This window comes from Triturus cristatus, chromosome 1_1 (genome assembly GCF_964204655.1).
Source record: "Triturus cristatus chromosome 1_1, aTriCri1.1, whole genome shotgun sequence".
Lineage (NCBI taxonomy): Eukaryota > Metazoa > Chordata > Amphibia > Caudata > Salamandridae > Triturus > Triturus cristatus.
This window is the reverse complement of record NC_140579.1, coordinates 89,627,581-89,915,938: the sequence shown is the minus strand read 5'-3', so window position 1 is coordinate 89,915,938 and position 288,358 is coordinate 89,627,581. Positions and strand designations below refer to the sequence as shown.

Below are 288,358 nucleotides of genomic sequence, written 5' to 3'. Positions count from 1 at the left end.
TAATTCAACTACTGCAATGTTAGTTCCATTATACAGGCTAATGCAAGGAAGGAGACGTTTGAGAATTTAAATAGGGCACCAGATGTATGCATGCTGGATGTGCCTGCATTTTGTACCATAAGAATGACAACTAAAAGTCAGGAAAGTTATACAACTATCAACACAGAGGAAAAGCATCGGATTGGTGCGAAAGGGAACAACCTTGTGGTGCTCTAAAAGCTGACACTTAAATGGCTTTCTCATTGACTAATTTGACTACTTAAAATGTAAAATTACAAATGAATCCCTATAATTGAGAAATCTGAAATATATTTTTGGATCAACGGTACAGATATAAGAACAAAAAATGAGTTTTCGATCCCACGAAAGCCAAGTCTTCTCTTTCCACGAGATCAGTAAAAAGCTAGAAAAAAAAAAAGTATATGAAATAGATTACCATTTATAAGGAGCAGAAACTACAGCTGTGCTCACAGTAATAGTATATATAATAAGGGTTCCTTCCTTTGAGCTCTTTGGAATAATGAATCAACCATGGAAACCTGTTTCGGAGTATCAGAGTGTTTGACATCGTTCAGCATTTCGTCCATTGTTTGCTCTTTTCGCATTTGGCGTCGTAAGTGGGACGGGTATGACCAGACATGGGTCCTGTGCTTGCTATGCCACTGGATTTAAGTTAGCCTGACTGATGAAGGGTGATACCCCGAAACCAGTCCCAGGATGCTTCTTGCCTGGTCCACAGAGGACCTTGCCTAGCAGTTTGGGCTGGACTGTTCCCATGAAGAGCAGGGTTCCCATGAAGGGCGGGGTCAAGACTGATTTGCACATGGCTGGATCCAAACTGGGGTATCATGGTGAGCAAAAAAACAATGGGTGTAACCCACATCTGTGGCTGAGGGGTGAATGTTTGATAATGTTCCTCATTTCGTCCATCATCTTTTTGTGTTGCTATAGTCACCCTAAGAGGGAAAGGTATGCCCAGACGAGGGTCCAATGCTCACTGTGCCACTGGATTCAAGTTAGCCTGGCTGCTGAGGGGGGGATACCCAGTAACCAGTCCCAGAATGCTTGTTGTCCGTTCTTGGGAGGGCGTGGCCTGGAAGTTCGGGTTGGACTGTTCCCATGGGGAGCAGGGTCAAGACTGATTTGCAAATGGCTGGGCCCAAACTGGGGTGACTTGGTGAGCAAAAAAATTATGGATTTAACCCAGATCTGTGACTGGGAGTGAATGTTTGACAATCCTCAGCATTCCACCCATCATCTTTTTGTGTTGCTTACGAAGAGGATTACACCTCACTGAGCAGAGACTTTGCTATTTCACATTGAGGCTAGTATAGCCCTGACGCTAGTCACACCATATCAAAATTAGCAAAAAATGCGCAACATTCTGAGAAGTCACATAAATGTCCCTTTTAATCCTCAAGTACCAACAAAAGCATAACCAAAATGGGACACCAAGCGAAACACGGTCACTTTTCTTTTTTTAATTCTACTGCAGAGCTGTCACACACAACTTGCTGATAGGGTCAATCGAAAGTGTGGTGGATAATCAGCATCTGAGAAGAGTTTCTCAGCAAAAAAAAGACAGTGTGTAGGCATGTGGAATTCCTGTAGCCCGATGCCCATAACATATTATTTTGGGTCAACGACATCAAGTTTTTATCTGTAAATTTTCCACTGGATAATATGCCTAACCCCTTGCAGCATAAACACTTCAGCTGCAAGTGTACAGTAGCACAGTATGGATTGGTGTAACATGGCTGTCTGCCAGCCACTAAAAACGAGATTTTAATCTATATGTGCAAGTTGGTCAAACTTGTAGAAATGATTCATGAATATTAAAACCTTTGCTATAAGCACAAGCACACTAAGAAAATGCTGTGAGCTCAGATTACCTTAATGACAGTGGTTCCGGTATGAAAATCTGAACACTTGTGTGCACGATGTAAAAATTGAGAAGATTTATAAATTATAATGCTGCTAGAATGATCCCTAACTCTATGCAAAATACATTCAGGAGCATAAAAGCAAGATTGGTTGTTGTCAAACTAAAACGTACTCAAAAAATATGCACCATGATAAAATTATTTTGTGTAAATATTGTGCAACTTTAAATATAACTTGTCTGAGAGACCATTTACTAAAACATGTTTGACGCATGCCAATTTAAAAAAAAAAGATGAATAATAGAGATTCGGTGTAAAACTCAAGTAGGTACCTTATGGAAAAAAGAAACGAAAGTAGGGGCTTGATTTTTTTTTTTTTTACTTAAAAAAAAATAATAATCACAAATGTGCACACAAAGCTACACGTCCTTGCATTGGTGCAGCTTTACAACTTTTAGGAAATCACAAGAGTCTACAGAGCCAAGCCTGGAAACAGTACTCTCAACAAACTTTTGTGAATTTCATTTTTGAATAAGCGAATATACAAACATTTATTTGCTTATGTAAACATCTGCTGAGTGATTGCTCATTCAATTTCTGGCAGAGCGGGTGCGAGGCAAACACTTGGGGGAGAACACTCGAGCAGAGAACCTTACCTGCTTCCTTGCCGCTACACCTCCAGCCTGTTCCCGCCTCCCACGGCCGCAGTTCCAGCCATCGCGGCCGCGTAGTGGAGGTGGGGACTACCTATCCCAGGCTCCCTAGCGCCAGGAAAGCTGCCAACGCTGTTTCCGCGCCCCGTGGTGCATTAAAGAGAAGCCCAGCCCCGGCAGAGCGGGTGCGAGGCAAACACTTGGGGGAGAACACTCGAGCAGAGAACCTTACCTGCTTCCTTGCCGCTACACCTCCAGCCTGTTCCCGCCTCCCGCCGCCGCAGTTCCAGCCATCGTGGCCGTGGAGTGGAGGTGGGGACTACCTATCCCAGGCTCCCTAGCGCCAGGAAAGCCGTCAACGCTGTTTCCGCGCTCGGAGGCGCATTAAAGAGAAGCTCAGCCCCGGCAGAGCGGGTGCTAGGCAAACACTTGGGGGAGAACACTCGAGCAGAGAACCTTACCTGCTTCCTTGCCGCTACACCTCCAGCCTGTTCCCGCCTCCCGCCGCCGCAGTTCCAGCCATCGCGGCCGCGGAGTGGAGGTGGTGAATACCTATCCCAGGCTCCCTAGCGCCAGGAAAGCCGCCAACGCTGTTTCCGCGCCCGGAGGCGCATTAAAGAGAAGCTCAGCCCCGGCAGAGCGGGTGCTAGGCAAACACTTGGGGGAGAACACTCGAGCAGAGAACCTTACCTGCTTCCTTGCCGCTACACCTCCAGCCTGTTCCCGCCTCCCGCCGCCGCAGTTCCAGCCATCGCGGCCGCGGAGTGGAGGTGGTGAATACCTATCCCAGGCTCCCTAGCGCCAGGAAAGCCGCCAACGCTGTTTCCGCGCCCGGAGGCGCATTAAAGAGAAGCCCAGCCCCGGCAGAGCGGGTGCGAGGCAAACACTTGGGGGAGAACACTCAAGCAGAGAACCTTACCTGCTTCCTTGCCGCTACACCTCCAGCCTGTTCCCGCCTCCCGCCGCCGCAGTTCCAGCCATTGCGGCCGCGGAGTGGAGGTGGGGACTACCTATCCCCGGCTCCCTAGCGCCAGGAAAGCCGCCAACGCTGTTTCCGTGCCCGGAGGCGGATTAAAGAGAAGCCCAGCCCCCGCGTCGCGGGATCGCGCGCGGGTCGCGCCGGGCCAAGCCCGGGCAAAGGGCGGGCCGTCTGTGGCCGTCAGGGGCAGACAGAGGCAGGGCCGGGCCACCCCCCTTAGCTCCGCAAGGAAGACACTGAAAAGAAGAGGTACGTTTCACACGAAAGCGCTACGTTTGTGCAGAGAGTAACACACTCGGACTGGTCTCCATCAGCCCTCCCACAGGACACACAGCGGCTTACTGGTTGAAGCGGGACTTTGTATTAAATATTTGACATAACCTCCCCTTCAAAGTATGGAAAAACGTAAATGTACGGTGGGCACACTAGATTTCTATTTACTGAGAGCCGAATCAATAATAGATCAGGAAATATTATCCACTGAGAGGAGGCTCTCGTTAGATCCATCAAGCAGAGTAAACAGAGATCCTGATACCATCAGTTCCTCCCTGTTAAATAAAACACCAACTTTGATATTTTCACCCGATCCCCTGGCTGCCTTCCCTCAAAATTCTCCTGAGATCATAGAAGTACCCCCAAAAATCATTCCTCCACAACCAAAAGGACCCTTAATTTGGGGGAAAAATAAACAAAAATTGACCGGAGGGAGGGGGGCAACTACAAAAGGGCGCTCCCAAAAAAAAGAGGGGAAGATCCCATCTTACCCAGTCTTATGTAATACAGGAACGCAGACAGAGGAGAACCATCAAAACTCTCTTGCACATTTAGAAACGCACACTGCAATGACAGAGCTGATCTCCAAACACGATGAAAATTCACTACTAACATTAGTGAACCGAGCATTGGAAGAAAAACTGGGTGAAATGATTTCTATACTCTCCTCAGTTTTTGAAGATAAATTTGTCCGATTAGAAAAACTAGTAACTGACAGTAAAACACGACCTAACTTACTCAGACCTCAAGCTGACAATAACCAACTCATCCCCCAAGAGATACATCCCCCACCATCTGCCAAGGAACGGCCTAACAATCCTATAATAAACACCCACACTTTCCCTTCTATAGTAATACCAGGTAACAATCAGGGAACAAAAGGAGACACTAGACCATCCAGATCAGCGGAACAACTAACAAGAACCGATGAAGGACCCCAAAAGGATAAAACGAGCCCGCTTAATTCTTTCCCCCAACCAAACCGAGACTTTCTAAATCTGCCACCTGCTGCCGGCCCTTATGCCCTAGTTTTAACAGGTGTACCTCCCTTAAACGAAGGATCAACTGAGACATGGACCTCACTTAGAAATAAGGTCACTGATTGGCTCACCAAATACAAATATTTTCACCCAAACCATATTAATCAGATCTTGATGGTCAGGAGAGTAGGCTGGATCGGCAATTCCCACAAAAGCATCACTGGAGACTGTATTGTAGTGAATTTTAAATCACCGAGACTGGTGCGATCTCTACTCACGGCCAAAAGGCAAAAAACAAATTCAAAAACAGCAATTAACCTGGTACCGCTTGACTTCTTTTACATTACAGAACCAAATCCCAATAACAGACAGAATGGCTGCACCATTTCACAAAACAGGTTCGAACAGCTTACAACTCTAGAGGAGGTGGACTGACAACTAAAATCGTTAGAAAATGTTACCCTCAAAAACGTACCTTGGACAGACAGCGGAGTAAAAAACCCGCACGATTTAAATCACAGTCAAGGAAAAAGCATGGCACAATCCACTCCTTACCACACTTTCCTTACAGTCCAACCCCAGCATCTTTCAACCCCAAACCTCAGCGGCGCGCATGAAATCACACTTCTCACTACAGATAGACCATATAAATCTGGCAGTATTCCTCCTCTCAAGGATCCTTCCGTAACTAAACTAATCGCTCAATCTGTCCCTAACAGTATAGACAGTAATTCCCTGATGGATTCACACTTAAAAATACTCTTTTGAAACGTCTCGGGACTCTGCTCAAAGGTTAACAACGATGGGTGGTTGTCATTCATAAAAGAAAACAACATAGTTTGTTTACAGGAGACACGGGCAACCACCCCCATTCATTTAAATGGCTTCAAAACATTCTTTAGTCCAGCACTAGCACCAACATCAGGCAGAGCAAAGGGCGGCTTAGTGTGTTATGTCTCAAACTTAATTCCAACTCTAGAGGCTCAAGCCCTGAAAAACGAGACTCAATACCAGATAATAGGAATAACTATCACAAAATCACCACCAATCTTGATAGTTAACATATATAACAATCTTACAGATACCAAGTTTATGGAGACCCTAAAAGAAATACGCCTTTTTTTATTAGACCAAAACAATATCACCTGAGGGAAAGAGCAAATAATTATATGGGGAGGCGATTTCAATCTGACACTGTGTAAGCACGTAGACCACCAAAACAATAACATTACACACTTCCCACACTCTCAAAAAGGGTCACTCATGAACGAGAATATGACCCTTCTCCAACTAGCCTTTGCCAACAAATTACTCGAGCCTGTTGTCGCCTTTGCTCCAACGTTCAACGGTAGAGGTCTGTCATCTTGCATTGATTTTATTTTAGCGGGAAATACCCCCACAGAAGCGATCACTTCGTTTATCACACAGGACTGCGCTTTCAGCGATCACTTCCCATTATCCATTACTATCCAAATCACTGCCCCACAAAAAAAGTCACAAACGTTATATCACGATGATAACTTATCGATGCCCAGACCAAACGGCTATGCATTAAAATGGTCCCACATCGATCCCACTGCCACCTTAGAGACCATACTTAGAGGGGCATATCCAGCTTTCTTAGTGTGTCTAACAGAGACCTCATCTCCTTACGAGATCGTAGTAAACTACAACATAATAAAATCTGAAGTTAAGAAAGCCTTGACAGCGATTTCTAAAGGGGCGAAATCCCTAAAAAATAAACCTAAGTTTGGGTGGTTTAACTCAGCATGTACAGCAGCACATAAAACCCTCAAAAAAGTCTAAAAAAAATCCCCAAGAGATCTACTAGAGGTCTCACAAGCAAGGAAATTATACAATAAGATTTTAACTTGCCGGAAGAAAGAACTAAAAGAGGCACACTTGGTCGCCCTACATGACAGCTGCAAAAATAACGATCCCGCCGCTTTCTGGGAGATTGTCAACTCCTCTTTCCTTTCAGGCCCAAAAGACCATGGCCAAATAGAAACAACCATTACAGAATATGAATGGATTACACATTTCTCAGAAATATTCTCTATTCCCGTAGGGACAAGCCGACAGAAATACATTTATCCAATCGATTCGACTAACCCACTAGACCTAGATTTCAATCTTCTCGAGGTCAAATCAGCTCTGAATTCAAGTAGATCTGGAAAGGCCCCGGGCCCCGACGGGGTCCCTATGGACCTCTATAAATCGAACATTGACCTCTGGGCCCCTATATTACTCAAGGTCTTAGACGCAATGGGAAAGGTGGGACTACCCGACTCTTGGTCCGATTCTATCCTAGTCCCTATTTTTAAAAAGGGCAACAGAAATAACCCAACGTGCTACCGACCCATATCCCTACTGGATTCCCTAGGCAAGATAGTAGGAAGAATCCTCCTGGAACGTCTACAAGGCTGGGCGGAAACTAACAACATAATATCCGACCTCCAGTACGGTTTCAGGGAGGGAAAAGGCACCATTGAACAGGTCTTAAACCTTACATTGCTGAGAGGAAAGTATGTCCAAGCAAAGGGTGGCAGCCTTTGCATGGCATACGTAGACCTCTCCGCAGCCTTTGACTGTGTGGCACACAACAAACTGTGGAGCATACTGATTGACATGGGAGCAGACACCAAATTGGTCAATTATGTCAGGGAAATCTATTCTAACGCAACTGCAAAGGTAAGATACGGTTCAGGGGGGCAGTTAACATCATCATTTGGGGTAGAGCGGGGAGTCAGGCAAGGTTGTGTCCTCGCCCCCTTCCTTTTCACTTTATACACTAATGGCCTAGAATTAGCTATGCTGAAGGGATGCCAGGACCTACCTCAAATCCTAGAACGCCCAATCCCCGCTCTCCTTTATGCGGACGACGCAGTTATAATCGCCCGTACCCCCCTTGAACTACAAGGTTCTTTAGACAGATATAACAAGTTTATGACCCAATTGGACTTAAATATTAACGTAAAAAAGATATTCATAATGACATCAGGGAAACAAATATCTAAAGGAAAAGGAATCTACCTAAATAAAACCAGAGTAGAAAATACATCCACCTATCCATACCTGGAAGTCATAGTAGATCATAAAGGTACCTGGAAAAGGGCAATCGAGACGAGAAAGCTCCAATTCCAAAACACAACTATGGCACTGGTTGCTTTCGTGCGGAGACTTGGAAAGAGACCACCAAAAGAATTGCTCGATATCTACCACTCAAGATGTCTCAGTACGGCTATCTATGGGGCAGGGATTTGGGGAGACGTACAAGTGGACTCGATCCAAATAGCAGAGAACAATTTTCTGAAATTTTTACTGGCCATTCCACCGTCTACCCCTACATATAACATTCACAGCGAACTGGGTCTTCCATACATCACAGACATGATTAGGATACAGCCAATCCTTCTCAGGCACCGCATCTGGACCACAATAGAGCTAAAATTTACACAGGCACTCATTACCGACTGTATGAATCTAGATCATGGGCTTAAAATTACTTGGCTATCATACGTAAAAAAAATCCTTTCTGACCTGGGATACGAGCACATCTATCTTAACCCGCATGAATTAAATTCTATCCCCAGAAAGAAACTACGAAATGAGTGCTTAACCCATCTGGCTGATCTATGCGTGGCTCTAGAAATAAACAAAACCTCTGTACAGCATTCTTTACTTATCCAAACAACAGACAAGATCGAACCATATTTGACCCTGAACTCGAGTAGTTATGACAAGTTTTTACTAACAAGATTCCGATTCAACATTTTCCACCGTTTAATCACATTTCCGGTGATAAACGATTGGTCAAATCAAATGGCTCACTGTCCGTGCGATGATTCCTCAGTTCAGTCCACTTTGCACGTAATTATGTTTTGTAAATTTTACTTTGAACCAAGAAAGTTGTACCTGATCCCTCTGCTGAAATTGATGGGTCTAAAACAATGCCGACCTGCCCTTATGGCCCTTCAAATGTGATACACAGAACTGTTGGTGAGAAATATGATCAAGTTTCTGAAATTTTGTGTACACCATAGAGCAAATCTTTAGATCGTAATCCATTTTACGTAAAGAAAACCGATAAATAATCGAATATCTATGCACTTAAGATTGCTATTTTTTGCACAGACTTTTTACTTCGCCGGCAAAAATGCCTTTCAGGAAAAAAATGTCATGTCTTTTTCTTAACTTATTGTAAATGTACAGTATTAATGCTCAATGTAAAATGTATACGCTTTTATGGTTTGTGAATATCTTACCGAATAAAGCTTTTTCTGACTCTTTCTGACTCATTCAATTTCCCTACACTCCCTTTTTCCCACCATGGAAAATGTTTTATTCCTGCCCTTGACAGGAGTCATTTCCAACCTTTTCCAGTATGGAGAGAGATTGGAGAGTGTTGGAGAATACCCTTAAATATGTAAGTTTGTGGATGTACACACTTATAAAGGTATTCCAACCCTGGAACTACACCATCCTGTTGCAATCCTTGTATGTAAATTTGTGATAGCAAAATCAGAGCTTATCTTTCAAACCCTGATCAAAGCCCTGATAAAATCAGAGATGACATATTTAAAGTCTACATAATAATAAAGCTGGAGTAATGTGTCACATTACTGGAACCAAAAGGGACAAGTGGATTTTATTTTACAGCCCTCCGGAGTGAACGCACGGAAGGGCTGTTGTCTCGAAAGTGCATTACGAGCCCAATAACCACTGGATTAACCACTGACCCTGGGTTCTGGAGGAGTGTGCAACACACTGCAAAGCACTTCAGCGTCTCGTCAGGGGGAGTTGGCACTATATTAATACAATCGCAATCCAATACATATACAAATCACTCTAGCATTTCAATGGCATTAGACCAAAATGTAAATAAATGAAAAGCAAAAAGAGAAGGAGCCCAGTACACTCAGAGTAATTGTCAATGCTTATGACTTCTCCATGGAAATTTCTGTTACACCATCCAAACAGCGCGCACACACACACACACGTGCGCGCATGCACACACGCACACACACACACACACCTTCTACCATCTCTCTCCTTTCTTCCCTATGTTGTGCCCTCCTGTCTCTTCCCCTTCTGTTTCCTCACTCCCTCATCTCCGACCGCTCTCTTCCTGTTTCTCCCTTTCCTCTCTCTCCCATACCTCTTTCTCTGTCTCCCTCTTTCGCTTTCCTCAATCTCTTTCTTATCACCCCCTTTCTCCACTCTCTCCACACTCTCCCTCTCTCTCGACCACCTCTCTTTCCTTCATGTCCCCTCTCTATCACCCAACCCCTCCCTTTGCTTCTTCTCTCGCCCACTTTTCCAACTTCTCTCTCCTCATTATGCTCTTTCCTTCCGATGCCTTCCCTCCACCAAGGAAGTGCTTCTCTCTTGCTTCTCTCTCGCTGCTCCCCCACCTCTCTCCCTCTTTTTCCCAATTCTCTCTCTCTTTCTCTCCCATAGCTTTTTTCTCTTTTCCCTTGCGCCTTACTCTGTCCCTCACTGACCTCTCTCCTTCTCACTCTCACCGCTCTCTTTCTCACTGCCCTTTCTCTCGGTTGCTCTCTCTCTCCTGGCTTTCTCCCCATTCACCTCTAACCCCCTTCTCTTTCTCACATCACTCTCTCGCTCTCTGATTCGCTTTCCTCTCTCCACCCCTCTTTCTCCTCACTCCGCCCTCCGTATGTCGCACCCAATCTCTCTGTTTCTTTTTCTCCCTCTCTCTCTCTTATTCTCTTTCCTCTTTCTCTCCCCTCCTCCCTAGTTCTGTATCTCTTACCCTCTCTCTTTTTCTTCTCAATTCCCCTTCTTCCCCTCACTCCTCCTCCCCCCTCCCTTCTCTCATTCACACCCCCTCTCCCTCTGCTTCTCTTTCCTCTCTCTCTCCAAACTCTTTTCCCTCACTACCCCTCTCTCCCGTTTTGTATCTCATCTCCTCCTCACTTTCTCCTCTTCCCCTCTCCCCTCCCCACCCCGCTCTGTATCTCACCCCCTTTATCTGTTTCTCTTTCTTGTCTCTCTCGCTCCATTCTCACCTCATGTCTCTGTTTTGTATCTCATACCCCTCTTCCCCCCATTCTCCGCTCTCTCTCCCCTCCCTCTGTAATAGCTACCTATCTCTCCCCCGGGTGCTACAAACTGCTTTCCAAAGCTTAATGTTTCCGGCCTCATTTACCATCCCCTACAAACGAGCTACCAATCTCACACCCCCCATTGTCTCGCTTCTGAAATGAAAAAAAACACAACCAGCTGCTTTGCCGTTCAAAGCTGTTCTGGGTTTATTTAGGCGCTTCCGCTCAATTACAGACGGGACGTGGATGCGCTGCTCGGAGCCGGAAGGCAGCTCGCCTGTTGGTGCAACAAAGGCTTTGTCTGCTCCCGGCAGGCGAGACGAGCAGCCACGTTCATTATCACCCGCAGCATTATTAAGAATGCTCCATCAGGCCCCGGGGACAGGTCGTTTAAGGCTGCAGACTGTCGTCGGGCTCATTCCCTTGTGCCTCCGTGGGGCCGCCACAAATATGTATTGTATCCGATTCATCGTGGCGGCCCCTGGGGTTTGGCGGGAATGTGCAGGTGCACAGCTTGCACATGCCTAAGGCCGCCCCTGTTATGATAGCTTCAGCGTGCACCAACACGGTTTTCTTTGCTGGGATTCCAAGAGCAGTGGAGTCCATTGCTTCTGCTATGCTACTGCATCCTGCACCCCTGCAAACTTGCTATGCTGGCCGTCTCCCTTGCACCAAAAGGCAAGCTGGATGTTCGGACTTGCCTCTGTTGCAAGAGTAGGCATTTTCCGAAGACTTGTTCTTCCAGTAACCCACCAGGCAGGCACTTTGTGGGTAGCATACATATGTAGTTATGCTCAGCCGTTCGCTCCATTTCGATGTTTAATAACACCGGTACAACATAGTAGCTCACATGTATAGTAATGCTCTGCTGAAGCCACGGGTTAAATATGCTCTTTCAGCTTTATCTATGAAACAAGTGTTTTTGGCTGAAGAAAATCCAAAGTTGTCTCTCTACCGCCGCCCAGTGGTTGTATTTGAACAAGAGAAAGACAAGCGGCGCAGCTTTCGCGGAACACAAATGTGAATCATGAAAACATGGGTGCACCACACGCACGGGCCCCAATCACCAAACAACCTACGAGAGTAGTGCACGAGCACTGGACTGTGGCTGGGAATCCCGCGGTTACGACCTGGAAGCTGAAGTTTTGATCGGGAATATTGTGTATTGAACGGCCTATTGCTGGTGTGAAATAGCAGCAGGGAAGGGGGCGGAGAGGAGGCTATGAGGGAGAGCGAAGTAAAGCCACATGGCTGCTTTGCGCGCATGCACGCCAGCGGTAGCAGTTTGAAAAGTCCCTTACAAAATGTCTCTCCGAGCCAGCGCATGCGCTGGGCTCAGCGAGACCTAAAAACGAATTTCTGGCAAGGTGCCCCCAGTAACTTAAATAGACCAAACTGCTCATTTGAGTATGGCTATAGATGAAAATATGTCTTGCCACTTTGTTGGTCAGGCCATTTATTGGCTCACTGTTCAGATCTGTAGGTCATTTAATGGCTATTAATTGTCTAAAGCAAGAGGAAGAAGAATCCCTATTTCCTCCCAAAAGGATAGTCACTGGTGAGAAATTGTGCAGCCAAGCTTTGCCATGACAGATCTTGAATAGGAGCACACACAAAAGCTGCATGTACACAATCCTGCATTTCAGTTGCTCTGTCCACTGGGCAGTTTAGGGTAGTATTCAACTGCAAGAGGACAGGAAAGTGTTGTACTAATGAAGATCAACACCAACAATATTGCGGCATACTAATATCGAGAACAGAAAACTGAAGGATGAAAGATTGTACAGTTAGCGTATATAGGGAGGTATAGATATTTTCTATTCCTAAATGCACATCTGCGCATCTTGAAAATATATGTACTGCATATGTACATATATCTGGAGTTCGTTAAAGAAACTCTAGGCTTACTTACTTGTTGATATTTTATTTTTAATATTCTGTCCTCGGTAGTCTTTCCCATCGACACAGTGATTCATTATTCATGGGGGCGCACACACCACAGGGGTGCACTTAAGTGAAATCACCCAGCGAAGCTGACTAAAAGGAGAGAAGGCCAGAACACTGAGACTGTCACGCTTTATTTCCAAGGGCCTCTCACACATATTAAGTGAGCAAAACATGAGGATAACATTAACCCCTATCTCGTCATGAGCCCCGCCCGCTAATGAAACGCCCGGCACAGGGCGTGGAAAGGGTGGGGCACTCAAGGGGTTAATCCATAACGGTTTCCTGATGCTTACATACATGGATAACGGTTTCCACATAATTACCTTTATCCATAGCAGTTATCTGATACTTGACTCTAGATTAAAATATTTGAGATATTCTGCCCCCAAAAAAAGAGGCAAATTAGTTCAGAGAGGTAATGCTTGCTGAAGCCAAATAAGTATAAACTGCTGGCCACAGATTTGGCGCTTGATGGGACTGTCTTAGCTTTTCATCCTTCTTTTATTAAAAAAATAAATTAATAAAGTTCCACCGTTTTCAGTGCTGCACAGATTTAGCACAATATAAATGATCAATTATTACTATTGAGCAATATCAGTTTGTGAAAGTCACCCTATACGGCACTAGAGGGTCCATAATTCTGATTCATCTTCTAGGCAAAAACACGTCGTTCCTGTTGTTGCCACTTTCAGTTTGCTATCCTGCTGACACTTCCGATGTGGTAGCCGGAAAATAATAAATTCTATGAATGGCATTTAAATTTCAACAGCACTGAGAAAGACCTTGTCTAGAATGGTACCAGGCTAATTGTGGTCAATTAGACAAATAGGTTTCATGCTAACAGAGTATCCTGAGCTAATCTGTGTCTGGCGTTCACTTACACCATTACTGAATGTTTGACACTGAGTAGGTAACTTAGGATCAAAACTCATAGAAGCAACTTCTCTTCACCAATTCACCCAACTCTTCCCTTGTGGGGCAATTCAGTCCTACTCTGGAGATGTCAATGGCTGGAAAATCTTAGTTCTGACTCAAACCAATACAAGCTGTCAGCTGATGCTAAAATGGAACATGATGGGAGGGTGAGGCGCATTTCTTGGGTCATCACAAAATCCAAGAAGTTTCAATCAATAGTTCATCTTCAAAATATGTTACATACTGACAAACTATTGCACGTGCTGTGATTGTATGTAAAAAAGTTGACCATTAAAAAAACAAATCATAAAGAAAATACAAAATGACCTCAACTGTCCAAGGGAATGGATTAAAACTTAACATCCACATCTGCATTTATCACTTTAATCAAAAATGCAAAACATTTTACATTATGCTGCGGAAGGCAGGTAATAGGTTCTTAGAGTAGTGAGATAGATAAACTATTAGACAAAAATGAACTTTCAAGAATCAGTCAAATAATCATCCAAATGAAAATGGATGACATTCTTGCAACAACTTGTATGAATAAGATTATTAATTAAGCTTGACTATCCCAATTGCATTTTTTGTGGTTCAACTTAGAAGGAGCCTAAAAATTGCATACATAAAAAAGTTTGCGCGTTCTCAATGTTCATTCTCATACTCAAATTGCCTCAGCCAATCAGAAATCTTGGATGAACTCTTAGTTTTTGACTGCATTCTTAGTTCAGTGAAGTATGAGGTAGGAGCATGAATCAGACAAGAACAATGAGTATTTAGAGCAAAGAGGGCTATTAGCATTATCGGCCATGCAATTCAGGGTGCTTTTGCGTTTTAAAAAAAAAAAAATATTTGCATCTTTTATATACCGCGAACTCGACCCGAAGGTATTGGAGCGCTGTACATGAGCACCGTATTTACATTACATATTAAGGCACGGGAAGATTAAGTGATTTGCCCAGAATCACAGGATGTGGACGCGACCTCGAGGTTTCAACCCTGGTTTCCTGCACCAAAGTCGGCAGTTTAAGCCGACGGACCACATCCTCTCCCCCGTTCTGCCATTACGGGCCACGCTTTTTATGTGTGCCCATAATTGACATGCACAACCCCAGAATCAAATCAAAAAGGTACTCTTTGTGAAAAAAGGCAAAGCCTTATTTGGGTACATTTTGTATTTGTATTATTGCAAATTGCAGTCCTTGATTAAAGAAACTGAAACTGCAAGCCTGTCGCCATGTAAGGCTTTGAGGGGTGCCAACTAAATGCCTAGGAAGCGTTAATAAGCGAAAATGGGGACACCAGTCACCAGGTGGTAGAATGAATGACACAACTAGGGATAAAGTGGGATGGAGGGGATTCAAGATGTTGGCAATCTGTAAGGTGACTGACTCTAATGCAATTGCTATTTAAACAAGTAGAACAAGCGCACGCGCGAGTGGTGCGTGCGCGCGCGATGGCAAAAGTAGGCTGGCGAGTGGTGTGTGATGCGGTGCGGGGCTGAAAGCTGCCAGCTGCGTGCGTGCACGCTCACGTGCACGCAAGCGCTAGGCCAGCCCGCAACACTTTGAAAACTCAGATAGAAAATGTCTCTCCGTGCAGCGCATGCGCGCTGACTCAGCGAGACCTAAAAACGACTCTAATTCACGAAACGTTTCCTAGTTAACAGGGCTGACTTTTAACTACTTCTTGGGAACTAAATATACCAAGTTCATTCTGGCATTTTCCTACCCCAAACCACCAGCACCATCTGTGAAGTTTCTCAGATTTGGTCCACTTGCCTTCCCCTTTGCAACAGATGCAAGAGGTGACCCAACATGCTCACATTATCACAGGCCACAGCATCGACTGTCTCCAGTATGCAGGCATTTACCAGCTTCACTTCAACGCACAGAAGGGATCTGAGGATCACCGCCGAGTGCCACTGCTCAGACATGTCCAACACTGAATCCACCTACATCTTTTCTGCCTTAATGCTTCTAAGACAGAAATCCTACTCAGAGGCCTTGCTGACCCAAAGCCATTCCCTTTTGGCTGCCCAGTAAGCCTGAGCCGTCTTCTAGTTCCCTCCAGAAGGTGCATAATTTGGGGGTGTAGCGCGACTGCAAATTCTCCTTTGCTCCTTAAGAACACATTTAGAAAAAGGTTTTTTTGCCACTTTCGGCTGCTATGAGGTATCCTCCCCTTTTACAGATGACTCATTAAATCCCCCTGTTTCTGGGAGTGGTGAAATTATGTACGAATTATTGTAACAATGCGTTAGTAGAACACACACCTGCTTTATTGGCGTACTCATATGTTTACTTGCGTTGCTAAGGCCCTTTACACTGTATGGGTATTGCTTCTCTCTTATGAGCTTGTACCCACCAGGGTTCAAGAGAGTCCACAAAATGTTTGTGAAAAAAGACTTCGTAAGTCACAAACAACACTTTATTTGTGCAATGTTAGTTGATCCACAGGGCTGCTCCATTGGCTCCAGAGGACAAGGGCAGTCGGCAGCGAAGGGAGTGAGTGCTCTGAGTGAGGCAGGGCAGATAGTATGATGCGGACAAGCATGATCACTCTATTACTAGAGTGCACATACATACACGTCTGTGCCAGGTCTGTGCATGGTGGGTTTAACATCCATTCCGTGCATTGACTCCGGCGGCTTTTAAGCGCTATATGACTCCAGTAATGGTTCTACCGTTGCTCTGTCTGGTCCAACGCCATAGAAAGATTGATGAAAGTTCCTACAGCGCTTGCTGCGCCCTCCTGGTTGACAGGTGGTGCATTGACATCAAAGAGGCGACTGCAACGGAAAAAGGAATCCAACAGCTGCTATGCTCGGACCTACTCTGCAATAAAGCGCCAAATGCAGTGAGCACATTGCGAGGTAAAGAGCACACCATCTCTCCAGACTATCGAAAATTTAAAATTCACAAAATGTCATTTTAAATCTCTAACTGAGCAGACGGCTGCTCGCTTCCGGTGGCTTTCTCCACATATGCTTTCTCCTTGCCAACGAACACACGACTTACAACCCGCGCACACATGAGCAACCACACAAACAATTGAGTGCACACACGCGAACACACGCCAGTTACTACCGGAGCACACACATAAACAACCATGAATAATCACAGTTACCAACTGGGCGCACTCTCACACACACGCATACAGGCACGCGCACACATATACACACACTTATCATATACAGAAACACTAACGTACACAAGCAGACACACACACCCACCACTACAGGCCACATGATGGATGTGGAAACAGGTAGAATGGACACTGGTCCAGCAGAACGGCCGTAACAAGACTTCCGGAGCAACCAAGGGTTTTTTTCCGGCGCCCCAGGGATGTCACTCCTGGGATGCCTGCGCACTATTTTAAAACAAGTACTTGCAATGCAATACGACTCGCATTTACGCGAGACGTATTGCATTAAAAATGGGAGTGCAGGTGTGAAAAAAGGCCAGAACGGGAGGAGGGATGAGGGGTTGGCAAAAACAACAGATTGCGTCAGGGGACGGGTGCTGGGGGGCACAGGAAAAAAATAATGTTCAGTAAAGGGGCCACTAGCCTCGGAAATGCACAAATTATGCTATGGACATTAGGAGGAGGGACTTGAAGTAATCTAATAGTAATCCCAAGGGCCACACTTAGTGGCCCGCAATATTAAGTCAATAATAAGCAGTTGGCAACGTAGAAGGTTCAAGCGTTTATTGGCCACAACAGAACTCTACATAGAGGAGCCTCATCGAACCTCACCCATCAGGTGTGCCGAGGAAGACTGCTGGCTCCTTGACAGAACCACACTTATATACATTACAGATTCAGCATACAAAGCATTGCAAGTGGAAAAGTACCAGTTAGTCCTAGAGCTCCTAAATGAGCTCATACCATCTGCCCGTATAAGGTTACTATCTCGTTCAAAGAAGGTCGGCCGGGTGACTCCCTTTCGTCTCGGGCACAAAGGAATTTAGCTTAGTACTCCCTACTGCAGATGTGACCTTGGGCCTCGGCCGTAAATACAATTCACCCTGTCTCTAGGCTGGTACGAGCTAAATCATACAGAAGGGGGTAGAGAGAGACACGTGATCCGAAGCACGACCGTTCATGATTCAAGATGGCCACAGTATGGTTTTTCGGCCCTTTCTATCATGCAGGACACGGAGACACGAAGAGTTACTTTATAAAGCAGTCCTCGATGCATATGGAGTAGAGATACAGTCTAAGATACATTATGCTAACTACACATATTTGACTCGAATCCCACAGAACGGCCCTTTTTAGCATAATGTAGCTATCCATGGAACTACTCTTCGAAAATCCCCTCGTCTATTTGCATTATATCATGTATCTCTTTCTGAACTAATTGAGCGCTTACCTTACCCTGGTTTGCTTTAGGAGTAGGTAAGGCAAGGCGAACTTGGGTGGCACAATAGGAGCAACAAGCGGGCCCACATTGGATGCAGACACAACAAGTGAAAAGGAAACCTCCTATTCCTAGAAGGACCATTAAGATTTTCCAACCCCAGGTGGTAAGGAGATCCCAGAACCAGCCTGAAATAGACCAGGTTCCGGTCTCCGTGTGAATCTCGGATGCCAATCGATGTAACTTCTGTATGGCCAGATGGACTGAGGGGGCGGAGTCAGGTATATATACACAGCAGGAGCTGCCAATCACTCTACATGCTCCTCCACGATCGGCTAGGATAACGTCTAAAACAAGGCAGTTCTGAAGCGTCACAAGTCGGGTCGCTTGAAGCTCGACTGTGATATTGGTCAGTATCCCAGCAGTGGTATTTACTACTCCCTCTACTACCCTGGACAATCTTCTAATTTCTTTACTGGTCAAAATGGGTCCCCATATAGGCAGAACTCCCTTTATTATATCAACAAAATGTTGGGCAGGGGTATCAGTCTGATCAGTAGCATCCTCATTAGTTTTTACTGAGTCTAAGCTTCGTCGATTCAGCGAGTGGGATCGGTGGTAATCAGAAGGTGCCATATAAACAGGCGGGTACAAGAAGGACAAGTAGCGTTTACCTGACCATCCTCTGGGAAGCCAAGTGTAAGCATTTTCTCCACACACAAAATATACATTTGGGGGAGTGAGAATAGGTGGGCTGCTAAAGGTTTGTAATCTATAGGTATAGTTATATCTACTATAACCAACAAATAAATGGCCAGTACCATGCATGCAAAAGGAGGATGTACTATTCAACACGGGGACCGGGATGATTCTTTCATTCGACACATTTCGCTCCTGGAAATATCTAAAATATTCGGTAAAGTTGAAGGACACAAAATCCGATACCTCATCCCTTAACCAGGTGTCATTCTCTTGATCCGTATACACATTCATACAAGTGGTAGGATCCAGGGTACCGTCCGTACCCTCGGCATTGGGAGTGAATCCCTGATGTCTTTCTATATAGGCTAGAATCAGATCATAATCTTTTTCTGAAAATCGGTGCCCATCAACTGCATAATGTTCATACATCATCGACAATAATCTAAACCATGCTTCACAACTGCCTAAATATGACAACGGCATTGAAATGAACAGATCATGCTTGTGCATTACTGAGGGGAGGAGCCCACATACCCAGCAGTTTGTGGTATTCGTTGAACTGTGGGTTTGATGCAACATTTCAATGAAAGCATTATTTACATAGGTCTGGCGGTGTCTTTCTTTATGCGGGGCAAAAGTCTGAAAATGGTGCTCCTCAGGGACGGGGGCAGTAGCTACCCGGGTATGCACAGGATAGCGGAACTCTAGATAAATGAACATTCCTAAGCATAACATTAATGAAACAACTATTATGACAATAAAAACGATCTTGCCACGCAAGCTCCAAGTGGAAAACATTGGCAAATGTGGATGCAAAGGGCGGTGTACTATGGGACGCTTCAGGGAAAAAACGAGCAAAAGGGTACATTCTCACTAAAAGTCCAAACCTAAGCTTAGGGGAACAGAAAATCTATAAGCAGTCCAACCTGCCGGAGGGTACTTCTTTCCTGTGTCCGTTATAGAGCCTCACAGGCAGACTCCTATTGTTCTATGTAATCACAAAAAGAAAAATGAATACAAAAACTTCTCGCGTTGGAGTTGTACTTGGCGCAACTCTTGTAGAAAGGAAAACTCCACCTGGGCCCCCCCACTAATCAACCAATGTCTCTATCTTCTTTCTGAACAGAGCAATATCAAAAAGTTCCAAACTCTCAACGGGTTCAGTCCAGTGTTTTTACTTATTCCCAGAGGCTACCCAGATCTCTCGCATTCATTCTCTAGCCTGAGCCTGGGATCTTTGCTTTTGGTCGGGGCCGCAGGTTATAGCGAACATGACCCGGTGTTTCAGGATTAATGAAAAGAACAGGCACAGTGGGGTCAGGTAAAGGATTGGGTGCGTGACTTCTCCTGTCACTCGTTGTAGCCCCGGATGCCTGATTACCTTTTACAGATGTAGCCGAACTTACGACACCCTCCTCTCGCCCATCCGTTTCTCCTCGGGCGTCCGGGGAAGGTGACTCTTCGGTTGATTTATCGCTTTCGTGTCTCAACACCTCGCTTTGGTCCCGTTGGTCATCCGGCAAGGGAAGGGGGACCTTCTTTAGGTGGGACACGTGGATCCAATGCCGCTTCCCTTCGACCTTCACAGCCGTCCTCGTGGCCAGAAGCACCTGGAAAGGCTTGGTCCAGCGCGGGTCTAGACTCGATTTCCGTTGGTAGTTCCGAACCAGAACCCACTGTCCAGGCTCCATGCCGTGTCCGGGACCCTCCGGCAGAGGCTGCAGCACTGCGGTTATCTGTTGATGAATGGAACGAAGATCTTTAGTAAGTGCGTAAAGGTAATCTGCCAACATAGGGTACTCGATGTCTCTAAGGGATTTTGGTCGCGGCACGCCCCATACATTAGCGGGCCTACCAAATATCACCTCATATGGCGATATTCCACTACGGGAGTGAGGAGTGGTCCTTACAGATAGTAAAGCTAGAGGTAAGAGATCAGGCCACTTTATACCTGTGGTGTCCTGCAGCTTGGCCAGCTTTAATTTAAGGATTCCATTATATTTTTCCACCAATCCTGCTGATTGGGGATGGCGAGCCGCATGGAACTTCTGCTGTATTGTCAGGCCCTTACAAACATGTTTAACCAGATCGGCATTGAAATGTTTCCCATTGTCACTCCAAATCACCCGGGGTACCCCATAGCGGGGAAAGAACTCCTTTACTAAGGCCTTCGCGGTGGCTAAGGCAGTATTTTCCTTGGTAGGGTACGCCTCCACCCACTTGCTAAACGTACAAACCACCACCAAAACGTACTTAAGATTGTTAACCCGTTCAAACTGAATGAAGTCCATTTGTAGCACCTCAAAGGTAGGGTGGGTGGCGCGAAGCTGCCAGTCAAAACAGGGATGCTACCCCCTGGGTTATGCTGTAGACAAATCATGCAATTCTGAACTAGATGCCTCGCAGTCCTGTGGATGTTGGTATTATACCACACAGGATCCAGGATTGCGCAAATACCTTGAATTCCCACATGTGCAGGACCGTGTGCCATGGACACAACTGCAGTCACAAAGGCGTTCGGCAGCAGCCACCTACATCTTTCTGACAGATCAATCCAGCATCCATTGTCATCCAACTTCCCTATCTGCTCTTGCCAGTATTGTAGTTCTTCAGGGGTTGCTTCTGATTTCAAGTCTCTTACGCTGTCTATAGTGTTACTGAATGCCTCGGCCTCTATCATCCCGTTATGCGAACTTGTTACAAACATGGAAGTGGTATTGGATTGGGCAGTTTCTTTAGCGATTCTGTCCGCAAAGGAATTACCCTTACCCACATCATCAACTATTGCTTTGTGCGCACTGCATTTAACAACTGCTATGGCTTGGGGCAGGGTCAGGGCAGCTAACAATCTCAACACCAATTGACCATTCTGTATCTTTTGACCATGGGATGTAAGGAAACCTCTCTCCGCCCACAATCTTCCAAAGCTATGTGCTACGCCGAAAGTGTACTGGCTATCGGTGTAGACATTTATCCTCAACCCTTCACCCAATTCACAAGCCCTCAGTAGCGCGACTAACTCGGCAGCCTGGGCCGATCGATAAGGTACTTTGGCCGTCTCAACTATTGTTTGCAACGTGATTATCGCATAAGCAGCAGTCGTAGTGCCATTGGGTAATCGAAAACATGAGCCATCGACATACAATTCCCCTTGAGGGTCAGATAAGGGAATGTCTGTCAAATCTATCCACCCCTTTGTTTCCTCTTCTGTCCGAAATATGCAATCATGTATATCTTGACTATGATCCTCCGGGGGGAGGGGTAGTAACGTAGCAGGGTTCAAAGTGACACAGCGTTTTATAGTGATGTGTGGTGCAAACAGGGTCAATTCGTACCCCGTGAGACGCGCACTAGTTAAGTGCTGAGTCTGTGTCCTGTTCAATAATACGTCCACAGCGTGGGCCACCATCACTGTCAGGTCCGTATTCAGGACCAGCCCTTCCGATTGTCGGATCGCCACTGCAACCGCAGCCGTGGCTCTCAGACAACTGGGAAGTGCCCTGGCGACATTATCCAATACCGCCGAAAAGTATGCACAAGGTCTTTGCTTACCGCCAAATCCTTGTGTTAACACTGAAAGTGAGCAACCGTCCACCTCATGCACGTAGAGTACAAAAGTCTTCCGGTAATCAGGGGTGCCAAGCACAGGGGCAGAGCAAAGAGCAGATTTCAGAGCAACAAAAGCATTCTGACATTCAGCTGTCCAAGGTAAAGGTTCATGCACATCTTTAGTCGTTAGATGCAGGAAAGGTTTAGTTAATAGAGAATAGTTAGGGATCCATTGGCGACAGTAAGAAGTTATGCCAAGCAAAGCGCGGACATCACGTTGCGTGCAAGGAACAGGCATGTTAGATATGGTTAGAATACGATCAGGGGTTAGCCGTCGTCCCTCCTTCGACAGGAGATGACCGAGATAGGTCACCTCCGGTCGACAATATTGAAATTTAGACAATGAAACTTTATTACCGTGGTCTGCCAGGTGCTGTAACAGATCAATCCAGCATCCATTGTCATCCAACTTCCCTATGTGCTCTTGCCAGTATTGTAGTTCTTCAGGGGTTGCTTCTGATTTCAAGTCTCTTCCGCTGTCTATAGTGTTACTGAATGCCTCGGCCTCTATCATCCCGTTATACGAACTTGTTACAAACATGGAAGTGGTACTGGATTGGGCAGTTTCTTTAGCGATTCTGTCCGCAAAGGAATTACCCTTACCCACATCATCAACTATTGCTTTGTGCGCACTGCATTTAACAACTGCTATGGCTTGGGGCAGGGTCAGGGCAGCTAACAATCTCAACACCAATTGACCATTCTGTATCTTTTGACCATGGGATGTAAGGAAACCTCTCTCCGCCCACAATCTTCCAAAGCTATGTGCTACGCAGAAAGCGTACTGGCTATCGGTGTAGACATTTATCCTCAACCCTTCACCCAATTCACAAGCCCTCAGTAGTGCGACTAACTCGGCAGCCTGGGCCGATCGATAAGGTACTTTGGCCGTCTCAACTATTGTTTGCAACGTGGTTATCGCATAAGCAGCAGTCGTAGTGCCATTGGGTAATCGAAAACATGAGCCATCGACATACAATTCCCCTTGAGGGTCAGATAAGGGAATGTCTGTCAAATCTATCCACCCCTTTGTTTCCTCTTCTGTCCGAAATATGCAATCATGTATATCTTGACTATGATCCTCCGGGGGGAGGGGTAGTAACGTAGCAGGGTTCAAAGTGACACAGCGTTTTATAGTGATGTGTGGTGCAAACAGGGTCAATTCGTACCCCGTGAGACGCGCACTAGTTAAGTGCTGAGTCTGTGTCCTGTTCAATAATACGTCCACAGCGTGGGCCACCATCACTGTCAGGTCCGTATTCAGGACAAGCCCTTCCGATTGTCGGATCGCCACTGCAACCGCAGCCATGGCTCTCAGACAACTGGGAAGTGCCCTGGCGACATTATCCAATACCGCCGAAAAGTATGCACAAGGTCTTTGCTTACCGCCAAATCCTTGTGTTAACACTGAAAGCGAGCAACCGTCCACCTCATGCACGTAGAGTACAAAAGTTTTCCGGTAATCAGGGGTGCCAAGCACAGGGGCAGAGCAAAGAGCAGATTTCAGAGCAACAAAAGCATTCTGACATTCAGCTGTCCAAGGTAAAGGTTCATGCACATCTTTAGTCGTTAGATGCAGGAAAGGTTTAGTTAATAGAGAATAGTTAGGGATCCATTGGCGACAGTAAGAAGTTATGCCAAGCAAAGCGCGGACATCACGTTGCGTGCAAGGAACAGGCATGTTAGATATGGTTAGAATACGATCAGGGGTTAGCCGTCGTCCCTCCTTCGACAGGAGATGACCGAGATAGGTCACCTCCAGTCGACAATATTGAAATTTAGACAATGAAACTTTATTACCGTGGTCTGCCAGGTGCTGTAACAGATCAATCCAGCATCCATTGTCATCCAACTTCCCTATGTGCTCTTGCCAGTATTGTAGTTCTTCAGGGGTTGCTTCTGATTTCAAGTCTCTTACGCTGTCTATAGTGTTACTGAATGCCTCGGCCTCTATCATCCCGTTATACGAACTTGTTACAAACATGGAAGTGGTACTGGATTGGGCAGTTTCTTTAGCGATTCTGTCCGCAAAGGAATTACCCTTACCCACATCATCAACTATTGCTTTGTGCGCACTGCATTTAACAACTGCTATGGCTTGGGGCAGGGTCAGGGCAGCTAACAATCTCAACACCAATTGACCATTCTGTATCTTTTGACCATGGGATGTAAGGAAACCTCTCTCCGCCCACAATCTTCCAAAGCTATGTGCTACGCCGAAAGCGTACTGGCTATCGGTGTAGACATTTATCCTCAACCCTTCACCCAATTCACAAGCCCTCAGTAGTGCGACTAACTCGGCAGCCTGGGCCGATCGATAAGGTACTTTGGCCGTCTCAACTATTGTTTGCAACGTGGTTATCGCATAAGCAGCAGTCGTAGTGCCATTGGGTAATCGAAAACATGAGCCATCGACATACAATTCCCCTTGAGGGTCAGATAAGGGAATGTCTGTCAAATCTATCCACCCCTTTGTTTCCTCTTCTGTCCGAAATATGCAATCATGTATATCTTGACTATGATCCTCCGGGGGGAGGGGTAGTAACGTAGCAGGGTTCAAAGTGACACAGCGTTTTATAGTGATGTGTGGTGCAAACAGGGTCAATTCGTACCCCGTGAGACGCGCACTAGTTAAGTGCTGAGTCTGTGTCCTGTTCAATAATACGTCCACAGCGTGGGCCACCATCACTGTCAGGTCCGTATTCAGGACAAGCCCTTCCGATTGTCGGATCGCCACTGCAACCGCAGCCATGGCTCTCAGACAACTGGGAAGTGCCCTGGCGACATTATCCAATACCGCCGAAAAGTATGCACAAGGTCTTTGCTTACCGCCAAATCCTTGTGTTAACACTGAAAGCGAGCAACCGTCCACCTCATGCACGTAGAGTACAAAAGTTTTCCGGTAATCAGGGGTGCCAAGAACAGGGGCAGAGCAAAGAGCAGATTTCAGAGCAACAAAAGCATTCTGACATTCAGCTGTCCAAGGTAAAGGTTCATGCACATCTTTAGTCGTTAGATGCAGGAAAGGTTTAGTTAATAGAGAATAGTTAGGGATCCATTGGCGACAGTAAGAAGTTATGCCAAGCAAAGCGCGGACATCACGTTGCGTGCAAGGAACAGGCATGTTAGATATGGTTAGAATACGATCAGGGGTTAGCCGTCGTCCCTCCTTCGACAGGAGATGACCGAGATAGGTCACCTCCGGTCGACAATATTGAAATTTAGACAGTGAAACTTTATTACCGTGGTCTGCCAGGTGCTGTAACAGATCAATCCAGCATCCATTGTCATCCAACTTCCCTATGTGCTCCTGCCAGTATTGTAGTTCTTCAGGGGTTGCTTCTGATTTCAAGTCTCTTACGCTGTCTATAGTGTTACTGAATGCCTCGGCCTCTATCATCCCGTTATGCGAACTTGTTACAAACATGGAAGTGGTATTGGATTGGGCAGTTTCTTTAGCGATTCTGTCCGCAAAGGAATTACCCTTACCCACATCATCAACTATTGCTTTGTGCGCACTGCATTTAACAACTGCTATGGCTTGGGGCAGGGTCAGGGCAGCTAACAATCTCAACACCAATTGACCATTCTGTATCTTTTGACCATGGGATGTAAGGAAACCTCTCTCCGCCCACAATCTTCCAAAGCTATGTGCTACGCCGAAAGCGTACTGGCTATCGGTGTAGACATTTATCCTCAACCCTTCACCCAATTCACAAGCCCTCAGTAGTGCGACTAACTCGGCAGCCTGGGCCGATCGATAAGGTACTTTGGCCGTCTTACCTATTGTTTGCAACGTGGTTATCGCATAAGCAGCAGTCGTAGTGCCATTGGGTAATCGAAAACATGAGCCATCGACATACAATTCCCCTTGAGGGTCAGATAAGGGAATGTCTGTCAAATCTATCCACCCCTTTGTTTCCTCTTCTGTCCGAAATATGCAATCATGTATATCTTGACTATGATCCTCCGGGGGGAGGGGTAGTAACGTAGCAGGGTTCAAAGTGACACAGCGTTTTATAGTGATGTGTGGTGCAAACAGGGTCAATTCGTACCCCGTGAGACGCGCACTAGTTAAGTGCTGAGTCTGTGTCCTGTTCAATAATACGTCCACAGCGAGGGCCACCATCACTGTCAGGTCCGTATTCAGGACAAGCCCTTCCGATTGTCGGATCGCCACTGCAACCGTAGCCATGGCTCTCAGACAACTGGGAAGTGCCCTGGCGACATTATCCAATACCGCCGAAAAGTATGCACAAGGTCTTTGCTTACCGCCAAATCCTTGTGTTAACACTGAAAGCGAGCAACCGTCCACCTCATGCACGTAGAGTACAAAAGGCTTCCGGTAATCAGGGGTGCCAAGCACAGGGGCTGAGCAAAGAGCAGATTTCAGAGCAACAAAAGCATTCTGACATTCAGCTGTCCAAGGTAAAGGTTCATGCACATCTTTAGTCGTTAGATGCAGGAAAGGTTTAGTTAATAGAGAATAGTTAGGGATCCATTGGCGACAGTAAGAATTTATGCCAAGCAAAGCGCGGACATCACGTTGCGTGCAAGGAACAGGCATGTTAGATATGGTTAGAATATGATCAGGGGTTAGCCGTCGTCCCTCCTTCGACAGGAGATGACCGAGATAGGTCACCTCCGGTCGACAATATTGAAATTTAGACAATGAAACTTTATTACCGTGGTCTGCCAGGTGCTGTAACAACGCAGTCGTCGCTAGTCGGCAACCATGCTCCGTATCAGAGGCCACTAGAAGATCATCCACATACTGCACTAAAATGTTACCGGGTGGCAAGGTTAATGTGTCCAACAACGTTTTAAGCGCTTGGCTATAAATACTAGGACTCTCTGTATAGCCCTGTGGGGCGCGACAAAATCTGAAGCTGCGACCTCCTAAGGAGAATCCGAAAAGATAACGGCTATCTGGATGTATGGGAATACTGAAAAAGGCGTTTTTCAAATCAATGACAGAGAAAAATCTAGCCGTCGGGGGAATCATGGTCAGGATAGTAGTGATGTCAGGCACTACAGGATATTGGGGTATGACAATCTTATTGATTTCTCGCAGGTCGATCACAAAACGATAAGTATCAGCATAATCAGGACTCTGATCTATCGGGGCCCGTTTAAGAATAGGAAGAATAGGGCTGTTGCACGTGTTAGAAGCCGTCTCTTCCACCACCCCCATGCGGATCAAATCATGGACAATGGACAGTAATGCCCCCTCCCCTGCGGGGGCAATTTTATACTGCGGAACTCTGGGTAATCGAGCATTTTGTTTCAGAGTGATCGAAATGGGTGGTATGCTCAACAACCCTACATCAGTATCTCCAGTAGCCCAGAGACTCAGGGGGCAAAGGGTCCGTTTTAGAGAAACATTGTGCAGAGGGAGGTAAGGGTTTCCTAATCGTTAAGTAAACTCCATCGGGAGAGCAATAGATGCGGGCGTACAGCCCATACCCAAAAGATTCTCACCACATTGTGAAGTCAGAAGGAAAGGTGAGTCAATTGAAATCGGCCCCAAGTTAAGAGAAAGAGGTTGGGAGATGGGCCTTACCACTGGAATTCCGGAGAAACCGACAGACACATTTTTCTGGCCAGACAGAGCAGCCCCAGGGACAAGGGCGTGTGAAACAGAACTATTCATAGCCCCTGTGTCAACCAGAAACTTACCTGATGCATCCATTAAACAAGCATGTACATAAGGTCCGTTTTGGTCGATCGGAATTGACACGCGTCCCCCACTCTGTCCTCGGCCTCCCTATGCCTCACTGTAGCCTGCCAAGTCATTACTTACACATCCGTCGTTATAGTACTGTTTTCCTCGACCATGGTCGAAACAATTCTGGCTATCCTCACCTTGCCCAACTCCGTCCTGTCTCGTATATCCACCTCGACGACCACTGCCGCGGTCTCTTCCTTGACCCCTCGAAACCCCGTTCTGCACCTGCAGCAACGGACACTTAGCTCGCCAGTGCCCTTCCTGCTAACAGAAGGCACACTGATTTATCCCTAAATCAGTTCGTCCTCAACCCTGTCCGAAATTCTGTGTTCCCCTACCACGTCCCCTCTCAACTTGCTGTAACAAAACCCTAGTTTTCAAGTCCTTCGATCTCTTTTCCGTCTTTTCCTTACTCTCGTTTTCCCGATGCTCATTATATTGAGCCGTGCTTAGAACCATCGAGGGGGTTGATGTAGTCCAGGTACTCTCCGCAGCCTGAAGTCGGGCTGATATCTCAGGCAACAGGTTAGTCACAAACCTCTTGACAAACAGACGTATGCCACCCTCCTTAGACAGATCTTGCCCACTAAAATCAATAAAAACTCCCTCGAACCTTGTGAAGAAGTCAGACACGTTCTCGTCTTTCTTCTGCTTGCAAGCAGTCAATTTGTCCCAATCCACCTTCCAGGGGGGAATTAGGGAATGCATATAGGTTATTATTTTCTCCGGTAAAGCCAATATCTCACTTCTAGGTTTATCTCCTGGCTTACGATCCCTATCCCAGTCTCTCAATTGTTCCCATGTTCCTCCGAACTCAGCCACAAGATCCTGGTCATGTACCTGCCGCCATATGTCCACAGGTACCAATAGAGCAAAAAATAGCTCAATGTCAGCCAGTGTCATCACCGCCGAGGAGGCGGCTTCTGTCAGTTCTTTATAATATGCGGTAGGATTCTTCCTGGGGTCAGGCAACTGAGTTTTCAAAGAAAGTACCTCACTACGTTTCCAGGGGGTATATACCCATTGTTCCTGAAAACGGGCGGCTACTCTTGGGCGGGTGACCGCCCCTTGTGCGTCTACTATCTCGGTTACTTCGGGGTGATAAATAGGGTGCACCTCACGCATTGGGAACTGCCGTACCCCTACAGGGCTAGCTGCAGGCAGGCGCATTCTGTAACTAACCAAAGTGTTCACGTTCCCATACACCGCTTCTGGACTCAGCTGAGATCTATGGGCCTGAGTGTAAATATCATAGGATAGCCGGAGCTCTGTCCTCTGCAAGGCTTGTTCCCACAATGAGATGAGGCGTTGGGCCATATGGGCCAACGCGTGTTGCTGCATTACCGATTCATAATCTCGCATGGTATTCCATATGTCGGTCAGGGTATAGATAGGTTGCCGCATCCACTGGGATGCCTGGATTGCAATGGCCTCCTTCTCCCCGGTTCCTAAGGCTGACCGAGTGAACAACTTCCTACCATCTAATGAACCAGTCGGATGTACTGGAGTTGAAACAGCTGCGAAAGGGGTTGCACTCGCGGAGGAAGAGGTCAGGGCGGAAGGGGAATACATGGCCCCCGGTGACAGCTGTGGAGCTTCAGCTGTCGAGGCCGACAGCAAATTGGGCCATAGGGCCATACTTTCCGAGACAGAGGAGGACAGCCGCGAATGATCAATGACCGGCGCAAGGGAGGGGGGCTGAGGCGCTGACGCGACTGAAATTGCTGCAGAGGCAATGGGCACCGGCGCGGGGTCAACAGTCTGTGCTCCGGCCGATACGACAGCAGCTGTTACCTCCGGATACAACCGTTGCGGGACATACGGGGGTGGTGGTCGCATGTCCAGCAGGTCTTCTATCTCATCTTCTGCATTGGGTCGGGCCACATAACTTTTGTCAACTTTTAATCTAAACTCCCGATTCATGCAATCGATTCCTTTCTCTACCCTTGCTCTGTCATAGGCTACAGCTTTCTGAGTTAAGGTCTGTCCTGCCTTGGCTCTCGCCAACTTCTCCCCCCTCATCCGTCTTTGCTTGGCCTCTTTCTGCCAGGCGTTTAAGGCATCAAACATAGATTGTCTACTGTGCCTGGAGAATAGTTGCTCCTGTAGGAAGGCAACTTTCTTTTCGTCAAAGGAACCAGTCTTCGGCCACTGCAACTCTTCATTACCTTTCGTATACTTGTGCCACAGGGTGTTGAACAATATGGGGGCAATTCCGTGCTTCACATACGTGAAATGGCTGGGGCTGCCCTCAGGTGGGGCAGGCTGACTCTCGGCCAACCGAGAGTCGCTGGTCCGACAACAACAACCAAAACAATTCAATTTACTGAAACACGACATGTTGGTTAGTTAGACAAACACAAATACCATATAACAGACTTTACACCACAAATAACATGTATGTCGACATTACTCTCTGCAGTTCAACCTATCAAAATTTAATGCATCCAAACAAACGAACGGAGCCCGTCGACTCCCGTTCGTGGAGAATTATTCAAAAAAGGATCAACAGAATCACAACAGGCCGTACTGGCAGGAGACGGTCAGACAGGGGTAACCAAGGACTGGACTACGGGCCATCCCATGACCTCCCTGGTTCACCACTGAGACTGTTCTGATGTAGTCCAAGCCGTACTTCAGATATGTCTCATGGCTACCCAGTTCTAGCCACAGGTTTTTCCGAGTGCAATCCGGCCGTGCATTACTCACAGGTAACAACTAGGCATCTGATCAGTATCTCCAAATATCACAAAAAGATCCGCGGAGTCTCCACAGTCAGTCCCTACCGGACCACCCTGCAAGATCTCCGTAACTCTCCTAGGGTACTATCGACCCCTCAAATCAAATACAGTTAACTGTTCCAGATGCACCGCTTAACAGCGCGTGCTTCAAACAAATGCACCGCTCACCAGCGCATGTTTCAAACAAACAAATTACTCACCGGGTGCACCCAGGTACGAATGCTCGTTCTCCACTGCCAACTTCTTACCACCAATACGGTCAGCTCCTGAGTCAAGCCCGTAGGACCCCGGTGAAGGGTCACTAGCAGCAAAGGGTGCCCCGAGCGGGAGCGCGGAGCGGACGTAGACTCCCCTCCGGCGACCCGGCCAAGACGCCCCCGATCTCCTCACCCGTTTACGGGGAGGGAGAAGACCCTGTCACGGGGTCCCTTCGTGGTCGCCAACTGAAGTAATCTAATAGTAATCCCAAGGGCCACACTTACCAGTGGCCTGCAATATTAAGTCAATAATAAGCAGTTGGCAACGTAGAAGGTTCAAGCGTTTATTGGCCACAACAGAACTCTACATAGAGGAGCCTCATCGAACCTCACCCATCAGGTGTGCCGAGGAAGACTGCTGGCTCCTTGACAGAACCACACTTATATACATTACAGATTCAGCATACAAAGCATTGCAAGTGGAAAAGTACCAGTTAGTCCTAGAGCTCCTAAATGAGCTCATACCATCTGCCCGTATAAGGTTACTATCTCGTTCAAAGAAGGTCGGCCGGGTGACTCCCTTTCGTCTCGGGCACAGAGGAATTTAGCTTAGTACTCCCTACTGCAGATGTGACCTTGGGCCTCGGCCGTAAATACAATTCACCCTGTCTCTAGGCTGGTACGAGCTAAATCATACAGAAGGGGTAGAGAGAGACACGTGATCCGAAGCACGACCGTTCATGATTCAAGATAGCCACAGTATGGTTTTTCGGCCCTTTCTATCATGCAGGACACGGAGACACGAAGAGTTACTTTATAAAGCAGTCCTCGATGCATATGGAGTAGAGATACAGTCTAAGATACATTATGCTAACTACACATATTTGACTCGAATCCCACAGACTAACAAGGGAAAAACCAATCAGAAGGCACCATTTAGGATGGAAGCCAAACAAAAAGATGGGGGGAAGAGCGGGTGGAGCTCACGCGAAGCTTCGCCACTATAGTGTATACTGCATGCCTCGCAAAGCGAGCAGAGCATGCGCTGCAACGCTAGCAGAGGCCTAAAAACATAAGCATGCAAAAGCCAATTTCTTTAAAAAAATACATTCATCTTACCTGTTGGAAGTGGAAGTGGAAATGGTGCCTTGACGTGGGACCCATGAGCTCTGTGCTTTTCTTTACTCAGCTTGCACCTAACCGATAACTCCCCTTGAGACAAAAACTTCTCTGCAGTGGTTTACCTTCCATAGTAGAGCGAAACTGATGATGTAGCTCCGGTGTGGGTGTGAAAAGAAAGGAAAACAAGCATTGGCATAGCCAATAGGTCTCGCATTTGGGACCTTATAAGTGTTTAGCCATGCAACAGTTGATGTTGTTGCACCAAGGATATTGTGCTGGATAACTAATCACTTATAAGGTCCCAAAGGCGAGACCTATTGGCTATGCCAATGCTTGTTTAATATGAAAACATATGGATGACTTAATTTGTTTTTAATTCATGTACATTGAAGTATAGATTATTTGATACAACAAGACATTATTGTGTGATCAAATATTAGTATCCGCTAAGCTGTGTATTCTAAAATAAGTGATGTTTTTTATTATATATCTTTTATACTGCTAAAACAATAAAATGTTATAATATTGCATATAATTTGGGCTCAGTCCCTTAGGTTGAAAGGGTACCTACTTGTAGGACACCCCCGCGCCGCACGGCCACCTGCTGCTGCGTGTGCCCCTTCCGCCCTGTGCCTCGCTGCCCGGCTGCTGCCGCTTGACCACGCCCCCTCCCTCGAGCCTCGAGGTCCGTGGTTGCTCCTGTGCCCTGCTGCCTCCTGTCAACCCTAATTAGATCTGTTTTCTTTTTTTGTGTGATTCTTCATTTTTCGCCTAATTGTCAGCATTGTCGTCTTCTGTCCCTCTGTTCCCTCCCCGCTCCCCGCTGCCCGCCACCGCCGCTAAGCCCCACCCCTTTTGCCTTCTGTATCCCTCCCCGCTCCCGCCTCCCAGCTGCCCCGCCCACCCGCGCACTTGGCCATATATGGCGACCGTGCGAACGCGCAGCGGTCACGCGCAGCGGGCGCGCCGATTGTGCGCCGAAGGCGCGCCAAAGGCAAGCCCGTCTGCGCCCGTCCGCGCCTGGCCCGCGCCCAGTGCCAGGACCCCTGGCCCTCGAGGACCCCGACCGACCCGCCTGACGTACAACGCCGCCACCCTCATCGCACTCAACACCGGCGGGACCCAGGGATGCTACCGAGCTACTCCGAAGCACACCTACGGACCCTTCAGCTGCCACGCCTGCAAGTTCACCTGCATCCGGACCTGCCCGACACCAGCACCTACCATGCCGAACACCAGCAGCAACCACCTCAAGTGCATCCTGATCAACACCCGCTCCGTCCACAGACACGCCATCGAACTCTGGAACCTCATCGACACCACAGCCCCCGACGTCGCCTTCATCACGGAGACCTGGATGAACGCCTCCTCAGCACCCGACATCGCCATCGCCATCCCAGAAGGATACAAGATCACCCGGAAGGACCGCAACGCCAACCAGGTGGGAGGAGGCATCGCCATCATCCACAAGAACACCATCCGCATCACGACCAGCACCGACAACTCCCCACCCTCCGCCGAACACCTGCACTTCCAGATCCACACCGACCCGAAGACCACCCTCAGAGGCACCCTGATCTACCGACCTCCGGGACCACGCACTCAATTCAGCGAGGACATCGCCGACTTCGTCAGCCCGCACGCCCTCCCCTCCGCCGACTACATCCTCCTGGGGGACTTCAACTTCCACCTGGAGAACAACAACGACTGCAACACCAGCACCCTGCTCGACAACCTCGCCAACCTTGGACTCAAGCAGCTGGTGTCCACCCCCACCCACCTCGCCGGACACACACTCGACGCCATCTTCTCATCCAGCAAAGACATCGCCTTCAGCCACGCCACAGAACTCCACTGGACGGATCACAGATGCATCCACTTCACCTTCAGAAGAACGAAGATCCACCACCACCAGCAACAGGCTGCCCGAAGAGGCTGGAACAAGATCACAACCGACCAGCTCGCCGCCTCCCTGAGCCAGCACCCTCCGGCCAGCTCAGCGAACCCCAGCCAGGCCGCCGACAACCTCACAAAGTGGATCAGCGACTGCGCGGACGAACTCGCCCCACTGAGGACCCCGCCCAGCAGACCCGGCAGCAAGAGAGCCCCATGGTTCACCGACGAACTCAAGAGCTCCAAGAAGAACTGCCGCGCCCTCGAGAAAGCCTGGAGAAGGGAACCCACGCCGGACAACAGGACCACCCTCAAGCTTGCCACCCGGAAACACCACCAACTGATCCGCATCGCCAAGAAGACGGCTTTCAAGAACCGACTGGACAACAACGCACACAACTGCAAGGAACTCTTCAACATCGTGAAAGAGCTCTCCAACCCCAACGCCGGAAGCAACGACATCACCCCCTCGCAAGACCTCTGCAACTCCCTCGCCTCCTACTTCCACAACAAGATCGCGGACATACACAACAGCTTCAGCACCCATCCGACCCACGCCACGACCGCAGCAACGCCACCCACCACCACCCTCCGCGCCTGGACCCCGGTCAACACCGAAGACACCGTCCACACGATGAACTCCGTCCACTCCGGATCTCCGACCGACCCCTGCCCTCACCACGTCTTCAACAAAGCCGACGCTGTCATCGCACCCCACCTGCGGGACATCATCAACACCTCATTCGACACCGCCACCTTCCCCGAGAGCTGGAAGCACGCCGAACTCAGCGCTCTACTCAAGAAACCTACAGCAGACCCCACCGAATTCAAGAATTACCGCCCCATCTCTCTACTCCCGTTTCCAGCCAAAGTCATCGAGAAAACCGTCAACAAACAGCTGGCCGCCTTCCTCGAGACGAATGGATCCCTCGACCCATCGCAGTCCGGATTCCGTGCCAACCACAGCACCGAGACCGCCCTCATCGCCGCCACTGACGACATCCGAGCCCTGATGGACAACAGGGAAACAGCGGCCCTCATCCTCCTAGACCTCTCCGCGGCTTTCGACACGGTCTGCCACCGCACCCTAGTACAGCGCCTCAGCAACGTCGGAATCCAGGAGAAGGCGCTGGAATGGATCGTCTCCTTTCTCGACGGAAGAACACAAACAGTCCGCCTACCACCGTACAAGTCAGAGGCCACCGAAGTCATCTGCGGCGTCCCTCAGGGATCCTCACTGAGCCCGACTCTCTTCAACGTCTACATGAGCCCTCTCGCGGCCATCGCACGCCAACACAACCTCAACATAATCTCCTACGCCGACGACACCCAGCTGATCCTCTCCCTGACCAACGACGACCCCGCCGCCGCCAGAGCCAACCTGCACGAAGGGATGAGAGAGGTAGCCGAGTGGATGACGACGAGCCGCCTGAAGCTGAACTCAGATAAGACGGAGGTCCTCATCCTGGGCTCCTCGCCCTCCGCCTGGGACGACTCCTGGTGGCCCCCCGCCCTGGGCACCGCACCCAAACCGACAGACCACGCACGCAACCTGGGTTTCATCCTGGACTCCTCCCTCTCCATGACCAGGCAAGTCAACGCCGTCTCCTCATCGTGCTTCAACATCCTGCGCATGCTTCGGAAGATCTTCTGGTGGATCCCCACAGAGACCGGGAAGACCGTCACCCAGGCCCTCGTCACCAGCCGACTGGGCTACGGCAACGCACTCTACGCCGGAACCACCGCCAAGATCCAGAAGAGACTCCAGCGCATCCAGAACGCCTCAGCCAGACTTATCCTCGACATCCCACGTCACAGCCACATCTCCGGACATCTAAGAGACCTGCACTGGCTCCCGGTCAACAAGAGAATCACCTTCCGCCTCCTTACCCACGCACACAAAGCTCTCCACGACCAAGGCCCGAGCTACCTCAACAACCGAATCAACTTCTACGCTCCCAAACGCCACCTCCGATCCGCCAGCCACGCCCTCGCCACCGTCCCATGCATCCGCAGAACCACTGCTGGAGGAAGGTCCTTCTCCTACCTGGCCGCCAAGACCTGGAACTCCCTCCCGGCCGACCTGCGCCTGACCCAAGACCACCTCTCCTTCAGGAAGAAGCTCAAGACCTGGCTGTTCGAGCAGTAGCGGCACCCCCCCCCCCCCCCCCCCAAGCGCCTCGAGACCCTACGGGTAGGTAGTGCGCTCTATAAATTTCTTTGATTGATTGATTGATTGAAATACATATAAGTTCCCAAAAGTGAGACCTATTGGCTATGCCAATGCTCTCTGCCCCCCAACACACTCTTTTTTTAAAAAACTTAAATAAGCGCGGACACAGCGCTATAAAATGCAATAGGTGTTGCTTTTGGTATTGTAAATAACAATGCCTTGTAATTTTTTTAAGGCATTTCCATTTACAATGTCAGTAGCTCAAAATAATTTCATTGCGAGACCTATTGCATTGCAAATGCTTGTTTTTTTTAGGCACAGGAGTTTAAGGTCCAGATTTCTATTTAGGCGGAAAAGTATTATGTGTTACCATGCCGAGGGTGCTTCCCCCCGCTGTATTTAGATATGTCCATCAGGCCGGCGGACATATCTAGCATTCCCAGGAACCGCTGCCATGGTGGTTCTTGGAAATGCATTGAAAGTTTGACGGACGGAGCTGTACGTCAAACTTACGTTTTATTAATTTTCAAAAACAAAACCCAAAAGCAAACAATGCCCCCCTTGCCATGGGAGTTATCTTCCATTGCGGGGTCGTTTCGCAGTTTTCATTGTAGCCTGACAGCCAGGGTTTTCCTGGCAGTGGAAACTGATGTGTCTATCTGCCCATCTAGATCAGGTGGGCGGATATACAGGTCAGCCTCCGCTGGCTCTTACTCTGTCAGGCCGTCGGATGGGTGGAACCAGAGCTTTAAGTGGGCCGGGTCCTGCCTGTGCTCAGCACTGGCAGTTCTTAAAAGCAGGTGTCGAGATGGGTCCGTATCGGGCTCTTCATTTCTACCCTCTGGGTGAAAAAAAAAAAAAAAAGGAACTCTGCAATAGTATCTCCCGTCATTGATTTTGATGCAACTTCAAATAAAATTAGTTTTTCAGTTTTATACGGCGCAAACTTGGAGCGCTTTACATGAGCACCTGTTACATTACACAAGGACACATTCATGTTTTGAATCACTCGAAAGTCAGCAGGTCTAGCTGAGGCCACATCCTCTCCCACAAGAATGGAAGCATTTTCAATATAATATACAGCACATTCATAGTTGATGCTTATGTATCTAATGTCATTTACAACCATTGACAAAGCCAATAGTACTGGCTTGTTGTAGGTATGATGTTACTTGTGTTATATATCTGGATGAATGGACAGAAGCAGCAAAATACAAGGCGGGCGGCACACTATGCTAAGTACAGATTTTTAGCTTAAGTGTTTTAAGCCAGGTCCATAATTACATCAGTCTCGCCCCTATGAGAGACCCTCCCGTTTTTTCATCCCACTTAAAGTCCTGGGTGTAACCACGGTGGAGCCGGAGTAGTCACCGCCATCGTTACACCAAAGGTTTTGCCGGCATTTAAATTGGGTGGGTGGACTCAGTGAGTGATGCTCGCAAGAAAGCTAAATGTCTATTTGGGCCTCCTATGAGTGGGCACTCAGTGAGTGACGCTACCAAGAAAGCTAATGGTGTATGACCTGAGGTGAGCGGACACTCAGTGAGCACGACTCCATTTGAAAGACTCTATTTAAGACTGGCCTCCAATAATCCATCAGGTTTGAAGGCTCCTTGAAGTGCCTGTTCTGAAGCAAAAGAGTGAAACTCATTTAAAATCTGTGGCTCGGATGCCGGCAGTGAGTAGCTACTCAGTGACGGAGAATTATTCAATGTCACGTTCGGGAGCCTGGGCAAAGCTGACAGTGAGCGAACCTTCTCGGCCCCAGATAGCAGGCACTCAGTGACAAAGGCATCATTGAAGCCTGCAGGTCCTACTGTCAAATACTTCCAGTGAGTGTGAACTCACTGCAGTATCTGCAGCCCTCAAAATAATCCTGAGGTGAAGGGACAGTGAGTGAGTCTGGGCTCCCGTGGCCCGAGGTGCACTCTATGATAAAGTCTCACTTAAAGTCTGTGGGTCCGACAACAACAGGGAAGGGGGGCTAAGTGACTGAGTGCCCATTAAAGCGTGTGGAGCTGAGTTTCCTCACCAGGCCCGGTTCTAGCGGGTGGACCGGGTGGGCCAGGCCCACCCAAACAGGAGCCTAGCCTTTGCAGCAAGGGCTTGAAGGCAGGCGCGCAACGGCATTGGGCTCAAAGGGTTGCCTGTGTGTGCGCGCCCGGGCTGAGACAGCTTCCCGGGCGCACACATACGGACAGTTTTTGAGATTATCGCCGCCGCACCCAAGTACTTCACAGGCCTTTCAAAGACCATTTACATGTTAACGAGGCTTTGTTGCTTTTTCACCCCTTCATCTCCACATGGCGAAAGGCGACAAATCCTTTCTTTGACAAGGGTAACCGTTGCCTACTGTCCTGATGCGTGGGTATTTATTTTTCTATGCAGCGCAGGAGAAAACAAGTTTGTTTACTCCTATTCACCTTTCCTGACCCCTGCAGCTGCTTATCACATCAGGCTGTGACACAAAGTTTGACTCATGGAGTAGGTAAGAGAATGTGTTACTATTTGTTTTTCTTTTTAAAAATCTGCACGGGCCCAGCAGGACACATACTTTGTGTGCGCTTCATTTAAACAGTTTTTATCATTATCATGGCTGATGCAGGACAACAGTAAGACAATAAAAGATGCCCAGATACGCTGGTGATAAATGATCCGCTGGAGAGCAATCATTTGTCTGTTAGTAGTTTTTAAATGCAGATGAACTGTATTTTATGTGGCTAGCTCAGTGGGTTACTGCCTTTGTCACAGAGATCCTTGTGTTACTTGCAGTTCAGAAGTTACAATCCTAACATAGGACAGTGACCAATGAACTGTCACCAAAGAGCTGCATACAAACATGAATGGTATAGTTAGAACTTCGCTTTTTTAGGTCTCGCTGAGACAGCGAAAGCTGTCTCTTTGAGACATTTTGTAAGTGGGCTTTCAAAAGTGCTACCCACATGGTTTTGCTGGCCTAGGGCTTGAGTGCACGATGGCGTGCACGTGCACAGCTGCTCCTTGCATTCCCCCCTCCCTTCTCACCCAGCCCTTTGATGCTCTGCTCGATTACTTTCAATTTCGCCGCTTTGACCCTTGCATTCCCCCCTCCCTTCTCACCCAGCCCTTTGATGCTCTGCTCGATTACTTTCACTTTCGACGCTTTGACCCTTGCATTCCCCCCTCCCTTCTCACCCAGCCCTTTGATGCTCTGCTCGATTACTTTCAATTTCGCCGCTTTGACCCTTGCATTCCCCCCTCCCTTCTCACCCAGCCCTTTGATGCTCTGCTCGATTACTTTCACTTTCGACGCTTTGACCCTTGCATTCCCCCCTCCCTTCTCACCCAGCCCTTTGATGCTCTGCTCGATTCCTTTTCACTGTCCTTAAATCCCTTTGTAAGTCCATCTTGTTTGGGTCACATTTGCTTCATTAGACCCATCTTTCCCGACTAGGAACAGGTTATTTTTGTCCACTCCCTTTAATTTACTTTAATAATAAACTCTCGCCTTAAGTGAAGCAATTGACTTTTAAATGTCGTCGTAATCTTACAGCCTTGTTCTCAAACAAGAAAACTCCTCTCCTTCCACACGTTTCCCATTCGGCCATCTTTTCTTCTGCAGTAGTTGATAACATTGTGGCCATGTTTTAACCAAAGCATCAGGTTTTTGCAATTTTGTAACGACGTGGTGATGCACATACTTTCTGTATGTTGTACATTCCGCTGCCCCTAATGTGTCCGAGGTTTGTGAGCTGTGATGCATGCTAGCGCGATCCCACGCCATGCGCCTCTTCAGATTACTAAAATATACCATCCTCACTCTCCAGGTTAGAATTCGACACTTCAAAAACAGACGTGTAGCACGATCTTCTATTAATAATGCTATAATGGCAGAGCTTCTATGCATTCCATCGTAAATGTTCTGTGGAAAGTATTTTTATTTTATCATTTTGCAGTGGTTCCGGTAGGTCGGCAGTCATTGATTCCTTGTTTGTGTACCTTTGCCCAGGGGCGTTTCTTCAATTGGTGCAGCAGGTGCAGTGGCACCAGGGCCCACGAACGCTGATAATTCATGTATTTAATATAACTGTAGCATATTGAGGAGGTTGGGGGGTCATTTACTTACTTGCCCTGGGGTCCATGACACTAAATAGGCTGGTGTTTCGCCACGTAATTTCATTGGTCAGTGTTTAGTATTTGAGGTTGTACTCCTGAGTGACGTGACATAGAATGTAAGATTGATTGTGCCAGGGCATGAAAAGGAAATGCTGCTCAGGGCGTCAATTGTGTAAGGCGTCTAGACCTCACATATGCTCTTCCCTCTATGTTTTTCTCTCTGGTCTCACATGTGCTATTCCCTCTGTATTTTCACTCTGCCCTCACATGTGCTTTTCCCTCTCTATTTTTCTCTCTTTCCTCACACATGCTATTCCCTCTGTATTTGTCTCTCTTCCCTCACATGTACTCTTCCCTCTGCATTTTTTCTCTATGCTCTCACATGTGCTCTTCGCTCTGTATTTTTTTCTCTGCCCTCGCATGTGTTCTTCTCTCTATATTTTTCTCTCTGCTCTCACATGCTCTCTTCCCTCTATGTTTTTATCTCCGGTCTAACATGCGCCCTACCCTCTGTATTTTTTTCGCTTTGCTCTCACATGAGCTCTTCCCTCTCTATTTTTCTCTCCTCCCTTACATGGACTCTTCCCTCTGTATTTTTCTCTCTGCACTCACATGCTTTTCCCTATGTATTTTTCTCTCTGCCCTCACATACTCTTCCCTGTATGTTTTCCTCTTTGCCCTCAAGTGCACTCTTCCCTCTGATCACATGCATACACAACTATGCACACATACAAACACACACATGCATTTACACACACATATGAACATATACAAACACACACAGACATGCATAAACATATGCATATACATGCACACCAACACACCAACCCCACATACACATATAAACAAGCACGCACACCAACATACTCAAACACATATACATACACACAAACATGCATACACAGACATAGGTATACACACAAACATATGTGTACACATCCATGAAGACAAATGAACACAATGACACACCCATATTTGCACACCAACACACACATGCATACACAAACATATACACATACAAACACACACACATGCATACACACACAGATATATACATATAGACACACACACTATGAACACACACGCATCTCCCGTACTGTCTCAGGGGAAGAGTCAGTGTCAGCTGTCTCCTAGAGGGAGATCTCGCATGAGACAGTAAGACTCAGAGACATGTGGCGGTGGGGAGAGACAGACATGCCTCCCTTTAATTGTGTTGTTGCAAGATGGTGACTATCTTCTGCCACTGGTGCATTCAGATAAGCGGCAGGAAGTTCGTCGGACACATGCACTGGTTTCAACTTCGAGAAAGTGGGGTGAACGTTTCACAGATCGGGAGTGTGTGTCAACACGTGTTTCTCCTTCACGGCAAGGCCAATCAGTACGTTTTGTTTAACCGTGTGGTCATGAATCCTTTAATTGCATAAGTGAGCGGGTATGGATGTAAACAACAATGTAACACTAATACCACATTTTCTGTCACTCTTGTGAACAGGTTTGCTGTGAATGTATGAATGAGAATGGCGTTTTAGAATACGTTGCATGGAAAAGGGTCAACATGGTGCATACGTGTTTTTGGGTGTTTTTTTTATTTTTTATTTATTTTTTATTGCATGGTTAATGTCATGATATACCGGATTCAGATGCTTCATTGCAGATCAGTTGTTTGGCCTGTGGTTATTTACGAGTTTGGAAAATACTTTTGTATTGTTTCGATTCTTTTTGTCTCTGCCCTATCTATTGGCTGCGTCCTTACTCTCTCCCATCTTCTCTCTCCACCTCTTTGCTACATGTTCTCTCGTAATGTTTATATTTTCCCCAACTCTCCTCTTTACTCTCTCTAATTCTTTTTTTGCTCCTTTTCTGTCTCTGTCCCTTCTCTCCACTTTTTCTCCCCACCTGTCCCTTCTCTAACCCCACTCCTCTTCCTCTGCCCGCCCCCCCATCCCTCTCTCTCGCAGTAATGCAGCATAGGCAGCACCAGGTCTCTGATGCCTTCTCAGTGTTGGCCTTGGGGGTGGAGGAGGTAAGTCAGCCCCCCAAGTGAATCCCATTATCAACAGATAGTGAACCTCTATTTACCAACAAGAACGGAGCGGTCTCGGGTGACGGCTGATGCGAACAGTGAGCTGCTCTCGGCCCCGGCAGGGCCTGTGGGGTGGGGGCGTTACCTTACACTAGGAGAGGAAGTAAAAATGATATCCTCCCATCCCCCTCACTCCACCACTGTCTCCCCTCACCCTCCACCTCTCTCTCTCCTCCACTTCTGATTCCCTTCCAACTCGGTCTCTCCTTACCCTCCACCTCGGTCTCTCCTTACCCTCCACCTCGGTCTCTCCTCACCCTCGGTCTCTCCTCACTCTCCACCTTGGTCTCTCCTCACCCTCCACCTCGGTCTCTCCTCACCCTCCACCTCGGTCTCTCCTCACCCTCCACCTCCGTCTCTCCTCACCCTCCACCTCCGTCTCTCCTCACCGTCCAACTCTGTTTCTCCTCACCCTCCACCTCACCCTCCACGTGTCTCTCCTCACCCTCCACCTCACCCTCCACGTGTCTCTCCTCACCCTCCATGTCTCTCCTCACCCTCCACACGTGTCTCTCCTCACCCTCCACGTGTCTCTCCTCACCCTCCACACGTCTATCCTCACCCTCCACACATGTCTCTCCTCACCCCCCACACGTGTCTCTCCTCACCCTCAACACGTCTCTCCTCACCCTCCACACGTCTCTCCTCCCCCTCCACACGTCTCTCCTCACCCTCCACACGTGTCTCTCCTCACCCTCCACACGTGTCTTTGCTCACCCTCCACACGTGTCTCTGCTCACCCTCCACATGTGTCTCTGCTCACCCTCCACACGTGTCTCTGCTCACCCTCCACACGTGTCTCTGCTCACCCTCCACGTGTCTCTCCTCACCCTCCACACGTCTCTCCTCACCCTCCACACGTCTCTCCTCACCCTCCACACGTCTCTCTCCTCACCCTCCACCTCACCCTCCACACGTGTCTCTCCTCACCCTCCGGGTCTCTCCTCACCCTCCACGTCCCTCCTCACCCTTCACGTGTCTCTCCTCACCCTCCACGTGTCTCTCCTCACCCTCCACGTGTCTCTCCTCACCCTCCATGTGTCTCCTCACCTCCATGTCTCTCCTCACCCTCCACACGTCTCTCCTCACCCTCCACACGTGTCTCTCCTCACCCTCCACACGTGTCTCTCCTCACCCTCAACGTCTCTCCTCACCCTCCACACGTGTCTCTCCTCTCCCTTCACACGTGTCTCTCCTCACCCTCCACACGTGTCTCCTCACCCTCTGCCTCACCCTCCACATGTGTCTCCTCCTCACCCTCCACATGTGTCTCCTCCTCACCCTCCACATGTGTCTCCTCCTCACCCTCCACAGGTGTCTCCTCCTCACCCTCCACAGGTGTCTCTCCTCACCCTCCACACGTGTCTCTCCTCACCCTCCACACGTGTCTCTCCTCACCCTACACGTGTCTCTCCTCACCCTCCACGTGTCTCTCCCCACCCTCCACGTGTCTGTCCTCACCCTCCACGTGTCTCTGCTGCACGCCTCACACTGCTGCACGCCACACACTGCTGCACGCCTCACACTGCTGCACGCCTCGCACTGCTGCACGCCTCACACTGCTGCACACCTCACACTGCTGCACGCCACACACTGCTGCACGCCACACACTGCTGCATGCCGCTGCACACCACACACTGCTGCACACCTCACACTGCTGCACGCCACACACTGCTGCACGCCGCACACTGCTGCACGCCGCACACTGCTGCACGCCGCACACTGCTGCACGCCACACACTGCTACACGAAACATTGCTGCACGCCACACACTGATGCACGGCACACACTGATGCAACCGGCACACTGCTGCACGCCACACACTGCTGCACACTGCTGCATTACTCACTGCTGCATGCTGCACGACACTGCTGCACGCAGCACACTGCTGCACGCCGCATACTGCTGCATGCCGCTGCACGCCACAGTGCTGCATGCCTCACACTGCTACACGAAACACTGCTGCACGCCGCACACTGTTGCACGCAGCACACTGCTGCACGCCGCTGCATGTCACAGTGCTGCATGCCTCACACTGCTACACGAAACACTGCTGCACGCCGCACACTGCTGCACGCCGCACACTGCTGCACGTCGCACACTGCTGCATGCCGCACACTGCTGCACGCCGCACACTGCTGCACACTGCTGCACTCCACACACTGCTTTTATGCGAGTTTATGCTACTGACATTGTAAATGACAATGCCTTTTATTTTTTTTAAAACCAAAACATAAATAAAAGGCATTGTAATTTTACAATGCGAATAGCTCAAACTCTTATAAATGCGAGACCTATTGCATTGCAAATGCTTGTTTGTTTAGTGATATAGTTAGAGCTTCCTCAGTCTTTCATTATTCTAATGTTGCTAAAATGAGTATGTTTGCTTTTCCCTCTATGCCTCGCGCTCCCTCTACAGTGATCTGTATCTCCGTGCTTTTACAGCTGCTCTCTGCTGTGGCCGGTGAACCCCTGGAGCACTAGAGCTCCTGAGCTCCCTGCACTGAGAGACGTACTGAGAAGCCGCCTGCGCCTGCGCCGCCGCCGCCTGTGCCTTTGCAGTGAGCGGCCGCGGCGAACGCGGTGAAGGCGAGGCGGGCGGAGCGAGGTGAGGCGGGTGAGGCGAGGCATGGTAGGGCAAGGCCGCGGCTGGGGAGCGTGAGAGCCGTGAACTGCCTGAGGCGTGCTTGATGATCATAGCACAGCCTCCGCTGCCAAGCTGCCTTCATTGCCTCCACCGCTACCACTGATATTACCGCAGTGAGGGGCCAACCTAAGCGCATCAGCGGCCACCTCCACAGCTGCCAAACCGCCCCCACTGCCACTACTATTACCACCGCAGCGAGGGGGGCTAGTGAAGTGTAGTGAAGCGCCACAGTCATCGCACCGCCGCAGTCCAATTGGAGCAACTGAGGAGAGAAGCTGGCTGGACGAGACAAGCTACAGAAGTGGGAGACGTGGTGAGGGGCTCGGTCAGTTGTTCGAATAGCCTCTTGCCACACAAGGAGCTCGACCCATATTGCCTGGAACGGGTCAGACTAGCTCGGATTCTCTTCAGTTTTGCTCTTTTTTGTAACACACCGCTTTTTTAGCACAGTCATAAACTGTTAAATACATCGCCTGGGGGGCAGCAAATCGCGAGTGCTACGGGCTTGCCCACGAGACCTGTAGTGAGCGGAAAAAAGGAACCCATCCTTGGGTTGGCTACAATCATGTTCCACCATTCATAACCAGGAACTAGTACCTGCTCATAGTCTGGCTTAAACCACGGATTATCGGACTATCGGTATGGTGTGGAATGCACTGGAATGTTCTGGAGATTAAAAATTAATTTAACTGTCTCAAAACCACAGCGTGGAATGTTCTGGAAGGCTCTGGAGATTACATTTACTTTAACTCTCTCAAAACCACGGCCTTTGGAGTCCATTACACACAATGAGATCTCAACCAGATTTCAGGTGGTCACGCTTGGCTGTTTTACTGGATCCAATCTGCGTCACGGAGTTCATGCACCAGCCAGCACAGGCTCAGCAAGCGCAGGCTCAAATAGTGTCTCGTCACAGCCTTTTGAGGCAGCAGAAGGCTAGAGAGAGGGTAAGAACGTGGGAACGCGGGGTAAGGCTACAGTCCTCTGCAATTCACTCTAATTGGAAGTATTCGCATAAAGTATTTGTGGCCCGAAGGTACAGTACAGCTGCCAGGAAAATGAGTAGCACTAACAAAAACCAAGAGGCCCGTAAACCAACAACAGGGGGTCCCCAGATTCACCATTATTTTACAAGGCAAAAGATAGAACTCGTTAGCGCTCACAAGGCCCACAAGATGAAAGATGGGGGTACATTAGAAAACAACCCCAATTTCATTTCAAACAGCCAGGAGCTAGTAACGTTGGGCGAGGATAACCCCCTCAACCTAAAAAACACAGTTCAGGACAGTCTGGAGGCGACATTAATCACTAAGATGGCGAGATTTGCAGAAACAGCAGAGCTGGCAATCACGGGTATCAGTGCCATCAAAAACACCACTGCTAAACATAAAAACCAAGAATCGGAGAAACAAGGGCCAGAGCAAACCATTGAGATCTCATCGACTTTAAATGATGTTGAAGCATCATGTACATCTCAGGGCCCATCACAGGATCACCGATCCAGTGGGCTTATCTGCAACAAGAACGCTTTTGACATAGAGGCTCTGGTCCACCACCACTTAAATGACCAGCTCCAGGACAATTTGGATGCCTCCATCAACACTGGCGGTCAGGGGAGCACTCGGAGCTGCTCCACGCCCAGAAACCAAGGCAGGGCACAAACACGACAACAATTGGTGCCACTAGCACTTCCGATTCGGCATCCCCTGAATTAACAAAAATAACACCTACAGCAGATGCTAAACTGCAACCACTGGGAGAGGGCTTTGTAGAAGCCACTACTGGCAGACACTGCGGAGCCCAGAGTGACGAGCAAGACATAAACGATAAGAATGGTCCTGAACACAATACATTCGTCCTTGTTGGAAGCTGTAAAGACACTCTCCTGGCAATCACACACACTAGAGATTCAGGGGGATCTAATACACATGCCGGCGCAAACTGTCTTGGCAATTAACGAAAAAGTGGACACGATCAGCCACAAAGTTGATCAGCTGGCTGTTAGTGAAAAGGGCAACGGGAGCATCACAAATCCAGCAAAAAACTTTAGTGACGCAATAGTGGAGACATTAACCACACTCCCAGAGCTGCTGACAACGTTAATACAACAATGCAGTGAGGCATGGACAAATGGGTTCGGAGTAGAGGGTACCCCGTTAAAACTTGGAGTAATTAACCTTTATGTCAATCCAGAAAAAAAGGATAAAAATACAAACATTAGAAGGATCATTAGGCTTATTAGAAAATATCCCCACGAGAGCCCAGGACATGAATGTATCATCACTGGGGACTTTAACAAAAGAGACCTATGCGGACCTGAACAAAATCATGAAGTCCGCAGTCGTAATCTTATGGAAGCCTGTATTAATGAATTCAATCTGGGGTCTGCGAATAACATAGGGAAGCTGACAACGATTCCACGACCTACATTTAAAAACATCTCCACGCTTGATTACATCTTCCAGAGCAAGAATTTGTTGAGGAGATGTGAAGAGTAGAAGGTACTGCACACTCCCGGAAGTGATCACCAACCAATCTCTGCTCTTGTCAACACTAGCAGCATGATGCACGAGGAACATCTTACTGCGGGCAATATGCTCACTCTACATAGTGAAACAGCTTCAATGAAACGGATTAAATGGGGCCCTATAAGCCGAGCAAAGTATTCTAAAAGGAAGCAGAACATATGCATAACTGGTCCACAGAGCAGCTGGGCTGGAATTATGACTTCGTTATCCAATGCCTTGGCTTCAGGAAAACAGTCTACTTATAAATATACCCCACCGGGGCAATTTAACTTCACTAACAACAAAATCTTCACTGAAAGTAAAAAGAGATGTCGCTTGGCAGAAGCGAACCACAGGAGGGAAAAGTCCATTCGAACAGAAAGACTTTTGAAGACAGCACAAAAATCGCATAAAAAAATTGCCTGGCAACTGAAACAAACTTGCATAGAGGAAAAATGGGGAAATATCTGCGCATTACTAGAACCTAACAAGAGCAAGGAATTCTGGAGACATGTCAATGGTCTAAATGGCGGCCATCCTACTCTGAATGCTGTACCTGCTAACAAATGGGCAGATCATGCGACCAGCCTGTATGTTGACCAAAAATCATCCATGGCAAGCATTGTCAAGGTAGAAGACTGCCAATACGAAGAGAGCAATGTGGCGGAGCCTTACCAAACAGAAAGGGAAATACAAACTATCCTGCAGGGCATCAGGAAGGATGGGGCGCCAGGGCCCAATGGGCTACCTGGGTATATTTTTAGGGAAGATCGTGAATACTGGGCACCCCACATTCAGGGCTTATTCAATCATTGCTACAACAGCTCTGCAGTTCCGGATTCATGGAAAGGCTCCATCCTACAACCCATTCATAAAAAGGGGGACGCCTCCGACCCGGGGAACTATAGACTGATTGCACTATTGGACGTAGAAGGCAAGGCATTCGCCAAAATGCTCTTGAAAGAGCTAGAGTTATAGATCACGGAAAACCATGTAATCCCGCAATACCAGACTGGCTTTCGACAAACTCGTCGACCATGGACAACGCCATCGCACTTTCATATCTGGCAACAAAGGCTACTGGGGCCACCTCCCCCCATTATATGCATGTTTTGTGGACTACAGTGCCGCCTTTGATGGGGTCGATCAAAACATTCTGTGGGCAAAATTGGCTAAGTGGGGTATGCCAAGGAAACTCCTTGCGGCCATCTTATCACTCTACCCTGGCACGTGGGTGCAAGTTAAGCTCACTAGCTCATGTGCAACTGCCAAGATCTTCACGAACAGGGGGCTAAAACAAGGCTGCGTGATCACCCCTACCCTGTTTAACTTATACACCACAGACCTGGGAGAAGCACTGTTAAAAACTAACATCTTTCCTCCAAAATTGGGCCACCTCAGACTGCCAATTATCGATCTCGTCTTATTGGATCACACACGAATTGGCATGAAAAGGGCATTAGAGACGCTACCTAATTACAACATGGAAAACAAGCTCATAGCTAATGCATCGAAGACAAAAGTGCATATTTTTGGCCACTAGTTAAAAAACTAACATTGGCATGGCAGCTGGGTCCTCTTAGGATAACCACGGCCAATAAATACACCTACCTGGGAGTACAATTGGTAGATACCTGCAGACCAGCACTGCAGGTTAAAGCACTAGAGGCAAAGCAGCTAAACTACCATACGGCTTGGGTAAATTACATCACAAACTTGTAAATCACTCAACGGAGGTGATCCGACGAGTAATGTAAGCCAAGCTAATGCCTACACTCAGCTATGGCCACTTCGCCTTCCCTGGTTTGCTGACCAAAAAATTGGAGGGCCTTCGCACAATGGCATATAGAAAAGTCTTCAATCTCCCTCACACGACCAGGCGTTCACTGATCCGACGAGAGTTCAACATCACAGCAATGGACATTGAATGCAAAAAAGACAGTCAAATTCCAACATAATGTGATCAATGCATGTCCGGGCTCATTCAGGGCCGCGCTGCAGGTGGTTTTAACAGATAATAATAGTCGCTGGGCGAGTTATTTCTTGATGGCCAAAAACACACTGGGTCTATCTACTGAATTTTCAACAGACATATCATTAACAAAGTGCAGTCTGAAGAACCTGTTAAAAAAGTGTGGCAAGAACATCTCGAGGCAACAAGACCCTGAACGGATCAGACCAGTTCTGCGTGCAGAAGGCCTTATCAATTCACATGAAACTACTGCATGCCAGCTCTATTTAAAAGCAGGTCTTGGAAGGCAAGCCCTACAAAATGTCATGAGGGTAAGGCTCTTAACTTTGCCAATACAAGACTATAGAGCTCACTGGAAAAACCTGGTCGTCAAGTGGCTCCGGTTGCTGTCTGTGCCAAGATCACACAGAATCTGTGGAACATGTCATTTGCTGTTGCCCAGCTTTGCTGTCCCCAAGGCGTATGTATTTAAGATCCATGTTCATACATCACGGCGTAAGAACATGCAAGGAGACCATAAGGCACATCTACCCCACCATAGTCCCGATGGAGCCGGCACTAATTGGGAAGTTTTATGCGGCTGCTGGAATGTTCTTACGATCGTCCAGAGAAGGGACAGTTGAATAAATCATGTTCAAAGGAGCACTGGCGCTTGCAATCACTTCGCATAACACTTTTTAATACTATTTATGCCTACACTAACTTTTACTAGGAATAGTATGCCCTCCGCAGCTTGCGCATCCCCCGCATAGTATGCCCTCCACAGCTTTTGCATCCCCCGCATAGTATGCCCTCCGCAGCTTGCGCATCCCCCGCATAGTATGCCCTCCACAGCTTGCGCATCCCCCGCATAGTATGCCCTCTGCAGCTTGCGCATCCCCCGCATAGTATGCCCTCTGCAGCTTGCGCACCCCCCGCATAGTTTGCCCTCCGCAGCTTGCGCATCCCCCGCATAGTATGCCCTCCGCAGCTTGCACATACCCCGCATAGTATGCCCTCCGCAGCTTGCACATCCCCCGCATGTCAAATCTCCACATGAGCTGTTTCTAAACGGACTATTTTTATTTTTTATGGTACAAACTTACTGATGTACAGTTGCTTCATAGCATCATTGCATTTTAACCTCTTGTTGTTTTATTTTAGATTTTATGCATCTTATTTTTAACTTTCTCTAAATTGTATTTTCCTCCACTTTTGTAAAGGATTTTAATTAATCATACAATAAAGTTGTACCAGCTTAGTATGTTTGGGCAGATATACATTTTTATCAGTAAAGCAGACCCCCATGGAATACTCTTTAAATCCTAAGGTTGTGTTTCCCCAGACCAAACCCTTTTAAAATATACTGCTCACCAGTATGGATGACATGTGATTCATACACCTTGTAATCCTCATTGGCTAATGTGAATTTCCCTGTAGACTAATTTACATACTTGTATGATTCATTGTCTCTGTATAATGTGTGCGTGGTGTAAAGTACTGACACACACTACACTGATACGAGTAGCGCTATACAACAAATTAAATGCATATGAGAGAGGGGCTATGTAAAGATGAGGGGCACTGTTAGAGGGTGGCAGTGAGGGAATCTGAGGAGGAGGTAGTGGGAGGGGCTATGGAGCGATGAGGGGCTCTTTTGGAGGGTGGCAGTGAGGGAATCCGAGGAGGAGGTAGTGGGAGGGGCTATGGAGCGATGAGGGGCTCTGTTGGAGGGTGACAGTGAGGGAATCCGAGGAAGAGGTCATGGGGTGGAGGGGGAGATGAGGGGCACTGGTCGAGGGTCGAAGTGAGGGAGTCTGAGGAGGAGGTCATGAGGGGGAGGGGCTACAGAGAGATGAGTGGCAGGGGTGGATCGTGGCAGTGAGGGAATCCGAGGAGGAGGTCATGAGGGGGAGGGGCTATGGAGAGATGAGGGGCACTTGTGGCGTGAGGCAGTGAGGGAATCCGAGGAGGAGGTCAATAGGGGGGGGCATGGAGGGATGAGGGGCACTGTTGGAAGGTGATAGTAAAGGTATTTATGGAGAAAGAGGTTATTGGTGCAGCGCCAAAAAAGACTTCCGCATCAGCGCTAAAGCCAGCCCTGTCATGGCCTTTCTGTTTTTGTTTATTTGATTAGCAGTCGGGTCATTAGGGCTACTGTGGAACATACTTTAGAGTGCGTGCTAATTATATTTACTGCTATGTTCAATGTTTTAAGTTTGAAGGTGATTTTACTAATGTTTTTACCTGGAGAAATGAAAGTGGAGCCCGATGGTGCCTGATATTAGGCTGGGGCCCAGGTCAGCTGTGAGATAAGGTGCTCTGGAGAGGAGTAGTGGATAATCAAGCCTGTAAGGGAGTGCGTTGCAGAGTCTGGGGTCAGGTGGAGGTAGTAATGAAGAGGGATTCTCCCTGAAGGCTCGCACAGAGGGAGCCTGTAAGGGAGTGTGCTGCGGAGTCCTGGGTCAGGTGGAGGTAGTAATGAAGAGGGATTCTCCCTGAAGGCTCGCGCACAGGGAGCCCGAGAAGTGTCACTTGCCTGATACTATCAAAGTATTACAGAGTTGGTGAGATGCACTCCGATGTACTCGTATGTAAACATGCTTAGCTTTAGCAGAACAGTTGCGGCGTGCTCGCTTGCTCTACGCTCCACCCAGCAGCGCTAAACGTTAGAAACAAAATATGAAGGAACCTCTTATATCCCTGTTCAAGCTGCACAGCCAAATTCATCTCCGAATAAATCCAATAAATTGAACAGTTTTTAATGTTTAATCTTCATGATTTTCACTCTATTCTCATTACTTTTCTCTTCATTTTGTCAATATTATTTTACTCATTCCCATTCTTCTGCGCCATTCTCCAAAAAAACACAGGAACAAAGTCCATTTCCACATGTCACTTCTTTATTTAAAAAGTTACCCAATGCATTTCGGGATACTTCCCTTCATCAGGGGTATCGTGACATGTGGTATTCTTAGTTCGTGAAAATACGAATTTCACCCGATTTCCACATTGTTCTACAGCTGATTAACTGCCGATCAATTCCTTAAAGTTTTCACAGTGTGCCCCCGCACATCTCCCCTTTACCAGGGCAGCTAAACGGGGATCTAAGAGGTTCCTTCGTATTTTGTTACTTGCCTGATACTCCCACCTCAGAAACCTCCTCTTCCCATCAAAGGAACATTTCATGGAAAAACACTTTTTGAGAGTGATAATATTTAGAAAGAGATTTGGAAAAAAGTGCGTTTTACTGGGCCTTGTGAGACTAAGAAGAGATAAAGAAGGGCCCTGAAGCAGGCCTGCCCAGACATATATGCGACAAATCGAGGCCGCAGTGGCCCACCCAAATGCACCCTTGGCCCACCCAAATAAAACTTGCTGGAGCCGGGCCTGATGAGAGGTGCATGAATTCAGTTTTGTGACTGACAAGAGAACCAGCAGGAACGTCGATGGATGGTTTCTTTAGGGTCAGTGAGAGCCGCCGTCCATACGCCAGAGTCTGCAGGGCACAGTGCCGACCCTTATCTTTCCATGGTGGAAAAATCCCCAGCCCAGCCTGTGGTGCCTTTAATTGTGGATTCTTATATGAGGTGGTATGTACTCTCCTGCAAGAATGCCCCTTTACTTTGTCTCTTATCGCTACGCATCCTTTCTCTCAGCCCTTGTTGCCTCAGACTCACGCACAGGTAAAAACAAGACGAGTTCTCGTGTCCAAACACCATCCTTGAAGGCCACATGACAAGCCTCCCATCCTCTGCTCTCCCACAGAGCAGTCTGCTGCGCATCCGCATAGCGCTTCAGCGCCTCATAGGGAGTTCGAGCTGCTGTGGACATGTATGGAACATACAGTGCAGTGTGTATTTGCTAACAGGCCCAGGAGCTATCCTCAACCTCTGAGACAAACATTGGCCAACAGGCCTACTTTTATTCCTATATTTTATGGAGTGCAATCTATGTTTCGGTAATCGCTGGGTACATTATTATCCGCGTGTGTATTCTTTCGACACGTGGCCTCTGAGGTATGTGGGGTGTGGAACTAAACCTGCCGCAAAGGAGCGCCTCGTGCTGTGTTCTTAGAGGACATGGATGGAGGGGACAAGTTTCGATTCTGGAAGAGGGTATTAGTGGAGGGAGGGCAGTTATTGCGTGGTATGAAATAAGCCAGATTTCATGAGCCATTGAAATCTGACATGTTGGGTGACTGTCTGTGCGGGCCCCAGAGCCTTCTTACAGAAGGGCGAAGGAATAGGATTTTGATAATGGATTTCATCACCTTCTTTAAGGCACATTTCTCGAGTGATCACGTTTTCTGGTGAAGGCTCAGCCTTCCGGGCGGATTTAGGAGTTGGTTGGACCTGGAGCCTGTTCGGTGGTACTTCCGCTCCAACATGACCAGGCGCCACGAGCAGAGCTTCTATCATCTCTGGCCGGTAACTAGTGAGTCCCCTCTCTTCATCCTGGGGATTGTTTACATTTGGAACTCTGAACCCGCAATCCCCAAACGTATTTGGGGTGAAGTGGCAATCTGAAGCTGGTAGCCATGTACATTTTAATGCAGAGTTTTCTTATTTTCGTTTTCCAAACGTAAAGGCGAACAAAGGTAAAGAGAAGCTTGGAAGTGAAGGATTACTAGATTCAGAAGTGTTGCTGTAACTGGTGGGTTAAGAATTCTGTGCACTAGAACAATAACAGCCTTTGCAGATTGCAAAAGCATTGACAAAGCAAATAGTTTTGGCTTTTTATTAAGTGAAACAATAATATGACGCGTTAACAAAGCGCACAGCATTCTTACAGCCCTGGCAGAAGCAGTGTAAGCAACCCATGCGCCAATTACAGACAGAAGGGGCAGTGCTGGCTTTTATCATATACAGTGAGCACGTACGCACAAGTAGGACAGTGAAAATGTCCTTCACACTTACACAGATACCCTCTTTGGGTTCACACTTACAGGTGAAATGCATGCTTCAGGTCAGAAGCACAGGACAAGTACAGCACCGACAGCAGCAGTGCAAGCTGCTCTGCCACACTTACAGGTGAAATGCATGCTTCAGGTCAGAAGCACAGGACAAGTACAGCACCGACCGCAGCAGTGCAAGCTGCTCTGCCACACTTACAGGTGAAATGCATGCTTCAGGTCAGAAGCACAGGACAAGTACAGCACCGACCGCAGCAGTGCAAGCTGCTCTGCCACACTTACAGGTGAAATGCATGCTTCAGGCCAGAAGCACAGGACAAGTACAGCACCGACAGCAGCAGTGCAAGCTGCTCTGCCACACTTACAGGTGAAATGCATGCTTCAGGCCAGAAGCACAGGACAAGTACAGCACCGACAGCAGCAGTGCAAGCTGCTCTGCCACACTTACAGGTGAAATGCATGCTTCAGGTCAGAAGCACAGGACAAGTACAGCACCGACAGCAGCAGTGCAAGCTGCTCTGCCACACTTACAGGTGAAATGCATGTTTCAGGTCAGAAGCACAGGACAAGTACAGCACCGACAGCAGCAGCGCAAGCTGCTCAGCCACACTTACAGGTGAAATGCATGCTTCAGGTCAGAAGCACAGGACAAGTACAGCACCGACAGCAGCAGCGCAAGCTGCTCAGCCACACTTACAGGTGAAATGCATGCTTCAGTTCAGAAGCACAGGACAAGTACAGCACCGACAGCAGCAGTGCAAGCTGCTCAGCCACACTTACAGGTGAAATGCATGCTTCAGGTCAGAAGCACAGGACAAGTACAGCACCGACAGCAGCAGTGCAAGCTGCTCAGCCACACTTACAGGTGAAATGCATGCTTCAGGTCAGAAGCACAGGACAAGTACAGCACCGACAGCAGCAGTGCAAGCTGCTCTGCCACACTTACAGGTGAAATGCATGCTTCAGGTCAGAAGCACAGGACAAGTACAGCACCGACCGCAGCAGTGCAAGCTGCTCTGCCACACTTACAGGTGAAATGCATGCTTCAGGCCAGAAGCACAGGACAAGTACAGCACCGACAGCAGCAGTGCAAGCTGCTCTGCCACACTTACAGGTGAAATGCATGCTTCAGGTCAGAAGCACAGCACAAGTACAGCACCGACAGCAGCAGCGCAAGCTGCTCTGCCACACTTACAGGTGAAATGCATGCTTCAGGTCAGAAGCACAGCACAAGTACAGCACTGACGGCAGCAGTGCAAGCTGCTCTGCCACACTTACAGGTGAAATGCATGCTTCAGGTCAGAAGCACAGCACAAGTACAGCACCGACAGCAGCAGTGCAAGCTGCTCTGCCACACTTACAGGTGAAATGCATGCTTCAGTTCAGAAGCACAGGACAAGTACAGCACCGACCGCAGCAGTGCAAGCTGCTCTGCCACACTTACAGGTGAAATGCAGGCTTCAGGTCAGAAGCACAGGACAAGTACAGCACCGACCGCAGCAGTGCAAGCTGCTCTGCCACACTTACAGGTGAAATGCATGCTTCAGGTCAGAAGCACAGGACAAGTACAGCACCGACAGCAGCAGTGCAAGCTGCTCTGCCACACTTACAGGTGAAATGCATGCTTCAGGCCAGAAGCACAGGACAAGTACAGCACCGACAGCAGCAGTGCAAGCTGCTCTGCCACACTTACAGGTGAAATGCATGCTTCAGGCCAGAAGCACAGGACAAGTACAGCACCGACAGCAGCAGTGCAAGCTGCTCTGCCACACTTACAGGTGAAATGCATGCTTCAGGTCAGAAGCACAGGACAAGTACAGCACTGACGGCAGCAGTGCAAGCTGCTCTGCCACACTTACAGGTGAAATGCATGCTTCAGGCCAGAAGCACAGGACAAGTACAGCACCGACAGCAGCAGTGCAAGCTGCTCTGCCACACTTACAGGTGAAATGCATGCTTCAGGTCAGAAGCACAGGACAAGTACAGCACTGACGGCAGCAGTGCAAGCTGCTCTGCCACACTTACAGGTGAAATGCATGCTTCAGGCCAGAAGCACAGGACAAGTACAGCACCGACAGCAGCAGTGCAAGCTGCTCTGCCACACTTACAGGTGAAATGCATGCTTCAGTTCAGAAGCACAGGACATGTACAGCACCGACAGCAGCAGTGCAAGCTGCTCTGCCACACTTACAGGTGAAATGCATGCTTCAGGCCAGAAGCACAGGACAAGTACAGCACCGACCGCAGCAGTGCAAGCTGCTCTGCCACACTTACAGGTGAAATGCATGCTTCAGGTCAGAAGCACAGGACAAGTACAGCACTGACAGCAGCAGTGCAAGCTGCTCTGCCACACTTACAGGTGAAATGCATGCTTCAGGTCAGAAGCACAGGACAAGTACAGCACTGACGGCAGCAGTGCAAGCTGCTCTGCCACACTTACAGGTGAAATGCATGCTTCAGGTCAGAAGCACAGGACAAGTACAGCACTGACGGCAGCAGTGCAAGCTGCTCTGCCACACTTACAGGTGAAATGCATGCTTCAGGTCAGAAGCACAGGACAAGTACAGCACTGACGGCAGCAGTGCAAGCTGCTCTGCCACACTTACAGGTGAAATGCATGCTTCAGGCCAGAAGCACAGGACAAGTACAGCACCGACAGCAGCAGTGCAAGCTGCTCTGCCACACTTACAGGTGAAATGCATGCTTCAGGTCAGAAGCACAGGACAAGTACAGCACTGACGGCAGCAGTGCAAGCTGCTCTGCCACACTTACAGGTGAAATGCATGCTTCAGGTCAGAAGCACAGGACAAGTACAGCACTGACAGCAGCAGTGCAAGCTGCTCTGCCACACTTACAGGTGAAATGCATGCTTCAGGCCAGAAGCACAGGACATGTACAGCACCGACAGCAGCAGTGCAAGCTGCTCTGCCACACTTACAGGTGAAATGCATGCTTCAGGTCAGAAGCACAGGACAAGTACAGCACTGACAGCAGCAGTGCAAGCTGCTCTGCCACCCTTACAGGTGAAATGCATGCTTCAGGCCAGAAGCACAGGACAAGTACAGCACCGACAGCAGCAGTGCAAGCTGCTCTGCCACACTTACAGGTGAAATGCATGCTTCAGGTCAGAAGCACAGGACAAGTACAGCACTGACGGCAGCAGTGCAAGCTGCTCTGCCACACTTACAGGTGAAATGCATGCTTCAGGCCAGAAGCACAGGACAAGTACAGCACCGACAGCAGCAGTGCAAGCTGCTCTGCCACACTTACAGGTGAAATGCATGCTTCAGGCCAGAAGCACAGGACAAGTACAGCACTGACAGCAGCAGTGCAAGCTGCTCTGCCACACTTACAGGTGAAATGCATGCTTCAGGTCAGAAGCACAGGACATGTACAGCACCGACAGCAGCAGTGCAAGCTGCTCTGCCACACTTACAGGTGAAATGCAGGCTTCAGGTCAGAAGCACAGGACAAGTACAGCACCGACAGCAGCAGTGCAAGCTGCTCTGCCACACTTACAGGTGAAATGCATGCTTCAGGTCAGAAGCACAGGACAAGTACAGCACTGACAGCAGCAGTGCAAGCTGCTCTGCCACACTTACAGGTGAAATGCATGCTTCAGGTCAGAAGCACAGGACAAGTACAGCACTGACGGCAGCAGTGCAAGCTGCTCTGCCACACTTACAGGTGAAATGCATGCTTCAGGCCAGAAGCACAGGACAAGTACAGCACCGACAGCAGCAGTGCAAGCTGCTCTGCCACACTTACAGGTGAAATGCATGCTTCAGGCCAGAAGCACAGGACAAGTACAGCACTGACAGCAGCAGTGCAAGCTGCTCTGCCACACTTACAGGTGAAATGCATGCTTCAGGTCAGAAGCACAGGACAAGTACAGCACCGACAGCAGCAGTGCAAGCTGCTCTGCCACACTTACAGGTGAAATGCATGCTTCAGGTCAGAAGCACAGGACATGTACAGCACCGACAGCAGCAGTGCAAGCTGCTCTGCCACACTTACAGGTGAAATGCATGCTTCAGGTCAGAAGCACAGCACAAGTACAGCACTGACGGCAGCAGTGCAAGCTGCTCTGCCACACTTACAGGTGAAATGCATGCTTCAGGTCAGAAGCACAGCACAAGTACAGCACCGACAGCAGCAGTGCAAGCTGCTCTGCCACACTTACAGGTGAAATGCATGCTTCAGGTCAGAAGCACAGGACAAGTACAGCACCGACAGCAGCAGTGCAAGCTGCTCTGCCACACTTACAGGTGAAATGCATGCTTCAGGTCAGAAGCACAGGACAAGTACAGCACCGACAGCAGCAGTGCAAGCTGCTCTGCCACACTTACAGGTGAAATGCATGCTTCAGGCCAGAAGCACAGGACAAGTACAGCACCGACAGCAGCAGTGCAAGCTGCTCTGCCACACTTACAGGTGAAATGCATGCTTCAGGCCAGAAGCACAGGACAAGTACAGCACCGACAGCAGCAGTGCAAGCTGCTCTGCCACACTTACAGGTGAAATGCATGCTTCAGGCCAGAAGCACAGGACAAGTACAGCACCGACAGCAGCAGTGCAAGCTGCTCTGCCACACTTACAGGTGAAATGCATGCTTCAGGTCAGAAGCACAGGACAAGTACAGCACCGACAGCAGCAGTGCAAGCTGCTCTGCCACACTTACAGGTGAAATGCATGCTTCAGGCCAGAAGCACAGGACAAGTACAGCACCGACAGCAGCAGTGCAAGCTGCTCTGCCACACTTACAGGTGAAATGCATGCTTCAGGCCAGAAGCACAGGACAAGTACAGCACCGACAGCAGCAGTGCAAGCTGCTCTGCCACACTTACAGGTGAAATGCATGCTTCAGGTCAGAAGCACAGGACAAGTACAGCACTGACGGCAGCAGTGCAAGCTGCTCTGCCACACTTACAGGTGAAATGCATGCTTCAGGCCAGAAGCACAGGACAAGTACAGCACCGACAGCAGCAGTGCAAGCTGCTCTGCCACACTTACAGGTGAAATGCATGCTTCAGGTCAGAAGCACAGGACAAGTACAGCACTGACAGCAGCAGTGCAAGCTGCTCTGCCACACTTACAGGTGAAATGCATGCTTCAGGTCAGAAGCACAGGACAAGTACAGCACTGACGGCAGCAGTGCAAGCTGCTCTGCCACACTTACAGGTGAAATGCATGCTTCAGGCCAGAAGCACAGGACAAGTACAGCACCGACAGCAGCAGTGCAAGCTGCTCTGCCACACTTACAGGTGAAATGCATGCTTCAGTTCAGAAGCACAGGACATGTACAGCACCGACAGCAGCAGTGCAAGCTGCTCTGCCACACTTACAGGTGAAATGCATGCTTCAGGCCAGAAGCACAGGACAAGTACAGCACCGACCGCAGCAGTGCAAGCTGCTCTGCCACACTTACAGGTGAAATGCATGCTTCAGGTCAGAAGCACAGGACAAGTACAGCACTGACAGCAGCAGTGCAAGCTGCTCTGCCACACTTACAGGTGAAATGCATGCTTCAGGTCAGAAGCACAGGACAAGTACAGCACCGACAGCAGCAGTGCAAGCTGCTCTGCCACACTTACAGGTGAAATGCATGCTTCAGGTCAGAAGCACAGGACAAGTACAGCACTGACGGCAGCAGTGCAAGCTGCTCTGCCACACTTACAGGTGAAATGCATGCTTCAGGTCAGAAGCACAGGACAAGTACAGCACTGACGGCAGCAGTGCAAGCTGCTCTGCCACACTTACAGGTGAAATGCATGCTTCAGGCCAGAAGCACAGGACAAGTACAGCACCGACAGCAGCAGTGCAAGCTGCTCTGCCACACTTACAGGTGAAATGCATGCTTCAGGTCAGAAGCACAGGACAAGTACAGCACTGACGGCAGCAGTGCAAGCTGCTCTGCCACACTTACAGGTGAAATGCATGCTTCAGGTCAGAAGCACAGGACAAGTACAGCACTGACAGCAGCAGTGCAAGCTGCTCTGCCACACTAACAGGTGAAATGCATGCTTCAGGCCAGAAGCACAGGACATGTACAGCACCGACAGCAGCAGTGCAAGCTGCTCTGCCACACTTACAGGTGAAATGCATGCTTCAGGTCAGAAGCACAGGACAAGTACAGCACTGACGGCAGCAGTGCAAGCTGCTCTGCCACACTTACAGGTGAAATGCATGCTTCAGGTCAGAAGCACAGGACAAGTACAGCACTGACAGCAGCAGTGCAAGCTGCTCTGCCACACTTACAGGTGAAATGCATGCTTCAGGCCAGAAGCACAGGACAAGTACAGCACCGACAGCAGCAGTGCAAGCTGCTCTGCCACACTTACAGGTGAAATGCATGCTTCAGGTCAGAAGCACAGGACAAGTACAGCACTGACGGCAGCAGTGCAAGCTGCTCTGCCACACTTACAGGTGAAATGCATGCTTCAGGCCAGAAGCACAGGACAAGTACAGCACCGACAGCAGCAGTGCAAGCTGCTCTGCCACACTTACAGGTGAAATGCATGCTTCAGGCCAGAAGCACAGGACAAGTACAGCACTGACAGCAGCAGTGCAAGCTGCTCTGCCACACTTACAGGTGAAATGCATGCTTCAGGTCAGAAGCACAGGACATGTACAGCACCGACAGCAGCAGTGCAAGCTGCTCTGCCACACTTACAGGTGAAATGCAGGCTTCAGGTCAGAAGCACAGGACAAGTACAGCACCGACAGCAGCAGTGCAAGCTGCTCTGCCACACTTACAGGTGAAATGCAGGCTTCAGGTCAGAAGCACAGGACAAGTACAGCACTGACAGCAGCAGTGCAAGCTGCTCTGCCACACTTACAGGTGAAATGCATGCTTCAGGTCAGAAGCACAGGACAAGTACAGCACTGACGGCAGCAGTGCAAGCTGCTCTGCCACACTTACAGGTGAAATGCATGCTTCAGGCCAGAAGCACAGGACAAGTACAGCACCGACAGCAGCAGTGCAAGCTGCTCTGCCACACTTACAGGTGAAATGCATGCTTCAGGTCAGAAGCACAGGACAAGTACAGCACCGACAGCAGCAGTGCAAGCTGCTCTGCCACACTTACAGGTGAAATGCATGCTTCAGGTCAGAAGCACAGGACAAGTACAGCACTGACGGCAGCAGTGCAAGCTGCTCTGCCACACTTACAGGTGAAATGCATGCTTCAGGCCAGAAGCACAGGACAAGTACAGCACCGACAGCAGCAGTGCAAGCTGCTCTGCCACACTTACAGGTGAAATGCATGCTTCAGGCCAGAAGCACAGGACAAGTACAGCACTGACAGCAGCAGTGCAAGCTGCTCTGCCACACTTACAGGTGAAATGCATGCTTCAGGTCAGAAGCACAGGACATGTACAGCACCGACAGCAGCAGTGCAAGCTGCTCTGCCACACTTACAGGTGAAATGCAGGCTTCAGGTCAGAAGCACAGGACAAGTACAGCACCGACAGCAGCAGTGCAAGCTGCTCTGCCACACTTACAGGTGAAATGCAGGCTTCAGGTCAGAAGCACAGGACAAGTACAGCACTGACAGCAGCAGTGCAAGCTGCTCTGCCACACTTACAGGTGAAATGCATGCTTCAGGTCAGAAGCACAGGACAAGTACAGCACTGACGGCAGCAGTGCAAGCTGCTCTGCCACACTTACAGGTGAAATGCATGCTTCAGGCCAGAAGCACAGGACAAGTACAGCACCGACAGCAGCAGTGCAAGCTGCTCTGCCACACTTACAGGTGAAATGCATGCTTCAGGCCAGAAGCACAGGACAAGTACAGCACTGACAGCAGCAGTGCAAGCTGCTCTGCCACACTTACAGGTGAAATGCATGCTTCAGGTCAGAAGCACAGGACAAGTACAGCACCGACAGCAGCAGTGCAAGCTGCTCTGCCACACTTACAGGTGAAATGCATGCTTCAGGTCAGAAGCACAGGACATGTACAGCACCGACAGCAGCAGTGCAAGCTGCTCTGCCACACTTACAGGTGAAATGCATGCTTCAGGTCAGAAGCACAGCACAAGTACAGCACTGACGGCAGCAGTGCAAGCTGCTCTGCCACACTTACAGGTGAAATGCATGCTTCAGGTCAGAAGCACAGCACAAGTACAGCACCGACAGCAGCAGTGCAAGCTGCTCTGCCACACTTACAGGTGAAATGCATGCTTCAGGTCAGAAGCACAGGACAAGTACAGCACCGACAGCAGCAGTGCAAGCTGCTCTGCCACACTTACAGGTGAAATGCATGCTTCAGGTCAGAAGCACAGGACAAGTACAGCACCGACAGCAGCAGTGCAAGCTGCTCTGCCACACTTACAGGTGAAATGCATGCTTCAGGTCAGAAGCACAGGACAAGTACAGCACTGACGGCAGCAGTGCAAGCTGCTCTGCCACACTTACAGGTGAAATGCATGCTTCAGGTCAGAAGCACAGCACAAGTACAGCACTGACAGCAGCAGTGCAAGCTGCTCTGCCACACTTACAGGTGAAATGCATGCTTCAGGTCAGAAGCACAGGACAAGTACAGCACCGACCGCAGCAGTGCAAGCTGCTCTGCCACACTTACAGGTGAAATGCATGCTTCAGGTCAGAAGCACAGGACAAGTACAGCACTGACGGCAGCAGTGCAAGCTGCTCTGCCACACTTACAGGTGAAATGCATGCTTCAGGTCAGAAGCACAGGACATGTACAGCACCAACAGCAGCAGTGCAAGCTGCTCTGCCACACTTACAGGTGAAATGCATGCTTCAGGTCAGAAGCACAGCACAAGTACAGCACTGACAGCAGCAGTGCAAGCTGCTCTGCCACACTTACAGGTGAAATGCATGCTTCAGGTCAGAAGCACAGGACAAGTACAGCACCGACCGCAGCAGTGCAAGCTGCTCTGCCACACTTACAGGTGAAATGCATGCTTCAGGTCAGAAGCACAGGACAAGTACAGCACTGACGGCAGCAGTGCAAGCTGCTCTGCCACACTTACAGGTGAAATGCATGCTTCAGGTCAGAAGCACAGGACATGTACAGCACCAACAGCAGCAGTGCAAGCTGCTCTGCCACACTTACAGGTGAAATGCAGGCTTCAGGTCAGAAGCACAGGACAAGTACAGCACCGACGGCAGCAGTGCAAGCTGCTCTGCCACACTTACAGGTGAAATGCATGCTTCAGGTCAGAAGCACAGGACATGTACAGCACCGACGGCAGCAGTGCAAGCTGCTCTGCCACACTTACAGGTGAAATGCATGCTTCAGGTCAGAAGCACAGGACAAGTACAGCACTGACAGCAGCAGTGCAAGCTGCTCTGCCACACTTACAGGTGAAATGCATGCTTCAGGTCAGAAGCACAGGACAAGTACAGCACTGACAGCAGCAGTGCAAGCTGCTCTGCCACACTTACAGGTGAAATGCATGCTTCAGGTCAGAAGCACAGGACAAGTACAGCACCGACAGCAGCAGTGCAAGCTGCTCTGAAACACTTACAGGTGAAATGCATGCTTCAGGTCAGAAGCACAGGACAAGTACAGCACCGACGGCAGCAGTGCAAGCTGCTCTGCCACACTTACAGGTGAAATGCATGCTTCAGTTCAGAAGCACAGGACAAGTACAGCACCGACGGCAGCAGTGCAAGCTGCTCTGCCACAGGCTGAAAAGGTGCGGTAAATGTGCAGTGGAGCCTTATTTACCACACACAAAACTGAAACTTCACTCTTCATAACATAATACACCTATGGGTGCATAAAGAAAATTATAGGGGTCGCCCACAGATCTGCAACCGGTAGTACCACACACAAGATACTTTCACCTACGGTTACAATCTTTTCCATATACAAAAAGAAAATCATGTGTGGTAGGTAACAGCCGGGTTGCCAGTATTTAACTTAAAGAGCTCGTAATCCATGTTTAGCATGGATAATGGCCTGTACGCCATGTGACCATATGCCGTTTTCCCCGGCTTCAGCACCGGAACCATGAGGGCTTCTCTAGTGCTTTCCAGCAGTATCCCTGCGTCCCGGGCTTCAGCATACAACTTGACCAAGCCAGGGGCCAATTCTTCCACATATGTGGTGTACAATTCTTCCGGCAACCAGTCTGTGCCTGGCGTTTTATTGCATGCCATATGTTTAATGGCCGCTCGCACCTCCTGTAGTGTAATGTCTCCTCCCAACTCTTTGGTCTCTTCAGGGGCTAAGCGTCTTATCCACAATCCGTCCAAATATTCTCGGGTCTCCACTCTATTGCACTGCGCCAAACTCTTATATAGCCCGTCATAGTACCCAGCGGAGATATAATTAATCTTCTCCTGCGGGTATTGTCTGTTGCCCTCCCCATCGTCCAGGCCTACTATTGGTGAACCCTTGTCTTTAGGGTTTGCGAGCCACACTAGCAGGCACCCCAATTTATCCCTCTCTGCCTGTGGTCGCTTTAGGTAGCGCTGATATTCATAGCACCTGAGCCTTTCCGTCTGCCTCGCCACCTCCTCTTTAGCCTCCTGCTCCATTTCCTGGAGCTCTGGGTGTCCTGGGTGTCTGTGCTCCAACCCTCTGAGAGTCTCGTCTGCCTCCTCAACTTCCTTGAGGAGTGTACGCCTGACCCCTGTAGCTTCTGCTATACAATGACCTCTCAATATCATGTTAAAGGCATCCCACGCTACCTGTGGGGAAGAGGCTGTCCCTTCATTCTCAGTGAAGTATTGGGTTATTCTGTCCCCAATCCCTTCTCGAAATACTTGGTTTTCTAGGGTGTCTGGGCGGAGTCTCCAGGTGGGAATCGCAGGTCTAGAGCGTGCCCCATTAAAGCTCTGGATTGTGGTCTGAGATTGTACGTGACAAATATTCTGCAGTGTGTACTAAACTCTGTACATCTGCCGTGCATAGCAGTTTGTCTACTCTCGTGTGTAGCTCGTGTACTGCCGAGTAGTAAGAGTAATTCCTGTCCCTAGGGTGAAGGGTTCTCCATTAGTCCAGCATTTCCCATCGATGTCGCAAGTTATTAAATGCCTGTGATGCGTGCACTGTCAGGGAATCCCATACTGAGAGATGGGACCTATCCAGAAGGATGTCACCCACGCTGTTGAAGTCTCCCCCCACGATCGTTGTGCCAGTCAGGTATGGAGCCAGGAGATTGTTAAAGAAAGCAGGTTGGTCAGTGTTGGGGGCATATACACTCACTATGCTCTTTGCGACCCTCCAGCTGTCCTCGTATGGCCACGAAGCTGCCCTCTGGGTCTACTAGGGAGTCTATGAGTTGGAAGGGGACCCCTGCCTGGATCCATATCATAGCCCCTCGAGCATAAGCAGAGTATTTGGTAAGTTAGTCTTGTCCCCTCCAGCGCCTTTGCCTCGCTATCCCCTCTTTTTGCGTGAGATGCTTTTCTTGAAGCAGGGATATTTTGACGCCCCATCTTCGGAGGTAGGAAAATACCTTATATCTCTTGGCCATTGTATGCATCCCTCTAATTTTCCAAGTCATGCATTTGTATGATTGTGCGCCTGCCATTAGGTGTCATATTAAGAATGGTGGGTAGGCATCCCTGTCATTCCCCTGTCTCTGTCACCTCAACCGGCTTGGGCTCTCTGTTCTGCAGCAGGTTCTGTAAACGGTGCAACTCAAGTCCTTCCCTTTGTATAAACTGTAAACAATTCCCCCAACTCCCACTCCCCAGGACAAGTAGGTAAACGCCTCCCATCCAAACTGCTAACTTAGTCCAGCAAGTGGTTGCTTGAAGATTGTGTAGTCCGAGGGGGGTGGTCTATTGCTCCGGCGGCCCTTATGGCTGCTACCCAGCTCGCTCACATCAGAAAGTCCTCGCCAAGCTGCCCCCATAGCAAACCCAGTACCTTGTCTCTGGGCCAACTGCATCAAATGTCCCCCAGAGTCTCTTCTCGGCTACCGCATCCGTTTATCCCTCAAATAACGTCATCAGCAGTCTGCGGTGTCGCCTCTGGGAGTACTGTGCTCAAGGCCTCAGACTCGCAGGAGCCCTGTTTGAACTCAGTCTCCATCATTGCATCGCCGTCTTCGGATTGCGCTTTCCCCCTCTCCTTCCCACTTATCAATGCTACCACCTCCATCACCTTTTATCTTTCTATTCGCGCCTCTTCCTGCGTGGGGCCAATGCGTCTCTCTTAGTTCTGCATGGGCGGGGTCTGTCTGTTTGTCTTCTTGACTAGGGTGCCTCGTGGGCCGGTCCTGTTCCCTCTCGTGCCTCCAGCCATTCCCAGGTCTCTTGCGGGGTTCGGAAGAACTTAGCTCCATCTGGCAGGGTCACTCGCAATTGGGTCAGATAGAGCATTATATATTTATAGTTCAGCTGGCGGGGTTTTTGCTTTACGCACTGAAAGGAGCCTCGTTGCCTCTGTACTTCTCTCGAGAAATCCAGAAAGAGTCTCACTGATGCATTATTCACCTTGATATCCCCCTTTTGCTGCGCCTAGGCTAATATATGGTTCCTGTCTTTGTAGTGCAGCAGCTTTGCTATCACTACTCGTGGAGGGGCTCCGGGTATAGGCGGTCTCGCTGGTACTCACTGGGCTCTCTCTAATACATAGAACTCTGATAGTCTTCCGGTGCTACCTCTGTGCGTATCCAGTTATCCAGGTAGTCTACCATGTTGGCGCCATCTACTTTCTCAGGTAGTCCCCTATTCTAATGTTATTTCTGCGAGACCTGTTTTCGGCGACCTACGCTCCCAGTTCATGTGTGTGCACTTTTGTTTCGAGGGTAGCCAATTGTTTATTCATAGCTGCTATTTCTGGAGAGGCTTGTGCCAGCTGGCGCTCGTTCGATGACACTCTTTCTGTCAGTCTGTGATCTTCTGGGAGTAAGCCCAGATACACACCTATGGAGTTTATCTTGGCCTCTAATCCGTCACTGGAGGAAGTTATGGCCTATAGTAGGATCCTCGTTCTCCTCTTATCGTTCTTTCAGCAGAGGCTCCATCTTTTCCCGCTTCTTTGGGATTTCCCCATCTTTCCCTCCAGATATGTATCATTCTTTATGCCCCGGTTAGTTTGTGCATTTTGACCAGGGTTCTCCACTCTTCGAAGGATATTTGCTATTAACTATTGCACCCTGCCTGCCCTACTTGCCGGCTCAGAAGTTTGCTGTGTCATGCCGGGGTGACGTGTGTCGCTATTTGCGCAGTTCACGCCTTAATCTGTATGGAAGAGCCTCTCAAGGCTCCTGGGCCTGCCAGCGCTTTACTCTGTGTGCAGCAGAGTCCTACGGCGCCACCCGACTGCTCCGGTTTTGGGGGTCTATCGTCAAGTATCTGAAGAATCCCTTCTCTTTGGCGCGGTTTCCTATCTTGTGGGCTACATCGTCTCAGGGCTGCTCCGCTGATGCTCTTTCTTCACCCCAGCCAGGCTGTCTCATCTCCTGGGGTTGCATCAGCACAGCGCCTCGCTTCTTTCTTGCACCTGTCTCGCTTCTCCAATCTATGCCCCTCTCGGCCTCTCCTTTATGACGGCACCAGTCGGGAGGGGAAGGTCTCATGCTCTAATTCAAGTGGTCGGGGCCCCTTCCAGAGTCTTATTCTGTTCAGGGGGTCGCACTCACAGTCTGCCCCATCTGCGGCACCCTATTCTCCGCTGGACTCACCGCTGCTCTGTCCCTCTGCATTGGGGCTCCTCTTCTTGCCATGTTTCCCACTTCTCAGGCCGCGCAGTGCTCAAGTCAGATATCTTGATTATGGTCAGTCCTCTGTCTGGGTCCATGGGTTCTGGGCCAGCCTGGGCCTCGCCTGCCGTCGCTCACGCTATCCGTTCTGTGCAGGACAGGCCTACCTCAGCTCAGGAAAGTGGCCACTGGGACGCCTGTCATTTCTCCATGAATGTGCCTGCTCCCCTGTTGGAGTTCCTCTGTGCAACTCTCCTCAGCAGCTCCGCTGTACCTGGGGGGGGTGGGGGGGGGGGGAGGAGAGGGGGGAGAGGCCCACCTCTCGGCTGCGTTGCGAGCCCACCTCAGGCCCACCGTCCCAGGTGGATCATTTTCATCCTGTGGGGGCTCCACTTGCAGCCTGGGTGTCGGCCGTCGCCTGGCGTGCTGCTCGCCTAACACAGGTCTGTCTCGCCTCTAAGCGTCTTAGGAGTGCAGACTGGAATATGGGCGTCTCAACGTCCCGCCCCGTGTCATCATTTGAGCACCGGGGGTTCCTCACCATCTTTTCCCTCTCCTGTACCACTGTAGGGGAGTTGCTGTGAGCGTGTGGGACTCTGCTCGTAGCTGCATCCGTTCCGGCCAGCAGCTCTAGGAGCCGCTCGACCCTCGGCTCCTTGCTCTTTCCTCAGGGCGCTGCCATCTTGGGGGACTCGCGGATGCAGCGCGTCGAGTCTAAACTTCGCTCGTTCCGGCGCTTCGTCGTCCCTGTGAATCCTCTTTGTGTATGGCAGCTTGGCGATCGCTCTCCGGGGCAGAATGTCAGTCGGGATCCATCAGGATGGAGCTGGATGGCAGCCAGTCAATCGGAGCTCTCAAGCTGTGCTGCTCACACCATCGGCGCCAGGGCATGCCTCCTTGAGAATTAATTAATCTGTTACACTATCTCAACATATATTACACGTTATTGCCAGAAGACAACAATTAACAGAACCGGACGATTTGGAATTTGAAGATTAGAGTTTACAGTACCTTGAACCCAAGGATACTTTGGTACAACTGTTCTTAAGAAATTGACTTTTATTGGTATTTTAGGATTTTCGCTTATACAGTGTAATAGCGAGCACAAACAAATGTATTTATGTGGAGTTTTTTATGCTAAGTAGTTTTAAATTGCTTTTATGGATAAATAATTATCCGAATAAAGATCTTGATGAGGATGAATATGTATTAGTGATGTGGGATTCATATTATTTTTGTGATGTTTTGAGATCACTGCACACCTGTCCCAATAAAGAGGCCTTTTACTCTTACCCTTTGGTCTTTTCTTGCATGCACTCCCACCCGAAGATAGAAATAGGTTCTGAGGTTTCTTATTTCAAAAGACCAATTTAAATAATAAAATAAAGAAAACAGGATAAACATAGACTGTAGGAGAGTGGCATCGGCTGCATAGTTGCCCCCAACTTTTTGCTGATGTTTCGACTGTTTTATGACTCTAGCCAGTCTGTGGCCCTGCTATCCAAGACCCCAGCCTATCTGCTTCCTCTCTAAACTGATGTGAGTACCCTAGGTACAAACCAATTGGATACTGAGGATACCCTATCAGCCCCTTGTAGATGGTACCTTAGGTACCCAGGGCATGGGTCCCTCAGAGGCCTACCAAGGCTGCAGCACTTATTGTGCCACCCTGGGACAGCCATACAAACTGACACCACCAGACCACTACTGTAGTCTGGGTAAGATGGTGCTTGCACCCCTTACAGGGATATAGGTACCCTGTATCCCACCTATATACAACACATATATTCTCATAGGTCACCCCTAAAGCAGGCCTTGCTAATCCTACAAAGCAGGGTGCTGAGATATGTGTGAGGGGGGACCCCTACCTGAGTAGGGCCCCTCTGCAACCTTCATTAAAATTAGTGCGAGGTTGTTTGTAGTGCAGCCATACCATATACTGTTAACCGCATTATAAGTAATCGCGATAGCATGATAACTTGAGAGTGGCTACACAGAACCATATCGTGTTTGGTGTCAAACATGTAGGAATCATACCCCCAGTTCAGCCATGGGCATGAGGTCATGATTCCCCCCTGTTAGAGGGGCGATATGGGAAAAGCGGCAGAATTTAGACACCAATTTAAAAGTGCACACGTAATACAAAATGGATGCTACCCGCCACCCACACGACTCTGGCTGCCTGTTGCTGGGCAGAACTCCAGGCACGGCAGCTGGACAATAGGGATCTTGTTGCAGGGAGGTTCTCCCACCTCCCCAGACAGACTATGTGGATTGGAACTGGGTGGGTGCACCATAGGATGCCTTTCAAAGTTGCACGTAGGCTGCTACAGCGCCTACATTCTGCACACACCGCCTGGAACCGGTTCAGGGGCATCCTGCCCCTCGCCCAGGCGGGAAACACACAAAGGGGAGAGGGTGTAGCCACCCTTTTCCCGCCTGAACTCTCATTGGTGGGCTCTGATTTAGCCACCCCCATCTACCTCTGGATAAAGGTGGGTGCAGGGTCCCCAGAGCCTCAGATTAATCATGGACTTCACAGACTTGACTTTCGACGAGCTGCTGCCCAGCTGACTGAAGAAATCTCCCTTGGGGTAAAGGAGTTACCCCCCTGCTTGGCAGGCACCTGAAACACTGCAGGTGACCCGGTTGGAACTTCGCTGCTCATTCGGACATCGACGACTCCTCTCAACCTTGAGGTGGGTTTCCTAGCATCCCAGAGGCCAGTGAGTGTGCACAGCAAGTCTGAGCACCGCGGACCGCGTGGGTGCCGAGATCCCCAATACCCCAGGACACCAGCCACCTCTTGCACAGCACACAACCCCGACCAGTGGGGAAGTTGTGCTTTGGCCCAATATTGAGCCAACCTCGCAGCAACACCTGTGCCAAAGATCAGTGCCCTAGCCCACTCCGGTGGCCCGTGGGCACACTTTTACGCACGCCAAATTGCTGCCTCCTGCGGTCCCTTGTCTTTCTACTGGTGGGCCCTCGCGGAGGTCAATCTTTACTTTTAATAGTTCCCCTGGTTGCTCCAGGCCTGCTCTACAGTCTCCTTGCTGGAGACCTCGCTCAGACCTCGTGGGTCTGCACCAGTAGCTGATTTGTTCATCTTGCGTGGGTTGCGGTTGCCAAGGCTTAGTGGATTCAATCCGGACACTAACACCGCAGCGACCCTCATCCTTCGTGGGACAGTCGCCCTCCAGAAGCTTGCCTTCCTTGAAGCCTCCCGGAGCCCGTGGCTGCTGATCCAAACTACACCTCTTTCCACTTGAAGCACCCGACATTGAAGGGCTCTTTCTCCTGAGCTCCCTGGTCACTGTGCCGTGACCCAGACTCTGTCCCCTCTGCTTTCAGGTTCTTCTCTTCAAGATCCACAACTTCATTCTTCACAACATCATCGACGTTTTTGGCTAGCAGCAGTTTTGTACATTTTCCCAATGAAAATCAGCCCGCGACCAGACATCGAAAACGACCTATGCACCCGGCTTCCCTGGGGCAGGTAATAGTGGTACCTAGGTACTCTCGTGGTTGTGGGCTCTTCAAAAGCTTAACTCTAAGCTCCTGAATTTAAACTCCTGCTAGAAGTGTTTTTAATCTTGTAAAGTTTAACCGCGACATTCTCCATAGGCTTTAATAGAGAGCCCGAGAGCGGCTATTACCACTGCACGCGTCTCCCGTGGGTCCCCTACCTCACTACCTTGGGTGGTTTCTTAAGGGGCCAGCGATCCTAAAAGCCCTAGGCATTGTCTGTAGAATTGTTATGGTTCTTATACCACTGTTTTTAATATATGGTTTGGTCCCCCCCTGGGGCCCTGTGATTCCAGTGCTATTTATTGTATCTATCAAAGCTTGTTTGAATTGTAACTTTGCCTCTAGCCTCATAAAGAGACTTGTGGGATTCTGTTTAGAATAAATACATATATTTTATATATATACCTGTGTGGACTACTCTTTCATTTGGTCATTCAAGAGGTTATCTATGGTAAAACAATAAGCTTAACACTCCTTCAAGACTTAGCCTGAAGGCTGCTCTCCACAGCTACCACTAGGATAGCTTTCTTTAAAGGTTGTCTTTAACCTATCACCATAAGAGTCGAATTAGACTGGTGCAAGGTGTCCCCTATAACTAGAGGACAGCATATGCCAGACCAACTTCTCACATTGGCGTGCAGCGGTTGGATTGAAGCTTGCCATTGTTTTACCAGATAACAAATTGAATTTCTAAAGTGAAAGCCACTTGGTACTGAAGGTACATATAAATTCAAGCTTAGAATACAATAAGTTCTACTGAAATTAGGAGTTGTGTGTAGACGGCTTAGCACACCTTGACTACAACTCAATAAAGGGTTCAGTAGGCCACACCTAGTGTAGGTAGATACACCAGTACCACTACACTAGAAATGTCTTTAGGTTCAGGTGCCCATAAGGCTTGGAAGGACCCCAAAGGGTCCCAGTAGGCAAGTATGATACTCTCTCTTTTGCTGAGCTTAGGGAGATGTGCACCACTAGGCAACTTAAGACAAACAAGGGTGCCAACACTCAGCGTCACAGGGAAATCCTGCTCATAGCAGACTTCAAGCAGACTTTAGTGTCTGATGGGGTAGACAGGTTGGGTGGGCATCCCCCAGAAGAGGACACCCCAGTGATGGACTCTGATGAGGACCAGGAAGAGGAAGATGACCTTGACCTGGAAGAACCAGACCACTCACAACATGGAGGTGATGGCCCAGAAGGCACTCCCTTCATCCCTAAGAGGAGAGTGGTGGATCCAGACAGAAGGAACAGATTCCCCTCAGAGGGGTCTCACCATTTTGGGAGATCCAAAAGGACCTCTGCCTCTCCTCAGAGGAGAGAATCCTCCAGAGAGAGGAAATGCAGACTGAACCAGTTTGAGCAGGCTAAACTTCAGCTCAGGAGAGAACAGTTAGCATTAGACAGGGAGTCCCTGGAACTTCAAAAAGCTTCAAGAAAATGGGTTCTAGAGACCCCTGGTGGCAGTAATGAAACCCCTAGAGTTAGAGAGAAAGCTCCTGACAATAGGAACCTGCATAAGATTGTGCCCCCCTATCATGCAGGGGATGATATCCACAAATGGATCACTGCACTTGAGAGGGCCTGTAAAGTACAAAGGGTCCCAGTAGAGCAGTGGGCAGCAATCTTATGGCTCTCCTTTGCAGTCAAAGGAAGAGACAAGCTCCTCTCTGTTAGGGAAGAGGATGCAGATGATTATTATATCTTGAGAGATGCTTTGATAGATGGGTTTGGTCTAATCACTGATCAATACAGGTTAAAGTTCAGAGATACCCAGAAAGCACAGAATCAAGATTGGGTAGACTTTGTAGATTGTGCTACTAAGGCACTGGAAGGTTGGTTAACTGGCAGTAAAGTAAATGATTACCAAGGATTGTACAATCTCATAATGAGAGAGCAGATCCTTAATAATTGTCAGAATCAGCTCTTACATCAGCACCTGGTGGACTCAGATCTGACCTCTCCCCAATAATTGGGAAAGAAGGCAGACAAATGGGTCAGAACCAGGATCAAGCAGAAGGTCCAGCCCTTGGGGGGTGCAACTAAAAAGGAAGATGCCAAAAACTCTGAGAAGGGTGGGGAAAAGGGAGAAGACCAGCAGTCTTCAACAGGCCCCCAAAAAGCAGCATCTGATAATACCCAGTCCAACAAGGCTAAGCAGCCAAGGAAGCCATGGTGTAAAGTCTGTAAGCAGAAAACCCATTGGACTTCAGATTGTAACAAGGCCAGAGACTCCACAAGTACCACACCTGCCCCTAAGGCACCTGTTCCCCCTAGTCCAGCTATAGGTGGTGGTACACAGAACAAGGGCATAGTAGGGTTGACCCTGGGATCTGGAGAGGACTCTGGCCTAGTCAGAACTCCTACTCAGGCTGTATTAGTTTGTGATGGGGACTTGTCCCTATTTGTGAGCCTCAGTGGTCTGGGCAAATACAAGCAACAGCCTAGAATAAATGGAAGGGAGTCACTAGCTTACAGGGACACATGGGCCAGTGTCACCATGGTGACTAAGGACCTTGTGGACCCTAGCCAGATCATACTTGGGGAAACTTACCAAGTGACCAATGCAAGCAACGTTAGTACTAACCATGCTCTGGCAGTTGTTAACTTCTCTTGGGGAGGGGTAACTGGCCTAAAGAAGGTTGTGGTGAGTGCAGACCTACCGGTTGAATGTTTGCTAGGGAATGATTTGGAGACCTCAGCATGGGCTGAGGTGGAGCTAACTACCCATGCAGCAATGTTGGGTATACCAGCAGAAGTATTTGCCCTGACAAGGTCAAAAGCAAAGCTGACAGGTACTGAACAGGCCTTGGATCCTGGAAGAATGGACCAAGGACCTTCCAAGAGGAGGAGTAGCAGGGGTAAGGCAGTACCTTCCCCCCAGGAACAGTCTGTAGAGACTCTTTAAGCAGAAGAGGATCTGGCTCCTGAAGAAGGAACTGCCCCAGATTAACTGGAACCTGATCAGGTTGAGTTATTGGGGGCAGGGGGACCTTCTAGGGCAGACTTGAGCCTGGAGCAGCAGAGCTGCCCCACTCTTGAACCCCTCAGACAGCAAGCTGCTGCTGAGGCTGCAGGGAATGCCAGTGGAACCCATAAAATATATTGGGATGATGGACTCCTTTACTCTGAGGGTCGAGACCCCAAGCCTGGTGCAGCCAGGAGGTTGGTCATACCTCATAAGTTTAGGTGTTTCCTACTCACACTGGCCCATGAAATTCCCTTAGCAGGACACCTAGGCCAAAACAAGACTTGGGACAGAATTGTCCCTCACTTTCATTGGCCACAAATGAGTAAGGACTGTAAGAACTTTTGTAGCTCTTGCATTACCTGTCAAGCCAGTGGCAAGGCAGGTAAGTCCACAAAGGCCCCCCTGATACCATTACCTGTGGTGGGGGTTCCCTTTGAACGGGTAGGGATTGACATTGTTGGTCCCCTTGACCCACCAACAGCATCTGGGCACAGGTTCATTCTGGTGGTAGTGGATCATGCCACCAGATATCCAGAAGCTATTCCCCTTAGGACCATCGCAGCACCTGTGGTGGCAAGGGCCCTCCTGGGAATCTTTTCCAGGGTGGGTTTCCCTAAGGAGGTATTGTCTGACCGAGGAACAAACTTTATGAGCAGCTACCTCAAGGCAATGTGGAAGGAGTGTGGTGTCAACTATAGGTTCACCACCCCTTATCACCCTCAATGCAATGGCCTTGTTGAGAGATTCAACAAGACCTTAAAGGGTATGATCAAAGGGCTCCCAGAAAAGCTTAGGCGAAAATGGGATGTTCTTCTGCCCTGCCTTCTCTTTGAATACAGGGAGGTGCCACAAAAGGGGGTTGGTTATAGCCCCTTTGAACTTTTGTTTGGCCACCCTGCCAGAGGGCAACTCTGTCTAGTGAAGTGTGGGGTGAAGGTTGGTCTCAGCTGCCGTTTGAGGATGAGCCCTCCGTAGTGTGCTTGTGTGTAATTACTGTTTAGACTCTGCAGTGCGAGGTGAGCTTGAGTCCTGGCAGCAGTTTGGGGTGAGGGTTAGTCCCAGCTGCTGTTTGAGGTGAGTGTGAGGATGAGACCCCTGTTGTTTCCATGAGTGTACTAAGGTTTTTACTCTTCAGTGTGCAATGAACTTGAGTCCTTCATGCAGTGTTGGGTGAATGTTGATGCCACCTACATTTTGGGCTGAGTATGAGACTGAGACAGGCACGCAACGCCCATTGGGCTCAATAGGCTTCAGCCCTCCCCATCGTGTGTGTCAGCCCGGGCTGAGACAGCTTCCCGGGCACACACACAGCCGCACCCGACTACTTCACAGGTCTTTAAAAGACAATTTACGTGTTAATGAGGCTTTGTTGCTTTTCACCCCTTCTTAGAGCCCCTGCGTGGAGAAGTGTGGCTCAATGGTTAGAGCGGCAGATCTCGATGCAGAGCACTGGTCCGGGACCAGGGTTCGATTGCCGCCGCGGCAGGGTCTCGGGCTATAAATTCCTCGGACCGGATATTCTCGCCTCAGTGCCTATTCTAATCATGGGTCCCACGCTGCAACTCTGGGCAATAGCTTGCTTAATCTCCACAACGGCCCCAACAGCACTGGGATGCCTGGCTTCACCATGGGGGTGCCCAGGAGTGGACACTTCACACGGAAAGCCAGGAAGGGTTCCTTCAGTGGTATGAGTACAGCGCCGAGATACCCCTAGGGGTGATTCGGCGCTATATAAGCACATGCACATTTACATCTCCACTCTGCATATTGCTGGAAGAGTCAGCCCTCCCCGAAATTTTTCATAGACCCCGTTCCCCCCCCCGAAATGTGGCTCTAGCTGCGCCTCTGGACTGAGACCCCTACAGCTTCCATGAGTGTGACATTTGCACCTGTGCAGTGCGAGGATGAGCACACTGTAGTTTACGTAAGTGTGATGAATGTTTGAACTCTGCAGTGTGAGGTGGGCTTCAATCCTGGCTGCAGTTTGGAGTAAAGGTTGGTCACAGCTTGAAGGTTGGGGCGAGTGTGGGTCAAACCACTGCTCCTTGGTGTGTGATATTTGGAGCCCTTGAGAGGCACTTGAGTCCCGGCTGCAGTTCGCGCCAGTGTGATTCTAGAACACTTGCAGTTTGTCGCCCAAAGTAGGGACAGGAGTGTGGCAGAAAGTGCTAGAAGGCAGATCCATGGCGCTCGAGCCAGGCAGCGTCGAACAACAGTTGTGTTTTCACGCAGGCTGCGCGCGCCACCAGAGCCCTCCGGGAGCAGGTACAACTCTCAGGGTTTTGCGACTGCCAGGTTCTGCTTCAACGGTTTATGTTTAGTTTATAGCGATTAGATATTTAATGCGGTTTTCTAAGCACCTATTTGTTTAATAAAAAAAAAACAGCAATTGTATTTCCATGAAACATGGCTCCGTCTTTTGCACCTGACGGGGATGTGAAAGGGCGGCGGCGGGGGGCTTCAAGGGAAGATAAAATCTCGAATGAAGGGGGGAAACCGACAGGAAAATATTAGTGCAAATTAAAGTAGGAACGAGAAGGTGGGAACACAGTGAAAAGGAGGATGCAATATTGTGAGGAAAGAGAGAGAGGGAAACAGAGAGGAAGGGATGAAGGGAACAGAGCTAGAAAAGAGGGGCTAGAGGAACATGATGGTGGAAAGGAGCAATGCAGAGGCGAGAAGGCTGGATAGATAGAGGGTGAGAGGCAGGGTTAAAGAGGAGAGTGGGGTTGAAAGCAAGAAAGGGGGCTCGAGCGGTAAGTGGAGAGCGACATATGCGAGGGAAACAGAGTAAGGGGTAGAGAGAGGAACAGTGATAGAAAGGGAGAGGAGAGTGAGACAGTGGGTAGGGAGGGAGAAGAAACTAATGGGCAGGAGCGCAAGAGGCATGGATAGGCAGAGGGGCAGGGGAAGCCAGCGGAGGCTGGCAGGTGTATGGAAAGACGGGGTAAGCCATGTGAAGGGGGGAGAGGGGGGTTAATATGGCAGCATGGCACCGAGGTGCACCCGGAGCTGCCGTAGGTATACGGCCGGTCTGCTGCTCTTCCTTGGGCACTGGAACAAAGTCTCTGCTCCATTTATGCTCATGCTTGTGAATTATTTGCAGACTCTTGGGAGCTGAGAGACAGCCACAGCCCGTGGTAGCCGAGCGAGTTAAGGAGGAGAACAAGCAATGACTTCAGTAATCCGACGTCTGTGATTGAGACGGAGAGGGCGGAGTGAGTGAGTGGCCGGGACGTGTGGGCGAGGAGAGAGGCGCGCGTGTGCGGGCTTGGGAAAGCAGTCTGCTCATTTTCAAACACTGCACTCGTGCTTGTGGCGCGCCCCTGCTCGCTCCCGCAAGGTGGATGCTGCCACAAGCCTGAGTGTGTGCTTGAAAATGAGCAGAGCGACGGCTAAAGGCCCTCCTATGCAGCGCATGCGCGCTGCGTAGGCGAGACCTAAAAAGGGGTGCGGTGCATTATAATAATGGGACACGGTTATCGGGTTCAACCTCCCTAGAAAATGCAGTCATGGGGTTGAAGTATACAGATATCCCACCAGTATCAGGACAAGCATTGGCAGAGTCAATAGGTTTTGGCTAGCTGGTATGAAGGTTAATTAAAAAATGCATATGTACACATTGTTATGTTATGTTATATTATGTTATACATTATTTGTAAAGCGCACGTACACCAGATTGGTTTCATGGCGCTACATTGCAACCATATGTCACAAACGTGGAAACGATATGCTGGAAGCAAAACAATTTACATTTAGAAAAACATGCACTACACTCTATTTACTAGTGATGTTTTTAAATTAGTATTATTATTCACGAAGGAGACAAGAATAAATCACCACCTAACCAGGCACTGAGGTTGCAGACAGCTACAATGTTATACTCACACTTAAACACTTTATAACCGCATCTTTAAAAAGAAGAGAGAAAATAAATCACCATTTTGGGCACCCAAAGTACAGTCATAATAAACAGCTAGTAAAGTTAATATAAAACACACAATAGAAGACACTATGAACTGGATTCATCACTGAAGAGAAAGGAACTATTTTTAGTTGGATGTGAACATCGTGCGCTGGATTTCTGCAGTCGCTCAACGTCAAGGAAACCGATGAGTCCGGTGGGTGAACCGCTGCCCCTTGCTGGATACTGTGGTGGGCGGAGCAGACTATGAATGACAGTTTGAGATACCAATGGATAGAGCCTGCTGATGAAGGCCTATGTATATATACCTTTGGATTTTTCTGAAAAACAATAGTCTGGTGGAACAGACATGGTGTCTCAAAGGCCAGCCCTAAAAGCGATCCCTTTAGAGGTGGGCGTTCTTGGTCATTCCATAGATCACTCCTGTCAGCTTGCCAATGAGGAGACAGATCCCAGGCTGAGCACACTGTGCTGACAGGATCCTACTTCTCTTCACAGGATTCCTGGAGACCTTCTTCCACCTTGGAGTGACAGCAGAGACCCTCCCTCCCTCCAGGCAATGCAAAGACCTGAGTATACCCTACTGCCCCTCACACTGCTGACAGAACTGATGGAGCCAGATAGAGACACTTGAGATTGGTGAATGTTCACCCTGAAATATGACAGAATGTTTCCCACTCAAACTGGAAACTCACTGTAAATAAAACTAGCCCATTCTCCAAGTGTCTGGCTCTTGTGTCATCTCTCAGCCGCTGTTCTGCAGCCCCCCCTTTTTAAAAAAATATCTCCGGCCTCCTCTTTCCAAAATACATTTATCATCTTTCAACTCTGCCCCTCTGCTTCATCTTTATAAAATATATTTTACTACAGCTGCAGTTTGTGACATCCTCAGCCAGTTCTGAATTTTACGTTTGATAAATGTGCAAGCTCTTGTATTTCATCCTATAAAATAAAACTACATTTCCTAGAATGTTGCTTGCTATTATGTTTCAAAAAATCCAAAAAGGCGAAAATGTCACACATCATTCAAAGTCCTGCATTTTTTCATCTGTTGTCCATTTTCACTCCCTCCTTTAATAACATTTTTTTGCAAATTTAAGTCACAGCCAAATTATTTTCCCAGCGGGCCAGATGAGGCAGATGTCATGACTAACTCCATCCTTCCCTTACTGTCTGCGAGGGAAGGTGACCCTTGGGCACCGGAACAAAGTCTCTGCGCTCTGAAAGCAAGAGTGTGTTTGGTTTTGCGCCCTCAGCTGCTCCCTGCAGTGCACATAAACTGTATCTTGGGGGCTGCGGTCCTACCTCATGGCTTCTGAGGGGAGGCAGCGTCAGTGCTGCGCCTGCGCACAGGTGGTCTTGCTGCTGCGCCCTCAGCTGCTCCCTGCAGTGCACATAAACTGTATCTTGGGGGCTGAGGTCCTACCTCATGGCTTCTGAGGGGAGGCAGCGTCAGTGCTGCGCCTGCGCACAGGTGGTATCGCTGCTGCACCCTCAGCTGCTCCCTGCAGTGCACATAAACTGTATCTTGGGGGCTGAGGTCCTACCTCATGGCTTCTGAGGGGAGGCAGCGTCAGTGCTGCGCCTGCGCACAGGTGGTATCGCTGCTGCACCCTCAGCTGCTCCCTGCAGTGCACACAAACTGTATCTTGGGGGCTGAGGTCCTACCTCATGGCTTCAGAGGGGAGGCAGCAGTCAGTGCTGTGCCTGCACACAGGTGGTATTGCTGCTGCGCAGTTTCCTTACATGACGCAAGTGACAGGAATCGACATTACACACAGCTTCTTTACCCGATGACAGTAAATATCAGAACTTGTGCTTTACATAGTGACAGTGATTGACTTGTACACAGTGCTCTCACCTGGTGGAGTCATGTCTCCCCCCTCTCAATCTCGCCCTGTCCCCGGCAGGACCCGCAGCGCCCCCGCATTCCTCCCTCCATCCTTGAGACCAGTATGGAAGTAGGGCCGCAGGGTGGGGGGGAAATAGCCCCCGGAGAAGGTGAAGAGCAGAGACCGGTCAGTCACATTGTACACCGAGAGCCTGCGCGCCTCATAGTCCAGGAAGAGACCCACAGCCCTGGGGGGCACACGGGGGGCCAGGAGGATGGAGGGTCCAGCGAGAGCTTTGTATTCACCATCTCTGAGCCACACTATCCAGTATCCATTCTTAGGTGTTAGTGTGATCCCCCCCTTCCTGCTCGCAGCCTCGTCACACACCCCCAGCTCCCAGGCCGTCTTGTCCCCCACCTCCACCTCCCAGTAATGCCTCCCGGAGCTCAGCCTCTCCCTCCCCAGGACAATGGTGTGTCTCCTGAATCTCTGGGGCGTGTCGGGCCGACCCTGGTCTTCGTCTCCGTCCCTCACGCTCCTGCCATCCTCGGACAGGATGAGGTTCCGATGAGCGGTGTCCGGATCCAGGGTCACCGCAGCTGCAGGGGAGAGAGAAGCAGAGAGATTTAACCATTCAATTAAAGCAGTGACTCACTCAAGCCCACTTCTTTTTAAATAACAAGGGGGACGCAAATAAAGTCTGCCTGGGACCTTGGGAATCAATTATTCTAAGCAACAATGGTCCCTAGGAAAGGGTGAACAAATCTGATAAATACAGACCCAGTCAGTGCTGTATTAGTTAAACGTGTCCAGCCGGACAGAGGTTCAATGTTTAAATTTTCAGCAATTCTTGGAGATATGTAAAAGATGTTATAGGTTGCGATGTAAAATTAGGAATTTAGCGAGATGCATCAATTGTTGAGTCAGAAAAAGAGCCACGGGAGTGTGCTCTGTGGGCGCGATGGCCTTTAGCCGTAGGTTACGGCGTGATGTCTCAGGGGATCAATGTCCGTAAATGCGGGGGCTTTTTCTGATACAACAATTGATGCATCTCACTAAATTCCTAATTTTACATCGCGACCTCTACCTCTGCCACTCCCATTGAGGACATTCCCGCTACCCTTAATCACCGACGTATAAATCGACATAAGTTAAGGCACCTATAATTCAGGCATGCTTATTTAATGTCCTGAAGATGATCCACACATTTGTCTCCTGGATCGAAAAGCCGTCGACACCCTAAAACACCTCATACATACACTATGATGTTACTATTTGTCATGTAGAGGTGTTCCTTGCGATTTGTTTACCTATAACTGTGAATTTTTTCTCCTGAGAACAAACCGTGAGCATTGCCTGAGCCTTGCTTAAATGTTTCTCACACTATATGTTTTGTATGTTTCTACGTGTCTGTAGTGGAATGCAGGCTTGTGTCCCACTCTCAGTATATTGTCTTGTACATATCTCCAAGAATTTGGTGAAAAATTAAACATTGAACCTCTGTCCGGCTGGACACGTTTAACTAATACAGCACTGACTGGGTCTGTATTTATCAGTTTTGTTCACCCTTTCCTAGGGACCATTGTTGCTTAGAATAATCACTCAAGCACACGCCACTCGTAACAAGGTGCTCACAGTGGCACAAAACCTCATCAGCCTCATAGCTATTCATATTTCTACAGAGAATGAAGACATGTCATCCAAGAACCATACTGTCCCACGGTGTCTGCTCCTCCGTTAGTTTCTTTACTGGAAATCAAGAGAAATTACAGTACTCTGGGATAATTAAAGACACAGCGCCCTCCACTGGCTATGAGGATGAATGACAGTCTCTCTGAGAGCTGCACGCCAGGTCTGGGATATATGGGATACCGGGTCTGGGTTGTAACTTGTAACATCGAGAGTGAGGTGGAGCTTTCATAAAGTAACAACAACAGAATACTCAGTTCATATAACTAAAGTGAAGATGTGCTCAATGTAAATAATGAGTTTGCATAAGCGATAAAATGATGTCTAATGAAATTCATAAATAATGAATGCATAACACATGCTGAAATAGGGAGGGATCCCCTCTGTAAAGTAGTGTGCTCTTGTCTCACATACTTGGAAATAAGGCACACAGACACAGTGGTATATGGTACTGGAACTGGCCCAGGGCACGTGCGCCCGGCCCCTTTTATTAGTCGGGTCACCTGACCTGTGACGTCTGTAATGGGTGGGTGTAGAGTTTATGTACAGCACACTCATGGAACATTAGAACATGTCCAGCAGGACACTACATCACTCCTAAACTTTATTTAAAAAGAGATGAACAAGTTCAACCTGTGGTAAAGAACAAACAAACAAAACACAGTACCACTGAAACTATTCAGGTCATCTGCCAGGCAGTACTTGATATCTTGACCACATGTCCATGAGGTTTTAGTCCACCTAAGTGATGTCATTGGGACCGGCCTGGTCTCATGTTGGGGGGACACCATTGACATAGTTCAATGTGGGTGCATCCAAAGCAGTGGTTGAGTCCACTGCGGAGATCTCTTTGAAGGCACTCAGGCTCCAGGGACGGCAAACCTGCAAAGACGGAGGGCGATATTGATGAACAGTACTCTTCCTAGAAGTCCTTGTTGCTTCCCAGTGCTCACTGGTGGAGCAGCTTCAGCCTTTCCTCTCATGCCAGGACTCCCCTCTCACAGGAATTCCTGGAGTCCCTTTTGTGCCAGGCTGCCACAGAACTGGGTCGACCGTGCGGGGCCTTTCATAGGCTGCGCAAAGGCGTAGCTGAGGAACTTCCAACAGGACCACGGCCAAGTCGCTCTTGCAGCCACAAAAGGTGGTTGTCTCAGGGTCTGTGTGCTCTGGCCATCAGGACTCAGGTGCACAAGTCTTCATCAGATAGTCTTTGGGTGGCCAGTTTCAGTCCACAACCTCAGTGCTTCCTGGTGCCTGTTGTGGAGCTGCTGAAGACGCATCGCTCTTGTTGGGAATCCCCTCCCACCGGAATTATCTTGAGGCCCTTGTTTTTGGATTACCACAGGAATGCATGGGCTGTGCGGGGCCTCTTGTAGGCCATGCAAAGGGGTCGCTACGGAACTCCCAACAGGGCCACGTCCAAGTCTTGTGCAACCCCAAGGGTGGATGGTCCAATTGTTGAGTATGCTCTCTTCGGCAGGTCTCAGGTTCACAGGGGCTCATAGAAGGTTTCTGGGTGGCCAGCCTCCCACGGCGCCAGGGGTGCCTTGTTAACCTCTGGTTGTTATGCAGGCATACGGCTCTCTTGTGGTGGTACGATGCTCTTTAGGTGACTTATGTGATGCACATGTCAATGGTAACAAGTTTTTTTTTTACCACTGGACAACCAGTGCTGTAGGTGGCAACATCTTACTTGGAGTGATGTTGCTCTTCTTCCTTCTTCCTGAACACCTGTGGTTGACAGGATCTTCCATGTCATGGGTTCATCACACACCTTTCTGTTCTTTTTTAGGTCTCATCTAGGCGGTGCAAGCGCTGTCTCGTTGAGACATGCAGTATATGCTTTAGTGGGGGAGTCCCGCCTCCGTTTTCCTATTTGTTTTTGAGTGTGTTTTTCAAAATGTCCTACTTGCTATTGGACAAGCGTGTTTTATGTCTCTCCTTTTTCCCTGTTGGGCACGTCTATGGCTATTGGCCCCTTTACTGGTATGAATGCATTTTTTTGGGGTTTGTTGTTTATCGGGGATCTCTTTTTTAGGTCTCGCCTAGCTTTGCAGTGCATGCGCTGCTCGCTTTGCGAGGCATGCAGTATACACTATAGCAGGGAAGCTTCATGGAAGCTCTGCCCACTCTCCACCCATCTTTTTGATAGGCTAGGGTCCTAAATGCTGCCTTCCCATTGGTTCTAGCCTTGTTCGTTCCGTCTCATGACAAGCATGTCGTCATTTGTGTCCTTCTATGGCTACTGGCCCTTCACTGCACAGACTACTTTTCTCCCCCTCCCCTCCCCTCCCCCCCTCTCCCGCAGTCCAATGCCTTCTCACCGGCCCCTCCACCCCCTACCCCGCCCCCGTGATCGTCACCTGCACGCATTGCAGGGAAGAACTTCATTTATTTCTGGTTGAAAAAGTGCGCAAGGAACGCTACAGTAGTCTGATAGAACATCGCTGGGCGTTGATAGAAAACCATAATTTAAACAAACAATTAACCAGTTGCCGCCCGACCTCTCTGAATCAGGAATACTTCAACTTCATTTCCGGTTGGGACTAGGAGAGGAGGAGATAGCTAACACAACAGAGATCATCTCACCCGAATTTGCTCTGCTCTAGTGAGTTCCGATCTAATCATGGCTTCCCAGAACATGGACCCCGCGGCTGCCACCAACTCCGCCACCGCCCGCAAAGGAACCGAGCCTGGGTCCAGCGCCGCAAGCAGGGGCTCCCTCGGCAAAAGTTAAAAGGAGCTGGGGGGGGTTTAGCTGTGGAAGTTACCGTCCATGGTTTTTGGTGTGCTGAGTGAGAGTCCTGTAAGTGGGGACTATGTTAAGGGCTGTAAGGAGGGGCTAGGTTGAGCTTGCCGCAGTACTTCAAATGGAAAAATAGAAGTGCAGGTACTTTATACCAGAGTACCTGCTCATTTCTGAGAAGACAGTACTGGCCCATTTTAAGCACTGGCTGTAAGTAAAGGGTCAGCTGTGACTCACCCATGTCAGAGGTTGTTTTATATCATACATATCTACAGTTTTTGGATGGCCGCAGAGTTTGTGTGGCGAAGTGTGAGTCCTGGTTATGCAGTGGTGGGAAGTTTTCGGAGTTTGCGTGGACATGAGTGACTGAAGAACGTGGGGATGCTTTAAAACCGTATAGTTGCATGGTACTCCGGGGAGCGGCGAGGCAGATTTGACCAAGAGTTACCAAAGAGGTAGAGGTCAAGAAACTGCAAAGATGTGACTGGGGAGTAGGGTGTTGAGTCGTTGACCACTGAGGGCGGAGGGAATGTTGCACTAAACTCTCATCTAAGGTGTAGATACTCCGCTAGTTCTAGAGAAGAGGTAAATTGTATTCCAGTTTCTCAGTATTTTTGGGGGTAGGAGATGGGCTTTCTGAAAGCTGGAGATTTGTTTTTGATTGTATTTAAAGGCATTCATACAAAGTATTACACGTTTAATTCTAAATAGGTCCTGGGAAGATACTGCAGAATTTTGGAGCCTTTATTTCTTCCTGTTTCCAGAAGACAGCGACAGCCTGTAGAAATGATCAAAGAGTAAGTAAAAGTGACTAGGACACAGTAGGAGGAGTTGCGGGGGCAGCTAGCAGCACAGGCTCACTCTTTGAAGTATTCACTTATGACAACGGTTACTCCCCTGAGGTTGTTGGTGTGGGGCGGGCCTAGGCATCTTGATTATAAGTGTGTTTGAGTATGCAGCCCAGCTGGAGTTACTCAGTCATCTAGTTGTGGGATTGTTCTGCCCCCTGTAATTTAAAGTGAAACACGGACACAGAATTACTCTATGTGGCATTGGATGATGGAGAGACCCCTCTAGCAGTATCCGGAAACCTAGACACTCCGCCAGTGGGTTCAGTGTGATGCAGAATAGGGCTTTTACTAGGTTGCTAATATCATTAGCGGAAAGATCCTCGCACCTGGGGATAGCAACAGCGCGAGCCTTCAATGGACGGCAAAGTGGGGTATGGGAGGAGGTGTCCTTCTAAGAAGGAGCCGTGTGTGAAGAGCCGTCTTGCCCGGTGCACGCCCGAACCGCTGCCAAGGAGGCCAAACAAAACCTGCAGTTGGTCTACCAGGCCGTGCAGGCGCTGTACCACGACCTCAAACCCAGTGGGGGAGCTTCAAAGATCAGTGAGCGCTGGGGGTTGGAACCCGGGTACAAGGGTTTTAATGGAAAGGACACTGTTCTGTAGAGTTTTCACAAGCATGTCACATCCCATATGTTGGCAGCGCATTGAGTTAAGGGAGAACCATGTGAAACTGGGCACGCGATTAGGGGTCGTGTTGGGTGTGAAGTTGCACACGTCGGCACCTTGGATAGTTTTAGTGGGGGGGGGGGGGTTCAGGAAGTTCGTCAGGACAGGTCCTAAAGAGCCAACTCTAGGGAAAATAAAGTTGAGGTCGCAGGCAAGGCACAAGGATCAGGAGGCTGAGGCTCTTAAGCTAATCATATTTCTTTATTTTAAGATATGGACTTGAATCAACCAATAAGTTAATGTCAGTTCTGAAGGGGCGGCAGTCACAGGGCAGTGTAGGAGGAGAGTTGCATCTCTAACGAATGGTTTATTTTTCCTCGTTGTTTCGGTTTTCATAGTTGGCCAGAAAGGCATCTTATAATGCCATTGATAATGGACAAAAATTGACATGATCTATAAATCGCGTACTATGATTCTTCCTAAAACACTGCGTGGTTTGAAAATCTTGAGATTCTCTGCATGACTGATTCAGAAAAGCCATATTTATTTTAGCTTCATTTAGAGTAGAGGTGGACGCGGCAACAAATTAACAGAGACAGGCGAGGTTCGGATCTTAGAGCCAGTGCACGAGCCGGACCCTGACATAATTTGCTATGTTAAATCATACAACAAACACCAGCCAGAAGCCTCACTAAACAGTACTGTGTAAATATTTTGTTGTATCTTCTCCTATAAGTAACTGCAAATGAAATAATTGATCTAACTACACACTTAGTTGAGAAACACAGTTAATTTCTTAGATAACCATTGTTTACATTCAAACATGTTTTAATCGCTGGTCAAAGAATGCTCCACTTTTATCAGTGCATTGCAGGGTTAGAGCTATTATACATAGAAAAGATAAGTGTGAGAAACAATTAACACACAGATCTCTGTAGTAAGTGCATTAACCTACAGGTCTGTAGTCAGTATGTCTCATATGCATTCCCCATAAGCATTCCCCATTCAGCTGTCTTATTGGGATTGGAATTTGCGTCCTGCAGGATACGCAGACATTTCTGAATAAGGTGCATTCACTCACCACAGTTTTCTGAGTGGGCTAACAACAGGGACGTATTGGGATCACAATTAGGCACTCCTTAAAAAAGCGGCCCAATTTCCCAGATCCTGCCATGTTAAAGAACAGTAGCTGTTTCAGCACCCAGGCTAATGTGCTGCATAGCTAACTGCATATAAGGTCCCAAAGGCGAGACCGATGGCATTGCAAATGCTTGTTTCCTTTATGCTGTGGCATCGTGCCCCTCTCTTCTCCTCTTCCACTCATTCACAACGTGGCGTCAGGTCACTCTTTTCCCTTTCGACCAGGCCTCTCGATGTGACGTGCACTTCACATGGATGTTCCTGGTCGCGCCTTGTCTTTAGGATTTGGCTGTTGTCCTCATGGTAGGACATGCCTCTCCTTCTCGTGGACCTCTCACAGGCCCTATACCTTCCTCAGGGATCTTCTCTCCACTCTCTGGATGGAGGGTCACCTTTCTTCCATCTTCTTTGCTCGGGGCGTAGTGCTTGCACCACAAGCATGCGCCGTTGCAGCGCTTCCTCCTGCCTTCTTCAGGAATGTTGTCAGGGTCGATCACTCCATGTGACCACGCTCAATGCCTGGTCAACGGTGGCCATTCTGTGCTGGAGTGGTTTCTGGTACGACCTCTTCTGTTCAGCATTGCTTCTTCCTTTCGGAGAGCTCTCTCTCCCGGGTTTCTGCCCGTGCTGTCAGGTTTCCGGTTGCAGGCTTCGGCGCGCCTCTGACTTCGCACTCTTGGTCCTTCTTAATGGGTGCCCTCTTCTGGTGCTTGGCGTGCCCATAGACGCTTACATTGTCAGAGGCTCTCCCGGGCCCCGTGATTTAGCTCAGAAACCTCAAAGCTTTCTTAAAATTGAACTGTATATTTTAAAACTGAACTGTATATTTTAAAACTGAACTGTATATGTTTAGACTATAATCGCACTTTGCTTGCTAACCCCCCTTTTGTTGTGCAGGTCAACCGCATGTGCTTACTTGGCCCTCATTTGTGTATTCGCCCTGATCTGTCCCCTGGCTGGCGATTGTAGCGCTGCCCGGGACCCGATTTTGGCCGCCATCTTGGGTGAGGAGCCTGGAGTGGAGACGAGGCGAGCGGACTAGCGCTCGGCCCCTCCCGCCCTCAGCCCTACAAAAGCCTTTCTTGTGTCTCAGTCTATTGATAGACGCTTACATTGTCAGAGGCTCTCCCGGGCCCCGTGATTTAGCTCAGAAACCTCAAAGCTTTCTTAAAATTGAACTGTATATTTTAAAACTGAACTGTATATTTTAAAACTGAACTGTATATGTTTAGACTATAATCGCACTTTGCTTGCTAACCCCCCTTTTGTTGTGCAGGTCAACCGCATGTGCTTACTTGGCCCTCATTTGTGTATTCGCCCTGATCTGTCCCCTGGCTGGCGATTGTAGCGCTGCCCGGGACCCGATTTTGGCCGCCATCTTGGGCGAGGAGCCTGGAGTGGAGACGAGGCGAGCGGACTAGCGCTCGGCCCCTCCCGCCCTCAGCCCTACAAAATGGCCTCCCTTCCCCAGAAGCGCAGCGGGCGCGACGTAGGCGCGCCGGAGTCTCGCCTGAGTTAAGCCCGTCTGCGCCCGTCCACGGCCTGCCGGGCCCAGGGCCCAGGAACGCTGCCCCTGCTCTCACTTATTCAGCTGCCACTCTTAGAGCACTACAGCACTTTCCTTGTGCTCTCTCCTCTACTGCTTGGTATCGCCTAGTGTCTCTTGGCATCTCGGCTGATACACTTTCTCCCTCACTCACATATCAGGCTCTGCCTGTCCTGCCTCAGTCCGAGTCCTGTATTCGCATATTTTATCTCAATACACGCTCCCTCCCTCAACACCACTCTGATATATTTCTCCTCCTGACAGCCGAGAACCCTGATGTCTTGCTGCTTACCGAGACTTGGCTATCTGACCTCTCCCTTCCCGATATCCTGGCTGCTTTGCCACCTAGCTACTATATGCTGAATGCCAATCGGCCTTCAGTTCGTCGCGGTGGAGGCGTGTCAGCAATCATACGCAAAGATCTCAAATTCATTGCGTCCTCCTCGCTTTGCCTTCCTGAGGTTGAGAATCTTGTTATCAGCCTAGCCTCCGAGGCTGGAGCCCTGACTCTTATTGTTCTGTACCGTCCCATCACCCCTATGCCTTTGTTCTCCTCTGCTCTCAGCGAACAGCTTGCTGCCCTGATGACTGCCTCTGCTCGTATCGCCATGTTTGGCGACTTTAATTGCTGGTATAATCAGGTTGACGCCGGCCCTCACGCTACTGAACTGTTTGAGGCACTTCTCAGCTTAAACTTGACCCAGCATGTCACTACTCCCACTCACACTGGGGGCCACATTTTGGATCACATCTGGTCGCTGGGGGTATCGCTCTCTTGCCCGATCATTTCCCCATGCGTCTGGTCAGATCACTCGCTGATCGAGACCTCCATCTCGGTGAATGGCCTGGTCAGACTTCCGCCTTTGGAGGGTGGGGTCGCTAGGAAATGGAATGCTCTTGATCTTCCTGCCTTCCTCTCTTTCCTCGCAGAGACTCTACCCCCTCCTAGTAACAGCTTAGGCGTTAATGCCTTGGATGCTGATATCACCCACTGGCTTACGACGGCTAGCGACCAATTCGCCCCCCTATCCCGGTTCCCTCGCTCCCGACACAGCAAATCTCATAAATGGTTTAACTCAGCTTTGAAATCTCAACATCTTGAGCTACGCCAAGTGGAGCGTAGGTGGAGGCGTAATTACCTCAGTACCGACAGGGAGGCGTACGTGCTTGCACGTAAGGAATATAAAAAAGCCACTACCACCACTAAGGCCGCCTTCGCTTCCAAGAGAATATTAACTGCCCCTAACAAATCCAAGGAGATATTCAAGGTTCTTGCTGAATTAACATCAGACGCCAGGACACTCCCCAACCAGGCCCCCTCCGCTGAGTCATGTAATGCTCTGAACTCTTTCTTTATTGATAAGATCTTGGTAATTAAAAATTCTATCCCTCATTCTCCCTCTCTGGCCACTGTCGTAGCCCCTTCCATCAATGCCTCTACTCTGACTTTTCTTCCCTCCCTCGACTCCGAATCCCTAGTAAAACTGGCCACGCGTGTGAAATCTGGCTCCCCCAAAGATTGCTGCCCTCCCTCAGTGCTCCGTGAGATCTGCCATACTTTCCCGCACAGTGTTCTACCCCTACTTAATGCTTCTCTCAGCTCTGGAATAGTTCCCAGGTCGTTCAAGGAGGCCATCCTGGTGCCTTTGCTGAAAAAGCCTGGTGTGGACCCTGCGATCCTCGCAAATTATCGGCCCATCTCCCTCCTGCCTTACCTATCTAAAATCTTAGAGGCACATGTCACTGCCTGCCTCTCGCAATTCATTGAGGAATCCAACTTTCTAGAATTAAATCAAGCCGGCTTTAGACCAGCCCATTCCACCGAGGCTGTTATCCTCGCCGTGCTGGACAACCTCAGAATTAACGCCGACAGAGGTCTCTCCCAGGCCCTTGTCCTACTGGATTTGTCGGCTGCATTCGACACGGTGGACCACGCCATCTTACTCCACCGTGTCGAGTCAGCGGGAATCCGTGGGCTCGCTCTGACCTGGGTCAGGTCTTTTCTTGAGGGAAGATCTCAAGCTGTCAAACTGGGCCCTTTTACAGCTACCAGCACCCCGTTGCTCTGTGGCGTCCCCCAAGGATCATCTTTGTCCCCCCTCCTTTTTAATTTGTACCTTCAACCCCTTATTCATTCCTTGGGTAGGTGGGACGTCACCGTGTTCAACTATGCTGATGACCTACAAATTATTTTTCCACTCACCTCCCCTGACGCCATCATTAATTTTCAAACGGTCATGTTACACATCCAGCACTGGATGAATCAAAACCAACTGAAACTCAATCCAGGGAAAACTGAGCTCCTCCTTCCCGGGAGGAGCGTCTCCCACTGGGGCCCCCAGTTCTGGCCCTCCGAGCTCGGCTCTCCGCCTCTTCCAGCTGATTGTGTAAAGAGTCTCGGGGTCATCATTGACTCTCAGCTCAACCTTAAGGCCCAGGTGAGCGCTGTAACCTCCGCCTGTATGTTCCAGCTTTACAGGATACGGAAAGTCTCCCATCTTTTGACCCCGGAAGTCTTGCTACAGGTTATAATAGCACTGGTGATGTCCCGTCTGGACTTCTCCAACTCCCTGTACCACGGCCTCCCAAAATCCCTGCTATCTAGGCTACAGCTTATTCAAAACCAGGCCACAAGACTCGCCTTTAAAATCCCAAGTTGGCAGTCGGCTAGACCCCTGCTCCACCAATTACACTGGCTGCCCATCAGCGAAAGAATAGCCTTTAAGGTCTGCTGCCTGGTTTTTAAAGCTCGGACGGGCTCCTGTCCGGCTTTCGTGAAGTCTTTGGTCACCCCTTACTGCCCCTCCCGCACTCTGAGGTCCATTAATCTCCAGCTTCTGGTCATTCCTCGCTTCAAACTCTCTAGACTAGGCGGCCGCGGCTTTACTCACTTGGCTCCTAAGCTGTGGAACTCTCTTCCACCCTTCCTCAAGACCGAGCCCTCTCTTCTTTCTTTCAGGAAATCTTTGAAAACTCTGTTTTTTTCACATCCCCGTTAAGCCTCTCTGCACATCCCCGGTGGTCTATCAGCGCCAGGAAACTTATGGTGACAGTGCGCTTAATAAATCCCCCTTAACATTAACATTAACATTCTCCTGGCTTGCGGTGGTGGCCGTTCACCACTAGGGTCTGTCCACATGTGTTCTCTGCTCTCTGCCAATGCACACTGTGCACTCTCTGGCTGCACTTGCAGGGTTTACCACCCTCCTCTACTGCTGTGCTTCCTTTATTCTTTTTGGGCGCTGCTTGTGTGAAGTTTTGCTACTTTGTGCTGGGTTACTTGGGGCTCTTGGTGGGGAGTAGCAGTCTTTCCTCGTCCGAAGGACAGGCAGCCTTCTGGGGGTGTCAGTTGCTCTGTTACTTTGAACTGTATCTGCACTACTTTCAGGAAGACCGGTTTATCTTTCTTGCTACAGAGGCCTATTGCCACTGGCTCAGAGGGGCAAGCACACAGCAGGTCTCTCTTTCCCAAATTAATAATGGCCAGTGCCTTGCAGTGCTCCTCTGTGTGTTTTTCATAGCAGGGCATTGATCTGCCTCTCAGTTCACTTTGACTATGAGCCACAACAGCCTTTCATGTATACGCATGCAGACCGTTTCTTTGCAGACTGCTCACTTTTCAATGGCACAATATCTCCAACTAGCCAGTAGGTGGCACTGCAGTGCTATTCTCTACAGGCCGCAGCAGTCTTTCCTCCAATTGCAGGTCTTGACCACTGTTGCAGATGCCAGCAGTGGCGGCTGGTGACATTTGAAAGTGGTAGGTGTAAAAGCTCTGGATGAGTCCCTGTGGCGAGCAAGCGTAACGAGCAAGGCCAGCCATCATAACACGGATTTGGGGGTTCTCCTCGTGAGAAATTTTGAAAAAAGAGTGGGCAAATTGTGCATTTTTCTGCAAATTTTAAAAAGCAGGAAGGTTAATAAAGCAATTCTGAAAGTGTAGTTATGACATCAATAAAGAAATTTCTTGTGAAAAGTCCAGAGGGCAAACAAGACAGGTGGGAAGGAGGGAACAGGAAGGATGTATTATGAAGAGATCCCAGTGAATACAATGATCTTCTCCAAGGAGCTGTAATATTAACCGAGTAAGAGATATTGTATAAGTGGTAACCAACCTAACGTGTCTGTTTGGGAAGGAAGGAGAAGAGGGCATGTTTGCTGCTCTTCTTTGCGGAGGGTTTTAGTGTCTAAGATTTAAAGAAGTTGAAGCATCTTTTACTTGTGACAGGCTGTCAAAGAAACAATGCCTAATATCTAATAATGGTACTGCAGTTATCAACCTTGGAAGGATGAAAGGTTGAGTTGACCTAGTGAAGATTCAAACCCATCTCTTCTAGGCCACACCAATCGTCAGCAGTGAGCCCTAAATGCTCGGGGGCACGGACTTGCATTCGGTAACAAGAGAATCTATTTTTCCATTTCTCTACAATATTTAGCAGAACGTTGTCATAAATTAACATCAGACCAACTGCTGTTCCCTCCAGATTCAAAGCTGTGTAGGTTTTATTACCATAAGAGAATATCTTTCTATCTGTGGAACTTGATTACAGAATTACAGCTTGCACAAGAGAAGTAGTTTGGCGGGATGGGTCCATGCTCTGGAGTCTCCGGTGATTACATAAAGCGCGGAGCGCACACAGCTGCCGCGGATCATCAGGGGTTTACAGAGAAGGGCGCAGCGCTTATTTATTCCACAGTTCCCAGGCGCGGCCACGTGCAACATAAGTTCATATTCCAAATAATGGGTTCGACAGTCAGAATCCCTTGAGCTGTCACTGTGAGGGCCATTAACCAGCAGGACCAAACGAGGCAGGATTGTGCCAGCCTTGATCATGGAGCCCTCTTAGTCCTGTAACAGCTAGCTTTCATGCTGATGTAAACAAAATGTTTGACTTACTCTACCCCAACTAATTGGAACTTCTTTTATCGACGTTGATCGGATGAAAAGCAATGATCGCACATTAGTAGCACTGAGGCACAACCGTTAAACTAAACTGTAAACAGCTCAGGGACACCGACTCCCATCTAATCTGTACTTCAGGAACTGGCTCGGATTCTTATGAGAGCAAAGGCTTGATGGATAACACGCGGAAACCTAGGTGCTGCCCTTGTTAGTCAGATGCACAAGCTAATTTTTAAAATACATTGTTGGTTCTGGTTTGAAAATCGAGCTTTTGGGCTGAAATTTACTAGGAAAGTCAGCTGAAAATCAAAAGTTCCGATATTAATCTGAGTCGAGGCAGCAGCCATGGCGATCACGCCATGCATCTGCTACACGAGAAACCAAATTGATAACATGTCACGGAGTACAAGCGCGTGCTGCATATATGTAAGCGCTGCACGTGTGCTCCGGCCCATTTTTAGTATCTGGCAATTATCTACTAGAACCCACTCTGGTCGGATGGAACTTTTTACTTGCCCAATAGCGTAGAGGGAATAAACACAATTATCAGAAAATGCTGTCCGCAATTTGTCATAATCAAGGACTCGAGACTTAATCTCTTGGCTCTCTGGCTTTTATTATCAGCATAAAGATTTGAAGATACAAACTCCTCAATACGAGGCACAACAAGTACATAGGCACTAACACAAATGCTACTCTACAAAGAATCCGCATACGACTAAAAATAACTAAAAGCACAATTTCTAAAAGCATGAGGTAGAAAACTACCAAGCCAATGTCGATATTAGGGACACTGGACCATACCATCTCTGTCCCTACTCTGTACTAGATGACATCCCTACTTAGCAATCCCTTGAGACCCTCACTCGAGAAAAAGGTGTCCGAGTGAAACTTCCTAAGAAGTCTTCACTTAGAGAGCTTGATCTAAGTTGCCCCCTCTAGCACCTCGCCTAACTCTTCTCTGCTCTGGGCTACTCTGTTCTGCCTCCACCCTCGGGGCGCTTTCCCTAATACAGAACCCCAAATCCCAGAACACGCCCTTAGCACCTCCTCTTCAGCCGGGTCGTCTCTCAGTAATTTTCCATAGAGCGCTGTCCAGTTCCATCGTCCATCAGCATGGCCTTGAGTCCCAGACACCGTCCGCACTAGGAGTTACGATTGGCACATTCCAATGCACTCCCATGTCTGGCTTTAACTACATAAGTCCATTCGTGAACAAAGAACTTATCTACTAACGAGCAACTGTCCTTGCACCTGGGGTGAGATCATGCAAGGCAGACATACTTCACATCTTTTAACTTTGCAATTTACTACAGCCTAAAACCTCTACTGGAATAAATCCTTTTTGGCCTATTGCCCTCGGCTAACATAAGAAAATAACAGGCCTTTCGCCTCAACGATATATGCGAATTCTGGCCACTACTTCGGTTACACAAGCATGTCTAAATCACACTATTGACATTTACGTCTTTCTTTCATGTATGTTTAAACTAAACAGTCTACAATCACGTATTCTAGGCTACACATTTAACATCGCCTGGAGTTTATATATACCAATCTCTTATGCATTTTCTCTAATACATTCACAATATGCTTGTACATAGCTAACACTTCTATTTAAATCGATATAGGTTATACAATTCTTAATACTCTGCACACAAAATACCTGAGTACACATTTGATTATGTGCGGGTGCCAACTAACAGTGAATATAACGCACCCCTACAATTTTCAACCTTTTAAGCGCTACATCACGTGCAAAACAAGAAGCCAACAAAGGTTTTGCAGGCTGAGCCCCAGCGCTTCCGACGCCGCAGGCCAGTGGCATGGCATAGCAATCAGGGACCCCAGTTAGAGAAAAAAAAACATGGTTCATCTGCCCCATTGTCCAGTTGGCCTTACCTTCAGCAAAGCAGCTTCAGTTCGGCAATGCATTCAGTCCTTCTCGCTGAGGGCCCGTTTCAATTACATTAAATAAATCAAGCGGCTGAGGTAAGACCCAAGCACAAGCGAGCAATAGGCAGCACTGTCTGGCAGTGGGCAGCAGCACTCACAAACCCGAGCCACGAGGTGTCTGTGACATAGTCTGCTCGCCTTCGACGTGACGTCACGGTCACAGTCACACTTGTGCCTTCCGTGTAGAAGTGGCCAATCACTGTCCGCATGGCTTCAGAAGCCATGACAGTGATTGGTCATGCTTGGCTACACAGTGCCCATGCGCGGCACCCAATGCTCAGGACTGCGAGCCAATCCAGACGCTGCTCCAGCAGCGCCAGGAGAACGGGATTGGCTTGGGCAGGGGATACTCCCCGCTCTTTAGGAGACCTGGGACTGTAGCAAGAAACAACCCTCGGTCTCCTAATGTGCAGCCTAGTGCGCATGTTCGGACTGGTCGGAAAAATGATCAGCCCAAAACCAAACATGCACACTAGACCACCACCACTGACCCTTGCTGCGCCTGCTGCCAGTGCGTGCCCCACCCCCTTCGGAACCAGCCATTGCACGCCTGTCACCTGAATGCCTCAGGCGTGGCCCGGTGACCTGCCCGAGGCCGGATTAATTATTCGAGTGGTCCTGGAGGAGTAAGTTAAATTAAGTTAATTTAGTGACACAGCGCCCCCAATTGTGTGTAGAGGGGCAACGCCCAAGCGCCCTAATGGATGCACCGACATTGGATGCCGGTGCTGGGCTTCTGTGCAGAGCTGGAGGTGCGGGGATCGATCAGGGCCACCTTTGTGGAATCCTTCAGCCTTTTCAGGTGGGCATTTAATTGTTGCTTGGCAGTCTTCTTTCTGCTGTGTGCTTCATGGCGCTGGGGTTTGGCACTCCCCACGGGGGCAGCTGGCAGCAACTTTACATGGCAAGCGGTTTCTCACCCAGACTGCTACACTTCTTTGGGGGATGGCGGGGGCAAGGCAATAGCTCTGTTCTGCTTCACAGTTTTCTGGCCACAGTGCTTGTTTCCCACACAACACTTTCTGATGGGCAGCTTCTGCTTGCGCTGTCCTTTTTAATTTCTCTTTCTGTGGGGCTATCACACAAGTCACTCTTGCCAGGATAAAGGCGGCAGGTAGCGGGCAGCTTACGGGCGCCTCAATGGGAAGAATCAGTCATTGTGAGGCCCTCCGCATACTTCGATGAGCCCGTGGAGCGTCCGACCTTGGCGCTGCTTTTCTCTTGTTGCTACGCTGCGGGTGCTTGGGCGCAGTCCCCTCACAGGCAGTGCAAGAGGTGGGGTTTCTCTTCTTGGTGTCTATGTCAGCGTGTAGTGCAGATACTGTTCAAAGTAAGAGAGCAACAGACACCCCCAGCGGGCTGCCTGTCCTTTGGACGAGGAAAGACTGTTACTGTCCACCAAGAACCCCAACTAACCCAGCACAAAGTAGCAAAGCCTACAAAGGCAGCGCCCAAAAAGGATAAACAAACCACGGCAGTAGAGGAGGGTGGTAAACCCTGCAAGTGCAGCCAGAAGTAGTAAACAATAAAACAAAACATCCACCGATCCCTCCTCCCACTCCCCCAAAATGCTCAAAGTGCATCTGGAACACTGTGATGGCGAAGGTGTCATCTATGTGTTCATGAGGCAGTCTCACTGCCGGTGGTGGAGGCCAATTCTGCCAGTCGTAGGACGCGGAGGATTTTGGGGCAAGTCAGCTCTCGGAATTCTTGCATGAGGAGGGATATGTGTGAAGGACTGTTTAGAATAAGATGTTTGTGTGTAAATCGTGTGCTGTGAGTGAGGAATGAGAGCTGTTCTGAGGGCGGTGAGCTCTGTAGAGTGGAGAAATGTGCAGAATGGGACCTGTGTCAAGAATTATGAAGGTGGAGGGCTGAGCAGAGAGTGGAGGATAGTCCACGGAGACTGGGGCTGAGCAGAGAGTGGAGGGCTGTGCAGAGAGTGGAGGATAGTCCACGGAGACAGGGCTGAGCAGAGAGTGGAGGGCTGCACAGAGAGTGGAGGATAGTCCACGGAGACGGGGGTTGAGCAGAGAGTGGAGGGCTGTGCAGAGAGTGGAGGATAGTCCACGGAGACGGGGGCTGAGCAGAGAGTGGAGGATAGTCCACGGAGACGGGAGCTGAGCAGAGAGTGGAGGGCTGTGCAGAGAGTGGAGGATAGTCCACAGAGACGGGGGCTGAGCAGAGAGTGGAGGGTTGTGCAGAGAGTGGAGGATAGTCCACGGAGACGGGGCTGAGCAGAGAGTGGGGGGCTGAGCAGAGAGTGGAGGGCTGTGCAGAGAGTGGAGGATAGTCCACGGAGACGGGGCTGAGCAGAGAGTGGAGGGCTGTGCAGAGAGTGGAGGAGAGTCCACGGAGACGGGGCTGAGCAGAGAGTGGAGGACAGTCCACGGAGACGGGGCTGAGCAGAAAGGGGGTCTGAGAGCTCAGGGCTGCCTGTACGGGAATAGGTCGGTAGTGTCTGCAAGGCTGTGCAGAGTGGAGACTGTTCCTGTCCTGCAGTGTTCAGATAGAAGGCCTGGCCTGGATTGGGCAGTGCTGTTCAGTGACTGGCTCTACAGAGAATGAAGTGCTGTGCTGGGGTGAAGAGCTGTGCTGATCAGTGAATGGATATGCAGATATCGAGTGAATAGCTGTGCTGAGAGAAGGATGGTTATTTAAGCATCCCAAAAAGTGAGCCCTGCAAGTGCTAATCTACAACAGTTTCAGCTGCAGTTTTAGGGTGGCTGATGTCTTAAATAGCTGAAAAGATGGAGCTGTGGTATTTTACCACCTTAGCTAGTCGTGAGTGGTTCTGCGTCACAGGAATGTAAAAGCTTGTTCCCCTTTCGACTGAAAGTGTAGCAGCATTTGCTGACATATGAAATGTAAACAACTGAAAATAATGCAATAGCATACACAAAGCAGCATAACAAAAACATGAAAACATAACAGGGCACAACCCAATGAAACAGCCAAAGCAGAACACAATCCAACAACCGCAGTACAACACGACTTCACTTTGCTTCTCTTTCCCAGCAGTCATAACATTTCCCAGCAGTGCGGGTGTTCCCAACAAAGGTGCAGATCTCAGCAGCGGTGATTTATATCAATTCTCTCCCAAAGAACTCCTCTATGTTCTGATGCGCTGTACTGCCAAAGCGGGAACACCCCCAGAACATGCAGAAAGAGCCCCTCTATGTTCTGATGCGCTGTACTGCCAAAGCGGGAACACCCCCAGAACATGCAGAAAGAGCCCCTCTATGTTCTGATGCGCTGTACTGCCAAAGAGGGAACACCCCCAGAACATGCAGAAAGAGCCCCTCTATGTTCTGATGCGCTGTACTGCCAAAGCGGGAACACCCCCAGAACATCCAGAAAGAGCCCCTCTATGTTCTGATGCGCTGTACTGCCAAAGAGGGAACACCCCCAGAACATGCAGAAAGAGCCCCTCTATGTTCTGATGCGCTGTACTGCCAAAGCGGGAACACCCCCAGAACATGCAGAAAGAGCCCCTCTATGTTCTGATGAGCTGTACTGCCAAAGCGGGAACACCCCCAGAACATGCAGAAAGAGCCCCTCTATGTTCGGATGCGCTGTACTGCCAAAGCGGGAACACCCCCAGAACATGCAGAAAGAGCCCCTCTATGTTCTGATGAGCTGTACTGCCAAAGCGGGAACACCCCCAGAACATGCAGAAAGAGCCCCTCTATGTTCTGATGCACTGTACTGCCAAAGCGGGAGCACCCCCAGAACATGCAGAATGAGCCCCTCTGTCTAACACAGGCTTCTCCAACAAATAGCATGTGAGCTACCGGTAGCTCTCCAGGTGACCTGTAAGTAGCGCTCCTGGGTGCAGCCTAGTCAACTAAATTAGAACCTTTTAGTCCTATCCAATTAACATTTGTATGCCAAAATTGACAAGCATGCAATTGAGATGAAAATATGTGTATTTTCATAACTTATTAGCTGTTCGGAGAATATGGCTGCATTTCTAAAATATATTTAAAGCTGATATTTGAGTGATAAAAATCAATCAGTGTTGGGAGAATTATTACCAATAATATTTACTTGGTGCTAGGGGAACTGCAGCTGTGGATGTTGGGTATTACCCATGTACAGGCACTCCACATTAACAAAGCATTCTTTCATTACTGGTAGCAGCTATGTGTCCCAAAAGATTCACAACGGACTTTAGTTTCTTAATTATGTAATTTTCTTTATTCTTTTGTTCAAGTTTTCTGATCTTTTTTTTAAAAGCACAGCATACAGTTCATAGCCGACGTGGCGCGTTTTGTCCCAACGGGGCTTCTTCAACGCTATAAAAATATATACATAGAACATACATTAATATATACAGTTAAAATTTATACAAAAGTTAATTTGGACTAAGCAATTAAACCAAAATCCATACGGTACTTTCCCTACACCATTATAAGACACATACATTCTGACATATGAATCATGAAGAGACATTTTGCAAATTTATGTATTAGGAGATATATACAACACATAAGAGATACCTCACAAAATAATTCGTATAGTCATTTATGACATATTTCAAGCGGTTTGTTAATATATAACTTTTTAATCCTATCAGGATTGCTAAAAGGGTCTCATAAAAGCCTTTCGATAGTAACATTCTGACAGATTATATCCAATAGTCGAATATCTACAGTGAAAGATCAGTTCTTTTCACCATATTGGTGACCAATAGTACAATCAATGATTGAGCGTGGCACAAGTGTGATTCTTTCCATATTTTATAACCAAAAGTGAGACGTGGACCTTTCTACATTGGCACTAATAGATAATATCAAACTATCAAATGACTACAGTAATAGACCTACTCTTATCGCCATGATAGCAAACAGTAATACAGTCTCTGTTGTGTGCAGATGTAAAACTTATCATATTTTGCAGGACCTTTAATTTACTTGTGATCACATAAAGGTTACACATACCTCAACAAAAATGATGCGTCCAAGATCCAACGTGACACTAAGTACTATATAGACAAATATTCAAAAAACTAAAATTGATATGTGTTTACATTTTTAAACATATAAGTATGTGCACATAATAAAAAGCACTATTACTAGCTCAAGTTGGATTTTTGATTTTTTCTTTTATACATTTATTTTAAATTTGAAAAGATATTTTTTCATCTCTAATACTTTTGTACATATAGTCTGATCATTCCAAATCATATGTTTATTTAACTTCTGACAGTATGCCAGTGCAATAGATAACACTGGCAATTACAATCAAACATTCCTGTGTATTTGCAAAGATAGACAACTGTTGTCTAAAAATAAGTGAAGGTTTGATAGCCACAGCCCTATGGGGAATAAGATGCACATGAGGTATGTTTAGGTTTTATAATTAGACCATTTGTAAAATCACGCTATCATGGACTAATCTTAGTCCCACAAAAGACGATCTCTATTAACTTAAACTGTATGTTCAGTATTCAATATAAGACATTATAGTTAGTTCAAAAAGGTCTGAACATGCGACAGTTGTGAATCAGTATATTTGACATAGAAATTACGCTAGATGATAAAATAGCCTAAATGTCTGACTGAATTGCTGAAATTAAACATGAGATGATAATAATACACACACAAGTGTTTAAAGCCATATAATTACTCTTTTACGGAAAAACGCTTCTATACGGAAAATGTTGAGTAGTAACAGTGAAACAGATATGTGTACGACAGGCGCCATATTACAAAACCGATCTAGACATATTGTACGTTTCAAATCCAATTATATGGGATTATATTTCGAAAATATTTTACTATAAAAATTATTGCCGAATGTCAAATCCCTAGTTTCGGACATATGGCACGTTCCCAATTCTCATAAAATATTTATATAAAATAAAGTAAAGTGCATTATATACAAACAAGCGCTGAAAGTCCAAGTTAAACATACAATCTAACCCAATGACCAAAGATTACACATGGCATAATCATACCATACATACACATGTGTAGGTCATAAGGTCAATATTTTATCGCAAACGCGTCCACATACACAAAGTATTCCATCGTTACAGCGGGGCAGATACATGCGTAAATCGACGCCATATTGACGGGATTACGATACAATATCAAGACTCCCAAGATCAGCTAGTGAACAAATACTAAGTACTTAGACGTAACCGAAAAACAAAAATCTGAAAAAGGAAGAAAATTCAGTTCAATTTGAAACATTGATGTTCTGCAAAGGAACACCCAGGATTAAAATACGAAGCACTAATCTTAAATTACTTACGGGCGCAGTAACGTATCTCTGCATAGTCCACAAACAGCGTATCAAGAAATTAGTCAGAAACTAATGTCCTGAAAAGGGCCTCTATATATACATGTTTAATTTAACTGTCTACACCTGTGTGTGACCAACAGGATGTAAACATAGAAATGGAAAGAATAATATTACCACATCCGGTCACCGGCGCAATACGTATCGGCCATTTTGAAGTGTGTTTCCAATAGCAAGAAACACCATAACAAAATATTGTAAATTTATACAAGAACGTACTTTATAAATAAAAACGTAATCTGGCGAACGTGTATTGACGTGTAGAAACTAATGTCCTAAATAGGGCCTCTATGTATATTGAAAAATTTAACTGTCTGCACCTGTGTATGGCCAAATTGATGTAAGCATGGAATCGTAAAAAATAATATTACGACCTCCGGTCACCAGCGCAAAACATGTACGCCATTTTGAAATGTGTTTCCAATAACAAAAAACACCATAGCAAAATATTACAAATTTGTACAGGGATATGCTTTATAAGTGAAAATATAGATTGTTAAGCGTGTATTATAGATCAAGATGATCATTGTCTTAAATAAAGTCAAAAAGTGCTGTAAGCATAGTATGTTACAGATCAGACTATTGTTGTGTCAAGATGAGTCGCCAGACACATATCGGTAATGATCATGAGTATTTTCATGGCGCCAAAGTGTCACAGATGATGCCAAAAACCTCCCACCGATGTATTCTATTAAATGCACCACCCATATGTGTCATCTTAAATGAGGGGGTACTGACAGTTTGTTAGATTTATCAGCAAAAATTCATTATTAAAACATTATACTTTGTCAAATATATAAAGCGTATCCGCCACATTCGAAAGGGCTTCTAACCAAGAGTAACTTTGGTGTAAATCAACCCTATCGAAAACATTAATGAAACAATTGCATTAAATTCTGAAAAAAATGTACTTATATAGTAATAAACTACTTTATAAGAAATAATGGAATTCATTATTGACATTAAGACCAAACATTACAGTTCGTAAACGACAAATCCAAAGGACCTCAGTTTGTCTAAGATAACCAGCATGAAACATTACTCTTGTGTCTTCTGGATGGGTTTCATGTATATGGACAGATACAGGATATCTCTCATCTCTGTTTTTTATGGCCCTTACATGCTCCTGTATACGTACTTTCAAGCTACGAATACTGCTTCCAATAGATGCTTTACCACATGCACACTTTAGAAGGTAAACAGTATGTGTGGTGTTGCAATTGATGTAAGACTTAATTTTGAATTCCCTTGAGTTGTTATATTGGAAAGTTGATATTTTGTTTACACCCAGGCTACATATATTACAGTTGCCACAGATAAAGAACCCAAAAGGTTTTTCTGGTAACCAGGTTTGTAAAGATATCTTAGGCTGCTTCACATAACTTGGACAAATTATATTCTTTATGGTTCTTCCTCTTTTGTATATTACCTTTGGTTTTGAAGAAACCATATCTGCTGGTAGAGTGTTTGATGCAAGTGCCAATTTTATCTAAGTATGTTAAAGATTTGTCCGCTATATGAATTATATTCAGTTATGAATGCCAGGTCAACATGACTTGCATTATCTTTCTTATGCTTGGTCTTTAAAAAGATGGATTTTCTATCCACCTGAGTAATTCTATCTTCAGCTTTCTGTAGACAATCTCTGTCATAACCTCTTTGGCCAAAGTTTTTCTTAATTTTCTGAACTTGTGACACAAATGTATGTTCTTCACAACAATTACGACAAGCTCTCACCATTTCCCCAAAAGGGATCGAGGAGATGGTAGCTTTGGGATGACAGCTCGTAGCGTGAAGGACGCTATTACAGGCAGTAGACTTTTTGAAGATATCACTATGTATTACGTTCTCCTTTACATATAGTCTAAGATCCAAAAAGTCTGTCTCCTGTTTAGAGCTCTTTATTGTAAGTTTAACGTTAAACCTGTTGTTGTTCAAATAATAATTGTGAGACCGGCCTTGTGGCGTGGACCCTCCCGACCAGTAAGCAACCCTGCAACCACCCCTGATCCCCGGTATTACAGACTTCCGGCCACCATGGCCCAACAAACTCGATGGCCGGCCGGGGCCCCAGCCAAACCCAAGACACTACCACGCATGCCCGGCTGAGGGAGAGAGAAACCCCCAAGCCAGACTGGGGGACGCCACCTCTGTCACACCCCTGATCTCCTCCCCATGGAGGGTTTCGATCGGCCACCAGGCCCCCGGTGAGCGGGCGCCTCGCATGCTGGGCGTCTGGAGTCCCTCCCAGACCCACCTGAACAGATCAAGGGGCCGAGCGACAGGAAATCCAGACACACCGCCCCCAGGCACGAGGACCCCTCTCGGCGAGGACTCCGGACTTCAAAGAGGAGGGGGGAGTATAACAAGGGGTGCGGAAGGGACAGGCGGCAGAGAAGACCTGGACCTACGAGAGCCCTGCTGACCTGGTCGCGGCTCGATCGATCTCTGAACCCAAGGACGCTACCTGACCCACTGAACCATTTGAGCCCTGTTGACGCTGTCGCGGCTCCCCGAACTCTGAACCATCTGAGCCCTGCTGACGCTGTCGCGGCTCCCCGAACTCTGAACCATCTGAGCCCTGCTGACGCTGTCGTGGCTCCCTAAACTCTGAACCATCGGAGCCCCGCTGACGCTGTCGCGGCTCCCCGACTCTGAAACCACCTGTGCCTGCTGAGTGACTCACGGCGCTCCCCTCCAGGAGAATCGGCAGAGATTGCCGAGAGAAACCACATCCCCCAGCTCGAGGATTGAGAGTGGTGCGAAGGATACTCCGCAGAGACACTGAACTCAAAGACTGTCCCGCTACCCCAATACCCCCATCACGAAACCACCGCCGCTGGTGGCATTGATTTAATAACTGCACCTCGGATCATAAATATCCCCTAAAACTATCGATAAAGTATACTGTCTTACGAAGAACTACTGTATGGTGTCCCTCTGTCAGATAGTGTAAGTTCAGCGTGTGCGATCCTAGGAACGAGACCCTTCCAGGAAGGGCCTCCCCGCCCTTGCTCGGCCTAACTCTGGGAGAGGTGGGTCAAAGGGTGGTCAGGAACGTATTCCGAAGCCCCCCGGAGAACGCCTTTCCAACAATAATCTTCCTCAAGTTCTTAATCGCTGCCCTTCCATATGAGGAAGATATCATCAATATATCTACTGAAAAACAGAATATTGCCAATCCATTTGCCTGCCCCTGAGCCCCAGGCATGCTCCATCTTATACAACCCCATGAAGCGGTTCGCATAAGATGGAGCAAACGTGAAGCCCATAGCGGTGCCCTGTTTTTGAAGAAACCACTCCCCATTGTGCATAAATGCATTCTGTGTTAGAATCAGCTCTGACATCTGTAACAACATGTGTGTATGTTGTAAGTGTTTTGCATTACGTTTGTACAAGTAAAATTTCAATGCTCTTAGACCATAGTCTGTCTGTATACATGTATAAAGACCTTCCACGTCCATAGTAACAAACGTGAAAATGTCCTTCTCCCATTTAAGATCTTCCAATTTACAGATTAAATCTTTACTGTCTCTTAGATAGGATGGTAAATTTAGTACAAAAGGATGTAAAAAACTGATCTACGTATTCTGCCATTCTCTCAGTGTTGCCTCCATTGCCTGATATTATTGGCCATCCTGGTGGAAAGAGGCCCCCTTTATGTATTTTATAGAAATTCAAATGTGGTAGATACACTTTATATATTCCGTACACATATCGGTTTCACTGTTACTACTCAACATTTTCCGTATAGAAGCGTTTTTCCGTAAAAGAGTAATTATATGGCTTTAAACACTTGTGTGTGTATTATTATCATCTCATGTTTAATTTCAGCAATTCAGTCAGACATTTAGGCTATTTCATCAATCTAGCGCAATTTCTATGTCAAATATACTGATTCACAACTGTCGCATGTTCAGACCTTTTTGAACTAACTATAATGTCTTATATTGAATGCTGAACATACAGTTTAAGTTAATAGAGATCGTCTTTTGTGGGACTAAGATTAGTCCATGATAGCGTGATTTTACAAATGGTCTAATTGTAAAACCTAAACATACCTCATGTGCATCTTATTTCCCATAGGGCTGTGGCTATCAAACCTTCACTTACTTATTTTTAGACAACATAATACAGTTGTCCATCTTTGCAAATACACAGGAATGTTTGATTGTAATTGCTAGTGTTATCTATTGTACTGGCATACTGTCAGAATTTAAATAAACATATGATTTGGAATGATTAGACTATATGTACAAAAGTATTAGAGATGAAAAAATATCTTTTCAAATATAAAATAAATGTATAAAAGAAAAAATCAAAAATCCAACTTGAGCTAGTAATAGTGCTTTTTATTATGTGCACATACTTATATGTTTAAAAATGTAAACACATACCAATTTTTGTTTTTTTTTATTGATTCATGATTTTCGAATATTTGTCTCTATAGTACTTATTGAAACGTTGGATCTTGCACGCATCATTTTTGCTGAGGTATGTGTAACCTTTATGTGATCACAGGTAAATTAAAGGTCCTGCAAAATACAATAAGTTTTACATCTGCACACAACAGAGACTGTATTACTGTTTGCTATCATGGCGATAAGAGTAGGTCTATTACTGTACTCATTTGATAGTTTGATATTATCTATTAGTGCCAATGTAGAAAGGTCCACTTCTCACTGTTTGGTTATAAAATATGGAAAGAATCACATGTGCCACGCTCAATCATTGATTGTACTATTGGTCACCAATATGGTGATAAGAACTGATCTCTCACTGTAGATATTCGACTATTGGATATAATCTGTCAAAATGTTACTATAGAAAGGCTTTTATGAGACCCTTTTGGCAATCCTGATAGGATTAAAAAGTTATATATTGACAAACCGCTTGAAAAAAGTCATAAATGACTATAAGAATTATTTTGTGAGGTATCTTCTATGTGTTGTATATATCTCCTAATACATAAATTTGCAAAATGTCTCTTCATGATTCATATGTCAGAATGTATATGTCATATAATGGTGTAGGGAAAGTACCGTATGGATATTGGTTTAATTGCTTAGTCCAAATGAACTTTTGTATAAATTTTAACTGTATATATTAATGTATATTCTATGTATATATTTTTATAGGCTTGAAGAAGTCCCGTTGGAACGAAACGCGCCGCGTTGGCTATGAACTGTATGCTGTGCTTTTAAAAAAAAAGATCAGAAAACTTGAACAAAAGAATAAAGAAAATTACATCATTAAGAAACTAAAGTCTGTTGTGAATCTTTTGGGAGACATTGTGTTATTGTTCATTTTCAGTTACTGACGTATACAATTGTCTGTTACATATAACCATAGCTGTGTGCTGAGCCATTCCTGCTTCTTGTAATTCTGGATTTGCCAAATAATAGGGACGTAAGAAGGTCACGCCCCTGGCTCTCTGCACCGCACCTTTGCAAGTATACCATAGAACACCAGATTGACTGGTGCAGGTTTCTAGTGCCCTGACCTTTTGTTTTTTCTGCACTGGTAGCAGCTATGCCTGATGCACCGAAGTGATCACTGCTGGTAATCTTTGCATATGGCGGCCACCAATGTAATCTTGCCTGATGTGGTCACTATTACATCTCTAATGCTTGCAGCTCGGGAGGATTTTCATTGGACGCTCTTATTACAGAAAAGGCTGGAGACCCCTGGTCTAACAGCAGAAACTCTCCAACATGCTGAACATTGTTAATATATGAATGATATCAAAAGAATGTGAGCAGAGACTCTTAGGTGCAACTTATTGCAAATACTCGTATAACAAAAAAAATTAAAGCGAATTAAGAAGTGAGGAATCATAAAGGACAGTCTTTAGTTACCTGCAAAACTGCACATCCATCTCCACTCTAGAAGAAAAACACAAGAAGAAAAAAGGAATATGAAAACAAGCAGAAAATACACAAATACAGGTCTACAATCGGGGTCTACAATTTAAAAAGTCATATTTTTATTGGAAATGTTTGAAATCTAATATACTGAAAAAGGCCCTTACTCCTATCCCTAACCCATACTCCACCCCAATGCTAACTGTTCAGCATCCCTTAGTCCAATTTTAATCCCATTCGAGATCCATAAACATAACCGAGCATAACTCTGTTCTATACCTCAACCGAAATCCATTCCTCACCAAAACCGTACCCTAATTCCCTACCCCATAACAATGAATCCAAGCCCAACATTTTATCCTAACCTTCACCCATATCACCTAACTCTTAGCCTTACCTTGGCCCTAACCCTAACTATTAACCATAACCCTTCCCTAACCCCATACCATTCCCTAAAATGAACCCTTGACTTAACCCCCCACAATCCATTCAAAAATCACTTGCATTACATTTTTGTACTATTATACAAACTATTTTGTTTATACATTAATTTCTGTTTCATTTGTAAAAAAATAAATACATCCATTCATTTGAAGACATTTTCAGTATATTAACCTTATGTCAGAGCCTCTTTGAGTCATGACTTTTCACATGGTTATTGCCAACGGTACACAGCATAGAACGCCATTCGAGATCCTGTGTGCCATATATAGGTGCCTGAAGGCAGATCTCCCACTACCCTTTAGGACAAGATAAAGTGCTCCCAGCCCTCTAGAATAGATTTCCATTGTACAATATCTATGCCCCAAGTCTCATGATCTGCGAAGCAAAAAACACTCGCTTTCATATTGAAACTGCCTGTGCTCTCTGCTACCACATTGGTGGTTTCCTTCTAAAATGTTAAAGATATGTAACTGAACAATCAGAACAAGTAATATCGATGACATTAGTTCTTGGAAAGCATGCCTCTTACACCAAGGATGACCATGTATCCACAACTGCCATGCCTAGGACAGGAATGACTTCACTTATTGTGAGTTTTGTAAAGTGCTGTTTGTTGCTTAACCGATACTTCACAGCTGATAGTGTACAAATAAGTGACGGGACAGGGAGACTGAAGTCTAATCGGAAGGATGGATTTTGTGTCTGATGTTCCTCAATAGAAACTCTTGGTCTGTGATGAGTTCTGTTAGAAATCAAGTCTGGATAGTTCTCTTTTCAAGAGTTTCCTGAAATGTAAATGATGGGCAAAGGGCCTTCCACCCATCCTTCAACCTCTTGAACGACTGTTGACGGATAAGGTCGGCTGATGATTAACAGAGGTTTCAGCTGGGGTGGAGCATACGGGCAATTCCTGCAGGTACTCCAGACCTTTGCCCATGTGGGCATTGGTTGTGGGACTGAGAACACTGTATACCGCATCACAAAAAATATAACCATGTTGTTTCTCTCAGAGCACCTAGACGTGTGCACTATATAAACAAAACAAACCACATGAACCAAGGTTTCATGTTATGCATTCTAGAGAAAATGCATGTATTCTTTAGATATCCTTCGGAACATAAACTCCCAAGTTTGTGTAAATTGATATCACATTCACTGTCCAGGTTGGCCACAAATTGTCTCTGCCCACTGGGCCAGTGAATAGAGCTACATATTATTGCATGACACTGTCCTAGTCCAGCTCACTTTAGCTCTAACAGTGCATCCCAGTGTCAAAAGATGCCAGAGAAAATTAGACACTGGCTGCTTCTCTATCAGCCTTGTTTGTGCACCACCGGAGAGTAAACCCTAGATCTTTAAACTTTCTCACAGCCTGAGGAAAATGCTACTTACCCTCAACAATGAACTCTTTAATGGGATGCCATATCTACCTATAGATTCTTCACCTCGTGAATCTCTCCAGGTGCTAGATCAAATTCAGGAAATGTATAGCTTTCCCGTACTGACCAGTGGTGCGATGGCTCCAAGTCAGCTCTGACTCTTCATCCCTATACCTCCCATCCAAACCAGACATTATGAAGCTACTGTGCACTCTCACATCAGTTCTCCACCTTTTTCTCCCCCAGGCCCTTAGAGGCAGAGAGAGGCCTAATGAACTAAAGGAATCCCTAAAAGGCGGAGATAGGCCTGACAAGCTTAAAGAAATCCCTTAGATGTGGAGATCGGCCTGACGAACTAAAACAGATGCAGTACACAATACTTCATCTGTTACTATTTAGCCAGCACAGTATCCAATCATCAGAGTGGGGAATTATGTGGGTCGGCAAGGAACCAGCAGGTAGTAAGAGTAGGCACCAGAAGGATTATGTTACTTACCCTGTAAACATCTGTTCTTGGCATGTAGTGCTGTAGATTCACATGCTCTGCATACTCCTGCCATCTAGGGTTGGGTCCAAATATGTGCAAGTGGTTTATCTTCAATGTCTTTTGAGTCACGAGGTAAAGTGACTCCTCTAGGTGATAATGTGCATGGGCATTGACTTGATTGTATTCCAGCAGACAGGCAGGTGAGAATGGAGTGTTAGTAAGTATCAGTAAATAGATGTCCATGCATATGAAGAGGTAAAAGGAACTGCAACGGCCACAGGTGTCCAATGAGCAGGGTAGGCAGCATGTGAATCTACAGCTCTACATGCCAAGAACAGATACTTACAGGGTAAGTACCATAATCCGTGTGAGGCATGCAAGCTGTAGATACACATGCTTTGCACAGACTGTAAAGTGGTGCCTTCCATAAGCGGTGGCTAACCTGTGGGTGTTGCAGTTGTTTGGCAAGTGTGCGACGCACTGCCTGACGCACATTAGCTTGTTGCCATGCTAGAACATACACACAGTAATGTTTAGTGAAAATGTGTGGTGTAGACGATGTAGCTGCCTTACATATGTCAGCTATTGGGATATTGACCAGGAAACCCATGGAAGCCCCTATTTTACTAATACAGTGTGCTCTAGGGGGTGTAGGTGAAGTCCTTTTAGCTTTGACATAATATGTCTGAATACATTTAATTATCCATCTAGAAATGACTGAATTGGATATGAGCTTTCGTTTGTGAGGGGGCGAAAAAACAACAAAGAGTCGTTTGGTTTTACAAAAGTTTTTGGTTCTGACAATGTAATAGATTAGAGCTCTTTCAACATCTAGTGTATATACAGCCCTTTCCACGACTGAGTCTGGTTGAGAAAAGTAAATGGGTAACAACTGATTGTTAAAGGAGTAAAGAAAAAAACACATTTGATAGGAATTTGGGTTGGTGCGCAGAACCATTCTACTCCTGTGTAGTTGGAAGTAAGGTTCTTCTAAGGTTAGTGCCTGGAGGCCACTGACACACCTAAGTGAAGTAATGACAATTAAAGAAGCGACATTGCAAGATAGAAATTGCAGGGAAAAGTTATGGAATGGTTCAAATGGTGGAGCCATAAGTCTGATAAGAAGGGTATTGAGATTCCACGTGGGTGCAGGTGGAATTCTGGGTGAAATTACTCTCTTAAGGACGTCCAGAAATGCCTTCATAACAAAGATAAGTGTTGCCTGTTTTGGAGATAAGCGAGATGTAAGCGTATTGAAGTGAAGGGAAGGTCAGAAAGCTATAAATGGAGAAGGTACCAAACTATGTTTTGCACTGTTGCATTAAATGGATCAATGTGCTTATTATGGGAATAAAAGATAAATCTTTTCCATTTAGCTGCATAGCATGCTCTAGTTGTAGACCTACGAGCTTCTTTGAGAATGGTCATACATTCAGGTAACCAAATTCTATGACCTCAGGAGCCAAATCGCAAGGTTGAGTTCCTTTGGATATGGACGCCTGATTTTTCCATGGTTCTAAGTGAGAATGTTCAGACTGAGGTAAAGCTTCTCATGCGGAACTACTGAGAGTTCGAGTAGTGCTGTGAAACAGGGTTGGCGAGCTAGTTGAATGAGGGCGAGAGAAGTTTGCCTGAGCCTCCGAACTAGACACGGAAGAAAAGGGAGAGGCAGAAAAGAGTAGGCAAATATCCTTTACCAGTTCATCCATAGAGTATTGCCTTTGGATAGCGGGTATGGGAAACTGGAGGCGAAGTTTGGTCATTTTGCGTTGTCTGCGGTTGCAAACAGGTCTATCTGTGGAAACGCCCACTTGCGGAAGTATGGGAAGAGGACTAAGGGTGGAGTTCCCACTCATTGAATTACTGCCTGACCCTGCTGAATAGGTCGGCTAAGTTATTGCCTGTTACTGGGAGGTGTTCCACTAACCGATGGATGCTGTGACGCATTGCTCAATGCCAAATGGTCTGAGATAGGCGTGTTAACTCTAGAGAGTGTCCCGCCCGCTTTCGTACACAGTACATGGCTTGGCAGTATTGACAACATTGCCTATCAGGTGAGGTAGAAACGCTTTCAAAGCTAGGTGAATAGCTTGGGGTAGTTGATGTGGAGACCCTGGTGTTTGGTGTCCCAGAGACCCTGAACTATAAGATCTTGCAGGTCAACACCCTATCTTGTGAGGGATGCGTCCGCTGCCAGAAAGAATTGTGGAACGGGGTAGTTAAATGGCCACAGTTTTAACAAGTTGCGCCACTGCAGATAGCGATGAGTGCGGCTGTCTATCAACACCAGATTATCTAACTGAACCTGTGACCGAAACCACTGGCGTGATAGACGTTCTTACAACAGATGCGTGTCTAATCATGCATGTGGCACTATGGCGATGCAAGAGGCCATCGTACCCAACAGAAGCATTACTGTTCTGACCCAGAGTTGTTGATTGGTTTAAAAGCGTGCTAGCCGGGTTTGAACATTTTGATCCTTGCATCATTGAAATAGGCTAATCCCAGTTGTGTGTTGAGATTAGCACCTAGATATGGCTGAACTTGTAATGGGTGAAGATGGGATTTTTATTCGTTGATGGTAAACCCTAGTTGATGGAGCAGGTCTATCGTGACCTGAGTTTGTTGGTGGCACAGAGGATGGGTACTGGCTTTGATAAGCCAGTCGTCCAGATATGGGAAGACATGGATGTTTTGTCTGCGTAGATGTGCTGCTACCACTGCAGTAGTACCCTGAATGGGAAGAGATTGAACTGATAATGCTTGCCGGCTACGACAAACCTGAGGTATTTGCAGTCTGCTGGATGGATTGGGATGTGGAAATTGACATCCTTCGAGGCTCGTGCTGACAAAGTCGCCCTGCTCAAGAAGTAGGATCACGTCTTGGAGGGTGATCATATGGAAATGCTCGGACAGGATGTAATGTTTTAAAGGTCTTAGATCTAGGAGGGGCTGTGGTGAGCTGTCCTTTTTGGGATGAGAAAGTACAGGGAGTATACCCTCTACTCTATGAAGAGGGATAGGTTCTATAGCTCCTTTGAGCAAGAGAGCTTGAACTTCCTGTGTGAGCAGTGTTTAAAGTTCCAGAGAGAGTTTGTGAATGAGCGGTGGAGCGTTTGGAGGAGTGGTGATGAGCTCCAGACAATAACCGTGCAAATAATTTCCAACACCCACTGATCCGATGTTATGGATTGCCAGTTGGGGAGAAACACTTGTAATCGACCCCCGGCAGGTGTTAAATAATCAGGGGTAAGGAGAAGCGAGTCACTGCTTTGTGATGGGTGTGGCACCATGTGAGGGAGCAACCCTACCATGATCCTTGGAGTTGTTACCCTTGTACGTGCCCCTGTAATATCCGCGTGAAGGGAAGCTGTGACTTTGTGCACAATATGATGAAGAAACATAAGCAGCCCAAGCAGAATTTATCTACAATAGGAACTCCCATCAGAATTAGAAGAAGGCCGGTGAGCACAGTGTCATTACCACCAGATATAATATCCTTCAAGCCAACACGACAAGCAAAGGCAGATTCACTAGAAGATTGCAAACGAGAGGGAGATTCCAGAAGGGCCTCTGAGGCTGTTCAGACAGTCCCAAAATATGACACTGCCCATAGGCAGAGAAGATGGGGAGTAGGAACAGCGTTCTAAATGTTTAACAGAAGTTCATCTCTTAACCCAGCCCTCCAACAACCAGCAGCCTGCTCATATATCCTCCATAATTCATGCATAGGAGAAGTCTGTCATACACACTAGGAATGAATATGGGCCTGTCTGGCCTCCTACTGTACTCGCCCGGCTCCTGATTCGAAATGATGGGAGCTCTCGAAGGGTAAATTCAGTACATCAGCCTTGCGGCCCTCAATGTGCTTCAGGCACCACACCAAGCCCTAAGATGAAGAGATACAGAGGAGCCCAATAACCTGGCTGAGTCCACTGTGTCATAACCAGAGATAAGGACTTGTTCACCAGCTCCAAAACCACTGCACTCATGTGATCAGGAAGAATTGAGACTATCATCTGGTCAAAGAGCACAGGAGTAGCAGACCAGCAGGAATAGAGCATTTCAAAAGTGGAGGGCCATACCTCCCGAGAAAACCTGTCTCCAGACAGAGCAGATGAAGAAGAATAATGGAGGTTGTTGTCTAAGTAGGTGTGAACTCAGGGTTAGAACACAAAATAGTTGGGTAATTAGGAGCCAGGCGATAACGGCGGACAACTTGACCACTGACCAGCATTAAGGAAACCACTGTACTCCAAACAAGATTAATGGATTCTGTTATATCCTGCTTAGTTACTTATGTTTGTCCTAGTTTACCTAGCTCCTAGCTGCTCAGGCAGTGTGAGTGTTCTGAGTGGAATGTTGGCGTGATGGAGATGCTTGGAATGTTGGTGTGATGGAGATGCATGAAATGTTGGTGCGATGGAGATGCTTGGAATGTTGGTGTGATGGAGATGCATGGAATGTTGGTGTGATGGAGATGCATGAAATGCTTGGGTGCCATTGATAAGGACGTGTCCATTGATGAGGACGTGTGCATTGGTAAGGATGTGTCAATTGATGAGGACGTGTCCAGGACTCATTTATTAGCTCATGCGAGGCATACATGTGGCCCCTCTAGGTAACCAATTCAGAAAACTCCTGGACCTGAGGAAGAACAGAACACTACTAGACCTCATATCTGCGACCCTAGAGGAGCCCGAAAGGACTGGACCTTCTCCCTGTTCTACCCAGGACAAAGAAGTGAACTCCAAGTGTCATAAGGCTGACTACCAGCTAAATTTACAGGGACACAAGCAACAAGAAGTGTTTTGGGCATCTGACCAGAGGCAATAGGCCTGGACCGGACCCTGCTGTTTAGCCTCTGTCTTACACCATAAGTCTCGAAGTGCCTACCCTGAGGTCATGGGTGGCTCTGGAAGTGTACTCCTGTGGTGGATTGGGACTTAAAGGACTAAAGTCAGAAGGTAAAATCTTTGGCCAGGATGAACCTGGATGGTGCTCCATGGTGGTCACAGTCAAATTGCCTCTATGTTCCAGGCTACGGCGACCATTCAATATCATTGGCACTTTCTGCTTCTTGGCACTATTCCTATTTAAAACTTTAAAATATCATAACATTACCCTTAATGGATTTTGGCATTATGGTGTCATTCTGTTTACAAAAATGTCCTCCATTTTTCTAATTTGGTTTGGAATTTTTATTGTATTGCATTGTGACTATATTACCCTTTTGATACTGCATAAATACTGCACAGTGTCCTAAGTTAAGCCTGTCTTCTCTGTGCCATAGCTACCAGGAGGATGAGCTCAGGTTAATTTAGTAGCTTTGAGGGTTCAACATGATAAAAGTTGGGATTATTACTTGAGGTGGCCAGTCACCCACTCCAAATAATAATCCAATTTCTTGCACCTTTCAACATTACCCTGGGAGCTTAATCGAGACCAAGATTTGGACTGCTGGCACCCTTTTTGCCCTAAGAGTGTACATCTGAGTACCACCAGAGCCTTTAAAGAGGAACCAAGCAAGATGGCGGAGTGAGCGGTCGCACTCTCCGGGAGCTCCTGAAACCCCAGGCCCTTGGACCGCGATTTTTAGCAGTATCTCCCCCATATCTGCCGAGAGATCGCGGAGGAAGAAGGGGACTGCCATCGACCCGGCAGTGGGGCTCAGCGTGGCCCCCGAACGATATCGCAGGAGGCCGCGGAGGGCAGGCGCGGGACGGCGCAGCGGAGAGGGGCCGAGAGCCGGAGCCTGCCGACGCGGACCACGGTGCAGAGCCACAGCACTCCCGAGGCTGGGCCGGCGAGAACAAACCCCAACTGCCGGAGTAACCGGGAACGGGACTGCCAGAAGACCCTCCCGGGCAGAGGTCGATTGGAAACGGCGGGAGGCGGAGCCGAGGCCGGGGACCGGAGCCACTGCACTGCGCGGAGCCGGGGACGCGGCCTACAGGCGGCCAACGAGGTGGAGAGTGACATCGGAGGCATCGGTGAGGAGGTACTCTGGAGGGACAGCCTGCGCGGCGGCCGGTCCTGGCATCCGCGGGGGCCGCGACGGATGGCCCCGCTAGCCGCCTGACGTCAGAGGAGGAGCAGCAGAAAGGTACAGGGCCCAGTGAGGAGTGCAGAGGAGCGTGAGGGGTGAGCGTGGCAGGAGAAGAGGTCGAGGTGCACCCGGCGGCCTGGCCAAGGGCCCGGCGCGCATCTACCTGGAGGAGTCGCCCCTGTGTCGCACAGAGACGGAAAGTTCGCTTTGTGGAGTAGCCAGTGAGCCCCGGAGGTCTGAAATAGCGGGACTGGGCACGGATCGGGCGGCCTAGGCCCCGGGGAGGACACGTGGCATCTTACGAGAAACGGCCAGGGGCCTGCGAAGGGCGCCACCTGCGTGGCCGGGGGCCGGGTGGTGGACTTAGTGTATCCGGCGAGACCAGGAGTGGCCGGTTTCCCTCCCCCCCTGGCCGGCGCTGTTACCTGGGAAGGACTACAGAGAGAGAACGTAGGCCCCTCGGACTCGCGCTGCCACCCAGGGGTGAGAGGCAGCAGCATCGGGGCTGAAGGCCCGAGAGAGGAGTAGGCTGCTGAGACCCTCCTGCGGTATGTCACGTCAACGGGCCCAAGAGGTGGGGTGTGGGCTCGGCGGGTCCCTGTCCGACCCACCGACGCAGCAGGGGGACGGGTGACCGAAGGAGCGTGGGGCGGGCCCCCGGGGGCTAGCGCTGCCGGCGGGCGAGTTGAGACACAAGAGCCGGCCGCCCCCTACCAATGGCGGGCAGCAGAAGCAGCAAGAAAGGGGACCGCACTCTCCCGGAGATGCTCAGCAGGAACCACCAGAGGGTGGACAGGGGGCAATCGTCGCCGGGCTCCTCCGGGGGTACGCAGGAGACGGACGAGAAAGAGCCGCCGGTGACTAGAGCCTTCATGGAGTCACTCTTCAGCTCCCTCAGGGATGACTTCCAAACGCTGAAACAGGAGGTCGCCGGGGAGATGCGAGATGTGCGCAGAGAGGTGGATGGCCTGGGAGAGCGAGTGGCTTCCATGGAGGGTGCTGGTCAGAGGAGGGACGAGGACATTGAGCAGTTGCAGCAGGAGGTGCTGCGCCTCCGAGACCAGCAGCTCGACCTTCAAGCCCATAACGAGGACCTTGAAAACAGATCCCGGCGGAACAACATTCGGGTCCGGGGAGTTCCACACGCGGACGAGGGGTCCGATGTGACCAGCTACCTGCAGAACCTGTTCAGAGAGATCTTGGGAGAGGCGACGGACTTCCCCATCGGGATCGACAGAGCACATAGGGTGGGACCACCGAGACGCACGTCGGCACCACCGCCGGATATTCTGGCCTTTCTACCGGACTTTCCACTCAAGGAGCGCATCTTGGCTGAAGCAAGGAAGAAACCTTCCCTGACTTTCCGAGGACACCCGGTGGCTTTGTATCAGGACTTATCTGCCATAACGCTTCAGAAACGCAAAGCTTTCAGGATTGCCACAGACTTTGAGGGAGCACAGCACGCCCTATGCCTGGGGGCACCCCTTCCGACTCATTTTTCGTTGGAATGGCACGTTGCACCAACTACGCTCCCTGCGGGAGACCTGCGGGGTATTGGGCATTCCTGAGACGGAGGAAGACCGCGCCGCGCCGGAGGCGCATTACTAGAGATGGCTGGCAGCGGGTGACGGGGCGGAGCTCTTCTGGCCGCGCCGGACTCACCCACCATCAGGGCCGGCATGGCATGGCCGACGCGGTGCTCGAGGTGGCCAGAGACACTGCCGCCGGTGACGTTGCATTGACGGCGTAAGAACACTCCGGGGGGAGATCATCACAGCTTACTTCACTCTGCAGGTTTGGGGGCTCTGGGGGTGGGGGGGCTGCGGGGAGGAGACGGTGGCTGGACGTCCACTCAAGTTACTCACCACAGACTAGTCCCTCGTGGGACTCGACTGGGACTACGGTTCATTGGGGCCGGGGGTCGGAGGAGGGAGGGAGGGATGGGTGGGGTCTGGGGTTGTTCGATTATTGTCCAAGGGGTTGTTGGTTGGGGTTAGGGGGGGTTTGTTTAGGTCGTAGGGTTGAGGGAGGGGAAGGGAGTCGTTTGGGGGTTGAGTGGGAGAGTTGGGGGGGGCTCGGGAGGGGGATCGTCCAGTGCACCACAGGGGTTACGGCCGCCACGGCAGCGCTCTTGAGACGAACTCCGCGTTTGCGGAGGCTTTGCGCTACTTCACCTGTCCTTCCCTATGCCGCCTGCCACTCTTAAGCTCGTGACACTCAATGTTCGGGGCCTCAACAACCTGGTTAAGCGGCGCGCTGTGTTATCCCTACTAGAAATCACCCGAGCAGACATCTGCCTCCTCCAGGAGACTCACTTGTTGCCTCGGGACTGCCACAGGTTCCGATCCCACAAATTCCCAACTCAACTCTTCTCTTCTGGCAACACTAAGACGGCGGGGGTGGCGATTTTGGTGGCCAAGCAGTTCAGGGGAGAGATCCTACACAAACAATCCGAACAGAAAGGGAGACTATTAGCCTACAGGTTCAGGGTGGGAGGTACCCACTTCACAGTGGGATCTGTGTATAGCTCAAACGAACAACAAGAACGCTTCTTACGCGTAGCTTTGGAAGACGTCACTGCCTCGCAGGACAGGCACATTATCTTTGGGGGTGACCTCAATATGGTCTTTGACTCGGCCCTAGACAGATCCGCGCTTCGCTTTCCGCAAGCGGGGGAATTCTCAGCCGGGTGTAAGACACAGCTGGCGGAGCTGGACCTCCACGACCTCTGGCGTCGCATGCATCCCAATGATAGAGACTATTCATACTACTCCCACGCACACAAAACTTACGCGCGACTGGATCATTTTTTGGTCACCGCACCGGTATGTGAGATGGCTACCGCGACAGAGATGGGGGTGGTCTCCCTGTCTGATCACGCTCCAGTCACTGTCGAGCTTCGACTGCCGCCGATCTCGGGTCCACCGCGGGTTTGGCGCCTGCGGGACACATTATTGCATAGGAAGGCAGTAGTCACGCAAGTGACGCATGCCATTCAGGACTACCTGTCCCATAATGCGGATTCCAACACTTCGCAGGCGACACAGTGGGCTGCCATGAAGGCGGTGATACGGGGGGAGTTTATAGCTCTCTCCTCAGCCGACAATAAGGAGCGGCGGCACAAGAGGGAGGAGCTCACCCAGCGGGTCCGCGAACTGGAACAGGTGCACCACAGGACGGGGGCACCCCGGGTATGGCGGCAGCTGAAGGAGGCCAGAAAGCTCTTGGCGGCCCTGGACATGGACCGCGTGGAGTACGCGGCTTTGCGCTTGCGCCATGCCTTCTACACGGGAGGGGATAGATGTGGCCGGCTGCTGGCGAACAGGCTTAGAGCGGCTCGACAACAACAGCTAGTGAAGGAGGTCTCCGACTCCGCGGGGTCGATGGTTACGGAGGACGCCCATATAGCTGAGGCTTTCCGGGGATTTTATGCGGACCTCTATTCGGGGGACCCCCCAGATGCTTCTGCGACGGCGGCCTATCTGGACTCGATTTCCCTCCCCTCCTTGACACCTTCGCAGGCGGAGCACCTTGACAGGGATATACGAGTTGAGGAAGTGATTTCCGCCATCGCCCGACTTAAACACGGGAAGGCCCCGGGGCCGGATGGCTACACATCCCTTTTCTATAAAACGTTTTGTGCGACGCTGGCCCCGCTTCTCACGCGCCTCTTCAACTCCTTCGCTGCTCCCGGGGCCATCCCACCAGACCTGCTGCAAGCCTCTATCAAGGTTATCCCCAAACCGGGGAAGGACCGGACGCAATGTGGTTCCTACAGGCCGATCTCACTCTTGAACGTGGACCTTAAGCTGTACACTGGGATCCTAGCGGCCCGGTTGGCTCCCCACCTACCGGGCCTTATTGACCCAGACCAGGCGGGCTTTGTCCCGGGAAGGCAGACGGTAGACAACACCAAGCGGATAGTTCACCTCTTAGAAAAAGCATCACGGATCCCATGGGAGAGAATGATGCTCTCGGTGGACGCGGAAAAGGCGTTTGACCGCGTCCACTGGCCTTATTTGGAGCAGGTTCTGCGGCAGGTGGGTATAGGGGACAGATTCCGATCATGGATTCTCAATTGCTACAAATCTCCGACGGCAGCGATGCGGGTGAATGGCTATAGCTCCAGAAGTTTTGACATTGAGAGGGGCACGAGGCAGGGTTGCCCGCTATCGCCCCTGCTCTTCGCCCTGTACATGGAGCCTTTCGCCCAACGGATGCGTCACAACCCAGCGGTGAAGGGGGTGAGGTTTGGAGGCTTCACTCATGCCATTAGCCTGTATGCGGATGACGTCATACTGTCGCTGGATGATCCGCTCACTGCCCTTCCGGCATGTGTCGAGGAGTTGGACTCCTTTGCCGCGGTTTCGGGATTCAAAATGAATGTGGGGAAGTCAATGGCGTTAGATGTGTCGCTCAAGCCAGCCACTAGGACTTCGTTGCAGGACCTCTTCCCGATGCTCTGGTCGAAAGATTTGGTGCCTTATCTCGGGATTCAGCTGGCTCCCACCTTGCCGGCTATGGTGGCGGCTAACTATGCCGCTTTGGGCAGGAAGATTCGGGAGGAGATAGGCCGGTGGGATCGCAGCGCCTTGTCATGGCTGGGCAGGATAGCTGCCGTCAAAATGACTGTTTTGACCCAGATTTTGTGTATTTGTTTAGGGCGTTACCATTGCAGCCGCCTACGGGCTGGATCCAGCAGACGCAGTCGGACCTGGCGCGTTTCATATGGCGGGGCAAGAAGCCCAGGATGAAGAGGGCGCTCTCTATGCTTGCGCCGGAGGCCGGGGGCTGGGGATCCCGGACCTCCGCAGGTACTTTCAGGCAGTGCAGTTACGCTACTTGTTGGAGTGGAGTAGGTGGGAATCCGACAAGCACTGGCTTTTTCAGGATCAAGCGGTGGCGGGTAGGCCCTTGCAAGAGGTGCCGTTCCTTCGAAGGGCTCACCGCCCGGCGAATCTATATGCTTCCTTCGTCACGCGAGTACCCCTACGGGTCTGGGATGCTACCAACGTCGTGCACGGTCTGACAACATTCCCTTCACCTCTCACACCCTTGCTGGATAACCCGGACTTCACCCCGGGTCTGGAGAGGGGGGCCTTCGCTCTTTGGCGGGAGGCGGGGTGTCGGGCCCTGTGTCATATGTATGACCCGGAAGGGGTCATCCCCTTCGTGCGCTTCAGACAGGAGTATGCGCTCCCGGAGACCGAGAGGTTGCACTACCTACAGGCTCGCCACTGGGCGTCGCATCCACAGGTGCGAGAGACGGCTGATAGGAGACTTCTCCCGTATGAGCGCTGGCTTCTGACCCGCACGTCCGACGCGAAGCTGATCACCGATCTCTACAAGCTGTTACAAACACCCTCCTCACACCTCTATAATCCGGGACGGGAGCGCTGGGATAGGGAATTGGGCAGGTCACTGAGCCATAAGGAATGGGAGCAGGTGGCATATAGGGCCAGGCACTCGGCGTACCATATGGGACTCACTGACACGTTCACCAAAGTCTCGACGTACTGGTACTACACCCCGGAGCGTATACACGACATGGATCACAGCAAAGACGCGAACTGCTGGAGGGGATGCGGGCGGGTAGGCACGCTGCTACACATCCTGTGGGGATGTCCGCTCCTCGACTCTTATTGGAAGGAAGTGATAGACGATATCGACTCCCATTTTGCCACTGAACTGCCGCGCTTCTCCGCATACATATTACTGGGCCTCCCGAACGGGTTGATGTATCCCTTGAAATCCCGCAGGGGTAGACAGATAGCTATTGCACTGGGATCGGCGATGCAGAACATCCTCGCGCACTGGCGCTCCAAGACACTCCCCACTGTCACGGGCTGGCTTCACAGATTATGGCATGTGCTGGGGATGGAGAAATTGTCGCTTACACTGGCAGGAGATATAGAGCAGTTCAATGATCTCTGGCAGCCATTTCAGTCCCTGCTGGTTACTGAATTTAGGGAACTGACCTGCCCGAGATATCTTCGCCTCCTGCGGCTTACGGCGCCGGAGGAATCGGCCTCTTAATTGGCAATGTGGTGGAGCCCCTCTGGGAGAGACCGGGAGGGGGAGACGGAGAGGATCAGACCCACGCACTGGACGGGGGGAGGGCAGGGATGGGGGTGGGGGTATGGGGATTAGGGGTAGGGGAGGATGGTTCGGGAGGGGGGGGGGACTGTTTTTGACGGTTACAGCACTGTTTATCCTCAAGGGTCACAGCGGGCTACTGTATTATTGGAATGTTCACTACAGGGCCTCCAGCCCGGCATCTGAGTTCGCCGCTGCACTCGGATACTCTCGATGTGTCGTATTGTTTGTTTATGGGTATTTTAATAATAATAAAAACATCTTAAACCTAAAGAGGAACCAAATCAACCAGGGCCCAGAGTGGGCCAGAAATCGGACACACAAAGAGTAGAGAAGTTGGGGTGAACACAGGCTGACCATGGATTTCAGGCAACCACAAACAGATCTACAGCACTGCAAAAATATTCAAAACAGAAGACCTTCAGAAGAGAGCTTATTGAATCAGCGTTGAACGGGAATGGATGCCAGAGCACCAGGTATTGTCAAATGTGGCTCCGTGATATCACTTCTGGGTCCAGTCCAATCCACACCTGAATAGCAATATATGCTTTACAGATGATGGTAATGTAGAAAATGGACATAGAATTTACATTTGACCGGTTATCATACTAAGTAGCATGGACATATCCAATGAAGATCCCTGGCAGTCTGAGGAACATACTTAAGATGGGCATACATGAGTGGAATACATGAGCAGCATCCTATGGCAGCAGCTTGGCGCATAACAGCATCTATTTTACCAGGCACATTACTGAAATCGGCTTCTTCTATGTGTTTCACATATCAAACTGGTCTTCTCCTCCTTGACAGTCTCTCCTCCAGCAGGGTCAGGCACACTCCTTTCCTCTTAGAGCAGACACACTAGCTTCTGGGCTCTAAGCAGACCCTTAGCTTCTCGAGCGAGTTGTGCGGGTGATGCCCACTTCAGCTCTGGGAGAATGCCTGTTCTGCAGACACCAGCCCTGGTCGCACAGCAGCTCTCCCAGTGATCTTCTGAGTATTCTATTACTTGGCCAAGAAGAACTTGGTACTGGTAAAACGTGGAATGTTTGGGTCCCACTTTTACACTCATTCTCAAGATAGGGGAGGGAGATACAAAGTCTATGGTACTGGAACCGGTTTGAGGTGGTTCCCTTTCAAATGTCTATAGGTTGCATGCAACTATTGAGTTTGTAACAGGTGATGGTTGTCACAGCAGGTAGTGAGAATGCTGGCTCCAAGCAGTAGTATCCAAAGAATGGGCACAATGGAGTGTGGATTCTCTGTATTTCGGGGTCCTTGGACTTCCTCAAATAGAAAAAGACAAAAGGTTACCCCCTGCCTAGGTACCTCCTTACCTTTAACCACAGAACCTGCTGACTCCCTCCCTCTCACCCAGAATTGCTCAAATGGGAGTGCTCTGGAAGGTCGAATCAGCTATCCTTTGCTAAAAAGTACTCAATTTCCAAAGGGAAACCGGTTTTTCTACTTCCTCACTTCAGTATCTAGATCAGAAAGCTGTATCAACCCTCCATTTTGTGCCATACTGAACCATGGGCAACCCAAAATGGGTCCCACTGGTCACAACAATGATACTCTCACCACTCAAGGAATAATGTTATCATACATGTGACACATATCTACCATGCATGTATGCACACGACAAGCACACAGACTGTCAGCGCATTGGACTGGGTGTCACATCTCAGCGGAAATTCACATAAGGCTGCATTCCTCCTGAAACAAAAAAATGTCTGCTCCATACTATGAATGACCAAAGATCGGTACGCTGACACCAACACTCTGTGCCAACAACCCAGGACAAGGATGGTAGAACCAAATCATTGCAGATGGTGTGCTTGGTGTGCCCCCTAGGAGGTCACAGAACAGGTTTCTGGGTCTTAACTTTCCCATGGAGAGGCCTAGGCCTCATTGCACACATGCTGGATTAGTGTGTTAGCCGAGTAAATACAAGTCTGGATACCAGCTTCACATACAGTTGGCTCACTCAGGACAGGAGTACATACCCTTGAGGAAGCTGAGTGCACATCTGTATGGTTATCTATAGCCACAATGTTTAATTCAAGCTTCAGTTATCAGAAGAATTCAGTATTTAAAGGAAAGAAGAGATTAAGGGTCTATGTAGGTTTATTGCGGACTGAATGGTATTCCAAAATGCTCTTGAAATGGTAATGGGTGGGCAGATCAGTCTGGGTGGGCAGTGTTTAGAGCAAGGGATGATATAAGGGAGGGGTACTGAGACAAAGGGAGTAAATGAGCAAGGAACAGGCTGTAATAATCATGCGCAGATGGATGTAAAAGTTTGAAGAAGCAGGGGATGGTCCAGAAAACGAGCAGAAAGCTGGGCCAAGCCCGCCTAGCCCGAACACACAACACCGAGACAAAGCCATGAATCAGTTCCCCTTTCCTCAAGGCGCCTCAGGGAGAGGTAGATGATGGATATCTGAAGACCGATAATGTTGGAACTGGCCCTGCACTACAAGAGATATTTGAGGGAATTAGTGGGAATAGGTATGCAGTGGTGAGGAGTCTCAGAGGGAATGCTCAATGAGGTCACTGAGATACCATCAGATCAGTGGATGAACATCTGCAGGAGTCCGGTTTCTGGAATAGGTATGCAGTGGTCAGGAGTCTCAGAGGGAATGCTCAATGAGGTCACTGAGATACGATCAGATCAGTGAACATCTGTAGGAGTCTGGTTTCTGGAATAGGTATGCAGTGGTGAGGAGTCTCAGAGGGAATGCTCAATGAGGTCACTGAGATGAATCAGATCAGTGGATGAACATCTGCAGGAGCCCGGTTTCTGGAATAGGTAAGCCGTGGTGAGGAGTCTCAGAGGGAATGCTCAATGAGGTCACTGAGATGATATCAGATCAGTGGATGAACATCTGCAGGAGTCCGGTTTCTGGAATAGGTATGCCGTGGTCAGGAGTCTCAGAGGGAATGCTCAATGAGGTCACTGAGATACCATCAGATCAGTGAACATCTGCAGGAGTCCGGTTTCTGGAATAGGTATGCAGTGGTCAGGAGTCTCAGAGGGAATGCTCAATGAGGTCACTGAGATGATATCAGATCAGTGGATGAACATCTGCAGGAGCCCGGTTTCTGGAATAGGAAAGCCGTGGTGAGGAGTCTCAGAGGGAATGCTCAATGAGGTCACTGAGATACCATCAGATCAGTGGATGAACATCTGCAGGAGCCCGGTTTCTGGAATAGGTAAGCCGTGGTGAGGAGTATACGAGCAAGGAACAGGCTGTAATAATCATGCGCAGATGGATGTAAAAGTTTGAAGAAGCAGGGGATGGTCCAAAGAACGAGCAGAAAGCTGGGCCAAGCCCGCCTAGCCCGAACACACAACACCGAGACAAAGCCATGAATCAGTTCCCCTTTCCTCAAGGCGCCTCAGGGAGAGGTAGATGATGGATATCTGAAGACAGATAATGTTGGAACTGGCCCTGCACTACAAGAGATATTTGAGGGAATTAGTGGGAATAGGTATGCAGTGGTGAGGAGTCTCAGAGGGAATGCTCAATGAGGTCACTGAGATACGATCAGATCAGTGGATGAACATCTGCAGGAGCCCGGTTTCTGGAATAGGTAAGCCGTGGTGAGGAGTCTCAGAGGGAATGCTCAATGAGGTCACTGAGATACCATCAGATCAGTGGATGAACATCTGCAGGAGTCTGGTTTCTGGAATAGGTATGCAGTGGTCAGGAGTCTCAGAGGGAATGCTCAATGAGGTCACTGAGATACCATCAGATCAGTAAACATCTGCAGGAGTCCGGTTTCTGGAATAGGTATGCAGTGGTCAGGAGTCTCAGAGGGAATGCTCAATGAGGTCACTGAGATACGATCAGATCAGTGAACATCTGCAGGAGTCTGGTTTCTGGAATAGGTATGCAGTGGTGAGGAGTCTCAGAGGGAATGCTCAATGAGGTCACTGAGATGAATCAGATTAGTGGATGAACATCTGCAGGAGCCCGGTTTCTAGAATAGGTAAGCCGTGGTGAGGAGTCTCAGAGGGAATGCTCAATGAGGTCACAGAGATACCATCAGATCAGTGGATGAACATCTGCAGGAGTCCGGTTTCTGGAATAGGTATGCAGTGGTCAGGAGTCTCAGAGGGAATGCTCAATGAGGTCACTGAGATACCATCAGATCAGTGAACATCTGCAGGAGTCTGGTTTCTGGAATAGGTATGCAGTGGTCAGGAGTCTCAGAGGGAATGCTCAATGAGGTCACTGAGATACCATCAGATCAGTGGATGAACATCTGCAGGAGTCCGGTTTCTGGAATAGGTATGCAGTGGTCAGGAGTCTCAGAGGGAATGCTCAATGAGGTCACTGAGATGATATCAGATCAGTGGATGAACATCTGCAGGAGCCCGGTTTCTAGAATAGGTAAGCCGTGGTGAGGAGTCTCAGAGGGAATGCTCAATGAGGCCACTGAGTTACCATCAGATCAGTGGATGAACATCTGCAGGAGTCCGGTTTCTGGAATAGGTATGCAGTGGTCAGGAGTCTCAGAGGGAATGCTCAATGAGGTCACTGAGATACCATCAGAACAGTGAACATCTGCAGGAGTCTGGTTTCTGGAATAGGTATGCAGTGGTCAGGAGTCTCAGAGGGAATGCTCAATGAGGTCACTGAGATGATATCAGATCAGTGGATGAACATCTGCAGGAGCCCGGTTTCTGGAATAGGTAAGCCGTGGTGAGGAGTCTCAGAGGGAATGCTCAATGAGGTCACTGAGATGATATCAGATCAGTGGATGAACATCTGCAGGAGCCCGGTTTCTGGAATAGGTAAGCTGTGGTGAGGAGTCTCAGAGGGAATGCTCAATGAGGTCACTGAGTTACCATCAGATCAGTGGATGAACATCTGCAGGAGTCCGGTTTCTGGAATAGGTATGCAGTGGTCAGGAGTCTCGAGGGAATGCTCAATCAGGTCACTGAGATACCATCAGATCAGTGAACATCTGCAGGAGTCTGGTTTCTGGAATAGGTATGCGGTGGTCAGGAGTCTCAGAGGGAATGCTCAATGAGGTCACTGAGATGATATCAGATCAGTGGATGAACATCTGCAGGAGTCCGGTTTCTGGAATAGGTAAGCCGTGGTGAGGAGTCTCAGAGGGAATGCTCAATGAGGTCACTGAGATGAATCAGATCAGTGGATGAACATCTGCAGGAGTCCGGTTTCTGGAATGGGTAAGCCGTGGTGAGGAGTCTCAGAGGGAATGCTCAATGAGGTCACTGAGATGATATCAGATCAGTGGATGAACATCTGCAGGAGTCTGGTTTCTGGAATAGGTAAGCCGTGGTGAGGATTCTCAGAGGGAATGCTCAATGAGGTCACAGAGATACCATCAGATCAGTGGATGAACATCTGCAGGAGTCCGGTTTCTGGAATAGGTATGCAGTGGTCAGGAGTCTCAGAGGGAATGCTCAATGAGGTCACAGAGATACCATCAGATCAGTAGATGAACATCTGCAGGAGCCCGGTTTCTGGGTTATGCATCGGGCCAAGGTGCAGAGCTGCAGACCCTGCAGCCTCTGCTGTGCAAGCACCAATAGAACTGGTCCTGGTGTATGACAGGATCCGAACAACCCACCCCATATGGTAGAAACTGGATGTGGGGAAAGCTAAAGCAGTGAAGCAGTCATGAAGAAAATTAATTCAGTCAAATTGTCTATTCACTTTTCTTTTCTTATGAGCTAAAAAAAAAACAGAATTATCTCATATCTATGGCTAGAAAAAGAGCAACTGGCTATACAGGTTCTGGCTACAAAGTCTAACCAGTAAGTAATATTCTATACGAAAAGTATTACTGTTGGACTTGGCCCTTCTGGCAGGTTCACCCCTGGACTTTTTGGCTTTTTATTGGTGACTTGGTGTGGTAATTTTTTTGGTTTCTGCGCACTTTCCCTGTGTCCCAGGGTAAAGTGCGTGCGTGCTCTGAGTGCATGTGGTGAGATAGGCCTGCCCTCCCATAGGAATGCATGGGGAGTGTATGTGTCCCTAGTAGTTTCTGATGCGTGGGGTGTGCAGGCCCAAGTTTGGTATGTGCGGACTCGTGGGAGTGAATGCTGCGCGATGATGTGTGCGGCGTGCATGTACCTAGTGTGGAAGTGCCACTTCTAGAGGTGGGCACTTCTGTGTGCAGTGTGTCTGTCGCGTGATTGGCTGGTCATGTCATGTGACGGGCTAGGGATTCCCCAGAGTCAGGATGAGTCACCCAGTGGTGAATGGGGAGATCAGCAGCTAGATGGGTGGGAGGAGTACACCTGGGTCCTGAATAGGACAGGGTTTTCCACACACAATGCTGGCCCCGCCCCCTGTGGTGCGACTGACGACCCTAGCCCTGCCAGTGAATAGAGTGAGGGGCTGAGCACATCAAGGGTGCTCCCCAACCAGCTGCGACTGGTTTTCCCCCTCACCCTGAACCCAGAACAAAGGGTTTGACTGTATAAAAATGGGGCTGTGTCCCCACAGAAACTGTTCTCTTCTAGGATCACATCTGAGGGGGGCCTGTTGCTGCTGGGCGCCAGGAGAGACTGCCACTGGGGACTGCCTCCCTGCTGGAGGGCCCTGTGAGCTGGCCCCTGGGCCCAGTCTTTGCCCCCCCCCTGCTTTTTGGAGACTTATTGCTGGACCTGTGGCTCTAAGCGCCTGGGAGCGCTGGACTGGCCTTCAGCGCTGAAAGCGCTTTCATTTTTGGCCGTAGCGCTAGGAGCGCTTTGATTCTGTTAGCCGGTGCCCACCCGGCGTGTGCCCCGCTTGTGCCGGTTCTAGAGTCTTCTGGCAGGTGCCCACCCTGCCAGGGACATTGCAGTAACTGGAAGCGGGTGCCCACCCCGCGGGATAGTGTTTTATAATCGAGGGAGCCTACCCCTCTTCCTGCCCGAAAGTTGGAATCACCGTCGCGGCCCGGGCTTACCGGAAGTCAGGCGGGCTGGCGGGCGGGCCTCCGGGACAACCGGAACTGAGGAGAGGAGGGCGGGAGCCTACCCCGCCTCCTACGGAGCGACGCGGTCGCAGCCAAGTCGGAGGAGCCGGAGATCCAGGCGGGAGCCCACCCCGCGCTGGACCGTGAGGAGAGCGTGGCCGGAGCTTGTGTGGAGGGGGGCGCGAGGCACGTTATCGGTGCCTGCCCCCTCCGCGGTTCAGGAAAAGCCTAGGAAGCCTTCTTCCCCCCCCCGAGCGGAGAGAGAGACGACGCGGGAGTCCCCTGCAGACAGCCCGGTGAGTGTTTAAGAGGGCTGGGGGACTCCGCGCATGTGCTGGGGGTGCGGGGGCAGAATCAGAGCCCCGTGGCTCCAACGTGTACAGGGCATCCTTGTGCTCAGAGCGCCCAGAGCGCTCCAACGAACAGGGCCAATTTGTTCAGAGCCGTGAAGGCTCCAACGACTGGGCACGTTGTCCTCGAGCCTAGAAGGCTCCCACGTACTCGGGGGCATTGTTGTAGTTTCTGAGCGCGTGGCGCTCCAACGACGGGGCAAGGTTTGCGAGAGCCCATCGAGGCTCCACCTAAAGGGGGCACCAGTTGTTTCGTGACGGGGCGGCCCCAGATGGCAGCGGGTCACTCCCCCCTTGCCCACAGTAACATTTAGGGCCACGAAGGCTCTAGGGGGCATTTTAATTGTTTTAGAGCCCAGGGAGGCTCCACGGGAGCAACAGAGTTGTTTTAAAGGGCACAGTGGTGCCACGCTCATTCCTCCAGCTGCCCAGCACTTAGTGGGCAGCTGCAACGTTTAGGTTGGGAACTCTACGCTCTTGGCTTGCGCAGCTGGCGCAGCCTTATCTGGACAGGGTGTCCTAGCCCCAACAAGGCCAGTTGGCCTAGGGACTGCCACAGGTGGTGGCTGATGTGAGTTTTGGCGCTATTGTTCCTTTCCTGCACCTCTGAATGTGTTTATGCGTCATGTGCTTTGCTTTACACCGCTGAATGTATTTTATGCATCATGTTTTTCCCTTGTTCTACACCTCTGAATGTGATGCATCATGTGTAAAGTGCGTTTACCCCTACAGGTATTGTGATACTTAGGTGGTTGTTTTCTCCCTAGTACAGGTGGTGCTAGTGAGGTCCTGATTCCCTGCGCAATATTTTCCTAAGGTGGTTAGGGTTGCGTAGGTGGTACTTACCTGATACCAGTAGTTACTGGTTGTGTGCTACGTGTTCTATTTTTAGTACTACAGTGATTGTATGTGCTATGTTCTAAAGTTTTATTCCTATGTTCTAAGTGCTATTTCTAAAAAGTGCTAATTCCTGACAGTGGTCCATGTGGCCCTGTCCCCTGTATATATAATCCCTTGTAAATTCTGCCCGTGCCTGTTGGCTCATTGTAGAGTGTGTGTTTTTATCTAATGTGTTGTGTATAATACAAAGGCTATTTTTATAGAATACCTTGTGTGGAGTTTCCTTTGTGGTGGGCCTTGGGTGTTGTTGCTGGGTGCGCGTGCAAACACTTTACACATCGCCTCAGGGATAAGCCTGTCTGCTCGTGCCAAGCTACCAAGGGGGTGAGCAGGGGTTATCTTTGGCGTGTAACTTCCTTGCCCTGACTAGAGTGGTGGTTTCTGTCTGGCTTTGGCGCAAGCCCTAGCCAACCAGAAATCCCATTTCTAACATTGATGATCAGCGGTGGGATTTGGACTTGCGTTTGCGCTGTACCGCAGCGGCAACTGGCCGCACTACAAAACTCTGCATTTAGATAAATCACATGGTATAGGGATTATTGTTTGAAAATTGTTTTTAATTGTCATTTCTTTGGAAATGTGTTTTTGTGCACTGTGAGTTAGGTGTCCCTAGCTCGGGAGGGTAGATCATCCCCTTTAGTGCATTGTGTTTCTGGATTCACCAGAGGGTGGGATCCAGTGGTGGCAGCGTAATAGTGTCCTGTACATTTGTCCCCCGCCCTGCGCCCAGAGTTGGTACCTGTGTCACGTGGTGGTCAGGTTGAGGAATCAGGGGTGGTAGAAACTGCCTTACCAGTCCGAGGGGAGGGTTGTGTGTGGATGAATGGTGTATGGCACTAGGCAAGTGAGTGTGAGTTCTCTGGGATAGAGAGCTTGCTGAATCCTTTGTGAATTGTGTACTCCTGTGTTAAACGCAGACCCCTAGGTTCCCTGTGTGATCTTTTCTCTAGAACGTCTGCCAGAATGGAGCCTGCTTTTGATCTCAGTGATCTAATTTATTACAGTATGCAGGAGTTGGAAAGGTTCTGTAGAGAGAGAGGCATAGGGGTGAGAGAGTCAGACACTATGTGTGAACTTAGGGGCCACATGATCCAGTGGGTTAAGAAGCAAAGGGATCTGGAGCGCAGTACGGAAAGGGCCCAGGCCTCACACCTGGAGGGTGGTGGGTCTGTGGGGAGCCCTGAAGATTCAGAAGAGGAGGTAGAGGATGACAATACCTGGACGCCAGTAGAGAGTGAAGACCCCATAGGTAGGGCGTCCCTTGCTGGGTCCAGCGTAGGAGGCAGCGCCTCATCCCTTTCCCTGTCCCCAGAGGAGTGGGAAGATAGGAGGAAAGAAAGGGAGCACCAGCTGACGTTAGAAAAGCTCAGGTTGCAGCATGCCCAGGCTATGGCGCAGCTGGAGGTCAAAAGACAGATGGCGGAGGCTGAGAGGGCCTTTGCCAGAGAGAAACTAGCTCTGGAGGGTAGGTTATCCCCTGAGCGCAGTTGTGGTTTTCTGGACTCCCCAGGGAGGGTTGAGTCCAGTGGTAGCAGCCAGATAGATTCCAGTGTAGGAAATCCCAGTCCCAGTTCCCCCAGTCTGGTACCTGTTCCCCAGGAGGAGGAGTTAAGGTTAAAATTCAGGGGCAGTAGGAAACTGTCTCACCAGTCTTGGGAGGAGTTTGTGGATGAATGTGAGGATGCACTGTTTGATTGGATAAGAGTTCCCGCAGAATCTGATTATGACAAACTGTGTGATCTGATTCTCAGAGAACACCTGCTCAATTGTTGTGTGCCGGGGTTGCGCCAACACCTGTTGGGGTGTGGAGTGTCTGCGCCATTTGAGCTTGGAGATGAAGCAGAGCGCTGGGAAAGGGCTAGAGGTTCTCTAGAGTCATTAGGGAGTGACTCCAAAAGTAGTGGGTCAGGTATCTTCCAGCCCAGCGTGGTGGAAGAGGCTCAGTGTAGCCCAGCTAGGTCCCAGGATAGCGAGGAGGGTGTAGGGGCTCACTGCCTGGCTCAGTGGAGCAGGAGTGAGAGGGTGACCGAGGGTCCCCAGACGCACGAAACCCTGCCTCAGGACTTGGATGGTTTCTTGAGGGAACACCAAGTTGGGGACCTAGGCTGTCCTGTTAGCCCATTTGAGGAAGATCTCCTGGTGAGTAGAGGACCTGGAGCACCTGTAACCAGGGCTCCTGTGGTTCTAGAGTCTGGCAGTACCGCTCCGGTAGGGAGGGTACAGGAGTCCAGTGTGAGGAGTGATTGGGGGATGAGTTTCCCAGTGGAAGAGCCTGTGGGTCAGGGACTACCCAGTTGGGCTAGGATCCCGTGTAGTGACCAGGGTGGAACCACTTCTGTTCTGGGGGATCTCCGCGCACTGTCAGGTGGACAGGGGACGGGAGATCAGCGCCAGACAGACAGTCGCTCGACATATGTGTCCTTTGATAGCCTCAGGGGGATGGAGTGGAAATCCCCAGAAGTCCTGGAGTGCCAGGCAATTATTCCACCAAAGGTTCTAGGCCGGAGGTTGGGAGGCCAGGTTCAGGATCAGCCTGACCTGAAGGGTGGGACGTCTGTAATCAGCGTCCCGACCAGTTCTTCTTCCAGAGGTACCGCCCCAGTTGGTAGGGAGCAGGGTTCTGGAAGGGGGTGCAGAGGGTGGGAGAGCCCACCTCTGCCCCCGGTACAACCTGAGGGGTTAAACCCTGGGTTGGAATGGCGTTCTAGGTGTACCCCTCGCCAGAGGAGGAGGAACCCTAGGAGAAGAGGTAGGGGGAGGAGAGCCTTCCCTGAGACTCCTGGTCCGCCTGAGGGTGTAGACCCTAGGCTGGAGAACCAGTGGCAGTCTAGTCCTGTCTTTCAGAGAGGAAGAGTGGAGAATGGCCGCTATGTGCCAGGGGTTACTACCCCCCACTCTGTGGTTAGGCAAAGACCAGTGGCACCTGGGTGGCCTAGGGCCTGGTCTTGGCCGCGGACAGCTTGGGAGTACCAGTGGGGTAGCCCAGTTGGTCCAGACAGTGGTGTTAGAAAGAATTCCATGGGTTCACCGTGGCGTAGAACCGGAGGGTGTCCCTGCAGTTGCGGGCCCGCGTCCGTGTTCTATCGCCCCAAGCAGGGAAGTCCATCACGGTGGTGATTGGTCTGCCCTGCGTTTTGGCTGGAAGGGGGTTGTGTTGGACTTGGCCCTTCTGGCAGGTTCACCCCTGGACTTTTTGGCTTTTTATTGGTGACTTGGTGTGGTAATTTTTTTGGTTTCTGCGCACTTTCCCTGTGTCCCAGGGTAAAGTGCGTGCGTGCTCTGAGTGCATGTGGTGAGATAGGCCTGCCCTCCCATAGGAATGCATGGGGAGTGTATGTGTCCCTAGTAGTTCCTGATGCGTGGGGTGTGCAGGCCCAAGTTTGGTATGTGCGGACTCGTGGGAGTGAATGCTGCGCGATGATGTGTGCGGCGTGCATGTACCTAGTGTGGAAGTGCCACTTCTAGAGGTGGGCACTTCTGTGTGCAGTGTGTCTGTCGCGTGATTGGCTGGTCATGTCATGTGACGGGCTAGGGATTCCCCAGAGTCAGGATGAGTCACCCAGTGGTGAATGGGGAGATCAGCAGCTAGATGGGTGGGAGGAGTACACCTGGGTCCTGAATAGGACAGGGTTTTCCACACACAATGCTGGCCCCGCCCCCTGTGGTGCGACTGACGACCCTAGCCCTGCCAGTGAATAGAGTGAGGGGCTGAGCACATCAAGGGTGCTCCCCAACCAGCTGCGACTGGTTTTCCCCCTCACCCTGAACCCAGAACAAAGGGTTTGACTGTATAAAAATGGGGCTGTGTCCCCACAGAAACTGTTCTCTTCTAGGATCACATCTGAGGGGGGCCTGTTGCTGCTGGGCGCCAGGAGAGACCGCCACTGGGGACTGCCTCCCTGCTGGAGGGCCCTGTGAGCTGGCCCCTGGGCCCAGTCTTTGCCCCCCCCCTGCTTTTTGGAGACTTATTGCTGGACCTGTGGCTCTAAGCGCCTGGGAGCGCTGGACTGGCCTTCAGCGCTGAAAGCGCTTTCATTTTTGGCCGTAGCGCTAGGAGCGCTTTGATTCTGTTAGCCGGTGCCCACCCGGCGTGTGCCCCGCTTGTGCCGATTCTAGAGTCTTCTGGCAGGTGCCCACCCTGCCAGGGACATTGCAGTAACTGGAAGCGGGTGCCCACCCCGCGGGATAGTGTTTTATAATCGAGGGAGCCTTCCCCTCTTCCTGCCCGAAAGTTGGAATCACCGTCGCGGCCCGGGCTTACCGGAAGTCAGGCGGGCTGGCGGGCGGGCCTCCGGGACAACCGGAACTGAGGAGAGGAGGGCGGGAGCCTACCCCGCCTCCTACGGAGCGACGCGGTCGCAGCCAAGTCGGAGGAGCCGGAGATCCAGGCGGGAGCCCACCCCGCGCTGGACCGTGAGGAGAGCGTGGCCGGAGCTTGTGTGGAGGGGGGCGCGAGGCACGTTATCGGTGCCTGCCCCCTCCGCGGTTCAGGAAAAGCCTAGGAAGCCTTCTTCCCCCCCCCCCCCCCCCGAGCGGAGAGAGAGACGACGCGGGAGTCCCCTGCAGACAGCCCGGTGAGTGTTTAAGAGGGCTGGGGGACTCCGCGCATGTGCTGGGGGTGCGGGGGCAGAATCAGAGCCCCGTGGCTCCAACGTGTACAGGGCATCCTTGTGCTCAGAGCGCCCAGAGCGCTCCAACGAACAGGGCCAATTTGTTCAGAGCCGTGAAGGCTCCAACGACTGGGCACGTTGTCCTCGAGCCTAGAAGGCTCCCACGTACTCGGGGGCATTGTTGTAGTTTCTGAGCGCGTGGCGCTCCAACGACGGGGCAAGGTTTGCGAGAGCCCATCGAGGCTCCACCTAAAGGGGGCACCAGTTGTTTCGTGACGGGGCGGCCCCAGATGGCAGCGGGTCACTCCCCCCTTGCCCACAGTAACATTTAGGGCCACGAAGGCTCTAGGGGGCATTTTAATTGTTTTAGAGCCCAGGGAGGCTCCACGGGAGCAACAGAGTTGTTTTAAAGGGCACAGTGGTGCCACGCTCATTCCTCCAGCTGCCCAGCACTTAGTGGGCAGCTGCAACGTTTAGGTTGGGAACTCTACGCTCTTGGCTTGCGCAGCTGGCGCAGCCTTATCTGGACAGGGTGTCCTAGCCCCAACAAGGCCAGTTGGCCTAGGGACTGCCACAGGTGGTGGCTGATGTGAGTTTTGGCGCTATTGTTCCTTTCCTGCACCTCTGAATGTGTTTATGCGTCATGTGCTTTGCTTTACACCGCTGAATGTATTTTATGCATCATGTTTTTCCCTTGTTCTACACCTCTGAATGTGATGCATCATGTGTAAAGTGTGTTTACCCCTACAGGTATTGTGATACTTAGGTGGTTGTTTTCTCCCTAGTACAGGTGGTGCTAGTGAGGTCCTGATTCCCTGCGCAATATTTTCCTAAGGTGGTTAGGGTTGCGTAGGTGGTACTTACCTGATACCAGTAGTTACTGGTTGTGTGCTACGTGTTCTATTTTTAGTACTACAGTGATTGTATGTGCTATGTTCTAAAGTTTTATTCCTATGTTCTAAGTGCTATTTCTAAAAAGTGCTAATTCCTGACAGTGGTCCATGTGGCCCTGTCCCCTGTATATATAATCCCTTGTAAATTCTGCCCGTGCCTGTTGGCTCATTGTAGAGTGTGTGTTTTTATCTAATGTGTTGTGTATAATACAAAGGCTATTTTTATAGAATACCTTGTGTGGAGTTTCCTTTGTGGTGGGCCTTGGGTGTTGTTGCTGGGTGCGCGCGCAAACGCTTTACACATCGCCTCAGGGATAAGCCTGTCTGCTCGTGCCAAGCTACCAAGGGGGTGAGCAGGGGTTATCTTTGGCGTGTAACTTCCTTGCCCTGACTAGAGTGGTGGTTTCTGTCTGGCTTTGGCGCAAGCCCTAGCCAACCAGAAATCCCATTTCTAACAATTACCAGTATTTTTGCAACATTAGGAGACTAGACAGGTAAATGACTTTAGGTGTGAAGTACTAAGTATTTCTGTTGGCACAGAAGAGTTGTGCTAGATACCTTTGTTTTGCACTGTAAGGTATGTACCAATCGTTCACTGTGCAAAATGTCAATCCCAGTGTTTGCATTCCCAAAATGCTGACATTACAGCTCCTAGCCGTTTAGGGGACCAGGGTGCAGGTAATAATATAAAAAAAGCTATAACGTGCAGGGATATCAGGGAGGCAGTCAGACTTTGAGTATTTTAAAATTTGGAAGTAGAAACTCTCCATTGAGAACAGATACCACTTTGTGGATGGATGCCAGTCCTTTTGGGGTACACCATCATTGGTTTGTTACTGCAGGGACAATTGTAAGCCATTGGTAGGAACTCTTGCGAGCCACAGGGAAGTGGGCAGTGTCCCCTTCAAACCCCCCCCCATTTTATTAGGACTTAAAGCGAGCTGACGTGGTCTCTGTAGGGCAGTGACAACTGCAGTTCAAACAATTCCTATTATACAGAAATTTAAAATTAGAAGAATTTAAGTATGGATATTGTATATATTATAATTGTGATCTCCATGTGCTCTAAGTTTACTAGGTACCAACCTGGAATGTATTTTCTTTTGTGAAATTGATACATTTCCCACCTGTGTATGGCAAATGACTGTCTAAAACTGTTCATCTTGACCTCGTTACTCAAACACCTTATGGATCAAGTCTGCTTCACACAACCACAAAAAAATATAAAACAAAATAAACATGAATACAGTGAGTTACAAATCTATTTGCGACATGTCATTTTACCACAGTGGAAGTGTGGTTGTTGCCACTCAAAGCCTGAACTTCAGTGTAGCTTAGACTCTGCGAGAGCAAAATCCTTTCATAAATCAGCCCCTAATGGCGCAATTTAAGGACTAATGGGAGGGATTTAGAGTTTGACACACCTTTGGCTACCAACCCGCCAAAAAGGCCTTACAGAATAAAAAGCGATGGAACTCTTGAAATAGGATGGTGTTGGGCCTGCCCAAAATGTTTCCCCTACCATCAGAAAGAAACAGGGTGTGGAACATCAGCCAATTTACTAGAAATATCTCAATGCTGGACTCCTCTAAATCAAGCCATAAGAATATCTGAACGATTCAGTACAGTATTCTTATTATGTATTAAAATTGAAGCCAGGCACCACTTGCTAATGGCAGAACTTTGGGTCTCTTGTAGGACTCACCTGAACCTTTAGAAAAGATTCAAGTCTACTAAATAGATTTAAGTCAGTTACTGAACTTTCAGCTTTCAACATGTCCCTGGTCAAGTAACAGGTCCACTCTGACTCTTATCCTCATGAGGTCGACACTGCGGACCAGGACACTGGATGAACACATAGACAAGCATTTTCACAACTTCAAAGTTGGAAGCCGGTGGTACAGAGTTTGTTGGACCTGCACCTCTCTCAAATGAAAGGTCACCCCATAATTTTACAATAAACGTAAAAAACTGTCGGTCTAGTGTTGTATATGACCCTGACACTGACACAACAAAGACCATGGAACTAGAAAAATAATGGAGTCTAAACAAAAAAGTCTAAGTTCCCATCACCCACCAAGGTGGCTTGCTTCATCATCTGGGAACTATGGGAGCTGCCAGTGAACCACACACCTATAAAGAAATAAAGGTAGTGGTTACACAGTTGTCCCAGAAGTGAGTACCAGTATACTTCTTAGCTCGTAGAAAGCGTGGTAATTATTTAAAGGGTGATGGTTGCAGTGCTAGTGATAGTGAATTGAAAAAGTGCTGTTAAAAATGACTACCAAGGCACAAAAATATTTATTTGGGCAATGTCTTGGTGTCAATAAAAACAGTGCATGTACAGCTTTAACAAATAACTGTAAGATGTCCAGGTCTACATGTTTCAGCTGGTGGATATTAGAATCCTAGCTTTCGTCAGGACCTTGAATTGTAGCTACTGCAGAGAAAACAAGTGCTAATATGTAAAAACATTAAACAAAAATAAAGCTTGATAACGATTTTTTCATATATATATATATATATATATATATATATTCACTGAAAAAACCATAGGTTTCACACATGTTATAGTTAGCTGGACATTTTACTGATAAAAAACCAATGAAATTCCCCCGTTATAGTTACTGTAGGCAACTATAACTCACGCGACCGCAATCCTCTGCTGATGCTAATACTGTATTTAGACACTTATTTGCCCATATCTTCTTCCATTAAATTTTAGCTATACATATATTACAAATATTTTTTTTTCATAAAGACACATATGTCATCAGCAGAGGATTACGGTCGCGTGAGTTATAGTTGCCTACAGTAACTATAACGGGGGAATTTCATTGGTTTTTTATCAGTAAAATGTCCAGCTAACTATAACATGTGTGAAACCTATGGTTTTTTCAGTGAATTAGCAAGGTTTTTTAAATGCTATTTCCTAACTATAACGTGTGTGAAACCTATGGTTTTTTCAGTGAATTTGTACGGTTTTTTAAATGCTAAGTTACTTTACGCCATTTGTGGCGTGCGCGCCCACTTAACGCAGTTCGTTCCGTGCACGGTTTTTATCAACTTTAATAAGCCCTGTACATTTGGTGGCCTTCGGCCACCAAAAGCACAGGGGGTGAGGTCAATGTGGATAGTGTTTTTTTTATTTCGATTTTATAATTTCATGTTGCCAAAATTACGTTTTTTTTCTCTATTAATAAGCCCTGCACATTTGGTGGCCTGCGGCCACCAAAAGCACAGGGGGTGGGGTAAGTGTGGATAGTGTTTTTTTTATTTTTATTTTTTTACCGTAAGCTTACGGTAAGCGTACGGTAAGCGTACGGTAAGCGTACCCCGCGAAATTGCCGAAAAAAAAATAAAACCGTTTTTGCTCTTGGGGGATGTTTGGGGACTCCCTCAACATGACTATGTGGGAGGGAGTTGTCAAAACAGCCCCGTAACATGTTTTTGGCCATCATGTTTGATAAACAACACTCAGTGCGAGAGACAAAATGGCGGACGCCGCTTCCTGGTTTCGGCCGATTCGAATGTTTACTAAGATCTAAGAGCCAATCAGAATCGCGCTCGCGCACGCCACCGTAAGCTTACGGTAAGCGTACGGTAAGCGTACGGTAAGCGTACCGTAAGCGGGCTCAGATATATATATTGATTTAAAGGCTATTTTCTCAGAATCTACTGAACAGATTTACACCAAACCTACAAAAGGCACTTCCTTGACCTAGGGACTACCTCTCTGCCAAATTTCTAGTAATTCTGTTCAGCCGTTCGGGCTGTAGCTCGTTCTAAAGGTCCTATGGAAAAATGCATGGGAAAAACGCGTTTTGGGACCCCCCTTTTATCTCAGCCCCCGCTTGACGAATCCCCCCGAGACTTTCAGGGTAGGAGCGGAGCGTAGCGCCCCACCTATTTTGAGAAATTCGCGAGGATTCGTCGACCGGCGCCAAAGTTATTCAAAATAGAATGTTGAGGTTTTCCTATGGAAACGTGGTCCTAACTATAACTACCTACTGGCGACCGCCAGTAGGTAATATATATATATATGTCCACCTGTAAGTAGCACTCGACCAGCAGCTTGATTTATGTGTAGGTAGGGACGGGGATCCGCTCGCAGGAGCCGCTCCGTAGTGGATTTGCCTGACGCGTTTCGAATCTCCATATGCTTCTCTTCAGAGGCTTTAACGGAAACGGTGTGCACAACCGCTAACCCACTTCGCCATTTAACATATGACACACCCACCAATGGGAGGCTCAAATGAGACTGTGCATTATGGGAAGTGTAGTGCGGAAAGCACATAATCAAGTCCTATATGGACCCTGCAAGTGGGCCCGTCCTCGATCCTATGTACAGCTGCTGTTCCACTTTCGTGGCCCCCAAGACTTCCGGGGTGGTGCATACTCCGCGGCTGGACGGCCGCGTGTTATATTCTGCTCCAAAGGTGTCCACCTGTAAGTAGCACTCAACCAGCAGCTTGATTTATGTGTAGGTAGGGACGGGGATCCGCTCGCAGGAGCCGCTCAGTAGTGGATTTGCCTGACGCGTTTCGAAGCTCCATATGCTTCTCTTCAGAGGCTTTAACGGAAACGGTGTGCACAACCGCTAACCCACTTCGCCATTTAACATATGACACACCCACCAATGGGAGGCTCAAATGAGACTGTGCATTATGGGAAGTGTAGTGCGGAAAGCACATAATCAAGTCCTATATGGACCCTGCAAGTGGGCCCGTCCTCGATCCTATGTACAGCTGCTGTTCCACTTTCGTGGCCCCCAAGACTTCCGGGGTGGTGCATACTCCGCGGCTGGACGGCCGCGTGTTATATTCTGCTCCAAAGGTGTCCACCTGTAAGTAGCACTCAACCAGCAGCTTGATTTATGTGTAGGTAGGGACGGGGATCCGCTCGCAGGAGCCGCTCAGTAGTGGATTTGCCTGACGCGTTTCGAAGCTCCATATGCTTCTCTTCAGAGGCTTTAACGGAAACGGTGTGCACAACCGCTAACCCACTTCGCCATTTAACATATGACACACCCACCAATGGGAGGCTCAAATGAGACTGTGCATTATGGGAAGTGTAGTGCGGAAAGCACATAATCAAGTCCTATATGGACCCTGCAAGTGGGCCCGTCCTCGATCCTATGTACGGCTGCTGTTCCACTTTCGTGGCCCCCAAGACTTCCGGGGTGGTGCATACTCCGCGGCTGGACGGCCGCGTGTTATATTCTGCTCCAAAGGTGTCCACCTGTAAGTAGCACTCGACCAGCAGCTTGATTTATGTGTAGGTAGGGACGGGGATCCGCTCGCAGGAGCCGCTCCGTAGTGGATTTGCCTGACGCGTTTCGAAGCTCCATATGCTTCTCTTCAGAGGCTTTAACGGAAACGGTGTGCACAACCGCTAACCCACTTCGCCATTTAACATATGACACACCCACCAATGGGAGGCTCAAATGAGACTGTGCATTATGGGAAGTGTAGTGCGGAAAGCACATAATCAAGTCCTAGATGGACCCTGCAAGTGGGCCCGTCCTCGATCCTATGTACGGCTGCTGTTCCACTTTCGTGGCCCCCAAGACTTCCGGGGTGGTGCATACTCCGCGGCTGGACGGCCGCGTGTTATATTCTGCTCCAAAGGTGTCCACCTGTAAGTAGCACTCAACCAGCAGCTTGATTTATGTGTAGGTAGGGACGGGGATCCGCTCGCAGGAGCCGCTCAGTAGTGGATTTGCCTGACGCGTTTCGAAGCTCCATATGCTTCTCTTCAGAGGCTTTAACGGAAACGGTGTGCACAACCGCTAACCCACTTCGCCATTTAACATATGACACACCCACCAATGGGAGGCTCAAATGAGACTGTGCATTATGGGAAGTGTAGTGCGGAAAGCACATAATCAAGTCCTATATGGACCCTGCAAGTGGGCCCGTCCTCGATCCTATGTACGGCTGCTGTTCCACTTTCGTGGCCCCCAAGACTTCCGGGGTGATGCATACTCCACGGCTGGACGGCCGCGTGTTATATTCTGCTCCAAAGGTGTCCACCTGTAAGTAGCACTCGACCAGCAGCTTGATTTATGTGTAGGTAGGGACGGGGATCCGCTCGCAGGAGCCGCTCCGTAGTGGATTTGCCGGACGCGTTTCGAAGCTCCATATGCTTCTCTTCAGAGGCTTTAACGGAAACGGTGTGCACAACCGCTAACCCACTTCGCCATTTAACATATGACACACCCACCAATGGGAGGCTCAAATGAGACTGTGCATTATGGGAAGTGTAGTGCGGAAAGCACATAATCAAGTCCTATATGGACCCTGCAAGTGGGCCCGTCCTCGATCCTATGTACGGCTGCTGTTCCACTTTCGTGGCCCCCAAGACTTCCGGGGTGGTGCATACTCCGCGGCTGGACGGCCGCGTGTTATATTCTGCTCCAAAGGTGTCCACCTGTAAGTAGCACTCGACCAGCAGCTTGATTTATGTGTAGGTAGGGACGGGGATCCGCTCGCAGGAGCCGCTCCGTAGTGGATTTGCCTGACGCATTTCGAAGCTCCATATGCTTCTCTTCAGAGGCTTTAACGGAAACGGTGTGCACAACCGCTAACCCACTTCGCCATTTAACATATGACACACCCACCAATGGGAGGCTCAAATGAGACTGTGCATTATGGGAAGTGTAGTGCGGAAAGCACATAATCAAGTCCTATATGGACCCTGCAAGTGGGCCCGTCCTTGATCCTATGTACGGCTGCTGTTCCACTTTCGTGGCCCCTAAGACTTCCGGGGTGATGCATACTCCGCGGCTGGACGGCCGCGTGTTATATTCTGCTCCAAAGGTGTCCACCTGTAAGTAGCACTCGACCAGCAGCTTGATTTATGTGTAGGTAGGGACGGGGATCCGCTCGCAGGAGCCGCTCCGTAGTGGATTTGCCGGACGCGTTTCGAAGCTCCATATGCTTCTCTTCAGAGGCTTTAACGGAAACGGTGTGCACAACCGCTAACCCACTTCGCCATTTAACATATGACACACCCACCAATGGGAGGCTCAAATGAGACTGTGCATTATGGGAAGTGTAGTGCGGAAAGCACATAATCAAGTCCTATATGGACCCTGCAAGTGGGCCCGTCCTCGATCCTATGTACGGCTGCTGTTCCACTTTCGTGGCCCCCAAGACTTCCGGGGTGATGCATACTCCGCGGCTGGACGGCCGCGTGTTATATTCTGCTCCAAAGGTGTCCACCTGTAAGTAGCACTCGACCAGCAGCTTGATTTATGTGTAGGTAGGGACGGGGATCCGCTCGCAGGAGCCGCTCCGTAGTGGATTTGCCGGACGCGTTTCGAAGCTCCATATGCTTCTCTTCAGAGGCTTTAACGGAAACGGTGTGCACAACCGCTAACCCACTTCGCCATTTAACATATGACACACCCACCAATGGGAGGCTGAGCCTCCCATGGTACACTTTGGCACACTTTTTCCCTGCTAACCAGTCGCATTGTGCTTGTGCCCTCCCTTCTAAACATGGTACACTTAATTTACTGATAAGTCTCTAGTACATGTACCCAGTGACTGTAAATTAAATGCTACTAGTGGGCTGCTGAACGCATTGTGCCACCCACTAATGTAGCACTGTAAAAAATATCTCAGTCCTGCCACTGCAGCCTGCAGTGCAGTTTTAAACTGTCAATAAATAACCCTTTTCCCAAGCCCAAACTTTCCTTTTTAGGTCGAGCTAAAAAGCTAGGCTCTACCAGGCATGCTGTATTCGAGTATGGACTTGAAGCTCCGCCATCTCCACCCACATTTTACATTGGCTTGTGCCATTGTCCTTTGTAAATGCTACCTTCTGATTCGTTAATAGGCTTGTTAGTCCCTCCTTAGTACCGCCTTATCTTCATTTCTAACCTCCCATGAGGACTGGCCCTTTTACTTCTGTTGTTACAGGGTAGGTCTTATTTAGTCTGTAAGCACTGCTTTCTTTCAAGAGTGTCTCTTACTGCAGGCACAACATGCTTTCATACAACATTCAGTGGGACCTGCGCGCTTTCACTTTCCAATCAGCCCGGAACACGATTTGATGTTCTTTTTACATTTAATTACTATGACACCCACCTCACGTACATCGTTATGCACCGCTTGTTAATTATTTATTCTTGCTCTCTTATGACAGTGGCTCTGCTTCCACTATCGGCACTATGGGTCCACAAATTCCGCACGCTGTCCCTTTACAGAGTCTGTGCTGCTCCTCAGCCTGGAAACGTAGCATTTCCTTCCTGTTCTCCATTCCCCACGTTCATAGGAAGGAGCCCCGCAGCCAGCAGCAGTTACCCGTCCCTCCTCCCAGCTCAGCCTCCAGAGAGAGCAAGCCCGAGAGGCACTCTCCCTCCCCATGCTCCGGCACACACCGTAGGGATGGAGAGGGGGAGCTGGAAAGAACAGCTGCAGCCCTTTTCTGGCTCCAAAGACTGCTTATCCGTTCACTCACCACAAATTCCCCTTTCCTGGTTTCTGGCTGGACGTGGGCAGTGTCACCCAGGCCCCACTAAGCTCATAACAAACATTTGCAATGCAATAGGTCTGGCATTAGCGAGAGTTTAAGCTATTTACATTGTAAATGACAATGCCTTTGATTTATGTTTTAAAAACCAACACATAAATAAAAGGCATTGTCATTTAACAATGCCAATAGCTCAAAGTCCTGCAAATGCAAGACCTATTGCATTGCAAAGGCTTGTTTGATACTTATAAGTCATCCCTAAAGTAGGCCAACCTCCCCTAGGGCAGGGTGCATGGTATTTTAAAAGTAGGACATACGAGTTTACATTTTATAGTTCCTGGCAGTGAAAAACTCCTTAATTTTTTTTTTCAATACTGTAAGGCTATCTCTCCCATAGACTAACACTTGGTTGCCTTATTACACTAAATAAGTGCTAACTTCAGTTTGGGAACAGATAGAAAAATTATGTTCACGCAAATGAATTGTTATTTTAAATCCTCTTTAAAGGTAAAGTTGGATTTTAAGATAACATTTTGAAAATTCCACTTTTAGAAAGTTGCCCAATCCAACTGTGCCTGGGTCACAGGTCGGTGAATAGCTCTCCTGTTGTGGGTTGTGTATTGCTTCCAGAGATTGAGACAAAAGAGGCCTGTGAGGGGAGAGGGTCTTCCTGACAGGTGGGCTACTGCAGGGCTGTACACTGCCCTGATAATACACCAAAGGAACCTGTCTGCAGCACACATAAAAGAATATGACACCAGGCCTGGCCTGGCCTTTGTCTCCCTAGAGTGTGGATCCAGGCCCAGGGGAAGAACTGACCAGAACCAGTTTGGGCGTAGCTCAGGGAATTTTTCCACACAATGGCTGGCACCAAGGATAAAAGTGGCCCCTTCAGAACATTTCATCAAAACACTCCTGGTACTGTGTAAGATTCAGAAGGACTGCCCTGCTATCCGAAGAAAAAAAGATTAGAATTGCTTGCCTTGAACCCTGACACCCCAGAAGTGACTCAAAGAGTCAGTTGGCTGAACACCTGAACAACAGCTTTAGGAGGTGGGAGTCAGGGGAAAGGCCCTGAACTGGTTCAAGAACTATCTAATGAACCGTACAACAACAGTACAAATAGGTACCCTGACCTCACGTAGTAGGTCTGTAAGCATTGTAGTCCCTCAGGGCTCCATCCTGAGCCCAGTGCTTTTCAACCTTTATGTAACACCTTTGGCCAGGGTAATTAGGTCCTATGGCTTTGAGGCAGTGTCATACGCTGATGACACCCAGCTGCTAATCAAGTTTGGTCCTGACCCTACAGACACAACTATCCGTTTTAAAATTGTATGATCCACATCAACACAATTTACAGCTCAACAGCAGCAAGACAGAGATCATCCTGTTTGGCAAGGCCGAAGAGTAATGGTCTAATGATTGGTGGCCTCAAGTGCTGGGCCCATGCCCATCCCCTAAACAAGCAGTGTGCAATCTCGGAATAACGATTGAGAATAAGTTGTCAATGAAAAATCATGTAAATCTTGTAATAGGCACCTGCTATGGGATTTTGTGGAAATTACGCAAAATCTTTAAGTGGATCCCAATTGAATCCAGAAAACCATTAGTACAGAGACTTATTGTAAGTCGTCTGGGCTACGGGAATGCCTTACTAGCCTCCATAAATGAAGATCTATACTCAGAACTTCAGATCTTACAGAATATGGTTGACAGACTCATTTTAAATCTTCCATTGAGAACTCCATCAGCCCCTAGTCGGAGGATTCTTCACTGGCTCCCGGTAAAAAAAGAGAGGTTGTTTTAAAATTCTATGCCTTACCCACAAGAGCATACACAAACCGGACCTGGTTACTTAGCCAAAAAACAAAACTGGTATCAGCCAGGTAGACTCCTAAAGATCCAGCACAAAACATCTCCTCACTCCGTGACTAATTCGCACTGTGAGAAACGGGGGTCGATCTTTTTCCTTTCTTGCCACGACCTCTGGAATAAGTTGCCATCTCATCTTCTTTCCATCTCGGATCATAAGCTTTTTTGGAGGGAACTAAAAATCAGGTTATTTGGCTATCAATAATGTTGTTTAATTCTGATCGCTAGCCCACACGGACTCTTTGCAAGCGCCATGAGACCTTTCAGGTGATTTGTGCGCTTAATACGTTTTTTTTACTTTGACATAGGGACACAACAATCTTCCAGAGGACTGCCCTGCTTTCCAGCTGACCAAACCCAACTGTACCTGACCTGGTCTTCTCCAATGACCTCTGTGGGAGTGAGCCCTGGACCCTACCTCATCCCCCAAGTTCTGTACTCATCTGTGCGTGACTGAAGGTCTTACCAGATCTGACGCAGCGCGGTGCAGAACGTTGTAGGACCTCACATCACAGGACCGCACAGCTCCTGATCGGCAGCTTCCACAGAACCGATGCAGCTGACCAAGCAGAACCTCACATTGCAGCCCCATGCAGACCTGGATCACCAGCCTCACTAGGACCAATGCAGCACAGAACGACACAGAACCTCACAGACCTGCACCATGGACAAAAAGATGCAACTCTCAGCATGCCGAACTGGGTCCTGTACCCGGTCCCTGCTCTATCGCGGTCAGCCCGAACTTGTGACTTTGTCCCAGGTCAGCGCAACCAGACCACCGCAGTTAGCTCTTTGTGCTTTTTGGTGCCAATTTCACCTAAAACCTTGCAAAAAATTCATACCTCTGGTTCTGCCGATTGGATTTTTGTTTTTCTAATATTATTTTATTAATTAATATTTACTCTACTTGTGTAAATTGGGTTGTAATTTTCTTGTGTTAGGTTTTCACTTTTTTACTGTATGACTGCTGCATAACTACTTTACAGTTAAGCCTGGCTGCGTTATGTCACACTACCAGAAGGTGAAGCACAGGTTTATTTAGTGACTTTTGAGGTACACTCTGACAACGATTGTGTCTATTGTTTGCGTGGGGCTTCCACGCCCTCTCAAATAACAACCCCCTTTCGTTCAAAGCTATATATATTACTGCATTAATTGTATTATTAGCTTTGATCCATTGAAGCTCTTTCATATGTTGGTATTTATGTGTCTTAGAAACAACACATCTGCCAACTGAATACATTGGTGATCTCATAAATGAAGACATTTACTGTTTACTGGACATCCTTTATAGTCTGTGGTTTCTCACCCAGTTTTTGAAATATTTTCTGCAGATCATCTTCCTTTGCCTTGTCTGTCTCCTCTTCTGTCTCCTTAATAGTACTGTGAGTCGCATGCTGAGCATTCATATTGTCACACCTTGAGGAGAGAAAAGAGTGGATGCTATTAAATGCTCATCTGTGCCGAAGGTAAGAGTAACGGTACTTGAGTAATCCTGTATTGTGTCTGATAAATGAAAGGAAGTTAAACTTTGTAAATAGGTAGGGAGTGTGCAGCCAGCATTCAACACAGGAAAAATGAGGAATGGAACAGTGGTTTTCAAACAAAAAGGGAGCCTGTACCGTGAGATACTTGATGAAGAAGACTTCCCACAGTTATGGAAGGACTAGCAACGCTAATATGAGATAAGTAAGGAATATAAGACCTTCGTGTGTAAAGAACCCAAAGGCAAGTGCATGACTGGGAATCTGGACTGTCGGATGAAGAAATGAGATGCAGCTCAAAGATAAGAATGGGAGATGGAAGATATACAGTGAGGGAAAAACAAACAGTGCCAGATGTACTGCATAATACAGAATATGTTAATGCTTTAAATAGTATCATTTACTTTCATACAAGTAAAATATTTCACCAATGACTTAAAGTGAAAAAACAAAAAATAAGTTGTAGAAAAGCTATAAATATGATTTAAAAAACAAAAAAAGTTTATAGTGCATTATATCACACTTCCACGGTTTCTAAATCCTATAAAAAATGAGCACAATAACCCACATTAATGATACTCAATTTAGCAATGTCAGAAGAAAGGAAGCCTGAGTTCGTCTTGCTATGATTCAGACATGCGATCTTCTGAACACCGCATGTTTCAACTCATCAAACCATACTGTTCCAATGAACATCAAAATACTGTTTCATAAAATACAATTTGCAAATTAAGATGAAAACCAATACCAAGAAATCGATATACATGTCAAAAAGAGGAAAAAAGGAAGCCTTAAAGAAAAAGAAAGGCAAAAGATAGACTGTAAACAAAGAACAAGCTTTGCAAAGCCAATGGGTCTAAGCAATCCGAGAGCTATTGGCATGGTCAATGGTATTGTCTTTTACCCATGTTGAACAGCAGCACATCTGCTGTTCAGCATGGCTGAAAGTGAAGTAAAAAAGCATGAAGCCTGTAGACGTGTAGAATGGCTGTTGGACTGAGCATGTGAACTAACTGAGTGTGTAATAATTTTTAATTGCAAAATCAATACAACAAATAAACAAATCATGCCTATTTTAAAAGCATTCCAGACTATTCAGCAAGAAACCACCTTTTTTGTTTTGCAGTTTTATATAGCACCAACTGGATCCGAAGGTATTGGAGTGTTGTACCTGTTGCATTCATTAATTTTTAGGAACAGAGAAAGTAATTGCCCAGAATCACAGGATATTGAGCCGACGCCAAGCCTCAAATTTGGTTTCTAAGCTTCAAAGTTGGCCGCCCAAGTAGTTAAGCCACATCCTCTCCAGGTGTTTATAAAAGGAAGCATGGGGAAACAGTAAAGAAGAAAGCTGTCAAAGTAGGAGGCAAGCTTTTCCACTGCACACATCGGGTGAAAATAACTACGGGCGGTGGCAAGCAGCAAACATTGCAAGTATAAAATGAGCCAGGATTTGTCCAGAATCGCAGCATGTTGAGCCTGCCGCCGAGACTCAAACTCAGTCTCCAGCTTCAAAGTCGGCCGATCAAGCAGTTAAGCCATATCCTCCCCCAGTGCTTATAAAAGGAAGCATATGGGAACAGTAAAGAGGAAATCTTTTAACAAACTAGGAGGCAAACCTTTCCACTGCACACACTTCTAAACAAGATTTACATGTCTATTTACAGAAACGGAGCTCTAGGAAGAATACTGAAAGAGGCAACAGCAAACGGAGAACGGAGCGAGTGAAAACACGAGCGCTCATGTGAAGTGTTCAAAAACAAAGAACAAAGGAGGTCCTAAAACGGGAGTAGTGTGTAGACTAGTACTTGGTCCATGCTCTCGGGAAGGCTAAACACAAGAAGAGGCATGACGCATGAATGCCATGGACAAACTGGGAGAAAGAATAGAAGTGCGACGAAAGAGCCAGCAAATGGGAAGCCTATGGGTGGGCTGAAGCCCACATATTGAATACAACAGTCTCTTCGAGACAGTGCATGCGCTGTCTAATCGAGACCTAAAAAGAGTGCAGTGAAAAAGAAAAGCAAAGAAAAGTAAAAACAAAAAAACAATCTAAACAACAAGCATAAAGTAAAATATGAGCCACATAAAGAGAATGGAAACTGTCAGATTCAGAATGTGCTGTACAGTCTTTGCATTGAAATAATTTATTCTGATGCTGCGTCCAGTAAAATATGTGCTATTTTCTTCGCCTAGCTTGTTCAACTGCTCTGAACATAAACATTAAAACCTATGACAAGTATGATTAGCATAAGGGATGAAGTTTCAAATTTCTGGAGGACAGAAAGAGGGACGGGGTCCCTGGGAGAACCAGATTTCAAGCTATTCAAAAGTTGCCTAAAAGAGTTGATGTCTAAAGGTGCCCAAGTTATTAGATTGCTAGTGGCTGTATCTACTAGCCTGAGGGGTCGTACTTATAATAGGCTGATGAGAAGTCCTCATGTACTGTTGGACTGGTGTCAGTATGGAAAAGAGTACCCCATACCCCAGCCGTTCCCGGGGGGGCAATAAAGCAAGATACCAGAAAGAGTAACCTGAGGACTAATGATAAGTTTAAATAGTGCAGCCTCACAGCCAATAAAAGGTAAGTCTTCAAATTTGCAAGTGTAGTAATCTTTGTAAATAATAGCAATACCCCCACCCATTTTTAAACTCCTGTCTCTTCTAACTATTAAGTAATTGGGAGGTAAAGCAAACGCAATGTCCAGTCCTGAGGAATCCTGTAACCAGGTTTCCGTAAGAAAAATGGCGTAGGGTGTTCATTGACCAAGAGGTCGAAAATGTCTGACTTGTGTTTGGGGAGTGATCGAAAGTTTATGCTATAGAATAAATAGTCATTACCGTGATTTTTGTGCTGATTTATGTCTGCCTTAGCCTGGGTCTTATTAAACCTTACAGGGGCAATAAATGTCGACACAAATGCAAATCTTGTTTCTTTTTTGGGCAATGTTACAGTAGGGGACACCCATTTAGTTGGTCCCAGTACTAGTTCTCTAATGTCTTATTCTAGCAAGTTTTGCATCTCTTCAACTTTCTGCTGGAAATGTATTATTACTCTTCTACGATTCTGTGCTACAGGTTTTTTTGCATCATTTACATTAGTATGTTATCTGCAAACCTTTAAATTCTTGCAGGCCTTTGAATAATTAAGGAAATCATTGCATTACTTTGTGATCATCAGTGATTCTCTATGGCAACAAGGCCCATTAATTTGTACTGTAACTCCGCTAAGTAGACAAGTGGCAGGAGTTTCAAATCAAGTCAAAGTTTACTAACGTATAGACGCTCGTCTTCAAAACAATATTACACATTAAAATGATACATTAAAAATGACCCCAATCTTCCCGCCCCCCTCCACCCCTTCCCGATCAGTCCAATTCTACACGATCTGTTAATTCCCACAGATCCACAAAAAAAGATGTAAAAGAGCTTGTATCATTATATGCCAGTTCTTGCACTCAGTCATGGTACGTGCATTCAAGAATCCTAAAGAATGGAGGTGGGGTGGAGGGCGTGGCCAACTGGCGAGGGAAATGGCTGCACGGTAGTTGAGCTCTGTCACGCCACTCCCGATTAATCCGTCAATCTTCATCGTGCCCTGGCCAATATCGCCCGCGGTGGTGCCTCGCCTTACCCCACGGCTGGGTTAAGTACGGCCTTAATCGGAGGCACCTTGGCTGGGAGGCGCCCTCCGGTGTGTTTCGTAGGCTCCTGCGGCCCTGTGTTCCTTCCTGCACGTGTGCAATAAAAATCGATGCCGCGGCTGTGGTGAGGGGTACGGGCCCTTGCAGCCTGATTTCTCCCTCACCCCGGGAGCGGCAAAATCCAACGGCAGGCACGCATTGTCAACGCGACCTGTGAAGCCTCACGGCCGTTACTCTGGCCCATCCATCAAGTGGTGCCTCCACGAAGTGTTGCAGTACACAACAGTAGCGGTAAGCTCAGAGATGCCCCCCCTGCGATCAGAGAAGCCCAGCCTGGCACAACGGAACTGTGACCGTTTACGACAGGGCCTCCTGCGCATGGATGGAGTCGCTCCACTATTCCGACCGTGTGTGACCTGAGCCAGCAATCCCTCCTCCCCCCCCCCACACCTTGGGGTGGAGGTGAGACCTTGGGGGCCCTATTCGCGCCTTGACTCCAGTGGAGGGGACGGTGACACAACTTCATCCTCACCCGACAGTGGTACATCCCCCCAGGGAGTGGTGGCCACAAGATACTGCTGTGTTGCCGGCGTGGTGCTTATTGGAACTCCTCTAAACGGGCGGTGAGAGCCCAGCCGGTGGAAAAGCGTCAGGGCGGTGTGGGCTAATACCCACTGCAGGCAGCGGTGAGTAGCTGGCGCGGCTCGACACCCTCCCTTCCCCGGCATCTTGAGCCCACCATTGGCACACTGGCGATCGGCCACAGTGGTCATAATGCGGTTCAAGCGAAGCTGGAGAAATTTGCGTGGCAGAAGGGCCATGAGGGGGAGCAATCGAACCCCAAGCCAACGGGGGAGCAGTTGGAACCTACACTGCAGGGCATCCTATCGGATACAACGACGGTGTGAACCTCACTTGAAGCCCGTATCGACACAGTCGCCACAGAGGTATCTTTGATAAGAGCGGACATGAGGAAAATGTCAGACCGCGTCAGGGCTATCGAGGATGCCACAAAAGCACTGAAAAACGATACAGTCCTTCTCAAGCGTCAAGTGTCTGAACTCCAAAATGCACAGGAGACGCTGACCCTGCAACTTGATGACTACGATGGCCGCAGGAGACGTAATAACGTCTGAATTTTAGGTGTGCCGCAACGGACAGAGGGTCAGTCAGCTGACCTCTTCGTTGAGGAATTGATGCTCCAGCAGCTTCAGCCAAGAGGCTTCTCCAAGTGCTTTTCAATTGAATGTGCGCATCGTGTGCCTGGGGGCAGACCCAAGCCTGGGGCACCCCCCTGGCCTCTCCTGGCAAGGTTGTTTAACTTCCGCGATAGAGATGCCATTCTCCAGACGGCGAGGGCGGCCCCACCACTAGTGATTGATAACAGCGAAGTCACCTTCTTTCCCGAGTTCACCCTGAGAGTTCAGAAACAGAGGCGTAGCTTCCTGGAAGTGAAGCGCGCGCCGAGGGATCAAGAAATAGAGTACTCCATGTTGTTTCCGGCCAAGCTGCGGATCGAGTCGTATGGTAAACTGTGGTTCTTTATTAGACCGGAGGATGCATGGGACTGGCTCAAGGGCTGGGGAACTGTCGGTAAGCATCCCCATAAGCCCGTGGGTGGTTCTGGGGCTACCGGCGGGCGATGACAGCTGCAGGGGTCTCCGCCCGGGGGTGAATCTGTGAATCGGAGCCCGGAGGGATAATGTTCACAGAACAGCAAGTATAAGTGACTGCCGATGGAGTCGGTGGGCTCCCTGTGCACGTATTACGTAGACACAGACTGTCTTGGAACGCATCACCATTTGTAAGGCTACTGATTTGCTGCGAGGGTGTTGATGTCATGTTATTGCAGCAGAACCTCTCAGGATGTTGGAACTATATGTTGTGGGGTTAAATGGCCGGGGTTGTAAGCGTTTTTACATTTAGATGCCCCAGGTAGTGGGGTTGTATCACAATCCCCAATCTGTTGAGGGTGGGCGACAGGCACTCTACAAGTTGGGGGTGGCGGGTGGTTTGGTGCCTGTTATGCAGGGTGGGGGGTGGGTGTTGGGGATGGGAGGGGGGGTAGTGTTTTTTGTGTCTTGCTCTTGGTACTTGTGCAATGATGCTTCTTGTTCTCTTTCACGTTACTGGGTCCACTAGATTTACGCAACCTCACATCTTCAGTATGGTTTGACAACTCCATACTCTGACTCTATCCACAGCGCCCTGGGATACACATGTGGGTTTTATGGTTGGATTTGCTTGCCTGCGGGTGGATCCCAACACTGGGTGTGCTTACTTTTTCCAACAATGCATGCTCACCTGACTTTGCAGCCGCAACTGCCCTATCCTGAGCCCGTTGCTTGGCCCTGGACACAAAACTGTCCGCGTTTCACTGCACATATGGGATCACACTTAGAACTAAAACTCCTCACATGGGACGTTAACGGCCTGGGCGACAAGATTAAACGGGGGGTAGTTGTGCTGTACCTGAAGAGCCAGGCGCAAGACATAGTCCTAATTCGAACCAGAGCTTTCTATGAAGACACAAGCAGCTAAAACTTCGGGCACCTGCTTCGGGCTCATGTGCACGACCCGCAAGATTCTCCCCTTACTGCCACCTACTTCCAGGAAACTGCTTATCCAGGGACTGGTATTGTCTCGCCTAGACTACAGCAATTTGGTCTACCTGGGAGCCCCTGAGGCCACCCTGACGAAACTCCAGCGGACACAGAACGCTGCAGCACGCCTGCTCTCCAACCTCCCCTCCAGAATGTCCGCCAAGCCGGCCCTCAAAGCTCTGCACTGGCTCCCTGTGCGCCAAAGGGTGCAATTCAAAGCCATGTGCACGACACATAAGCTGATCAACGGATCTGGCCCGGCGATCCTTAGCAACATGATCACCCCCTACACAGCACCCAGATCCCTACGATCCCAGAATGAGAACCTGGCCAACTCTCCTAGATTCAAAAGGACTCGCATAGGAGGACGACGATTCTCCGTTCAAGCAGCTGCTGGATGGAACGCTCTTCCTCGCTCCCTCAGACTTGAACCCAACTACCTGGTATTCCGCAAAAAATTAAAGACACACCTATTCCCGAAATAGAGTCCCTCAATAAGTGTCTCTCCTCTCTCCCTCCCCCTCAACAGGATCACAATTCTTATAGCGCGGAGATGCCCTTGGGTCACCAGGCGCTTTAGAAATCGTTATTAAATTAAAATTAAATTAAATTAAATTCAGGAGATGCATCTAATTAGCAACTTATGTGGGGCATTGTATAGATGGGGTTATCGTCTGGTCGGTCACTCAGGGTTCACTTCAGGTTCACGTTGGGCTGGGGTGCTCTTATACGTAGGGGAAGTCAATATATTGTAAACAAGACTTAGTCGGATGACCAGAGTAGATTGATCGTGGACCGCACACGACTGTGGCGGTTCGGCGGACCTCTTACCTTGGATTCATTCCTACGCCCGATTCCTTGACCCGCTCAAACAGCATTGAACTGAAGCGCATCCTTGCGCCTACTCTTCTGTTCCCCCGCTTCGCATCCACGAGTGAGACCTCTCACCCTTGACGAACAGTCCATTTGATTTGGAACCATTCCGTGGCCAGTCTTCACGTCCTCCTGGAATTCCCCTCGACACCGGAGCTCACTCTTCCGTTCCTCAGCACTTCCCTGGTCCTGAAGATGATCCTAATTAAATAGGATTGCAACGCCGTCGACCTCTGCCCACCAGCTCAAAACTCCCTTGGCGCCTCTTGACCTCTTGGTTCTTTAACATATTGAGAACTATCAAATGAACAATTGAATAATCTGATGTTTGAACCTTTTATCCTGTATATATTGTACAAATGGTCACGTTGTCACTTGCGCCGTCACTTCATTGTCACGAGCACTTTGTACACTTTTCCTTTAGGGTTGCCTTGGTACTTAGACCTAACAGTGCTTTTACTACCAATTTGTATTTTTCTGATCTTCTTGAAATATATGACGCCTATGGGCGCATCAATTGAATAATTTGAAGCCTCTTGTCCTTTGTTTGTTGATTGTAATGTCCTGTACATACAATTATAAATAGTCTCAATAATCCCATCTGAGATATTGTTGCAATTATACAGAGTAGATATGTGGCGCTCTTGGGGACTTGGGAGGGGCAGGTATTCAATGTCGTGTCTGTTTATGACCCCCTGGACTACAACGTCCAGTGTTGCGAGACATTGGAGCGCTCCTACTTGACCTACCAGTGGGATTATTGGTGTTGGGAGGAGACTTTAACCTGGCAATGGACGGCTCCAGAGGTCGCCTTCCTCCTCGGAGTGACCCTCAAGCGGGATCTCCGCTGTCTGAGTTCTCATCTGCGCTTGGAGGATATATGGCGTTGTCTTAACCCTACCACTACGCAATTTACTTTTTATTCTGGGGCCCACAATAGTCAATGAATGAATGAAATGAATGAATGAATGAATGAAATTATATTTATATAGCGCGTAGCTACCCGGAGGCCTCCTAGCGCTTATGGACACGGAGAGCATGACAAGAAGGAGTATCACTGGAATGCTGATAGAAAGAGGTGTGTCTTGAGGTGTTTACGGAAGAGTGAGATGTTGGATTCACTACGAAGCGTGAGTGGGAGGGTGTTCCAAAGGTTGGAGGCATTCAGAGTGAAGGAGCGTCCGCCCCATCTAGCTCTTTGGACTTTCAGAGGCGTGGCAAGGAAAGTGGCACTGGAACGAAGTGTCCTGGTGGGTTGATAAGGCACAACCAAGGATTGAATAATATGGGAGCCATATTTCCAGATGGCTTTGTGTGCTAAGCACATGGCTTTGAACTGTATCCTGACATGGATGGGCAGCCAGTGTAGGTTTATTAAGGCAGGCTTAGCTGAGTTTCTTCGGGGAGTCTGTGCCAGGTGACGCGCAGCGCAGTTTTGGATCACCTGCAGCCTATTTAAGATGGACTGAGGAGCGCCCAGGTAAAGTGCATTCCCGTAATCCAAACGGGACAGAATCAAGGCTTGGACCATGATTCTTCTGGCTTGGAAAGGGAGTAGGGGGAGGATTTTCCTGAGCATTCGTAACAGTCCAAAACATGTGGTCTGATGATTAAAACATAGGGAGCTGTCAAGCCATATGCCGAGACTTTTAATTTGTTGCTTAGGAGTGGGCATAGGTCCAAGACAGGGTGGCCAGACGAAAGAAGAGGAGGGTGAGGGGGTCTTTCCTAAGAACATAAGTTCGGACTTTTCCCCATTTAATTTAAGGTGGGAGTGACGCATCCATTGGCGACTGCCTCTAGGCAGAGGCCTAGGTCGTCAGATGAACCCTCGGGGTGGTTAAGTGCCACCACCAGTTGGGTGTCGTCCGCGTAGGTGATTATTTTGATGCCGAAAGGAAGCACTATCTCGGCTAGAGGGGCCATGTAAGAATTAAAAAGGGTGTGGCTCAATGAGGATACCTGCTGGACCCCGCGGTTAAGAGGCCACGGTTTGGACATGGATGTCCCCTCAAATACTTGGTGGAAGCGATCCTTTAGAGAGGACTGAATCCAAGTGAGTGCCATCTTTCCTATCCCCATGTTAGTCAGCCGTTCGAGTAGGATGTTATGGTTGACCGTGTGAAGGCGACACTAAGGTCAAGTAAAATAATAGCTGCTGATCCGCCCTGATCTAGAAGTCTTCTGGCTTCTTCCGTAACAGCAAGCAGGGCCGTCTCGGTGCCTAGCTGGGGACGGAACCCTGTTTGGGAGGCGTGGAGTAAATTATTGGCTTCAAAAAAATTGACTAGGGTAGAATTGATATGACGTTCAATCAATTTGCTCAGCCATGGGAGGAGGGAGATGGGGCGATAGTTTGCCAGGTTAGAACAGTCCAGATTAGGTTTTTTTAAAGGAGCTCTGACCTAGGCGCATTTCCAGGCCTGGGGAACTCTACCAGAGGTAATGGAGGAGTTAAGTATGTCAATAATAACTGGGCCTACCGTGTGCTGGACCAGGGAAAGGTGTTGAGGAGAGGCAGGGTCAGTAGGAGAGCCAGACGTAACCCTAGTAAGAAGAATATCCAGATCTTTTTCGTCTAGCAGGGGGAATTCTTCTAGAGAGTTCGTCGTTCTGGAACTAGAGTCGAAGAGAACGGGCACATAAGGGGAAAAAGACTGACATATTAGTTGAATTTTCTGATGGAAGTATTCGGCTAGCTTGTTACAGTGATGAGAGGCGTCCTCCATTTTGGGAGGTTCCTGGGGAAGGGTAGAAAGGGATTTGGCTATTCTGAATATTTCTTTAGGGGCAGAAGCGGCGGCATTGATCTTGTCCTCGTAAAAGTGTATTTGGGTTGATTTAATCTCAGCTTTGTAGGACCTTAAAGCTTCTTTGTATTCAGATTTCCTACATTCCTCGTAGTTTAATCTCCATCTTCTTTCTAGTTGTCTGCAGGATTGCTTGATTTTCCTTAGGCTAGGAGTGTACCACGGGGCCGATTTCTCCCTGAATTTCTTGTGGGCCGGTACCTCAGGCAGGAGCGAGTCCAGCGAGTTACGGATCCATGCATTGAAGTTGTTATTTGCCAGATCATGGTTAGGGTCATGTGAGGGTCTGTTGATGGCCAGAGTAGAGGACCAAGTGCTGGCAGAGAGCTTCGCCCATTTCCTCTCCAGGGTGATAGTAGACTGCTGGGCAGGATTAGGGGACGTAGTCTCCCAGGTCATGGGAAATAAAAAGTGATCAGTCCAAGGGAGTGGAATAGGTGCGGCCACTGATAGTTTCTGTGCATTACTGAAAACGGGATCGAGGAGGTGGCCTTTGTCGTGGGTGGAAGAGAAACCCTTTTGAATAATTTGAAGGGCAGAAAGGCAAGTAGATCGCTCCATAGTGGAAAGATTAGAGGGGTCATCTAAGTGGATGTTGAGGTCGCCGAGCAGCGTGAAATTTGCGAGATTTACAGCTTGTTCGGCCACAAATGAAGGAAGGGGCTTGAGGAATTGGCCTATGGGTCCGGGAGGTCGATATATTAGAAGACCAGAGAAGGTACAAGTGGGGGAGATTTCCAGGGCAAATTGCATACTTTCGCAGTCGGGGGGGCCCTCTGAGGATGAACGGCAGCTGATATACATTTTATATATTATGGCTAATCCTCCGCCTCTGGAGGTCTTACGGTCAGCTCTATGTATAAGATAACCTGGGGGTAGGGTCTGGACAATATCTGGCTCAGAGTTGTTATGTAGCCAGGTTTCCGTTAGGAATAGAACGTCTGGCTGACGATATTCTAGTAGGAGGTGCAGTTCCGTAGAATGTCTGGGGAGAGAGCGACAATTCAGCAAAAGCAGCTTTAGAGGTGGGGCGGGTGTGTGGGGGTCCTTGAAGCTGGGTAACAGTGTGAAGTGGCAGGAAGGGCAAACATAGGGCTCTTTAGTAGGATTTATGGAGTGTGCGCAATGCGCAGGGATAGAGCCCCTTAGGCTTTTAAGAAAGTGGGTGCTATAGCGGATAGGGGTACAGAAACCGCCAGGGGGAATGGCCCCAGGTCCCAGCCGGTCGCGGAGAGGCGCAGACAGGCTTGCCTGTGGCGTGCCTTCGGCGCGCCGCTGGCGCGCCCGCTGCGCGATTGGAAGTGCGTCTGTTTAAGTAGAGAGTCAGCGTGAGAACTAGAGCGCTGACTGGCTGACCCGGAAATGACCTGCCCAGGAAGTGACTCCGACCAGCCCTCCGCTCAACGGCACTTGCCGAGTCGGACCGGGGCTTAAGGAGCAGTCCAGGAAAGTAGCAGGTAAAATGTGCTAATAAGCAGAACAATTTAAGAATAGCAGAGAGATGGGTGCAGCGATAAAAATAAGATAAAAGCAGCACAAATGGTATTGATTTTTAAAACGATAGGAGTTGTGAGCAGTTAATCACCAGCTAGCGGCATTACCTCTTCAATTCAGGCTCTGCACGCATCCGCTGCGCGATTGGAAGTGCATCTGTTTAAGTAGAGAGTCAGCGTGAGATCTAGAGCGCTGACTGGCTGACCCAGAAATGACCTGCCCAGGAAGTGACTCTGACCAGCCCTCCGCTCAACGGCACTTGTCGAGTCGGACCGGGGCTTAAGGAGCACTCCAGGGAAGTAGCAGGTAAAATGTGCAAATAAGCAGAACAATTTAAGAATAGCAGCGAGATGGGTGCAGCGATAAAAATAAGATAAAAACAGCACAAATGGTATTGATTTTTAAAACGATAGGAGTTGTGAGCAGTTAATCACCAGCTAGCAGCATTACCTCTTCAATTCAGGCTCTGCACGCGTCACTCACGTATTGACCACATGTTCAGTTCTTCTATGCTTTCTATGCTTTCAGTTGTCTTGCGCGTGGAATCTCAGATCATTCTCCGATTCTCACAACACTAACCCTGGTGCAACCTAAGCGCCGCTCTACTCTCACCATAAACCCTTGAGGACTTAAGGTACCCCACATTAGGGAGGCACTGCTTAAAGACGCCGATTACTATTTCACCGAAAAAGTGGGGTTGGACACTTCAGCATGTGTGCTGTGGGGGGCATTCAGCGCCGTTATGAAGGGCCGAGCCCTGTCGCTTATGGTGGGGCATAGGAGAGAACTCACAAATCGCGTGGTTGAGCTAGAGGAGGAAATCCTTGCTAAAGAAAAAGTCCTGGCGGCTGCCCCTGATCTGGAGGCGCAACACTCGCTAGACATGGTGCGCCTAGATTATCACCAGCTTCTGACTGAAGCAGCTTAGGCTAGATACACCGCCACCCGGCACAAAATATATGATCATGGCGAGCGGATGGGCAGGCTTTTTGCCTGTTGGAGAGAAAGACAAGAGCATCTAGGTGGGTGCACTCGATCTGTGGAGATGACGGGGAATTGCTCACCGACCCCCAGAAGATCACCGATGCGTTCACCCCTTATTTCTCGTTGGTGTATACACCCGCTGAGACGTCCCAGTCTGCCATGGCTACGGAACTTCTGTCGACTATTAAAGTCACCTGCTTGTCCGAACACGACAGAGACTCCCTTGACGGCGACATCACGGAGACCGAAATTCAGAAAGTAATTCGGGATGTGCGTTCTGGTAAAGCCATGGGACCAGACGGGCTACCAATTGAATTTTTTAAACCAATGGCATCCAAGCTCTCTCCCCATCTACTGCAGATGTATATTGAAAGTTTTGATGCGGGGGTTCTACCACCTGAAATTAGGTCCTTTATTTACCCTCGCCTACGCGGTCCCTCAGTCAATTTCTCCATATTTGCCGCATATTTGGTTCCCACTCGGGCTATACCATTAACTGGGCTAAGTCCCAGCTTTGCGTCCTGTGGGGTGACCCACTGCATAACCCTAGGGGATACAGTATACCAGTGACTTCACAGGGCTTCAAATATCTTTGTTTCTTCATCACCCCGGACCCGACCTCATTCCACGTGTCAAACTTGCTCATGCCCTTGACCAGTCTTCTATCTGACGCCAAACATTGGCGATCTCTCCCTCTGACTCTCCTGGGACGGGCCGCACTTTTTAAAATGTTAGCGCTACCGCGTTTCCTCTATGTGCTGCAGAACTCCCCCAGTGTGATCCCCAACACCAATTTTGCCGGTATAGATGCCACTGTGCGAGAGCTACTTTGGGAGGGACGGGCCCCACGCATAGCAATGAAAAAGTTAACGATGGGGTGGTACGATGGAGGTATTGCATTGCCTAATTATACGGCTTTATTATCAAGCTTCTCAATTGATTGCAATCAATAAATGGGAGCACAGGGAACATGACGACCCAAACTTTCGCACAGACCGTTGGCTCTTGGGACGGGGTGGTTACAATAGGGCACTTTACACAACTTCAGCAAACTTCCCCTCACGGGGCCTACGGCACGCACGGTGGAGATTTGGCATGGAGTCAACAAAAAATGGGGTTGGAATAATACACTTACTAAGGCCACGCCACTCTGGGAGCCCGACATGTTGGGTCAGCTCAGCAAATGCCCTGGTTTTGACAGGTGGGACATGATAGGGATTTCGACAGTGGGGGACATGTGGGTGATGGGTAAATTGGCAACATTTGCTGATATGCAGACCATGTATCAACTAGCGCAGTCCGAGGCCTTTAGAGATCTACAGATTAGCCATGCAGTTACCACTGCTTTGCCTAAGGGTCGTCCTTTGCCTGAGTCCAGCCCGTTGGATGGCAGGCTGGTACTTGACCCTAAGCCCACAAAGGCCGTATCCCTCACCTATAAGAAATTGTTAAACAACCGTTCTGACCCCATGATCCGTCTGCGGCAGAGTTGGGAGGTGACCTGGGGGACATAGATGATAAGGACTGGCGCGATGCGCTGGCTTCTCCCAGAGAGGTGGCCATCCCAATGAGACTGCACCTGGTCCAACTGAAAATCCTACATCGTGTCTACTTCGACGCGCGGACCTTGTTTAAAATGGGTAGGAGACCTGACCCTCTGTGCCTTCGGCGCTGTAATCTACCGGGCACCTTTTTCATTTTTTGTGGGAGTGCCCCAAAGTGCAACAGTACTAGGACAGGGTTACGAAGCAGATCGTGAGAGCGAGTGGTAAATCTCTTGAGGCCTCTCCCCAGCTGTGTCTCCTCAACCTGTGGGAAGCCACGGACCTCACACAGGCTGAACAGACATGGGCCTCAATGGGGTGGTCCATTGCAAAACGTTATATTGTGCAGAGGTGGGGAATGGGAGCGGCCCGTGCTCGAGGGATTGGGTGATTGACATGGACAGGGCAATGATTGCCGAGAAGGATGTGTTCAAGCTCAGAGGGTGCCACAAGAAATGGGACCATAAGTGGGGGGGTGGAATAGATACAGAGGTGACATCTGTGTATCCCCTACCATTGAATTACAGCGTGATAGATGCCAACCATTGGATGTCTGTGGACTTGATGCCATGCTCCCGCCCTAGACGGACAGACATGCCTGTTCGATCGCAAACAGCCGAGTGGGGTGGACGTGTAATTTGTATATTATTTTGCCTAAATGTACGATGCTTCATGACTGTGCCGGTCCTTGCATTTCTGTGTGGGTATGGGAAAGTGAACTGTGCACACTGTACACTCTCTGTGTTGCAATTGGTGAATCTTTATTGTGGACCCAAAGATTGTTCTCTCATTGGCTTGTACCTTTTCTTTTATTCTTTCAATAAAAATTGTTTAAAAAAAAAAAATCCTAAAGGATCTTGAGACTGCAAGCATCGCACTGTTAGACCAAACATATTTTTAAACATTGTGCTAAGGCACATGCTACATCTAGAAATTTCATATTCATCAAAAGGGCAAGTGCTTCATTCCAATATTTTATAAAAAGTGATTTAAAATCAGACAAGTCTTATAGAAATGAAGACAATCTAGTAAAAAATTAACATTAAAATGTTGAAACCTTAATCCACACCTGCAGTTATTCTCTGTATCCAAAAGTGCATCAAACTTTTCAGGCCTCGCCCAGCCGGGGAGGCGACACTAATTCTAGAATGGTTATTTTACCACAACTCAAGGCTACCTGTGAAGCGTTACACCCTGTTTTTCACAGCTCCCCCAGACATCTTGCACCCTTTCGAACACATATTAACCACACCATCCCCCAGAAAGTTAGTCACCAGGCTTTATGTCCAGACACAAGCACACACTCCATGGGCGGATACGAGGGCATTGGAACAGTGGGGATCAGACCTTGTGGATCAGCCCACAGACAAACAGTGGGCGTTCTGTTTACAAATGAAGCTTCTAGCCCCCAATTACAAATTGAGGCTCAAACACATTAAATTCCTTCATCGATACTACCACACCCCTTTACAACTATTCAAATTAAAGTTGAGAGCGGATTCCAATTGTTGGAGATGCAGACGTGAGGGAGCAGCCTTTTAACATATGACACCCCTCTGGTCACGTATACATCCCTTGTAAAAGGTACCTCTGGTACCAAGAGCCTTGCGACCAGAGAGGGCCTCTGAGGAATGCAGCATGAACTATGCTACCCTCAGAGACCCCTCACCTTAACACACACACACAGCCATTGCATGCTGTGTGTTTTGGTGCAGACATCCCGGTATGCCACGCTCACAAACACTGCCTGGGACCTAGGCAAGTCACCGCTCTAGCAGGCCTCACAGCCCTAAGCAGGGGTGCAGTATACCAAAGGTGATGGTATAGCAGCAAGGGCAATATTCCCACTCAATGTATGTATGCTCTGTGGGATAGCAGGATGCACACCATGTTTATCACTATGCTCAATGTTTTCCATTTCTTTTCATACTTTGCGTGCTGACTGGAACCGTGCCTCAACTCGATGCACGTACATAAACACTGAAACAATTGCAGCAACTGTGTACCACATTTCCAATTGCACAGCCAATTAACCCCATTCCCTGCGGGGGTAATTCCCCCCCACGATGTGGGGGTGGAGGTTTGGGGGAGGGCCGCGGCGCCGCTGTGCTCGTGACAGTCTCAGCTCATCATGATTCACAGTGGAGCTGAGCTCATGATGAGCTGAGCTCGTCACGACCCCGCCCACTGATTAATTCTCCCACACAGGCGGGGAATTAATCGCGCGTGGGCGGCCCGCGGCCGTTATGACGAGCTGAGCTCGTCATGAGCACAGCTCCACTGTGACTCATGACGAGCTCAGCTCGTCATGAGCACGCAAGAGGTTAAAGAGGATCACAAACTCCTCTTATTAAATAATCCTTGTTTATTCCATGTATTCTGTCATTAATCACACTTTTCTTTTGCTGTACATGATCAGGCTATCCGTCATCCCAATTTTTTCAAATGAAACAATGATGCCTTCCAGGCCTTTTACTGCTTCACGTGGGTAACTCAATTCATGTAAAACAGTTATAATTGTCGTAATGTCCCAATGCGTTTCAGGCTTGCTTTCGGCCTTTGTCAAGGGTAACTGTTAGATGAAATTAAAAACCTCTATTAGTGTTCCATATGTACAAAGCTGCAATGTGTTTGTACAGAAATCCATACAATAATTAAATCAAATTTCGATATATTAATAAATTACATAACTAAATTGTTCTACCACAAAAAGGTAACAACTCCAGAACCGACTCAAAAACAATACATAATATGTGCTGCAACTTGTTGGGTGTTTACTGAACGCGGTAAGCTCCCCCGCATCCATCCTCGATCTCGTACTGCCGATATAACCGCGTTACTAAGAAAATCTCCAATTGTGCATTGTTTTCTATATTTGCTTCCAGTTTTGTATGTACCCCCGCCTGAGTGCGTGTCTCATACCACAACTACATAAACAAACTGCTGACCACTCTCACCTCCCTAAATCCCATTCTCAACCCCGTACCTGCTTTTACTCCATTTTAAATACTAGTCGACCTCGCGCCTGCTTTCTTTGTGAACGAGTCTCCACACAGGTACTCCAGCACTTAACCCCTCCCTGTGCTCTTCCCCAGGCGTGGTTTCCTCCAATCACTCAACCAACTGATCTTAAAACATAGCAGGCCTACTATTGTTGAGACAGCCTGCTTCTCCACTAGATCTTTATGTAGAGTCCAGTTTAACCTTTTAGAGAACATCATACCCAAGTATCTGTATGAGGATACCAGTGATGAGTTTTTCCCAAAGGCTATTATCTTAGCCTCTCCATGTTTACCCTGAGTTTATGGTCTTCACAATATCTATTACAGCTACTCAAATTCCTCTGCAAGCCTACTGGGGGTCAAATCCAAAATAGCCAGATCGTCTGCATAAAGGAAGCACAATATATGCCTACCCCAGATTTTTGGAGAGAAGGAGCTGGTTGAAACAAGTGCTCCTGGGAGATTGGCATCTTTAAGAAAGGGCCCCGTTTGCTCCACCTGGGCCCAGTTCTGTCAGTGCAGTTCCTAAGGAACTGCAAGTAAGCTGGAGGGTATCTTCAGTTGCTTTAACTTGGCCCACAGGATACTTCGATCGACCAGATCGAAAGCCGAACTAAAGTCCCTGTAGTTTCCATCGCCTTCTGTGACAGGGCCCATGAGCTGAGACTATGATCAACCCCAGAATGCCTTTGTTTTTTGGGACCATATCATTGCACTCAATCCAGCTCTTAAGTGAAATGAGGATTACCTTTGAGTACACTTTGGCACCAACGTCAAGGAGGCTTATCAGGCGGAAATTACTCGGGACATCCGCCTCCCTTTTTTTTTAATGTATTAGTTCAATTATTGCATCCTTCCAGCTTGGAGAGAATATATCGGACTTTGTCATTGGTACAAAGACTTTGGAGAAGAAGGTTGCCCAATACATAGGGTTTGACTTTATTTCAATTACCGACAGATTATCCGGCCCCCGCGGCCTTAGTTAAATTTAATGAGAATATCAGTTTAGCTATAGCTTGCACACAGAAAGAGTCCAAAGACCCCTCCTCCAGTTACCTCTCAAAGTTAACTTCCTAGCCTTATAGATATTACTTAGATACACAACCCAATCGTTTTCTGGAACCGTACACCTTAAGGGGGCGGGAGGTTTCAAGTTACTCATATCTTTATCCTGGAGGGTGCTAATCATAAGGTCCCAACTGGATGGATAGTAGGCCTGCCTTTTAGCACCTATTAAGATCTCATACTCCTTTTTCCTGCAATTGTAGCCCTCTCTTCCACTAGAGGCCTCGATGTAGCGCCTCATATCCCCTGCTTTCCTCAACTTCTTCCTTGCGTTTAAGCATTCTTTATCAAACAAAGGCTAGATTAGGGGCCGGCCCGGGATTATCCTTCTTAACCTCATAGTTACACCTCCTAACTGTAGGGGTCAACAGCTTCACTACCTCAGCTACGGTTTCCAAATACCATTCTAGGATTTCTGGGCCTGAATCCCCCCCACTCAAGACTCAGGTCATCAGACACTTGGAATTGCATTAACTGGACCATATATCGTTCATTGATTCTCATTGTCAAACGCTTAGGGAAGTCTACTTCCATTGGGGTCCCAAGTTCTCTTAGGTAAGGGGCTGTTTTCTGGCCACAATAGTCGCTACCTTAAAACAGGTACACATGGGGAAAAAAACATGCGTATTTAAACATATAGTCTATGGGCAGGTCTGATTCCCATACAAGAATGTTTGAGCTACCGGTATGCCCTCTCTGAACCGTCCTAACATGGAGAGACATCCTATTAGTTGCAGGTCATACTTAGATAGGGCACAATTTACCTTTCAGGGCATATTCCTCAACAGAGGATGTATTTATCTTCAAGTTTTCGAGATTTTCTATGGGATTTCTTACTCCAAATTGGAATATATTTGCATTTTGTTGCAGCTTGCCCAGCTGTCTAATACAAATGTCCTTAAATGCGGTCCTATCTATTGCCTTGCAAGGAGTTTTGAATTGTTAATAAAAGAAACAAAGTAGACTCTAAAACAAAATGGAAATTAATGGTGGAAAATGTGAAAACATTGTAACAAATAATACAAATAAAAAAATTGGAAGAAAGCAGGAGAAAGAAAGATGTGAATAAGGTAAAATATCCATAAAAAAAATAGATAACTTATGACACAAATAAAATACGAGAAAGTGATGAAGCAAAGACCTGCAGCAAACTGAAAAAGAAAGAATATATAGCAACATAATAGTAAGAAAAAGTGAACATAAACAATTAAATGAAGGAAAATCAGAAAAGGAAATGAAAGAAAAACAGAAACAGATTTAAGAAAAAATAAACAAAACAGAAGAAAGAAAATTAACAAAAAAGAAAAGAAAAACTAAACAATTTATAGAAATGGGCGAAATTTGATGTAGATGTCGTGCAGCTCCGCCGACTGGGTACTTAACATCAGGAAAAAATCTGCTTTAGCACCAGTGGTCGCAAGGAAAAAACACCCCTAGGCACACATGAAGGTCAGGAGATGCGGTTGAGCCATGTTTGGACGCCTGATTCTTGAATACCCAGAGTGGAGGCGAGAGGGAAGTGAGGCCGTGACACGAAGGTGAGAAGCCAGGCATCCTGAAGTGCGCAACGCCCAGAGACGCGGCTTCTCTGACCGAAACTGACATCGGTGCCGTGGGTAGTCGTCCCTGAAGGTGAGCCAGCACCGAGGCATTGCGGCGGGGGAGGCGCATTGGCGACTGGGCGTGTACGCACAAAGAGCAGCAACGGGCTACGATAGCCAGCGGAAGTGAGTGGGGCCCGCAAATCTAGTCCGTGGCATCAAGAGGCACAGTAGGCCTAACGGGGGGAGCCGCAACCAAGCAGGTGATAGCGGCACTGCGGGAGAGGACGCCCTTCGATTACGAGGATTAGGAGGGGGAACCCCAGTAAAGCTGGTGAGACAAAACAGGCACCACAGAACCAAACAACACGAGGGAGGCGCCACTTGACACCAAAAAACTTCCAACAAGGCCCAGATAAAGAGCGGGCTCCAGGCCACATAGTAAGGCCCACGTGGAATAGAAGAAAGCCTGAGGTGGAGTAAACAGCCCCAAAACAAAACACACAAACTATATTATAGCAACTCACGCTCAGCACTGTCCACTGCCTGTGGTACAGTAGTGGACAGGAAGTACTACAGCTGGATAAAACCAAGAGTTACAGAGAGCTGGGCTGAATTCTGGGATCAAATCTAAAATTCACAACGGTGGTACAAAAACAAAAATAATGGAGAAGTGCTGAAATATAGATACCGCTGCACCAACACCAACACATTAGGGAAGAACATATAATTAACAGCGCTGGAAATTAGGGGCAAGATCGTGAAACTGCAAAAAGGCACAAAAATGGGGAAGGCAGAAAAAACGCAAGCACGTCTAACATTTGAGACAAGAATCACCACGAAACAAACTACAGTGACGGGCGCAGAAGGAGGGCAGATTAGGGGGACAGCTGAGAGTAGCACCCTCGAAACAATGTTGCTGGCCATGCTGAGTAGCCTGCAATCCATTGACAGTAAAATACACTCCCTGAACTTGCGCATAGATAATATGGAGGCAAAAATGGACAAGCAATCGGCAACAAATCATGGAAACGGAACAAAGAATCTCAAAAGCTGAAGACGAACTGCAAACGGTGAGCACGAAAAGCCTGAATATGGAACGTGTCCTGGCGGTCGTTCAAGCACAGAACGAAGACTTGGAGGCACGCTCGAGCCAGAGCAATTTGCACATAATTGGGGTGCTGGAATCCACAAGTACAGGCAAAATAGAGATATAGATTAAAGACATGTTAAAATCATTATTTGGAGCCGAAAACCTCTCTGCAATGTTGGTAGTAGAGCGCATCCATCGAGCACTCATGACTCGTCCTCTGCCGGGGGCCCCACTGCGTACCATAATAGCAAAGTTATTAAATTACTGGGACAGAGACACTGTTCTGAGACTGGCTAGCGCGAAAGGAGAACTACAACATCAAAACAACCTAATCTCCATTCACCCCTCTGCAGTCAGCAAGGAGAGAGTTCCTACCAGTCAAGAGCCAACTGCAAAAGGCTAACATAACATATGCAATGTTATACCCGGCTCGACTACGGGTGGAGCACAACGGCAAACAGCATATATTTGTGACACCAAAAGCAGCCAAGGACTACTTGAAACAGATAACAGTTAACAAGAAGGCCCGGAACACATCGGATGGAGAGGACTAACACTTGGCAACACTGAGACCAAACACGAGGATTGCACACCACCCGCAAGTATATGAGGTTTATTAACGTGGCAGGGAATGTTGTGGACGAACTATATGAGAAACCCCTACATGGCTACTGGAACTATATGAGAAACCCCTACATGGCTACTGGTTGCAGAAGATGAACATTACATGGCAGAACCCAGCCACTTTCGTCCACCTGGATGATGTTTGGACACTGGCGAACCCCCGCGAGGGAACACCCCAGATGAGTCCAGCACATAGTGCTGTAATTTTGTAGAGTTAAGCGTATGACGTAGTTGAATGTATGTTTGAGTGTGTTTAAGGGGGGATGACTTTAGCTAGTTAGGGTTGCTAAAAAGGGAGGGGGGGATGATGTGGGGATGTTTTGACACAGCTTACATACACATGGAAGATACCTTCCCTAGGTGTTTCAGCACCAAAGCATTGAGAAGTTAATGTAGCACCTGTGGGGGATAATGTAAACTTTTTGACATGGAATATACGTAGCAAAATAACCCCCGCAAAGTCAGAATGGTACTCCAGTTCCTAGGCAGACACAACAGTCACGTGGCCCTCTTACAAGAGACGCACTTGACTAAACATCAAGTGCAAAGTGGGCCCCCGCTGGGTGACATACCGTATGGCCTCCTCCTACTCTACATATTTGCATGGTGTTTTACTGCTAGTTAAACAAGGGACTCCCTTCACACCCATAACTTGCCACAATGACGATCAAGGCAGACGTTTGCTGGTACAAGGGAAGTTGGCAGGTAAAGATATTACACTGGTAAACAAGTACGCGCCAAATGTAGACGACCCAGAATTCTTTAAAGGGGTGTGGCGACTCATACACAACATCATACAAACACATTGTTTGGAGTGGCGATTTAAATACCTATTTAAACCCCGTGGAGGATCGTTCAGCAAACACCAACTGGCAGGGTAAACAAGCAGCTAAGGTCATATGGGGTAGGATGGATGATTAGAGCCTGGAAGATGCCTGGAGATTGACGAACCCCACGAAACAGGAGGGCACATTTATTTCATCTGTACACGGCACATGGTTTAGATCAGACTATTGACTAATTTCTACAGAGGTATGCCAGTGGATAGACGACGTGCGACATCTCCCTAAGACACTATCTGATCATGCCCCGGTCCTGTTGAGGCTGAAAGATCCGGATGTAGCCCCCAGGACATTTACATGGCGCTTCCGTCCAGCGGCTCTACTGGATGCGGTCTTTAAGGAAGAATTGCGAAGCGCAATATTTGAATACTTTAAAGTTACCAAGGGGTCAGTAGTCAGCAGCGGCTCCCTATGGGAAGCCTTTAAGGCAACGCTTAAGGGGAAAATGTATAGGCACCCAAGCAGGAGTATTAAAAAGTATAAGGACCCAATTAACAAAAACTGAGGATACCTTACACTCTCTGGAGAGGGAATATGAACAACAGCCCACAGGGGCTACAATGGAGTCAATTAGAGAACACATGACTTAACGTTGAGACAAATCGCCATGTGGCCCGAGCATATGGGGAAGGGGGAGGCCTGGGCACAGTCTTGCTCAAAAATTGGAATTGCAGGCAAGCGCGGATGCAATAGTTCAGCTGCTTGATTAAGGTGATAAAGGACTACTCCAATTCGGAGATACTTCGTTTAATTAGGGACTTCTAAGCTAAACTGTATGGGTCCAGAAAAACTGCCTCAGTGTCAGAATTGGGCTGTTTGGACGATGTGGTTCTGGCGTGGTTGTCACCGGGACAGAGAAAGTATCTGGGACAACCAATAACAGTAGAGGACGTGAAGACTGCAATCCATGCGCTGCCAAATGGTAAGGCTCCTGGTGTGGATGGCTTTACTGGGGAGTTCCATAAAGAATAGTCAGACATACTAGCTCCATACCTGCATGCTGTATACGAGGAGGCATACGACAGTGGTATATTACCGCTGTCGCCTAGGGAGGCACTTACGGAGCCGCTGGCTTGTAAAGTAAGACAGAAACACGCTGCTGCAGCACTAGGCTTCCAACTACGCCCATTGATTACTTCTTCATATCCAGACGACAACATGACACTATATATTAGAGAGCCAAATACCCACCTAGCCCTGATAATTCGTGACTACATAAAATTCCACTACTATTCTGGACTGAGCATTAACTGGGCAAAATCGATGATCCTTCCTCTCACGTGAACTATACGATCTAGTAGTACCGATGCAGATGGTCCTGCTTCCCCGCGCCATGGCGTAGTACTCTTCCAGACCTAGAATATTTTTCGACTTTGAAATTGTTTACTTGGGAGTCACCGGTAACTCCCCCACGAAGCCTAGTTCCATTCCGGGAAAGAGCCGCCTCGCTAATAAGTCAAGCGGAACAAGTATCACTCACTATGGACAATTGGTATCCGTGTTTTCAAGGTAGCTGGATATAATAGAGGTTTCCTTTTGCCCCAGTCCTGATGAGGTCCAAAACATATGGGCTGAAACGCGTCGACTCCACAGTTTGGAGAAGTCCTTCACAAGTGGGAATTATTTGTAAAGCAACTATTGCTCGGACTAATTCAAAAAGAGGGTTACAATTTCCCCTCGGTTGTGTTTTTGCTTAGGGCTATCTCCTTTTTTGTATACGGATTGCTATCAATATTAGCGTTTTTTGGATTTATTCCGCATCCGTAATAGTAAATAGGGTAACAAGCATTGATGTTTATGTACAGGTATATGTGTTGTTTTTAGTATGTACAATTCTAGTATATAGATGTGTGTGTATTGTCTCATTTAAAATATATATATATATATATATTACGGGAAAGGCTGTCTCCCGTTCGTCACGGCCGCCCTGCAGGGTCGGGGGCCCCCGACGACAGCACCTTGTGTGGATGTATTTAGAAGGGGGGCATGACCCGCCCTCACCACCACGAGCCTGAGGATTACCGGCGACATTTGTGGAAGGGAGAGGGAAAGGGAGCAGAGTGAGGCTGATGCCTGTACTCGGCAGGTACTGGACCAAGCGTTTATCGAGATTGAAGGGTAGTGAGGAACGCAATGAGTGCACCAGCAATCCCTGCAGTTGCCATACATACCTGAAATACCTGGATGGGGTGATTTTATGAACAATTGCAACTTCCTCCAATGCATTATGGATACTGTAGTGCGGCAAGTAAAGGGCACGTGATTCATCTGGGACATTGCACTTTTAAGACTATACCTTTGAGAAAGGCAATTAGCTGAAACGCGTCAGGTGGTTTCGATCCTCTCTGCCTACGCCAATATTAAAAAAGCTTATGAATCCAGTAACCGATATATATATATATATTAAGCCACAAATCCCGGTAAAAGAATTTCGGTCTGTCGCCGGCGGTCCGAGTTTGGAAACCGGATTTCCAAGAATGTTCACTCCCAACAGTCTCACGTATCTTAGAGAAATACTCGAACTCCCAAGTAGAATGCAAAAAGTTTTATTCACAAGTGCAAAGCGACGCGTTTCGCCATTACGGCTTGTTCACGCTCGAAATCACAGTGAAATTCATCAAGTTTAAATTACATAAATTAGATGATGGACAAGTCACAACAGAGTAATGAAATGTTTGCTACTGTGGCGGCCATTTTGTAACGATGTTGTTTTGTAAATAAACATAGTAAAATAGCAAGAAAATAAGTACACAGTGGTCTCGAACGGTATGTAGTATTTGACTATATCAAATAAATACATTCCTTGCTTTGAGGCAACCTCATGGTTATACAATGCATATATAAAATACAACCCAATACATAGTTACATTCCGTGTAGTGTAAATGTCACCATCAATGTAGCCCAAGTGGGCTTTGATCCAATATTTATAGTAGCATATAGTGGATATTATCGTACATATTTCCGTACAGGCCTTATCGATGGGAATTTTCAACTTAAATATAAAAATGCTTTAAGTTCCAAGTCGAATGCAAGTTTGTATAGCAAACACGGTACAATAAAGTTATCAACTTCAATCAAGCCCAAGCCCAAGTGGACATTGGTGTTAAGATGTTACGGCACCTCGTAAATTCTGTTATACATGTTGTAGTTCAGGCCTTTATACATAGGTTTACCAAAAATCTCCCAAAAAAATTTGCATTTAAAAAACCGTACAAATTCACTGAAAAAACCATAGGTTTCACACATGTTATAGTTAGCTATAGTTAGCTAAATTTTGTCAATGATAGCACAGGGTTATTAATTTACCTTATGTATATCAGTACAGGATTGTTAGAGTTACGGCCTGAACTACAACATGTATACCAGAATTTACGAGGTGCCGTAACATCTTAACACCAATGTCCACTTGGGCTCGGGCTTGATTGAAGTTGATAACTTTATTGTACCGTGTTTGCTATACAAACTTGCATTCGACTTGGAACTTAAAGCATTTTTATATTTAAGTTGAAAATTCCCATCGATAAGGCCTGTACGGAAATATGTACGATAATATCCACTATATGCTACTATAAATATTGGATCAAAGCCCACTTGGGCTACATTGATGGTGACATTTACACTACACGGAATGTAACTATGTATTGGGTTGTATTTTATATATGCATTGTATAACCATGAGGTTGCCTCAAAGCAAGGAATGTATTTATTTGATATAGTCAAATACTACATACCGTTCGAGACCACTGTGTACTTATTTTCTTGCTATTTTACTATGTTTATTTACAAAACAACATCGTTACAAAATGGCCGCCACAGTAGCAAACATTTCATTACTCTGTTGTGACTTGTCCATCATCTAATTTATGTAATTTAAACTTGATGAATTTCACTGTGATTTCGAGCGTGAACAAGCCGTAATGGCGAAACGCGTCGCTTTGCACTTGTGAATAAAACTTTTTGCATTCTACTTGGGAGTTCGAGTATTTCTCTAAGATACGTGAGACTGTTGGGAGTGAATATATATATATATATATATATATATATATATATATATATATATATATATATATATATATATATATATATATATATAAAGCAGTCTCGTCTCACCAAGTTTTCCAAACAACAAACGAGAGTGGACCCAAGATAAGTGCTGGTTTTCTATTTTATTTCTTTAGAATGTCGCCATGACGCGTTTCGACAGCTCCCTGCCTTGATCACATGATCATATTCACTGAAAAAACCATAGGTTTCACACATGTTATAGTTAGCTGGACATTTCACTCGTAAAAAACCAATGAAATTCACCCGTTATAGTTAGTGCAGGCAACTATAACTCACGCGACCGCAATCCTCTGTTGATGCTAATACTGTATCTTTAGCTATACATATATTACAAATATTTATTTTTCATAAAGACACAAATGCCATCAGTGATGTAATATCTGACATCATCAGCAGAGGATTGCGGTCGCGTGAGTTATAGTTGCCTACACTAACTATAACGGGGGAATTTCATTGGTTTTTTACGAGTGAAATGTCCAGCTAACTATAACATGTGTGAAACCTATGGTTTTTTCAGTGAATTTGTACGGTTTTTTAAATGCAAATTTTTTTTTGAGATTTTTGGTAAACCTATGTATAAAATAATATTTGTACTATATCCTGCATTATGGAATGGTTAATTATTTTTTTTTATGCATTTTTTTCCGTGCGCGTACGGTAAGCTGACACTACGCGCTCCGTACGTCATAAGTACGGTGCGCTTACGTGATACGATGCGCGTACGGTAAGCGGACGCTACGCGCTCCGTACGTCATAAGTACAGCGCGCTTACGTGATACGTACGTGACGTACGCGTACATGCGGAAGCAACGTCGCGGTTACGCAGGGGCGTGTAATGCGCATGCGCGAGTGCGTCTTACGTACGCGCTCCGTAAGCGCCATGTTCGCGCATGCGTACTTGTTTCCGAGCGCGTACCGTAAGCTTACGGAGCGCGCACGGTAGGTCATGTGATCCACAAAGAACACTTTTCATTGGTTGAAACTACTTTCAGTTCCAGAAACTTCCCACACCACACCCATTCCCCTCATTACTGCTTGAGATCCCCTAGGAGAAGGAGCTGAATTGACATTGAGATACAATGGCAGAACAGCAGACCTCTTCTGAGAGTGAGGCTAGCAACACCACCTTCATCCAGAGAAGGAGGAAACAAAAGAATTATTTTGTATGGGAGTACGTTACTTTTCCAGAGGGGCAGAAAAAGGTCAATGCTCCATTGGTCACTTGCACACTTTGTGACCGTGTTTTATCTAGAGGAAATCCAAGGAAGAAGTATTCCTTTGGAAATCACTCTATGATGAGACACCTTAGGGATAAACATCCCAGGACCTTTGCTCGACATACTGGAGAAAACTCTTCAGTAAGTCACCAGAGCCCAACCTCAGAAGCTCAGCCGAGTACATCATTTGCAGCTCAGCTGAGCCCTTCCTCTGAGGTGGGAGCATCACCTTCTTCTGCTCCTCTGGACGTTAACCCTCGATTTGGGAGGGTTGCAATGAGGTGTACAACGTGTTGTGGTCTTATTGTTTTTGGGTGGGAAGACCAGTGTTTCCCTTATTAACAATAAAATAGACCAGCACGTTTGTAGACGCTCATAATATTCCCATTCTTTCTTTCCTCCATCCCTGTATTAACCCAACGGCTCTTTTAAGAGCCAACCTTACCTCCCAATTTTTAAAAAAATTTTTTAGCTTTCCTTTTTGAAATTTTTTTTTTGCCGTGCGCGCACGGTACGCGTAATAGTTACGCGAAGTTCGCGGAATTTCTCCTCGCGGAATTTCTCCGTTTACGCCGTGCGCGTACGCTGCGCGCATTCGGCGATTTTTTGAAAAAAATTTTTAATTAATTTTTGCCCTTGGGGGTCCTTCTGGGACCCCCTGACAAAGGCTAGGGGGTCAGGAACTGTCCAGCCTGCCCCCTTTTCACGTTATCCACCTTTGTTTTTCACCCCCTCAGACTGCGAGAGACAAAATGGCGGCCGACACTTCCTGGTTTCGACCGATTCGAATGTTTACTGAGATCTAACAACCAATCAGAATCGCGCTCGCGCACGGCGGCGTGCGCGTACGGTAAGCTTACGGTACGCGCTTGGAGCGCGCCCATAGATATATATATTGATTTAAATGCTATTTTCTCAGGAAATACTGAACAGATTTACACGAGACCTTCAAAAGGCGCATCCCTGACCTGAGGGCTACCTCTCTGCCAAATTTCAAGTAATTCTGTTCAGCCGTTCGGGCTGTAGCTCGGACTAAAGGTCCTATGGAAAAATGCATGGGGAAAACGCGTTTTGGGACCCCCCCTTTTTCTCAGCCCCCGCTTGACGAATCCCCCGAGACTTTCAGGGTAGGAGCGGAGCGGAGCGGAGCGCCCCACCTATTTTGAGAATTTCGCGAGGATTCGTCAATCGGGGCCAAAGTTATTCCAAATAGAATGTTGCGGATTTCCTATGGAAACACGGTCCTAACTATAACTATCTACTGGCGACCGCCAGTAGATAATTAATATATATATTACCTACTGGCGGTCGCCAGTAGGTAGTTATAGTTAGGACCACGTTTCCATAGGAAAACCTCAACATTCTATTTTGAATAACTTTGGCGCCGGTCGACGAATCCTCGCGAATTTCTCAAAATAGGTGGGGCGCTACGCTCCGCTCCTACCCTGAAAGTCTCGGGGGGATTCGTCAAGCGGGGGCTGAGATAAAAGGGGGGTCCCAAAACGCGTTTTTCCCATGCATTTTTCCATAGGACCTTTAGAACGAGCTACAGCCCGAACGGCTGAACAGAATTACTAGAAATTTGGCAGAGAGGTAGTCCCTAGGTCAAGGAAGTGCCTTTTGTAGGTTTGGTGTAAATCTGTTCAGTAGATTCTGAGAAAATAGCCTTTAAATCAATATATATATCTGAGCCCGCTTACGGTACGCTTACCGTACGCTTACGGTAAGCGTACGGTGGCGTGCGCGAGCGCGATTCTGATTGGCTCTTAGATCTTAGTAAACATTCGAATCGGCAGAAACCAGGAAGCGGCGTCCGCCATTTTGTCTACCGCACTGAGTGTTATGTATCAAACATGATGGCCAAAAACATGTTACGGGGATGTTTTGACAACTCCCTCTCACATAGTCATGTTGAGGGAGTCCCCAAACATCCCCCAAGAGCAAAAACGGCATTATTTTTTTTTCGGCAATTTCGCGGGGTACGCTTACCGTACGCTTACCGTAAGCGTACGGTAAAAAAATAAAAATAAAAAAAACACTATCCACACTTTCTCCACCCCTTGTGCAAATGGTGGCCGAAGGCCACCATTTGTGCATGGCTTATCAGAGCACAGAAATTTCCCAAAAAATTTCAACAGATTACCTATCACAAGGAAGCGCATAATATGTCCTCCATGTGCGCACGGTGCGCGAAGCGCATCGTGCGTACATGGCCCATCTAGCGTAACGTGGGCACGGCACTAACTGCGTAAAGTGGGTGCGCGGTGCGCGAAGCGCACCGCGTGCTCACTGTGCGCGCACGGTGCGCGAAGCGCACCGTGCGCGCACGGAACGAACTGCGTTAAGTGGGCGCGCACGCCACGAATGGCGTAAAGTCACTTAGCATTTAAAAAAACGTACAAATTCACTGAAAAAACCATAGGTTTCACACACGTTATAGTTAGGAATTAGCATTTAAAAAACCTTGCAAATTCACTGAAAAAACCATAGGTTTCACACATGTTATAGTTAGCGGAAATTTTACTGATAAAAAAACCAATGAAATTGCCCCGTTATAGTTAGTGCTGGCAACTATAACTCACGCGACCGCAATCTTCTGCTGATGACATATGTGTCTTTATGAAAAAAAAATATTTGTAATATATGTATAGCTAAAAATGTATGGAAGAAGACATGGGCAAATAAGTGTCTAAATACAGTATTAGCATCAGCAGAGGATTGCGGTCGCGTGAGTTATAGTTGCCAGCACTAACTATAACGGGGCAATTTCATTGGTTTTTTATCAGTAAAATTTCCGCTAACTATAACATGTGTGAAACCTATGGTTTTTTCAGTGAATATATATATATATATATATATATATATATATATATATATATATATATATATATATATATATATATATATATAGTCCTTTGGACTACATTCTGGTATTGGTTGCTAAATAAGAAGTTGTTTTCGGATATTAATGTCCATGTGAGGGACTCATTTACTTTTCCCTCAACAAATAATCCTTTTCCTTATCTATTCCTTTGCATAATTTTTTGTATTTCCTGTGATTCTTGCCTAGATGCAGGTGGAGTATTAGGGCAAACCCTTTTTATATCAGAAGAACCTTCCTCTCACGATGGCGGCAGAACCCTGTTTAGTAGACTTACCATTGGAATGGGCGACGGACCCTATTCAATACCTGGGGGTGTGGGTTCACAGGGATCCCGAGGTGGTGTTTCGTGAAAACTATGGTAGGGCAATGTCCGGATTAGAAGATCAAATAATGTGCTGGATTGCGCTTCCACTGTCCCTAGCAGATAGGATAGCTGTCATTAAAATGATAATTTTGCCAAAAAATCTGTTTAATAATGTTCTACTCGTGCTGACGGAAGCTTTTTTCAAACAACTGAGAACACACTTAATAACTTTGAAATGAGCAGGCAAAAAAAAGAGAATTTGATGAGAGGTACTGGTACGACCATATGCGGATGGAGTATTCAGCCACCAGACTTAAAGTTATGTTATTTATGTGCGCAGGCACAATTTGTCCACTTCTGGTACATGCCATATGACTATATACCACATGTAGTAACTGAACAGGACGACGCTGCTCCAATATCGCTTAGGGATCTCCTTCCACACAAGCGCACCCCACGTCCTCCCGAACGGAAATAAATACAGTACACACCATGTTGACGGCTTGGAGGGCACTAACCAAAGAAGCTGGAAAAGCTATACTATATGCCCCGGAGATGCCTCTCCTACATCACCCAAACATGACAGTAATTCAAGAAGACAAAATTGCTTGAGATGCTACAGGAGACGGGCTTGACCACCATGTGGGAATAATATATTAATGCCGGGATCGAAAAATCCACTCGCTCACTCACATTTGCGAGTCATATTCAATAAGGACGGGCTATTTTTAGGTCCTAGGAAGACAAACTGACACTTGACCTCTGCCTCTGAAAGCAGAGCAAATGTGACAAGATAGCAAGATTTAAAGGCATCTTTATTGCTCATAAAGTGAATGAGCAATAAAAATGCTTTTAAATCTTGTTAGCTTGCCACATTTGCTCAGCTTTCAGTCAGAGGCCAAGTGCATTTCAGTTAGGTCGAGTAAATGTTTCACGTTAATAGACCTGTTTATTTATTTTTATTTATTTAACAGATTTGTAGAGCGCATGGCTGCCCATAGGCGTCCCAGCGCTGGTAGACAAAAACCTAGTGAGAGGTGTTTTTATGGAAACAGCCGTGTTTTGAGTGCTCTACGAAATGAAAAAAGGTTGGGTTGGGCTCTGAGGTTAGGGGGGAGCGAGTTCCAAAGTTTGGCAGCGTTGAGGGAGAACAGTCGACCGCCTGAGCGGGCTTTTCTGATCCTGGGGACTGAGGCTAGGTTACAGTTGGAGGAGCGGAGAGTTCTAGAGGTGGTGTGGGGTGAGATGAGATTTTGGAGTATGGGAGGGGCCTTGCCGTGCATGATCTTGTGGGTCGTGCAGAGAGCCTTGAATTGAATTCTCTCTTGGATGGGGAGCCAGTGAAGGGCCTTCAAAGATGGTCTGGCGGAGCAGCGGCGATGGGTACCTGTAAGAATGCGGGCTGCCGCATTCTGGGCCGTTTGGAGTTTTGCTAGAACTTTTTTGGGGGCCCCTAGGTATAGGGCATTGCCATAGTCTAAACGAGATAGTACCAGGCCGTGGATAAGGAGTTTACGGGATTGAGTCGGAAGCAGGGGTAGAATTTTTCTTGCCGATCTTAGAAGACCGTGGCAGGTTCCAGCAGTTTTCCGTGCTTGTGCTGAGAAGTTAAGTTCTTCATCTAACCAGATGCCCAGGCTCTTAATTTCTGGTTTAGACGCCGGGGGGAGGCCCATGGCTGACGGCCATATGGAGGTGGAGCTGTATAGAGATTTGTTGCCTAAAAACATGATCTCGTTTTTTTCGTTATTCAGCTTGAGGTGGGAGCTACTCATCCATTTTGTTATTTCGATCAAGCAAGTGTGCAGGTTGGGAATGGAGAGGTCTTGCTGGTTAAGGGAGACCACAAGTTGAGTGTCGTCGGCATATGTCAGGAGTTTGATGCCATAAGGGGCGACGACCTTCTCGAGGGGGGACATATAAACATTAAAAAGGGTTGGGCTCAGAGACGAGCCCTGTGGTACCCCGCAGTTGATGGCTGTAGGTCTGGACGTGAAGGTGCCCTCTGTCACCTGAAAAAGTCGGTTTTTGAGGAAGGATTCTAACCAGGCCAGGGCCACTCCTGTGACTCCAAGGTGTTTGAGTCTTTGGATAAGGATAGAGTGGTTAACGGTGTCGAAAGCGGCACTAAGATCTAGGAGGATCACTGCCACTGATCCCCCTGAGTCTATGATCTTCCTTGCCTCTTCGACTACCGCTAATATTGCTGTCTCGGTGCTCTGGCCTGGCCTGAATCCTGTTTGGGAGGGTTCCAATAGTTTGTTGGACTCGAGGTATTGGGAGAGATTTAGGTTGACATGTTTCTCAGCTATTTTGCTGACACCTGGGAGTAAGGAGATTGGCCTGTAATTGCCAAGTTCTAGTGGGTCAAGGTGGGGTTTTTTGAGCAATGCTCTCACCATAGCTCTTTTCCAGCTGGGGGGAACAGTGCCTAGGGAAAGTGAGTCGTTGATGAGTTGTGTCAGCTTAGGTAGAATAGTGGGTCCGACTAGTTTCAGGATATTCAACGGAGCAGGGTCGGAAGGGCTGCCACTTTTAATAGAACTGAGTATGCGGAGAGTGATGTCAGTTGTGAGCGGAGTGAATTCTGACAGCTGATTGTTGGGTGGGTTGACGTCAGAGGGGGCACTGAGGGCATTAAAAGAGGTAGGGGGGAGTGAATTGATGATTTTAGTAATTTTGGAATTAAAAAATTCTGCGAGTTCGTTGCAGCGGGTGACTGAGGGTTCCACCAGAGGGGGAGGATCTGGTGTTTTGAGTAGTTTCTTCGCTATTTGATAAGTTTCCCGGGCTGAGTTGTGAGAAGATTTAATTTTCTCCTCGAAGTGGTTAATTTGTGCAACTTTGATTGCTTTTTTGTAGGTGAGAAGAGTAGTTTTATATATGGTTTTAGTGGTATGGTCGAATTTTTTCCTCCATTCTCTTTCAGATCTTTTGCAGGCTTTTTTTAGTAGTCGTAATTCATCAGTGAACCAAGGGGAGGTGGGTTTGTTCCGTGGGTTACAGGAAATTTTTTGGGGGAGAGTTTTGTCTAGGGAGTTGGCAATCCAAGCTGAGAATTCTGCATCAGTGCTGATGAGGTTGTTGTTGGGTGCAGGAGGGGAGCTCTCTAGGTGGTATTTCCAGGTTTCTACATTAAGTTTAGACCAAGATCGTGAGGGTTTACTGGGAGGGGCGGTAGTACGAGGGGCGCGGATGATCTGCCAATATAGAGGAACGAGGTGATGGTCAGACCAGGGGACTGGAATAGGATCACGAATAGTGAGGTCGTGAATGTTGGTAAATACTGGGTCCAACATGTGTCCCAAGGTGTGAGTGGGTAGATGGCCCAGTAGTTTCAATTGGAGGGTTTCAAGATCTGCTGTCAAGTCGGCGGTCTGTTTGATTTCCTTTTTATCGAAATGGATGTTTAGGTCGCCCAGGATCAAACATGAGGAGTTGGTTGCGGTCAGGGTGTATGAGTGTTCTGTTAAGGATTCGCAGAACTGACCTAATGGTCCTGGGGGGCGATAAATAAGGAAGCCAGAGATGGTTTGGCAAGGGGAGACCTGAATAGCATACATGACGTTTTCGCAGTCAGCAAGTGGGCTGCCTTGGAGACGGCATGATAGCTGTTCTTTATGAATTATGGCAATGCCACCGCCTTTTCCTTTAGGTCGGTCTATACGCTGTATGAGGAAACCCTGGGGGAGGGAGTTGACAATATCAGGATCTGAGTCCGGTCCCAGCCATGTTTCGGTTAGGAAGAGCACCTCTAAGTTGTGGTTTTCTAATAGAAGGTGGATTTCTGTCGAGTGCTTAGGGAGAGATCTGCAGTTGATAAGGGCCATGCGTATCGGAATAGGGGGGGGCAATGTGGATACGGAGGGATTACAACTGTATGAACAGTGGGCGCATCGAGTAGAAGGGTGGTCAGCGGGAATGCCATGTAGGCACGAGCTATGCACCTTTTTGTTGAGGTGTAGCAGTTCGTCTTTGTTGTATCTCCAAGTCTGGGTACTGGATTTAGTGGTCTGGCTAGGCTCTGCGCTCTGCCTTGCGCGGACGAGCGCAGACGAACTTGCCTTAAGCGCGCCTTCGGCGCGCCATCGTCGCGCCCGCTGCACTCGTCCGCTGCGCTGCCTGAACTGACACATAATTTATGGGTGGTGTTGGGAGGGTGGGCGTGGCCAACAGGAGTGGGCGTGTCCCGTGGCCCCTCGAGGCAAGTGATGGCGGCTAGCGATCGTTTTCTGCCCCTGAACAGAGTTCAAGTCGTCTGTTTGGGGAGATTCCAGTAAGTGCTGGGGAGCGGATTGCAAGTGAGTTTAAAACAATTTACACAATTTTAAAAGGTTTTGCTAAGTGGCTCCCGGCTATTCGCCTCAGGAGGTTCAAGTCTCAATGCGATGCTCGTAGTCAGCGCTCGCATTTATACTTGGAGACCTGCAGGTCTTTTGCACTTTTTATAATTTTTTGAGCCCTGTGGGACGTTCTTGACACTAACAGATGCTGCAGCACAAACAACAGGCTCCCCACTTTCCACATTTCTTTATTATAGGCTTAGATCGGCAGTGCAAACACACAGCCCATATTTCTCCGGTGAACCCCCACCCTCACGACACTTCAGATCTTATTAACAGGAACAACTAGAAAACACATTGTAACTAAAGTCTATAATGCGGCACAAAAAGAGGAAATTCGTGGCGGTGGGAAATTGACGGCGCAGTGGAATGCATAGCTGGATCAGCCATTAGGAGAGGAGGCATGGAGGGTTGTTGCGCACAATTCAGCATGCTAACGTCGAACTGTAATTTAAGGATCATTCAGTTTAGATATTTGCATCAAATGTACTACACCCCGTTACAATTGTATAAGTATGGACTAAAAACCTACTCAAATTGTTCTCGTTGTGAGGTGGAGGGGGCTGATTTTAACCACCTTGCTAGGGTTTGCCCAAAAGTGAATTATGTCTGGATACAGGTCACGGATGTATTAACCGAAATGATCGGGATGGGGTGGCGTGCACGCCGGAGGTTTGCCTACTAGGGTTGCTGAATGAGCTCAGTTCGCTCAATAAGAAACTGGTGTAGTGTGTTTGATAATGGCAAAACGTGGAGTGGCACTGCACTGGGGGAGTAATATTAGTCCCACAAAGGCAGCATGGCTAAAAGATGTAGCGTATTGTACCGCAATTGGAACTGTATGTGGTGGGACAACCATTGGCATCGAGGACAGAACACTATTGGAGTCCACTGATGGCTTATTGCAATCAAACATAGGAAATGGAGGATAGGCGGGTTATGGTGCATACTCGAATGCTATTAGAGTAAATACATGGAGAACTGTATGCTTATTCTATGCACTGTGTATAAGATCATATGGGTTAACAGAGGTAGTGGAAACCGATGTGGGAAAGATGTAGAAGCTGAACTGCTAACAAAGTGTGATGGGTACTGCTGTGTTTTGTTATGTGATGTCGACATGTTATGCGTATGTGTGTAATGTCATAACTTGTAAAAAAATGAATTAAAAATAAATTGATGTAAAAGACAATTTACACAAAAAAAAATGTGATAACACCTCACCCCGTTGAGTAGTAATTTCCCAAAGATGATTGGACTTTCGCATTTGTGCATTTCTAAATATCTGGGCCAAAGCCAGTAACTCATGCTATCAGGGTTGCAAATGCTATGCTGTTAGTATCTAATTAGAAGATGGTGGGCTTTCAAAATTTGCTCACCCAAGGGGTAAAAGCACGTTATTTATTTATTTTAAAGGTTTTATGTAGCGCTGGCTGGACCCAAGGTTATCAGAGCGCTTTACAAGGGCCACATGAGGAGATATAAAAATAGCAAAAAATACAATGAGGTAGCATTCAGGTCCAATTAAAACAATAGATAACAGCTCAATTTATACGATCTGGGTACAACAAAATGCGAAATTCAACAGCAAGTCAAGAGAAGAGAGGTTATCGTGGAGAAAGGGGGGGGAGAGCAGAGGGGGGCAAGATGTAAGATTGGTGAGAGGCTGTGAGGAAAAATCAGGAGTATCAGGAAGGGCTTATGAAAGGGATTAGTGCGATAGAGGGAGAAGAAAAGAAGGAAGAGAAAAAAGAGGTGGGGAAAGGGCGTCAGGAGATCAGAAGGGGGGATCCAGTAGGAGACCGGGTTGGGATATGAACGCAGAGAAGGGCTTAAGGACCCCAGAATTTGCTGAGAAGGTGTAGTTTGAGGTCTTTTTTGAAGCTGAAATAGGAGGGGTTGCAACGAAGTTCTTTAGGGAGTGCATTCCAGATGGTAGGCGCATTTCCGGAGAAGGAGCGTGATTGAGTGGCTTTCTTGTTTAACAGAGGAGGGACAAGAGCGAGTGTTTGAGCTCCTCAGTGTTCAAGAGCAGCTCGCTTTGAGGAATTAATCTGTGAGGTACAGCGGGGTGTGTTGATGCAGGTCTTTGTGTGTAATGCAGGCGTCTTATAGGTATCTGCCTTCAGTGGGAAGCCAATTGAGGGCTTTAAGGGTAGGGGAGATGTGATCGAACCGTTTGAGGTCAGCAGTGAGCCTAGCAGCGAGGTTAAGAACAGATTTGATTGGGGCTAAGTGGACTTTAGGAGTTCCAGATAGAATGGCTTTACCATAGTCGATTTTAGACGGGACCAGTGATTGGACAGCTGATCTAAAGTCATCAGCAGGAATGAAGGGTTTTAGTTTCTTGAGGTGATAGAGAGTGAAGAGAGCGCTTTTGGCCGAGTTTTTTATGTGGGAGATAAGAGAAAGGTTCTGGTCAATGTTAATTCCGAGGGATTTAACTGAATTGGATAAGGTGAGAGAGCAGCTGGGAGCTGCGAGGTCCGAGATCCAGGATTGGATAGGGAGCAAGCTGTTTTTAGGGTAGAAAATAATGATTTTAGTTTTTTTGGGTGGAGTTTGAGGTGGTTGTAGTGGAACCAGGCTTCAATCTTAGTCAAGGTGTCATTGAGGTGTAGCACGTCAGAGCGAGATTGAATCATATGATAAAGTTGAGTGTCATACGCACAGAGGGGATACTTGATTCCAGCATGTTCAAGAATAAGGGTAGGGGTTCCATAACAAGGTTGAAAAGAGAGGGAGAGAGAATAGAGTCCTGGGGTACACCCAGCGAGACAGGCACTGGTTGAGAGAGGCAGTCGTGAATTTTAATTTGCTGGGTTCTGTGTTGGAAAAAGGAGGAGAACCATTTGAGAACTGAACCTTTGAGGCTAAAACGATCTTTTAGAGTGTTAAGTAAAGTAGAGTGGTTCACGGTATCGAAGGCAGAAGCGAGATCAAGGAGAATGAGAAGGGAGGACTCGCCCTTGTCGAGAGAGTGATGGATGTCATCAATTATATTGGGCATGGCCATTTCCGTACTACAGCCCTTTCTGAAACCTGATTGCAAAGAATCCAACAGATTGAATGTGTCGATGTGGGTTTCTAATTGGCGCAGGGCACAGTTTTCAAGGGCTTTAGAGAGAAGAGGAAGGTTAGATATAGGCTGAAGATTATTTAGGTCGTTTGGGTCGGCAGCAGGATTTTTGAGGATGGGAGTGATTTGACCAGTTGGAGGGGAACAGGGACACATCCCGTGGCAAAGGAGGAGTTGATGATAGAGGTCCAAAAAGGGGCAATGATGTGTTGTAAATCTTGGACAAGGTTGGCAGGTAGAGGGTCTCTGGAGTGAGAGGATGGTTTAAGGCTGGCAATGACGTTGAGGACTTCGAGCTCAGTCACTGGATGGAAGTGATGCCAGGAAGCATTGTTTTCTTACTCAAGTATGGTGGGGTCGGGTTCAGGAAGAGAAACAACTAGAGGCAGAGATGAAGGGTTGTGAGGAAGAGTGAAGAGGGCCGGAGAATTGGAGGAAACATTTGGGGGGGGGAGGGGGGGTAGTGTGCAATGTGGAAGCGGAATTAATACGAAGGAGTGATCTATTTTGGAGATTGTTTCTGAGAAGTAGCTAGCGATTTCTTCACATCTCTCAATAGTCGCCTTCACCCTGGGAGGGGCAGAGGTGCTTTGGATTTAATAATGCTGAATAGTTCCCTGGGTCTGTTTTTTGCCTGGTCCAGTTGTGAGCGGAAGAAGGCAGCCTTAGTATTAAGGATATGCTTTTTGTAATTGAACCTGGCGGATCTGAGGAGGGCGAGATTTGGGGGGGATGGGTTTGGTCTCCAAATGCGTTCAGTCGACCTAAGGGCATGCCTCTCATTGTTGAGATCCGTATTAAACCAGGATTTGGAGGAGGTGTTTTCCTAAACTTTAAGTTTGGCTGGAGCTATTTGGTCAAGGACAACCATGATGGAATTATTAAGTGCTCAGCAAGGTCATTAGCATTTAGGGAAAGAGGAGGAAGTCGAAGTTGCACTTTGACTTTAGTCTCAAGTTCGACCGGGGGAATAAGATGGAAATTTCTGTCAGTTTCTTCTGTTTGCTGATTTTGGGGGGAGGGGGCAGCATCGTGTTAGAGATCGTGAAAAAGATAAGGTGATGGTCAGACCAGTCGATGGGTACGATGGAGGCCAAATCAGTGCTTGTAATGATAGCGTCCAGAGTGGCTCCTTTTGTGTGAGTAGGCGAATGGCAGAGTTGTTTCAGGTCATTAATATCAAGTAGATCCGTAAGGAGGTTAACCATAGGATCATCCTTTTTGTTCCAGTGGAGGTTAAAGTCCCTGAGGAAGAGGTTTTTAGAATTGGAAAGCGAGGATTGAGAAAGAAGGTCGGACAATTCTTCTACAAAGGGAAGTGAGTCACTAGGGGGGTGGTAGATATTGTGAAGACGAATTGGCGGGAAACCATGCACTCGAAGTTCCGCACCGAGGTATTCAAAAGTAGAATAATCGGAGCACTGCACAAGTGGGAGTTGGAGTTCGTTTTTGTAGATGATGGCAAGACCACCTCCAGTACTGTCAGGTCTATCTCTTCTGAGGATGGAGTAGCCAGGGGGAGAGAGCAGGTCAAGAATGGAGGAAGAGTGATCATTAGGCCAAGTTTCATTTAGAGAGGCGATGTCAGTGGTATCCCTAAGGATAGTTTCCGATATTTCAATCGCATGACAAGCAGCAGAGCGACAGTTAACCAGCATGCAGGAAAGGGGTTTAGGATTGGATTTGGGAGGGGGGGTTAGAATGGATAGTGGTAAGTTGCGGAGGCAGCCTGGGAGAAGCTGGGGAGGTTGGCATTCTGTTAGTTACAAGGATCACAGGGATGGATGCGTGGGGGACAGGAGGGTCTGTAATCAGAGAGTTATGGGGGAAAGAGTGACCGAGGCAACAGAGCTCAGGAGAGGGGAGATGACTTGAGGTGTGGGATGTACTATCTGTATCGTTACAGAGGGGGGTAGATTTCCGTTGTTAGTGGAATGAGGTGTTGGTTTGGACAGAGCCCAGGGAAATCGAATGGTTGACACAGAGATCATGAGAGGGGAGAGGTTATGTTAAGTAGTCTTGTAGAGCGCAGCAGCTACCCAAAAACGAGCTTCCTGGCGCTGACTGAAGGAGCTAACAAACTCAGGGTTGTCTGAAAGATGCGACTCCATATTCATCTAAAGAGGTGAGTTTTTAATTTGCTCCCTGAAACTTAGCAGAATGTTTTTTGACCTGAGCTGAACAGGGAGAGTATTCTGCAGTTTAGTGGTGAGATAGGCAAAGGAGTGACCACCTCCTCTTGCTCTTAATTCTGGGGACATTCAGAAGGGAGCGGTCATTTGATCTCAATGCTGTGGAGGAATAAGATGCTGTAGGATGTGTGTGCCTGGTGAGTATGTTAACCTAAGGGCAATGCATAGGGAATTCAATTCAATTCTTCTTTTGATTGGTAACCAGTGAAGTTCAGTGAGCGATGGGCACGCTGAGTTCCTTTTCGCCACACCTAGTAATGCTCGTGCTGCTGCGTTTTGAAGAACCTGCAGTTTGTTAAGGACATATGCTGGGCTACTCAGATAAGGAGTTGCCATAGTCCAGGTGTGATAGAATTAGGCCTTGGACCACTATCCTGCGACACTCCAAAGGAAGCCATTTGAGCGTTTTCTTAAGGGTTCTTAGCAGCCCGAAACACCTGCGTGATGGCCTTCTTTGCCTGAGCAACGATGGTCAGATCCTTAAGCAGAAAGACACCAGGACTCTTGACTTCAAGTTTAGGAATGGAGGATTCTCCCAAACAAGAGGGGGCATAGGAGTTGGTCCCAACTCGAAGGGTTGTTTCCAACCACCACCACCGCTGTGGTGTTACCGTTAAACTTTAAACTTGCTACCTGTTTCACGCATGTAGTAAGCATCTTAGAGGTGATATTGGTATCCGGTGACAACGAGACGGCAATCTGCGTGTCTTCTGCGTAGGATAACATAGTGAATCCATGGGAGCAGATCATATCAGAGAGAGGACAAACATATACGTTGAAGAGCATAGGGCTCAACAAAGAACCCTGTTGTACCCCACAATCCAACTTACATGTGATATAATAAATGGTGTGGCATGCAAAGAAACAATGGATTTAACCCAGATCTGTGACTGGGGGTGAATGGTTTATTAATTCAGCATTCCGCCCATTATCTGTTCTTTTTGCAATAATAAATGTAATGGCTGCTCTTTACACTTTTGTATGGGACTCTGTAAATCAACATATTCGTACCTGTTCAACACGCTCTTCACATTCTGGGGAGAGAAACACAAACAAATTAATATGGATCAATAGGGTTAACGTTCACAGTAAAATTTTTGTTTTAAAAATATTATTTAGTATTAACAAATAACTTTATGCAAATATAAATAAATATATTAATAATGAACACACATTTTATTACTGATCTCTGCAGATGAAGGCTCAAGCACAGATTTACTTCATTAACCTATGAATACATTCAATCTGATAGTATTCAAAACCAGACTAAAGAGGAGCAGCACGGAATGAACAATGGGACTGACGATCTTGACCTTTCCTTTCGTGAGGTGTTGGGAACATTCCCGAAGGCAGGGCTAAATTGGGTTTCGGACTTTAATTCACAATTGTAACTGAGATATTCAGATGAAGTGCTGCAGGAGGTTTCAAAGAATTATCATGTACCCACAGGTTCCTTCCCTTGGGTCCACTTAAAAAGGAGGAAAGGGCAATGAACCGTTGGTAAGGAATAGGTTTCCATATCTGAATGGTTCAAATGAGAAGGATAACCCAGCAGCGCAAACTTTTTCACCTTGGCTTCGATGGTCGCCCTACTGACTACATCTTTGTCCCTGTCCGGCAGTTTGGATTCTATCTGGAGTTTAAAGCAATGGACCATCAGGGAAGCGACCACTGGGCAATCCCTGCCAACCTATGTGTAAGCTTCCCGCAGAAACTAGCAACACGTTTAGATCCACCATTCTTACAGTTCCTGCCCGCGTACCAATTTCGGACTGAATCGATGCAACGACTGGAAGAAATGAAGACAGAATTGATTGGTAAATCTGAATAATCATGTGGTGCGGAAGAAAGGCTAAGACAGAGTTGATGGGTGGTTCAACCATTTGTCAGACCATGAAATCCCATTTGAGGTAGGTAACTAGACAGCACAGCCTAGGGGCTAACAAACATCTATTGAAGATTTGAAGCATTTATATAGTCAGTATAGGCAATTACAAAAATGTGCCTTTTTTATAAGCATTGGCATGAAATGTTAGAGGTAATTCAGGCATGGGATCAAGCAGCATTCTGGCAAAAAGTGAATAAACCTATTTACTCCCATCAAGGGATGCTTACATATATGATGCTGAGGATTCTTGGGTATCACAATTGGAGATTTTGTAGGGTTCCCTGGCAATGCAAGCCAATTTAGAGTTGGTCCCCACTATGAGCATGGAGTGTGATTGGTTACTGGCCAAAGAAATCAAGATGATAAATCGATCGTCTCAAGCTTACCAGGGCAGCAGGGCGGATAATATTCCAGCGTTTTTAATTACAGTAAATATCGATCGGTAGGCTAGGCTTAATGCGCTTCTGTTTGGTTGGATAGCCACAACGGGGAACTATCTTCCATCATATAAAGGATCGGTTATGAAACCAATTCTGAAAAAAAGGGAATGGTAAATGTTCCTCACATTATAGATTGATTAGTCTACAGGATATTTCTGAGAAGGTTTTGCAAAAATCTTACGGACTCCTTTGGAGGGATGGACCTGTAAAAATTAGATCCTTCCTATCGAGCAGAAAGGTTTCCGTGAAGGACACTCGACTGTGGATCGCTGTTTTGCTCGATAGGCTCTTATCAGGAAATCTGTTGCAATACATCTAAAGCTGTGCTACTGTTTTATAGATTTCCGCGCAGCCATTGGAACTGATGCTAGGGGACTATTCTGAGAGAAACTCAGCTACTTGAAGATACCATATGAGTTACTCAGTATGATCCAAGCATTACATACCGACAACTGGGCGCATATAGAGTTGGATAAAACCGGGTGATTTTCCAGGAGGATTGCAAATAGGAATGGTCTTCAGCAGGGGTACATTTTGGCCAGACCCTTTTTAGTTTGCTTTTGACGGATTAACCCGCAGTTTTAAAATTGTATAAATCATTCCCATCAAAAGTGGCGGCTGTACATATCCCTGGTCTTTTGTATGCAGACAATCAGATTTTGTTGACTATACTCCACTGGGTTTGCAAAGAAAGGTCTCTTGATGCTTACAGTAAAACCAATTCCCTGAAAATAAATATGGACAAAACAAAGGTAATGGTTTTCAGGATTAGAGAAACCAATTTTACGTGGTTCCTGGACTCTAATCCAGTGGTAGACTCATAAATATCTTCGGCTGCTACCCACTAGGAATCTAAAGTTGGATGTCCACATGGAGAGTACAAGGACTAGAGCTTTGCTACAAACAGGGTGCCTGGTTAAGTTTAACCAGGTGCATGGGGGCATGTCGCTGGCCCCTCTTATGAAAGGTTAGGAAGGGAAAATCCCTCCTCTTGGGCAGAGGTTATTGCACTCGCCTCGTCCTCCATTTGGAATCCAGTGGAAAGTGCAGTCCTTAAGAGTTTACCAAGTCTTACCCAGGGCCGGACTGGGAAGTGAAAGCAGCCCTGGCAAATTTTACCAGACCAGCCCCCATCCGGCGCATTGCGAGCGAGCGCAGCGAGCGAGCCCAACCTCTACTAGGTTCACCCCCCCCCCCAAGAAAATTTTGGAAACAGACAGTCCAAAATGGTAAATTTTACAGCACATTTTTCATTACATATTCAATTGTATCAGCTTTCAAAGGACAGTAAATAGTAGATGATGACCTTAAAAAGCACCAGGTTACCCACCCAGTCATATGTGTACCCATAGACATTCTTTCAGAGAGCACCAAGAATAGACACAAGTAGTAAATCAGAGAGAACAAAGTAAAAGTGAGACCAGCCCCCCCATGTGTGTGGATGGATGGATGTATTGAGGTATGGAGGGATGGGTGGCTTGATGGATTAGGTAGGTAGTTATGTAGGTAGATAGACAGACAGATGAAGAGACTCCAAGTCCGGCACCACCAATAAAATGTAACCTTAAATGTGGATAGACACTAGACAGACAGCCTGACTGACTCCGGTAACACCCATAACGTTTACATTTAAATGTGGATAGAGACAGACAGACAGAAAGACAGGCTGACTGACTCCATAGAATCCATAGCATGGAAATGACCGTATATGCGTACAATGGAGTATATCGAAGAAAGAACGTGTGACATCAATATTAAAGTAGAAACAAAACAAGAGGGGGTAAACAAAGTTAAATGAAGTAAAATCAGGTCTCGACAAATCAATGCATAGAAGTGTTACTAGAGAGACACAACATAGATCACAGAAACAGACCAGCCTCTAACACGGAGAGGGAGGCCTAACTGGTGTTTACCCTGAGCACATTTTCAAAGCCATAAGAGTGACACATCATGGCATTTAATTAAGGTCATCAAACATATGCCCTTAAAACTACAACTAGAGTAGTCCGCCTTGTGGCCTGCTTGGCGTGAATGCGCGCGCCTTGAGCGCCCGCACCACCCCCAGGTTTTATAGCGCTATGTTTTGGTAACGCAATAAGAAATTGTGTTATTGGCATTTCGCACCATTTTATCCCTTTTTGTGCTCACTTCACAGGTCCCATTCAAAGTGCGGATAATGGACTCTGCTTCCTTTGCCCTCACAAAACAACTTCAGCTGTATCCGCCGTGCATGCCGCTCGCCTGGTGATCAGACCCAGGTTCTGGATACCGTACAGTCACGGATGGGCGCAAACAGCCTTGCCTTTGGCGCCCCTTCAGTACTTCAAAATTTAAAACAGGAAGAAATTGGGGCAGGATAAGAGGCTATCTTCCAACTGACGTCCAATTGCCACTCACTCCAAATTCCCTCACCATTCTAAATTCCAAAAATCAAGCCATATTCATTCTCACTTTCCCTTTTCCAGTTAGGCAACATTCCAACAACAACTCAACTCAAACCTACAAGTCTCATCATAAAAATTAAGTGCTTTGGCTCTTGGTTATGCACAGATATAGATTTAGAGCTCAGGAATGGGCTTGACTGGAAGATGTTTAAACCAGCTCCAAACTACAGGGGGGCACAACTGTAATGGGGATATGCGGCTCTGAAAGCAGCCATCTAGCCTGTAGTCTATTTGGAAAATGACAGAGTGGTACTGTGTTCAGCTCAGCCCGGGCTCAGAATGTTATCCTACAGGCCGAGTGTACTTATGAGCACAGTTCCCTCTAATCTGAGGGTGTGAGTGGTCGCCTATACTGTGCTTTTAATCTGCGCAGTGAGCCTGAGGAAGCGCAAACCACACTGGATGCTATGACAGCCATAAATTACTTCATTAGTCCCTACGTAGTGGAGAGCAGTGATAAAAAATCTGATAGTGTATTTATTTTCAGCCAAGTAGTGCACTGCACAAGGCCTACATAGTTGATTGGGGAAATAGAGAAGAAGTGGCTGCTAGGGACTGTTTATTTGTAGGGATGTGACCAGAGGGGGAAGCTTAGAAGCTACAGCACATATGTATTGCCATGGCAGCTTTAGTTGGTGATTCTACCTTTAGACATGCCAATAGGGTGAATGTGAACACCTGGAGTGCACCAGTCCTGACTCCGCAGGAAAGCATCCCCAAATGACTATAGAGTCCAAGCTAGTTACCAGTTTTCAATTAGTAGCGAGTACAGTATGGCAATCCAGGCTCAAGCCCCCTCTTATTCCATCAGAATGCGCGAATACGGCGTCTGCTCTGCTCCGAGTCCGACCTCATAACCTAGACTAGAGGCAGGAGGTCAGCCCAGCCGAGGCCCGAGCCAGTGCCGCCACCACCACCACCATTGTATCCCTCTCTCTTTTACTACAAAAACATATACCTCCATTTGTGGAGATCTCCACTTCCATGGTTGAAGTCTTTGCACATAAGACATATATCCCTGGGTCATGTACTGTTCAGTCCAAATTCCCTAAGGTATATATTTTTTAAATATCTCCAGATTCTGTTTATCAACCTTTGAAAGGAGTGGTATCTTAAAGTACCATTGTGAGAAGATGGATACCCCTTTAGAGTCTAATATTAAAGGAGTTTTTTTAATGTTTATTTTTTATATAACTGCACAAACGAAACGATATAGAAAATTTCTGCAATAAATGAAGCAATAAATACGATTTCTACATTACAAAGTCGTTCATCAAGAGCATTTCATAACATAGAAGCCTGCTGATGTCGTCAAATCTGTGGATGTAACATTATTTTACTGTATGTCGTTTATAGAGAACATCTGCCAATCTCTGTAATGAAATGCAAATGTTACCTCAAATTGTAATAGATGCAGGGTGGATGGGGACAGCTTGTCTCATGGCCTTAACAACCTATCCCTCAACAAATCTGTTTGACGTTGCATTTTTTCCACATGTTGGATATACGTTGTTGCAATGTCAGGAGAATGGTACATGTGATTCTACTGGGCAATGATAAGCATGTACAAAATTAGTCAGCAGTATCTATATTTACTAATATGGGTATTGCATAGCTTGTAACTTCCAGAGGAAGAGGGAGTCCGACCAAGTCATTTGCAGTGATCGAGCACGGACATCGATTGCTTTGTAAATTAATACAGTAGTCTCGACAAGAGAGAGCAGAGAGACACTCGGTGCTAAAGTGATGAAATAATGGTATTACTTAGAGAAAGTTGATTAAAGTCAAGGTGCACTTAGATATTTAGTTATTTACGTGAAACTGATTATTTCATAATGTAATGCGTTGCAAATGTTTTGATCTAATTTCAGTGGCGGCTGGTGAAGTTTCAAAGTGTGGTGCTGAAGGGCAGGGGGAGCACAGGGTGAGGGGCACGGACACATGAAACAAATAAACACAAACTCACAAAGGCACACTAACCACAGCCCTGTTAAACATAAAACCTCCATGTGCACACATTAAACTAAACTAAAATAGTAGGTTCCAAGAAACAGCCTGGTAACAGACAACATCAGCCACAGGCACCAACACAGACCAGAGGACCAGCAGACTCAAAAGGGCGAAAGAAAGGCAGCATCGAAAACATACTGCCCACAAACAGCAAGACAAAAAAACCCACTAAAAGTATAAACTGTAGTCTATGTTAGCTAGCTAGCGTGTGTACTTTGGCACTGCATGTCTGAATTTTCATGCCAGATCCACGCCTCTCTCTCAATCCCCAATCTCTTTTGCACACACCACAACCCCATCCACCACTCGGGCAATTGCTGCCACCTGTTTGTGCACAACACAAGGCAACTCTGCCCCGCTACTCTCTGCCCTTTTTGTCTCCCTGCACTGGAGTAACACGTCTATATAGTCCACCACCTCGCTCCGAGCCTCTGCCCTATGCCTGGTTACTTAGGCCCCTGCCCGGTTCCGCGACCGCAGTGGATTTATTTTGTGAGCACTGCTCAGGAAATCCACTGCGCTGCGGTCGCGGAACCGGGCCGTGGCCTAACCAACCAGGCTTTTACTTTTAATTCCGGCCCGGTCGCGACGCCCCCAGTCCAATGGCCAATTGCCATGAATTGATCAAACGATCACGCAGCGTACCACACCTTTACCAGTCTCCTATTTGGGTGACTTGGGCGAACAAACATTGATGGCAGCATCCCACTCTGAAAACTGTGCCAGCACCAGGGGATAAAGTCAATTTAAAGGATTTCTTTCTTTCCACTACATCTGTGGCTTCTCTCAGCACTGAAGTGGGGCTTTGAGGGGAGGAAGTGCACTGTGATGGCGTCCCAACAAACTCAGCAGGGCACGAGGAGGAGGTTAGAGTGCTGCGGAGGGAAATACCGTTATCCCAAACTGCTGAAAGTAAGGCGGACAGAGTAGAAAAGCTATTCCTTAAGAATGTGACGATAGAAAGCAGAAGTCCCAGAGCCCTCTGCTGGGCCTCGTTAATTGCCTCTTAAACAGCACGAGTCGCTGTTCTCAATGTGACGTTCTTGCTCTCACTATCTCTCTCACGCTCGCATGCTCTCACACTTCTGCACCCTCACTTTCTCTTTGCGAGAACTGGGCTGATACCTCGTCGGAGTTTTTTTCTTAAAGTTTTTTGGGTCCAATTTGGAATCATGAGAACGCAGCAAGTAACAAAAGAAAGTCCAGAGGCTGATCCCACCCCTTCATTTCCTAGTTCATCTCAATTTCTGGCAGAAGTTAGGAGGGCTCTGCCTGACACTCACCTGCATACGCCGGGCGGCAGACTCACAGGGGCAGGCAGCTAGGCTAGAAATATTTAAATTATCCAGCCTCTCTCTTTCTCTGGCGTAGTGAGGTCCTCTGCCTTGCAGACTCCAGTCACGCGCACTTTCTATTGTGTGACCCCCAATGCGCTTGCGCACGATCACCAGACTCGACCCCACCCTAAGGGGCGCGCAGATTAAAAGAGAGCGCTGCACGTGGTGCGTGCATATCATGGTGCAGAGTACGTATTTTTTAAAAATAATAATTTAGTCCTGGTTACAAATAAAATTTGGTTGACATGACATCACGGATATGGACGGAACCTGCCAGCAGCTGCATTTTATGCAGAGATAGTTGTGCTGGTTTGCTCGATCACGCCGCCCTCAGGGTTCAAATCGGCCCCCCAGCAACAAAACCGGCCCCCCAGCAACAAAACCGGCCCCCACCCAATCCAGCCTACCGGGGGATTGCCCGGTGCCCGGCATTACCAGTCCGGGCCTGGTCTTACCCAGGGAACAATGGTACACGGTATAAAGAGAGAGGTAAACTTGGTACCTTGGCATGTAATGAGTGGGCTGTAACCCCATCGTTTCTAGCTCAGATTGGTGTAATGAGGCACGCAATATAAAAGGTATTGGTGTGTGCTCTCAACGTAAAATGCTCATTATGTCACATTTTGTTGGATTGTTTTTTTATAAGACTGCTGGTATTAAGTTTGAGATGCGGTTTTATGATGTTACAGTGGGAATTTAACGTTTATACCTTCAATAAGCAGTGTTTTAAGTCTGGATTGAGTTAAGCTAGTTTTAAGTGTATGTATTTATAGTTGTTTTTATGACTTTTTATGGACTATTGTTTCAATAAACTTATTGTTACTACTACTACTACATACCAAAGTGCACCAATAGCACAAAACAATAAATGCTCTTTCTTGAAGATAAGATTAGTTCAGATAAGAGAAGCTTAATATGTGGGGGCAGAATAAATTAAGACTAGTGTGCTTTGGGCTCAGTATGGAGCAAAGTACCTCTTTCTCTGGGCACAGAAGCGGTTTCGGGCATAACTGCATGAGGCACCTACACCCTTCCGCACCATGTGGGCCACTGTCAATCCTGAAACAGAAGTGGTTGGAACCTCTGTGGTGGTCACCTGTGGAAATCTTAGTTTGGCTGCCTCTAGCCTAGCCAATGTTTGTGCCGCATTGGTTAGAAGGGTGAACCACTAGACCATACAATGAAACGTCCTGTAATGTGGTCCTGTGAAGAACCACTCTTTCAAGGTGGGAAGAAAAGAGTCAACAAACCATTACATGATGCAATGCAACACTCTCTTTGTACATAAAGCCAATGGCAGCTCAGTAATCTTGTGCGAAAGAACACAAGGGAAGAAACACACTGAGCAACAATCACCAGCTCACAGAACAGAAAGCAGATTTAAATGTCGTTCCGAAGGAACATAGCAAAGGGTGAATGAATAACCTTAAATGTACATGTGGAGACACACACACCTGTTGGGGGAAGAATGCAATCTGTGATTGTGAGGGAGAGTGAGAACAAATATATATGCTTCCTCCATTAATAGAAAAAAATATGTGCACATTCCTTCATGTGCAATTAAAGCCCTTTTTTGGCAATCCGTCCCACATAGGGGTTACCTTTTAAAGAGGTTAGCCCCAAATGGCTAGACCACTTCTTCGGCTAATGGAAACATTGTGTACACACACACTGCTTTGCAATTAACAAATTCCTTTACCGGCAAATCTGTACCAGGAAAGAGTTGAATTTTAGGTCACAGGATACATGTGGATGGACAGGGGTGAATGGCTAGTCTCTCAGTGATGTGTGAGACTGTGTTTGCCTCACATCCCCTCTTAAATGTGCGGAGAAATAACTTTTCTGTGCACTGCCCGAATTATGTTGCTGTTTAGGGCCTTTGATCTCACAGCTTTCAGTCTCCACCAAGCCCCGATGCATGTACCGCCTCTACTACTCCAGGCCAGACAAATCGCTCCTCTCTTCTGTCAGAAAACATTCATGGCTCTCTGTGTGCTAAACTCTTGTCACCCAGTCCCTCTCACTCCATGAAGAACCTCAGGTCATCCTACATGGTTCCCTTTACTTCAGATCAATACATTGTGTACCCTATAATACATTTCACTTTGCCAAGCTCCAATGTTGCATGTACACATGCACATCCTCTGCTTAATATAGTTCCATTGGCATGCATTCTATCTTTCAAATTGGTGTTTGAAACAAATGGAAACCTCACTGTAGGAAAGTAGGATCTGCTTTCATGGTTACCCCCACTTTTATCTGGTGTCATAGTGTTTTACTGACTAGTCTGACTGGGATCCTGCTAATCAGGACGCCAGTCTCAGAGCTTCTCCCCTAAATTGGACATGGTGAGTACTTGGGTACACTCCAGATTCGCTACTGGTGTACCCCAATAAGTCCCTTCTATATGGTACTAAGATACCCAGGGCACAGATACACCAGGGGTCCCCGATGGGCTGAAGCATGTATTATGCCACCCATGGGAAGCCACTCAAAGTATGACTACAGGCCTGCCATTGCAGCCTGTGTAAGTTGGTGCTTGCACCACTTACGACTGATATGAGTTTACTTATATCTGAGCTCACTGCTCTTAAAACCTATAAGTCACCCCAAAGGCAGGCCTTTCAATCCTGAAGGCAGGGTGCTCAGTTATAAGTTTGAGGGTACCCCTGCATGAGCAGGACACTGCTACAATCCACGGATACCATTCTCCCAGATTGTAAGTGCAGCAGCCATTACAATATATAGAATGGCCATGCGTCATTACGAAGGGATGAAAGGTGTCGCCACCTGGATGAAGAAGAGCTGCCTGAAACTCAACTCAGTGAAAACAGAAGTCCTCATCCTTGGCTCCACCCCCTCAGCATGGTGGCCCCCTGCCTTTGGAAACTCCCCCACCCCTATTGACCATGCACGAACTTCAAGTTGGTGGGAATTTGCGATTTCCTAGAAAAATTCACTTTTTTGCATTTTACAAAGTGCCCTTTGGGCATGTTTGTGCGCCACATGTGCACGCATGCATATTTCAAGGGTGCAACAGGGTGTCCTTTTGGCACCCTTGAAATTGCGTTTGCGAGTACCTATTGGGTACCCGCAAATTGCGTATGTCTTCCCATTCATTCCTATGGGACTCTAGGCCCATAGGATTGAATGGGAAGGTATTCCTTAATTGTGTGAATCGCAATTTGAGATTCGCAATTAAGGAATATGTAGGAATCACAATTATTATTGCGAAACCTACATACATTGCATTTTGCGAGTCCTTAGTAGCGAATCGGTAAAATTCGCTATTAAGGACTCACAAACTACAATGATGATACATCTGCCCTATGGGGTCCAGTTTACGAGGTTGGTATGTTTCGACACTAAGGAAGGTTGAAGGTATACTGATCCCCTTGTTCTCTAGATTTATAACCTTTTCTTACCTTCAGTAACTCCACATCCTGCTCCTCACACTTGGAGTCGATCTCTGCGATCAGGTTCCTGAGGGCAGATTGCTGTTCTTCATATTTGGTCAGTGTCTCTTTGAGGTTCTGCACGCTCTTATTCTCTTCCTCCTCCAGGCTGCTGAGGTGACAAGACTTCTCTTTTTCCAAAAACATCTGGAGTTTCTCAAACTCATTAGTGATTTGCTCTCTCTGGCTCTTGAACTTGTCCTGCAACATAAAAATGAATCACACATTCACACAGCTATCACCTCAGAAATATGAAATGAATGTATCGATCCACTCTGAGGCAGACCCATTATGACACAGGTCTGATGCAATGAATGCATCAATCCACTCTGAGGCAGAACCATCATGGCACAGGTTTTATGCAATGAATGCATCAATCCACTTTGAGGCAGACCCATTATGACACAGGTTTGATGCAATGAATGCATCAATCCACTCTGAGGCAGACCCATCATGGCACAGGTTTGATGCAATGAATGCATCAATCCACTCTGAGGCAGACCCGTCATGACACAGGTTTGATGCAATGAATGCATCGATCCACTCCGAGGCAGACCCATCATGACACAGGTTTGATGCAATGAATGCATCAATCCACTTCAAGGCAGACCCATTATGACACAGGTCTGATGCAATGAATGCATCAATCCACTCTGAGGCAGAGCCATTATGACACAGGTTTGATGCAATGAATGCATCAATCCACTCTGAGGCAGACCCATCATGGCACAGATTTGATGCAATGAATGCATCAATCCACTCTGAGGCAGACCCATCATGGCACAGGTCTGATGCAATGAATGCATCAATCCACTCTGAGGTAGAGGCATTATGACCCAGGTTTGCTGCAATGAATGCATTAATCCACTCGGAGGCAGACCCGTCATGACACAGGTTTGATGCAATGAATGCATCGATCCACTCCGAGGCAGACCCATCATGACACAGGTTTGATGCAATGAATGGATCAATCCACTCCGAGGCAGACCCATCATGACACAGGTCTGATGCAATGAATGCATCAATCCACTCCGAGGCAGACCCATCATGACACAGGTCTGATGCAACAAATGCATCAATCCACTCCGAGGCAGACCCATCAGGACACAGGTCTGATGCAATGAATGCATCAATCCACTCTGAGGCAGACCCATTATGACACAGGTTTGATGCAATGAATGCATCAATCCACTCTGAGGCAGACCCATTATGACACAGGTTTGATGCAATGAATGCATCAATCCACTCTGAGGCAGACCCGTCAGGACACAGGATTGATGCAATGAATGCATCAATCCACTCTGAGGCAGACCCATTATGACACAGGTTTGATGCAATGAATGCATCAATCCACTCTGAGACAGACCCGTCAGGACACAGGTTTGATGCAATTAATGCATCAATCCACTCTGAGGCAGACCCATTATGACACAGGTTTGATGCAATGAATGCATCAATCCACTCTGAGGCAGAGCCATTATGACACAGGTTTGATGCAATGAATGCATCAATCCACTCCGAGGCAGAGCCATTATGACACAGGTTTGATGCAATGAATGCATCAATCCACTCTGAGGCAGACCCATTATGACACAGGTTTGATGCAATGAATGCATCAATCCACTCTGAGGCAGACCCGTCAGGACACAGGATTGATGCAATGAATGCATCAATCCACTCTGAGGCAGACCCGTCAGGACACAGGATTGATGCAATGAATGCATCAATCCACTCTGAGGCAGACCCATTATGACACAGGTTTGATGCAATGAATGCATCAATCCACTCTGAGACAGACCCGTCAGGACACAGGTTTAGTGCAATGAATGCATCAATCCACTCTGAGGCAGCCCCATTATGACACAGGTTTGATGGAATGAATGCATCAATCCACTCTGAGGCAGACCCATTATGACACAGGTTTGATGCAATGAATGCATCAATCCACTCCGAGGCAGACCCATCATGACACAGGTCTGATGCAACGAATGCATCAATCCACTCCGAGGAAGACCCGTCAGGACACAGGTTTACTGCAATGAATGCATCAATCCACTCTGAGGCAGCCCCATTATGACACAGGTTTGATGCAATGAATGCATCAATCCACTCCGAGGCAGAGCCATTATGACACAGGTTTGATGCAATGAATGCATCAATCCACTCCGAGGCAGAGCCATTATGACACAGGTTTTCTTATCATTCAACATGTGATGAACAACAGTGCGCTATTAACTGTGTGTAGGAGTTAACGGAAAAAACAGGGAGTCTGTGTTAGTAGAGAGCATGCCGTAGACAATCACAACACAAATGTACGCACGCCTGTGTCCCAAACTCTACCAATTTGGCAACTAGTGCTAAGATTTCACTTTCTTTTTAGCACCTTTAATGGAGAGGACAAGAAGTTCACGCCTTCCATATTACCTCATATTTAGGTTCACTAGAGGTTTTAAAAGGGTTTGCACCAGAGGCTTCTGGCGATTTTAATAATTGCGGGAGCCAACGTGGAAATATGTCCTGAATGATAACCTTTTGTAAAAGATGAAATAATCATTCATGTTATCTGGGTTTTAGGATTGTCCACCTCCCTTCATCAGCACCCATGGGTGAATTTACACCACAGGACGGTGGGACCAACTTTTGAAATTCCAGCTCTGCTCAGAATCAACAACAAGCCTTGGATGTAATGAAGGGAGGTTACAGCAGAGGCTGGAGCAATGCAGGTCCTCTGAATGACCCCTGTCAAAATAAACGCAGGAAATACACCAAAGATTAGGAGGGAAACTGGAGACTACATTAAGTCACCTATGTAGGATTACTTAACACGTAGTTATGCACTTAAACAATATCCTCAACACCATCAACCCTGCACTGTGGTCATATCCCGTAAGAAGAAAGCTATACATAAATCACGGATATGGTTAAAGCAAGGCCTGGGAGTTAATAATCTTTACACACATCCAGACAATAACTGTGGCAAACCCCTGGGTGCCTAGAGGGACTATGTTTAAGGAAGACGCAGGTGATCGTTGCAAAGCACAGTCAGGATGCCCTTAAGACCTGTATGGCTAATCCCCCAGATGAACGCTATGGTCGCCCTTTAAACAGATAAAGTGAGATAATGTTTGGGGTCCTCGCTCTATGATGCTGCTTTATTAATTACTGTTCTCTTACCTCCAGTTGGGTCACTTTCATCTCTTCCTTGCGATGCACTTCAAGAATATCCTGAAGCTTTTTCTTCAAACAGACCAGATAGCTCTGAAACTTCTCCTAAAAACAAGAAAGTCTATATTTTAAAAGCCATAAAGATATTGTGCAACTATCCTTCAAGAGGTTGAGATACTAACACAGGCGGGTGGAATTTTGTAAAATACCTATTCATTCACTTTTTTAACAATTAGTCTATTAAATTTGAAATTTTTGAATATGTCTAGACATTATGTAAACATTACAGTTATGTTAAACCTTTTAAAAATGCAATCAAATACATGATTGTCAAACATACTTTTCAGGTTAGCTAGGCCTCACTAACATGTAAAAGTAATCAGTGTGATTATCCGAAATGGGGGCGGGGAGGTTTGAAGAATATTTGGAGTCCTTTACCTTTTGACAAATGCTCCCCGCCAAACATAAATGACAAAGGATGTTAGTGATGGCCCATTACAGAGAGGCTACTGCTGATCATTGGTTTTAAGCTCAAAGCACTGCTATCCGCATGATGCTTCTTTTAACCAGAGCCTGGCACCCCCCTGGGATCAGTCAAGGTCCCCCTACTGGGGCTCACTCCCCTAGTTTGAAGACCCCTGACCAATCCTGTGTAAACAATCAGCTTGTCCTTTTCGGCACCATGGTGAGATGTGACAAATTATGGCAACATTCACATTATTCAAAAGCACTGACAAGTGCTTCTCTGATTATGTTAGCGCTTATATTATATCAGGGTTTGGACTTTAGCAAAGTTCTGATTTTGAAAATCTACATAGGCCTTGATTATGGGTTGATGGGAATTCCCATATGGAATTCTGTTGCGCTCAATCATGAGGGGGCTGTACTTCCTGCATTTGGATTTACCTGCTCAAGGATCGAAGGACCCGATTTTAGCAGCCGGAAAATCAGTCCAGTAAAATTGGTTTGGAAACCAACTACATTACAGCCTGGACTCGTTTTCCGGCTGCTATCTAACTCCAAGTCATGGCACAAGGGAAGCTTGAAATGCCCCCCTGCTTATAGAAGATAGTCTATCTTGGCCTACCCAACCGGTCCCCCATTCTCAATCGCCCCCCTTGCTCCAAAGCCGTCCTTGCTCATATCAACCACCTGTTAAAACAGGTGGTAAATGTGAGAGATAATCCCCACAGAAACTATAATGCCATAAAGAATTCTATCCGGTAAAACCGGGTCTGCAACCGGTATTTCCCATTCTATATGGATAAACTCATTATTGGAGTTACCGCTAAAGGCTGTTTTTAGGAGAACAGATATACACCCCAGTCAGAGCCATATAACATGTAATTGGGGTCATACAGTCTGGAAATAGGAAAGAAGTGGTAGTGGGATTTCCTGAGAGTCTGCGCACACCTACATATGCCCGTTTATGGGTATTCACTAACTCCTCTCCAATCTTTTCCCACATGGGAAGATGTTGAAAATGTACTCCTGAAAAAGGCAGAAGTACACTTATTCCATGGTGGGAAATAGATTATGAAGGAAAAATGAATTTGCAACTTTTTAATGAAATCAAAAAGTTGCTAGGAGTAATTGTTTCAGGCCTAGTTCTGTAAACTCTTATGAATTCCTGAAAGTTGTAAATCTGAACTAATGCAATAACAGAGGGCGCACTTTGGTCACTTTCATTATAAAAAAATATATTGGCTGCAAATATGATTTACTAAATCATTGCTCTAACAAATGATATTTAGAGTTGCAATTTTCTTTTTGTACATTTTGTTTTGAAAGTAATCACCATTGCTGTTTTCGCGCTTCTGCAAGCATTTGCATACACTCAGGGAGAAATCTGGGAGTATTGCAAGTAATTCCATTGTTAAATTTTGCAAACGTGTTTTTATTCTGAGAACACTGTCAGTGATGCAAGCTGGGCTGTCAGTTGACTGCATTACCTGAAAGCACTCACATCAGCAGTAAAGGCCTGTGCATAGATGAATCAAATGAATACAAACCAGGGAGCCTGGCAATAGGAATTCCATACCCCTGCCACTCTAGGTTTGTTTCCTAACCTCTTGCCGACCGCCGCCCTTCTCCCCAATGAGGGTGTCGGCCATTGGCCAACACTGGGGAGGGTTCTGAAGCCCCTATAGTGCTCTGCACCACAGGGACTCCTATATATATGCAATGTCGATCGATGCACAGGGCGCGCTGACATCATTGCAGTAAACGTCAAAGTAAATACAAGCTGATGGGTTCGTTTTACTTTCATTGAATCAGTGCTCAGGGGCATATCTCAGCCACCACCCCCAAGTATCGATTCTCATGGGGGAGGTATCATTGGAAAGGGAAGACTCTCCCATTCCAAAGGTACTTGTACCCAGTGGATCCGTGCTTGGGAATCGCCACAGGAGAGCGACCCCAAAGCAGGGATCTACCCACTAGCCACCAGGGATAGGGGGAGCAGCTACTTGGGCAAGGACTTGTGCTCCCACTTGGCAATTTTAATATTTCAGCCTTTCTGCCCCCCTGGGGAGCAGATGGGGGCAAATACCCCTGAACTGCCCCACCCAGAGGGTGGAGGGGTGGGGGGGGGGGGGGGGGAGTCAGAAAGCCCACTAGACACCAGGTATTTCTTTTTTAAATTTTAAGTTATAGGGGTGGGGGATGTCCAGCATGGGCATAGCCATGCCCCCACTCCAAGTACATGGGGAAACAGTCTGTCTGTCCCCCTTGGGAGCAAATGTGGGTAATTATCCCCCATCTGCCCTCTAGGGGGCAGACAGCCCACAAGACACCAGGGGAAGTTTTTATTTTTTTTAAATATAGGGGTGGGGCTGCCCACATGCCCCCACATCAACTAAATGGGGCAACAGTACTGCTGCTCCCCCAGGGTGCAGACTGGGGTAATTACCCTTTATCTGCACCCCACCTCCCCGGAAGGCAGAAGACCTATAAGACGCCAGGGAATGGCTTTTTAAATAAATATAGGGGTGGGGGCAGTCCAGCATGGGCATGACAATGCCCCCACCCCAAGTAAATGGGGCAATAGTCTTTCTGTCCCCTTTGAGGGCAGATGGGGTAATTAACCCTAATATGCCCCATAGGGAGTGCTGAAAGCCCACTAGATGCCAGAGAACAAATATAGGGGTGGCATCTGCCCAGAATAGGCATGGCTACGCCCCTCACCCCAAGTAAATAGGGCAACAGTCTTTCTGACCCACACCCTCCCCCGGGAGGCAGATGGGGTAAGTACCCACGATCTGTCCTCCTAAGGAGCAGAAAGCCCACTAGACACCAGGAATTTATTTCCTAAAAAGTATAGGTGTGGGGCCAGCCCGGCATGGTAAATCGGGTAAAAGTCTTTCTGCCCCCTGGGGGCAGATGGGGTTAATTACCAACAATCTGCCCCACAAGGAGAGCAGAAAGCCCACTGTATGGCAGGAATTTATATTTTTAATAAAATAACGGGGTGAGTCTTGCCCAACCTAACATCAGGCAACACCCTCACCCCTAAAACCTCATCAGTTTTTCTGCTGCCCTGCAGATTAAAGCATCCAATCCCAATGGCAATCAAGAGGACATTTGATTGTTTGCGGTGTTTTTCTTTTTTTACATATGGGACAGCACGGTGTGGCTCACTCCCAATAGTGTCCCGTTTGCAATGGTGAACGGCTGCACTTTTTAGGCTTGGGTAGGCTGCCACCTGGAAAAACCAAGAAGACCCAGACAGTGCTGAAAACTAGACAATCGGGGGAGTCCAGGGTGGTGTGATTTGCATGCATGCCACACCATTGTCTTACCCACAATGCCCTGCAAACCATAAACTTGAACTAAAAACACACATTTTCCATGCACGTCCTACCACACAGCATTCCCGCAAGTCTCCTTATTGAAAAATGGTACCTCACGTGTGTGGGTGGGATAAGAGACCTTGACACAAAAGGCCCTTAGGTCCTTCATGGAGAGATTAGCGAAAGGGCAGTTGTGGGATTTGGTGCCCTGCTCGGCCACCACCCATGGAAACCTACCAACTACAGACATTTGTGAAAAGTAGACAACCAGGGGATTCCAGGGTGGTGTGCCTTGCTTGAATCCCACATGGTTTCTTCACGCACAAGGCCCTGCAAACCTCTAACTTTGCCTGAAATCACGCATTTTCTTTACATTTTTGTGATGGAAACTTCTGGAATTCTCAAAATTCCTAACATCCAGCATTGCCCTACCTGTGCCGATAAAAACGCTGCACTACGTCTGTGGTTGGGCCTAGTGCCTGCGACAGGAACAGATCAAACCAAGGTCAATGGGAGTCCCCATGCCCGAGAATCGCACCGCCAACTTCCTCTCCCACATCCTCCGACCGCTGCACATAGAAGCCAGAACTTACATCCGTCCCTGCAGTCCCCACATCCTCAGGTGTAGGCCACTACTTGCTCCTCTTCCAGAACCTCAGTAGCCTCCAACTGCAACCTATTACTGATCCTGGCAGCAGTTTTCTATGAGGACATTGTGAGTTTCTACTGAGTGGCCAGCACCACAATTCAGGTAGAAATAATCTACGAAGAGAAATTAGCGCATGCACAGTTTAGCAGTATGACTGGCCAACACAATTATATTGTTTAAGTAAATAGGCAGTCATACCCGCAGTAACATGCAGAATAGGTGAAAAAGGTTCTACATCTCATTTGCTAATGATTTCTTCATTTGAAGGGGATCAACCAAGCAGAATGCACATAGTTTGGGAAGCCGTGTGACGGGTGAAGATACAATAACCTGTAAATACATAGAGGTTACAATGGAAATGTGCTTCTGAACACACTGGTCAAGCAATGCACGGATAGTTATCACTGCTATAGTATTCTTGAGAAGTACATGTCAGTTTATAAACAATACATAAATGCTATAGTATTCTTCAATAAGAAATCATATTATTGGTTGAGGGGGGGGTTGTGAGCCCTTCTTAAGCAACAACCGCAACCCTTGTCAAGGCAAACCACTAAAGGCACAAAATTAATCTGTGCTTAACCCTCATGCACCTAGGCAGAAAGCAGTCAGGCTTAACTTATAGGCAAAATGTAAACTATTTATGTAGCACACAAACAGCAATAAAATGAAAACACAACACAGTAAAAATCCCATATAGATTCGGATTTAATATATCATTTGTGAGCAAAACGACAAAAATACAATTGTTAGAACCGGAGATATGCCGTCATCAAGATTTGGCTAAAATAGCACTTAGAAGGGCAAAGTGCCAGCAGGGTTTATGTGGTCACGCTAGACTAGGACAAAGTTACATGTTCAGACCTACCACGATGGAGTGCAGGCTGGGTATAGGATCAAGTTTGGACCACAGAGTTGTACCTCATGGCCGTGGTGATAGGGCTATGCAGCATGGCTTTGTGTTGCTCGGCGTCCATTCTGATGAAGCTTTCAGCTGTGCGGAAAGGCTTTGCATGGTTTTGAATCACTTGCCGCCTGTTCTCATGGAGCTTTCAGCTGTGATGTGAGGCTTTGCATCAATGGTTCCGATGAAGCTTTTAGCTGGGCGGGGAGGCTTTGCGGACCGTGCATCGGTTCCAATGAAGCTTGCAGCTGTGTGGCACGGTTTTGCATCGCTTCACACTGGATTTGATTAACCCTTCAGTTAGGCTATGATGAGCTCTCTATGATGCCAGTCAAGGGTCCACTACTTGTGGAGACACCACTTGGGGATCAGGCTCTCATTCCAGCAGAGGCCAGCAGGCCTCAGAAAGGTTCAATCAGGTTCAGAGCAGCAGGTCAGCTGGGAATTTGTATGGCAGCCTTTGGATCTTGTTGTGTCCCTGCAGCTCAGGGGGTCAGCAAACTGACCCGTGGAGCCATTCAGGTAGCCTGGGGTAAAGACAGCAGGTCCAGTCTTCCTTCTCAGACAACAAGGCAGTCCTCAAGCAGCAGAGAAGTCCTCTATCAGCTGGGTAGTCCTTCTGTAGTGTCCACAGGTCCAGGATTGATTTGAGGAGTTGGTCTGAGGGTCCAATATATGTATAATGATGCAAAAGGAGGGACAAGACAGACGGGCTTATTTAATGAGGTCCAGTGTACAGGCCCCAATAATCAAGAACAAAACTGGGTACAAAGTTCCTCTGGTGCATAGAAGAGGTTGCTCAGGACGTCAATGCCATTATACAGAACCGGAAAGGCCTAGTAGTAACTTGGGAAATTCCCTTGGTTGAACTAGAGCTCTCACACACCCAGCAAGCTGGGTGTCATGCTTCATCATATGAGCTCTGCCCCTCGTCAAGGCGGCGATGCAATCCTTGACGGGCACCCGAACCGGGGCTCTTTATCGGGGATCTTCTGTTTCTGCCGGTTGGTGCATGGGGGTGAGGGGCCTAATGAGTGTAGATGTGTGGAGGAGTGAGGTTAAAACGGGTCAGTTAGTCCATATCAATAGTTTATTCGGAAGGTAAACTACCCGAATAAAATGGTGTAGAGTGGCTAGTGTACTAGAGAAGGTGTCTAGTCATGAAGCTCTACTCTATAGATAGACATGTTTCGTGCCTCGTGTGTCAGGAGGATCTAGGCACTTCTTCAGGATCATAAGCAACTATCTACACTACGTGGAGAGGTGTATTCTACCTACCACGTCTTCAGGTGCGTTGCCTGCGGACAAGGGTGAAAAATTATAATACCAGATAACAATCTAAACAATTCTCTACTAAATATCAACAAGGATTATCACCAAGGTGAAAAAACGCTATTAAGGTTATAGATGCATAGAGGTAAATCAACTCTTTAATCATTATAGCGTATGGTGTCTATTTACACCAAGTGTGTAAACCAAAGAATAAGAGGCGTGCAATTAAAAAATATTTGAAAAAACATGTATTAAAGGTGAGGAATAATTCAACACTCATGGACAAGGGGATTGCAACTGCGAACTCACCTAGTGGGTTGCTAGAAATTGCTAGCAACAGTCCTGGCGGTGACTAGAGGACACCAGTTGGGTCCTGTAGAAATGAAAGCGTCAAACAATGGGGAATAGGGGGTTAGGGAAGCCTGGTACATGACGCGAGTAAAGCAGGCAATCAGTCAAACCAAAACTGACAGTAGTATGGTAATCAGAGGTACTGCTAGGATGCTGAGTGGAGACTCAACCGTGTAAGGCGGGACCCACTCACACCGAACAAGAGCCGCACCGCAAGGAGTGTGTCGAGCGGTCTGATCGGGGCCGAGGGTACGGCCGTTTACAGGCGGAGGAGAAGCTCACCAGGAGAGCCCAGAAGTAGCTCTCGAGAGCAGTACGAAGAAACCAGAGTCTGGAGCTAAAGGTATACTCACCCGCGTTGAATCACGCTAAGCTGTAACACCTACCCAATACCGCCAGGAACCGGGGTGGTGACGGGAGTGGATAACACGGAGAGATATACCCTCAGTTTCCTGATAAGTATCGTGAAAGGGGGGTGTGGTGCGGACATGGCGCGTCACCATAGTGATCACGTGAGTCGTAGGGTCACGTGATGTCGCCAGAAACTATGGCGGACATGTTGGAAAGGGGAGATGGTCTAATCCTCACATACCGAGTTCTAAGCACAAAATGGCAAAGGATGCCATTGGCGGACATGTTAGTGAAGAGATGTCGTGAGGTATGCCGATAAAGAGAGTGTATTATAACAGAGACTAGCAGACAATACACATAGGTTAATGATTTGCTGAAAGGTAGGTACCAAGAAGACAGAACATCGCAGAATAGATTGGAATAGTCTGCGCTAGTTATCCCAATGCCGTCAACAGTGTTAGGAAGAGACTGTGTAGGAAAAGGGAACAGTGCCAATGAAGTAGTGACAACAGGAAGGCCAACTATTGGTGGATAGCCTCTAAACCATATAGTGCGATAATTCAAGCAAGTAATGGCAATGTTGGAATTGGGTTATATAATGGATGATTAAGAAATAGAACTCCATGGGATTTCATCATTCAAACCCTCAGTGTGGCTCGCTAATCTGTGTACCCATCTCTGTTCGATCCTAAACAAGGATTGTTTGGAAATATGTTGGTGAGCTTCCAATACAATCCAGTGTAAGGAATCAGGGGAATGTTGAGTCTCTGTAAAGTGTCTGTACATTCTCGTAGTGGCTCGTTGGCAACGAATGTTACTTCTATGTTCGGTGATGCAAACTTTGACCGGACGCATGGTCATCCCTATATATTGTAGACCACAAGGGCAGGTAATCAGGTAGATACACTGTCTAGTGTTACAATTAGTATGTGTTTGGATGGACCACTTGAAGTTGGATCGTAATATCACTTCTTTGGTCAGTGTTGTGTACTTACAGACTGTGCAAGTACCGCAGGGATAATGTCCCTTCACAGGTGGTAGACCCCATAAAGTGGTTTGTGTCACATCAGCATGGGTCCTGGGTCTCGTATGGATCAGAATGTCTCGCAGGCTACGGGTTCTGGTGTATGCAAATCTAGGTTTTGGTATCCTTAAGTCTCCTGTATTCAAGATGTTCCAATGTTTCAAAATGATCTTCTTGGTTGGAACTGAGGTGGCTGTGTAGGAGGTGACACATGTAATTGAGTCTACTGGTGGTTTGGAGTGGACTTCTAGTAGTGCTTCCCTAGAGTTATTTCTGGCTCTCTTCATAGAGTCATTGATCACTTTAGTTGGATACCCTCTAGTCGTTAGATTGGTAGCTAGAATTGCGGACTCTTTCCTATAGTCAGTGGTGGATGTGCAGTTGCGTCTAATGCGCAAGAACTGTCCAAAAGGCAGATTGTCTTTGAGAGCCCTAGGATGGTGGCTCTGATATAGGAGTAAGCTGTTACGATCAGTGGGTTTCCTATATAGACTAGTGGAGAGCTCCCCCTCAGATAGTCTAATGTTTAGGTCAAGAAATGCAACATTGGTTTCTGAAATGGTGTGAGAAAAATTCAGAAAGGTGTTTTGTTGATTAATCCAACCTATAAAAGCCATACATGTGTCGATGGTGCCATGCCAAAAGATTAAAATGTCATCGATGAATCGTTTCCACAGTTTCAGGTGGTGGACATAAGGATTGTTGTTGTTATTGATGACATTCATTTCGAAGGCAGCCATGTACAGACAGGCTAGACTGGGAGCAAAAGTGCTCCCCATCGAAGTACCCTGGCATTGATGATATAGTTGGCCTTTAAATTCAAAAAAGTTTTCAGTCAATGCCAGGGATGCACACTCCATGATAAACGAGATGGGAGTGGAAGAGTCCCAATCTAGGGAATTGAGGGCCGCTTCTACAACTGTCAGAGTCTCTCCCTGGGGAATGTTTGTGTAGAGGGCCTCTACGTCCAGGGTAATCAAGAAATCAATTTCTCCTGGATCCTCTATAGATCCGATGACTCTGAGGATGTCAGTCGTGTCCCTTATGAAAGATGGTGTGTTTCTGACTAGGGGCTGTAAAAAATGGTCAACTAATTTAGACAAGGGTTCAAGTATTGAGCCAATTCCAGAGACAATAGGGCGCCCAGGAACAGGAACTGTACCTTTGTGTATTTTGGGCAAGGTATAGAAATACGGTATTTTGGGTTCTGTCGCAATCAAAAAGGCTGACTCTAGTTGACTAATCCAACCGTTGGTAACAGCCTCATGTACTAATGTGGAGATGGCATTAGCGAGGCGTGGGGTTGGATCAAGTGTGATTGGAGCGTAATATCTGTCATTGTTAAGTTGACGTCTACATTCTGTATCATAGTCAACTGTGGATTGTATTACAGTTGCCCCACCCTTGTCTGCTTGTTTGATAGTTATCGATTTATCCCCAGCAAGCGTGTTCGCAGTTTGTATTTCGATTTTGGAAAGGTTGTGGAAGGGAGAAGGAAGAGGTATTAAGGCTAGGTCTTTTAGTACTGCCTTCTCAAAGGTTAACACTTCCACAGGGACCATAGCATTGAGTGGGGTGAAAGTAGAGGGATTCCTCAATCCCGAGTCATCCTCTGTGTTGTTAGGTTTGTCCTGAAAGAAGGACTGAAGTTGTATCTTGCGAAACAATTTCTGTACTTCACAAAGGTCTCTAAATTTGTCTACTTTCGGGGTGGGGACAAAGCCTAACCCCTTTTGCAGTATAGATGTCTCAGATTCAGTGAGAATGCGTGGTGACAAATTCACCACTAGTTTCTCTTGTTCACCGTTTTGCTGCGTGTGTCCATCCCTGTTGTCGGTTGGTCCTGCCATTGGACCCGTTTTTGAGAGCCTCTTCTGTTGCGCCCTCTTCCTCTGCCCCAACCTCTGTCTAAAAAAGGGGGGCCATTGTTGAAGAACTGAGGGGGTCCTGGTTGAAATGGTGGGTATTGCCAATATGGAGGTGGTGGGGGATGGCCCGGAAACAGGGGAGGTCCCTGGAAGGTCTGGGCATTGTAATGGTAATTGGAGTGTTGATTTCTCCGTGCATTGTTACTACCCCAGCTCCCTGTACTAGAATTGCTGTCAGAGGAGTCTCTTCTATCGGAGTTCTCATCAGATGAGTAGCTATTCTTGACCGAAGTGTAGTCTGCCTTAAGATAAGGGAACACTTTCTCTTTATCGAATTTCAGAATATCTTTCTGAAGCTTCGCTATTTTTTGTTTCATCAGATATTCCTTGTTATCGGTGATCTCTGCATTGATCTCAGCAAGTCTACTCTTATAGGCTGTAATCTGGATGGTGGTTTTGAGCGCTCCCTCAGCAATTTGTATCCTGACTAGGAGGGCTTCCGCTAGGCGTCTTGCTGTATTAATGATGAGTACTAATAAATCCCTGGTGCATTTCCACGCAACCAGGGACCATTCCTTTTTGAAGGTTGCATCGTCTAGAAATAATTAGGAAAATTGTTGATGATGAGTCCAGTGGGTGCAATGTTAGCACGTAAATACTCCGTCATTAGGGCACCATGGAGAGTTATTTTTAACCACTCTCTTTTTAGTTGCATCAATGCATTCCAATCGTCTGATTGTGAGCCTGATGCAATATTACCATCATTTAGTAGGAGGGACGGTGTTCTCTCAAGTATATCTGAGACCGCAGCATCGCCGAAGCTAAGCCCTTGGGTATCCATGAGAATAAAATTAAAGTAGTGGTCAGTTAGTAGAAAAAGGATGGAAGGATAAACGGTCCAGCCTGGATTAATTTAAATCTGCTGGTAACCTATATGTTGTGTCCCACGGGTGGATACCCGTGCTAGTACAATGATGCAAAAGGAGGGACAAGACAGACGGGCTTATTTAATGAGGTCCAGTGTACAGGCCCCAATAATCAAGAACAATATATGTATACCTGGTGCCAGCATTGAAATAGGAGAATCTTCTAGACTTCCCTCAACATCTGGTTCCGTAATTACCTTCCTTCCCCCACCTAGACCTCAAGATGTCTGGGGTGATAAAAGCTCAGTGGCAAAGTATTTGTGAGTGTACTGAGGGAGCCCCTTTGAAATATAAGTTGGACATGGAATAGCTCAGCCCTCCCATCCTGGCAGGATGGCCTATCCTGTCAACATATAGTTCCCCTTTGTTACAATGCCTGGGAGAAATACACAAAGGCCAACTGCCAACTACACCTAGTGACCCAGGACACAGACTGTAGGAAACAAATGGTTAGGACAAACGAATGTCAACTTTCTAAAAGTGTTTTTTTTTTTTTAATTGTGACTTAAAATCCGACTTTACCATTAAAGGGGGCTTTAAATTACAAGTCATTTGTGTAAATATGTCATTCCTACCTGCTCCCAATCAAAAGGGAATCACTTGTTAAATTGAATCATGTAACCCAAGGTATCCTACGGGAGAGGTAGGCCTTGAGGTAGTGAAAAACACATGTGAGTTTGTCACTACCAGGACATGTAAGCACTTGAAAGTATATGTCGAACTTTTTAAATACTGTTGCAAAGTCATCCTGTGCCCTGGGCACCTCCAAAATTTATGCTGACTGATGCTGGTGGTAACTAACTATGACTGACTCTGGGCTCTGTCCAACCAGGCCCAGGGTTAGTGCTATGCTGAAAATAACACATTAGAATGCAGTTAAAACACCTAACATACACTAGTGTACACTATGGTATGGTGGGGTACCCCTGTAATTGGCATGACCTACCCATTAGGCCCCTAGTATATAATACGGCAGGGGGATTGAAACAACCTAGAAGTCCCCAGTACCCTGGGGCATGGCAGTTTAGAGGCCAGCAGCTTTTTCTGCGCTTGCATTTGTGCACTGCTGAAGCCGGAGGTCAGTTTAAAAACAGCCCTGGGTGCCAAGACTGCTTTTAAACAGTAAATTGAGCCCAAACTCGACTTTGGTGGTAGGGGCACTTGAAAATGGATAACCTACAATGTTTTGGCATATTTGGGACCCCCAGGGTCTCCCATAGGTATCCCGGGGGTGGGGGGTCAGATTTGTATAAGGAACACCCTTAAAAAAGGAGTTTTTATATGCCTGTGTAAAATGAACTTTCACATTTCACTCCCCACATTGTGTTAAAGTGCTGCTCAAATTCGACTTTGATGCTAGAAGCACTGTGGAAGGAGGATCTGCAATATTTCCGCAGATTCAGAACCCCTAAAATCTCCCCTAGTTGCACAGGGGGTGGGGGTCCTGTAGAAATTAGGGAAATACTTATAAAATATGTTTTTATAAGCCCAGGTGCTAGAAACTGGCCCAAGTCATTTTCCCCATTGCAAATACCCTGGCACATAGGTTAACATTGCAGAAAGTTATTAAATGATAAATACTGATAGGAAGGAGATAGGGCTACCATTCAAAGACTTCTCAGAATGGTAGTGCTAAATCCAACAATATCATATTGTTGAATGTCTCGTAAAGTGTACATACAAGAAGTTATAAGACTTTGTTTGTAAGTCCAAATTCAGCCTTCCAGTGGTCTGCCCTGATTGGTCAGAGTTAAGTGGATTAGCCAGGCTGCTTTGGAGAGGTGATAAAGGGCCCCTGGGGTTACAAGCTCTGCTGGGAGGGCAGTGTGTTATTCCATAGGAATGCCAGGCCAGGGGGAGGAGTCATAAACCATGCTCTTCAAAGGCAGAGGGGAGGCCTGGGTGTCAGTTACACTTTTACACTCTTGACCCAGAGTCAGGGCTAGGCTTAGGGAAGGTATGTGCAGATGGTAGGGAGAGCGTCCATGGAAATAAGCCATCGCTGGGGGTGTGTTTAGCCAGGTCTTGACTCTCTGCTGGTAAATCAGCCATTATGGATTTGGAAGATTTGATGCACTCTGGGACAAAATAATGCCCCACTCTACAGGATGTGGTCATCGCCTTGAGGAGTTACCCTGCTCCCATTGGTCAGGAATGACCTGATGCTTGACCAAGAGAATTTTGAATAAGTATCTGAGAGGGGCATAGCCCTCCAGATCTGCTGCTTGAAACTTACTGAAGCAAGAAGTACCCTGCTGAGAAGATTTTGCTGTGCAAAGAATTCTAAGGCTTGACCTGTGAAGATTGCACCATCTGAAACTGCAGCCCTGAGGATTACCTTGCTGGAAAATAACTAAAGAGTGGACTCCCTGAAAGCTACAAGTTAAAAGAGCTCTACTGGAACATCACCAACTAAAATCTGCACCTTGGAGACCCATCAGTGGATTTGTATGCGTTTTGTACCAGTGGATTGTGGGAACTGACGTCCTCAACTTTCAAGGACCATCTTGGAGCTTCCAGACCCTTGGAGTGAGTTTGAGACACTCTGGGACCCCTTGAGGAACTTCAGGAAGAAGTTCAAGAACTTTGGAGCAACTTTGAAAAAAAGCTCCATAGAGGGAACGACTCAACCTGGTCAGCCAGGCCGCCTGCCTTCAACCGTGAGCCGGCCAAGCCATCCAGGTTTGTCCCGCTAAAAGCTCCATCGCATCAAATTCCAGAGATTGGCCGGGACTAGAGAAAATCTGAAGCCGGCGAACCCTCACCGGATCCGGCTACATGAGGAGCATCGAGAGACCCCGCGAGAAAAAGCTCCAGAAAAGTTTCTAAGTCCGCTCGTAGAAAAGGTGACTGGGAGCAACCGTGAGAGCCAAGCCGCCTGCCTTCCATTGCGTCTGGGACTGGATTCCTGGGTTGTCCCGCTGAAGCAAACTTGAAATATTTTCAAAGTCCGCTCCAGGGAAGTTGACCGGGACCTCGTCACAAGTGAAGCCGGCGATCCCTCACCGGATCCGGACTGGCTGGGAGCTTCGAGTGGCCTCGCGAGAAAAAGCTCCAGAAAAGTTTCTAAGTGTGAAGGTAGAAATTGAGACCGGGACCTGCCGGGAGCTGTAGCTGCTTAGGGCTCCATCGCGCCCGGCCTGAAACTTTGACTTTGCCCCGGTCTATCGCGAGCAGGTATAACAATATGGTGCTATAATCTTCTAAGTGCTATATTTTATTAAAACTTTAGAAATTCATATCTCCGTTCCCCTACATTGGATTTTTGTCGTTTTGGTGTCTTGTGTTTTTAAATGCTTTACATACCTGTCTTTGAAGTTAAGCCTGTCTGCTCGCAGCCACGTTACCAAGGGTTGAGCATAAGAATAATTTTCTAAGACCTATGCTGAGTCCTATCATGTGTTAGTGGCCTTATTGCCAGCGTCAGACCTACATTTGCCCCTACCAATAACCCACTTTCCAACAAATACACTGTACCCTGCCCTATGGAGTGTTAAGGGTCTACCTTAGGAGTGTCTTACATGTGTTATAATGAAAGCTTTAGGCTTGGCAAAAGGTTTATTTTGCCAAGTCAAATTTGCAGTTTACAACTGCACACAGGCTACAATGGCAGGCCTTAGACATATTCTTAAGTACTACTTAAGTGGATGGGACCATAAGTGCTACAGGTCCACTAGTAGCATTTAATTTACAGGCCCGGGGTATATCAAAGAACTTATAAGTAAATTTATTGTGCAAATTATATGCAAGTCAATTTTACAATATTTAAAAGTGTGAGCACAAGCACTTGTCACCAGTGGTAAAGAGCACAAAATACCAAGGCCAACAAAAACAAACTCAGCAAAAACAAAGTGAAGGCAAAATATTTGGGGGAGACCACACTACACGTGTAACATCTTATTATTATTTGAATACATTAAACATTGTTTTCCGTTTTTTAATTATTCTGTAAATATTTTTAATGTTCCTGCACTACATGATGTGGCATATCAGGCCAAATCCGAAAATGCTTTCATTAATAGCTGAATTTGAAGGAGGGTAGTGGATAATGAACAGATTGAAGAATTTTACTTTTGAATAATCGGAGTTATTTACGCTTTGTTGGGTCAATGTCATTCAGGCACCAAAAGAGGTGTTAGCTGAGCAACCTATTGACATGGGAAACCTTTGATGGTATGACTGCTCATTCACTAATCATCATACATGAAGCCTGTATCTTTGAGACACACTTTCTTTAATAGAAATAGTATTTTTAATCATGCATAATGTACAAATGGCATGTAAACTAAGCATCTAGTTACACTTTATAAGGTGCAGAATGAGCACACATAACAGGGTGCTAATCTACCAAATGCTGAATATGCGGGTTCTGATAATCGAATGCAGACATCTGCTACCCACAGCATTTACAGATCCCATAATAGGCATTTGTGACTCTGACAATCATACACAATGTGGTTCTCACAAAGTATGAACACTTTTTGTGGCAAAGAGGAGACCGTGAAGTAGGGAAAAATCCCCGGGAAACAATAAACACCAATGCTGAAGAAGTGAGAGCATACACAAGGCAAGTGAATTGCTCCTCAAAGAAGTGACAAGTCAAACTAACAAACCAGACAAGCCATTTGTAAGAGTAGCAGTTGAAGGGGGTGGAAAACCTCTTTACATTCCAATCACAATCCTTGCAAAAGTGAATCACTAAATAAACCTGCGCTTAATCAACCCCTCGGTAGATATGGCACAGAGCAGTCAGGCTTAACTTGAAGGCAATATGTAAGATCAGCAATTGATGCTTCCTCCTGCAGGATTTGCACTTGCATGCCTGTGGTTGGGGGGCGGGTTTAGCTTTGAGCAGAGGGACGTTAGACAACAATCAGATTTGCTCGACCTGTTTTATCATGAGCATAGACTACCACAATGTGTGGCATTTCAATCCAGATTTACCAGGGACTTGAGAAATATAGAACTGCTGATGGGCGTTCCAGACCTGACGTCACCCACTTTGCAATATCTGAGTAAGGAATGGTATGTGAACACTGAAAATCAGGCTACGGTTGTGTAGGTCATAGTGAATGGGACATTGTTGTAGAGGATACAGTCTTTGGTATCAAAATTGGAAATTGCGATTTTCTAAAAATCGCCATTAGGTAATCGGAATTTCCAATGTATGAAACTCCACGAGTTTCATATACCGATTCAGAGTGGGTCGCCAACCGACCTACCTCATTTAAATTAATGAGGTAGATCATTTGCGACCCCGTAGGAATCGCAAAAATCACTGGGATGGTGGCCTGCTGGTGTCAGCAGACCACCATGCCTGTGAGTGGTTTTAAATAAAGCAATATTTTTTTTCTAAAGTAGTCCATTTTCCATAATGGAAAACGGGCTGCTTTACAAAAAGAGAAGTTTAACTTTCATTCTTTAAGAGCAGGCAGTGGTCCATGGGACCCCAGCCTGCTCTTAAAAATGCTTTAAAAAACATTCACAAAGGGGAAGGGGTCCCTTGGGGACCCCTTCCGATTTGCGAATGGGTTACCACCTACTGGAAGTAGGTGGCAACATGCGAATGTTTTGCGACCGCATTCACGGTCACAAAACATTCATACATACCGTTAGGATTCGCTATTTGGACGGGACGTCCTAAACACGCCCCTTTCAAATAGCGAATCGCAAACCCATTTTGCGACTTGGTAACAGGTTACCAATTCGCAAAATAGGGTTTGATACATGTATCAAGCATTTTTTGCGATAGTAAATGTGCAGATTCTGAGAATCGCCCATTTGCACACACAAAAATGATTGATATATGTGGCCATTTGATTCTGCACTTTACGAGTCTCCTCTCACGCACTGGAATGGAGAGTCATAAACGTAGACATCAACACTTCATCTGTGGATCTAAAGCATCCCTGGCTGCCCCAAGAGTGGACTAGAACTTGGCATTCTGGCTATGTTGTACCTCCTACTAGACATCACTATTCACAGTTGCAAAGGCGGCGGGCTGTCATGACATTCCTAAAGTGTATTTATTATTCTCCATCATTTCAATGGAGTGTAGCTCAGTCTTTCCGAAAGATAAAATACAACGCTGAAATATTTGAAGAAGTAGCAAACAAAATCACATCATGATTAGTTAATAAACAAGGAAAGACTCCTACAACATAAATTGGCTTTAGATCAGCTTTTAGATTCAAGAGGGGGTGTCTGTGCAGTAGTAGGGACTGAATGCTGCAAACTTTTACCCAACACCTCTTTCTGCATGCATTAACAAATGTACTCTTGCAGCCACATTCTGAACTATCTGAAGCTGCTTTAGGAATGCCTTGGGGACCCCCAAATAGAGGATATTTGCATAATTCAACCTAGACATAATCAGTTCTTGGATCACTGTTTGTAGGAGAGTGGCATCGACTGCATAGTTGCCCCCAACGTTTGGTTGCTGATGTTTTGACTGTTTTGTGACCCTAGTCAGGCTGTGGCCCTGCTATCCAGGAACCCAGCCTATCTGCTTCCTCCATTAAGTGATGTGAGTACATTAGGTACAACCTAATTGGATACTGGGCATGCCCTACCAGTCCCTTGTAGATGGTACCCTAGGTACCCAGGGCATGGGTCCCCCAGTAGGCCTACCAGGGCTGCAGCACTTATTGTGCCACCCTGGGACAGCCATACAAACTGACACCACCAGACCACTACTGTAGTCTGGGTAGGGTGGTGCTAGCACCCCTTACAGGGATATAGGTACCCTATATCCCACCCCATTACAACACATAAACTCTCATAGGTCACCCCTATAGCAGGCCCTGCTAATCCTACAGGGCAGGGTGCTGAGGTATGTGTGAGGGGGGACCCCTACGTGAGTAGGGCTTCTCTGCAAGCTTCGTAAAATCATTGCTGGGTTGTTTGTAGTGTAGCCATACCATATACTCTTAACCGCATTATAAGTCTATCGCGATAGCGTGATAACTTGAGAATGGCTACACAGAACTATATCGTGTTTGGTGTCAAACATGTAAGAATCATACCCCCAGTCCAGCCATGGGCATGAGGGCACGATTCCCCCCTGCTAGAGGGGCGATATGGGAAAAGCGGCAGAATTTAGACACCAATTTAAAAGTGCACAAGTAGTACAAAATGGCTACTACCCGCCACCCACACGACTGGCTGGCTGTTGCTGGGGAAAATCCCAGCCTCGCCAGCTGGACAATAGGGCTCCTGTGGCAGGGAGGTGCCAGCACCTCCCCAGACAGGATATGTGGATTGGAACAGGGTGGGTGCACCATATGTTGCCTTTCAGAGTTGCACGTAGGCTGCTACAGCACCTACATTCTGCATACACCGCCTGGAACCGGTTCAGGGGCATCCTGCCCATCGCCCAGGCGGGAAACATACAAAGGGGAGTGGGTGTAGCCACCCTTTCCCGCCTCAACTCTCATTGGTAGGCTCTGATCTGGGCCCTCCCCTAATCTTAGGGATAAGGGTGAATACTGTGTCCCCAGAGCCTCAGATTAATCTTGGACTTCACAGACTTGACCTTCGACGAGCTACTGCCCAGCTGACTGAAGAAATCTCCCTTGGGATAAAGTAGTTATCCCCCTGCTTGGCAGGCACCTGAAACACTGCAAGTGACCCGGTTGGAACTTCGCTGCTCTCACGGACTTCGTCGACTTCCAGCAACCTTGAGGTGGGTTTCCTAAGCATCCCAGAGGCCAGTGAGTGTGCACAGCAAATCTGACCACCGTGGACCGCGTGGGTGCCGAGATCCCCAATACCCCAGGACACCGGCCACCTCTTGCATAGCACACAACCCTGACCAGTGGGGAAGTTGTGCTTTGGCCCATTATTGAGCCAACCATCAAGCAGCAATTGTGCCAAAGACCAGCGCCCTAGCCCCCTCCGGTGGCCCGTGGGCTCCCTTTTACGCACTCCATTTTGCTGCCTTCCGCGGTCGCTTGTCTCTCGACTTGTGGGCCCTAGCAGGGGACAATCTCGACAACTAAGAGTTCCCCTGGTTGCTCCAGGCCTGCTCTACAGTCTCTCCAAAGGAGACCTCTCACAGACCTCGTTGGTCTGCACCAGTAGCTGATTTGTTCATCTTGTGTGGGTTGCGGTTGCCAAGGCTTAGTGGATCCAATCCGGACACTAACACCGCAGCGAGCCTCATCCGACGTGGGACAGTTGCCCTCCAGAAGCTGGCCTCCTTGAAGCCTCCCGGAGCCCGTGGCTGCAGATCCAAGCTACACCTCTTTCCACTTGAAGCACCCGACATTGAAGGGCTCTTTCCTTTGAGCTCCCTGGTCACTGTGCCATGACCCAGACTCTGTCCCCTCTGCTTTCAGGTTCTCCTCTACAAGATCTACAACTTCATTCTTCACGGCATCATCAACGCTTTTGGCTAGCAGCAGTTTTTGTACATTTTCCCATTGAAAATCAGCCCGCGACCCGACAATGAAAACGACCTATGCACCCGGCTTCCCTGGGGCAGGTAACAGTGGTACCTCGGTACTCACGTGGTAGTGGGCTCCTCAAAAACTTAACTCTAAGTTTTTAATTTTGAACTCCTGCTAGAAGTGTCTTTAATCTGTGTAAATCAAACCGCAACATTCTCCATAGGCTACAATAGAGATCCCGAAAGCAGCTATTTCCACTGCACGCGGCTTCCGTGGGTCCCCTTCCTCATAACCTGGGGTGGATTCTTAAGGGGCCAGCGATCCTAAATGCCCTAAGCATTGTCTGTAGAATTGTCGTGGTTCTTATACCACTTTTTTAATATATGGTTTGGTCCCCCCCTGGGGCCCTGTTATTCCAGTGCTATTTATTGTATCTATCAATGCTTGTTTGAATTGTAACTTTGTCTCTAGCCTCATAAAGAGACTTGTGGGATTCTGTCTAGAATAAATACATATATTTTATATATATACCTGTGTGGGCTACATTTTGTCATTCAAGAGGTTATCTATGGTAAAACAATAAGCTTAACACTCCTTCAAGACTTAGCCTGAAGGCTGCTCTCCACAGCTACCACTAGGATAGCTTTCTTTAAAGGTTGTCTTAAACCTATCATCAATAAGAGTCGAATTGGACTGGTGCAAGGTGTCCCCTATAACTAGGAGACAGCATATGCCAGGCCAACTTCTCACACTGTTCTCTGAGTAGGGGCAGGGAGGCAGACAAGAGTTTTCATAAGCCATCTCAGCACTCCGAAGCAGGTGGACGCTACCTTAGTAAACGGATGCCTCATCGAGAGTTCATTATGCACTAGAAACTAAGATTCTTAACTACGTGGCATGGGGTAGGTGCTACGCCGATAGCCTCCGGCCACAGATGAGGCACCCAAAGGTGAGGTTGGTTGCCCACTTAAAGAATATCAGTCTTGTTCTAACTCAGTCTGAGGGAATTACTGTTCATCCAGGTGACCACTTTTATGAGGCAACAATTTAAAGCATTAGCAAGGAGATTTTCATTGGATGACAACGGGTTTCAGCAGCGTACAAAAAAAACTAGAGACTGCAGTTCTCCACGATACCCGCCAATGTTCGCACATATATATATATTAAAGCGGGTCGGGCAAGTGTAGAACCCTGCGGTACACCCGATGAAAGTGCTGTTCCGTGAGGACATTAAACGGGGAGTCCAGCAAAAATTACCTTAACCAGGTCAGTGCCTGCCCATGCACACCCAGCTCATACAATCATTGATGCAGTATATTGTAGTTAACTGGGTCAAATGAGGCACTAAGGTATAGTACAATCAGGACCGCAGTACCGTCAATTTATAGCTGGAGCCAAAGTTGTTCAGTGACACCAAGTAGGACTCAATCTGTACTGTAGCTGGCCCTAAAACCTGATTGGCTGGGATGAAGGAAACCATTTGGTTCAATGAAAGCCAGAAGTTGTAGATTTACACGTTTTCCAAGAGTTTTAGGCAGAATGGGCAAAAGCGAGATGGACCTATAGTTGGATCAGTTTAGGAGGTCAATATTGTTGTTTTGTTAGCAGTGGCCTTCCCATTGCACGCTTACAGAACACGACCTTCTATCAAATGCTGGGCTCTTAGTTCCGCAGTCGTGCATATAATTTACCAAGAGTCAAAAGAGAAAGGGAGTCTGGGGGAGATCCTGATTTCATGGTGTATGAAGCAGAATAAAAGTCGAAACTTCCAGGGGCAAGAAAGTGCTTAAAAAGCAAGGCGAAACAGAGACAAGGAAACTTTCCTCACGTGTAACCTGTTGCAAACGGGCAGGAGCAGCCTTAATACTAACAGTCGAAGTGTTTGACTGTGCGCTGCTATAGTTGGGCATCGATGAGAAGGATGCCTGAATGTTATCCAGCGTTTTAGAAAAGAAGTCTGCTAATTTGTTGCACTGATGCTGAAATAAAGATAGAGATGGGAAAACTTTAGCAGGATCGGATTAAGGTTTTTCCAACTTGAGTTTTGAGGCAGTTTTGTGCCATGGTAATTTTTTCAGAGTAGTCAGTCAGTCATAATACTTTATTTCGATAAATCAATATCATAAAAAGACAGAGGAACAATATATTTACACACAATCATCAAATGCAATTAATACAAAATCATGATATATTTACATACTTTTACTAATTACACATAAATAATACAAAAATATATACTTTCTATAAAACTCAATCATTAAAATATGTTAAAAAGAGGTCAGTTAAAATAAAACAAACTATTCACATCACTTGCATAAAAAATCAGTATAGATTAAATTCATGGAGTAACCATTACCGATGGGCAATATAAAATTCATCCATATATAGGACCAAATTTGTAAGATTATTGGACAACATCCTTTTCTTAACCCTAATAGCCCCCACAAGAAAATTAGCGACATGGAATATAATCCTGGGGGTCTGTAGTAGCTGGAGAAACAAGAGTGCTGCCTTGACCTGTATAAACCCAGCCTCTTTAAGGATCGGAATCAAATATTTCCTTCTTAAAGCTGTGAAGTGATCACAGAACATCAAAAAGTGCAGTGTGTTCTGGATCGAAAAGTTGTCACACTTACACGGCGAAGCGTTTTCGGGGGTACACCAAGTCGGAAAGTGACCAAGAGATAAATGGATCAAATTCAACTGAAAACGAATTAAAAGGAAACGATGATAAGGCAGGTTTACAATAGTTAAGTATGGTTCAGGGCCGACATGAGTACACAAAATAATGCCAGTCCTCACCGTTGGGTTCTCAAGTTCTAATTGTTCCCTGTCTAGGCTTAGCAATTCTCCCATCATGCCTTTAATCAAAACAATGTCTTTCGCAGTTATTGAGGCCGGGGATAGAAAAAGATCTGGTCTCCCCAACTTAAAAAGACAGTTTTTAACCCCTTCGACGCTCATGACGGAACGGTTCCGTCATGAGCGTCGGTTGAGCTGTGCTCATGACGGAACCGTTCCGTCATGACCACGCCCGCGCAAGCAACGGTCAGCACCGCGGGGGAATCCGCGCCGCATGGAAGGGGTTAATATAAGCTAGCCACGGTATTTTGCTTACCCTGTCTAGCTGCAAACAGTCTTTTAGAATGGTATGGTTAAGGGGAATTTCTTGATTCAGCCAGATCCTGAGCCAGGCCAGGACAGGGGCCACTTTAATTAAGTCTGAGATATATCCTATGCCAAGTTCAGAATGAACAATGTATGTAGAAGTCGACTGAGGTACGGAAAGAACAGATCTTAAAAATGTATTCTCAGTAATCTGTATACTTTCCGTGGAACAATTGCCCCAAATAGCACTACCATATGTAGCAACGGCCAAACATTTAGCTTTATAAATTTTAAGCAGAGTAACTATTGGCCTCGCTCCCAGTTTTTTTATAAAACTCTGGAGGGCAGAAGAGGATCTAGCGAGAGCAATATTTCTATTTTTTATCTGGGGACCCCAGGTTCCTCTCTCGTCAAAAGTTATCCCTAAATAAGGAAAGGTGGCTACTCTGCAAACCTCTTGTTTCCCACACATGAATGTTTTTAAGGACTTATTATTTTTGCCCTTACCCATTATCATGATTTGAGACTTTTTAACATTAATATTTAGGTCCAAGGAACCCATAAAGGCCTCAAAAGCATCCAATAGGCGTTGAAGACCCACACCAGTACGTGAAAGCAAAACAGCGTCGTCTGCGTATAGGAGAACTGGGATTCCAAGTTCTCCTATACGTGGAACGTCGAGGGTTGCTGCTTTTAGGGAAGGCTCCAGTGCATTTATGTAAACAGTAAAAAGGATGGGTGCCAAAATGCACCCCTGCCTAACCCCCCTTTCTGACTTAAAGTGACTAGTGCAACGCCCATCCGAAGTAACTCTGACCGCAGCTATTAGATCGGAATGGAGGTCAGCTAAAAGACAAACAAGGGCCCTGTCCAACCCTATGTCAAGCAGGATCTTCCAAAGCTTGGAACGATTTACAAGGTCAAAGGCTGACGAGAGGTCCATGAACCCCAGGTACATGGACCCCTCCTTAGCCCTCGTATTTTTTTCAACCAGTAAATGCAAATTAAGGCCTTGATCAATTGTACTCCTTTTAGGTCTAAAACCGTACTGAACGTTTGATAGTACCCCTTTCTCAATTAACCAGTCATTCAGTTTTGATAAAATGACCCTGCCCAATATTTTCACCGATGAATCAATCAATGTAATCGGTCTGCAACAGGATGGGTCTTGCCGGTTACCCTTTTTAAAGACCGGTATAATGATAGATTTTTTCCATGAGTCCGGGATTTTGTCAGTTGTGAGAACGTTAAAAACATTACAAAGAACTTTGGACCAAAACTTAGGTGCACATTTAAAAACGTCCCCTGGTACCCCATCAGGGCCCGGAGCTTTATTTTTCAGGGTCAGATCTATTGCCCGTTCCACTTCAGCTGCAACAAAGGTAACAGTGGCCTTAGCAGTACACAATTCCACTGCCTCCGCTTCTGTGAGGGCAGCGGTAATAACGGCTCTGCTAGATTCTGTATATATCTCACTAAAATGTTTAATCCAGCCCTCATCAGAAATATTTGCCTCTAGGGGGGTGTTTGGGTCATCAGAAAAAAGTGGCTGGTTTATTATTTTCCAGAATAGACCACTATTTCTTAGTGTTTCTGGTTCAAGAAGTTGGGCTACAGCATTATCTTTCAGGACCCTCTTTCTTTCTAAACTGGTTTTTTTGTACACAGTCCTTGCACTCACTATATCCGCACGGATTTTGGGAGTGGCTTTCAGGGCTTTTAGTAGGACACCGTGAGCCTTTGAACATTTCTTGTCGAACCATCTTTTGCCCACTAACAACTTCGAGCAGGATTTATTCTGGAGGTTACAATCAATTTCTATACAGATATAATCAAAAGCCGCTATGACCTCATTGCTCTGAGTTCTATTTGATAAACATATTGCAACTTCGTCCTCAACTTTGGACAAAACCTCCTGGAGAAAGGTCTCAGGGACTATTTTTGTCCATTTCAACCTACGATTCTGATCTTTTACCGTGAGATTTACTCCCCCTCTGTCTTTAACTGATTTTAGAGAAATTACATCTGCAAGCTTCAATTCTAATAAAACAGGATTATGGTCACTAAAAACTGATACCTCTGTATAATAATTAATCACATTACTTAACAGAAAAGAAGTCAAAAAAATATAATCTATAATAGTACCCATGTCTTTTCCTTTAAACGTAGGGGATCTATTTTTCCCATCCCCGCAGCCTGATTCATATAGATTCCATCTTGCAAGGAAAATTTCAAGAAACTCACCACGCCTGGTGTGTTCCAAATGCACTAAGGAGGAGAGGGGGGGACCTTCGTCATCCTGACTAATGCATGGTAGGGTACATGGGTGTATATTAAAATCCCCTATTAATATTAATTCAAAAGTAGGTACGTTAGTGCTGTAGACTGACAGAAATTTGTCCAGTACTTCCAAATTTTGACTGGTACAATCATTTGCGTGTGAATTATAAAAATTAACAAAAAGGATCTTAGCCTTTTCTTGCGAAAAGAGTTCAACAATCAAACAATTATCAGAGCCAGATGAACACTGAGTTAATATGCCTTTTATGTCCAGTTTAAATAAACTTAGCAGGCCCCCCTTAGGTCGTCCTGCCACACTGCTAATAGCTGGGATGCAAAAGTGGCTATAACCATCCAAGGAAAAGCTATTCGTCTGATCCCAGGTCTCTTGTAGGGCAATGATATCAAAAGCTTTTAGTGTCAATAGCCATTCTGGGTTCCCAATTTTATTCTTTATGCCAGCAATGTTCCAAGTGGCGATTTTAAGGAACGATGCTGGTAACTGAGTAGGATTCCTCGTGGCGTCGGGAAGTCAATCATTTTCCTCCAATGAGGATAAAGCAGTGTAGCGATTATAGAGGGGAAAAATATTGTCCAACTGCCTATTCGCTGGCTGATAACCATAAAGATCCCCGCCATTGTGGTACACAGGTGCGTTCAAAGGCGTGTTGGAAAAGCGACCAGCCATTCCCCTTACAAGTCCATTTCCAAGATGCTCTTGCTGCTGAGGTAATCGTTGTTGGGTGCTGGCCAGATGACTATAAAAATATCCGAGAGGTCTAACACGTACAGAGTTATCCTGGGTGGGTAAAGAGGTAGCTCTTAGGAGGACAGTAGCAACATGTTGTGGGTGTTTGAAATTTACAATGATGCAGTCCCCTCTTGTATTTTTCCTTCCATGGCCAATCCAACCAACTCTACGGGTGGATATTATATCATTTGAGAAGGCCAACGGAGAACCACAATTCCTATTCAGCCAAGCAAGTGTTTTATTTTTTAGAGCATCATGGGTTTCTAGCCTAGAGTCAGACATGCAAGAATCAACCTCGGGAACGTTTGTTAAAACCACAGTGTATGGAACACACTGCGGTGGGAGGTTAACAACATTTTTCCTCCTGGGTTTACTACTCCCTGCAGAACTATTCTGGTTCTTCTGGTTACTTTTTTGTGCTATTTGTGGTTGTCGTGAGATTGGTGCTGGTGCAAGTACAGTACCCACTGGTGATTGGTTAGGTGGTGTGGTAATCAGTGCGTTTACAGCCGGCGATGCCTGACTACTAACCCCTGAACCGCCATCCCTGGTATTAACAGACGCGTATAGTACGGGTTCCGATAAGCTATGGCCTATGGGACCCGATGGGCCGGGTTGAGGGCTCATCAGGGAGGAAGTCCGGGTCAAATGAGAATCAAGAAGACCTTTCAATCTAGTAACCTTTTGGGCAACTAAATCTAACTTTACTACCAATGGGCTAATCAGAGCCTCTAGTTTAGACTCAAGGATGGTTGCCAGGAGTTCAATGTGGGCTGGATGAAGGGTACTTCCCTCAGCATTGTTTATAGGCTCTAAAGTGTCCCCCCTGCTGAGTGGGGCTGGACCTTGCTTTTTGGACTTTCGACCCACCGCCCTGTTGACCGGAACCTTCCTGCATGCACGCACCGTTCTCCGAACAGGAGATTGAGTTGGTGTGACCCTTGAAAAAGATGACGGACTCTGGCTGGGAATGAAGTCATTTAAAGTTTCACGCTCTTCTATGTTCACTATAGTGGATACATCATTATTTGAATCTACATTGTTAGTATTGGCAGAGCCACTATCTGGGAGAAGCGTCGGAGTAGTGGGCGTAATCGACCTTGTGGGTGACGTATCTGGACTCAACATGCCAAATGATAGTCTCCTATCTTTATTGATCTTATTTACAACTTTAACAAGATAGTTATCCATTGTCCTAGTGTCATTTGTAGCTGCTAGTTTTACAGACCTAAGCTTAGACATAAAGTGGCCAGCTGGTACTAACTACAAGATGAATTGGGCAACAATGACTTATCTTGATAGTATACACAGTAATGATGGCAATAGGCCCTGCTGGAAAAACGAACATACACCAATATTCAAAATAATATCTTACTAGCAAGCCCAGGTCCAAATTATACGAGCCAAAGTCCGTGGCCCAGCCCAGCCTCCTTCGGCCCCTGACGGCCCGCCCTCTGCCCGGGCTCAGCCCGGCGCCGCCCGCGCGCGTCCCGCGACTCGGAGGGAGCCGTTGGTTTTTGAGGCCACCAGGTGCGGAAGTGATCGTGTGTGGGGCGGGCTGTGGTGCTGCCAGGAATCCTGGGATCCGTAGTTCTGCCCGCACATGCTGAGCGGGGGAGAACAAGCTCGATCAGCTGCTGCCACTCAGGGGAAAGCGTCCGCCTCCGTGAGCCGCGCTACAGTCCCTGCTCGGTCCAACACACGCCCCCAGGTAAGAATCACGGTGGGACACTCCTTACTCGGTGTCCACGATGAAGTCTCCCGCTCCACCGAGGGAGCCGTTGGTTTTTGAGGCCACCAGGTGCGGAAGTGATCGTGTGTGGGGCGGGCTGTGGTGCTGCCAGGAATCCTGGGATCCGTAGTTCTGCCTGCACACGCTGAGCGGGGGAGAACAAGCTCGATCAGCTGCTGCCACTCAGGGGAAAGCGTCCGCCTCCGTGAGCCGCGCTACAGTCCCTGCTCGGTCCAACACAGGCCCCCAGGTAAGAATCACGGTGGGACACTCCTTACTCGGTGTCCACGATGAAGTCAGAGTAATAATACGTTCTAGAGATTGTAATGCAGATCTCTGCTTTTCTAAGCATGAATTTCAAAATGTTCTATGCTCATCATTATCTTTTTAATTTTGTTATTGCTAGTCCAAGGATTCCTGACATTCTTTCTATGTAAGCTTCTGCCGCCTGCCGATAAGTCTGTGGTTTTCGTACTGCTTTTCTGTTTTATTCATTTGAGAAAGAACAGTATGTATGGTCCTTCATTTACTGCCCCTGTGGCACATGCTGCTCTAATTGGCCAGTCTGAGTGGATGATATGGTCGGTTGGAATGATCGTTATCCAATTGTGTTTTTTTTGCCTATTGTTATTCTGCACCAAATGTGGTTTAGCCCCTAGGTTTCTGATGTGTATTGGGTTTTATTTTTCAACGTTCACAGACTTCTCATTTCACAGAACACTGGACAAATACATTTCCAATGCTGCACTGATTCGGTCATGACTTGCAGAATTGAATTGAAATCAAATGATTGGTTTATAGCTGGCAACAGAGGTGGAAGTCTGCCCGCGGTCTGAGAAACAACACTCACGGCAGAGCAAGTTACAGACATAATGGCGACTGTGGCTCGGTGCAGACAGCTGGTGAGGCAGGGTCCTCCATGGGTGCAGTTACACAGGTGATCCACTTTGTGAAGAGCAAGGGGATTGAGTAGAGCTGCCTCTGTCCCTTGCTCTGAGGTTGCACTGAAGGAGAACATATTCCAGGACGATTCCTAGGTAGCAAAACATGTACAAGTCAGAGTACAAAGACTACTGTGATGCTGGTTCAGGCTAAGAGAATCCACCTAGAAGCTCACAGCCAAGGAGGATAGGCCCAGATTGAGACTGCTTTCCCAGTCTAACTATCCCTGGAGCACAGGGATCTCTGGTGCTCCAACTATCTGAGGCGTTGGCGCCCAATACCGGCTTTGCCCTAAACCTCAACCCGACAGAGACTATTCCATACAGGCATGTGCCGCCATAACTCCTCGCAATGAAGTGCATGTTGTTATTCTAATCGCATCTTAAGGATTGTGAAGGGACATTACGTTGCACACTAATCATGGGATGTTGACCCTATAACTAGAGCACGATCTCTCCCTTATGGTGTGGGATTGCACTGGTGACATCAGACCGGCTACAATGGCAGTTTAAAAGGAATGTTGTTGAGTCAATTAATAAAAGGAAACACCAGTTTTAGTCTCCGCATTACACCAATGCTTTAGACTCTTGTCGTCTCCGACATACGTAGCACGTGAAACTATACATGCCGAGAGGAGGAGTGGAGTGAAATATGTGAGGGAAAACCAACCGTTAATTTTACCACTATCCCGTATGTTTTGAAGATCTCAAATAGTTCCAATACGATTTGAGTTTCTATAAAAGATCCAAGCGGTATTATGTTTTCCACTCCTCATAACTCAAACAAATAACTGGACCCTATAACACCGCTAAAAACTTAAAGCTGCGACCACGGGTGAAGATTCCCTGCAAAATGGAGGAACCTTAGCAGCCAAACCCAGTCCAAAAGCTGTGCCATCTACCTTACCACTGTTCGAGCAAGAAATAAATGAATCTCCAACTGGAAATACATTACAATCTGAACTAAAATACCAAAGAAACAATGTTAGAAAAAATGCATAAAGCAAGAAATAAACAAAAAGCAAACCGTGTTAAATCACTTGGTATTTCTGTAACAAACCAGCGAGATAAAATGAATAGAAGGATTAAAGAGGAGGTAAAGAAGGAAAATAGTGACACAATGACGGTCAAAATAGTTCAGTCTTTCCCAATATTTGAGTCATACGAGGATCTCACAAAAAGAAAGAGACAAATGAAGCTCCGGACAGTGAGAATGCTTAATATATGCAACCTTTACAAATAAAGAATAGCACAATTAATAAATCATAATGCATGAAAACAAGGGCTTCATATGGAATATCCAAGCTGAATCTGGGAAAATCTTAGACTTAAAATCTACATGGACAACACAAAGTGCAAAAAGAACTGAGTCAGTCGATCAAGATAAAATCCTTCTTCCCAAGTGCAATTCCACATCAAAAATAATGTTTACTTCTAAATAACAATCGAGAGGAAGACATGATATCTTGAACAGAGGTAATATAATAACATTCTTACAGGCTGTTCCCGAACTAACAGAAATCAATTCAGTTGATATAGACTATCGAATTTATAGAAACGTTAGATAAAATCGACCCTAATTATTTGGTCGAACCCTGCTGTGGCAAAAAAGGTATTCATGGCAAAAGAATATTTACAGACTTGCGGGATCCTAGTGGGAATGGTCCCCCTTGCCGTGTATCCAGCCCCATTTGCCTTAGAAAACATTAACCGAAGGATGAATAATTATGGGAACCAAAGACTCCCTTATTCAACCCTGGTCAATCCAAGAGAAAACGCTTTATCCATTGTATCCCCACATCAAAAAATGAAGTTACTTTCAGATGAAATGGGAAAGACAAAATTAAACACAGGCTGGCTAACGTAGGCTTTCTATGGGAAACGTGGTTCATGATATCGGAAGTCTGTCAGACTAGAGGGATCTAAACTTTCAAATGAAAATGAAGCATTCCTCAGCAATAAAAATGAAGAACACAGGTCGCCCAAAGGGAGGTTTAGCTATATTTGTAGCAGGAGTTCTACAAATTGAAATCGAACCAGCCAAAACTCAGGACGAGAATATTTGCGGGGCTTTTGCCCCTCCCTTATATCCTATACAAGAGAATATGTCCGCCACTTTGGAGGGTCTTGATGGGCTAGACTGACTAAAGCACACCCCCTATGGTATGCCAAGCATAGTATTTTTTTTAAAACTCTTTTTTTGGTAAATCTCTAAATTTCACAAACCTCCAGAACGAGGCATCAATGAGTAACGAGACACTGAAAATAATCATTGAATCTCCACAGCAGGGCTCACTTCCAGAAGTTGTAATAACAGGGGATTTTAATATGAATTTACTACAGTCTTTTTACCGAGGCGGTTTGATTACCCAACATACTATTCATGGTCAGTTCCGACACAATCAAAAGATCTTGGGATGTAAAAGCTATTTCCTTAGTAAAAGATCTTGAATCCCTTGGATTACGAATCCTTAAAGGGAGGTATCATCAAGACTCCACTCCAGAATGGACCCACTATCCCACCTTTTCCAATTCCATCTTAGATTGTACGTTAGTATCTCTTCTGCTTTTACATCAAGTGGTATCTTTCAGAATATTGAAGACTCGCAAAAGTGACCATGGACAACAGATGATAGAAATTGGGGTCCAAAACTGCTTTCATCGAAAAGCGCCATCTATTCCCGGAAAACATACAACAGCTAAATAGACAAAGGGACTCGCTAATCACAGAGGCTGACAATAAGAACAGCAAAATATTTTGCACTGCTGGTAAAGAAATGAAGCAAACAAATATAAAAGAGTAACATTAATTGTAACATCACTAGTCAGGATTGGGAGGCACACCTTACTAGCGTAATACCCTGGATCAATCGGATGTAAATACTTTGCCAAAGCCCAACTTTGCTTTAATACAAATCTCTTTAGAAGAAATAGAGGTGGCACCGCATCAGAGTGCTGGGGGTGAGGCCCCTCATCCTGATGGGGTCCCTATCGACCTCTTAAAATGTAACCCTGGCTTCTGGGCACCTTTATTATTAAATGTTTTTATAACAGTTTAGCTTTTGCCCCTGCACCCCATACATGGTCTTTATCTATAATTGTGTAGATTTTTTAAAAGGGGGACCATTCCTTGCCCAGTTGTTATAGGCCCATATCTTGAAATTATATCAACTTAAACTTTTTAGGCCAGGTCCTATACAATTGTATAAATGAGTGGGCCAAAGAAAAGCCCATACTTTATTCCAACCAAAATGGGTTCAGAGCAAAAGTTGGCACAGTAGAGCAGTGCCTCAACTTAAATTTGATAATAGGTAAATACACAGTAGCGAAAAAGTATCCAATGTATTCAGCCTTTATGGACCTCTCCACTGCATTTGACAATGTTGTGAGCCACCTTGAAATGCATATGATTGGACAAAGCACTAGTGCACTTTCTGGCATATTTCTACAGCGGCATGAAAGCGAGAATCAGAATCAATACCCAGGGGGAAGTATCCAGAGATGTTAGTATCCCTAGAGCCGTGAGGCAAGGATGTCTTTTAGCCCCACTTTTATTTATTTTATATATAAATGACCTCCGCCCGTTTTTAGTAGTTCAGATGTCCTAAAATCAAAGGCTCTCTTTTACCGTCACTACTTTATGCCAATGATGGCATGTGGATGGCTTGTAATCCTAGTGCACTTCGGCAGTTAGTAAGTGGCTTTGTAAATTTTATGGCGTCATTAGACCTGTGCACAAATTTTAAATAATCAATCATAATGTCTTGTGGCCATAAAAAGTATTAACTGGCTACCCTGAAAGTGGGTAATTCTTCTCTTCAATGCACAAGCACTTTTTGTTACGGTGGCATGATCCTTTCTGATGGTGGCTCTTGGCAAGCCCACATAGCGCATAGTGGGAGTAAACTTTCCAAATCCATCGGCTCACTCCTCAGCTTACCTCGCCCCAGGAACAAGGAGCCTTAATCCCTTTATTGAACATTTGTAAAACACAATGTCTCCCAGTTGCCACCTATGGGGCTGAGGTATGGGGTGGAACGGGGAGCCTTAATCCCTTCATTGAACATTTGTAAAACACAATGTCTCCCAGTTGCCACCTATGGGGCTGAGGTATGGGGTGGAACGGGGAGCCTTAATCCCTTCATTGAACATTTGTAAAACACAATGTCTCCCAGTTGCCACCTATGGGGCTGGGGTATGGGGTGGAACGGGGAGCCTTAATCCCTTTATTGAACATTTTTAAGACACAATGTCTCCCAGTTGCCACCTATGGGGCTGGGGTATGGGGTGGAACGGGGAGCCTTAATCTCTTCATTGAACATTTGTAAAACACAATGTCTCCCAGTTGCCACCTATGGGGCTGAGGTATGGGGTGGAACGGGGAGCCTGTGGTGGAGAAGTGTGGCTCAATGATTAGAGCGGCAGACCCTGATGCAGAGGTCTAGCCCGGGACCAGGGTTCAATTCCCCGCCTCGGCGGGTCTTGGGCTCAAAAATTCCACGGACCTGATAATTCTCGCCTCGGTGCCTATTCCAATCATGGAGTGCAACTCTGGGCAATAGCTTGCTTAATCTCCACAACGGCCCCCACAACGCTAAGGATGCCTGGCCTCCACCTTGGGGGTGCCCAGGAGTGGACGCCTCACAAGGAAAGCCAGGATGGGTTCCACAGCGGTATTCGTACAAGCGCCTTGAGACCCTTGCGGGTGAGTAGTGCGCTATACAAGTATCAAATTTACATTTAATCCCTTTATTGAACATTTGTAAAACACAATGTCTCCCAGTTGCCACCTATGGGGCTGAGGTATGGGGTGGAACGGGGAGCCTTAATCCCTTTATTGAACATTTTTAAAACACAATGTCTCCCAGTTGCCACCTATGGGGCTGGGGTATGGGGTGGAACGGGGAGCCTTAATCTCTTCATTGAACATTTGTAAAACACAATGTCTCCCAGTTGCCACCTATGGGGCTGAGGTATGGGGTGGAACGGGGAGCCTTAATCCCTTTATTGAACATTTGTAAAACACAATGTCTCCCAGTTGCCACCTATGGGTATGGGGTATCGACAAATGCTCCCAAATCCAGTTGGAAGATCATAGATTTTGTAGGAAAATTCTGGGGGCCCCAATCTCTAGCGCAAACGTTATACCACAGTGAACTGAACATTCCCTATGTTGACGCTAACATCAGCGCTCGTCCATTGCTCCTATGGTTAGCAATTTGGAATACCATGGAGGCAGCTCTCACAAGAGACATTATAACAAACTGTCTCTCTTGTGATAAAGGTGGAAACATTCCGTGGTTGGCATATATTAAATCCTGCATGTATAAGTCTTTCAAGAACTGTTTGAGAACCCGGATGGCCCTCACACTCTCAGTAAAAGACAGTGGCACACGGCCTGGTGTGAATTTTACACATTGAGAGATCGAAGAATGAGCTTGGTAAATCAAGAGTGGAAGCTCACCTGCATATGAACAGGGACGGCTGCGCCGCCATGGAAAGGGATTGGATAAGCCCAAGGGGGCAGTGGGAGCGCACTCTGTTGTACAGTTTTAGGGACGGTATTTGTTAAGCTTCCTACTAGGTTTCCAATCTAACTTAGATTCCTACCACTGTCCCTGTAACGGGAAGTCGGGTCAATCAATCAATGGTACATTTGTTGCTGTTTTGTTATTTTTATTCAATGTACACTAAAAGCATTGTTTTACCATTAATTGCATCTATCATGTGGGACTGTTTTTGAAAAACGCGGTGAGGGCACGAAAAACAATGGATGCCTTTTAGGGCTGAGGTTTTCCGTGGTATTAGGATATGGAGACTGGATTGATTCTACCATGATTAGGACTATAGCACAAGTCTGTTTTAACTATGTGTGTGCATGGTTTGTATTTTTATGGTTGCTTATGCAACTGAATAAAGATTTGTGAAATTGAATTGAATGGAATAAGACATCTACAAGAAGACTCTGTAGACTGTGTAACAAAGGGATGGAGATCATTGCCCATATTGTATGTGTACGCCCTGGTCTAATAATAGAAAGGAAACTATGGTTTAAAAATTATTTTAAGGAGCAAGGGATCCATCCTTGTATGCAAGCGGTTATTGCATGCCTTAGACCCAATGATAAATTGTCATTACGCAAACATTTTAAATGTGGTTGGAAAATAATTATTATTGGATAGGGGATCACTTGAAGTGCACATGAGTCCATCCATTCAAACTATTCGAATTATACTCTGCCATTTTTGTTTTGTTATCCCAAGCTCTATATTTTATATAGTACTGCAAATATTATTGCATTTTAGCTATTGTATAGGGCACCTGCACTTAAGGGCAACGTAATATTTTTGTCTTCGGAATAAATAGCAAGAGTTTCTAGTTTTACAAGTAATCCGTCTACATTTTATAAACATTAAATGTTTTTATATTAGTGTTTTTGAGTCCCAAACTTCGATGAAATGTTGCTTGATGTATATCTTTTATTAATAATGTTTTCTATGCTATGGCTTTAAATAACAAGGCATGAATAAACATGAAACATTAAGAACTTTATTCCAAGAAATTCACCTGGACACGGAGCAATCTAGGAAATTCCTGTACTTTGGGCTTTCCAATCAACTACTGTCCTCTTCTCTGAACCAAGCCTAGCATTGCCTCTATTCTGGAACAAAAGGACGACTGAAGAGTGAAGCACAACAGCAGGGCCGGCTTTAGGGCAGTGCGACTGGTGCGGTCGCACTGGGCGCTGACTTGTGGAGGGGGGCGCTGTGACCTCAGGTGGGCGCTGTGTTTAGCAATATCTTAAAATGAGAGAGATTAGGGGCACTTTTGGAGGTGGTAGGGATAGAATCCGAAGAAGTGGCCATGGGATGTAGGGGCGCCAAAAGTGATTGTCGCACAGGGCGTTATCTGCGCTAATGCCGGCCCTGCTCAACAGAACAGACATTACTTGCTCAAGCAGTTAGTTTAAAACTATAGCTAGTCTGTACCTGACCCGCATGCCAGCATCTTCCCACAGCTTCACCGGGAACCAGGACATGATCTAAGAACACCACTAATGAGAAAGCTACTATGCAATGGACCAATGACTAATGAAGCATTCAATTCATATTCCTCAAAGCATAGTTGGTTTTGTCAACGACATAAGCTTTGCGATGAATGGCTCTAATGCACACAATGGCTAAACCTAATTATATTATTCTACCCTCAGAATGACTGGCTGCAAGAAAGTGCCAAAGTGGCCTCAGCGTCTGTCCTTTAGCGTCAGCGTATGTTTTTGTCTAAGAACCCCTTTCCCCCAACAGCAAAATGAGGGCAGCCTCACTCTGTGACCTTTAGCACACATACCTAGGACAATTTCTGCAACTCCAATTGGTATATTTCTAATGCATTGCATTACTTTTTGATCAATTGTGTGATTATGACCCGTTTAAAAAAACTCTGTACATCTGAAGTTTTATTTATGTTACTTTATATGTGTAGTGTAGGTCAATAGTCCACAGCGGCCCCCTAAAGAACAAGCCTATGTTCTCAAAAGTATTTTTATCATGTTAAATACCGTAAGCAAGCAAACAAGTGTGAAGGGTTTAAAGGCACAGCCTCTAAACATACAAAAATATCCTATTTGCAGTAGTGCTTTTAAATTAAGCATACTAACTGTATGAGGTGCAGTGAAAAACATATCCAGACAAACATTGTTTGTGAGAGATTGCAGGATACAGGAATATATTTTAATTATTAAAATGTAATGTTGGTGTGGTCCTGGGCAGCCTCTTAAAGACCTTTGGTGTAGCCCTAGCCAGCCTCTCCAATGGGGAGCATCGTGTAGTCTGGTCCCAATTTCAGCTGCTCCACCTCTACAGCACACATACCTTGTGCTCCTCTGCAGCCTCTGGAATGGGAAGCAGTGCAGGTCTGGCCTCGTTGCTGTCCTGGATTTACAGCGCACATACCTTGTGCTCCTCTGCAGCCTCTGGAATGGGAAGCAGTGCAGGTTTGGCCCGGTTGCTGCCCTGGATTTACAGCGCACATACCTTGTGCTCCTCTGCAGCCTCTGGAATGGGAAGCAGTGCAGGTCTGGCCCCGTTGCTGTCCTGGATTTACAGCGCACACACCTTGTGCTCCTCTGCAGCCTCTGGAATGGGAAGCAGTGCAGGTCCGGCCCCGTTGCTGCCCTGGATTTACAGCACACACACCTTGTGCTCCTCTGCAGCCTCTGGAATGGGAAGCAGTGCAGGTCTGGCCCCGTTGCTGCCCTGGATTTACAGCGCACACACCTTGTGCTCCTCTGCAGCCTCTGGAATGGGAAGCAGTGCAGGTCCGGCCCCGTTGCTGCCCTGGATTTACAGCACACATGCCTTGTGCTCCTCTGCAGCCTCTGGAATGGGAAGCAGTGCAGGTCTGGCCCCGTTGCTGCCCTGGATTTACAGCGCACACACCTTGTGCTCCTCTGCAGCCTCTGGAATGGGAAGCAGTGCAGGTCCGGCCCCGTTGCTGCCCTGGATTTACAGCACACACACCTTGTGCTCCTCTGCAGCCTCTGGAATGGGAAGCAGTGCAGGTCCGGCCCCGTTGCTGCCCTGGATTTACAGCACACACACCTTGTGCTCCTCTGCAGCCTCTGGAATGGGAAGCAGTGCAGGTCTGGCCCCGTTGCTGCCCTGGATTTACAGCGCACATACCTTATGCTCCTCTGCAGCCTCTGGAATGGGAAGCAGTGCTGGTGTCGCCCCGTTGCTGTCCTGGATTTACAGCGCACACACCTTGTGCTCCTCTGCAGCCTCTGGAATGGGAAGCAGTGCAGGTCCGGCCCCGTTGCTGCCCTGGATTTACAGCGCACATACCTTGTGCTCCTCTGCAGCCTCTGGAATGGGAAGCAGTGCTGGTGTCGCCCCGTTGCTGTCCTGGATTTACAGCACACATACCTTGTGCTCCTCTGCAGCCTCTGGAATGGGAAGCAGTGCAGGTCCGGCCCCGTTGCTGCCCTGGATTTACAGCACACACACCTTGTGCTCCTCTGCAGCCTCTGGAATGGGAAGCAGTGCAGGTCCGGCCCCGTTGCTGCCCTGGATTTACAGCACACACACCTTGTGCTCCTCTGCAGCCTCTGGAATGGGAAGCAGTGCAGGTCCGGCCCCGTTGCTGTCCTGGATTTACAGCGCACATGCCTTGTGCTCCTCTGCAGCCTCTGGAATGGGAAGCAGTGCAGCTCTGGCCCCGTTGCTGCCCTGGATTTACAGTGCACATACCTTGTGCTCCTCTGCAGCCTCTGGAATGGGAAGCAGTGCTGGTGTCGCCCCGTTGCTGTCCTGGATTTACAGCGCACACACCTTGTGCTCCTCTGCAGCCTCTGGAATGGGAAGCAGTGCAGGTCCGGCCCCGTTGCTGCCCTGGATTTACAGCGCACATACCTTGTGCTCCTCTGCAGCCTCTGGAATGGGAAGCAGTGCAGGTCCGGCCCCGTTGCTGCCCTGGATTTACAGCACACATGCCTTGTGCTCCTCTGCAGCCTCTGGAATGGGAAGCAGTGCAGATCTGGCCCCGTTGCTGTCCTGGATTTACAGCGCACATACCTTGTGCTCCTCTGCAGCCTCTGGAATGGGAAGCAGTGCAGGTCTCGCCCCGTTGCTGCACTGGATTTACAGCGCACATACCTTGTGCTCCTCTGCAGCCTCTGGAATGGGAAGCAGTGCAGGTCTTGCCCCGTTGCTGCCCTGGATTTACAGCACACATACCTTGTGCTCCTCTGCAGCCTCTGGAATGGGAAGCAGTGCAGGTCCGGCCCCGTTGCTGCCCTGGATTTACAGCGCACACACCTTGTGCTCCTCTGCAGCCTCTGGAATGGGAAGCAGTGCAGGTCTCGTCCCGTTGCTGCCCTGGATTTACAGCGCACATACCTTGTGCTCCTCTGCAGCCTCTGGAATGGGAAGCAGTGCAGGTCTCGCCCCGTTGCTGCCCTGGATTTACAGCACACATGCCTTGTGCTCCTCTGCAGCCTCTGGAATGGGAAGCAGTGCAGGTCTGACCCCGTTGCTGCCCTGGATGTACAGCGCACACACCTTGTGCTCCTCTGCAGCCTCTGGAATGGGAAGCAGTGCAGGTCTCGCCCCGTTGCTTGCTGCCCTTGATTACAGCGCACACACCTTGTGCTCCTCTGCAGCCTCTGGAATGGGAAGCAGTGCAGGTCTCGTCCCGTTGCTGCCCTGGATTTACAGCGCACATACCTTGTGCTCCTCTGCAGCCTCTGGAATGGGAAGCAGTGCAGGTCTCGCCCCATTGCTGCCCTGGATTTACAGCACACACACATTGTGCTCCTCTGCAGCCTCTGGAATGGGAAGCAGTGCAGGTCTGGGCCTGTTGCTGCCCTGGATTTACAGCACACATGCCTTGTGCTCCTCTGCAGCCTCTGGAATGGGAAGCAGTGCAGGTCTGGCCCCGTTGCTGCCCTGGATGTACAGCGCACACACCTTGTGCTCCTCTGCAGCCTCTGGAATGGGAAGCAGTGCAGGTCTCGTCCCGTTGCTGCCCTTGATTACAGCGCACACACCTTGTGCTCCTCTGCAGCCTCTGGAATGGGAAGCAGTGCAGGTCTCGTCCCGTTGCTGCCCTGGATTACAGCGCACACACCTTGTGCTCCTCTGCAGCCTCTGGAATGGGAAGCAGTGCAGGTCTCGTCCCGTTGCTGCCCTTGATTACAGCGCACACACCTTGTGCTCCTCTGCAGCCTCTGGAATGGGAAGCAGTGTAGGTCTCGCCCCGTTGCCTGCTGCCCTTGATTACAGCGCACATCCCTTGCAATCCTGTATTTTATTTCGAACAGGGAGCAAAGCATGAGGCTGGCCTAACCCTTCTCCAGACCCAGTGCACACACACCTTGCACTCCTGGGCAACAGCTCGATTGTAGTGTAGTACTTTCTGTCACAGCATCTGAAGCAGACCGAAAGCACACACATACTCCTGGGCAGCAGTCGAATGGAGTGGCCCAGCGGCCCCAGCCTACTTCTGACACAGCACTAGAGCACCCACACCTTTTACTCTTCGGCGGCCTCTTGGAGTGTTGTGTTATTCCCCCCCCCCCCCCCCCTCCCTCATTAGCAGCACACATACCTGGTACTCCTGGTCAGCCTCTCCAATGGGAGTATCGTATAGCCTAGTTACACCCCTGCCCCAGCTCTGTAAGCACACATACCTTGTACTCCTGGGCAGCTTCTCGGATGGGGAGCACCGTGTGGGGCTTGTGGTCACGTGACATGCTGCAGACCACACAGATGGGCTCCTGGTCATCTTCACAGAACAGTTTCAGTTTCTCTTCGTGTTCTTGGCACAGATTCGCCTCCTGGGGGGTGGCACTCGGTACCTGAAGCTGTTTGGCGATTTCCACCATGTTCGCCAGGTGCCTGTTGGGCCGGAGGGATTTTGTCTCGGAGACTGCTCTACACTGAGGACACGGGAAGTCTGTCTGCAGCCCCTGCCAGCACCGAGTGATACAGGACAGACAGAAGGTGTGTCCACACTCCACGGACACGGGGTCTGTGAAATATTCCAGACAGAGGGAGCACGTGGCCTCCTCCTTCATGCCTCTGAGGTGGTTTGCAGTAGCCATGATGTCGTCCCGAGCAGGTAAACGTGAAGTTAAGTTTCGTTTCTCACAGTTTTGTGAAAGGGGCGTGTCTGTCCCTCCTTCCTTATACACCCTCCAACTTTCATTGGCTGCTGCACCTATACAGACCTGCCCGTCCCTGTGAGGCTGATCTGGGCGCGTCTGCAGCGCAGAAGTGTCTGTGGATGAGCTGAGATCGAGTGCAGCAGAGCCGGTGTCAGCCTGGGCCTGTGTGCAGCAGAGCAAGGAGTGTCTGTGGATGAGCTGAGATCGAGTGCAGCGGAGCCGGTGTCGGCCTCTCACCTGACACTGTTTGCAGCAGAGCAGGGAGTGTCAGTGGCTGAGCTGAGATCGAGTGCAGCAGAGTTGAAGTGTGAGCCTCTCACCTGACACTGTTTGCAGCAGAGCAGGGAGTGTCAGTGGCTGAGCTGAGATCGAGGGCAGCAGAGCCGGTGTCGGCCTCTCACCTGACACTGTTTGCAGCAGAGCAGGGAGTGTCAGTGGCTGAGCTGAGATCGAGGGCAGCAGAGCCGGTGTCGGCCTCTCACCTGACACTGTTTGCAGCAGAGCACGGGAGGTCTGCATCTGAGCTGGGAATAAACCAATCTGCACTCGAGGTACCTGTCTGCAGATGAGCAAAGGTTCCTTGAACCCGTATTGGAGGTGCCCCCACCTGGGAGTGTCGAGGTCTGTGCTCTGAGTGGAAGGGAACGGACAACCTTTATAAAACGTAGTGTTCACCGAAGAGGGCATCTTGGCACTAGAAATAGAAACACACATAATTTGACAGGAGACAGAGGCATCATGAGGGGGGAGCGAATGCAGCAGAGCAGGGAGCGTCTATGTGTTGGCTGGGGTGGCATGAATGTTTCCTGTGAGTGCCACCATTATTAGAAGGCCTGCAATGCTGATGAGTGACACCATATCAGGTGTGACACCTTTTTACAGTCTTGGTTTTTCATTGAACTGTACCTTACACGCTATCATTGAATGGTAAAACAAAACTACAAGTCCCAGAATGCAAACCACAGTAAGCCAGACAGTCAGACCTGGCTGTAAGTGTCATGCTGGGCATGGGGTCTCTTCTCAGCTCTGGTTCAGGGTACCTGCCCCAGTAGTGTTGAGTGTCTGAATCTAGGGTGTCAGTGTCTGCAGCGTGAGCTCAGAGTCCTCTCTGCGATAGCAGTGTCTGCCACTGAGACGGGAGGGTTATCTGGGAGGATGGCCCGCTGACCTGGCAGTGTCTGCCACTGAGACGGGTGGGTTATCTGGGAGGATGGACCGCTGACCCGGCAGTGTCTGCCACTGAGACGGGAGGGTTATCTGGGAGGATGGACCGCTGACCCGGCAGTTTCTGCCACTGAGACGGGAGGGTTATCTGGGAGGATGGATCGCTGACCTGGCAGTGTCTGCCACTGAGACGGGAGGGTTATCTGGGAGGATGGACCGCTGACCTGGCAGTGTCTGCCACTGAGACGGGAGGGTTATCTGGGAGGATGGACCGCTGACCTGGCAGTGTCTGCTACTGAGATGGGAGGGTTATCTGGGAGGATGGACCGCTGACCCGGCAGTGTCTGCCACTGAGACGGGAGGGTTATCTGGGAGGATGGACCGCTGACCTGGCAGTGTCTGCCACTGAGAGGGGAGGGTTATCTGGGAGGATGGACCGCTGACCCGGCAGTGTCTGCCACTGAGACGGGAGGGTTATCTGGGAGGATGGACCGCTGACCTGGCAGTGTCTGCCACTGAGACGGGAGGGTTATCTGGGAGGATGGACCGCTAACCTGGCAGTGTCTGCCACTGAGACGGGAGGGTTATCTGGGAAGATGGACCGCAAACCTGGCAGTGTCTGCCACTGAAACAGGAGGGTTATCTGGGAGGATGGACCGCTGACCTGGCAGTGTCTGCCACTGAGACGGGAGGGTTATCTGGGAGGATGGACCGCTGACCTGGCAGTGTCTGCCACTGAGACGGGAGGGTTATCTGGGAGGATGGACCGCAAAACTGGCAGTGTCTGCCACTGAGATGGGAGGGTTATCTGGGAGGATGGACCGCTAACCTGGCAGTGTCTGCCACTGAGATGGGAGGGTTATCTGGGAGGATGGACTGCTAACCTGGCAGTGTCTGCCACTGAGATGGGAGGGTTATCTGGGAGGATGGACCGCTAACCTGGCAGTGTCTGCCACTGAGATAGGAGGGTTATCTGGGAGGATGGACCGCTGACCTGGCAGTGTCTGCCACTGAGATGGGTGGGTAAACATGGGAGGATGGACCGCTGACCCGGCAGTGTCTGCCACTGAGATGGGAGGGTCATCTGGGAGGATGGACCGCTGACCCGGCAGTGTCTGCCACTGAGATGGGAGGGTTATCTGGGAGGATGGACCGCTGACCTGGCAGTGTCTGCCACTGAGATGGGAGGGTTATCTGGGAGGATGGACCGCTGACCTGGCAGTGTCTGCCACTGAGATGGGAGGGTTATCTGGGAGGATGGACCGCTGACCTAGCCGTGTCTGCCACTGAGATGGGAGGGTTATCTGGGAGGATGGACCGCTGACCTGGCCGTGTCTGCCACTGAAACAGGAGGGTTATCTGGGAGGATGGACCGCTGACCTGGCAGTGTCTGCCACTGAGATGGGAGGGTTATCTGGGAGGATGGACCGCAAACCTGGCAGTGTCTGCCACTGAGACGGGAGGGTTATCTGGGAGGATGGACCGCAAAACTGGCAGTGTCTGCCACTGAGATGGGAGGGTTATCTGGGAGGATGGACCGCTAACCTGGCAGTGTCTGCCACTGAGATGGGAGGGTTATCTGGGTGGATGGACTGCTAACCTGGCAGTGTCTGCCACTGAGATGGGAGGGTTATCTGGGAGGATGGACCGCTAACCTGGCAGTGTCTGCCACTGAGATAGGAGGGTTATCTGGGAGGATGGACCGCTGACCTGGCAGTGTCTGCCACTGAGATGGGTGGGTAAACATGGGAGGATGGACCGCTGACCCGGCAGTGTCTGCCACTGAGATGGGAGGGTCATCTGGGAGGATGGACCGCTGACCCGGCAGTGTCTGCCACTGAGATGGGAGGGTTATCTGGGAGGATGGATCGCTGACCTGGCAGTGTCTGCCACTGAGACGGGAGGGTTATCTGGGAGGATGGACCGCTGACCTGGCAGTGTCTGCCACTGAGACGGGAGGGTTATCTGGGAGGATGGACCGCTGACCTGGCAGTGTCTGCTACTGAGATGGGAGGGTTATCTGGGAGGATGGACCGCTGACCCGGCAGTGTCTGCCACTGAGACGGGAGGGTTATCTGGGAGGATGGACCGCTGACCTGGCAGTGTCTGCCACTGAGAGGGGAGGGTTATCTGGGAGGATGGACCGCTGACCCGGCAGTGTCTGCCACTGAGACGGGAGGGTTATCTGGGAGGATGGACCGCTGACCTGGCAGTGTCTGCCACTGAGACGGGAGGGTTATCTGGGAGGATGGACCGCTAACCTGGCAGTGTCTGCCACTGAGACGGGAGGGTTATCTGGGAAGATGGACCGCAAACCTGGCAGTGTCTGCCACTGAAACAGGAGGGTTATCTGGGAGGATGGACCGCTGACCTGGCAGTGTCTGCCACTGAGACGGGAGGGTTATCTGGGAGGATGGACCGCTGACCTGGCAGTGTCTGCCACTGAGACGGGAGGGTTATCTGGGAGGATGGACCGCAAAACTGGCAGTGTCTGCCACTGAGACGGGAGGGTTATCTGGGAGGATGGACCGCAAAACTGGCAGTGTCTGCCACTGAGATGGGAGGGTTATCTGGGAGGATGGACTGCTAACCTGGCAGTGTCTGCCACTGAGATGGGAGGGTTATCTGGGAGGATGGACCGCTAACCTGGCAGTGTCTGCCACTGAGATAGGAGGGTTATCTGGGAGGATGGACCGCTGACCTGGCAGTGTCTGCCACTGAGATGGGTGGGTAAACATGGGAGGATGGACCGCTGACCCGGCAGTGTCTGCCACTGAGATGGGAGGGTCATCTGGGAGGATGGACCGCTGACCCGGCAGTGTCTGCCACTGAGATGGGAGGGTTATCTGGGAGGATGGACCGCTGACCTGGCAGTGTCTGCCACTGAGATGGGAGGGTTATCTGGGAGGATGGACCGCTGACCTGGCAGTGTCTGCCACTGAGATGGGAGGGTTATCTGGGAGGATGGACCGCTGACCTAGCCGTGTCTGCCACTGAGATGGGAGGGTTATCTGGGAGGATGGACCGCTGACCTGGCCGTGTCTGCCACTGAAACAGGAGGGTTATCTGGGAGGATGGACCGCTGACCTGGCAGTGTCTGCCACTGAGATGGGAGGGTTATCTGGGAGGATGGACCGCAAACCTGGCAGTGTCTGCCACTGAGACGGGAGGGTTATCTGGGAGGATGGACCGCAAAACTGGCAGTGTCTGCCACTGAGATGGGAGGGTTATCTGGGAGGATGGACCGCTAACCTGGCAGTGTCTGCCACTGAGATGGGAGGGTTATCTGGGTGGATGGACTGCTAACCTGGCAGTGTCTGCCACTGAGATGGGAGGGTTATCTGGGAGGATGGACCGCTAACCTGGCAGTGTCTGCCACTGAGATAGGAGGGTTATCTGGGAGGATGGACCGCTGACCTGGCAGTGTCTGCCACTGAGATGGGTGGGTAAACATGGGAGGATGGACCGCTGACCCGGCAGTGTCTGCCACTGAGATGGGAGGGTCATCTGGGAGGATGGACCGCTGACCCGGCAGTGTCTGCCACTGAGATGGGAGGGTTATCTGGGAGGATGGACCGCTGACCTGGCAGTGTCTGCCACTGAGATGGGAGGGTTATCTGGGAGGATGGACCGCTGACCTGGCAGTGTCTGCCACTGAGATGGGAGGGTTATCTGGGAGGATGGACCGCTGACCTGGCCGTGTCTGCCACTGAGATGGGAGGGTTATCTGGGAGGATGGACCGCTGACCTGGCCGTGTCTGCCACTGAGATGGGAGGGTTATCTGGGAGGATGGACCGCTGACATGGCCGTGTCTGCCACTGAGATGGGAGGGTTATCTGGGAGGATGGACCGCAAACCTGGCAGTGTCTGCCACTGAGATGGGAGGGTTATCTGGGAGGATGGACCGCTAACCTGGCAGTGTCTGCCACTGAGATGGGAGGGTTATCTGGGAGGATGGACCGCTAACCTGGCAGTGTCTGCCACTGAGATGGGAGGGTTATCTGGGAGGATGGACCGCTGACCTGGCAGTGTCTGCCACTGAGATGGGAGGGTTATCTGGGAGGATGGACCGCTGACCTGGCAGTGTCTGCAACTTGAAAATGTGAATGGCTGTTTTCTTAAATGTAAAACCAATGAAACACTGAAAATGCCATTAGTTTAGCCTATAGCTGACGCTTCCATCCATGAAGACACTCATCCATCCATACACTAAGTCACAAATGCATGTGTTCATCCACCAATTGGCTCATTCTGCATTCACCCATTTACCCATCAACAGCAGCAGATACAAACCTCATTCAATCAAGAGGCCTGCTTTGCTGTGCTGCTAGATTGTGAGGAGCGTGAGAGCGCTACGGTAGTGTATGCCTGCCACTCTGTGAGGGCTTCACCTGCTGCCATTACAGTGTGACTCCAAGTCTGAGGAGTGTCAGACCGCTACCCAGTGAGGGGTGTGAGAGTGCTGCCATTACAGTGTGTCAGGTCCGCAGATCCTCGGAGACGTACGATGCTCTATGGGGTCCACCTCCTGATAGCTCAAAAGGCCTGATTTAAAACACAGACTCTATCGAGTGATCAGGTGAGGGAAGGAAAGGAAGGGAACAGCAGGGAGGGAGATCTGTGAAAAGAAAACACACAAGGATCAATAACCTACAGCCAATCTCTTAGTGACTCCTTGCTGTTAATGTCCCTCAAAATAATAAGTTCTGTGCCCCCTAGTACCTGTAAAGAAAAATAACATAGAGAGGTTCCTTTAAGCGAGGGAGTAACCTGTGAGAAGCCACGGTCTTTATCTTGTCCTATATAGGGGAGAGCACAATTACTGCAGGGTCTATACAACGTGACACTGGTTTGGTTACAGAAGACAGTCACAAACAGAGCGTACCTAGATTTATCACAGCAACAGGTAACTGGGGTAAGGAGCTAACTTCCACGGAGCTCTATCAGACCCTGACACACAAGGCGAGAAGCAGAAATAGCATTAGAGTTTCCCCCTTACTTGAGGGAAGTACGCTGGCGCCATCAACTAGACCAGGAGCTGATCCAATGTTATCAGGCCTTCCTCGGCCTTTCAGGTTTCTCCCTTAATGCAATCAAATACACCAACCGGTGCTTAATCCCACAATGTAACGTAATGGCAACCCTATAGTGTCACTGTGCCAAGCATCGGGATTCAGACGGTATTGAAGTCATACAGCCTGAAACTCCAAGGACCACACCCTATTTACAACCAAATAATGTTTCCGCCACTGCGGTTGGGACCTTTCAGGTCCGATGACAGGATGAGCGTAAAGCAAGCCTGCAAGAGCCGGATACGGCTCGTCCAACAGGCCTGCGAGTCGCTTCCTAAGTTATTCTCCAAAAGTACCTTGACTCCCCTTGTGTCACAGGGGAAGGTTCGAAACATAGGAGGGAGTAGGGACTCCCTTTGACAACTGAAGCGTAGCGCAACTGTCAGGCCGCGTGACTCTTACGAGCCTCCAAATTACAGGCACTACCAGATTATACTCAGACACGAAACAGGAAGCCCACAAGATCTCTATCGGTGCAACCGCACCTCTACCGGTTCTTGCCGTCTTCTTCCTGCCGCCCTCGAACACGGAATTAGCAGCGCCGCTCCTCGGGAACCCGGAAGCCTTTCTGGATTCCTTGACGAGCGTCATGACGTCAGCGCTGGCGTCCGGTTCCCGGGAAACCTGGGAATTGAAGTTTGTAGTTAACGCGAACGTCGCGCTGAGGCTGCGCGGGTCGTCAGTGTTCCACGGAGGCCACGGTGGTTCGTGACAGTACATCCCTCCCCCGAAGAACACTGACAGAGGCAAGGTTTCGTAGGGAACTTTTTATGAAAAAGATTCGTATACCTTGGTGCGTGCACTCCTGACGCTGGTTCCCAGGAGTCTTCTTCTGAGCCATACCCCTTCCATGCAATTAAATACCACAGCTTACCCCTGTGTATTTTAGAGTCCAGAACACCCCGTACCTCATGTTCGGGTTCATCATTGACCAATACTGGAACCGTCCCTTTCTTAGTGGCTGTGTGGGAAGGCTTCAGTAAGGACACATGAAAAGCTGGATGGATACGGAGAGAAGAGGGTAGTGCTAACTTAACCACAACCGGGTTGACCAATTTAATCACTCGATAGGGTCCAATATACTTAGGGTTAAACACACTGTAGCGTTTGAATCTGATGTGTCTAGTAGACAACCAGACGTAATCCCCCTTTTTGTACACCGGACCTAGTCGTCTATGTTTGTCCGCATATGCCTTGTATTTTATTTTCGCTGCCCCTAGTTCTCTTTGAACTTCCCTCAGCGTTTTCTGTATCCTGAAGATCCTATCCTGTACTTCGGGTACGGGTGTTGTCCCTACAGGCAACACCAGGGGGGTGAATCTGGGATGGAAACCGTAGGTGCAAAAAAACGGGGATTTTTTTGTGGAGCTATGTACTGCACTATTGTGTGCCGCTTCTGCCACCCATAGTTTGTCCACCCACTCTTCAGTTGTGACGTTTACATAGCAGCGGAGGTACTGTTTTAGGGTCTGATTTACCCTCTCTGTTTGCCCATCTGTCTGGGGGTGGAAGCTGGTCGAGATATTAGGAACTATACCCAGTGCCGAACACCATGTTCTCCAAAAGTTCGCGGTGAACTGGGACCCCCTGTCGGACACTATCCGTTTTGGCAATCCATGTATCCTCACTATGTGTATCAATAGTAAGTGAGCTAACGTACTAGCCGAGGGTATCGTTTTGCAGGCGAAAAAATGTGCCATCTTAGTCAAATAGTCCACCACCACCATTATCACTGTATGTCCCTTATCGGCTGGCATTCCTACGATAAAATCTATGGAAATGCTGTCCCATGGTTGTGCAGGAGTAAGAAGAGGGCGTAACATTCCAGCTTGCTTCATGTGGCTGGTTTTCATTTGGCTACAGACCTCGCATTCCCTTATCCACTTTGTGATGTCAGTTCGCATGGAAGGCCACCAGAATTGCCTGGAGATTCTGTCAATGGTTTTGGATACCCCGTTATGCCCCGCACTAGGAAGGGAGTGACACCACTCAAACACACGTTTGCGAAGAGCTGCGATTGGTAGCAGCAACTGTCTACCCCGAATAGGTAATCCTTCTTTTACCTTCCAATCCGGGTTCTCTTTTAGCCAGTCTAGCCACTTTCTAGCCTGGATGTTCTTGGCCACACTCCGCAGAAATGCATCGGTATAGGTAACCCCTACCAAATTACTTGGTGGTATAATGGCTCTTTTGGGGTCGATTGTAGAGGAAATTGCAGTGGTTTGCCGAGTCAATGCATCAGCCTTCTTATTGTCCTTCCCTGGTCTGTAGGTCACCACAAAATTGAAGCCGGCAAAAAACAGAGTCCATCGCAGTTGACGTGGGGTGAGGTGTCTTGCAGCCGTCATGAATTGGAGATTCCGGTGATCTGTGTATACCGTCACGATGTGTCGGGCCCCTTGTAGATGGTGTCTCCAATCCGTGAAGGCTTCCTTAATGGCAAGCAGCTCTTTTTCAGCAATTGTGTAATTGCTCTCTGCACTGTTCAGCTTCCTGGACATGAAGGCAACCGGATGCAGCTGCCCTGTTTCTTTATGTCTTTGGGAGAGCACTGCTCCCACAGCAGTGTCTGAAGCGTCCGCTTCCGCGGTATATGGTTTCTCAGGATCAGCATGCATAAGGACTGGGGCCGACTCGAATGCACGTTTTAGGGCGTTAAACCCTTCTTGGGCTGAGTCGGTCCACTGGAAGGTTGTCTTCTTTCGTAGTAAGTGTGTCAAAGGGGCCGCCAAGTCTGAAAAGTGTTCAATGAAGCGACGATAAAAGTTGGCGAAACCGAGAAAGCATTGGACATCCCGTATGTTCAAGGGTCGGGCCATTCAAGTACAGCCTTCACCTTTCTGTCCGACATTTCCTGTCCTTCTGGTGTCAACATCACTCCCAGGAATTCAACAGATGTTATGTTGAACTCGCACTTGCTGATCTTGCAGTATAAGCTGTGCTTCTGGAGGGTTTTCAAAATGGTCTCCACATGTTGTGTATGTGTCTCTCGGCTCGATGAATAGATCAAAATGTCATCTATATATACGACAACGAATTTATCCAGATATTCCCTCAATACATCGTTTAAGAAGTATTGAAATGCAGCGGGAGCGTTGCACAACCCGAAGGGCATAACAAGATATTCATATAGGCCGAATCGTGTCTTAAACGCCGTCTTCCACTCATCTCCACTTCGCATGCGGACCAAATGATATACCCCCTTTAAGTCCAGACGCGTGTAGATCACTGCCTCCTTAACTTGTTCCAGCAGCACATTAATAAGGGGCAACGGATATCTGTTTTTTATGGTTACTGCGTTCAATGAGCGATAGTCCACACACGCGCGGAGCTATCCGTTGGCCTTCGGAATGAAGAATAGGGGAGAGGCCGCGGGCGACTTTGAGTCGCGGATGAATCCCAGCTTTAAGTACTTATCCAAGTACTCCCGAAGATGCTGTGTCTCTGGCTCGGTAAGAGCATACACTCGACCGGAGGGGACTATGGCACCAGGTTCAAGGTCAATCTGGCAGTCGTATGATCGATGTGGGGGGAGGATCTCAGCCTCTTTCTCGTCGAATACTCCTGCATAATCCTGGTATTCCTCCGGGAGACTCACCTCATGTTCTTCGGCTGTGGCTATGTGGTGGCAGTGGCCCAAAGACGTCGCTGGATTGTCTTGAAGGTGATTGCAGTGCTTTTCGCAATATTCAGAAGTGAACCGAAGGGTCCTTGTCACCCAATTTACTATAGGATTGTGAGTTCTTAGCCAGGGTAGGCCGAGTATCACCCCGTATTGGGGGGCTTGGATGATATTGAAATCCAGGCGTTCTAAATGAGCAGTTCCTGTCCTCATCTTGAGGTCTCCGGTATGGCGACTGATGGGTCCTGAAGTTAACGGTCTCCCATCAACGGCAAACACTGCTTCGGGTGAGTCCTTTTCCTGTAAGGCGATCCCCATCTTTGCGGCCTGATGTTGATCCATGAAACAGCCGGTTGCTCCTGAATCTACCATGGCTTGTACCAAATGCCATCTGTCTTGTATTTCCAAGCGAATGTCTATATAGAGGTGGTTGTTGTTGTTAGCAGAAATGTAGTCAAGAGAAGGGAAGACGGCCTGGCTTGAAGGTGTCCCTTCCATCTTCTTCAAGCTTGGTAGTTTTCCGACGGTGGCCCAGTGATGGCAGCCGCCGATTTTCGATAATCTTCTCTCTGGGATTTGGACCGAAGAGTACATTCTTTGAGGAAGTGTCCTTTCCTTCCGCAGTAGAGGCACAGCCCTTTCTTTCGCCTATAATCACGCTCCTCCAATGTTAAGGGAGCGCGTACAGCTCCTATTTCCATAGGTTCTGGCTTAGATCCGAGGGTACTGTATGAGGGGCGGCCCGTTTCTACCCGATAGGCAGGTCTGTCTCTTTTCTTGTGTTCCCCTTTACGTTCGCTCAGCCTATGATCTAGTCTTAAGACTAATTGAATAAGGTCTTCACAGGAGTGAGGTTGGGGGTCGATTTGGGCCACCACATCCTTCATTTCTTCCTTTAGCCCCTGGTGAAATATGGCCGCTTGTTTGGCTTCAGGCCAATCAGTCTCAGTAACTAAGCGTCGGAAATCATTGAGATAGGCAATCAGATCCCGATTGCCTTGCTTTAGGCTCAACAGCTCCCTATCCGCGGAGAGGGTAGCCGCTCGGCGATTGAAAGTTCTTTCGAAAGCTGCCAGCAACGCATCCCAGTCGTACATCAATGGATCGTCCCGTTTTACTAGTGGCACTGCCCATTGTGCTGCATCTCCTATGAGGTAAGATATTAAAAAGGCCACCCGGGACTGGTTGGTACCAAACGCCTTTGGCCTGCACGAGAAGTGCAGCATGACTTGTGTAAGAAATATCTGTACCTTGCCTGGGTCCCCATTGAATCTCTCTGGGGAGGCTAACGAAATCGGGGTAGAGACTTCCACGACCATGGAAGGAAGTGCTGGACCAGAAGGAGTTCCTACGCTAAAAGGATTGCGCTGTATCCGATCTACTTGTGCCTGAAGCGCCGCGGTTTCTGCCCTAGATGCGCTTAACTCGCTCTGCACAATGGCCAAAGCGGCCATCACGTCTTCTAAGGTGGCCATGGCACCGTACGTCCGGGAGGATGTGTCAATCTTGGGCTGCTAATTCTGTCAGGTCCGCAGATCCTCGGAGACGTACGATGCTCTATGGGGTCCACCTCCTGATAGCTCAAAAGGCCTGATTTAAAACACAGACTCTATCGAGTGATCAGGTGAGGGAAGGAAAGGAAGGGAACAGCAGGGAGGGAGATCTGTGAAAAGAAAACACACAAGGATCAATAACCTACAGCCAATCTCTTAGTGACTCCTTGCTGTTAATGTCCCTCAAAATAATAAGTTCTGTGCCCCCTAGTACCTGTAAAGAAAAATAACATAGAGAGGTTCCTTTAAGCGAGGGAGTAACCTGTGAGAAGCCACGGTCTTTATCTTGTCCTATATAGGGGAGAGCACAATTACTGCAGGGTCTATACAACGTGACACTGGAGTGGTTACGGAAGACAGTCACAAACAGAGCGTACCTAGATTTATCACAGCAACAGGTAACTGGGGTAAGGAGCTAACTTCCACGGAGCTCTATCAGACCCTGACACACAAGGCGAGAAGCAGAAATAGCATTAGAGTTTCCCCCTTACTTGAGGGAAGTACGCTGGCGCCATCAACTAGACCAGGAGCTGATCCAATGTTATCAGGCCTTCCTCGGCCTTTCAGGTTTCTCCCTTAATGCAATCAAATACACCAACCGGTGCTTAATCCCACAATGTAACGTAATGGCAACCCTATAGTGTCACTGTGCCAAGCATCGGGATTCAGACGGTATTGAAGTCATACAGCCTGAAACTCCAAGGACCACACCCTATTTACAACCAAATAATGTTTCCGCCACTGCGGTTGGGACCTTGCAGGTCCGATGACAGGATGAGCGTAAAGCAAGCCTGCAAGAGCCGGATACGGCTCGTCCAACAGGCCTGCGAGTCGATTCCTAAGTTATTCTCCAAAAGTACCTTGACTTCCCTTGTGTCACAGGGGAAGGTTCAAAACATAGGAGGGAGTAGGGACTCCCTTTGACAACTGAAGTGTAGCGCAACTGTCAGGCCGCGAGACTCTTACGAGCCTCCAAATTACAGGCACTACCAGATTATACTCAGACACGAAACAGGAAGACCACAAGATCTCTATCGGTGCAACCGCACCCCTACCGGTTCTTGCCGTCTTCTTCCTGCCGCCCTCGAACACGGAATTAGCAGCGCCGCTCCTCGGGAACCCGGAAGCCTTTCTGGATTCCTTGACGAGCGTCATGACGTCAGCGCTGGCGTCCGGTTCCCGGGAAACCTGGGAATTGAAGTTTGTAGTTAACGCGAACGTCGCGCTGAGGCTGCGCGGGTCGTCAGTGTTCCACGGAGGCCACGGTGGTTCGTGACACAGTGTGACTCCAAGCCTGAGGAGTGTCAGACCGCTACCCAGTGAGGGGTGTGAGAGTGCTGCTATTACAGTGCGACTCCACGTCTGCGGACCCAGTGAGGGGTGTGAGAGTGCTGCCATTACAGTGTGACTCCAAGCCTGAGGAGTGTCAGACCGCTACCCAGTGAGGGGTGTGAGAGTGCTGCTATTACAGTGTGACTCCAAGTCTGCGGAGTGTTAGACCGCTACCCAGTGAGGGGTGTGAGAGTGCTGCTATTACAGTGCGACTCCACGTCTGCGGACCCAGTGAGGGGTGTGAGAGTGCTGCCATTACAGTGTGACTCCAAGCCTGAGGAGTGTCAGACCGCTACCCAGTGAGGGGTGTGAGAGTGCTGCTATTACAGTGTGACTCCAAGTCTGCGGAGTGTTAGACCGCTACCCAGTGAGGGGTGTGAGAGTGCTGCTATTACAGTGCGACTCCAAGTCTGCGGAGTGTGAGACCGCTACCCAGTGAGGGGTGTGAGAGTGCTGCCATTACAGTGTGACTCCAAGTCTGCGGAGTGTTAGACCCCTACACAGTGAGGGGTGTGAGAGTGCTGCTATTACACTGCGACTCCAAGTCTGCGGAGTGTGAGACCGCTACCCAGTGAGGGGTGTGAGAGTGCTGCCATTACAGTGTGACTCCAAGCCTGAGGAGTGTCAGACCGCTACCCAGTGAGGGGCGTGAGAGTGCTGTCAGTATTGTAAAAGTCTGACACAGTCGTCATGGCTAAGGGGGTAGCGAGGGGCTACCACTTGCATCTCAGTGTGTGTCCACTCCATTCTCAGTGGTGGTAACCAGCCAGCACCCACCAAGGGAAAGCCACATGTTCCCCAACAAAACAGTACATCACATGCACCAGAGACAGTAAACTACGGGGCCCGCTTCAGAGGAGAGCGCGCTATATACAAAGAACAATAAGAGGAGAGGACTGGGACAATAAGTGGACATGCTAGCGTGCATGTCAGCAATGCTACTTGACACCGGAAGTGCAGCAGCTCCTCTGTTACATGACACCAGAAGTGCAGCAGCTCCTCTGCTACATGACACCGGAAGTGCAGCAGCTCCTCTGCTACATGACACCGGAAGTGCAGCAGCTCCTCTGCTACATGACACCAGAAGTGCAGCAGCTCCTCTGCTACATGACACCGTAAGTGCAGCAGCTCCTCTGCTACATGACACCAGAAGTGCAGCAGCTCCTCTGCTACATGACACCGGAAGTGCAGCAGCTCCTCTGCTACATGACACCAGAAGTGCAGCAGCTCCTCTGCTACATGACACCAGAAGTGCAGCAGCTCCTCTGCTACTTGACACCAGAAGTGCAGCAGCTCCTCTGCTACATGACACCAGAAGTGCAGCAGCTCCTCTGCTACATGACACCAGAAGTGCAGCAGCTCCTCTGCTACATGACACCGGAAGTGCAGCAGCTCCTCTGCTACATGACACCAGAAGTGCAGCAGCTCCTCTGCTACATGACACCGGAAGTGCAGCAGCTCCTCTGTTACATGACACCGGAAGTGCAGCAGCTCCTCGTGCTACATGACACCAGAAGTGCAGCAGCTCCTCTGCTACATGACACCAGAAGTGCAGCAGCTCCTCTGCTACATGACACCGGAAGTGCAGCAGCTCCTCTGCTACATGACACCAGAAGTGGAGCAGCTCCTCTGCTACTTGACACCAGAAGTGCAGCAGCTACTCTACTACATGACACCGGAAGTGCAGCAGCTCCTCTGCTACATGACACCAGAAGTGCAGCAGCTCCTCTGCTACATGACACCAGAAGTGCAGCAGCTCCTCTGCTACATGACACCGGAAGTGCAGCATCTCCTCTGCTACACGACACCGGAAGTGCAGCAGCTCCTCTGCTACATGACACCGGAAGTGCAGCAGCTCCTCTGCTACATGACACCGGAAGTGCAGCAGCTCCTCTGCTACATGACACCGGAAGTGCAGCAGCTCCTCTGCTACATGACACCGGAAGTGCAGCAGCTCCTCGTGCTATTTCAATTTAGCAGCATCTTCTGTGACAACTTTGAGTCTTGCTGGACCTCCCACAAGAGTCTCACATCTTAGCAGTCATTTTTAAAAACATCCGTATCAATAAATCAGGATGTATAAAGCGTGGCTAGTCAATCGATCCAGGCGCTTGCAGGCCCCAGAGGCTCTTTCTAACTGCCAGGTCTTGAGAGCCATTCAGAATGCTGGAAGGGAGTTGATGCAAAAAGAACAATTGATGGACAGAATGCAGAACAATGTCATACATTCACCCCAGTACAGAGATCTGGGCCTAAATCCATCGTTTTTTTTGCTCACCATGCCAAAGGGAGTTGATGGTTCGGAGGTGCGTGGGAAGGCTGTTCCCGGTCTTTGCTGTGATGTGGGAGAAGGAGCATCTTCCACTTCTCCTTCAGTAGATGCGGGGAGTATGGGCAGTTCCAGGTCTGTACTGTGATGTGGGAGAAGGAGCATCCTCCACTTCTGCTTCAGTAGATGCAGGGAGTATGGGCAGTACCCGGTCTTTGCTGTGGTGTGGGAGAAGGAGCATCCTCCACTTCTGCTTCGGTGGATGTGGGGAGTATGGGCTGCTCCACATCTTTGCTGTGATGGGGGGGAAGGAGCATCCTCCACTTCTGCTTCTGTAGATGCAGGGAGTATGGGCAGTACCCGGTCTTTGCTGTGATGTGGGAGAAGGAGCATCTTCCACTTCTGCTTCGGTGGATGTGGGGAGTATGGGCTGCTCCACATCTTTGCTGTGATGTGGGAGAAGGAGCATCCTCCACTTCTGCTTCAGTAGATGCAGGGAGTATGGGCAGTACCCGGTCTTTGCTGTGGTGTGGGAGAAGGAGCATCCTCCACTTCTGCTTCAGTAGATGCAGGGAGTATGGGCTGTTCCACATCTTTGCTGTGATGTGGGAGAAGGAGCATCTCCACATCTCCTTCAGTAGATGCAGGGAGAATGGGCAGTTCCCGGTCTTTGCTGTGATGTGGGAGAAGGAGCATCCTCCACTTCTGCTTCGGTGGATGCAGGGAGTATGGGCAGTTGGTTGGTGGAAGTTCAGGTGGTGGCTAATATTGGCGTGTCCTTGGTTGTGTAGAGTCTTAAGTGTAGGAGTCAGCAGCTTGAATTGGCAGCTTTTCTGTATGGGGAGCCAGTGAAGTTTCCTGGGGTGGGATGTTGGTTCATTGGGGGAAGGCCGAGAATGAGTCAGGCTGCTGCCATGAGGGGTGAGAAGTGTATACCCCCCTTAGTGTTGAGGAAGTAGCTTGTGGGGCAAGGTCATGATGGGCATTTAGGTATCTGGAATCACAAGTTTAGGATGGCAGACACATCTTTGAAAATTCCCAAACCACTTACTTGTGAGCGTATAGTCCCTTGGGAATTGGTGGTTATTGACATTATGGGACCAGCTGGGGTTTCAGAAAAGTATGAGCAGCTGTTATTGCACACATTTTCTTTTTGGTTTTTTTGCCTGTCTTCAAAATTGTGGAGAGGGCTGGTATCGGTTCAGTTCTAAGCTTCTCAGATGAGGTATTTATATGAATAAAGTGCTGCTAAGTGTCTGCAGTGTTGCTAAGCTACAGTGTTCTTCACCTAAGGTGAAAGCCTATTTGGTAGCTGTGGACGAGCAGTCAAAGACTCCCTCTGGAGGAAGTGTAGATACAGGGAAGCGAACACAACTCATAACTCAAAGTACACTAAGTAGGAACAATAAATCAATGTCAAGTGAAATACTCGCTTTTATAAGAGAAAGAAGTATTCTATTTCTAACTCTACCCAGTCAAAGGAATAATGATACTCATGTGCAACAAAACACTCCCCTAGGGGTCAGGGCTCAGGTAGTTGTCAGCCAAACCCTTGTCCCACCCTTTACCTTGTAACGCGTTTAGGGTTATATTCCTCATTCACTGGTGGGTGCATCCAGGGAATGCTAATAGGCCCCTTAGACTTTGAGTTCTGAGTCTGAGGTTTCTAGGGTGCCACAGGCCCAGTTCCGGTCTTACCAGTTCCGGCGGTATGGAAGTGTTAAGCAGTGCAGCGAGGGCCCTTTTGTGGGTGCAAAGACAGGCCGCACGCAGTTCACATGGCAGCCCCCGGCAGACGCCTGCTTTCTCCAATCAACTCTGCTGGCTCATCCAGCAATTGGAACTGCTTTGCTCGGCCAACATGAGACAAGTCCCTCTTCCCCTAACCGAAGGGCATTTCTCCGTCTCCCAGATGGAGCAGTGGCAAGAGTGCAACATTGGTGGCATCCTGTGATCCTTAGGGAAGTGGTCAGGTGCGGTTGGTGGGCTTGGCCTACAGCTCACAGCAGTAATCTCCTCTTTCTGGCCATGATCCGAAAACATGGCCACATGAGCATCTGCAGCCCTGTTAGATTTAAAATTCCCTTTCCCATAATGCTTCTGTTGTGCTGTTTTAAGTTAGCAGTATGTGGCTAAATTACATACAATGATGTTCGCATTCTGTAGCCCGTTTAGTGTTTCTCGTAGTAGGAAGGCCTCATGAGCAAATGTGCCTCCATCTTGTATTTCGTAACCCTTATTCAACTACCAGTGCCAAGCTCGTGTTAGGCCTTAGGATATAGAATTGCTCGCCTCAGCAGGACATTTATTCTGTTATATTTTCTGTTCATGTTCAAGGCTGTGACTCGACAGACTAACAAAGATGGTTGTTTTGCTTTGCATTCCATTGTATACGTGTATTCCTGTTCTCATGTTAAGAGACGCTGAGACGCAGCGCAGCGTCCTTGGGCCACTGATAGCATGACCATCTGGCAGGTGTTCTCTCTGTGCCTTCTTTGATCGTGCCTGGCTCAGGGCGGTACTTTTCCAGAGGGGGCGTGGCTGAAGTCTCCTGAAGGGTTTATCATCTATGAGCAAATGTGGAGAGGGCAGTCCCTCTCCGACCATTCCAGGGTGCGGGTATGATGGACTCCTCTGCAGAGTAACGGTAATAAATGATTGTTTGTATTCTATACTGTCTGACCGACTCTTCATTTGGGAAGGCATCGCAGGTGGTCGTAAAGTACCCGCGTGGCCCTAGATGGTCACGTCCTTCAGCCCCTCATACCATACGGGTTTGCCGCACTACTTACTGCCAGACACAGACGCTTATGGTGCAATCGCCTTTACTACGATGGGCACTCCTGGCATATGGATTTGACGATCTCACCTGACACAAGTCTTACACTCCCGACTCCAAATCAGTACAACGGCGGTGCCCTGTGGCATACGGGGCCATGGCGGTGCGGGCCTGGAGATTCCCACACTGAGCTTTTCACGTGGCTGAGGTCACGGTGGACCTCTCCAGGCATACTGAAATCCTGAAATTGTCCAACATCCATTACCACATGTATGCTGATGACACCCAATTGTGCCTGAAAGTCTCCTCCCCGAAGGAAATAAGGTCCCTAAACTAAACTCTTCAGGAAGCACAAAGCTGGTTGACTCTCAATCACTTGAAACTAAACGCCCTAAAATCCGAATTTCTCCTTATCCCCCCAGCCAATCACTCCCCAGACATCAAAGAAGGAAGCATCAACTCACAGCTCTCGACTGCACTCCAAACATCATTGATTCCGCGAGCTCTCTGGGAATAATGCTAGACAAACATCTGAACATGCAAAAGCACATTAGTGCTCTCACTAAAGGTGCGAACCTCCAACTCAGATTCTTGAGGGAAATAAAACCGTTCCTACCCCATAACGACTTCAAAAATGCGGTGCAAGCCCTAGTGATTTCTAAACTGGATTATGGTACTGCTACCCTCTGCGGCCTTCCTAGAGCGAAGACGGCGCCACTTAGGGCCTCTCTCAACTCCGCTGCAAGGCTCATTGCAGGCTCCAAATGCTATCATCACATCACGCCTGAGTTGAAATCTCTTAAATGGCTCCCGTATGAAGCAAGGATTCATCTGAAAATTGCATGCATGACGCATAAAGCTTTACACTTCAACACCCCAATTTATCTTGCACAAAAACTTGAGCTTTCTGGGGGCTCTCGTTCCTCTAGAGGCTCTAGCACCTAACTGCTGAAGCCACCGAAATTCCGTAAAAAGAAAACTTACAATCGAGCATTCTCGGGTATTGCACCAAGAATTTGGAACCCCTTGACACCAGAAATAAGACTTATTAATTCCATGGGTTCCTTCAAAAAGGAAGCTGAAGAGTTATCGATGAAGACATTTTTGGGCTAGTTCCCAATCACCTTAAGATGCATTTGCTTTCATTTGCTCCCTAAAGATCTGTTATGTTTTCATGATCTGCTATGTTTGTTTCTTGTTCAGGTGTTGTTATGATTACCACGGGGTGTACCTGCTGAACTGCCAAGATGTAAAGCACTCTGTTACCCATTTCTGGTCATGTTCACGCTATATAAAACTCTTTAAATAAAATAAAAAAGAAATACTGGGGTTGACTGAACTGTTCCTGCACATGGGTAACAACCCAATCGGTGCAAAGTCATTCTCCTCACACCTCGCACATGGAGTCCTCTCTGTAGGGATCACTGACACAATATTGAGGTGAACAATATCATTTGACACAAATATCGTGTCAATAATATCGTTTACCAAAATATCGTGTTAATATACTTATAATGGTACGTACAATAATATCAGAAATAAAATATTGTTAACACTAATATAGTACAGCAGTCGCCAGTAGGTAGTTAAAGTTAGGACCTAGTTTCCACATGAAAAGGGTTTTTTGTTTTGCCACAAACTTTGGCGATGTTTGACGAATACTAGTTTGCTGCTCACTAAAGCTGCTGTCTTGAAACTTTCAGGCAGAATTGTCAAGCAAGGGCCAAGTAAAAGGGGGGTTCCAAAGCGCGTTTTTCCCATGTTCATTACCATTGAGATTTTAGACACGACTACAGCCCGAAGTGCTGGATGAAATTATTCCAAATTCAGCAGAAAACTAGCTCCTGATCAGTAGTTTTCGAGATATTAAAGGAAAACCAAATGTGTATATTTAGAGATATGGACCCTCCACGAATCTTACCAATCTCATGCAGTGAACTGATTGGATGCCAACACTTCAATCAGGAATTGTTGGCAGCCAACTTGGGACTCGCACTCAGCCGAGTTACAAACAAAAACATTAAAAAAAGAAAAGGGGCAGAATAGGAATATGCTGACCCCCCCCAGGCCTTCCCACAAAAGGTTTTTAACATTTTTAAAAAATGCGTGGTCTCCTGCGCTTCTTTAAACAATGGTCCCCGGGTGGCTGTCCCTTCTTCTCCTTCCAGAATTTCCTCAGGTGGAACTTCTTCTACTCTTTCGTCTGGTATAAATGTTACTTCTGACTGGACATTCTTTTCTTTTCTCTTCTTCTTTCTATGCTCGCCACTGGCGTTTTGCTCGTCTCCAGACTCTGAACCATCTGAAATCTCTAATCTCTTCCTCAGAATTTCTTCTCTTGGAGTTGGAACTAGTCTTGGCTCCTTTTCCCCCCTTTCAGGATTTTCTTTTGACTTTGCATTCTCATTGCCTGAATCATCACTCGATTCTGAATCATCGAAATATTCTTTCCAGTGCTGTCTGCCGGATTTGGAACTCTCAAAGTGTGACTTGCATGTATCCAATTTTTCAGACCAGCACACTTCACAGCAGTTGTTGTAGTCAAGATAACTTGCCTTGGTCTTCCCCACCTCGGAACCAGGCAATTCCTTCTTCTATGGACTTTTATTCTCACCCAGTCACCTGGGCTTAGGTCATGGGCTGGTTTTCTCTCAAGGGTGGCGGCGTCCGCTCCAACCTGGTGAAACACAGAATGGACTGCGTCAGCCAGGCCTTTACAGTAATCCAAAATCATGTCATCAGTTATTGTCATCAACTTGTTGACTGGAACAAATACGTGTCTCCTGGCTCATCCCATGATAATTTCGTGGGGACTCAAACCTGTAGTTCTGTCTGGAGTAGATCTAATTGTCATCAAGACTAGAGGCAAAACATCAGGCCATTTCATTCCTGTGGCTAAACACATTTTCCCTATTCTGTTTTTGATCGTACCATTTATTTGCTCAACTACACCAGAAGCCTCTGGTCGATAGGCACAATGTAGTTTTTGTTGTACACCCAATGCTTCACAAATCAATGCCATGATCTCATTGTAAAAGTGTCCTCCTCTGTCTGTTTCTATGGTTATTGGGAACCAGTATCTTGGGATGAATTCCCTCAACAAGAGCTTGGCCACTGTGATTCCATCATTTCTTCTTGTTGGGTATGCCTCCACCCACCTGGAGAACAGACAAACTACCACCAGAACATACCTCAGCTTGTTATAAGGGGGCATTTCAATGAAATCTATTTGCATTCTGGTGAAGGGTCCTCCCTCTCAGCCAATTGTGCCTAGGCTCACCACGGTTTTCCTTCCAGGATTGTACTGCTGGCATATCAGGCATCTTTGACAGAGACTCTCGGCTATCAACCTGAATTTTGCATTGTACCAGGTCTGCTTAAAAGCCCTTATCATGGCATCCCTTCCTAAATGCCCTTGACCATGATACATCCGTGCCATGGTTGACATCATGCTATCTGGCATTACTGGTCTTCCATCCCGATAGACCCACACATGATCTTTCTCCCTTGGTGCACAACCTGCTTTTACCCACTGCTTCATTTCTTCATCTCCTGCTTCATCCTGCAGTTGCCTCACTTCTTCCCATGTTCCAACAACGTTAGTAAACATTATGGAGCAAGAAAACATCTCCTTTTCCTTTGCCCTATTAATTGAATACAGATTTCGGGCACAGTACTGAGCCATGTCATTGGCATAACGATTCCCAGTAGTGATATAATCACTACCTTGACTATGAGCAGCACATTTTACCACTGACAGTTCCTTTGGCAACTGTATTGCTTCAAGCAATTTTTCCACCACTTCTGCATTCTTTATGGGAGTTCCACTTGAGGTCAGGAAACCGCTCTGCAGCCAAAGTTGGCCAAAATCGTGGACAACTCCAAAGCCGTACTGGCTGTCTGTTATCACAGTCACTCTTACATTCTTCCCGATTTTGCATGCCCTTGTCAATGCCACTAGTTCTGCTACTTGAGCGGATTTAACTCCTTTCAAGTGTGATGCTTCTATGACTGCAGCAACTGTGCATATAGCATAGGCCGCACTCAACAAGCCTTCGTCTGTTCTCAAGCACGATCCATCCACAAACGACACATAATCACTTTCTGGCAAGGGTAAATCTTTTATGTCTGGTCGTGGTTTTGTGCAAAAGTCAAGCACATCCAAACAATCATGATCAACATCATCTCTTACCTCCACTCTTTCTGCATCAGGCAAAAGTGTAGCTGGATTCACATTCACACATCTTTCCAGACTCACATTGTTTGCACCTAGAATGACCTTCTCATACTTAGTCAGCCGACTATGTGACATGAACTGTGTTCGGCTCCGTGTTAAAAGGATCGCCACATTATGAGGTACAAACACTCTTACTGGATACCCCATCACGATTCCCTCACTCTGCTCTAGGCTTCAGCATGTCGCCGCTACTGCTTTCAGACATCCTGGCAGACCTACCGCCACTGGATCTAACATTGACGAGAAATATGCCACAGGTCTCCTTTGCCTTCCATGTTTCTGTATTAATACTGAGAGTGCACATCCATATCTCTCCCTGCAGTATAGTTCAAATTCTTTCTCGTAGTCTGGCATTCCCAAAGCTGGGGCTTCGCAAAGACTGTTCTTTAACTGTCTGAATGCTGCCAATTCTTCTTTATTCAGTTCAAGGGGGTCTTTAACCTCACTTTTTGTCAATTTTACCAATGGTTTGGCAATCAGAGAAAAGTTACTTATCCACTGACGACAGTAACCAACCATCCCTAGGAACATTCTCACCTCTCTTTGGGTCATTGGAGCTCTCATTCCTCTAATAATTCTGATCCTGTCTATGTTTACTTTTCTCAGCCCTTTTTCAATTGTATGACCCAAATATTGTACTTCTTTTTTACAGTATTGAAATTTTGTCGGAGATACCTTTAGTCCTCCATCTGCTAAATGATTCAGCAAAGCTATTGTGTCCGCTTCGCGTGTTTTTGACGCCACCAATAGGTCGTCAATATATTGAACCAAAACTGAATTTTCAGGCATGGTTAGACTTTCCAGAGATTTCTTTAGCAACTGATTGAAAATTGAGGGGCTCTCTGTGTACCCCTGTGGGATTCGGCACCATGCCAAAATACGCTCTCCAAACCGAAATGCAAAAATCGGCTGGCTGTCATGATGCAACGGAATGGAAAAGAAAGCATGACACAAATCAATTACTGTGTACCATTCTGCATCATGGGGAATCTGATACAATATCACTGATGGATTTGGAACAATGGGACAACATGACACAACGATTTTGTTAATCCTTCTCAAATCTTGCACAATCCGGAACTTCCCATTGGGCTTTTTCAGTCCCATTATAGGTGAGTTACATGGACTGCTCATTATTTCCCTCAACACTCCTTGTTGAATCATTTTCTCAATTAAAGGTGTCACCCCTTCAATTATTTCAGGTGTCAGTCTATATTGGGGAATGTTTGGATAAACTACTCCTTCCTTTAGTGTAATCTTTACTGGATCTATATTTCTCATAAGGCCTACATCTTCTCCAGTAAAATCCCAGACTCCTGCCTTCACTGACTGCTTCAATTCTTTGGGTAATTCATCTGGGTTAAATACTGCATAAATTCCTGTAATTCCATTTTCTTGATTAGCTATTGTCATCTTATACAGTACATCCTCATCTGGTGTCTCAAATGCTATTCCATCTGGAGTACAGAATATGGTGCAATTCATTTTGCACAGTAGGTCCCTTCCTAACAGATTCACAGGACTAGTATCGCACACCACGAATCAGTGCATGTCTGTGAATTTCCCTATTGTAACCTTTACAGGTTCGGTAAGGTAGGTCCTAATCTGGGTGTTTGACACACCAACTACTTGGATTGTTTCATCCGAAAGAGGAAGATTTTTCACATCTGCTGACCTGGCAGTAGATCGCGTAGCTCCAGTGTCTACTAGAAAAGTAATGTTTTCATCATTAACTTTCCCATCCACAAATGGTCCTGTCTGATCTATTTCTAGAGTTGCGCCAAGTACGCACCCTTCTTCCTCTCTTCGGCACCGTCAATAAGTCTACTCTGACTCACTCTCGTCATTTCGCAGCCAATATTGTGACACAGCTTGGATTGGAGTGGTATCCTATGCAGATGACACCCAGTTGGTTGTGTCTTTGACTCAGGATCAACAATCAGCAGCTCCCAACTTGGTGGCGTGCCTCCAAGAACTTGCAGCCTGGATGGACTTAAACTGTTTAAAACTTAATGGCAATAAGACCGAGGTGTTGGTAGTGGGAAAAGCTCCGTATGTTTGGTCGTCTGCGTAGTGGCCACAGGACTTGGGCCCTACTCCTGTTCCATGTGCCCAGGCAAAAAACCTTGGCGTCTGGGTAGACACCCACCTCTCGTTTGATTATCACACCAGACGGGTTGCGGGCACATGTTACGGAGTTTTAAAAAAACTTAGGAAAACCCTGGACATATTGCCCGCAGCAGCCAGAAAGACCATGATTCATGCACTTGTGACCTCCCGTCTTGATTATGGAAATGTCCTCTTTCTAGGTGCTACAGAAAGGTGCATACAGAGACTCCAATGCGTACAGAACGCAGCGGCCCGTCTAGTCCTGAAGCGTCCAAGGAGAGCACCCTCCAAACTGGCTCTTACTTCCTTACACTGGCTCCCTATCCGGGAACATGTTCGTTTTAAGGCATTATGTGTATGCCACCGCATTATGCATGGGATCTCTCCAGCTTATCTGCGGAACCTTCTTACCCCCTACACTCCCACCCGCCGCCTCAGGTCTGAGGGGCTGGGTTTAGTCTGTACCCCGATGGTGAAGAGAGCCAGGATGGGGGGCCGCTCCTTTCGGTTTTTGGCAGCCCAATCCTGGAACAAACTACCAGTATGCCTTCGATTGGAACCCGTCAAAGGCATTTTTAGGAAGAAACTAAAGACTCTCCTGTTTCCCTCCTGAATAGACCTTAGTACCTGCTCCTGCCGCCTCATCGCAGCGCGGGGACACACTGCTCTAAGTGTAACCATGCGCTTTATAAGATTCGTTAACATAACATAACATAACATAACAGCGCTCGCGCGTTGCGGTTTGTTTACCTGTTCTTCATTGTAGAATCCCGCTTCTTTGCTATATCTTTGGGTGTTCCTGCTTTGCGGTAATGGTGGTTTTGGCACCTGATTCTGTGGATTTACAGCCTTCTGCTGTTGAGGCGGTGGGCCACTCACCTCACACTGCACCTGTGGATTCAATGATGGATTTTCATTATTAGTACTTGGTGGATATTAACACTCGGATTTCCAATGCCCTAACCTTCCGCAATTGTGGCACGGAAACTTCTTTTTAGCTCCTTCTATATTACCCTTTCCTTTTCCTGGGCCAAATCTCGGTTTAATACCTGGGTTATTAGCTTGTTCAACCAGCTGAGCTTCCTGTCTCTCTGCGACTTTCACTTGAGCTCACATTGCCTTTTCTTTTAGTTTTCGCTGCTTTGCCTCAATCTCATCACTAAAGTATTTAGCATGCCTTAGGATCTCGTCTATTTTCTTGCTCTGCCAGTCTACGGTATGCTGCTTTATCATTTCCCCAATTTCGGGACGCAGACCATACACAAATCTGTACACAAAATGACTTAGGTCCTTTTCTCCCAGATTGTCATCTCCACTAAACTGTTTGAAAGCTAATATTAGCCTTTCATAGTAAGCGTGAACTGACTCTTTCGCTTCCTGATGTGTTCGATCTATTTTAACCCAGTCTGTTTCTTTGGGAGGCACTTTGTTTTTTAAAAACACCATAACTTGTTCATATTTCTTCATTACCTCAGGGTCTGGTGCTCCTGTTTTGGGATCTCTCGGGTATTCTTTAGTTGGCCAATCTATGACTATCTTGCATTCTGCCCATAAGTCTGCTGGCACTATTATATCAAATAGGCTATTCAGATCAATCCACAGCACTTTTGACAATTTAACAAATCTGTCTACCTGTCTGTACCACTCGACCGGCTTTTCTTGTAATCGAGGGAAGTCATTTGTAAATGACAAAATGTCCTGTCTTGTCCATGGGACATGCATGTATCCCCCTCCTGGAATCTCTCTCATGGGGAATTCTGTCACTACCTTTTCCTTTTCTCTCACAGGAAATGCTGGGAAAGTTCTGTCTGAGGTATCATCCCGCTTCCTATACCACCTGCTTTTCCATTTGTCCACATCTCCCCATTTCCTCAACACTGTGATTATGTCCCTAATCTGCACTATTCGTCCTGCAGTGTTCAGATTCTCAATATCCTTTTCCATAAAATCAACTCGGTAAGGCTTCTGTAAAGCTTTTACCTTGTCCATGTCAATTCCCATTTCACTTGCTATTTCTGCTAGTCTGTCATGTAAATTCTTTGCTCTCCAAGTGATGCTATTACATAAAAACAACAATTCCTCATCTTGGTAATTTTTCAGCTTTTCTGTGGGGATGGTCCCTTCTATTAATTCTTCTAATACCATCCGTAATTTTGCCACATCAATGGTATGGGATTCTTTCTCTTTACCTTGCAAGCCCTTCAGCCATTCGCTCAATTCATCTGTAGTTCTACCCACTGATTTTTCTACATTCCCTGGTTCCGTCAGTCTTTCTGGTTTTAAAATTGGTCCCCCTACCATTCTGCCTCTTTCTACAGTATCAGGATTATAAAATGGGTTATTTGACACATGTAGTTCACCCTCACTCATGGTGTGTCTGCAAGGATTCTTTTTTGCTCTCATCAGGGGCTGTTCCGCCTGTCTATTGTTCACATACGGAACGGTTAGACCATGCTCACTTTATATCTGCTTCTCAAAAATGGGCATAACTGGACCTATGGTCACAGGAACTGTAACTGCTTCTAGATTTTTAGTCAATTCTCTTATTTTCTCTGTCAGTTCTAACGTGGTTTTTGCTAGTTCCCTCGAATTTTCACTCTCTACTTTATTTTCCATCTCTCGTTCCCTAAGAGAATTCCTTCTCTTTACCTCTGGAGTCGTAACTTCTGTTTTAATGATTCGCAGAGTTTCCCTCACTGGTGTACCTGCGTTTGGCGTTTCTGATTCCTGCCTGTATGGAGGTGGACTTTTGTAAAACATGTCATCTAGTACATCATCTTCGATTTCATTTGCTCCGTACCTTCTGGGTTCTACGTTATGCTTCTTCTCTATGCATTTCCTTCCCTCACTTTCCCCTGCAGTTCCTACGGGAAACAGTCCTTCAGTCATACTTGCGTCTCGCCACCTTCTCATTCGATCACAATGAGTTTCACGATCGTTCGGCCGTCCGAACATATATCTATATCTACTGCCATTTCTCTGTTTTTCTCGCTCATGCATCTCGTCTTCCCACTCTGTCAATGCCTCAAACTGCGTAGGCCTAGGTCGCGGATCTAAGCTCATCATCCTCTCCCGTAAGTTCCTTAAAATTGCCCAATTAAAGGAACCATTTTCTGGAAACGCTAAAACTCCGTCTTCCTTGGTATATTTTGCCCAATTATCTAACCAGATGCAAGTATGGTACCCATATTTCGCAACCATGAAGGATGCGGGTGTTTTTGTTGGAGGAAGTAACTGTCCTTCCCTAGTCACAATCTCTTTGTCGTTCACAAACCATCCTTTTATTTTATTAAACAAGGATTTCTTCTTTTTCTCGGTTGAATGATAATACATCTTCCTTTCTCACGTCAACCCTTTAGTCTTGTCTTCGACTGTACGACCTTTAGTCCAATAGCAACGCGACCCTTACTAACGCACCAATCCTGGAGCGTCTACGTCACTGTCACAATCTTCAATCCTAACGCGGGTTTACACTGACGTACCAATCCAGAGCGTTTTACCCCTCTAACTAGCCGTCCAATCCCAGCGCGGTCCTCCTGACGTCAATAGTCGCTGCAGCAGCTCCTGCTCCTGACTCCTGTCTCCAGTCTACCCCTCCTTTACAAATCTACTCGGTAGACTTTGTTTCAATTTTAAAATACTTGTTAGTTATAACATACAAACATCTCCATTGTCTGCTTCGCTAACCACAGAATAGCAAAAAACCTTTCCCACGAGAATCCTGTTTTCTCCGAGAGCAGCGCTTACCTCTGCCCTACTACAGAATTGTTACGTCCGTTGGCAAAGTAGCACATCCCTCTACTTCACACTTCTACCAAGCATCAATTAACTGTTTTCTCCGGAATTAAGACACATAGTTGGAAATGCAATGCTCCTGAGAAATGAATCCAGAGTTTCGCAATTAACCCGAATGCTATTTCATTCACGCACTTGCACACAAGAAAATATAGTTCATTCACACAGAATCCTGTCTTTTCCGAGAACAGCGAACAGTCTGTCCTACTACAGAATTTTGACCTACGTTAACAAAGCAGCGCTTACCTCTACTTTGTCCTTATAATAAGCTCAGAGAACACCTGCTACCTTTTCAGTGATAAGCGTTATCGGTATGCCAATTGGTTTCCTGGTACCTAAGACCAAAATTTCACAGATAACCCTTTGCTATCATTCACACCTTTCTCACACAGAAAATATCACTAATGGTAACACTCGGTGATGCTACCGAATCGAACCCAGACAATGCGCCGTGCAACTTCAATTGTCAATCGTTTCTCCCGTGTACCTACGGGCAACCATAATCCCGTCTTTCCCGAGAGCAGCACTTACCTGTGCTCTACTACGGAATTGTTATCAATTCCCGACTTCCTACCTCCCAGAAGCCGTACAGACAACATTAAACTCAATACGACTTCAACATATAGTGTTAGTACATATATCAATACCAATCAAAAATCAATAAGCTATATACATGCCAAAATCATTAAACCAAAACAATAAAAACCCTCTCTAGCTACCAGAAATACTGGTGCAGTTCGGATTACTAAATTTCCCCCTGCTTCCACGGACAGAATGATTTCTCAGTCACACGCACATACACACATCATACGCTGGTGGGGCCCATAACACCAACATTCATTCTCTCAAACTATCCGTGCCTACAAAGGGATATCAAATCCTGACCACAACTGTTCTTTTTGATAGAGGAAAACCACTTCTCCTGAAACACCCTAACAATTCCGCCATCAAGAGGTCGGTCGAATCATTTAGTTGTTATTTAGTTTAATGACACTTTAACTCTCAAACCAGATCAAATAACATTTCAATGAAATAATCACCCGACACAGTTATTCAAATAATGATTTTCTTTATCTAATTTAAATGCAGGTTAAATCTTAATAATGCAATATTATCTTTTGTCATATTTACCTATTCTGGCTAAATGTCGTTCTCTAAGTCAGAACTGGTCCTCAGTAAATTCATCAGAGTTATAAAGTCTCCGTCCTCTCCGTCAGCGTAAAGATCTCTGATCATCGATTCTCCGTCAATAGCTTCTGCATAAAGTGGCGTCTAGCGTAGAGTAGCCTCTTCCCTCTCTAGTCTACTAATATTTATACTAAAATTTACATATTAAAGTTACATTTTCTCATTTCCCAGGCCAACGATTGGCTGAATTCAAATACATCTCAATACATTAGGAAACATTTTCAAATTTTCCCATGTGGAAGAAGTCTCAAAGCAAATGTATGGGAAGACTAATCCATAGCTCTAAATGTATCAGTTCATTGGAAACAGGTTGGGTTCAACAGTTCATATTTCCAAATAGCAACATTTGCTTCACGTTCAGGGGCATTGGCACCTTGCCCAGGGTAGTCTTCATGGGCATGGTCTGACAGGTCACACAAGGGACACGAACGAGGTCAGTGCAGGCGCCTTTCTCCATTGTTCAAATGATGAAGTAATGTACTCTAGTTAGGTTTCAGTCGGCGGCCATCTTTTGGTAGGCCAGAATAGTCAACTTTAAGCAAAGAAACAAAAAATCATAATTAATACATAGAAATGATTAATACAGTGTTATTCCCTTGCTAATACCCTTATGTGTATGCATTTATCTAGCCATATGCAACATTCAAAGCCGTTAATTGCTAGTTTATTTAAGCGCAAATCACCTTAACACTATTCAAGCAACATTTATCATTTTAATATGCATACAAACTTAGTTCACTTATTATGTTAGCCATGCAACGCCTTCCCACGTGTGTTCTTTCTGTTAATAAGGTTGGTTTAGTACCTTCACATCAAGCTATTAATTATTAAAATTATTCATTAATCGTTTTAATATAAACATATATAAATGGATTGGGTATATAAAAAGAAAATATTTTACCCGCTCCATCAATACCTTTGTAACGTCTGAATTTTACCAATTTGTGGAACTCTGTTCACTAGAAAACCAGGTATTTGTCATAATTAACTTTTAAAACCACATCGATTGACAAAACAAAGTGTAAAGTTATAATGTCGCTGGAAAATGATCTGGCCAACTTTTTGAAGAGTGTTAAAGGGGATTATAATCTTATTTGGGGGGGTGATTTCAATTGTGCTAAGTGTGCCCATGAAGTGGGCAATCCTTGTGGGTATTATGATGCTTTTGGGGATAGGATCCCACATTTCATACATGATGGGTAGGGTGAGACAATTAACTATTTGATACATAAGTTTGACTGATCTGTTTTAGAACCAACAGGTACGGATGGGAAACTCTCAGTACCCTCTTTTGTGGGGAGTAGGTCGTCTTCTAATATAGACCACTTTATTGTATCCCATAATTGTGGTAATAATGTGATTACTTCTTACATTGAAAACAGCCTCTTTACTGATCATAACCCTTTAATTGTTACAATCAGGATGGATTTTGTCCATAGAATAAGAGATAAATTATTGGATGAAGAAATCATTACCCACGGTAACAACGGAATATCTATAAAATGGAGTGTAGTAAATCCAGTTATTTTTATGGAACAGTTAATTGGGAGATCACAAAGCGATATTGATACTGGTTTCGAACCCACTTCTAGTGCCCCGGCTATTATAGATGCTTTTTGCAATATTACCATTACCATTGCGAGGGGTCTTACTAACAAAAGGAAAAAGCAAATGTGTAATACAAACCCTAGAGGGTTTAATCGACAATGCGACAAATTAGAGATCTGAAACTGGCATTAAAAACAAAAACCAAGAGATAATGCCAGGATTCGCACTGTGAGGAAAGATTATAAACAGGCCCTAGTAGAAAGAAAAATAGAGATACGCGAAGGGGCGTGGGCAACACTGACCCAAGCAGCAGCCACGAATGACCAAGTCCTGTTTTGGAAAACCATAAATCATCCTTTTTTTAATGAGAATACTGTTGCAAATATTGACACAGTTATTGCCCCGGAAGCCTGGGTTTCTCACTTTGAGCACATTTTCAACCCAGGTCACATAAAAAATACTAATACCAATGTAGATAAACCCATAATTATAGAACCGGTTGGAATGGCTCCTATAACTAAAGAGGAGATACAAACTGCACTGGAAAAGAGTGCAAATGGTAAAGCGTCCGGAGCAGATGGTGTGCCAATTGACGTTTTTAAGTCTAATATAGTTTTTGGGATTTCTATTTTAAAGAACGCCTTTAACGCAACCTTAAAAGGCGCTGTACCTGCAACATGGATAGAGAGCATTATCGTACCCATTTTTAAAAAAGGGGACAGGGGCTTGGCAAATTGTTACCAACCAATATCTCTTCTGGATTCCTCTTTTAAAGTGATGGGTTGCATACTGTTAGAAAGACTCGAAAACTGGGCAACCGAATGTAATATCTTATCGGATGCCCAGTATGGATTCAGAAGAGGTATTGGTACGGTTGAACAATGCCTGAATTTAGATTTACTAATAGGAAAATATACACTAGCAAAAGAAGGGGCGTTACATTTGTGCTTTGTAGACTTAACCAGTGCTTTTGACTTGGTTAACCATCAAACATTATGGCAAACTTTAAAGGAACAAGGCGCACGCATAGAAATCATTAATTACCTGACCCAGATTTATAGCTTTTTAATTGCTAGGGTACGTATCAACAGTGTAGACTCTTTCTTGCAATCATTACCACCAGATGTACCAAAAGTGGTTATGCGCGCGACACCAGTCCTCTTATACGCGGACGACGCTGTCCTTATCTCTAGGACTGCAAACGGGCTGCAACTTTTAATTGATAACTTTGTTAGATTTATGACTGATAAAAGCTTACAGTTAAACTTAAAAAAAACTTTTGTGATGACTTCTTCGAAAAAATAGACCTAAGATCAAACAACATCAAGTTGATGGGGTGGTCATAAATAGAGTCTCCACCTTTTCATATTTAGCAATGCTTTTTAGTAATACAGGCCGATGGAATTTGCACATTAAACTGAATAGCATGACATTTTTAAAAGTGACAGAAGGTATTTTTAGATTTGCCACAAAACTAGATAATAAACCTGTACGAGAAATTTTAGTCCTATATCGGAGCAAGTGTATTACTGGGGTTTGCTATGGGGCCGCGATTTAGGGAAGAGCATCTATTGTTACACTACAAACTCAAGAAAATTATTAGCAGTCCCCCAAGCTACAGCAAATGACATAGTATATAAAGAGTTATCAGCCCCACATTTAAGCGACACAATCAACTTAGCTGGCCTGCTCCTGTGGCAAAGGATATGGTCCAAATTCTCTAAAGAAATTATAATGGATTGTCTGACACTTGACCGTACTAGGAAAATCCCATGGTTGGATCATATCTCCAAACTATTAACTTGCTGTAGAATCAATCTCGACTATAATATTCCCTTGAATATTCAAGATCATAGCAAAAGAGATCTGAAGGCCAGTTATCTTGAATTTGTAAAAAATTATAGGGATAGAGTTGCTAATTTAAAAGAAAGTGTTGCCTCAAGAACGGGTGGTTGTGTCTGGCTTACCCATATATTTAATATTGGTGAAAAATATACAGCACAGATTCTACCTAACAAGGCTAAGTTTTGATACAATACATTTTTTAGTAGCCTTTCCAAAGATGGAACATTGGAATAAAAAATTACCTAAATGCCCATGTGATGGAAGATCTGCACAAACAACTATGCACTTTATCCTTTTTTGTAAATTTTATATAGACATACGGAAACTGTTTTTAAAACCTTTATTTATATCTAATAGACTTTTTAATTATAAACATGCTTACTTGTACTTGGGAAATGCAAAAATTATTTATATATCTAGGCCTGTCTAACTGTGTAGAGATAACTTGCCAAAGCTTTTTGATAATTTTATATATATCTGTTTTACAAATAAGTATTTGCTCTCTATGTCAGAATTTTATCTATGAAATATTGTATTACTATTTTATTGTGATTTTTATTATTAAACTGTTGCTGTTTGGACTTTGTGCTTTTATAGTGATTTTTCTTTATGCACCGAATAAAGCTGAATTGAACTGAACTGAATAGCCAGTGTCTTAAACTAAACTCCGAGAACACAGAGGTGCTGCTCTTTCGGAACGAAACGTGTTTCTGGAGCAGTTCTTGGTGGCCACTGACTCATGGCCTCTTCCCACTCTGGTCTTGAAAGTGAAAAATCTGGGAGTCATATTTGACTCGAAGCTTACTTTTTCCGACCAGACTAATCAGATCATCTCCTCTTGTTTTTTTCTTTTAAAATTCTGTCATATATTTTGTATGAACTCCAAAAAACAGTCATTGTCTTGCACCTTTGTCAAGTTTAAAATACGGCAATGCCATGTTTTTGGGCAAGCAACAAGGCCTTTGAAAAAAGCTTTGGATGCTACAGAATGCTGCAGTTCGCCTCCTTAAAAATATCAGGAAGTTTGATTCAGCCTCAGAAGTGTTGGACGAGCTGCACTGGCTCCCAATTAAAAAGAGAGTGGCTTTTAAAGCACTCTGTTCTGCACACAAAGCTCTTCACTCTGCTGGCCCAGAATACCTTGAGACAACACTTTCCATGGTATTCTCCCAGAAGATGCAGCCGTTCATCAGGCTCCAAGACAATATTGGTTGCTAAAATTAATACAGCCTCCTGGGGCGGCAGAACATTTGTTTATGCCACATCCAAGTTATGGAACCAAATGCCGTAGGACCTAAGATGCCAAGCAAGTCTGCAGATTTTAAAAAACGCCTCAAAACATGTTTATTTTCTCTTTCATTAGAGACACCTCTGATTGGGAGCTCTTAGCAGAACAGCCTCAGTGGATGCCAGCACCAAGACGCCTTTGGGCATTTGTCAAGCTTATAAAAATAAAAATAAAAATCAGTTTGAAACCCGAGGACCACCAAAACCCTGGGCTTTATTTATACAATAGCAAGGGGGCCGCACCGATCCCCCCCCCTCGTAGGGCTCATAGGAGCCCAAGGGAACACCACCTCCCTGTGGCTTGAGCAGTAAATTGAAGGGGAGGTGTGCACACCCCCCTCCTTGGCCCAGTAGGGCCCTGAGGACCACCACCTCCCGGGGCCAAATATACAAACTAAAGGGGGGAGTGGGACCATGCAGCCCTCCTCCCAGGCCTTATTCGGCACTGGGGCACACCATCTCTCCGGGGCATGCGCTTCAAACTGAAAGGAGAGGTGGCAGTGCGGCCCCCCCTCCTAGCCCCATTAATGGCCCTGGGGACCACCATCCCCCAGGGCTTTTCCCTATCTCCCAAAGGTGCCCACCCTCGGGCGATAGGAGTTTGCTTTTGCTTGTAAGTCCTCTCCCAGCGGGCGGGAGCAGGAAATCTGCTCCCGCTCGCTGGGAGCAGATGTTTCATATGCTTTCCTGCCGCTTTATAGCAGGCAGGAAAACAGATGTAAATATTGCTCCCACAGGCATGGAGCAGCATTATTTGCTGCTCCCTACGTGTAGGAAAAATGCTGACTGCTGCTGGAGGCGGGGAGTCAGCAGGGACCGTGGGGGCATTGAGGCTACCCCGCGGTCCACAACGCTGCAGACTGGGTGCCCTGGGTGGGATCCAGGGCACCCAGGATCAAGAGGCCGGGGAATAGGGTCCCCGAGCCTAAAAACACAAAGGACCCTAACTTCTTGGGCTTAGCGAAAGCAAAGCAAATGTTTCCTCTCAAATTCATGTTGAAAAACTAACTGAAATCCTTATGGAGACGAAAGCATCATTGATGTATTGGAGCACAAACTGATCTATAGTACCTGTGAAAAGTGATTTCTTTCTTGTCTTGAGAGCAGAGTCCATGGTTCTCCTTTTTAATTACCCTGAGTATGCAAATGCCCAAAATCATCTTCAAGGCCCGCTCATTTGGCCACACCCCATTTTCCTTAGTAGTATGGAAAGGTATTTCCACCTTTTCCCACGTTGATGAATAGCTTTCCAAAAGTCACCTCAGCGCTTTTCTCGACGCATTTGGTGTGCATTCTTTTAGATGCCGAGGAACATGAGGACATCACCACCAAACAAAGAAGCACTTACTTCATATAGTTAACCAGAAGTACTCTGGTTTCGTGGAGATTCACCTCTTTGTAGTCTTGTTGTGTTCTCTATAGGATGATTCAAGTTATGACACATTTTGGGATAAAGATGCACAAGGAACAATCACATTACCAAAATGCATGCAAGGTCACTGGAGACATTCCCTCATGGTCCATTAAATACATGTAGTGTAGAATACGCATCAAACATTTACCCAATGACGTAGCACTTGTAATTAACCAGTAGAAAGTACTCCAGTTGGGCAGATAGTTCGTAAAAAACTGTGGAATCTTGCTGGATAAAGGGACAGGTGAGGTTCTATTGTGGCCCAGTCACTCACTCAGCTACTGACACCCTCACAAACACCCCCTCACACACCCATTCTGTCACTCTTACATCCACTTACATACCCACACAGCCACATACACACCAATACAGTTACTCACACACCTACAAACTACTCACACACCAACTCACAGACCCAAACCGTCACTGACCAACCCACTCCTATACCTACATATCTACTCACAGACTTATACAGCCACTCACACACCCAATTTCCAACCTATACAGTCATTCACACATCCACTCTCAAAGGTTACTGGTTACAGTTAGGAAATAAAATAAAAAAACTTTAGCAATTCACTGTCAATTCCAAAGGTTACAGGGACATTTTAGTTAGGAAATAACATTTAAAAATCTTAGAAATTCACTGAAAAAAACAAAGATTACAAGGATATTTTAGTTAGGCTCAGATTTCAAACGAACGAACCCACTGAAATTATCAGTTATAGTTACCTGAGTTAACTATAAGTCACACCCCAGCAATGTACTGCTTATGACCTCACATATTACATCACCCATAACATGGCCAATGACATGAGTGATAACATCTCAAATGATCATCCACAAAATAACTCACACATCTACTCACATACTCACACAACCACTCATACACCCAAACACACACCCATACAACCGCTCAAACACCCACTCACTCATCCATAGAGCCACTCACACACTCACCCCTACAACCACTCACTTACCAATACACCTACTCTGACAGCCACTCACTCACCCATACAGTCATACACACAGCCAGTCTCTCACCCATACAGCTACTTGCACACCCACTCACTCACCCACATGGCCTCTCAACAAAGCCACTCACTCACCCATACAACTACTCACAGACCCACTCACACTCCCATACTAGCACTCACTTTTACTCATTCACCATTACAGCCATTCACTCTCCAATACAACCACTCACTCACACACCCACTCAGTAAACCAAACACCCATTAAAACAGCCACTCAGTCACCCATACAACCACTTACACACAAAGTCACTCACCCAGCCACTCATATAGTCACTTAGTCACCAATACAGCCTCTCACATATCCACTTGCCCTTCCATACAGCCACTCACCCACCCATACACCCACTCACTCACCAACACATGTACTCAGACAGCCACTCACTCACCAATAGAGCTACTCACACACTCACTTATTCACCCATACAGCTACTCACAAACCCACTCGTAGACCCATATAGCTACTCACACACCGATTCACATAGTCACACAACCACTCAGATAATATATATTAGAAATAGTATCACTCATTATTAGTACACAAAGTATACAAATTTGACTTTTGTAGTACCTTAGTAAATATGTCTAACACTCTTAAACCTTTAAAACACACTCGCAGTCACTGGATGATTCCATCAGTGATGTCATTTGAGATGTAATCAGTTATTTCATCAGTGATGTCACTGATCATGTCATGAGTGATCTAATATGTGAGAACATAAGCAATGCATTGCGGGGCATAATTTATAGTTAGTTTAGGTAACTATAACTGCTGAATTTCACTGGTTTTGTACGAGTGAATCTGAGCGGTAACTATAACTTCTGAATTTTGGAGCCCCCCCGTTTTTGTCTTTGCACCCTTTTTGACCAAATAACACAAAACACAATATATAACTAAGTTTTATATACTACTAAATATTCACATTTCTTCATTATAATTTATATTTTGGCTCCATAACATTGACATTCTTTCACAAAATTTCACATTATGTCTGCTTAAATTTACACACTCCACTTTTTGCCAATCCACTCTAAAACAGTTCACTTTATGTCACTCCACTCTACGCTATTCAGTCTACACCACTCTTTTTTATGACACTCTAGTATAGGAGGAGTAAGAGGGCGGGGCTCAGCTATTTATGTTCTTGGCAGCGCGGGAGCGGGGAATTGTTGCCTACACTATCGCGTGGATTGCCGCTCATATTGCGCTATGCTCTGCTGCTCTAATGTGTTTTTAAAAACTGTAAAACCTACCTAAAAGCTTGATTGTATGTGCTTTTAACTCACGGCTTAGCCTAAAACTCTCTCACTCGTCGTTGATTTCCTGACACTCCCCTCCCCAGGCCCCCAGCCTATCGGCCGCAAGGAGGAGGAGTAAGAGGGCGGGGCTTAGCTATTTATGTTCTTGGCAGCGCAGGAGCGGGGAATTGTTGCCTACATTACCGCGCGGATTGCCGCTCATATTGCGCTATGCTCTGCTGCTCTAATGTGTTTTTAAAACCTACCTAAAAGCTTGATTGTGAGAGGAGGAGCTTAGCGTGCATCCAAGATGGTCGCGTGAGCACAGGGCTCCCCAGACCCTCGCCACTCTTTGCAATTTATCCTGATGATATCCTGATTTCTTGGACGGACTCTCGAAGGCGAACCTCGACTGAGTCCATAACTCTTTTCAGAATTTGAATCGGACTTGGGTGGCCAGAATTACAGCACTTTGAACTTCTGAGGCCCACCTTGAGGCCGTGCTGGGGATTTGGTGACTTGTGGAGCCGGGTTGTAGTTGAACAACAACGGCAGTGGGACCTCATCGGTAGCCGTACCCCCACTTTCGGTTTCGTTTCCGGATCCTGGCAGGGTCTGGTTGAGGGACTGTTTCGCTCGGCCGGGGACCAATCCAGCCTCCATTTAGTGTCATCGCTGCCTCCTCATTATAGCTTCTTGGGTCAAGTCGTGACTTTCTCCGGACCGTGCGGGCCAGCTTCTTGACCTGTTTGTGCCAGACCTGCCGGTGGCCATTTTCACCAGGTCTTGCGGGTCCCTCCGGGGTGCATCTTCCAACATGACGGGCAGGGGTGAACCCGAGAAGCGGAAGACCAAGACGTCTCTTCGTGGGGGACCGTTCCAGACAAATGTTATGGACCGTTACACTCAAGCCAAAGGATCCCCCGGGCTCTCCAGTAGTACCCTGGAGCACGTCAGAGACGACCCTTCTGCCCCTGTTGACTTGTCCCTGCAGGACATTATGGGCGCCATCGCCGGCATGAAGGAGACCATCGGCCAGCAGTATGAGGCTCTGGCTCATAAAATTGACACGGTCGCCATTGATGTCACTCTAATCAGGGCCGACCTGTCTAAGACTAACGAGAAGGTGAAGTCATTGGATTTGAAGACTTCCAGCCTCACGGCCGATGTGTCGGAACTTCACACAGACCTTGGCACTCTGAAATCGGCCAACGACCTGATGTCCCATCGGCTGGAGGATTTTGAGAACAGGGCAAGACGCAACAACATTCGTGTCACAGGGGTTCCAGAGAATCCCGAGACTCGTTCGGTTGACCTCCTGGTCGAAGATCTTATTCTCACCCATCTTGCCCCTTCTGGACCGAGCAAGTTTTTCGCTGTGGAGCATGCACATCGTGTTCCGGGCGGTAAGCCCAAGCCTGGCGCTCCTCCGAGGCCTATCATCGCAAAACTTTTTCATTTCAGAGACCGTGATGCGATTTTGCAGGCTTCGAGAGTGCACGGCCCGGTGAAATTTGAAAACTCCTCTGTCAATTTTTTCCCGGACTTCACTCAACTTGTCCAGAGACAGAGGATGGGCTTTCAGGGGGTTAAGCGACGTCTCCGGGACCTGGGATTGAAGTATGCTATGCTTTTCCCTACCAGGCTTCGAGTGGAATACGAGGAACGGACTTTCTTTTTTGAGCGACCGGACAATGTGAGTGACTGGTTGGATTCCCTGCCTGGTCGGGGCGATCGAGCGGGGCACCCTGGTGGTGCCGAGGGTGGTGAGCCTACACAGAAGTGACTTTTTGGTCCCTAACCCTGACAATCGGACATTGCTCAGTTGGGTTCTGCTTCTTTTGTATATTTTGCCTTATAGTAGTTCGCGTCCGGGTGGCGGGTGGAGACGGGCCTCTCTCCTCCTCCGGGGTCTTTTTGTAGAATGGGATTGTTAGGGCGACAGGCACACTGCATTTTGGGGTGGCTTTTTAGTCTGCAGGGGTGCAGGGAGGGGGGAGTTGTAACGGGTTTTGGTTGGGGGGTGGGAGAGGGTGTTTGTGTTCGTGTTTTCTATTCTCAAGGCGGCATATTGGTTCTTTCTTTGCTTCAGGTGTCCTGCTCTCTGTGGGGGGACTCATGCAACTCTTGTGGGGATGGGGGGTAGTGGGTTGAGGTTGATATCTTGGAACGTTAATGGGTTGGGGGATCGTATTAAACGGGGTGTTGTACTGCAATATTTGCGTCGTTTGACCCCTGATGTGGTACTCCTGCAGGAAACACATTTGGTTGGCAATGTGTGTCATGCTATGAATAGGTGGGGTACCGATTGGTTGCACACTCCGGGTTCACCACTGGTTCCAGAGGGGTTGGTATTCTGGTCTGGTCTTCCCTCCCACTAGAGATTGATAATGTCATCCTTGACGACAGAGGGCGTTATGCCGCCCTAACCGGTAGGTGGGAGGGTAAGACTCTTTCTTTAGCCACGATATATGTCCCCCCAGGCCTCCAGACCTCCACTTTCTTTGATGTTGGTCGGAAGTTGATGGAACTCCCCGATAGTCTTCTCCTCATGGGTGGGGACTTCAACTCTGTGCTATCCGGCGATCTGGATCGCCACCCCCCCCGGGCCCTTCCCGTTTCCCAGTCATGGCTTGGTGGGTTTTTGGACACCTTTGGTTTGGTGGATTGCTGGAGGTTAATGCATCCGACGCAATGTCAATACACCTTCCACTCCCGGGCTCATGGGAGTCTCTCCAGGCTTGATTACTACCTCATGCCCACGGCCCAGTCCCCCCACGTTGGGGAGGTAAGACACTTGGCCCGGGGCATTTCAGATCACTCCCCTGTGTGGCTTCTTTTCGACACGGGGACGCAAGCCGCGGGGCGGATCGCCCCTATCAACCCTTGGCATCTGCGCAACCCCAAGACTTGTAACAGCCTTATTAAGTCGCTCGACCACTACTTCCTGGAGAACGAGGGGTCTGTTTTGTCCTCAGTGTCCCTGTGGGAGGCCTTCAAAACTGTTATTCGTGGATAGGCCCTATCTCTAATAGTCGAGACCAAGAAAACTAGGAATGCGAAGGTCGTGAAGCTGGAGGCCGAAATACTGGAGTTGGAGGCTGATCTCGACTTAGGTGTCACCCAGGATAGGCTCCACGCTCTTAGCTTGAAACAGTTTGAATATAAATCCCTTGTTACGGATGCCAAGACAATGTACAGGGAACAGCAAGGTAGACTGTATGATGTCGGGGATAAGGCGGGTAAATTGATTGCATGGCTTGATAAGAAGGAGAGAGTGAACCGTGTGGTCCCTGTGCTTCAGAATTCTGATGGTGTGCATGTTACTGACCCTGGCGAGATTGTGGAGTGTTTTGCTGACTATTTCCGTGTGGTTTACTCTCCTGTGTCCGATAGAGACAAGGATGACTCTCGTTCCTTGTTGAGGGACATCGCGCTGCCCTGCTTGTCTGAAGAGGATCGAGAGCGCATGGAGGCGTCCCTGTTGGCCGATGAGATCGCTACCACGATTCGTTCACTTCGTTCTGGCAAAGCTATGGGCCCCAATGGATTGCCTATTGAATTGTACAAATTGCGCCCGGATAAAGTCGCACCGTTTCTCCGTGATATGTTTCTGGAGTCGCGTGAGCTTGGTTCCCTCCCTTGTGACCAGCGTCTGGCCACTATAGTTGTGATTCCTAAGGAGGGCAAGCCTCATGATCGTTGTGCCTCATACAGGCCTATTTCCCTATTGAATGCTGAACAGAAGATTCTCGCCAAGGTCCTTGCTAATCGCTTACTCGCTGCCATCTGTGATCTGATTCATCCGGATCAATCTGGTTTCATCCCGCACCGGAACACTGCTCTCAGCTTGCGCGCCTACATGGCGTTCTTGCCAGGGCGGAGTTTCTCTCCGAGCCGGCCATCTTGGCTTCCTTGGATGCCACGATGGCCTTTGATACGATAGAATGGCCATATCTTTGGGCCACCCTGGCGAAGTTCGGTTTCGGTGCGGGGTTTATTAGTTGGGTGAGACTCCTATATACGGATCCGCTAGCTCAGGTTGTTGTTAATGGTAGGGTGTCCCAGCCCTTCGCTCTCGGGAGGGGTACTAGGCAGGGGTGTCCGTTGTCCCCCCCTGCTCTTTGCTCTTGCTCTCGAACCGCTTGCTGCCTGGCTCCGATGGGAACCATCGATAAAGGGCATTCAGTGGACCCCTGGCTTTGAGGACCGGGTTTCGTTGTACGCCGACGATATTCTTTTGTACCTCACCTCCCCGCGTGAATCCCTCAACGTCCTATTTGACGTCCTCACTTCTTTCGGTAAAAACTCCGGTTTGATCATTAATTGGTCTAAATCGTGTGTGTATGTTATCTCCGGTGGCCTCCCCCCCTTACCGAATAGGTTTCCCATTCAAATTTCGCACTCCGGTTTCAAGTACTTGGGGGTCTACGTATCGTTGGACCCGGCGGTCCGCCACGAGCATAATCTCCTTCCCCCTCTCCGGCGATTGAAGTTGGACGTGGCTCGGTGGCGTAGATTGCCGTTGTTGCCACTCGGTCGAGCGGCACTTATTAAAATGATGTCCCTGCCCCAATTTCTCTACGCACTCCAGAACTCCTTTGATATTATTCCGGCGGCTTACTTTCGGGAGGTGGAGGGTTTACAGAGGAGACTTGTTTGGGACGGTCGCGCACGTATCGCTCTGGCAAAACTGACTCTCCCCTGGTATGACGGGGGCATCACGCTCCCGGACATCAGGAGGTATTATTGGGCCTCCCAGTTGTCCGCCATCAACCATGCTACGTATGCACCCGGTCCGAATCCGGCTTTTGAGATGGATAAATATCAGTTGCCTGGTGGCAACTTCAACAGAGCGCTCTACTCTCGGATGGCGGGGAGGAACCTAACGGGACCCACTAAGATTGCAGTACGTGTGTGGAAGGATGCCAATGTGGCTGTGGGATGGAATGATCGCCTGACACGAGCGACCCCCTTGTTCGCATCGGACAGATTGGGATTTCTCTGGACAACGAAAGGTTTTGATAACTGGGATATGATTGGCATCAGCAGAGTGGGTGATCTCTGGGTGAAAGGTGCGGTCAAATCCTTTGCGGTGCTTCAGAGTGAGTATGAGTTGAGTGAGAGGGAGTTCTTCAGATATGCACAGGTCCGCCTCGCTTTGCTGTCGGTCTTCGAGGCCGGTACCACAGTCCCTGCATCTTTACCACTCGAGGACCGTATACTTGATGGTCATCTGCCCGATAGTACGATTTCCTTGATTTATAAGAAATTAATCAACAATCGGGCTGACCTCCTCGTGCGTCTTAGGGAGGCTTGGACCGGAGACGGGTTGGAGTTGGATGACGAAGACTGGCAGTCCGCACTGTCCTCCCCGAAAGAGGTTGCCATTCCTGCCCGTCTCCATCTCGTCCAGCTCAAAATTCTTCACCGTGTTTACGTGACGGGTCCTCGTTTGGTTGTGATGGGTTTTCCTTCAGATGGGTTGTGTAAGCGCGGCTGTGGAATGAGCGCCACCTTCCTTCATATCCTTTGGGAGTGCCGCGAGGTTGCGGCATATTGGCACTATGTGCATGCTGTAATGGAGTGTGTTACTGGGGTCGCTCTGTTGCCTGAGGCTCGTCGATGTTTGTTGAATGTCTGGGAGCCGAATGACTACAACGTCGCCCAGGCCCGGTGGACGGCACTGGGGAACATAATTGCAAAGCGGGATATTGCGCAGCTTTAGGGTTCCCGTGGAAGGAGAACATGGACTGGTGCATGTTCAGAGAGAAGACGGTGTATCTGGTTCGGGGCAAGCCTGGGGCGTGGGGTAGAATTTGGGGTCAGTGGAACACCTACCGAGGTAATATCTGTATGCCCCCTTTTGTAGATACTCCGGACACTTCTCTGTCCCCCTGATCCTCAAGTTCCTGGAATACTGTACCCTTTTGACTGAGTGTTCTGACTTCCCCGCTGCCTCCCCCCCCCCCTTGGTCATCTTTATTGTCCTCCTGATTCTCTACTTGGTATGGTGGGATCCCCCCGTCGGAGCTCGACACCATTTAGACTGTTTCTCGCCTTGAGTTTTGTTTTATTGTTTCGTTGTTTGTTTTTTCTTTTTCTTTTTCAAAATTCAAAATATCTGTATCCTGCCTAGCTTCTGCGATGCTTGAATATCTCCTGTAACCCTGCTTCGCCTCTGGGGATCAGTCGCTGCTTCGTGACATCTAGCAATTGATATGCATCTATTAGCGGCCGTCCCTGGTGGTTGTAGTCCCATATTTGTAACAATGCTATTCTGCGCAATAAAGTTTAAAAAAAAAAAGAAGCTTGATTGTATGTGCTTTTAACTCATGGCTTAGCCTAAAACTCTCTCACTCGTCGTTGATTTCCTGACACTCCCCTCCCCAGGCCCCCAGCCTATCGGCCGCAAGGAGGAGGAGTAAGAGGGCGGGGCTTAGCTATTTATGTTCTTGGCAGCGCGGGAGCGGGGAATTGTTGCCTACACTACCGCGCGGATTGCTGCTCATATTGCGCTATGCTCTGCTGCTCTAATGTGTTTTTAAAACCTACCTAAAAGCTTCATTGTATGTGCTTTTAACTCACGGCTTAGCCTAAAACTCTCTCGCTCGTCGTTGATTTCCTGACACTCCCTTCCCCAGGCCCCCAGCCTATCGGCCGCAAGGAGGAGGAGTAAGACAGCGGGGCTTAGCTATTTATGTTCACAGCAGCGCGGGAGTGCAGCGGCGCGCCAATGACAAGCCCGTCTGCACCCGTCCGCGCCCAGCCGGGACCGGGGACTGAAAACTATGGACATATTATTACTTATTCCTCCAAAATGCTGCGTTCGCTAGCCACCCACAGCTCACCCCTCAATCTGTCCATTTCTAAGCGTCTCAGGCAATACAGTATATACTCCGAACCTCATCTCCAAAACATTCCCCTTATCTCAGGCCCTCACCATCCTATTACCATTATTCCCAATGGTTCTACGTATTCTATATCTTAACACCCGCTCGTTGGTCAAACACCAACTGGATATCTTTTTACTACTCAGTCTGGAGAAACCTGATATTCTTTTGATTACTGAGACCTGGCTCACCCAGGATTCCGCACCCGATATTGTGAGATGGATTAAGCCACGCCCTATTTACAACACTAAGTTAGCATAAACGAGATCATTGTTAGCAAGCAAGCTTGTCGTTTCTGCTGCGCTGCACACGACACTGTTGTTATGTGTTATTCATTTTAGAAATGCTGACTCGACTTTGCCTTACAGGATAACAAACTGTTGTTTCACATTCTTAACCGTGAAATGTGCCCTTGGTCAGTACATCATGCAAAGAACGCGTCTGGGTCACTAGAAGGTACAGAGTGTTGTGTTTAGATTGATCGTAGACACTTGTTAGACATATCATGCATACAGCTGCCAATATCTGAAGGACAAGCGTCTATAATATTGCAGAACAGTTTGGTTTTACATTCATTCGAACAGAAGAGCTGATGCATGCGGTAGCTGATCCTTTGATGTGATTCTACTAAGCTGATCTATACGGTATGGGGTCCCCCCTGTGAGACCTTCTAATAGTCTAATAATAATAATGTATTAGATTTTAGTGAAAGGAGTGTGGCACCTTACCCCTGTCATTATTAGTATGATTGCTCCTTTCATTATATATGGTATTGTAATAATGCTTATGGTTCTGATCTGTACTGTTAGCCTGCTAGTGTTAGCCAAAGTACTGCATCTTAGGACGCGAGGTTTATAAAATAAACTCTTTAAACTTTACCGTGTCTGTATTATTATGTTGTGGACTAACAAATAAGTACGAACAGGTATTTCGGATTCCCACCACTCCTGAGAAATATCTAAGTCGCTTGTTCTGGTTTGTCTATACATTGGGACCACCTAGCTAGATCTAGGTTAACGAATGGGATACTAAGCTAGTCGGATAAGGGGTTCTGGGTTCTGAGGGGAGTTTTCTGGTACACCACAATTCTCTGAGGTCCTGGTCTCCTGCGCATA

The 288,358-nt window shown here is 47.6% G+C and overlaps 1 protein-coding gene across 1 annotated transcript; it reads right to left on the bottom strand.

Annotated features, from left to right (window-relative positions):
• Window positions 1-78,182: 78,182 nt before the first annotated feature.
• On the bottom strand, window positions 78,183-242,854 carry LOC146869567 (E3 ubiquitin-protein ligase TRIM39-like). The gene is made up of 7 exons (XM_085606262.1): window positions 242,386-242,854; window positions 202,869-202,964; window positions 199,665-199,895; window positions 189,132-189,154; window positions 147,742-147,851; window positions 107,921-107,947; window positions 78,183-80,916 (listed from the first exon to the last, which is right to left on the bottom strand). The coding sequence occupies exons 1-7, from the start codon at window positions 242,797-242,799 to the stop codon at window positions 80,372-80,374; spliced, it is 1,446 nt and encodes a 481-aa protein (XP_085462388.1). The 5' UTR covers window positions 242,800-242,854; the 3' UTR covers window positions 78,183-80,371.
• Window positions 242,855-288,358: the final 45,504 nt, after the last annotated feature.

Coding starts and splice junctions, on each gene's coding strand:
- LOC146869567 (XM_085606262.1), bottom strand. CDS start 242,799: ATGGCTACTGCAAACCACCTCAGAGGCATGAAGGAGGAGGCCACGTGC. Junction 107,948..147,741: donor GAAAATATTTCAAAAACTGG/GTGAGAAACCAC, acceptor TTTTTCTTCTAG/AGTGGAGATGGATGTGCAGT. Junction 80,917..107,920: donor ATGGATGTGCAGTTTTGCAG/GTAACTAAAGAC, acceptor TCTCCCCTGCAG/CTGCGGTGACCCTGGATCCG.